Source organism: Dama dama, chromosome 9 (assembly GCF_033118175.1).
Source record: "Dama dama isolate Ldn47 chromosome 9, ASM3311817v1, whole genome shotgun sequence".
Lineage (NCBI taxonomy): Eukaryota > Metazoa > Chordata > Mammalia > Artiodactyla > Cervidae > Dama > Dama dama.
Window position 1 is genome coordinate 10546552 of NC_083689.1, and position 288358 is coordinate 10834909.

At 49.2% G+C, this 288358-nt stretch overlaps 4 protein-coding genes across 4 annotated transcripts; 1 reads left to right on the plus strand and 3 right to left on the minus strand.

The window, feature by feature from the left end:
* The first annotated feature begins 39504 nt into the window (after nt 1-39504).
* On the plus strand, nt 39505-138277 carry CPAMD8 (C3 and PZP like alpha-2-macroglobulin domain containing 8). The gene is made up of 42 exons (XM_061149939.1): nt 39505-39596; nt 43864-44015; nt 45924-45946; nt 51486-51651; nt 51730-51782; nt 53662-53679; nt 54102-54156; nt 55323-55436; nt 57011-57095; nt 58246-58354; nt 60829-61056; nt 63359-63529; nt 66445-66573; nt 73890-74073; nt 75617-75789; nt 76376-76525; nt 76900-77061; nt 78977-79119; nt 82718-82780; nt 85852-86083; nt 93900-94053; nt 94469-94599; nt 100052-100103; nt 106320-106618; nt 107226-107451; nt 109068-109244; nt 113324-113405; nt 120612-120768; nt 120898-120972; nt 124525-124690; nt 126396-126482; nt 126557-126693; nt 127105-127260; nt 127383-127445; nt 128293-128477; nt 130652-130739; nt 131496-131570; nt 132623-132728; nt 132817-132927; nt 133663-133872; nt 134366-134483; nt 137237-138277. Exons 1-42 carry the CDS (start codon nt 39505-39507, stop codon nt 137256-137258), a joined length of 5379 nt encoding a protein of 1792 aa, XP_061005922.1. The 3' UTR covers nt 137259-138277.
* Nucleotides 138278-138409: 132 nt separating this feature from the next.
* F2RL3 (F2R like thrombin or trypsin receptor 3) lies at nt 138410-141744 on the minus strand. Its single transcript, XM_061149940.1, has 2 exons — nt 141335-141744; nt 138410-141038 (listed from the first exon to the last, which is right to left on the minus strand). The coding sequence occupies exons 1-2, from the start codon at nt 141438-141440 to the stop codon at nt 140005-140007; spliced, it is 1140 nt and encodes a 379-aa protein (XP_061005923.1). The 5' UTR covers nt 141441-141744; the 3' UTR covers nt 138410-140004.
* Nucleotides 141745-143815: 2071 nt separating this feature from the next.
* SIN3B (SIN3 transcription regulator family member B) lies at nt 143816-192063 on the minus strand. Its single transcript, XM_061149941.1, has 19 exons — nt 191956-192063; nt 191607-191713; nt 190143-190296; nt 182746-182946; nt 176350-176493; nt 168828-168950; nt 167460-167549; nt 166912-167030; nt 158174-158381; nt 155841-155957; nt 154504-154742; nt 153687-153870; nt 150745-151351; nt 150454-150623; nt 148319-148492; nt 148039-148131; nt 146833-146927; nt 146422-146626; nt 143816-145704 (listed from the first exon to the last, which is right to left on the minus strand). The coding sequence occupies exons 1-19, from the start codon at nt 192061-192063 to the stop codon at nt 145474-145476; spliced, it is 3369 nt and encodes a 1122-aa protein (XP_061005924.1). The 3' UTR covers nt 143816-145473.
* Nucleotides 192064-205229: 13166 nt separating this feature from the next.
* NWD1 (NACHT and WD repeat domain containing 1) lies at nt 205230-258195 on the minus strand. Its single transcript, XM_061149179.1, has 15 exons — nt 257030-258195; nt 253469-253672; nt 251625-251784; nt 247781-247898; nt 246470-246628; nt 239679-239876; nt 236614-236736; nt 228808-229016; nt 222042-222314; nt 216128-216218; nt 212812-212966; nt 210642-210918; nt 208459-209009; nt 207114-207219; nt 205230-205531 (listed from the first exon to the last, which is right to left on the minus strand). The coding sequence occupies exons 1-15, from the start codon at nt 258178-258180 to the stop codon at nt 205230-205232; spliced, it is 4077 nt and encodes a 1358-aa protein (XP_061005162.1). The 5' UTR covers nt 258181-258195.
* Nucleotides 258196-288358: the final 30163 nt, after the last annotated feature.

Sequence of the window (288358 nt, forward strand, 5' to 3'; positions counted from 1 at the left end):
GTTCATACGTGGGAAGGATTCATTTTCCTCTCCTTTTGTGGGGGGAGGGGGTGCCCTCCCTTGTTGAAAAAGGCTTGCGGGATCTTAGTTCCCCAATCAGGGTTTGAACCCAGGCCCTGGCAGTGAAAGTGCCAAGTTCTAACCACTGGACCCCCCAGGGAATTCCCTTCTCTCACTTTTAACATATTAGCAAAATAAGACTCTTGGAGACTGCTGTTTTCTCCCTCCAGTAATCACCCTAGAGCCATCACAGGCGCCCTTCTGATAAGCATGATATTACGCAAATGTGACGGGCATGATACTTTCGCAAACAATTTATTAACAGTGGAAGCCTGTTCTGTCTCCTGACTGCAGTGGGTTAGTTCACATGATCAGAGGCTACTAGGAGGTAGAGAAGAGGTTAGTGTAGCTCCAGCATCTGAGACTACAGGAAGAGATTCCATGTGGCAGGCCCGGCACACACAGCCCTCAGCCTTCCCCAAGAGACGGACAGACACATGTTATCTCTTGCTGCCTTGTGAGAAAGACACGGCCTCTGTTCCCAGTTGAATTGTGTCCCCTAAAAAAAGATATGTTGGGGGCTTCCCTGGTGGTCCAGTGGTTAAGAATCCACCTGTCAATGCTGGAGACACTTGTTCGATCCCTGGTCCAGGAAGATTCCCACATGCCACAGAGCAATTAAGCCCATGCACCACAGCTACTGGGGCCCGCGCTCTCGAGTCCAAGAGCCATAGCTACCGAGCCCGAGGGCTGCAACTACTGCAGCCTGCTTACCCTATAGCCCGTGCTCTGCAACAAGAGAAGCCACTGCATGAGAAACCACACACCACAACTAGAGAGTAGCCCCTGCTCACTGCAGCAGCTGCCTGCGTGCCGCGACAAAGACTCAGCACAGCCATGAAAAAGAAAAAAAAAAAAAGTTGGAATCCTAACTCCCACCACGTCACCACATGGCCTTATGTGGAAACAGAGTCTTTGCAGATTTAAGTGGGTTAAGATGAGATCCTTAGGGAAGGTCTGGGTCTAAAATGACTGATGTCCATATAAGAAGGGGGAGTTGGGACACAAGAGACAAGCAGAGAGGGAAGCCAGCATGAAGATGAAGAAGGAGGAAGGTGTGTGAAGATAGAGGCAGAGACGGGGGTGATGCAGTCATGAGCCAAGGACACCCGGAGCTCCCAGAAGCTAGACACTGCCCTAGCACCTTCAGAGGGAGCATGGCCTTGCCTGCACCTTTATTTCAGACTTCCGGCCTCCAGAACTGTCAGAGAAGAGATTCCTGTTGTTTAACGCTACTTTGCTACACAGCCCCAGAATACTGACCTAGCAGGTAAAAGCTGAGTGCTCCTGAAGCAGTGGATCTGTTAGGTGCCCCTGCGCACTCCTCTCCGGCTGGGAGGGTCAACCCCTGCTCTGGAGCGCACACCCCTGCCACAGACAAAGAAGTGGATTCCAGAGATGCCCTTTCCTCCCACCTGCCGTGCTGAAATCTGCCTGTGTGATTCATCAGGGCATTTTTTAATGCAAGGCTTCATCGCCACGTGAACTCTAACACCAAAAACAGATCACCAAGACAGCACAGGGAACTCTGCTCAGCGCTATGTGACAGACTGGACCGGGTGGAGTTTGGGGGAGAATGGATACACGTGTATGTATGGCTGAGTCCCTTTGCTATTCACCTGAAAATATCAGAAAACATCACAACATTGTTAAACAGCTGTACCCCCAATACAAAGTAAAATGTTCAAAAGGAAAAAAAAAAAGCTAAAAAAAAAAAAAAGGATTACAAAGAGACCCTGGTTATTTTTTCCATTTTCACCTCAGAAATCCTGTTTTTATCCTCCCTAAAAGGTACACCCAAATCCAGTGCTTTGCCGTTGTACATCTTCTATTGGTTCCAAGCTCTTATAAAAAAATGCTATGCCTTTGGGAAACATTCCTGCCTTTTCTCGTGTTTTAAAACAGAAAATATGCTTGTTGCAAAAACTATGTGAGATGAGAAATGAGAATCTCTCCCTAGATTCTCTCCAACAGTTTGGTGTGGCTCTTTCCTGATATGTGTTTATATCTCTATGCACACTCGTACACATGTGCATTCACACACACACACACACAGAACTATCATTCATTCAATCAAGTGTGTAGAGAGTTGATCCGAAGATTCCTGCTCTAGTGGGGTTTATCCTCTAGTGAGGGGACATCACCAAGACATGATAAACACAATAAGTTATATAGGACATCAGAGGGGCAATAAGCGCAGGCATACCTTGGAGAAACTGTGAGTTTGGTTGCCGACCACTGCAATAAAGCAAATATCACAATAAAGCAAGTCACATGAAACTTTTTGGTTTCCCAGTACCCATGAAAGTCATGTAGACACTGCACAGTAGCCTGTTCATATCTTGGGCTTTGTGGTCACATGGTGTCTGTCATCGTTACTCAATTCTGCTGTTGTAGCTCAGGCACTATGGAAACCAAGCTATTTACAAAAACAAGCGGCGGATCAGATTTGGCCTATAGGAGATAGACCCCTGGTTTAAATAATAGCCTGGACATGATTATAGTGTATTTTGAAACAGCAAAGCAATTTTTTTAAGCCCAAGTTTTCTGCATGTTGCCAGCGTTTAGTTAACTGAATATAAGAAGACATCAAAATAATTACCCTGGGGAAGAGAATGGCCGCCCACTCCAGTATCCTTGCCTGGGAAATCCCATGGACAGAGGAGCCTAGCAGACTCCAGTCCATGGGGTTGCAAAGAGTCAGACATGACTTACAGACTGAACAACTATATATATGTTAACTGAGTCACTTTACTGTACAGCAGAAATTAAAACAACATTGTAAATCAACTATTATTTCAATTAAAATAAACACTTGTTCCTCCTCTTCTCAAAAAAAAAAAAAAATTACTCTTTTGGTCTAAAAAGAGGCTTTGTCAAAGTACCCATAGTATCTGGTCTGATAGTGAAAGTGAAAAGTGCAAGTGTTAGTTGCTCAGTCGTGTCTGACTCTTTGCAGCCTCATGGACTGTAGCCCACCAGGCTCCTCTGTCCATGGAATTCTTCAGGCAGGAATACTGGAGTAGGTAGCCATTACTTCTCCAGGAGATCTTCCTGACTCAGGGATCGAACCCAGTCTCCTGAGTTGCAGGCAGATTCTTTATCATCTGAGTCACCAGGGAAACCCTAATAGTAATTTGTAGCAATATTTGAAAATCTGCCAGTTTCCTTAATTAACAGAAGTAGATTTATATGTCTTGTCTACATTTAAGTTGTTAAAATAGAAAACAAAATACTTGTTGTGTGCCTTCCATAAATGCATCCAGTAAACGGAAAAATAAACTGGGATAAAAGCTGTTTTGAGCTATATTTGGAAAGGAAAAAAGTTCTACTCATACACTTGTTGCTCAACCTTGATTGTGTAAGTTTCAAAAATAAACCTTACATCACCTTCAAGTTATAAATTTCAGACAAACTTCAAAAATATGAATAAAAGCACTGAATGCCATTTACTTTAAAAATAAAGAGTACAGTGGCATGATGTCTAAAAAAACAATGTATGTACCTTAACTTAAAAATACCTGATTGTTAAAAAAAGCTCACCATCATCTGAGCCTCCAGTGAGCTGTGGTGGTAACATCAAAGATCATTGATCACAGATCCCCATAAGCAAATATAACCATGATGAAAAAGTGTGAAATATTGCAAGAATTACCAAAATATAACATGAAGTGGTTATATCTCGGTGGGACTTCCAGGGCTTCTCTCATGACTCAACCAGTAAAGAATCCTCTTGCAATGTGGGAAACCTAGGTTCGATCCCTGGGTTGGGAAGATCCCTGGAGGAGAGCGTGGCAGCCCACTCCAGTACTTTTGCCTGGAGAATCCCATGGACAGAGGATCCTGGTGGGCTACAGTCCATGGGGTCACAAAGAGTTGGACGTGACTGAGTGACTCAGCACAGAGCATGAGGTGAGCAAATGCTGTTGGAAAAATGGCTTCAGTAGACTTGCTCGATGCGAAGTGGCCACAGACCTCCAATCTGTGAAAAATCTTGTGCAATATCTTCAAAGTACAATAAAATGAAGTATTCCTGCACAGTTGTCCCTCAGTATCCAAGAGGGATTGGTTTTAGGACCACCACGAGTACCAAAATCTACAGATGCTCAAGTCCCTTATATAAAATGGTGTAGTACAGTAAGCCCTCTTTATTGGTGGGTCCCACATCCTCAGATATGCAGAGCTGATCATATTGGGAAAAGGTAAAAACAACAATAACAACAACAAGGGTGAGGAGATCAAGGAATCAGAACAGCAATTGTATCTGTTACTGAGTAGGTGATGAGTTTTGTCATGGGAGTATCCAGGTGAAGTATGTTCCAGGTAGAGGGAACAGCCAGTGCAAAGACCCTGGGCAAGAGTGCTATGGCCAGACCAGGAGCCTTCAGGGGGTTTGGAGCAGAGGAGTGAGGACTATGCCATTTGCGTGCGCCGTCTGCTGTGATATCACCCAGAGATGGCAGACTAAAGCCCCCAGGGCCAAATCTAGCCTGCAGCCTGTTTTTATAAATAAAGTTTTATTGGCACACAACCACTCTCTTTCATTTATAGATTGTGGCCGCTTTCATGCTCCAATTGCAGAGTCAAGCCGTTGTGAATTTCCTGTATTAAAGCCCTTTCTGTTAAAAGACCTCAAGTGACTACTGTTTCCCGCCTCGATCCCTGAGTGATACCTTATGTTATGACGCATAATAAACTATGATACATCCATAGAACCAGAACACAATTTCCGCCACCCTCAAGGCTGAATAACATTTTCCCTCATTGCAGAGATGTTCATGCCCTAATCCTCAGAACCTGTAAATATCAGGTTTATGATGAAATGGACTTTCCAGTGTGATTATGTTAAAGATTTTGAGATGATGGTGAGATAATTCTAGATTTGCAGGTATGTCCTAAAGGTAATCACAGGCAAGTATCCTTATCAGAGGGAAGCAGAGGGTAGTCTCCCACAGAAATAGAAGATGTGAGAAGCAAGAGTTGGAAGCGATCCGGGAAGGGTTCAAATGGCCAGAAACACAGGCAGCCTAAGAGGCTCAGAAAGTCAAGGACAAAGATTCTCCCCTTGAGTCTTTCTAAGGACTCAGCCCCTGCTCATACCTTGACTTAGCCTGAAGACACTGTTTTCAGATTTCCAGTCTCCAAGACTGTAAGAGAATAACTGTGTGTGGTTTTAGGCTGCCAGACTGGTGGATATTTGTTACAGCAGGCATAGGAAACAGATACAGACTGTTTCGCAGGTTTTTCTTGCATTGAACCCTATGTCACGTATCTTTCCATGTCAGCATACGTAGCTTTCCTTTGCTGTTTTTTATCAACTTGCTGATATCGCATTGTGTGGTGGGGACCTTAATTACTTAACCATCCTCCCTCCTGATGGCCCTTTAAGCTGTCTCCAAGGTTTCACTGTTGCCTGTCCAACTCCTGGAAGTTCTTCACAGCGTGGTACTTGAGCCTTCATTAACTGCATTTGGTCTCGTTTCCTCTTTTTGATTGATTAAAAATGACTCATGTGTGTTCCTGATGAAAAGGGCCCTGGAGATTATCTGCCCCCCCCCCACCCACCACCCCCGCCCCACACTCTGCTCCCTCCATGACATTGGCCTGGGACCAGTTCCCAAACAGCTCACTCAGCAGATGTCTGATGATTTCAGAAAGGGAAAGGGTCGCAGGTCACGTCCGTCAACTCTCTGCTGAGCCCCCTTAGGATCACGCCTGTGGCGTTGCCCATCAAAGCCAAGTTCAGAGCCTTGACCACATCATGACCACATGGGTTTCCATCTTTATCATCCCTTCCACAGTGGGCCAGCTCAACTTACAAACCAAACAAACATTTTCCTGTCAGCACCACATTTGCCCCCGAAGAGCTAGAAGCTTCTGGCCTTTGGGTCCAGAGCTGACTTGGCCACGCGCCAGCAATTTGTGCAGTCACACGGCCGCCTCTGCATCTGCCTCCCAGAGCTGCCTTGAGAGGCCCGGGAACACGAGGCCGTGGGGATCAACATGCGCAGATTTGGCGTTAGGGATGAACAGGGTGGGGGCGCAGATCTGTGGAGGTGCAAGGGGGGCCCCAGCAGTGCCTGAGCCAAAGCAATTTGCAATGATTATGCAATTCCAAAGCAGAGCAGGACATGTCTTCAAGAATTCTGAAGATATTTTATGCAAAATGACTTGTCAAATTACATGATGACCTTTGAATTTGTTGTTGTTCAGTTGCTAAGTCGTGTCTGACTCTTTTCGACCCCGTGAACTGTAGCACACCAGGCTTCCCTGTGCTTCATTATCTCCCTGAGTCTGCTCAAACTCATGTCCATCGAGTCAGTGATGCCATCCAACCAGCTCATCCTCTGTCGCCCTCTTGTCCTTCTGCCCTCAATCTTTCCCAGCATCAGGGTCGTTTATGTGCTGTCCTTTTTAACTGCCAGTGATCGAATCACCAGAGGGAAGTCACACAGGGGAAAAGTGATTTGGGTCACATCCTGATCTTTGTTCGTGAGCACTTTCCTATGACGCTTTTCCACCTCCTGCCCCACGGCCCCGAGCAATGTCTCTGCTTCTCCTGTCTTCCTGCATCTCCTTTGACAGGGAGGCGTCTAGGTGACACCTGAGACCAAAGACCCTATTTCCAAAGAAGACCATGTTCACGGGTTCCAGGACAAGAATTAGGACTAGGATATAATTTTTGGCCGGGGGACACACTTCAACTCACTCACAGTGGCCAAGCTCTTTTTCCCTCTGATTTTCACGGCACTGACTATTTATTTATTTGACTGCATCAGGTCTTAGTTTAGGCATGCAGGGTCTTTGCTGTGTCACATGGGGGTTAAGTGCAGCATGTGGGCATGTGGGATCTTAGTTCCCCCACCAGCGGCTGAACCCCCGTCCCCTGCATTGCAAGGCAGATTCTTAATCACTAGGCCACCAGAGAAGTCCCAGCACTTACTTTTTTTTTAACTGATGAAATTTTCATAACAGTAAATTAATCTCAATATTATAAAACAGATCCTTTATGGTTTCATGGTGAAAAAGAGATTTTTCTCTTAGAGATTTGTGTCTTAATGGAAGCAGTATAGATTTAAGTTAGGAACTGACCTATGCTATTATGGTATAGTGAATGATCAGCAGCTGACTTAAGCTACGACATGAGATGCAGAGTTTAGTCCACGCACTAACACCAGTTGAGGATTATAAAAGAAATTAAGAGGCTCACGGATTGGTACATCCCACTGAAAAATACCTCCTTCTTTATCTTTTTTTTCTGATAAGAACAAAAGAGTCAAATTCTTTGCCTTGTGCCCAGACTCAAGGTTGCCACCCCGGGGAATCCTTGCAAGTATGTGCCTAGTCGCTCAGTCTTTGCAACCCCATGGACTGTAGCTCTCGAGGCTCCTCTGTCCATGGGAGCTCCCAGGCAAGAATACTGGAGTGGGCTGCCATTTCCTTCTCCCTTTTGAGTACAGAGGGTTGCATGCCTCCACACTCCCAGGAAGAGATTGGCCATGAAAGGCTGCTGCGAACAGCCTTCCAAGCTGAGCGTGTGAGCAGGCAGCTGAAGAGAGACATGTTGCTGAGGGGTGTGGGGGAAGGAGGGAGGCGGGTGGTGGGATCCTGGTTCTGACACTGGGCTGCCAGGGTCTCCCGGATATGGCCTCCTCATCTGAGGACTGGGGATAACTTGTCCTCACTCAAAGCGGTTATGAGAAGAAAGAAAAAGGACGTGATTCATAACCGGTATGTGAGGTTCAACCACAATCACAAAGGCCTCCCATTGTTATTATTATTTAGGAAGGTTTTAGTATTTATTGATTGGCTGCAGCATACAGCAAACGGGATCTTAGTTCCCTGAACAGGGATTGAACCCTGTGTGCCCTGCAGAGGAAGGGTGGTAGCTTAACCACTGGACTGCAAGGGAAGCTCCAACCATTATTATTATTAATGCTCTTATTGATGGTGATAGTCTTTTTTTTTATGTCAGAGACTGTGGGGCCCCTTGGGGTCCTCAGCAGAACCACGGTTGGCTTACTCCACCAACTCAGATAAGCTGTGAAGGGTACCTCAGAAAGGAACCTTGATAATGTGATGCTGAGTGAGAGAAGCCAGACCCCAGAGCCCACGAGTTGCGTGATTCCATTTACAGGAAATACTCAGAGCAGGCAACTCTATAGAGACAGCAGATTAGTGGTTGCCAGGGGCTGTAGTGGAATTGGAGAATGAATGACAGGGACAGAGGTCTCCTTTTGAGATGATGGAGATGTCCTGAAAGTAGGTTAAGGCGATGACTGCATAACTCTGTAAAATACAAAAAAACCATTGAGTTGTACATTTGGAATGAGTGAGCTTCCTCTTTAAAAAAATTTTATTACAAGGACCTCCTCTATAGCACATGGAACTCTGCTCAATGTCATGTGGCAACCTGGATGGGAGGGGAGTTTGGGGGAGGATGGATGCATGTATATGTGTGGCTGGGTCCCTTTGCCATCCGCCTGAAACTATCACATTGTTAATCAGCTGTACCCCAATACAAAATAAAAAGATTAAAAAATAAAGTGGATAACCAACAAGGACCTACTGGATAGCACAAGGACTCTGCTCAGTGTTATGTGGCAGCCTGGATGGCAGGAGATTTGGGGGAGAGTGGATAAATGCGTAGGGATGGATGAGTCCCTTGGCTGCCCACCTGAAACTATTGCAACGTTGTTACTCGGCTATATGTGTGTGCTCAGTCATGTCCCACTCTTTGCGACCCCATGGACTATACAGTCCGTGGAATTCCCCAGGCCAGAATACTGGAATGGGTAGCCGTTCCCTTTTCCAGGGGATCTTCCCAACCCAGGGATCGAATCCAGGTCTCCCGCGTTGCAGGCATATTCTTTACCAGTTAAACCACAGGGGAAGCCCATTAATCAGATATACTCCAATACAAAATAAAATGTTTAATTAAAAATGTTTATTTTTGTTGAAGTGCAGTAGATTCACAATGTTGTGTTAGGTGTATAGCAGAGTGATTCAGTTTTACATACACACATGCATCTTTTTCTTTTTTTTTTCAGGTTCTTTCCCTTTATAGATTATTACAAAATATTGAGTATACTTCCCTGTACCACACAGTATGTACTTGTTGGTTATCTATTTTATATACAGCAGTGTGTATATGTTAATCCCAGGCTCCCTCTTCCCTTTCCCTTTAAGTAACTATAGGTTTGCTTCTATGTCTATGAATCTACTGTATTTCTGTTTTGTACGTCAGTTTATTTGTACCATTTTTAAAATTTTTGTTTATTGGTTTTTGGGTCTTCCTTGCTGCTGGCAGTCTTTCACTAGCTGTGACGAGAGTGGGCTGCTCTTCACTGTGGTGCCCAGGCTCCTCACTGCGGGGCCTTCTCTGGCGTGGGACACGGGCTCTAGGCACTCGGCCTTCAGTTGTTCTTGCTTTCGGGCTCTGGAGCACAGGCTCAGAAGTTTGTGGTGCGAGGGCTTAGTTGCCCTGTGGCGTGTGAAATCTTTCTGGACTGGGGATCAAATCCATGTCCCCTGCACTGGCAGGTGGGTTCTGCATCAATAGACCACCAGGGAAGTCCTGTATCATTTTTAAAAGATTCCACATGTAAGCAGTATGCTATGATACTTGTCTTTGCCTGACATCATTTAGTATGATAATCTCTAGATCCATCCATATTGTGGCAAATGACATTATTTCACTCTTTTCTATGGCTGAGCAATACTCCGTTGCGTAACTATACCATATCTTCTTTATCCATTCATCAGTTGATGGACATTTTGGTTGCTTCCATGTCTTGGCTATTGGAAATACTGCTGATGTGAACATTGGAGTGCATGTATCTTTTGAAATTGTGGTTTTCTACAGACATGTGCCAAGGAATGGGATTGCTAGATCGTACGTAGCTCTATCTTTAGTTTTTTAAGGAGCCTCATACTGTTCTTTTACATTCCTACCAATAGAGTGGGGTGTTCCTTTTCTTCTACAGCATCTCCAGCATTTATTATTGGTAGATTTTGTGAAGATGTCCTTTTTGATCAGTGTGAGGTGATAACTCACTGTGATTTTGATTTGTATTTCTATAATAAGTAGCCATGTCAAGCATCTTTTCATGTGCCTTTTGGCCATCTGTATGTCTTTTTTGGAGAAATGTCTATTTAGATCTTCTGCCCATTTTTTTTTTTTTGCCCAATTTTTTGATTGGTTTGTATGAAAAGGGAAAAAGATATGACACTGAAAGATAAACTCCCCAGGTCAGTAGATACCCAATATGCTACTAGAGAAGAGCAGAGAAATAGTTCCAGAAAGAATGAAGAGGCTGAGTCAGAGTGAAAACAATACCCAGTTGTGGAAGTGATGGGTGATGGAAGTAAAGTCCAATGTTGTAAAGAACAATATTTTGTAGGACCCTGGAATATTAGGTCCATGAATCAAGGTAAATTGGAAGTGGTCACACAGGAGATGGCAAGAATGAACATCGGCATTTTAGGAATCAGTGAACTAAAATGGACCAGAATGGGCAAATTTAATTCAGATAACCATTATACCTACTACTGTGGGCAAGAATCCCTTAGAAGAAATGGTGTAGCCCTTATAGTCAACAAAGGAGTCTGAAATGCAGTACTTGGGTGCAATCTCAAAAACGAGAGAATGATCTCTGTTCATTTCCAAGGCAAACTATTCAATATCATAGTAATCTAAGTCTATGCCCCAACCATTAATGTTGAAGAAGCTGAAGTTGAACGGTTCTATGAAGACCTACAAGACCTAGAACTAACATCAAAAAAGATGTCCTTTTCATCATAGGGGACTGGAATGCAAAAGTAGTAAGTCAAAGATCCCTGGATTAACAGGAAGTTTGGCCTTGGAGTGCAAAATGAAGGAAGGCAAAGGCTAATAGAGCTTTGCCAAGAGAATGCACTGCTCATAGCAAACACCCTCTTCCAACAACACAAGACATGACTGTACACATGGAAATCACCAAATGGTCAATACCAAAATCAGAATGATTATATTCTTTGCAGCCGAAGATGGAGAAGCTCTATATGTCAGCAAAAAAAAAAAAAAAAAAAAGACCAGGAGCTGAGTGTGGCTCAGATCATGAACTCCTTATTGCCAAATTCAGACTTAAATTGAAGAAAGTAGGGAAAGCCACTAGACCATTCAGGTATGACCTAAATCAAATCCCTTACGAATATACAGTGGAAGTGACAAATAAATTCAAAGGATTAGATCTGATAGACAGAGTGCCTGAAGAAAAATGGATGGATGTTCATGACATTGTACAGCAGGCGGTGATCAAAATCATCCCCAAGAAAAAGAAATGCAAAAAGGCAAAATAGTTGTCTGAGGAGGCCTTACAAATAGCTGAGAAAAGAAGAGAAGTGAAAGGCAAAGGAAAAAAGGAAAGGTGTATCCATGTGGATGCAGAGTTTCAAAAAAGAGCAAGGATAGAAAAGAAAGCCTTCCTAAGTGGTCAGTGCAAAGAAATAAGGGAAAAAAGTAGAATGGGAAAGACTAGAGATCTCTTCAAGAAAGTTAAGAGTTAAGAAGGGAACATTTCATGCAAAGATGGGCACAATAAAAGACAGAAACGGTATGGACCTAACAAAAGTGGAAGATATTAAGAAGAGGTGACAAGAATACACAGAAGAACTATACAAAAAAGATCTTCATGACCCAGATAATCATGGTGGTGTGATCATTCAACTAGAGCCAGACATCCTAGAGTGTGAAGTCAAGTGGGCCTTAGAAAGCATCACTATGAACAAAGCTAGTGGATGTGACGGAATTCCAGCTGAGCTATTTCAAATCCTAAAAGATGATGCTGTGAAAGTGCTGCACTCAATATGTCATCAAATTTGGAGAACTCAGCAGGGGCCACAGGACTGGAAAAGGTCAGTTTTCATTCCAATCCCAAAGAAAGGCAATGCCAAAGAACACTCAAACTACCGCACAATTGCACTCATCTCACACTCTAGCAAAGTAATGCTCAAAATTCTTCAAGCTAGGCTTCAGCAGTATATGAACTGAGCACTTCCAGATGTTCAAGCTGGATTTAGAAAAGGCAGATAAGCCAGAGATCAAATTGCCAACATCCATTGGATCACTGATAAAGCAAGAGAGTTCCAGAAAAACATCTACTTCTGCTTCACCGACTACGCTAAAGCCTTTGATGGACAGGGAAACCTGGCAAGCTGCAGTCCACGGGATCACAAAGAGTCAGAGATGACTGAGCGAATGAACTGAACTGATGAACTGTTTGTGTGTTTTGAAGATTAATCCCTTGTTGGTCACATCATTTGCAAACATTTTCTCTCATTCTGTTGGTTGTCTTTTCATTTTGTTTATGGTTTCCTTTGCTGTGCAAAAGCTTTTACGTTTAATTTGGTCCCCTTTGTTTATGTTTGTTTTCATTTCCATTACTCTGGGAGACGGGCCCCAAAAGATCTTGCTGCAGTTGTGTGGATTTGACTGTGTGGATTACAACAAACTGTGGAAAATTCTTCAAGAGATGGGAATACAAGACCACCTTACCTGCCTCCTGAGAAATCTGTATGCAGGTCAAGAAGCAACTGTTAGAACCCAATGTGAAACAACAGACTGGTTCCAAATTGGGGAAGGAGTACGTCGAGGCTGTATATTGTCACCCTGCTTATTTAACTTATGTGCAGAGTACATCATGCAAAATGCCAGGCTGGATGAAGCACAAGCTGGAATCAAGACTGCTGGGAGAAATATCAATAACCTCAGATATGCAGATGACACCACCCTTATGGAAGAAAGTAAAAAGGGACTAAAGAGCCTCTTGATGAAGGTGAAAGAAGAGAGTGAAAAAGCTGGCTTAAAACTCAACATTCAAAAAACGAAGATCATGGCATCTGGTCCCTTCACTTCATGGCAAATAGATGGGGATACAATGGAAACAGTGACAGACTTTATTTCTTGGGTTCCAAAATCACTGCAGATGGTGACTAAAGCCATGAAATTAAAAGATGCTTGCTCCTTGGAAGTAAAGCTATGAGAAACCTAGACAGTGTGTTAAAAAGCAGAAACATTGCTTTGCCAACAAAGGGCCCTATATATAGTCAAAGCAATGGTTTTAGTCATGTATGGATGTGAGAGTTGGACCATAAAGAAAGCTGAGTGATGAAGAATTGATGCTTTTTACCTGTGGTTTTGGAGAAGACTCTTGAGAGTCGCTTGGACTGCAAGGAGACCAAACCAGTCAATTAAAGGAAATCAGTCCTGAATATTCACTGGAAGGAATGATGCTGAAGCTGAAGCCACAATACTTTGGCCACCTGATGCAAAGAGCTGACTCATTATAAAAGACCCTGATGCAAAAAAAAAAGTAAATAAAAAATAAAAGACCCTGATGCTGGGAAAAACTGAAGGCAAGAGGAAAAAGGGATGACAGAGGATGAGATGGTGGGATGGCATCACCAACTCGATGGACATGAGTTTGAGCAAGCTCTGGGAGTTGGTGATGGACAGGGAGGCCTGGTGTGCTGCAGTCCATGAGGTTGCAAAGAGTCAGAGATGACTGAGCGACTGAACTGAACTGATGAGCTGTTTGTGTATTTTGAAGATCAGTCCTTTGTTGGTCGCATCATTTGCAAATATTTTCTCTCATTCTGTCAGTTGTCTTTTCATTTTGTTTATGGATTCCTTTGTTGTGCAAAAGCTTTCAAGTTTAATTAGGTCCCCTTTGTTTATGTTCGTTTTCATTCCCATTACTCTAGGAGCCGGGCCCCAAAAGATCTTGCTGCAATCTATGTCAAACACTGTTGTGCCTATATTTTCCTCTAGGAGTTTTGTAGTATCTGGTCTTACATTTAGGTCTTTAATCCATTTTTGAGTTTGTTTTTATGTTAGAGAATGTTCTAATTTCATTCTTTTAATGTAGCTCTCCTGTTGGGTGAACTTTCTAGGATGTGAATTATATTTCTATATAGAGGTAGCAGGGCCTTCCCGGGGGCGCTAGTGGTAAAGAAGCCGCCTGCCAATGCAGGAGAAGTGAGTTTGACCCCCAGATTGGGACGATCCCCTGGTGGAGGGCATGGTAACCCATTCAAGTTTTCTTGCCTGGAGACTTTTGTGGACAGAGAAGCCTGGCAGGCTACAGTCCTTGGGGTCGCAAAGAGTCAGACACAACTGAAGCAACTTAGGAGGCAAGCAGACAGAGGCAGCCTCAGGGCAAGGCCTAACCCTGTAGCTGAAACCCCCTGGAGAGGAGGCGGGTGCGGCGGGACCGGCTGCGGGAGGCGAGCATGAGCCGTCTGGCTCTCCGGGCAGTGGGAGGCTGAGTGTTCAGGGTCGGGTGGGCCACAGGCTTCGGGAGCCAGGATGCTGAGGGAGCCTCAGAAGGTTTCCACGAAAGAGCAATGAACTGTTTCCTGAAAAGCGGCCCACTGGGGAGCTGGTCCGTCCTGCTCCCAGGCGGCCTGTGTCAAACCTGGGAAGCCACCACCGCACCACAGGAAACGGGTGTCCTCTTCAGACCACGGACTCCATGCTGGGCTTGGGCTGGCTTTACATCTGGGTTTGGCCCCCACTGGTGCCCTGGGATGTGAGCTCCGCTCTCGAGGTTCTGGAACTCACCTGTCAAGACAGATCTTCCTAAATATTGTGAGCTGCTGAAAGCTGGATTAACCTGGTGCATCTTTGAACACTTGGCTCTCTGGCCTGGTAAGTGGGGTCCACAGTACTTGATGAGAGAAGGGAAGAATGGGAAGGATCAGTTACCTTACCTAGGGACTATCTGCACATATTCACCTCATCTGGGACGGTCTAACCTCACTTAGGGACTGTCTACCTCTGTCCACCTCACCTGGGGGCTGTCTTCCCCTGTCCACCTCACTTGGGGACTGTCTACCCCGTCTACCTCATCTGGAAGCTGTCTGCACCTGCCCACTTCACCCAAATGGCCGTGTCTCTGTCCCCACAACTGGCGATTGCATCAGAGGTGCTGTTGGCCCAGGGGCTATCTCAGGCTCTGCCCGCTACAGACTCAGTCTCCGGCACAGTGAGGTGAGTTCACCCACCGAGGAGTGGGTACTTGGAACTGCTGGTGGCCTGGTGACTCTTTAGTTCCTTCCTGGCCCAGGGTGTGTCCAGAACATTCCTGGCACTGAGCTGGCATCTTCCCCGGGACAGAAACAGCCTGACTGGCAGGGCCAGGGCATTCACAGTGGCACTTTTATTTCCAGCCTGTTTGCCCAGAAGGGAGAACCAGCCAGGATGCCCAGGTGGGGCTGGCCCTCAGTTTTCGCCTCCATCAAACTTCAGAGCAGGGATGCCATCTGAGGCGGGTTCCTGCTCTCACTTCTCAGGAGCTTCCAAGAATGAATGTCTAAGCCCAGGTCGAAGTCCAGGGGACAGACAAAGGTGCCGACCACCTAGATGCCGGTGCCTAGAGAAGTCTGACCTTGGGCCATGCCGAGGGCTCTGGTGCTGGTAAGAAGGGCTGCAGGTGGTACCCTCAGCTCCTCGCAGGACAGATGCAGTGCCCCTGCATGGCAGTCTTCCTAAAGATGTATAGCCCTGGGTGATGTAAATGGGTGTAGACAGCCCCCAGGTCAGGTGGGCGGGTGAACACAGCCCATGTTACAGGGACTCATGTGGAGGCACAGTCACCCGGTTGGGGGTGTCCCCCAGGAGGGCCTTAGCAACTGTATTGCTGATCCTGTTCATGATGCCCATTGTCTTGATGGTCACACTATTCGCTGAAGCCAGGGTAGGCAAGGCACAAACTAAGAGACTGGAAGGGGACTTGAGGATCGTAGGAACTGCAGATACGGCACGGCAGCCATAACACAGCCTCTCTCCTGGCTGACGCAGCAGCCGTAACATAACCATGGTTGTGCTGGCTTAGTCACTAAGTTGTGTCCAACTCTTGCAACCCCGTGGACTGTAGCCCGCCAGGCTCCTCTGTCCACGGGATTCTCCAGGCAAGAATACTGGAGTGGGTTGCCATTTCCTTCTCCAGGGAATCTTCCCAACCTAGGAATCGAACCCGGGTCTCCTGCATTGCAGGCAGATTCTTTACCAACTGAGCTACAAGGGAAGCCCTAACATAACCATAATGTAGCTGTCACGTAGCCATAACATAACCTCATATAACACAACCATGATGTTGCAAGCCCAGTGCAGCAGCAGCCAGCGCTTTCATGGTGAAGTGCATACAGGCATACCACACACAGTAGCTCATGACCAGGCGAGTACCCTGTGCCACGCGTGTGCCGTGCTATAAGTGATCGCAGCCACGGCATTATCGTGCAAAGTCATTGTTTACAAAACAGGGGGCGAGAGTGTGTGAGAGTGTGGGGCGAGCGAGCCTGACTGGTGCCATCTTGTTAATGAATCCACAACAAAGCTAAAGCTCCTGGACAGTACGTGAAAGGTGAGAAGGAGCCGCAGAGGTATAGACATTGCATCAGTATGGGCCCCCCCCCCCCGACACAGGTGGCCTGCAGGGGGATGCCAGGGGTCTACCCCAGTGACAATGCGGCTGTGTTCAGGCCCCAGGGGAGATAGTCTAGCATCTGATGATGATGAAGGGTGTGTCTTTTGCTCTGAAGATGAAAACCCGGCAAACTGGGGTTTCCAGGAAGTGATTCTGGGGCCATCCAACCAGATGTTCCTGCTGTCAAGTCTGGAGCAGTGAGGCTGCAATGGGTGCTCCGAAGTGCAGGTGACATCCATGCAGGCCCTCAAGGCCACATGGATTCTGCCACAGCTGACCTGAGAACTGATGGGCCAGATGTGGCCTGCCTGGGGACTGCCTGCCCGCCACCGCCCTCCCAGCTCTGGGAAGATGGGATGGACCCTGTTGGGCCAGGAGAGGAGCCTAGCTTTATCTCTGGGTCCCTCCACCCCAAGATGGCAACTGGACACGTCCCCTCACCATTTCCTCATGCTACTTGGAGTGGGCAGGAGCTCCTTCCTGTCGACAGGACCGTGTGTGATATTTCTGTGCTTAGAGGAGCATCTGGGACAGCTGGATTCTCCCAAACCCAAAGTGGAGGGAGTACAAATGTACACTGCAGACCCCTTTGTCCTGCTAGCTCTGAGATGCTTCTGCTTCCTTGCAAAGTCTTGGCCCTGCATCCCATTCTCCTGCATCTCCGTTTTTAATGTATTTTTAATTTTTATTTTTGACTGTGGCTGTGCAGCATGTGGGATCTTAGTTCCCTGACCAGGAATCAAACCCACGCCACCTGTAGTAGAAGTGTGGTAGAAGTGTAGAGTCTTAACTACCGGCCTACCAGGGAAGTGTTCCCTGTTTTAAAAATGTAACGGAATATAGCTAACATTTTCTAATCACTAAACAGAGTATGACCTTTAAAAATTGTGTGAGAATAATTTTAAAAACTTAAGCAGAAAATGAAACAGTAACAAATAAAATTATGTGCGTTCTAAACATCCGAAAAAGTATGTTTCTATTTTTATAAGCAGATTGTTTGAGGTATACCTGACATATGGCACGTATGTGAGGTATTTAGCTGTTGTTGTTTTTTTAATTAGCCATTTAAAATTTTAATTATTTTTTTTTTTTGCTGCACTGGATCTTTGTTGCTTCGAGGACTTTTCTCTAGCTGCCATGAGTGGGGGCTACTCTCTGGCTGTGGTGCACGGGCTTCTCACTGCAGTGGCTTCTCTAGGGCATGCGGGCTCACTGGCTGCGGCTCCCAGGCTCAAGAGCACAGGCTCAGTAGTTGAGGTGCATGGGCTCAGTGGCCCCAGAGCGAGTGAGATCTTCCTGGACCAAGTCATGATCAAATCGTGTCTCCTGCATTGGCAGGTGGATTCTTTACTGCTGGACAACCAGAGAAGCCCTTAACTAGCCAAGTGTTGATACATACACCGGCGCATGGAACTATAACCACAGTCAAGATAGTGAACACAACCATCACCCCTCAAAGTCCCTGAGGACCTAAAAGAAAACTCCCGTTTTCTGTCCTCTATTCACACAGCACTTCTGACACCAAACATACGGGTTTTCCACACTAACAATTCTTTTGCTATTATTTTTTAAGAAGTAAGCTGTGTTTTTATTTATTGTATCTTTATTAAGGTATAGTTGATTTACAATGTTGTGTTAACTACTACTGTACAGCTAAGTTATTCAGTTAAACATATGTGTGTGCTCACTCAGTTGTGTCTGACTCTCTGCGACCCTCTGGGCTGTAGCCCACCAGGATCCTCTGTCCATGGGATTTTTCAGGCAAGAATACTGGAATGGATTGCCATTTCCTTCTCCAGGGGTTCTTCCTAACAAACGGATCAAACCTGTGTTTCTGCAGGCAGATTCTTTACTGCTGAGCCCGCAGGGAACATACGCACATTTTAAAACATTCTTTTCCATTATGGTTTATCATAGGATATTGAACATAGTTCCCTGTGCTGTAGATAGGACTTTATTGTTTATCCATCTTATAAATGCAAGTTTACATCCAGGACCTCCCTGGTGGTCCAGTGGCTAAGATATCATGCTTCCAATTCAGGGGGCCCAGATTCGATCTCTGATCAGGGAACTAGATCCCACATTGAGGCAACTGAAAAAAAAAAAGACCCTACATGCCACAGCTGAGATCTGGTGCAGTGAAATAAATACATATTTTTTTAAAAAGCTTACATCTGCTAACTTCAACCTCCTGTTCCACACCACCCCCCACCCCCTTCCCCTTGGCCACCACCAGCCTGTCCTCAGTATGATTCAACACTAATGCCCTGGAGTTAGTGTAAACCCCACAGAAGAGTAGTCAGTCCCACAAGACTGTCCCCATTTTCCATGCCAGGGCCAAGGCCGGGCCTCCAGGACTTCTGAAAGACCAGTTATACATCATGGATTTCAAAGATCCCTTTCTTGGCTTCAAGTTTGCTAGAATGGCTCATAGAACTCAGGAAATAACATTCCTTGTTGTTACTGTTTTTTCATTTGTTTGTTTGTTTCTAATAAAGTACAGGACTCAGGGACAGCCAGACAGAGGAGACGCACAGGGCCAGGTTTGCGGGAAGATGCGTGGCGCTTCCATGCTCTCTCCAGACACGTCACCCTTCCAGCACCTCCACCTGTTCACCAGCCCAGGAGCTCTCTGAGCCCTGCCCTTCTGGGTTTCTATGCAGGCTCCATGACATAGGCACGATTGACTAATCGTTGGATTTTAGTGATTCAGTGTCAATCTCCAGTCCTTCTGCTCTCCCTGGAGGTCAAAGCGGGTGGAACTGAAAGATCCAACTCTCTAATCACGTGGTTCATTTTCCAGGCAACCAGCCCTCATCCTCACGTGCTTTCCAGAGGGCATCTCAGTACCTGAAATTTAGGTGTGATTGAAAAAGGATTATTTTAGGATTTCCCTAGTGGTCCAGTGGATAAGGATCCACCTGCCAATGCAGGGGACATGGGTTCAATTCCTGGTCTGGGGAGATTCCACATGCCACAGAGCAATAAGCCCATCCGCCACAACTACTGCACACAGAACAACCAAGCCCGAGCACTACACTACTGAGCCTGTGCTCTAGAGCCGAGAGCCGTAACTACTGAAGCCTAGAGCCTGTGCTCCGCACCTAGAGAAGCCATCGCAACGAGAAGCAAAGCTCCCGACCCCACAACTAGAGAAAGCCTGGCGCACAGCAACGAAGACTCAGCACAGCCAGAAACATACAAACAGAATTTTAAAAATCTGACATTATTCTCTTTTAAAGAAAACGGTATAAACAATAAAAGACACTTCTCTATTTAAAAAATGGGACTGAAACCAAATATTTTAACAAAACATGCTCCTGTCACTTAGGAAGTAACAGGGGTTTTAGGAGCTGTGTTCCTGAAACTGGGGGTGAAGAACAGGTATATATTTCTTGTTACATTATAATAACTAGAAAATAACAGAAGACTTCCAAATCCCTCCTGCCTGTCCCTCCCCTTCTTTCTCAAGCAGCCACTTTGGTCACTGTAGTTTGCATTTTCTACAATTTTCTATAAGCAGAACTTTATAATATGTACTCTTTATCTTCTTTCAATCAGCATTGTTATCCTGAGATTTGTCCATGTCATTGCATGTGTCAGTATATCTTTCCTTTTCATTGCCTCAGGGATTGTGTTCCACCGGGTGAACATGATTCCTTTCTATCAAGTGCTTTCTGCATGCCAGACAAGGTCCCAGTGAGTTGAATCTGCAAATTGAGTTTTAATCCCCAAATTGGTCTGAAAGGAAGTGTTGTGATCTCCACTTGACAGCCGAGGTAATTAAAAGACTCAGCTTCTCCCAGGTTACACAGCTGGTAAATGCAAGAGTCAGAATTTGAACTTAACGTCTGGCTCCAAAATTCACTTGTTCCACTGGACGTCTGCTCTGTGCATAATAAGAACAGGAAAGAGTTTTATTTGAGCCAGACTAAGGACTAGCCCAGAAGTCATCTTTCCAGATTACTCTGAGAAGCTGCTCGGGAGAAGCAGGGTTTTCAGCACAGTTTTCTTTCTTTTTTTTTCCAGCACAGTTTTTGTATCTTGAGAGAACAAAAAACATTAAACAAGTCAGGGTTACATTTCTTTAGTGGCTCAAAATAAAGAACAGACTAGCTCGTACACAGCAAGTCAGCATGGCCTGGCACCCGGGAAAGGAGTCTTATCATCAAAGGAGGACTAGCATTGTCATTCCAGGAGAAGGGGCATTCAATGTTTATTTTCTATTGTGGCCATTCTTTACTTCTGGTCAACGTGGCCTTTCCTTAAATAAATAAAGCAGATGTACAATGTATTTGAGCTTCCCAGGAGACACTAGTGGTAAAGACTCTGCCTGCCAATGCGGGAGACGAAGGAGATGAGGGTTCAGTCCCTGGGTGGGGAAGGTCCCCTGGAGGAGGTAATGGCACTCCACTCCAGTGTTCTTGACCTGGAGAATTGCACGGACAGAGGAGCCTGGCGGGCTACAGTCCACGGGGTCGCAAAGAGTCGGACGTGACTGAGCGACTGAGCACACACATGATATATCTATGATAGGCCACGAACAGTCTAGTTTAGTTAGCATAAAATTCAAGTTAACTTATGCATAAGGCAGAATGACTTCACTGTATCTCAAAATGTAAATTTTTTATTTTTTAAAATCAAGACCCTCTAAAATCCTGGCCACGCTGAGTGTTCTGGGTTCCTCAGCAGCAAGATGCATTTTTTTTTTCTTTTTCTTTCTCTTCTTTTCTCTTTTTCTTTCTCTCTTCTCTTTCTTTCTCTTCTCTGCTTTTAAGAAAACATTGATTTGGCTGCATCGGGTCCTGTTCACAGCATGCGACATCTGCCTTGCGTCACACGGGATTTTTCATTGTGGTACAGAGACCAGAGTGCATGGGCTGTCGTCGTGTGGAGTGGGCTTAGCTGCTGCAAAGAACGTGAGCTCTTAGTTCCCCGACCAAGGTTTGAACCCGCATCCCCTGCATTGCAGGCCAGATTTTTTTTTTTTCTTTGATAGCTCGGTTGGTAAAGAATCTGCCTGCAATGCAGGAGACCCTGGTTCGATTCCTTGGGTCAGGAAGATCCGCTGGAGAAGGGAAAGGCTACCCACTCCAGTATTCTGGCCTGGAGAATTCCATGGACTAGTCCGTGGGGCTGTGAAGAGTCGGATACGACTGAGCGACTTTCACTTTTTTTTTTTCAAAATAATTTCTAATCAGATACTTCTGTTCTGCATGTACTCTAAAGATATACTTTTCCTGCTTTTCCTTCTTTATTAAAGGATACCCACAGGAAATAAAATCTCTGAACTGGCCTTCTCTGAATACTGTGTGGTGGATTCTTAACCACTGGACCACCAGGGAAGTCCCTTCTCTTTTCTTTTATGGAGATGAGATTCACACACACCATAAAGGTAACTGTTTTAAAGGGAACAATTCAGTTTCATTTAGTATATTCAAGATGTTGTACAACTCTCACCTCTGTCTGGTTCTAGAACATTTTTTCACTACCCCGCCCCTGTATCCACTAGCAGTAACTTCCCTTGAATCCTGAAAGCAGCCAGCAATCAAATTTCCAGCATGACCCCCTCCCCAGGGCATCTGTCCCTGTTGCCAAGGTCAAGGTTTGCTTGCCTACCTCATTCCCCCTCACCCCCGCCCTGGCAGGGTGCCCAGCGGTGTGGGTGGGAAAAGGTGCCCAGGCTCTGTGAGTGGAGGTCTCCCACCCCCTGCCCAACGCATGACCGGAAAGCTAGAGAGGAAATCCCTTCTCCTGCCCTGGGGTTTCCACTTCCTAAGGGTCTCCTGGGTCTGCGGAGCCCTGCTGGCCCAGAGCCAGCTCTCCTGCTCAGCACAGACCATCTCCTGTGGCCTGTCCAGGTTCCAGTGATGCTGAAATCTCAGCCTATTTCCCCGCCGAAGCAAGCACAGCCTGTCACTCTTGGAACAGCACGATGGAGAAAAACTGCAGTCTCCCGTGGCGGGGGCCGGGGGTGGGGGTGGTAGGGGTGGTGGACGGAAGCCATTCCCAGCACAGGGACGCAGAGCCAGGATAGACTTTTAGATCCAAATTTTCAAAGCAAATTCAGCAGCGCTGTCTGGGGCTTCAGGTTGCTGCCCAAGAGGCACGTAGGGCCAGAGGGTGGCCACCAGCGCCAGACCCTGCCTGCCAGCCACACTCCGGCAGAAAAGATCATGTCTGGGGCTTATTTTTGTTTTTTTAAATTATGAAAGCATGATGACACATTTCCAGGAGACTTGGAAGTACAGAACTAGGTTTCATATGGTGTAATTATTTTTTTAAGTAGATAACTGATGATTTTTAGTGGGAATTTCAATATCAAACTCTCAAACATTAATAGAATGAATATACAGAGAATTAGAAGGATATACGGAGCTTCATTTTCTTGAGTAACTGCTTTAGTGAGAGATTTCATACATTTCACCCATTTTTTAAAAAATGGAATTTTTAAAAATATTTATTTATTTATTTATTTTGGCTGTGCCGGGTCTTAGCTGTGGCATGGGGGATCTTTGATCTTTGTTGTGGCATGTTGGTTTTTTTTTTTTTTTTTTTAATTGTGTCAGGCAGATCTTTAGTTGTGGCTTGTGGGATCTAGTTCTCTGACCAGGGATAGAACTCCAGGTCCCTGCCTTGGGGGTGCAGAGTCTTAGGCACTGGGCCACCAAGAAAGTCCACAATTCACCCATTTTAAAGGGTCCAGTTTAATGGTTTATAGTATATCCCCAGAGCTAGGCAATCCCCACCAGAGCCCATGTTAGAACATTTCTATCACCCCATAAAGGGCTTCCCTAGCGGCTCAGATGGTAAACTGCCTGCAATGCCGGAGACCCGGGTTCAATCCCTTGGTCGGGAAGATCCCCTGGAGGAGGACTTGGCAACCCACTCCAGTATTCTTGCCTGGAGAGTCCCCAAGGACAGAGGAGCCTGGCGGGCTACAGTCCCTGGGGTTGCCAAGGGTCGGACACGACTGAGCGACTAACACACACTTCACTCCAAAAAAAGACCCCTGCCCACGAGCAGTTACTTCTTGTCCTCTCCCACAGCGGCCTCACCTCCACCCCCACTCCAAGCCACTAATCTGCTTTCTGTCGTCTCTGTGGAATTTTTTTTTAATAAAATGTTTTCATTTTAATGTGACAGCAAAGAGAACAAAACTTTCCATAGTTCTCTTTTAACATCCAACAAATAGCTATCAAAAGTCATGAAAATATTAGATTTTATTGGTCATGCCAATAAAGCACCCACAAAATGTGCTATAGAAGTTTGTTCATAAAATACATCTTTCCCCTCAACAAGCTAAGACTGTTTAGTTAAAGGGTGGCAGCAGATATGAGGACCCTAGTATAATGTATACTAGGACCCTAGTATCATGAAGTTGCTCAGTCGTGTCCGACTCTTTGCGACCCCATAGACTGTAGCCCATCAGGCTCCACGGTCCATGGAATTTTCCAGGCAAGAATACAGGAGTGGGCTGCCATTTCCTTCTCCAAATATAGGACCTAGGACCCTATATTATGATTAATTATCCATAACTAATAATATAAACAGTGTCTCTGTGGATTTGTCTGTTCTGGATATTTCACATAAATAGAATATACTGTCTGTCTGTTTGTGTCTGACTTCCTCCTCTCAGCATGATGTTTTTCAAGTTCATCCAGGGAGTAGCATGTGTCAGGGCATCATTCCTTTTTTATGGCTGAGTAATATTCCATTGTATGAATGGACCACATTTTGTTTATTCATTCATCATTTCATTATTCATTGATGGACATTTGGGCTGTTTCCACCTTTTGGCAATTGTGACTGGTGCTGTTGTGGTTGTGTTTGTACAATTATCTGAGTCCATATTATCAAATCTCTCAGGTATATATTTATATACATACATATATATATAGACACATACATATATATATACATATATGTATGCATGCTAAATCTCTTCAGTCTTTGAGACCCTATGAACTATAGCCCCCCAGGCTCCTCTGTCCATGGGGATTCTCCAGGCAAGAATAGTGGAGTGGGTTTCCATGCCCTCCTCCAAGGGAACTTCCCAATCCAGAGATCAAACCCTCGTCTCTTGTCTCCTGCATTGGCAGGCGGGTTCTTTACCACTAGTGCTATGTGGGAAGCCCATATATATGTATATACAAGTAGAATTGCTGAATCATATGCTAATCCTGTATTTATTTTATTGAGGAATTGCCAGACTATTTTCCACAGCTACCACAAGATTTTAAATTCCCACCAGCAGTGCACAGGTATTCCAGTTTCCCTATGTCCTCCTCGACACTTGTTAGTTTCTGCTGCTTTGATAGTAGCCATCCTGACAGGTTGGAGAAGGTATCTTGTTGTGGTTCTGATTTTCATTTATTTGATGACTAGAGATTTAGGGCAACTTGTCATGTGCTAATTGGTCATTTGTGTATCATCTTTGAAGAAATGTCTATTCAAGCCCTTTGCCTATTTTTCAGTTAGGTTGTTTGTCCTTTTAAGGCTGAGTTATAAGAGGTTTTTTTTAAATATATATATTCTGGTATCGATCCCTCATCAGCTATACTGCTGCAACTATTTCATTCCGTTTTGTGTTGTCTTTTTACTTTCTTGATAGCTCACTCCCCACGCTGCACTACATGGCATGTGGGATCTTAGTTCCCTGACTAGGCATCAAACATGTGCCCCCTGCATTGCAAGTGGAGTCTTAACCACTGGACTGCCAGGGAAGTCCTTCTTGATAGTCTTTGATGCACGAAAGTTTTAACCTGTTTTCTTTTGTTGCTTGTGATTTTAGCATCATATCTAAAATAAAATGGATAGTGAGTCTGCCAAGCGGGGTCCTAGGCTGAGGGACCTCTGGGGACTGACGACTCAGGAAGGGGTGGGGCAGGGTCGTCTGTCCCAGATCGTATTCTGGAATGCAACACGACTGATGGGCAGTGTGACCAAGTCACACCACCTCCCTCTCCCCTCTGTTGTGGAGCTCGCCTTTTGACAGCGGGCAGGAGAGGATGATGGCTGGGGCGAAGGCAAGAAGGGGAAAGACCAGGAGACTGACCTAGATTTTCTTCCTTCCCCTTTTTCTTCCCTCTTTCCCTCTCTTTCTCTTTCTTTTTATGATTGAAAAAGAATAAACTAATTTTAGGATCATGCAATTGTGGCTATATGACATCATACATTTGTTAAAGCACATAGAATGGATTTCCCAGGTGGTGAAGTGGTAAAGAATCCACCTGCCAATGCAAGAGATGTAAGAAACTTGGGTTTGATCCCTGGGTTGGGAAGATTCTCTAGAGGAAGGGATGGCAACCTATTCCAGTAATCTTGCTTAGAAAATTCTATGGAAAGAGGAGCCTGGTAGGCTACAGTCCATGGGATGGCAAAGAGTAGGACATGACTGAGCGACTCAGCACACATTTTCTGAAAATAGAATGTACACCACCCTACTATAAACTGCAGACTTAAGTAATAATATATCAATATTCATATTCATCAGTTGTTAACAAATGTACCACCCCAGTGCAAGATGTTAATAATAGGGGAAATTGTTACAAGCGGAACTGTGAACTTTCTAGTCTACTTTTCTGGAAACTTAAAGCTGATCCAAAAAAAAAAAAAAAATCTATAAATTAAAAAAAAAATGTAAACAAGAAATACTATATGGTAGTAATACAACTTGCAATGATTGCAAATGTATGTGAAAAATGAAAGAGAGAAAAAGTAATATTAATATATTTGGTAAATATGTGGTCAAATTTTTTAAAAATATTTTTAATAATTAAATAAAAGTAAAAATTTTAATGATTTTTAAATTTTTCAATAACATAAAGTAATTAAATAAAATTTAAATCTTTTTCATAATTTCTTTTGAAATAATTTCAGAATTACAGAAAAATGGCAAAGAACCAAAGAACCTTCTTTCAGATGGATTCCCTGAAGGTGGACATTTGATCATGTTTGCCCTCGGTCCCTTGCTTTCTAGATCTCCACTCATCATAGTGATTTATTTTCTGAATCATCCCTGAGCAGTTGACAAATATGCTACCCACTCACCTGACACTATCCCACACACAAGGACACCCTCCTACAAAACCCACTTGCCACTGCATGAACCCACCATTACCCTAGGGAGGTGCCACTCGGCACTCTCCAGGGGCCATTTGGACTCCAGCTGACCCTTTAGTTAGAACACTGAACACTTCTCAGTCTTTTTTCCTTCATGGTCCTGACGGTTTAAAAGAATAGAGTTAAAAAAAAATTTTTTAAGTTTATTTTTTTGGTGCGCTGCGTCTTGGTTGCTGCATGTGGGCTCTCTCCAGTTACGGCAAGGGTGGGCTACTCTCTAATTGTGGTGTGTGGGCTTCTCATTGTGGTGGCTTCTCTCGTGAAGCATCAGCTCCAGGCTTGCAGGCTTCCCTAATCACAGCTTTCAGGCTCAGTAGCTGCATCTCAAGGCTTTAGTTGCTTTGCAGCATGTGGGATCTTCCCCCACCAGGGATCAAACTCATGTCCTCTGCATTGGCAGATGGATTCTTAACCACTAGACCTCCAAGGAAGTCCTAAAGAATAGAGTTTTAATAGAGACGGAAGATAGATGAGTGGTTGCTTAGGGTGGGAAGAGGATGGAGGGGTGGTATGATAGCTAGAGGGTATGGGATTTCTTTTTGAGCTCATGAAAATGTTCCGTAAATGCCTATCATGACACTTACACAAACACGTGTGCCTGCATGCTCAGTCACTTGTTGTGTCCAACTCTTCGCAACCCACTGGACTGTAGCCAACAGGCTCCCCTGTCCATGGAATCCTCCAGGCAAGAATACTTGAGTGGGTTGCCATGTCCTCCTCCAGGGGATCTCCCCAACCCAGGGACTGAACCCACATCTGCATCTCCTGCATTGCAGGCATTTTTACTTCCGAGCCACTGGGGGAGTACATATATATATGTGTATATACTATAGTATATATGTGTATATACTAAAAACACCACTGAATTGGACACTTTAAATGGTCAAATTGTATGGTGTGTGAATTATATCTCAATAAATTTGTTGGGAAAAAAAGAACACACACCTTTCGGTCTGTAGATGACTCTCAACCTGGAGCTATTAGTAGACCCTAGGTCCAGGGTCAGGCCCCCATATTCTTGGCAGAACCACAGAATCAATGACGTATTCTTCCTAGGATACCACATCAGGAGGCTCCCCTGTCATCTGGTCCCTTCACTGGGTGTTATCTTGTGTGTAGTAAAGAATTGAACCGGATTCAAAGAGAGTCTGGACTTTGCTATTGGCTCTTGGGACATGCCCTCTAAACCTCTGGGATATCCTGCCTGAGAAGAGTGTGTTTGTTTACCTGGAAACTTGGGCCATACCAAATAATCTAATTTACGATGGGGATCTCAGGCTGTGTGATCTCAGGGTGACCCCCAGATGGCCTGGAGACTAAAGGTCAGGCACATTGGCAGTTGACCTTGGACCTCCAATGAAAACTCCGGTCATTGAGTTTTGAGCGAGCATCTCTGGTTGGCAGAACACCATGTGTGTTGTCGTACATTGCCAGGAACATAACTCTGCTGATTGCACTGGGTGGGGGAACTTCTGGAAGCCCGTGCCTGGATTTCTTCTAGACTCTTCTCTGCTCTTGGCTGATTTTAACCTATATCTTTTCACTGTCATATATAACAACTTTCAGTGAGTTCTGTGAATCCTTCTAGAAAATGATTGAACCTGAGGGAGGTCTTCGTTCAGTACAGTTGCTCAGTTGTATCCAACTCTTTGTGACCCCATGAACTGCAACACACCAGGCTTCCCTGTCCATCACCAACCCCTGTAACCTGCTCAGACTCACATCCGTCGAGTCAGTGATGACATTTGCGCTTGGTGTCAGAAGTGAGGGTGGTCTTATGCCTCCTAATTTCACACTTTGACACCAAGGGTCTCCACCACAGGCCCTGTGTTCCTTTTTGTCACTGGCAGGTATTCTGTGGGCAAATCTTTTGTATCTACACCAATCACCTGTTCCTACCACCCTCCTATCATCATCGTTAGCATCTATTATGATCCTGCCTGAACTAGTTATCTCCATGGTGGGTGACAAAGGGCAATTCTCTGTTCCCATTACTTGTCTCAGTTTATTAGTAGATAGTCTATACCACTGATTCTCTTGGTCAGTGACAGCTGATAAAAATGGGCTATGAATCATTACTTGAATCATTACTAGAACTCATAGTATGATGACATCTTTCCAAACATGGTTTTCTTGGGAAATGGGTATTTTATGCATATACCAAGAATTTGGTTTGCAAAGTGAAAAACTTGGGATCTTCTAAACCAGTGATTCTCAGCTGGGGATGGTTTTATTGGCATCTGCTGGGTTTGCTTGTGCTTGGTCACTCAATTGTGTCCAAATCTTTGTCACCCTATGGACTGTAGCCCGCCAGGCTCCTCTGTCCATGGGGATTCTCCAGGAGAGAATATTGGAGTGGGTTGCCATGCCCTCCTCCAGGGGATCTTCTCAACCCAGAGATCAAACCCAGGTTTCCTGCATTACAGGTGGATTCTTCACCGTCTGAGCTACCACGGAAGCCCAAGAATAGCACAGACAGCTCCCCCACATGGCAAAGAATAATCTGGCCCCAAATGTCAGCAGTGCTGCGGCAGAGAAATCCTGGAATAAAGCCTTAGAGTTGCCCTCACTGGCTTTCTACAGTTAGACCTTCTCTTTCGTGAGTCTAAGTGGGAGCTCTGAAAGGTTTGTTGCCCAGCACTGAGATGCTGCACCTGGACCACTGTTCTTCTCAGGAACCAGCTCCCGATCTTTCACCGGCTTTGGAAAAGCAGGTGGCTTGCAACTGAAGCCATTTTTTGACAATGGGATGCCTGTCCTATTCTGGGCTGAGGGGCTACAGGAGATGTGAGCAGGCACAGAGGGGATGCACATGAGTGTACAACCAACTGTGGGCTGGACACGGTCACACTGTGTTGTCTGGTCAATCTCTTCAACAAACCGTGTAGGGTCAGAATCTGTCCTCCAGGATGGTCCATGAAATTACCCGGCTGGTGAGTGGCAGAAGTTCAGACTAGGCAGGCTTGTCCTTCTCTCTGCCTCCTGCATGTCCCACCAAATCCTGGCGAGAACTTGGGTACATTTGGTGAGATGCAAAATGTTGCAAAGCCCTATGTCGGTCTCTCTGCTCTCTCTCTTGAATCTCAAAAGTCCTTCCTCTTATCAGAGGCACCTCTCTCTCTCTCTCTTTTTCTGGTCACACCACACAGCACACAGGATCTCAGTTCCCTGACCAGGGTTTGAAATCGTGTCCCCTACAGTGAAAGCACAGAGTCTTAATCACTGGACCATTGGGGAAGTCCCCATTGGATTCTCTTAAAAACTACAGCTAGATGTTCACATTCATGCTTGGCACTCTCCCTTTGCCTCCCCACTCTTTAGACAAAATCTGAGTTATCAGGGAAATGCAAATCAAAACCACAATGATATACCTCCTCACACCTACCAGGATGACCAGAATCAAAAAGTTTGACATTAATAAGTGTTGTCAGGGATGTGGAGAAATTGCAATCCTTGTGCACTGTTGGTGGGACTGCAAATTGGTGTGGCTGCTGTAGAAAACAGTTTGGTGGTCTCAGAAAGTGAAAAAGAATTATCCCACGATCCAGCTATTCCACTACTAGGTACAGGCTCAAAGGATTGAAAACAGGTGTAAAAAAAAAAAACCTTGCACATGAATGTTCATAGCCAAACTATGAACATTCACCGTTGTCAAGAGGTGTAAACAACCCAAATGTTCACTAACATGTGGATGAATAAACAAATTGTGGCATATCCATATAGTGGAGTATTACTCAGCCATAAAACAGAACGAAGACTTGATTCATGCTACAGCATGGATGAATCTTAAAGACATTATTCTAAGTGAAAGAAGCAACACGTCAAAGGTCACATAGTCTGTGATTCCATTTATATGATATATCCAGAACAGGCAAATCTATTATAGGGAAGAACAAAACCTGACTTCAGGTTGGATCTGTTACTTTAACCTTTGCTTCCCATTCCTTTTGTTCACTGAAAGGATACTGTCTACATATAATGTCTTGCCTGGAGAAACCTTCCTCTCTGTCTGAATGTTAAACTAAAGTGTCTTTGCTCAGGGAAACATTCTGATTCTGTTCACCTGTGAATGGCTGGAAGAAAGAAATGAACACATCCCCTCCCCAAGCCTGGCCAGTCCAGGAGATATTTGCAAGATTAATGCCTTTTTTTACTTTACTTCCTCACTGCTTCCCCCTCTGTATTCTGTGAAAGAAACTGGCATCCAGACCTCAGTAAGATGGTTATTTTGAGACATTAGTCTGCCATCTTCTCTGTCTGCTGGTTTTCTGAATAAAGTTGCTATTACTTGCCTCAACACCTTGTCTCCCGACTTACTGGCTTATGTGGCAAGCAGAGTGAGCTTGGACTAAGTAACAAATCTACAGAAATAGAAAAGCAGATTAGTGGTTGCCAAGGGCTGGGGGCTGGGGTGGGGCGGGGATGGGGTATGACTGCTTAATGCACACAGGGTCTCTTTTCAGAGTGACAAGATGTTCTGGAACTAGATAGAGGTGATGCTTATGCAGTGTTGTGAATGTTCTAAATGGCACTTTAAGAATGGTTAAAATAGTGATTTTTATGTCTCTGGATATTGCAGATATCCACCTGGTAACAAAGCCTTAGGATAGAACAAGACTAGAGGGTCCTTTCAGGTTGGGCGGTCCCCTTGGAAGAGATGATGTTTAAGCTGAGACTTAGAGACTAGCCAGGAGGAGATGGCCACGCAGAGAGCTGGAGGAAGGGCCTGCAGTCTGTGGACATGGCCTGAGCAAAGGTTGGGTGGTGGGACCTGGCCTGGTGGAGGCTGGAGCAGCAGGAGATGACCTTGGTCTTGACCTTAGTCCTGAGGGTGAGGGAATCCTTGGTTTGTTAATGTGTGTGGGCAGAAAGAGGACAGAGAAGAGCCTAGCTAGACTTGCCATGGTGCCACAGGCATTCACAGTGCAGACAAAACCTACTCCCAATTTGGATGGACTCTAGAACCTTCTAGGGGAGCCCAGGGTGGCACAGGGAACTGGGAGAGGGTGAGCGGGAAGCCTTCTCAGGCCACAAGGTTCAGTGGAACCCTCTTCTCTGCAGGAGTGCTCACTGAACCCCAGCACCCCTCTTGGGCTGCAGCTCATGACTGACCCACAATTCATGGCTGACCCAATATTTCAGCCGTCATCATTAGCCAGGATGAGATACTGCTGCTGGCATGAGGCCCACATTCTCTGGATTCCAGGTTTTGGAGGGAGACCTAGGAAGTGGGTGCGCAGGGGAGAGGAGCCCAGAAACAGCTCTGGTTTCCTGGGTGCGGTCCCTGAACAAGGCCCAGAGCTGAGCTTTCTGCACACACCATCGTCTTGCTGAGTCCTAGCAGCATGTAGGAGGGTGGGGTTACGACTATCCCTGTGTGACAGACAAGGAAAACCAAGTCCAGATTGATCAGCACTGCCCCAGATGTGGAGCTGGGTTGGGACCCCTAGATCTGAGTCCAAGTTCCCACCCAGACCCAGCCCTTCACTTGCTGTGATCTGGACTCTGAGGCTATCAGAATGACCCAGTGGGGCCAAACCTATCTTAGGCCAAGGAAGTGACGAACTGGACTTAGGCACAGATTTCAACTTATATAGCTATTATTCCCTTCCTAGGCAGTGCCTAAGAAATCACTTTAGATTATTTGCTGACAGGTCCCTGTATTAGGATGAATAGGATCCGCCTGTAATTCATGTCCACCCATAATCTCAGAATACGATCTTATTTGAGTCATAAATCCAAATGCATCTGGGTCTTTGCAAATATGATTAATTACGATGAGGTCATACTGGATTAGCATGGGCCCTCGATCCAATAAGACCGGTGCTCTTATAAAAAGAGGGAAATCTGGAGACTTCCTATTGGCTTCCCAGGTGGTGCAGTGGTAAAGAATCCGCCTACCAGTGCAAGAGACTCAGGTTCAGTCCTTGGGTTAGGAAGATCCCCTGGAGGAGGAAATAGCAATCCACTCTCATATTCTTACCTGGAAAATTCCATGGCCCAGAGTCCGGCAGGCTACACAGTCCGTGGGGTCGCAAAGAGTCGGACATGACTAAAGCAAATTAGCACAGCCCAGCACATGCACAATAAGATAAAAAAAGGCTACAAATCAATTGCTTCTTCTGAGGTGCTGGGGCAAAAGCAGAGTACTGCACATAAGCCCTGCGCCTAGCACCAAGAAGGGGGTGGGCATCCACCTGAGCTACACCTCCTGCCCAACCTACTGATCTGCCCCCACCCTCACCCCATTTAAGGAACTATCTCAACTCCCATCTCAGAGAGTGAGCAAAAGCATCAGTTTCTTTCTTCTAAAAATTAAAAAAATACATATTTATTTATTTGTCTTCATCGGGTCTTAGTTGCTACACTCAGGATCTTTCTTTGCAGTACATGAACTCTCTAGCGGAGGCACATGGGGAGGCATGTGGGAGCCTAGCTCCCCAACCAGGTATTGAACCTGCATTTCCTGCATAGCAAGGTGATCCTTAACCATTGGACAACCAAGGAAATTTCAGCACCTGTTTCCTGTTCTCACTTCCTTGTACTGCAGTCTTGCCTGAATTTCTGGCCTCTTAATTTCTATTGATCCAAGAATCCAAAGGGATTCCCAGATGGCACTGGGAAAGAACCCATCTGCCAATGCAGAAGACGTGAGAGATGCGGGTTTGGTCCCTAGGATGGAAGGTCCCCTGGAGGAGGGTATGGCAACCCATTCTAGTATTCTTGCCTGGAGAATCCCATTGACAAAGGAGCCTGGTGGGCTCTCTCACGACTGAAGTGGCTGAGCACACACACCAAACAGTCCAAGGACCCTAGGATGGAACAACTGGAGCAATATATCAACAAGCCCAGGTACTCCAAAGATTGCCAACAGCCACTAAAATTTGGGAGAGAGGCAAGGAATATATTCTCCCTCACAGTCTCCAGAAGGAACCAACTGTGCCAACACTTTTATTTTCAGATTTCAGGCTGCCTGAACTGTGAGGGAATAAGTGCTTGTTGTTTAAGCCACCTGGTCTGTGGCCTTATATTACAGCAGCTCCAGGACACTGATTAAGACCCCAGAAGTGGTTGTTGCATCTGCAAACAGAATTCACTTCTGCCGTGGACTGGAACTGCAAATAACAACTGGAAAGCCCTCTGCTGACGTGCATCTGCCCTCTCCACTGCTGTGAAATTGCTTGGACACTTTCACGATGCAAAAGAGCAGGACATGGCATGCACATAAGCAGCATCATGTGCAGCTGGCTTTGGGGAACCTGCATGGCAGAGATCTCATCCTTAGCGTTTGCCTTGACCTCTACTGAGCTCTGGACTGAGCAACTTAAGGTCAGATGCGTGAAATCCACCTTCTCGTTACTGATCTTTATTAATTCAACTGCAAAGTGGAATTGACCTGTTTTGGGCTCCTGTGAGATGCTGAAAATACAGAGTCAGAGAGAGAGAGAGAGAGAGAGAAAGAAAGCCAAGAGCTGCCATTGTGGGCATCCCCAAAGCACATTGTTTGCTTTTCGGAAATATATACGCAAGCAAGTATATTTGCATATATTTCCATATGCCATCATTGCTCTATTGAGATATCATTGACACGCCATCAAATTTACCTGTTTTCAGCATACAGATCAATGATTCTTCATAAATTTACAGCTTTTACATCATGACAACCCAGTTTTAAAATATCTTTTCATGCACTTGTCTGCCATTTGTATATCTTTTTTGGGATCCTTCCTCAAAGTCCGCCCTAGGAGAGGGCTCACACTAACCAGATGGAGAGGCCTCTGCTTCTCTGTTGAGCCAGCACCCCTAGTCCTCACACGCTGGGGGCATAGAAGACACAGGGTGAATGACATCACACAGGTGCGGGAAGATCCCCACAGTTACCTTTCCCTTTCCTTCAGGCTCCTGCTCCCCAGGCAGCGGGAGGTGAAAGTGCTTGGGTCTTGCTGAAATCGCCTTCCTGCATCCCTCTCCCCGGTTACCATTCTCCCCTGACCCCATACCGGATCTTCCCTGATATGTGGGAATCACCCATGACCCCTCCTTCCTTCATCGGTTTGTCCTTCATCCCCTGGATGGGCACACAGGCTGCTTCTCATTATCCACCGCCCCTGAATAATACAACTGTGAAAGCTCCTGGCCGGCTGACCTTGAAGCATCCATGTCCTTCCAGCAGGGTCAAGGGTCACATGCAGTTTCAGCTTCATTAACATCACTGGCCACACCACAGGTGATGACCTGGCTGTGTCCTCCTGGACAGCCAATGTCACTCACCACAGCCACTCCTGCCCTGTTCCCCCTCTGGCTTGGAGGGACTGGCCATTTGGTGCTGAGCTCCTATCTTCTGCCAGCGGTGAGCTCATCAGATGCCATCTCCTGACTGCTGGGTGTTCGGTGGGCCCAGGACCTGCTGGCTCTCTGGAAGAACAAAACATGTCTTACAATTGGACTGTCTACCTTGTCCTCCCACCCACACCCAGACCCAGACCGCCACACCACTCATCACTGGTGCACTGGGACCTATTTAACGATCTCTTCCAGTGGGGTAAACGCAGCCAGTTCTGCCCTGCCTGACACATGCTTGAAAATGACCACGTTCGTCACACCGACCACAGGGCTCATGGGAAAAAGGAGGCAGGACGCCACCCTCAAAAACTGTATCAGTGACACATTGAAAAAAGACAGGCAGTTACTGATAGCCCCATTGTACACACATTACATGGCTGGGAAATGATGTGGATTAACTAACAGTGCATGTGGCACTTGACCTTGGAAAAGATCTGAGGTGTGTGTGTGGATGTGATGTGGGAAGGCTGCAGACTGTGGGTCACTGTGCAGTCCTAGGAGGAGGTAGTTTCTGAGATGAAATGGGACGTTGTCATTCCAGACAGGGGTGGGCAGGCTGGCTCCTAACAGCTCAGGCAGTGTAGATGTTGAGGGTTTGTGTGTGCGTGTGTGTGTGTGTGTGTGTGTGTGTGTGTGTGTGTGTGTGTGTGTGGTTTGTATATTCCCATGTGGCTATGGTCTCGCAGACCAAATCCTGCATTAGCAATACCGCATTCCATCAAATTATGTTCAAATCTTTCCCTTATGTATCCACTGTGTTGGAACAAATTTTTGTTTTCAAAACAAGCTTTAGGGCAGAAGTGACTGTACTCCCCCCAAGGCCAGCTTCAAGCTGCCAGCAGGAAGTCACTACGTGGGAAGAGACAAGTCATCACTAGAGAGTCTTTTCACCAACAGATTCTAAGGTCAGGGATACTCCCAAGAGCACAGAGAATAGTATGATGTAGTGAAATAATGAAGAACTGATAACTTTTGCACACTTGTCACTTTTATTTTTAATATGGATTTTTAATAGAAAGTTGGTATAACTTAATTTTTAGTAGCTGTTGTTCAGTCGCTCTGTTGTGTCCAACTCTTTGCAAACCATGGACTGCAGCATGCGTGGGTCTGTTACCCAGTGGCTCACACAAGTGCTGGAAATGTATCAGTGTGGGACTCTTCTCAGCGCCCCACTGCAGCTCACAGGGGCAGGGAGGCTGTCACATGTGTGTACTGATGCCCATTCTGAACCAGGGGCCCAGCATCCCGCAGCGAATGGTGCTCAGGCCCTAGAGGAGACAGACAGGAAAGCAGGTTCACTGGGATAATCAGATCATGACTTCTGTACTGGGCACCACAGAGCGATGTTGAAGGCACGGTGGTCTGCTGTTCCCTTCCTGTTCACCCCATTAGTGATGGAAGGATTGATGTTGTTGTTCAGTCGCCAAGTCGTGTCCAACTCTTTGTGACCCCACGGACTGCAGCACGCCAGGCTTCGCTGTCCTTCACCATCTCCCAGAGTTTGCTCAGACTCACGTCCATTGAGTCAGTGATGCCATCCAACCCTTTCATCCTCTGCTGCCCTCTTCTTCTTTGGCCTTCAATCTTTCCCAGCATCAGGGTCTTTTCCAATAAGTTGGTTCTTCTCACCAGGTGGCCAAAGTAGTGGAGCTTCAGCTTTGGCATCAGTCCTTCCAATGACTATTCAGGGTTGATCTCCTTTAGGATTGACTGGTTTGATGTCCCTGCTGTCCAAGGGGCTCTCTAGAGTCTTCTCCAGCACCACAATTTGAAAGCATCAATTTGGTGCTCAGCCTTCTCTATGGTCCAACTCTCACAACTGTACATGACTACTGGAAAAACCACAGCTTTGACTATATGGACCTTTGTCGGCAAAGTGATGTCTCTGCCGACAGAGGATGCCTCACGCTAAATGGTACAGACAGCTAAACACGAAACACCCAACTCTGAACACGTGAGATGGAGAGCAGTCTGTTAGTTACGTATATTCACAACTCTGGGCAGGGTGGGGAAGGCACAGCTGGTTATGTAGGACCACAGCGGGGTTACACTTGGAGCTGAGTGGACCGCCAGAGGCTGTGGGAGGCAGGCTTTGTAGTAACAAGAGGGCGGGGTGCCCCTGCTTCCCTCAGGAGGGCATGATCAGCTTATCTGAATAATAAGAAAGTGAGGGGATTCCCTGGCTTTCCAGTGGTTAGGACTCTGCACTTTCACTGCTGTGGGCATATTCCCTGATCGGGAAACTAAGATCCTAAAAGTCAGGTGGTGTGGCCCAAAAAAGAGAGAAAAAACCAAGAAAGAGAAATCTGTTAGCTAAGATTGGGTGGCGGTGGAAGAGGGGGAGCTGGTTTGGCTGCCAGGGAAAGTAGCCAGGTGGGGTATAGCATCTCTTGCCAAGTGGGGGGCAGATGCGGTGAGATCAGTGAACTCAACTAGGCTTTGGGGGACCTGTATAGGCAGTACCTGAAATCTGAGGCCTTATGAGACAGGCAGTCTGGGAACAGGGGCAGGTAGAGGTATCCCTGAAGGTAGAAGGAGGACAGGCAGCTATGGGATGCCAGGAGGAAGAACATCCCAGGAAGAAGGGACAGCTGGCACCCAGGCTGGGTGTGGGATGGTGTTGGTAGTGAGTTTGGGGTCCATGGAACCATGGAGGCATGTGTGACCAGAGCCCAATGGAGGAGGGGGCAAACAGAGGGCAGGAGGCTGGCCTCGAGACTGGGGAGTGGAGCCTGGTTTATGGAGGAGAAAGGGAAGGTGCGGGCTTCCCTGGATGGCTCAGTGCTAAAGAATCCACCTGCAATGCAGGAGTCGCAGGAGACTCTGGTTCAATCTCTGGGTCAGCAAGATCCCCCGGAGGAGGGCATGACTACCCTGGTCCAGTATTCTTGCCTGGGAAATCCCAGGGGCAGAAGAGCCTTGCAGGCTACAGTCCATAGGGTGGCAAAGAGTCGGACACGACTGAAGTGACTTAGCACGCACGCAAGGGGAGGTGTGGAGGGGTGGGCAGACGTGAGTTAAAAGGATTCCACTAGATGGCCCTGCTTGGTGCCAGCGTGGCTGGGTCAGGAGGTGGGCAACTCCTCCTGGTCTCTCAGCATTGCTGCGGCCCTTGTTGCCCTCCAGTCCATCCTGGCCCCTGCACAGCCCCTTCCACCGTCTGCGGCAGCAGGTCCTATCTCTCCTGAAGCCCCCACTGCCTGCCCACCTTGGTGCTCACTGGGTGACCAGGGCTTGTGGAATGGATTGGTGGGAGAGACTGCCTGGAGGACCCACTATGCCTGGGGGACAGGGAGGGTGCAAGGGAAGTTTCTGGAAGCAGCGGGAGTCAGGCAGGCAAAGGAGGAGACAGAGGGAAAGAGTTTAATAAAGGCAAGCAGCAGGGGTCAGCACAGCTGGCACGGGGCATCCAGGAACTAGGGTGAGCTGGGAGCCACCAGGGCAACCCCCAGTTTGGACTTCCAGAGAGCCTAGAGGATTTGGGACAGGAGGGTCACGTGGTCAGTTCTAGAGTGCTAGAAGTAAGGTCGATAGCTGCAGGAGTCGCCCTTAGAGAGACCACCCGAAAAGTTTGCCGGGTGAAGCGAGACAGGGGTACCGATCTTGGGTATGGTATAAAAGGGAAGTGCCCCCAGGCAGAGGGAACTGCAACAGTGAGGGCACCCTGCTCTCAGAGAGGGAGGGGGTCCCCGCTCACCCCTGCTGTTTGCCAGAGGGGAAGGTGAGGTTCAGAGAGGGAGAGGCCTGGCCTAGGAGATGTGTGGATGGAGGGAGGAGGTGGGAAGAGGACAGAAGTGAGGACCAACAGTCTGATGTCTGGAGGCAGCTGCGGGTCTGGAAGTTTCGTCCCTTGGCCCGCCTCAGTTTCCCCAAAGAGCTCAGCCCCTCCTGTGTGCGCACTGCACAGGTTGCCCGGTCAAGGCTGGGGCAGGTGGGGGGCCCTGCAGGGTGTGGGGTGTAAGCGGCGCGGAGACACGGCGGCCCCCGGGTGGGGCGGGGCGGGGCTGGTCCCTGGGGTGGGGGGATGCGGGGAGGCAGGAGAAACGGAGAGATCCAGGGAGTGGGCGCATCCGGAGAGAGTACGGGGCTGAGTTGGGGGGTGCGAAGAGCAGGACAGGTCAGGTCCGATGAGGGGGACGGATTGGGCCAGGTCTTGGGGTGCATCCGGGCAGAGGGCGGGGCGGGTCCCAGGAGAGATTGGGGGAGAGTCAGTGGGTGGGCGGATGGGTCCGGAGAGGGGGCGGGGCCGGAGCCCGGGAGGGGGTGAGCGGGGCGGGTCCGGGCAGGGGCGGGCCTGGGGACGAGGCGGGTCCGGGGAGGGGGCTGGTCGCCGGCTGCCCCAGCCTGGCCGGGCGCTGAGTGGGGGCGCATGGCGCCAGGCGCACGGCGCGGGGGCTGCGAACAAAGGGCCCCCGGCGGCGAAGCGGGGACGGCGGCACTCGGACCCCGGCCCTGGCCTGGCCCCGGCCAGGCCCCCTCCCTCGGCGCGGCGCCCCCGCGGAGCCGGAAAATGTGGGGCGCCCAGCTCGGGCCGCTGCTCCGGCTCTTGCTGCTGCTGCTGTCGCCGCGGGACGGCGTGCGCGCTGAGCAGCCCCAGACCTCGTGAGTAGTCCCGGGGCGACAGAAAGCTGGCTGCCTTCTCGGGGTGGGGGACACGGGGTCTGGCTCAGAGAGGTTCAGCGACCTGTCCAAGGCCACACAGCTTCCGAACTGGGCGGGACCTGAGTCTTGACCCCCCTAGCCCCACGAGTAGGACTGGAAAAGGGGCAGCCTGAGACTTCAGAAGCGGCCCCCGGGAAGGTCCTGGGACTCCCCAGAGCTAAGGCAGAGAGGCCACCCCTGTCTCACCTCGCCCCCTTGGTGTGACTAGGGCTGGCTTCTTGGATGGCGATTTCAAGTTATCCGTGGCTTGAAGGTAAGAGGTGCGTGTCTTGGCTGAGAAATGGAAGGAGAGACCTACCGTTCGTTTTCCTTGGGAGGGCGTGGCGCTGGGGGAGGAAGTGTTTGTTTTGCTTCCACATTTTTCTTGAAGTTTGCTTACAGAGCTTCTGGTGAGCTGACACAGTGAGGAGGGGAATTCACTAGCTGCTCAGGAGAATTTCCCATGAGTTGGCTTCACAGGGAATAGTCCCAGACCTGCCAAGTTTGGGTGAGCCCTGCGGGGGTTGTGGGCTCAGGGGGCCTGCCTCCAGCTGCCCAGGCTCAGCCTTTAGTCCAGCCCTGCCTTTATGAGCCTTGTTCAAACAGTCCTTGTATAGGAGTTCCCAGAAAACAGGTCAACAGTGAGCCGAGGTGGGCGGGGGCACCTCCAGTGCTCCTCCTCTGATTCAAGGCTTTGAAAAGTAAGACACTGAACTGCAATTCGAGCCTTGGGATTACCTCCCCTTGGCCCCGTGAAATTGGAACCCAGCAAACTTTTGACCTGATGCTTTCAAAGCTTGCTCCCTTAGGATAGCCGTTTCCAGCTGAGGGGCGATTTTTGTCTCCCTGGGGTCATTCAGCAATGTCCAGGGGGTATTTTGGGTTGTCATATCAAGAGGGAGGGCTTCGTTAGTACCTGCCTGAGTCAGTAAAGAATCAGCCTGAAACGCAAGAGTGTTCGTGTGTGCTAAGTCGCTTCAGTCCTATTCGACTCTTGGCAGCCCCATGAACTGCTGCCCACCAGCCTCCTCTGTCCAGGGGGATTCTCCAGACGAGAATACTGGAGTGGGTTGCCATGCCCTCCTCCAGGGAATCTTCCCAGCCCAGACATGGAACCCGCATCTCTTACGTCTCCTGCATTAGGCAAGCAGGTTCTTTACCACTAGCGCCACCTGGGAGACCCAGGTTCAATCCCTGGGTGAGGAAGATCCCCTGGAGAAGGAAATGGCTATCCACTCCAGTATTCTTGCCTGGGAAATCGCATGGACAGGGGAGCCTGGCGGGCCACAGTCCATGGGGTTGCAAGAGTCGGATGCGACTTACAGACCAAACCACCACCACCACCATTTAGAGGGAGGGATGCTGTTGGGATCTACTGGGTTGAAGGCCGGGATGTTACCACGCACAGGACAGCCCTCCACCCCAAAGCATGACCCTGCCCTCCACGAGAGGCTCCGCCTTCTAAGGACCAAGTTCAGAGTCCCCGAGATGCAGCGCTTTAAACCATTCTCAGGAATGTTCGCCTCCGACTAAAGTTTCCCTGGGTGGGGGGCGGGGTGCGGGTCTTACCTACTGTGAGAGGAATGGAACCCTGTGGGAGACATGCAATGACCAACCTGGGGTTCCAGATTAATTCTGGCTATAAGCCAGAGATGTGACCCACCAGCCAGAAGGATCCCATTTTAGGAATAGCCCCAGGTATCTGCTTCTCTGATCCATGTGATTTTTGTGTCAGGAATGCCTGGTGCCAGAAAGCTCTGTGGGTTTGCATACTGTTGTAAGACCCGTACTGTCTACACTTTGCCAAATACCAGCTTTCTCAGGATGGGAGCTTCCTGAGCAATGGATGAGAAGTCAGGATCAGCCCAGCTGTCAGAGCATATCAGGGAGATAGGGATCGACTGGCAAACACTTCATCAGTTGCAACTCCTGAGGTGCAGGGAAAGTTAATCTAGTTCCATCAGGTTCTCTGCACCTTTGGGTGAAGATGCTAACTCAGATCTGGATAAGGGCTTTAGAAGTGTGCAAGGAAGGACTTCCCTGGTGGTCCAGTGGCTAAGAGTCCATGCTCCCAATGCAAGGGGGCCTGGGTTTGATCCCTGGTCATGGAACTAGATCCTGAGTGCCATAATTAAGACCCAACCCAAATAAATAGATAATAACTCAGGACCATCGTGTGCTCTTGTGCACTGCTGAGGCCAGACCCTGCACAAGGGGCTCCAGGGTCATTGCACCCACTGGTCAATGCTGGAACCAGACGCTGCACATCACATATGAAGCCAGGGTCTTCCCAGGCTCGCTCGAGACAGTCCCTGTCCGTCCCAGTATCACCGCATGCTCTGTGCGGTGCTGGAGTCAGATAGGACATATGGGATGTGGGGTCAGTAGACATGACTGTCAGTGCTGGATCTGGACAAAACATGCATGAAACCCAGGGGCATTGCATGCTCCAGTTGGTGCAGTTCCATCCACAGGAGCAGGGCATGCTCTGTGCATGGCTGAGGCCAAACATTGCACACAAGAACCCAGTCATTGCAGGTACTTCTTGGTGCTGAGGTCAAACAGATCATGGGACCCCAGGGTCATTACTAGGTCCATCCACTGCTGAGGCAGTGCACCCATGAAACTAGGGTCTTTGCACACACGTATCAGGGCTGGAGTCCTATAGTACATGGTGTGTCTCCACGGACCTCTTAGCGTGTGGTATGTGAAAGAGTTTGCCCAGTCGTGTCCAGCTCTTTGCAACCCTATGGCCTGTAGCCTGCCAGGCTCCTCTGTTCATGGAATTCTTCAGACAAGAATACTGGAGCGGGTTTCCATGCCCTCCTCCAGGGGATCTTCCCCACCCAGGGATCGAACCCAGGTCTCTTGCATTGCAGGCAGATTCCATACTGTCTGAGCTACCAGGGAAGCCCATGTGGTGTGTGGTTAAGAATCTAAATGCCTTTTTCTGTGTGTGGACCTGAGGTTTGCTTTCCCGAAAAGGATTTTGAGAAATAAAAAATCTCTCCTGGTCTCAATGTTTGGCCCACTGTTTTTCCCTTTTTTCCTGTTTCTTTCTGGTACCTGTAGGGTTTTTTATTTTTGTTTTTTAATTTATATTGGCGTATAGCTGCTTAGCAGCAGGCAGGAGCTTCATGGCAACACGCAGGTTTTTCTAGATGTGGCAAATGGCAGGTTTCTCTAATTAGTTGCCCCAGGACATGTGGGATCTTAGTTCCCCAGCCAGGGATCGAATCCACGTTCCCTGCATTGGACGGCAGATGGTTAATCACTGGATCACCAGGTGAGTTCCTGCTGTCTATAGTTCTGCACCATTGGAATTGTGCTGCCAGGCTCTCAACATTTGCCATTGCATCATGAGCAGGTCATGTGGTTTTGGATGAGTCTTTGTAATTTTCCAGCAAATGCTGCAAAATAACAAGGAGGTGGGGAGGACCTAGGCCTCCAGGTCAGGTGCTCTAAGAGAGCCCGCCTGGCTGTGCGATCTGGTGGGTGTTCCTTCTCCTTCTGCAATGTTAGCTTTCCCATCTGGAAAACAGGATAAGGACGCCTTTCTTCCAGAAAAGTCCTCAGTCAAATTTGAGGAGTTTTCAGAAAGAGAGAACTGTTTTGATTTCACTGTTCACAGTGCTTTTCCTGTTTTAGGCCATTTAGTTTGTGTTTAGGGTCTTATTCTTAAAATTAGTGTTGCAAGTGGCTCCTCGCTTCCTTCCACTACGTTCTAGAGCTGCCTGGTTTTGTATCCTAATCTCTCACTGACTCAGGCACGTGATTTGGCTTCTCTGGTGCTTAATTTCTGACTCTATGTGGGAGATGTTACCACTTCTCATGGGGTGGTTTTGACCCTGTGGGATCCTGCCAGTTACTGAGCCTCCGGCAGAGAGTATTTTAGTTTGTGGGTGCGGCATGCACAAAGGTCCTGTGGCAGAAGAAGCTGAGAAAAAAAGTCCAGAGGCTAAAATGTCGAGATCAAAGAGGGAGTATGGGGCTAGGTAGATCCAGAGAAACTGGATTCTTACCTACTGGGGGAGACTTCAGAGGTGAATAAGCCTTCAGGGGTTCACAGGTTGGTAGGGGACACAGTCATAAAGTGACTGTGCCATCAGGGTGTGGTCAGGCTTAGGCGGGAGTCCACCCAGGTTGCACCCTGATTCAGCCAGGTGACCCTGAGGCTAGGAATGGGTCAGAAGCCCTTGGCCTTCACTGATATTCTCCTCTTCTGCAGGGGCTATTTGATCGCCGCACCCTCCGTCTTCCGTTCCGGAGTGGAGGAAGCCATCAGTGTGACCATCTTTAACTCCCCCAGGGAAGTCATGGTCCAGGCTCAGCTGGTGGCCCTGGGCAAGGCGGTGGCGCAGAGCCAGGGAGCCATCCAGGGTAGGTCCCTGGGATGCCTGACCGGGCCTTCTCCCTCTGCAGAGTGGTCTTAATAAGGGATCGGGCAGTGTCGGCTTCTTCCAACTCCGCACCTGGAACGCCGTCGGGGGAGGAGGGCAGGTTGTCTTCTCCCCACTTTACAAGTGGAGAGAGTAAGGCCCAGGAGGGGCAGTCCCCTGTTCAGTCTGGAAAATCAGGATGCTTGTTCCTCAGTAGCTGTTTCAGTGGGTGCCCATCTGGGTAGAGTTGGGCACCTTTTCAAGTCAGTTTTGGCTGGAGGTGGAGAGGGGGCCCAGAGGGAACCTTGTGACCTTTTCAGACCTTTTGTTGAGCTTCTAGCACTCCTGAGGTGTTAGATTCAGATCTGGGCTCACAGCCAGCCTGCCACTGAGTTGAGTTTAGGCCCCTCAGTCAGTTGCTCCTCCACTTTCCTCCATAAACTGCAGATAACAGTGGTGCTGGCCTCCTGGACAGAGGTGTGGAGAGCAGGTCCCAGCCTCAGGACCTAAATTCTAGCTGAGCAGGTAACTCATTCATCGCACAGAATGAGGTGCAGCCACAGGAGATACCGAGAGAGGATGTCAGGTCTCCAAGGCCAAAAGGCAGCCCCTGTCCCTCAGGGGAGGGGGGAAGGAGTGCAGGCCATCCTGACTCCATGGGCCAGTCCTGAAACCCAAATCAGGTTGGCTTCAGCAACAGAGTGTCTGACTCTTTGCAACCCCATGGACTGTAGCCCAGCAGGCTCTTCTGTCCATGGAAGTCTCCAGGCAAGAATACTGGAGTGGGTTGCCATTCCCTTTTCCAGGGGATCTTCCTGACCCAGGGATCCAACCTGGGTCTCCTGCATTGCAGGCAGATTCTTTACTGTGGTAGCAACCAGAGGAGCCTGGTGGGCTACAGTCTATGGGATTGCAAAGAGTCAGACACAACTGAGTGACTAATACTTTTTCAGCAACAGAGAGTTTATGGGCTCTTCACTGGAAAAGTCCTGTGGCATCAGAGGTCCAGCCTCCCAGCTCCATCTCTGGATGTACCTGTGTCTCCCCAAAGCTCCCGGGGACTAGCAGTTCCAGAATCTTGGGGGAAAGTCCCAGGATTCCCTCTAATTGGCCCATGTTGGGTCATGTGCTCAATCCTGAACCAATCCCTGTGACCAGAGGGAAGGTCTATGCTGATTGGCCCATGTTGGGTCATGTGCTCAACTCAGACGCAATCCCTGTGACCAGGTGGACCATGCCGATCAGCCCACTTTAGGCCATATGCTCAACCCTAAACAAATCACTATGACTAAGAGGAAATCTTGTGTAGATTTGCACAGAGCCTCAGGAGAGATGAGCAGAGCCCCACTAGGAGCTGGACAGTTGGCTCCTCCAAGAAAGCAGAGAATGGACACTGGAAGGCAAAACCAGTAGATTCCTGCTAGTCCTAGAGGCCAAAGAGCCCAGGCAAGTGTCAGACAACAAATGAATCATTTGGGTAGAAGAGAGAGGTTGATGGGAGACTAGTTAGATGCATTGGAGTAAGGTCCACTGGGGACCTCAGACTCCTCTCTCTCCACCCTTCTCCTTGGTCCTCTCCCATGGAGTTTTCTCTTTGCTCACTTCACAGCTTACCTTGGGCAAGGGCCAGGGGTGAAATGGATTAAGTATGCAGGCTGGCCAACCTTCCCCTGAATAGCTCGGCTTTGTCCATCTCCCCTGGTCTTCAGTACTCGCCAGCTTGGAGGAAACCTCTCATTTCTGCCAATCCCAACCCAGCCCAGGCCAGACCAGCATGACCCAGGGTGTGTGTTTGTCCACAGAAAATCCCTCTGGGTTGAGAAAACCCTTGTTTGTAAGGCTGCATCTCAAGGAGGCAGAAAAACACAGCTCCTGATGTAACTGTTTTCATTTTATTTTCATATTTTAGATAAAGGAACCATCAAACTCAAGGTAAGCCTGTGAAATTTTAAAATCGGAAGCCCTACCTCGGGAATAAAGAATTGAGTTGGAATGGAACAAGAGAAGTTGCATGTGTTGTGAGAAAAATCATTAATGGTGATGTTAAAAATAAATAACAAAGGGAAAGAAAGATTAGAAAAAGAGAAAACTCACCCATAATCTCATGCCTCCTACTTTTCACTTTTTAATGTTTCCCATAAATCTTTGTCCACATAAAGACATTTTCTTTCATAGTTGCAATTAAAGGGTCTCTTGTGGTCTTTCCTGCTATTTTCTCTCAACACGTTGCATAAACATACTTCCATGTTTCCACATCTCTATAATTATAATTTGCCTCCTATTGTAAACAGCATCCCACTGCATCTCTTTTATATACTAATTTACTAACACCCCCCACCCTCACACACACAGTTGTACATGGTTAGATTTTTTCTTGTTTTCAGGATTTTGATAATGTAATCCAAAAGTTGAGAGCATATTTGTGCATGAAGCTATATTAACCTTCTGGATGCCTGCCTTAGGCTGAACACCCTGAAAGAAGAACTATCAGATCAGGATCCAAGACTCTTGCTGGGTCCTGTTTTGTCTTAGAAGACTCATCAGTGCCCGGGCGTGGCATCACCGGCTATACAATAGAGATCAGGTTTCCTGCAGCCTTGTTGACACGGAATATTATTATTTTAAAATTACTTGACATATCAAACTGCATGTAGGTCATTCTCTGACATGGACTTTTTAACTCGAGTCCTTGGATTTCAAGGCGATCGTAAGCCTTGAAATTGTCGGCATTTTCTGGGTTAGCTCATCCTTAACGCTTACCAGATGCTGCAAGGAGTCCCTGAAAGGATGGGCTAAATAGAGACTTGTTCTAAATTATAATGTCCCCTCCCCTGTGCCCTTCCCCAGTTGTTATAACGAAGTCCTGGGCGATTCCTCTTCCGAGGTATGGGATGCATCGTTAGTGTCTCATTGCCATGGAGCAGTGGTCTTCCTGCCCTATTGTCAGTGTTAGAATAGAATTCTTTCTCTCAGAGTTCCCTCCAGGTGGCAGGGGTGATGCTTGCAATGTCGTAAGACAATTTTGGTTTTCACAACTTGGGGAGCAGGAATGGGGGTTGCTACTGGCTTCTAATGGGTAGAAACCAGGGATGCTGCTCAACATTCTAAAATGCACAGGACGGCTCCTCCACTGAGAATGAACCAGCCAGATGTCAGCATTTGGAAAACTCAGGATAAATAGGCTAGAGCCACCCTTGCTGGCTTCCTGTGAGCAGATCTGCTTCTTTTGAATCAGCAAGTGGGGCTGTCATATCCACTGAGACAGACTACTTAGGAAAAAAAGAAAGGCTTGTATATTTTATTTAGAGGAGTACTTTTAATAAAGCATGTGTGCATGCTAAGTTGATTCAGTCGTGTCCAACTCTTTGTGACGCTATGGACCATATCCCACCAGGCTCCTCCGTCCATGAGAGTCTCCAGGCAAGAATACTGGAGTGGGTTGCCATACCCTCCTCCAGGGAATCTTCCCAACCCAGGGACTGAACCCGAGTCTGTCACAACTGCTGCATTGGCAGGCGGGTTCTTTACCGCTAGTGCCACCTGGGAAGCCCCTTAGTAAAGCATATTACTCATCAGAAAAAAAGAAAGCAAGCAAGGCTGTCCCGACAGGGTTAAGATTACATGCTGTCCCTGACTGCCCAACAAATGGCACATAAGAAGGCACTCTTCACAGGCTAGATCCTGGGTGGAGGCCAGAGGTGCTGCTCAGCACCTTAGAGAGACAGGACGCTCCCATCCCCACCCCTGCAGAGGATGACTCAGTCCTAAACATCAGTAGTCCTGAGGTTGAGAAAGTCTGCTCTGTGGAAACACTGTGTGGGCATCAGACATGAGAGAAGCTGCTCTTGTGGGTGTTGGACCCGCCCGCTCCACCCACTGCCCCACCCACTCCCCAGCCCTGCCTGCCTTGGGGACCTGAGTGCTTCCAGGTACAGGTTTTAGAACCCAGTGCTGTGGGACCCAGTGTCACCGCTGGCTGCCAAGGGCAGGCCCTGCCCAGTCTGTGCCTCATCTTCTCACCTGTGCAGTGAGGATGGCGATAAGAGCTCTTTAATGGGACTTTCCGGCAAACATGCCTAAAACCTCATGATGTTTTATTCCGGTTTTTCAGACTTACCCATGCATCTATGTAACCAAGACCCATTAAATCCCAAGCACGAAGTTGGACACATTCCTTGCTCTCAGCCTCTGGCCTCACTGGTGGTGGGTGAAGGGGTGGGTCAGACAGTAAGCCCCCAATTACATAAATGTGATCACTTCAGAGACTAGCAAGTGTCCTGTTTTATTTTAAAATATGTCAGGGAAAGAGGATGCTGAGGAGTCAGGGTAGAATCTAGAATCACATTTTGTATGGCGGGAGGGCCCCTATGAGCTGAAACTGGCAGGAAGTAACATGCAGGGAATGGCATTCTAGGTGGAGGGAACAGCCAGTGCAAAGGTCCTGGGACAGGAAGGAGGCAAAGTAAGGCAGCCAGTGGCCTGGAGTGGAGCCAGCTAGGAGCCCCAATCAATAGTGGGAGTCGGATCTCCAGTCTGTGGAATCGGCCACGACCAGGATTCCTCTGCATTGGGAGGTTTCCATCTCAGAGAGGAACCCTGTCACATGTCACCACCGTCCATGAGTGTCGTGTGTCATGTCCTTATAGTTGTGATCACCTATCTGCACTGTGATGTGTCGGAAACTCAGAGGGTCCAGAGAGTCTGGTGGCTTCTCTCCCAGGATGATTTTTGGATGCCCATGGAATCCAGGAGTCTGGAATCCACACCCAGAGCCCCAGTGGCCTCCCTGGCTTGGAGTGGCGGGGTGCTGGGTGTTAATCTGGGTGCTGGACAGGCCTGCGGTAGAACTGGCTCCTCCACACAGCCCTCCTCAGGCTGTGGGTAGCCAGTCTCAGGGAGTCTCTTGCTTTAGCCAGACCCCAGGTCCCCCCACCTTCACCCTCAGCTGGAGGCACAGCACCACCTTTGCCTGGCCGTCTCCCCACTTGGATCTCAGCCCCAAGTCCTTGGCTGTCACTGATGCTGAAGGAGTGAATGTGAATGATGGAGGTCAGGGGTGGGGAAGGGGATCAACTCAGTTTAGAACATTCTAGAAAGACCTCTGGTGGTTGGCAGGTGAAGGACCCGGTAGCGAAAGTGTTAGTCGCTCAGTCGTGTCCGACTCTCTGTGACCCCATAAACTGGCTCCTCTGTCCATGGAATTCTCCAGGCAAGTAGAGTGGGTTGCCATTCCCTTCTCCAAGGGATCTTCCCGACCCGGAGATTGAACCTGGGTCTCCTGCATTGCAGGCAGATTCTTTATTGTCTGAGCCACCAGGGACGCCTGCCACTTAAAGCTGAGATTTTAATTGGAAATGGCTTCTCTGTGGCTTTCGAGACCTGGGGCAGATTCACTGCATGTCCCCAAGGGTCACATTTGATCCTTTCTGTTCTCAGGGGCAGCTTCTTTGTCCCTGGACCCCCAAACCACCTGTTGGCACACAGCCCCCCGACCACCCCCACCAGCTCCCTCCTACCTGTCCATGCCCATTCCCCTGGGTGGCCTGAGAATTTTCCCTCGTTGCATGAGGGTCTTTGGCCGATGCTGAGGTTTCCAGAAACAGAAGCAGGTAAGGATTTGGGGGTGAGAGCAAGACGATTATTCTCAGGTTGGTCCTGAAGATCCACTGCAGTTAGGAGGGACCCCACAGTCCTGAGGTGCGCCCTCCTGAGGGTGGCAGGTGGATGGGCCGGGAGGGTCTCTCAGATGATGTTCGCAGCAGAGAAGAGGAGCAGCCTGAGAAAGGCTCTGGAGGAACGCAGAAGGCCCTGCCACACCCCACCCGCATCCACCAGATGGGCACACTGGCCTGAGGATGGTCCGATAATTCAGCAGTACCCAGGGGGGTTCCCAGCGATGGTGACAAGGGCCTTTTCACCCTTTGAAGGACCACACGGGGGGCTGCTGACAACCGCAAGAGGAACACCCCACATTTGGATGGTCTTAGGAACTGGTGGTTCATGTGGCTCACAGTGTGGACTGCTGACCGCTGACTGTCTACCCAGCGGGCGCCCAGGGATGGTCATAGCATCACAGACAAGATGCTTGGTCATACCCGGGGAGCTGTGACTTTTGTTTGCTTTAATCACAAAAGGAGCTTCTATAGGTTACATGCATGGATGTTCTGCTCATCACTTAAAAAAAAAAAAGGCATTATATAGGGCGGCTTCCATCCCTAGAACGTTGGAAATTTTGCCCAAGAAAAGTGTGAACTCCTGGGCAAATCCTTAAGACTGCAGTGGGGCTTTGTTATTATTGTTGTTTTATCTGTCTGGGTGGCAAAAAAATAATTTTTTAAACAACTTTAACTAGTTATTATTTTTAAAAGTTTATTTTTGGGCATGCTGTGAGACTTGCGGGATCTTAGTTTCTGGACCAGATATTGAACCCGGGCCCTTGGCAGTGCTAGCACCAAGTTCTAACCCCCGGACCATCCAGGAATCCCACCCCCCACTTTAACCATCTTAACATGGACAGTTCAGTGGCATTTAGCACAGCACAGTGTTCTGCGAGCCCCACCCCTATCTAGTTCCAGAGTAGGGAACTATTTTGTCACCCTAAAAGGAAACCCCATCCCCATTAGCTGTCACCACTTACCAGCTCCCTCCAGCCCCTGGTACCCACTGATCTGCTTTCTGTCTCTATGGATTGGCCTGTCCTGGACATTTCATATACATGGGATTGGATAATGTGTGTGCAGTGCTTACAGTGAGACAAAGCAGAAGCCATACATCATATATATTTTTATATATGACATATAAAAATATATGTGCATGTACCACGTATTTATACACATGAAGCTTCCCAGGTGGCTCAGTGGTAAAGAATCTGCCTGCCAATGCAGGTGACATGGGTTTGATCCCTAGGTTGGGAAGATCCCCTGGAGAAGGAAATGGCAACCTATTTCCAGGAGCCTGGCAGGTTACAGTCCATGGGGTCGCAAAGAGTCAGTATACATGTATATGAAGGGGCTGGGGTCTCCATCGCCACCTCTTCCCAACTCACCAGCAAGGGCCGTATTTGGGTAAGATGTTCTACATTAGCCCTTGGAGTTCTACAGGGCTGAGAATATTTTTGCAAGCTTGCAGTGCCAGGAGAGAAGGTCTGCCATGTCAGGGTAGACCAGTATTTCTCACTCTTGGCACTGCTGACATTTGGGGCCTGATCATTCCTTGCTGTGGGGCCGTCTTCTGCATCTCAGGGTCTTGAACAGCATCCCTGACCTTCACCTACCAGACTCCAGTAGCACCTGCTCCCTGCAACTATGACACCCAAAACTGTCTCCAGAAACTGCTACGTGTTCCCTGGGGGGAACAGTCACCCCGGGTGACTTAGAGTCACCCCTGACTTAGACTTCCACGCTGCTTTCTCAATACCTGGATCCTTTCCAGGGCGACACTCCCTGCCCAAAGCTCCATGCTCTGCCTGCAGGTGCCCACGGGCCTCCGGGGCCAGGCCCTCCTGAAGGTGTGGGGCCGTGACTGGCGGGTGGAGGAGGGCCCCCTCTTCCACAACCAAACTTCAGTGACCGTGGACAGCCGGGGAGCCTCCGTATTCATTCAGACCGACAAGCCGGTGTACAGACCCAAGCACCGAGGTGGGCGGCCAGCGCCGGCCGGGGTGGGAGGGCTGGCCGTGGATGGGAGCTGTCACACACCTCTCTTCTTTCTTTCAGTGCTCATCAGTATCTTCACTGTCACCCCAGACCTGAGGCCCACCAGCGAAAAGGTGAGGTCGGCTTCTAAAACTATGTGCCTGGAACTCACCCATGAGGGTCCAGCCTGGCCAGGGCCATCATCCAAAATTTGCCTTTCCTCCTGCCTCTCCAATTTCTACCTGCATTCTTGGTTTCTTCCCAGGGCTCCACATCTGCTGGGGGAGCCAGGAGGGAGGTCTGTGTGACAGGGAGAGGCAAGGGCATTAGTGGAAGTGCTTCCTCCAGAGGTCCCCGCGGAGGCCAGTGGTCCTCCATACGGGCAGCTGCCTGTGTTCCGCTGGAGGCTAGTTGAGGGCCTGAAATGGATGAAGTCCAAGAAGGATAAATCACAGGACATTGAATTCAAACTGCAAAGTTTCCCGGTGCCTCTGGATTCAGTATGGACACCCCTGAACTGACGGGGCTGTATCCACATGCACAGGGTCAGCCACGCGTGGAACCCGGCAGAACATGTCATCGCGTTCAGGAGGCACAGGTGTGCAAGCAGTTGTCCTTCGCTGGAGTCAGTGTGCACTGTTCAGTTTGGCGCTGATGGGCACCAGCTGGAAGCCAGGCTCCAGGCTGGTGCTGGAGGGTCAGAGATAAAACGCGTGGATCCCAGGCCTTCAAGGAACCTGGCATGAGTCACTAGAAACAAGCCAGTTGCCACCTGCGAGGGCTGCTTGGAGGAGTCCTCCTTGGGGTGTGGAGGAGGAGTCTGTGAGGGAGGGCAGGGCTGTGATCGGAAGCAAGGAACACAGAGACCACGAAATGGGGCTCAGCCACCCTCATTGCCATTAGCAACTGCGTGAGCTTGCTGGATGACTTAAAGGGCGGAAATGCATTCTTTCCCAGTTCTGGAGGCTAGAAGTCTAAGATCAGGGTGTGAGTAGAATTGATTCCTTCCAAGAACCATGTGATGGGAGAACTGGACGTAAAGAAGGCTGAGCGCAGAACTGACGCTTTCGAATTGTGCTGGAGAAGACTCTGGAGAGGCTCTTGGACTGCAAGATCAAACCAGTCCATCCTAAAGGAAATCAACCCTGAATACTCATTGGAAGGACTGATGCTGCAGCTAAAACTCTGATACTTTGGTCTCCTGATACAAAGAGCCAGCTCATTGGAAAAGACCCTGATGCTGGGAAAGATTGAAGGCAGGAGAAGAGGGCAGCAGAGGATGAGATGGTTGGATGGCATCACTGACCCAACGGACATGAATTGGAGCAAACTCTGGGAGATGGTGAAGGACAGGGAAGCCTGGTTGCTGCCGTCCAGGGGGCCGCAGAGAGTGAGACATGACTCTCTGAGTGGCGGAGCAACAAGAACAAGGACCATGAGGGAAGAACCTGTTGCAGGCCTCCCTCCTAGGCTTGTCACTGGACGTCTTCTCTCTTCCTCTTTATTTTGTCTTCCCTTCATTCCCATCTGTTTCCAGATTCTCCTTTCTTATGACACAGGTCCTATCAGATTGGGACCTATGCTTTGTTGTTTAGTCACTCAGTTGTGTCCTTTCCTTTGTGACCCCATGGACTGTAGCCCGACAGGCTCCTCTGTCCATGGGATTTTCCAGGCAAGAATCCTGGAGTGGGTTGCTATTTCCTTCCCCATCCAGGGATTGAACCTACGTCTCTTGCATTGGCATGCGGATTCTTTACCACTGAGCCACCAGGAGAGCCCAGGACCTATGCTAGGGACCTTGAAATCATCACCATAAAGACCCATCTCCAAATATAGACACATTCTGAGAATTGAGGCTGAGGACATCACATATGAATCTGGGGAGGAGTGGGGGGTACCATTCAAGCCATTACAGCACCTGAGCCTGTCCCAAGGGATGAACATTCAGCATGCACAGAGAGCTGAGGTCTTTCAGGAGGGTTTGCTTACAGCCTCTGTCTGTCTCATTTGCAGCTGGAAGCTTACGTCCTGGTGAGTGTCCTGCCCCTCTGCAGCTCTGGCTTGGGGACAGTCTGCTGTCTGCAAGACCTGGTCTGTCTGTGTGTACTACCCCGCCTCTGGGTTGATCCCTGCCTGCCCCGGTGCCCCACAGGCTGAAACCGGGTCCAGCCCTGTCCCTGACTCACCCCTGGGGTAAACTGAGTGTGTGTCTGCCCATGTCTTTGTTGATTTTCAAGCACCTCCCTAAATGGGGAGTCAGGATGACTTCTTCTGCCCTCTTGTCTTCAGACATGTCCCTTCTATGCCCCAAGCTTCCGTTTGCTCATCATAAATAGCTAATCTTGAGGCCTGCCTTGATGCCTGTCCTGTCCTAGAGAGGGGGCTTAGAAGGTCCTCGTGCATGCTGGGCACAAGTGGACTGTCCTGAGCTTATTGTGTGTGTTATCTTGCAGGACCCCCGAGGGTCGCGGATGATGGAATGGAGACACTTGGAGCCCTTGTGTTGTGGTAAGTCTCTCTTCTCATTCCTTCCGTGGTTTGGGGGCTGCACCTTTGGGTGGCAGATGTGATAAAGCTTCCAGGAAAATAGGATGTGCTCTGCCTCGACACCTGCTACTCCTTTCCTGGAGCATGGGACCCTTTGCCCACCTTTCTGTCTCTGGAATCCCAAATGAGGCTCCTCCCATAAATTGAGACCTTTCTGGAATATCAGGGCCTTGTTTGTTGGCACCCCACCTTCTTCCCACTACAGAGCTCTCGTCTTCACTCTCCACCCAACACAAGACATTGCTTTTCCAGCTAGGAGTCAGAAGGCTTTGCTTTGGCTGAGGAACTGGCATTTTTCTTCCTTCTCTATGACAGTGATCCCCTGGAGAAGGAAATGGCAACCCACCCCAGTATTCTTGCCGGGGAAATTCTATGGTCAGAGGAGCCTGGTGGGCTTCAGTCCACGGGGTCGCAAAAGAGTCAGACACGATTGAGTGCCAAGCAGGCACCCACGCATGGGACCATGAGGGCCATGTAACTGACATCTCCTTTTGTGCTTTGGCCCTAACGAAAGTGGAGTCCCATGACAGGAGAGCTGTAGCAGGGATCTGGGGAGACTGTGGACAGTTGTGCACCTCGACCTGGGAGATGCATAAACATGGCAGACCCCCGAGTCCTCTGAGCCAAACGCAGAGTATGGGCCTTCAGCCGACATGGTGGGTCCTGGTGGTTGGTGCAGCATCACGCATGCCTCCAGGTCCCCTGGCCTGGCCTTGACCCCTCTCCATGTCCCTCTTCTTGATTCTGAGATGCCTGGGGAAGGCTGCCGAGTAGGGACAGGGCTTGTGTGATTCTCTGTCCCGGAGGGAATGACTCGGGTGGGGAGCAGAGTGGAGGAACTGGGAGACCTGTTTCCTGGCTCACTTGGCTCACGGCCTGCACTTGGCTTTGGCCTCAGGGCTCCCCCAGGAACCCTAAGTGTGGCCTCTCCCTGTTTCCCCAACTTAGTCTATGGAGGAGGTGCTGGCTCTGCCAAACCCTTGCCAGCCTCAGGGTGGCCTTGAGCTTCCCTGAGGGGCCGTGTGGGGAGGGGGAGAGGCCAGGTCCCCAGGGCACCTCACCACCGGATGCTGGGCTCTCTGCCCACACAATTGCCCCAGGATGAGGGGGAGTCTCTCTTCACACAGGCATCACCAACATGACGTTCCCCTTGTCTGACCAGCCGGTACTCGGAGAATGGTTCGTTTTTGTCGAAATGCAAGGCCACGTGTACAACAGGTCCTTTGAAGTTCAGAAGTATGGTAAGTTGGAGAATCTTAGGCTCTTAAGATTTCAGACCTGGGGGAACCACAGTCCCAGTGGCGACACAGATAATAAGGAAGAAGGTGGCAGGAGCCTCATTTACTGGGGGCTCAGGAGGGCCAGGCATGAAGTGGAAGCCTGGGTCTTTGTCGTGTCTTTTTTATCTATTATTTATTTGTGGCTGTTCCGGGTCTTCGTTGCTGCATGCCGGCTTTTCTCTGGTTGAGATGAGCGGGGACTACTCTCTAGCTGCAATGCGTGGGCTTCTCGTTGTGGTGGCTTTGCTTGCTGCCAAACATGGGCTCTAGGGCACATGGGCTTCAGAGTTGCAGGACGTGAGCTCAGTAGTTGTGGCTCCCAGACTCTAGAGCACAGGCTCAGTAGTTGTAGCACGTGAGCTTAGCTGCTCCACGGCATGTGGGATCTTCGCGGATCAGAGATCGAACCCGTGTCCCCTGCACTGGCAGGCGGATTCTTTACCACTGAGCCACCAGGGAACCCCTCTCATGTCCTCCTTATAACTTTTTTTGGCCACGCCACATGGCATGTGGGATCTTTGTTCACCAACCAGGGATTGAACCCTCACCTCCAGCCTTTGAAGCACAGTCTTAACCACTGGACCCCCAGAGAAGTCCCTGTCATGTCCTTTCAAAATAAATCATGGTAAAATATATGACCTCATATAAATAGAATGATAATATTTGTCCTTTTGTGAGTGATTTATTTCATGGAGCATAATGCCGCAAGGTCCATCCATGTTGCAGCATGTGTCAGAATGGCCTTCCTTTTTAAGCCTGTCATTTCCTTTTCTTTTTTCATCCTCATCCTGAACCTATGAGGTATCTCCATTTTACAGATGGAGTGACTGAGGCTGAGAGAGTCATTAAGGAAGATGCTCAAGGAACAAGAACTGGGGAGTGGACCTGGATCAGAGTCACATACTCTGCTTCTGTGCTAAAATTCTCCCTTATGGGGTCAGGGGTTTCTCTTCCTTTTGTGAAGAAGGTCTTGAAAGGAAAAGCCATAGGGGAGAGGGTTATAAGTTGCAAGCAACAGAAGCCTGGTACAGACTCAGTGAGCAAAAGAAAAGGGATTTACAGGCTCGTGTAACAAGCTCTAAGGACCAGAGTCCTCATGTTTCCTCTGTTCTGCTCCCTGGTGTCCGTGTCTCTGTGGGCTGTGCAAGGTGATGGGATGGGTGGGTGTGCCCAGGGCAGCAAAGAGGGACTGTCTCCAGCCACAGCACCCCTAGGATGCCCATAACTGGTCCAGAAGCCTGGCTACTTCTGCAGCCCTGGGATGGGCTGGAATTGGCTACACTCAATGCAGATAGCCTGAAATTGATGAGATATGGTCCCCTGAGAAAAACAGCCTGTTAGTCCCTCAAAGGTGGAAAATAGATGTGGCCCACAGAATCCTCAGAGAGCTGCGGTGCTCAACAAGGCGTAGTATGGATGCCCTTGGTGTCAGCAGTGAGGCCCTGGGGTTCCCTCCCACACCTCCAGCACCCTTCTGGAGCCACCCGGCTGGTGGAAGCCACCCTGCCTCCTTCCTCTCTGCTCTCTCCCTTCAGTGCTGCCGAAGTTTGAGCTCCTTATTGACCCACCCGCTTATATCCGGGACCTGGACACGTGTGAAACCGGCACGGTACAAGCCAGGTGAGCAAGAGGCGGCCACGGTCTGCGAGGCCTTCCTACCGTGGGCCCGCCCCTCCCGAGGGCCCGCCCCACCCCAGGGCACGCCCCGCCCCTCCCAGGGCCCGCCCCACCCCAGGGCACGCCCCGCCCCTCCCAGGGCCCGCCCCTCCCCCAGGGCCCGCCCCGCCCAGGACACCCCGGCCCCGCCTCCCGGGCACGCTGGCCCCGCCTCCCGGGCACGCTTCCCCCGGTACTTGCCCCTCCCCTAAAAGAGTCCCCTCCGTAGGGCAGCCCCGCCCCCAGGACGCGCCCCCCCTAGGACACGCCCCTCTCCAGGGCACACCCCTTCAGCAACGCCGCTTTGCTCCGCAGACAGTATCCATGGCGAGTGCGCTGACCCCAGAGGGATATTTTTTGAGCGCTTGTTCAGTCGCTCAGTCGTGTCCGACTCTTTGAGACCCGAATGACCAGGCTGTTGACAGAGCTCGACGTGAGGGTCAACCAGAGGGTGTCAAGAGGCGCTATTCCTTTCTGTCCCCTGGGAGGGCTCTACGAGGCCCGTGTTCCCGCCCCAGCTCTGCCACCTGCCGGAGGTTCTGGCTGAAACGTCTCCCTTGCGCTTCTTCCCCGAAAAAATCCAAGGGCGCGCTGGATACACTCCCATTTTATAGTCCGGAAAATGCCATAAAAATTCTGGGCGGTTTTTTTTTTTTTTTTTTTTTCAGTTTTGCTCCCATCTTTCTCCTGTGTCCCAGTAAGCAATTGTCTCCACTGCATCAGGCATGACATACATACATTTAAGTCTTCCACCTACATTCCTGAGAAGATGGTTTATTCTCATTCTCCTAGTGAGGAAACCGAAGCTCAAAGAAATCAGACCCCTGGCTCAAAGTTGAACTCCTTGGGCACTTAAGCCTAGCCAGGCCTTCCTGTTGCCCACGGTTGCTCAATCCTCTGTTTTGCCTTACTCCAACGTGTGCCCCACCTCAACAGTTGTCTCACATACCCTGCTTCTTTGGGTCCAGAGTTCCTCTCTGACCCTCGGTCTCTTTTTCTGTCCAACATGAGGCTTGGTGTAGAGGATCTCAGGGCCTTTTTGAGACTGACCCCTCCCCACTCTCCTCTGGGCACCTGCTTGTGAAACTTACTACTCTTTGTCCTTCTGTTCCAGGTATACCTTTGGGAAACCTGTCTCGGGGACTTTAACCGTCAACATGACTGTGAATGGTGTGGGGTACTACAGCCAGGAGGTGGGACGCCCCATCCTCAGGACCACCAAGGTGAGGAGCAGGAACCTCGAGCTGTCACCAAGTGGGTCCCTTCCCACAGCGTCTGCTCTTGGCTTCGGCTCTGTGATCACCCATTTTATTTTACTTTCCAGAACAGTTTGTATGGTGGGAATTTTCCTGACGATAAAATTCTTACAGGCTGAACATAGAGGCTAGAACATATAAAAAAGAATAAAGTTGACTTGTCCTCTGATAGGCAGACATAGCCACTATTGCTATTTTGATGTCTTTCTTCTTAGGATGTTCTTGGAGGTAAAGGTAGAGGAAAAGTTTTATTTAGACATAATTCACATACCATGCAATTCAGATATCCATATAGGAGGCACTATTCACACCCCTGGAGTGGACACACAGAGTCTTAACCACTGGACCACCAGGGAAGTCCCACGAGTTATTGCTGCTTCTTGACTTTTAATGGATAATGCTGGGAACATTCATGTATATTTTTGTGTGATATATCTCTTGGATGTGGAATTCCTGAGTTCTATGGTTTGAATTAAATATGATCACCTGAATAAGAACAAACAAAGGCTATTTATTCATAGCTTGCAGCAAGGGAGTCAGCCACCATCACTTGTGTTTGGCAGAGACTCAAAAGGCAGGTGGAGAAGTGGGAAAGCTTTATAGTGAAAAAGGGAAAAGGCTTCTGGTGTGCCATGATGGGAGGCTATTGGCATGTGGAAGTCATGGGTGGGTAACTAGAAGCAGGCATCCAATATAATTGGTGAGGGGTGCATTTTTGACTTTTTCCAATTGTTGCTTGGACTGCAGGGAGATCAAACCAGTCAATCTTAAAGGAAATCAACCCTGAATATTCATTGGAAAGGCTGATGCTGAAGCTGAAGCTCCAATACTTTGGCCGCTTGATGTGAAGAGCCGACTCATTAGAAAAGACCCTGATGCTGGGAAAGACTGAAGGCAGGAGGAGAAGGAGATGACAGAAGGCGAGATGGTTGGATGGCTCACCGACTCAATGGACATGAGTTTGAGCAAACTCTGGGAGATGGTGAAGGACAGGGAAGCCTGGTGTGCTGCAGCCCATGGGGTCGCGAAGAGTCAGACACAACTTAGTGACTGAACAACAACAATTGTTTCTAAGGTGGAAGTGGGGGCAAAAATCAGGGAAATATTCAGTTATTAGGTCCTGGCCATTTGGGGCTGATCGTCATAGGGGTTATTGTTGGGTTGCTATAGAGATAGATGTCTGACTTCTTACAAGTCTGACTTATAGGTAGAGCTGGCTCTCCTGTGTCTGTGGATTCTGCATCCCAGGATTCAACCAACCTCAGACAGAAACTCTTCGAAGCTGGTTGAATCCGTGGGTGTGGAACTTGTGGGTATGGAGAGCCGACTGTAATGGGTTGGCTTCCTACACTGGTGCCTGCAGACCTTGAGTCAGAGGTCTTTTTTTCTATACTTGTTCAGTCGCTAAGTCATGTCCAACTCTTTGCAACCCTGTAGACTGTAGCACTCCAGGTTTTCTCTGTCCTTTACTGTCTCCCAGAGTTTGCTCAAACTCATGTCCATTGAGTTGGTAATGCTCTTCAACCATCTCATCCTCTGTTGCTCCCTTCTCCTCCTGCCCTCAATCTTTCGTAGGATCAGGGTCTTTTCCAATTAGTCTCCATCTGTATGTTCAGTCTCTGAGTGGTGACTACGTTTAGTTGTTTGGGGAACTCCCAGATTTTTTTTTTCCAAAGTGGCTACATGATTTCACATCCCCTTGCATGTAAAATTTCATAATCTGGTTTTTATTTTTCTTCTTCAACTTAAAATTCCACTGTGTGCATGCCACTACGCAACATATACAAGCAGTCCTGGAGACTGTGGGGCTCTGAGTCATGTCATCCCCACCTCCTCTCTACCTCCACCCAAACCAGCTTCCTCGTCTCTTTGCCCCCGGGATGTGTCCTCTCTCTCTGTCCCAGTGGTTCCTCTTCTGTGGAGTGGACACTCTGGCCTCTCACCTCCTCTGTGCCTGGTCCTCATGCCCTTGTTATCCTAGTCATTCTCCCTAGAAGCTGCCCCAGTAGCTCTTGTCTTAACGTTCTCTTTACTGAGTAATTTGCTCCACAGCTCTTTATGGACGTGGATTATTTGCCCCGGGAGCAGTCCTGAGAGAGGAGTTGATTGAGGGGGTTCTGTACCCTGGCACGAGAGGGGAGCCAGTCCTCCAGTGTGTGGCTGACCAGGTTCAAGTCCCCACCTTGCAGTCTGACCCGAGGGGTTGTTTTAGCTTCTGCCTGAAGAGCTGACCTCTGTCCTCCTAAAAAACAATGCATATCCAGCCGGAGATTCACCCTCCATGCAGTGATGCACAGCATAGAATGGATGGATCATCGAGTGTCCCCCTGGTCCTCAAGCGGCCAGAGCTTGGAGGACCTACTTGAGCTGTGTGTTTGTGAGTCATCTCTCAAAGCAACTCAGCTCTGGCTGAGCACGACCTGTGTGTCTCCTACCTCCAGATCCATGGCTCCCAGGACTTCAACATCTGCGTGAAGGACATGATTCCGGCCGACGTCCCTGAGCACTTCCGGGGCACCATCAGCATCTGGGCCATGGTGACCGCTGCGGATGGGAGCCATCAGGTGGCCTTTGATGACTCCACTCCGGTCCAGAGGCAGCTGGTGGACATCCGGTACTCCAAGGACACAAGGAAACAGTTTAAGCCAGGGCTGTCCTACGTGGGGAAGGTGAGCCCCAGGCATGGTGCCCAGCAGGGCCTGTCAGGGTCACAGGCTCTGTGCTGCCTCCCACCCCAACTCCTGCCTGAGGACCACTGTGTAACCCCTGCAGTGCATTCCATGGGCCCTGCAGCCGTGATGTGGTTGAAAACCAACAACTTTTGCCCTCTTGGGATTAAGGGGCTGCTTTGCTGAGCATAGTTAGACAATTCGGAACCTTGAGTGCTAAACCAGATGCTATGCATCCACTTATTAAATCAGTTCCACGATGGTATTGCCTTCCTTAACTGGGTTGACTTTATGTTTGGATGACTTAACTACTAGGTCCATAAAAGGCAGATCCCTATCTCTGAGACAGTCTGATTCAGCTCCCTTGTGGGGAGTGGCATTTAGAACAAGCCCCTGCCTCCTTCCCACCCACTACACCATTTTTCTACATAGCAAAATTTGAGATGACTAGAGATTCGAGATGCTTATCCTAATTGCTGAACTGGGGCGTCTGGTTTCAGTTGGAATTTGGGGGGGGAAGGGAGGGCAAGACCAGTGGAGCCTTGTGTCACCCCAGGGTGACCCTTGCCTCTGCCCAGCCCCCACACCCCTCTTCCATTTTCCATCCTGTGGGTCACCCACGGGATCCTAGAGGTCTGCCTTCATGCTGTTCCTGCTCCTCCTGCTCAGCTCTGGGGCCTCCCTTCTCTCCTCCATGATGAGATCTCAGCCCGCACCCCCAGATCTCTGTCCCACATACAGAGACATGGCTTGTGTGCCCCTGGATTTGAGGGTCCCAGCTAAGGCACCATACAGAATATGTATGAATGGACTTGGGGCTGTCCCTTCAGTGAAAGGGGAGCATTTCCCCTACACCCAAGAAATTATCCACTCTCTGCATTAGGGGCTTCCCAGGTGGCAGAGTGGTAAAGAACCCACCTGCCAATGCAGGAGACCTAAGACACATGGATTCTATCCATGGGTCGGGAAGATACCCTGGAGGAGGGCATGGCAACCCACTCCAGTATTCTCACCTGGAGAATCCCCATGGACAGAGGAGCCTGGCGGGCTACAGTCCATAGGGTCACAAAGAGTCAGACACAACTGAAGTGACTTAGCACTCATTTCATATCTACATTAAAGAATGGAGCTGGGAATACCCTGGCAGTCCAGTGGTTAAAACTTCGCCTTCAAATGCAGGGGGTGAGGATTCAATCCCTGGTTGGGGAGCTAAGATTTCACGTGCCTTGTGGCCAAAACCAAAACAGGAAACAGAAACAATACTGTAACAAATTCCGTAAAGACTAAAAATGGTCCACATTAAAAAAGAAGAAAAACAAGATTAGAACTGGTCACCCCATCACCAGATACCTAAACAGTTGAGAGGTGCTCCAGAATCTTTCAGGAACCACTGATCATATTTCTTCACAACATCCATGTCTTTTGAACCTCTCACTCTGACTGCCTTTTCTACCTGCCTGAATGAGTGAGGTCTAAGAGTTACATGGAACTGTTTCCACTGCATTGCTTGCCCTATTCCTTCCTGGCTGTGGCACCAGGTAAGTGGCTGGTGATTTGTGCCTTGTGACTTCTTTGCCAAGTCCAAGGTCATAAAAGCTTCCCCCTGTGTCATCTTCTAAGTATTTTGTAGGTCTAACCATTACATTTAGGTCTCTGATTCATTTTGAGTTAATTTAGGCATATGGTGTGAGGTAGGGGTTCAGCTTCATTCTTTTGCATCTGGAGACCCAGTTGTCCCAAAACCATTTGTTGAAGGAATTGTTTTCCCATTGAATGGTCTTGGCACCCTTGTCAAAAATCAATTGACTGTAATCCTTTTCTTTTGCAATGCCATGTGCCATGTGGAATTTTAGTTCCCTGACCAGGAATCGAACACGTGCCCCCTGCAGTGATAGGGAGGAGTCCTAACCACTGAACATGCCAGGGAATTCCCCTTCACCATATTTTGATCTTTTTTTTAATCTTTAATCACTTGACTATAGATGGGTGGGCTTATTTCTGGGCTGTCAGTTCTAATTCATTAGTTTTCATACCTGTCCTCATACGAGTTCCAAGTGCAGTGTCTTCACTATTGCACCTTTGTAGTAAGTTTTGAAATTGGATGTACGAGTTCTTGATTCGTTAACAGGATTGCTTTGGCTATTTGGGGCCCCTTACAATTTCCTGTGAATTTTAGCATCAAATTGTCGATTGCCGCAAGGGAGCTGGCCAGGATTCTGCCGGGGAATTGGGTCGAGTCTGTAGATCAGTTTGGGGAGTGTCACAAGCCTAACCATATTGACCCCTTGGTGACCCATTCCAGGTGGAGCTGTCCTACCCAGATGGTAGCCCGGCGGAGGGAGTGACCGTCCAGATCAGGGCAGAACTGACGCCGAAGGACAACATCTACACCATGGAGTCTGTGTCACAGGGTGGGCTGGTGGAGTTTGAAATCCCCTCCATCCCTATGTCAGCCCAGCATGTGTGGCTGGAGGTGGGTGAGTCACCTAGACCCTTGTCGTTCAGCCAGCAGACATGGTTTTGGTCCCTCCTCCAGGCCATGCTCAGGCACTGGGTCAGTGGTCCTAGGTCCTGCCCCTGTCCTGAGTGAGTTCACAGTCTGATGGGAAAGCCGGCCAGGGGGTCAGATTAAACCAAACACCCCAGAGTGAGGCAGGATGCTGAGAAGGGGTCAGGGTGTCTGGCTGCCCCCAAAGGATCTTCCCAGGTGGACTCCTGACCAGGGGCAGGTTCAGCCAGGCTGCTTCCCAGAAGGGGGAACAACATATGCAGAGGCCCAGAGAACTGCAATCATAGTATAATTGGGTTCTGCAATGCCCAGCTGGCCAAGCCATTGCAGGAAGATACGGAGGAGGGAGCTGGTGGGGCTTCCCCTTTCCTCAAGGGATATTGCTTAGGGTTCACCCAGAAGGCAGTTCAGTGTCAGGTGGAGTGAATGGTCTGATTTTTATAACCTCTCGCGACTCCAGAGGTCTTCCCAAATTGCACAGTGGTAAAGAATCTGCCTGCCTATGCAGGAGACACAAGGGTTCAGTCCCTGGGTCAGGAAGATCCCCTGGAGGAGGGAATGGCAACTCACTCCAGTATGCTTGCCTGGGAAATCCTATGGACAGAGGAGTGTGGCTGGCTACAGTCCTTGGGGCTGCAAAGAGTTGGACATGACTGAACACACACACACACACACACACACACACTACTCCAGTTTCCATAGTAGGGGGAGCGAGTCTGGGTGAGGTCACAGGTGGACAGGTGGGAGGCAGTGATGGAGCTGTGGAGGTAGAATTGGCAGGACCTGATGTCCCCTTGTCAGGGGCGGGAGGAGCAGGAGTAACAGAGAGGATGCCCCAGCCCTCGTCTCTAAGGCTGATGGTGGGCATGGTGGCCTCACGGACACTGGGGTGGTGGAGACAGGGGCAGCTGAGAAGAAATGTGTAGGTGGGAGCCGAGAACACTTGTGATCACTGTGTCCCCTGTGGGCAACATGTCCTTAAAGATTTTTTAACAGCCAGAGGTCTCCAGGCCACCAACAGTTTTAACCAACTGGCTACAAATTTGGGGGTTCCAGCTACCCCAGGACCTAACAAATACAGATTTTTTAGTGACTGAAAGACACCCCTTAATTTCTGTTAGTATTTTAAGAATTAGGTAGCAGCAAAGCCCCCAAATGACTCCAAATACTACAGTTAGCTGAATAATTTCGTCTCTCATAGATACATAACCAAAAATCAGCATTTCCCCAAAATGTCACTTTTATGGAAAGACAGCCTATTTCTGTGACCAAATACTGCCTAAGAAAAGGTCTTTAATTATTTTCTTAGAAAGAATGATGAATTTTAAACTTTACTTTTAGTTGACATATATATGTCTCTTTCTCTATATATATATGATTGACATATAGTCATTGCAGGCATTCAATGTAATGATTTGATGTATGTATGTACTATGAAATGACGCCACAGTGTGTCCAATTGCCATACATAGTTACACTTTTTTTTTTTCACTTGTGATGAGAACCTATAAGATCTGTGATAGTGCTAGTGGTAAAGAACCTGGCTGCCAATGCAGGAGACACAAGAGATGCAGGTTCAATCCCTGGGTGGGGAAGGTCCCCCGGAGGAGGAAATGGCAACCCACTCCAGTATTCTTGCCTGGAGAATCCCATGGACAGAGGAATCTGGTGGGCTACAGTCCATGGGGCCACAGAGAGTCAGACACAACTGTGGGGCTGGGCACACAAGATCTGTTTTCTTAGCAACTTTCTCTATGTGCAGATATATTTTTTAGATAGCAAAATGATACAAATTAGGACCAACCAAAGAGAGATACAGACATGTATAGGACGAGAGCTGGAGGGTCCCAAATTTATAGCTTTTTGTGCTGTCCCTGTGAAGCTGGGACACCTCACCCTCCTGACAACACACAGAGAAAGTGTCAGTGTGGATGCTCACTCACCTTCAGGGTCCACAGCTTTTATTGGGATCTCATTACATAGTCTTGATTGATTTATCATTGGCCCTGTGACTGAACTCAGTCTCTAGCCACCTCTCCTCTCTTGAGGCCAACTTGATACCACACCACGTGGTTCAAAGCCCCTACCCTCTAATCCCATGATCGGTCTTTCTGGTTTGGCTGTCCCCGCCCTGAATCGCTCCTTAGCACACTTTATCAGGACCCGGCCTGAATAACAAAGACACTCCCATCTCTTGGGGAACCCCAGGGGTTTAGAGGCTATCTCCCACTGATTGGGATGAAGTCAGGCCAGCTTCTTTATTCTGTATCACACAGAGGTCTTAGACCCCTCCTGCCCCATACCCTGCTTCTGGCATCTTCTTGTGTTAACCGCATTCTTCCAGCAGCAAGTGAAGGCAGCAGGTTTAAATTCCCAAAGGAGCAAAAGAAGTACAACTGCCAGTCCCTGGGGTGTTCAGAGAGGGGTCTGAGAGCTCCAGGTGGAGCTGCATCCAGAGCGCCAGGGATGCAGTCCAGCTGGCTGCCCCCTCTCCTGACTGCCATCTCCTCTATGCTCACTTCCGAAGCAGGCTATACCCTCCGAGAAGCCCCTGGGGCTGCCGGCAAGCCCAGGACATGGGGGTCCTTAATATGCCCGTGATGGAGCTGCCTCTCAGTGGCCATGTGGGCCACCCACCCCTGACTGAGCCAGCCCCCAACACCCTGTGACCAGTCTTTGACACTTGCTTCCTATGGAGATGGGAAAGAACACGCTCGCCACACAGGACCCCATTCTCTGAGAATTGGGGAGGGGGTTCTCCAGAAGGAAACGGGAACGTGAGAGGGTCTTGCTGCAGAGCAGGGCAGGTCGAAGCATCCCCAGGACCCCCTTCCTACACCAAGCCTCCAAGCCTTGACTGAGTACCCTGTCTTCTTCAGACCAAGGTGACAGCCCTCAGTGGGAAGCCCGTGGGGGCCCAGTACCTGCCCAGCTACCTCTCGCTCAGCAGCTGGTACTCCCCCAGCCAGTGCTACCTGCAGCTGCAGCCGCCCTCCCATCCCCTGCAGGTAAGGCTTTCAGGTGCGCCCTTCCCCAGGCAGGAGGGGGCCCAGGAAGCAAGCAGCACGCATGTGCCTCCAGGGGACCTGCGCGCACTTCTCCTCCCTTCTCTCTCCGCACTGGTAACCACTAAATTTATACAAGTGTGTTTCTGTTTTCTCATGTTCATTCATTTGTTTCAGCTTTTAGAGTCCATGTATAATAGAAGTGATAGGATTTCCCTGGTGGCTCAGACTGTAGAGAATCTGCCTGCAGTGCAGGAGACCTGGCTTAGATCTCTGGGTCGGGACAATCTCCCAGAGAAGAAAATGGCAACCCACTCCAGTATTCTTGCCTGGAGAATCCCATGGACCGAGGAGCCTGGTGGGCTACAGTCCATGGGGTCACAAAGAGTTGGACACGACTTAAATGACTTAGCATGCACACACGGCTGCACGCATGTTTTATAAAGCACACTGTTAACGCTCCTAATTGAGAGCACCAAGGGCTGAGCCCGGCTGCCGTGGGTGGTGACAGGCTCGCCAGTACTGTCTCTTGTGGAAGCCACTTGGGGCTCCCAGACCCTACCAGCCCCATAAACCTCTGACACCCCCACCCTAGGGGTGCTGCCGAGACCTAAGTTTTCAAGGGGTCCCTGGGATGCAGCTCTGAGGAACTGAGGAGTTGGGGCTGCCTGTGCGTCAGGGCTGGGTGGTCCTCTGTGGGGGTTATGAGAATAAGAAACTCGACTGAGATCGTGCCCAACTTGGCTGAACACGCTGTTCCGGTTTTAATGCCGTTCAACCAGCGGTGCAGCGTGGGGAGGTTGGCGTTGGCTGCCTTCCCGTGTGGGCGGGAAGGAGTCCTGTGTCCCAGCTGCCGGGACCCATGTTCCCAGTAGGCAAGGACTTGGCGGGGCTGCTCAGATTGCCCCCTGGGAGGGACACCTCTGTCTTGCCTGAGTCGGATCAGCAGGCGCCCACTCCCCCTGTCCCAGACGGTCACAGAGGGGCCCTGAGTGTGAACTTGAGGCGTGAGTGGCTGCGCTTGGTCCAATCCAGGCTGTGTCGGGTCCTCTTCCTTTCCTCCAGCCCCTAGGGGTGTGCAGCGAGGAGCGGCTCTGCAAACGGGGGCTGTCACCCCAGTTTTTCAGGGCGACTCTGACGCCGTAGGGTTAGTTCATGAGAAGAAAAAAGTTTGTGCTCTTTCCTTGTTTTTTTCCTAACGTCTCAAACTGGAGCGAACTTTTGTTTGGGTGTCATTATAAGGAAGATATTTACAAATTTAGAGAGAAATAGAAAAAATAGTGTAATAACCATGTGCCCTCCACCTAGATTTATGAATTGATATTTTGCTCCATCCATCTACCTACCCATCCACTCACCCACCTATCCATCCATCCATCTGCTCACCCATCTATCCATCTGTCCACCCATCCACCCATCCTCTCATCTTCTCACCCACCCATCCATCCTCCCCTTCTCACCCACCCATCCACCCATCCTTTCATGTTCCCACCCACCCATCCATCCATCCACCCATCTTCTACTTACCCATCCATCTACCCATCCATTCACTCACCCATTCATCCATTTCTCTCCACTTTTTTTGGCTGCAGCATTTGAAAGTAAGTTACAGGTATCTTGATACTTCCCTCTTAAATTCTTGAGTCTTAAAAGTAAAGACATCCTTTTTCAGTCATTCTATCTAAGAAAATTGTATTAACTCAATCATGTTATTTAATTCACCGGCCACCGTCAGATTTTCAAAGGTGTCCTCAAGATATAGTTTGTCTATAGTGTGGATTCACACGCATGCTTGTCTGCATAGTCCTGTGCATCCGTGTGTGAGTGTGCATGTGTATACATGCTTGTGTGTATTCACCTGTGTGTGTGTGCACGTATTTTATTCAGGATCAATTTATATGTTGCATTTGCTTTTCTGTGTCTGTAATCACTCCTGAGCTGGAACCTTTTCATCACTGTGACTTTTGTAAAGAATCCAAGCCTGTGGTCTTGTAGATTATCCCACACTCTGAATGAGATTCAGGTTGAAGCATTGTTTTGGTAATATTACTATGTACATGCTACTTTTGTCATGTTGTATCGGAAGGCAGAGTTTTGGGCAGCCCCACCCTTGCTGAAGCTGATCTTATCCTTGGTTCCAGTCTAGTTCCTACCAGCTCTTTCCTTCTGCAGAAGAGACTAATAAATAATCTGCGTGACACTCTGAGGCCCCTGCCACAGTGTTCTGACCCTCAGCAACATTTTGCCCAATGCTTTTTTCATCTTTTTTTGGAGTGGGGTGTGTCTTATGGCATGCAGGATCTTAGTTCCCCTTCCAGGGATCAAATCCATGCCTCCTGCAGTGGAAGCACACAGTCTTAACTATTGGACTGCCAAGGAAGTCCCACCTTTAGCATCTTTGATGATTCTTGCTGTAATCAGTTATCACTTTGGGGCTTCATATAAAGATTCTGATTTATGCATTTATTATGATTCTTGCATCCTTTTTGCACTTACTAGGTGGCATTCCTCTGTAAAAAACTTTCTCCACCAGTATTTTAGTTGTGTGATTGTTTTTAGAGTGCCTGTCGTCTTCAGTTCAGTTGCTCAGTTGTGTCCGACTATTTGTTACCCCATGAACTGTAGCACGCCAGGCCTCCCTGTCCATCACCAACTCCCGGAGTTTACCCAAACCATGTCCATTGAGTCAGTGATGCCATCCAACCCTCTAATCCTCTGTCGTCCCCTTCTCCTGCCCTCAGTCTTTCCCAGCATCAGGGTCTTTTCCAATGAGTCAGCTCTTCGCATCAGGTGGCTGAAGTATTGGAATTTCAGCTTCCACATCAGTCCTTCCAATGAACACCCAGGACTTCCAGTGAACACCTTCAGAATGGACTGATTGGATCTTCTTGCAGGCCATGGGACTCTCAAGAGTCTTCTCCAACACCACAGTTCAAAAGCATCAATTCTGCGCTCAGCTTTCTTATAGTCCAACTCTCACATCCATACATGACCACTGGAAAAACCATAGCCTTGACTAGATGGACCTTTGTTGACAAAGTAATGTCTCTGCTTTTTAATATGCTGTCTAGATAGGTCATAACTTTTCTTCCAAGGAGCAAGCGTCTTTTAATTTCATGGCTGCAATCACCATCTGCAGTGACTTTGGAGCCCCCCAAAATAAAGGCTGTCACTATTTTCATTGTTTCCCCATCTATTTGCCATGAAGTGATGGGACCGGATGCCATGATCTTAGTTTTCTGAATGTTGAACTTTAAGCCAACTTTTTCACTCTCCTCTTTTACTTTCATCAAGAGGCTCTTTAGTTCTTCTTCACTTTCTGCCATAAGGGTGCTGTCATCTGCATATCTGAGCTTATTGATATTTCTCCCGGCAATCTTGATTCTAGCTTGTAGTTCTTCCAGCCCAGTGTTTCTCATGATGTACTCTGCATATAAGTTAAATAAGCAGGGTGACAATATACAGCCTTGACGTACTCCTTTTCCTATTTGGAACCAGTCTGTTGTTCTAATGTCCAGTTCTAACTGTTGTTTCCTGACCTGCATGCAGGTTTCTCAAGAGGCAGATCAGTTGGTCTGGTATGCCCATCTCTCTCAGAATTTTCCACAGTTTAGTGTGATCCACACAGTCAAAAGCTTTGGAGCAATCAATAAAGCAGAAATAGATGTTTTTCTGGAACTCTCTTGCTTTTTCAATGATCCAGCGGATGTTGGCAGTTTGATCTCTGGTTCCTCTGCCTTTTCTAAAACCAGCTTGAACACCTGGAAGTTCATGGTTCACTTATTGCTGAAGCCTGGCTTGGAGAATTTTGAGCATTACTTTGCTAGCATGTGAGATGAATGCAATTGTGCAGTAGTTTGAGCATTCTTTGGCATTGCCTTTCTTTGGGATTGGAATGAAAACTGACCTTTTCCAGTCCTGTGGCCCTTGCTGAGTTCTCCAAATTTGATGACATATTGAGTGCAGCACTTTCACAGCATCATCTTTTAGGATTTGAAATAGCTCAACTAGAATTCCATCGCCTCCACTAGCTTTGTTCATAGTGATGCTTCCTAAGGCCCACTTGACTTCACATTCCAGGATATCTGGCTCTAGGTGAGTGATCACACCATCGTGAATATCTGGGTTGTGAAGATCTTTTTTTGTACAGTTCTTCTGTGTATTCTTGCCACCTCTTCTTAATATCTTCTGCTTCTGTCAGGTCCATACCATTTTTGTCCTTTATTGAGCCTATCTTTTGCATGAAAAGTTTCCTTGGTATCTCTCATTTTCTTGAAGAGATCTCTAGTCTTTCCCATTCTATTGTTTTCCTCTATTTCTTTGCATTGATCACTGAGGAAGGCTTTCTTATCTCTCCTTGCTATTCTTTGTAACTCTGCATTCAAATGGGTATATCTTTCCTTTTCTCCTTTGCTTTTCACTTCTCTTCTCACAGCTATTTGTAAGGCCTCCTCAGACAGCCATTTTGCTTTTTTGCATTTCTTTTTCGTGGGGATGGTCTTGCTCCCTGTCTCCTGTACAATGTCATGAACTTCCGTCCATGGTTCATCAGGCTTTCTGTCTATCAGATCTAGTCCCTTAAATCTATTTCTCACTTCCACTGTCTTATATACTTCTTATATACTTCTGAAAAAGTATCCACTATGTTATAATCAGTTACCATCATACTTCCTTTTTTTCTTTTTAAATTTTGAAATAATTTTAGACTTACAGAAGAGTTGCTCACAGAGTGCAGAGAGTCCCTCTATATCCTCCCTCTAGCTTCCCCTAGTGTTTTAAATTTTTTAAGTGTTGTTTGCTTTTTGTTTTTGTGAGAGTAATTTATATATTTTGGATATCCACCCTTATCAGATATATGACATGAAAGTATTTTCTCCCATTCCGTGTGTTGTCTTTTCACTTTCCTGATAGTGTCCTTTGATGCAACAAAGATTTTTAACTTTTGGTGAAATCCAACTTATTTGTTATTTTTCTTTTGTTGCTTTGCCTATCTCAAAGACACCATTACCAAATCCAAGGTCATGAAAGTTTACGTCTATGCTTTCTTCTAAGAGTTTTATAGTTTTAGCTCTTACATTTAAGTCTTTGAACCATTTGAGTTAATTTTTTTATATGGTGTGAGGGTAAGGTTCAACTTCATTCTTTTGCATTTGGAGATCTAGTTGTTCCAGAATCATCTGTGGGAAAGACTATTCTTTCCTCATCAAGTGACCTTGGCACCCTTGTTGAGAATCAGTTTGCCGTAGATGATTATTTCTGGACTCTCAGTTCTATCCTATTGATCTGTATGTCTGTCATTATGCCAGGACCACAGTGTCTTGAAGATGATTTTTGAAATTGGCAAGTGTGAGTTTTACAACTTTGTTCTTTTTTCAAGATTGTTTTGGTTAATGCTGGATCCTTTGCGTTTCCATATGAATTTTAGAATCAGCCTTTGCATTTTGGCACAAAAGGCCACTCACACTTCCTTCTAATGTTATCATCTCATGTACAAACCATGGTACAATTGTTGAAACTAAGAAATGAGCACTGGAGTTGGCTATTAGCTAAACTCTGGACTTTACTTTGATTTCCCTAGTTTTTCCAGGGATTCCTTTTTTTTTTTTTTTTTTTGGTTCAGGATCCCATGCAGGATCTTGCATTGCACTTCCTCTCCTCCAGTCTGATGGTTTCTCAATCTTTCCTTGTCTTTCATGACCCTGACATTCTTGAAAGGTTCACTTTTCTTTCTGCTGTTCCAATTCCCCAAATTTGGCTGTGGGAGCACCTCTGGGCCAGCTCCTTAAACAGGTAAGTTCTTTTCTCCAGTGGGAGGTAGAATGACATTTATTAACCACTCACAGTGAACAGGTTCTGTTGAGAATAATATATTCATTAATGCATTTATCATCTCATTGGATCCTCAGGACCTTCTCTCCAGGAGATATAACCTTATGTTACAGATGGGGAAACTGAGGATCAATCAGAGAAGTGAAATGACTTACTCAAGGACCCACAGCAAGAATGATACTCACCACTCACCACCCCTCCTCTGAGCATTCAGGGTGGCCCAGATGTTTGGGGAAAGTCATGAATTGTAAATCATAGAGCATATGAGGGAACCTCTGGGGCAAAGACCCAGAGGAAGACTTCTCATGCAGCTTGTTGCCTCAGTGTTGGATATGGTCATACTCTAAGCCCTTGGGGAGGTCACAGGACTTGGGAGACTTTGGCTGTAACACAAAGAATGAGGGCAGCTTGGAGGTTAAGCTTGGGGCTCTGGCTTCTGCCCTTTGGGGTTTGAATCCTCTTCCTACAACTCACTAATGTTGAGAATGGACCAAGCTTCAGTTTCCCCCCTCTGGAAACTTGGGGATTATGATAGAACCTGGCTCATCAGTGTATAGTTTCAGTGAGAGGTATTCAGTATCAGTGAGAAGTTTCAGCCCACTGCCAGCACTTGCACCTGTGAAGTTAGGGAATAGTCCCCAAGACCATCCCCCTACCTGACACCAGTTGCTGAATTTGAGGGTCCTCAAATCACCTTCAGTTTCTTTAGTCTCTAGAGGGATTCACAGAATCTCTGAAAGCTGTCATACTCACAGTTACAGTTTAATACAGTGAATGATACAGATTAAAATCAGGCAAGGCAAGAGGATCCTAAGGCAGGGGCCAGATGAGTTCTGGATGTGAACTTCCAGGTGTCCTCTTCCCCACAGAGTCGAGGACAGTGTTAGTTTGCCAGTAATTATGTGTGCCTACGTGCATGGTGTACTGCCCACCAAGGGTGCTCACCTGAGCCTCAGTGTCCAGGGTTTTTGTTGGGGGTCAGTCATATAGACATGGCTGACTACCTGCCTGGCTGGCCCCAGTCTTAATCCTTCCATAGGTCAAACTTATATAGTGTGCCCCAAGGTCCCCACCATAAATTATATTGTTAGTATCTGGTGTGGTTCCAGACCATAGATAAACAAAGACTCATCAGGCAGAACATTGCAAGGCCTTCGAGATCAGCCCCAGGAGCAGTGGCCAAAGGCCAGACCTCTTTGGAGGCTAGGTTCAGCTACTTACTACACTGCCCTCCCTGAGAGCTTCCATGCCCTTATGACATTTCACCCACACCACAGTTCCATTTTCAGAGCGTCAGCTGGGGTGGCTGTGATGATGTAGTCACAGCCAGGGACAGATACTGAGCATTCTGCTCTGAGGCCAGTGCTCCTCTGCAGCTCTCCTGGCCTCCTTGTGGCCCCAGAGTGGCCTTCTCCCTTGGGTGAGCTGTGACGTTGGTGCTGTTCTGTGGGTGCCAGGCAGGGACCCCCATGCTTGCATGTCTCCCACAGGTTGGGGAGGATGCCTATTTCCCTGTGAAGTCCACGTGTCCCTGCAATTTCACCCTGTACTACGAGGTGGCTGCGAGGGGCAACATTGTGCTCTCAGGCCAGCAGCCTGCCCACATCACCCAGCAGAGAAGCAAGCGGGCAGCCCTGGAGAAACCCATTCGCCTAATGCACCTTTCTGAGACAGGTGAGCTCATCCCCAGGCTGGAGGTTCCTGTTCTTCCTTCTGAACCATTGAGACTGGGATGGGCATCCCAGCAAGGCATGGTAAGCAGAATGCATCCAGGAGGGGAGCCTGCTTCAGGGCGAAGGGCACACACCCCAGGCAAGGCTGGACTGGGACCAGGAGGGTGGGCAGTGACCAGCTGCTGGAGGCAACTTCTCTTGAGGCCGCCATGGGCTGGGCCCCTGAGCAGGTCCACACTGTGCCATGCTGCCTTCTGTCAACCCCCTTCTGCTTTTGCCCAGACTGATTCCCCATTAAGGAGTCCTTCTCCCTGCTTTCCTTGATGCCACATGCTCCTCACAAGACCCATCTTCTCCCCTGGGTCTTCCCATCCCTCTCCTCTTTACAGCCTCTCTGCCCAAAGCAGGATCCCCAAACTAAGGACCATGGACACTTGCAGGGTATTCTTTGTGGTGGGGGCCGTGCTGTGCACTCTAGGGTGCAAAGCAACATCCCTGATCTCCACCCTTTAGATGCCAGTGGCAATCCACCTACACTCAGTATGACAACCTGAAATGTCTCCTGATATTGCCAGTGTTTCTGGGGGGAAAGTGACTCCTGGGTAAGAATCACTGAGATAGATGATGATAGATTCATAGATAGAACCATCAATAGATCAATTGATAGATGAATGATAGTGTCATGGATGGATGAAAAAGTGAAAGTAAAAGTGAAAGTTGCTCTTTCTGACCTCGTGGATGGATAAGTAGGTAAGTAGATAAATAGGTTCATGTATAGAATCATCAATAGATAAATTGATAGGTGAATGGATAGTCATGGATGGGTGAGTAGTTTCATGGATAGATAAATAGAATCATCAATAGGTAAATTGATAGGTGAATGGATAGTCATGGATGGGTGAGTAGTTTCATGGATAGATAAATAGAATCATCAATAGATAAATTTATGGAAGGATAGTCATGGATGAATAGTTTCATGGATAGATAAATAGAAGCATCAATAAATAAATGGATAGATGGATGGATAGATAAAGTCACGGATGGGTGAATGGACGGTTGGGTGGATAGACAGATGATCGATAGGGAGACAGGCAAACAGAGTCTCTCTGATTCTAAGCCACTTTCTTACCCTCAGACCTACTATGTTTGGGGCCAGGTTATTCTCTGTGGAGCTGTTCTATGCATTTTAGGGTGTTGAATAGCATCCCTGGCTCCTGCCCACTAGATGCCAGTAAAATCCCCAAGCTCTGACAACAAAAATGACCAAATGTCCTCTGGCAATCAGCATTGCCCTGGCTGAGAACCACTGGCCTGATCAGGGCATTTGACATTGTGCACCCACATCCTCCTGGGTTTATCATCCTTTCTGGGTGAAATAACAGGGAACGTGAGTTTCCATGGAGTACTTGCCCTGGGCCTGGCCTGGGCTGGCACCTCCCCGTGCTACACCCCATGGTAACCCCCGTGGTAAAGCCTGGCAACTGGGATATTGCTGATCCTACTGTGAGATGCTGCATTTTCATGTCTCTCCTCGCTTATCTTAGAGCCTCCTCCAGCCCCAGCAACAGAGGTCAGCGTGTGCATGACCTCTCTCCAGCTGGCCGTGACCCCCAGCATGGTCCCCCTTGGCCGCCTGCTGGTCTTCTACGTCAGAGAGAATGGAGAAGGGGTGGCCGACAGCCTCCAGTTTACTGTGGAGACCTTCTTTGAAAACCAGGTAGGGTACTGGAAACCAAACTGGGGGAGGGAGAGGAGGACAGGTAAGTGTCATCGGGGGTGGAGGCTCCAGGGTGTCGAGGCTGGGGCGGACTGTGGACAGTCACCAGTCAGACTCCAGGTGATGTGACAGGCAGGACTTGTAAGGACTGTCCTACCTTCAGGAATAAAGGAAATCTAAGTTGCATCTTGACTGGGAGATCCTCCAGAAGTCACCCAGATGGGATTGCATTCATACACACAGGACAAGTGGGCAGCTGTTCTCTGTCCCTGCTGGGCTCCAGACCTAAGGGACACCACTTAGGTCCCCCAAACCTGGTTCAGCCTCCCGTGCCCTGACCATGTACCTTCCAAAACTGGCTGCAACATGTCCTCTGCCGCCACCCATCTCCCCACCCCTCCCCACTCCCATCTTCTGCACAGAATGTGCCAGTTGTACCAGCCTAGTTCTTGTCATCCAACCCTCCGCCCTTGTCCTCACCGGGGTGGCAAAGCCAGGGTCCTGACTCTCCTCGGAGGATGGAAAGGGTGGGTGGGTCTGGAGAGTTTGGCCAAGTTCCTGATTCTTCTGCTGTGTTTGGGTCCAGGTTTCACTGACATATTCAGCAAATGAGACCCAACCCGGGGAAGTCGTCGACCTGCGGCTCAAGGCTGCAAGGGGCAGCTGTGTGTGTGTTGCTGCAGTTGACAAGAGCGTTTACCTGCTCAGGTCTGGGTTTCGGCTGACTCCCGCCCAGGTGAACTGGGGCCCTCAGATGATACATTCTGGCACCTGCATGGAGGTCTCTTCCTTTTCATTAACTGAACACAATCCCTATAAACCCAAATACTCTCTCTCCGCTGGGTTCATTCTCAGCAAACCCCACCCCTGTTGTTGCTTGGGTATAGTTGAAAGATCTTGGAGTCAAATCCAATGGGACATTGTCCGGGTCCCACCTCTTCAGCCCCAGTTTGCCCATCTTTAAAATGGGTTAATGCCCCAACTCCTATCTCCTCTAAGATTGACTCCCAGTGATCCATGTGAGGGGAGATTGAGATGGGAGTGTGCCAGAACAGTTGGGGTTGAAAAGAAACCCTCATTTGACCAGTCCCTGTCGCCCTTTGCCTGTAGGTTTTCCGGGAATTGGAAGATTATGATGTTTCCGATATCTTTGGAGTGTCCAGGGAGGATGGACCCTTCTGGTGGACTGGGCTCATGGCCCGACGACGCCGTCGCTCCTCTATCTTCCTGTGGCCCTGGGGCATCACCAAGGATTCCGGGTTTGCCTTCGCTGTAAGGAGAGGTGGTCTTGAACCCCATCGTCCCCTTCTGAGCTCTTCTTCCTCTGAAACAAAGAGTCTCGGGGTACAGAGCTGGGTCAGGGTGGAAGTTTCCAAACTCTGAGTGCTGCAGAATCTTTTTGATTCTCCCCAGTGGAAGCTTGGAGGCAGACCTTCCCAATTTGCAAAACAGATGAGAGCAGAATGAGTGTTCATTGATAACTTCAACTTTGTTCTGGAGCAAACTAGAACATCGTTCTGGAGCCATGATCTTGAAAGTGCTTTGGTGGAAGGAAAACCTTCACAAGGGCTTCCCAGGTGGCGCGAGTGGTAAAGAACCCGCCTGCCAGTGCAGGACACATGGAGATGTGGGTTTGATCCCTGGATCGGGAAGATCTCCAGGAGGAGGATATGGCAACCAACTCCAGTTTTCTTCCCTGGGAAATCCATGGACAGAGGAGCCTAGCAGGCCACAGTCCACAGGGTTGCAGAGTCGGACACGACAGAAGCAGACTTAGCATGCATGCAAAACTTCACGATGTGTGTGGGTGCTGGGTTGTCAGGTGGCAGCCTTACCCTTGCTGACATTTATAGCTCACATCCATCCCCTTCCTTCCTGGCTCCAGGGACCGGGGAGCTGCTGGGGGTGCAGTATACCCAAGCATCATTTCAGCCCACATGAGCATTCTGGTGGTCTCCACTTGAATGCATGAGGGCACTTTTCATCCCCATTTTTAAATCATTTAAAAGGCATCTTTGAGAATTCCTTGGTGGTCCAGTGGTTAGGACTCCAAACTTTCACTGCTGAGGGCCCAGGTTTAATTCCTGGTTGGGGAACTAAGATCCTGCAAACTGCATGGCACAGCCAAAACAGAAAAAAAAGGCATCCTTTTCCTCCCATTTTTATTATGGAAATTTTTCAAAAATATAAAAAGTTAAGTAAGTTAGTAAACACCTGTAGATCCACCACCTTGGTGCCACAGTAAACATTTTGCTATGTCAAATGTGTGCATGCATGTTTGCTCAGTTGTTCCAGTCGTGTCTGACTCTTTGCAACCCTATAGACTGTAGGTCACCGGGCTCCTCTGTCCATGGAATTCTCCAGGAAAGAACACTGGGTTGGGTTGCCATGCCCTCCTCCAGGGGATCTTCCCAACCCAGAGATCAAATGGCATCTCCTGCATTGCTGGTGGATTCTTTACTGCTGAGCTACCTGGGAAGCCCATTAAATACATATGTATATTACAACAGTAATAACTGAAACTCACAGTCATTGGTTCTGGGTCTGGTTAGGCACTGTACCAATTGATTTGTTATAAATTGAGGTGAAATTTACATAGCAGACATTTAACCCATTTAAAAAAATTTATTCTTTCTTTATTTTTTGGCTGTGCTGGACATCACATAGGATCTTAGTTCCCTGACCAGGGTTCAGACCTGTGCCACACTGCATTGGAAGCACAGAGTCTTACCCACTGGACTGCCAGGGAAGCCACAATTAACCCATCTTAAAGTGAACAATTCAGCGGCATTTAGTACACTCACAGTGTTGTGAAAGCCAGCACCTCTATCTAGCTCCAGAACATCTTCATCACCCCGAAAGAAGATCCCGTCCCCATCAACAGTCACACCCTATCCACCCTCCCCCAGCCCTTGGCAACCACTGATCTGCCCATGGTTTTAGACAGTTCATATAAATAGAATCCTAAGAGATGTGGCCTTCTGAGCCTAGACCACAGACATTCTGACCCCAACTCTGGTGTGCCCCGGATGGTCACCTGGTCTCAGGTCCCTCTTAGTCCGTGTCACCAAGCCTAGAGAGAGGACTGACTCCCCCAGGGCCACGCAGCAGCGGTGTTGGGCCAGTGACTTCTGGAGCCACCATATCCTCTTCCCCACTGTGGGTCTGGGCGTTGTCTGTTGCCTAGGAAACAGGACTGGTGGTGATGACAGATCTTGTGAGCCTAAACCACCGGCAGGATGGCGGCTTGTACACTGATGAGGCTGTCCCCGCCTTCCAGCCCCACACAGGGAGCCTGATGGCAGCAGTGTCCTCCAGACAGCCCCCCAGGTAATTGCCATCACCTTGAGCAGGGTTGTCTAAACTCATGTTGACATTTGAGGCTGGGTCATTTTCTGTGGTGGGACCATCCTGTGTACCATAGAGTACGGAGCAGCATCCTTGATCTCCACCAACCAGATGCCAATAACAGCCCCCTTCTTCTGGGTGTGACAACCCAAACCATCTTCAGACATTGTCCAGTGTCCCCAGGGAGCCAGAATCTCTACTGGCCCAGCAGGTTGGAGCAGTAAGCACTTTGACTCTTCTCCCGCCCAGTTCTCGCCCCCAGCCACGTGCTTGAGGTTGGGGGTGTGGGGGTGCAGAAGAGAGAAGAAGGTGTAACAGTGGAGTAGCTCTGCCTGGGGACAGAAGAATTGGGGCAGGGTGGGTAGTTGGAGTTTGGTCCTCTCATTCCAAGACTCTGCTTAGAAACTTCTTTCTACTCCCCTTTCTCCCTCCCACCATTCCCTCCTTCCTTTGCTTCCTCTCTCTTTCCCTTTCCCTTCTGACTCTTTATCTTTTGAAGTTAGACTCCAAAGTAATTAGTTTTTCAGCCTTTTTTATTTTAACTCAAGCATTTAAGCCTTTTGGAGGTTATGAATTTTCCTCAGAGTATTGCTTTGGCTGCATCTAAATTGTGCTAGGAATTGTTTCTATTATTGCTGGGTTCCAAATAGGTTGTAACTTGTGGAATAGTTACCTTTTTGAGTTGTGACTTGCCCAGGTATGTTTTCAATTTTCAAGTAATTTAAAAAATTACTACCTTTATGTGTTTCATAAATGTGGGTCAGATGGGCAGTGTGGCCAATGAACATTGTCTGTATGATATCCCTTGTGGCCCACAAACATGGTCTGTATGATATCCATTGCCTGGTTTTTGTTTTAGAGACTGGCTATATGGTCAGTTTTTGTAAATGCTCACATCTACTTGAAAAGAATATCCAAACCCCTGTCATTGGGTATAGGAGTCTCTATGTGCACTTTTGACAGTGGTACCCAAATCCTCCATATCCTTGCTCATGTTTGTTTCCTTGTCTGTTTGCTAACTTATCAATTACTGAGAGAAAAGAGTTCCCATCTGCCTCTGGGACTTGTGGCTTTGTGTGTTGTCTCGTGGAAAGCTTTGTTTCTTGGGAGGTGATGTTTCCTCTTCTCTCACGTCTCTCCCTTTGTACCCCTCTTTTGTTCCTCCATCACTCACTGTCTTCTTTCCCACCTTCTTTGTTCTCTCTGCCTCTCCCACTAGCTCCTCAGCTCCAGGTCGCAGCCAGCCAACTAGGGAAGGGAGAGGGTGTTTTGCAGACCTTGCCCCCTCTCTCCCCCTCCGGATGTAAGGGTGCAGAAGCTGGGAAAGGCAAGGCAGGCCTTGAATGCACCCTCTCTTGCCAGCTTATCCAATGAGAGGCCCAGAACCAAGTGGGCCAGGGATGGGGTCTGGTGGTCATCAGTGCCTCAGTAACTGGGTCTCTTTGGAGACCTTGAGGGTGGCCCACAGACTCCTCAGTCCTTGCTCTGAGCCAGAAGTGACCGAGAGGATCTGCCCTGGGGAGGGCGGTTGGCTATCCATGATAGTCTTTTTCCTTCAAACCCTTTCTGCCGCAATCCCAAATCCTTGGGAAGGATTGAGCCTTCCCAATCCCCTAGCCTCCTCTGCAGTTCCTGGGTACCTGCACCCTCCAGCTTCTTCCTGCCCGAGTCACACAGTTAGCAGGAGTGTGATAACCCCACGAGGGTCCTAGTTTTCAAACTCCACATCATGGCATGGACAGATCAGGCTCCCCCTACGGTATGCTGGAGCCACGCAAAGGCATTTCCAAGATGTGGTTGAGTGAAGGAGGTGGAATATTGGCTCCTGGGCATCCCTCAGCCAGACACTTCTCTGGCAACTAGAGCCTCCCATGTGCATGCCTCCTGAGAACTTGGCCTGGAGTGGGTCTGCCAGCAGCCTCTAAACCCCAAACCACAGAGGCAATTGTAAATTCCAGTGCAGAAAGGCGTAATAAAGGCCTTAAAAAGCAAGTGTCTATGCCTTTTTGTAAGGATAATGCATCCTTCCTGGAAAAGGGAATGGCAGCCCGCTCTAGTATTCTTGCCTGGAGAATCCTATGGACAGAGGAGCCTGGCCGGGCATAGTTCATGGGGTCGCTAAGAGTCAGACATGACTGAGTGACTAACACACACAATGCATCCTTATTCTGAAGACAAGGTATTTTTCTGATGCATGTGGTTAAACTTTTTTCAAAGAGCATGAAAGGGTGTATCCTTTCATATATACAAAGGGTGTATTCCTTTTTCAAAGAGTATGAAAGGGTATATCCTCCTTTCCCTTCTAAGAGGCAAAAATGGTTACTAATTCCTTAACTATCCTTCTAGAAATTTTCTGTGTAAATTTGTTGTTCAGTCACTAAATCGTGTCTGACTCTCTGCAACCCCACGGACTGCAGCACACCAGGCTTCCCTGTCCTCCACTATCTCCTGGAGTTTGCTCAAGTTCCTGTCCATTGAGTCAGTGATGCTATCGAACCGTCTTATGCTCTGCTGCCCTCTTCTCCTTTTCCTTTCAGTCTTTCTCAGCATCAGGGTCTTTTCCAAAGTGTATACACAGGACTTTAAAAAAAAAAAAACCACACACACTGGGAGGATACTATAATACTGTTCTCTACCTTCCTTTTTTAGGTCAATAATAAACCTTAGAGACCGTTCCATATCGGTACATATGTGCCTACCTCACCCCTTTTCACTGACATGTAATATTCTGTTGTGTAAATGTACTATCATTTGGTTAACCAAATGCCCTATTGATGAAGATTCTGGCTGTTAGTTAATTCTCACAGTGCTGCAGTTAACCACACTGTCTTTGCACATGTGTCTGTGGTTAATTTCAGTGTTCATCTCTCAGAGAGGCAAGTTGAAAGGGATCATGAGCATTTTTAATCTCGAGAAGATTTGCCAAATGTCAAGTAGGGCTTATTAATATTATTTTTTAAAGAATAGAACAGTCCCTGAGGAATATGGGCTTGAGGCTTCTGAGGATAAACCAAGAATGAAAGCATGTGAAAAAGAATACACACACACACATATATAATTGAATCACTTGATGTACACCAGAATCTAAATGTACACAGCATCAAGTATCCTTTAATTAAAAAAAAGAAACTGAAAAATGAAAGCACAGAGGAGGTGGGGGAGAGGGAAGAGTTCCATGTAGTGATGCAGAAAAATGTGGCAAACCCAGGGAGGGATATTAACAAAGGAGAGGACACCGGGTGGTCCCTGTGGCCCTTCTTACCTTCCAAGTTCAGTGTGTGAGGCGCCACTGTCATTTTAGCAAGACTCTGCCAAGCCTTCGATGCCTCACTTTTCTAACTGTAATCAAGTAGAATGTTGACTAAAATTCTGCAAGGTGAAAGAATTAACACGTCATGTCCTTGTAAAGTAGAATGCTAACCTTTCCAGGTAAGAGAATTAAATAAACCGGGTAGCATATTGACGTGTTGGGTGAGAGAATGAACATATTATAGCCTAATCAAGTAGAATGTTAACTTACCAAGTAACAGAATTAAAGTTATGGAACTTTAATCATTTCTTTTTAAAAAAATTTTCGTAGAGCAGAGAAGAGGAAAAGAACCTTCTTCCCTGAAACATGGGTTTGGCACTGTCTCAACATCAGGTACAGTAAGATTTCTTTCCTTCACTGCCTTTGTGGGCTGACTCAAGGCACTCATGAAAGATTGTTCCCAGTGGGTTTGCCTGGAGATTGGACACCAACATCTGAGTAAGCCATTGGGCATCCTTTTCTAACACATAAAACGCAAAGCTATGAAGTCAGCCCCAAATCCCAGTGCAGCCTCGGACATCTGCCCATGAAATATGAAATGCGAGGGCTTCATGCCTCTTACAACTCCCTCTTGGGGTAACTCTATCCACTGTGTTTATATAACGAGCTCATTAAAATGATTACAGTTCCCTGAAACATGAACTCAGTTCCACCCACCTACCCCCCCAACCCCCACTCACTCCTCAGGGGACTTGGGCTCCTGCCCGCCAAACAGGCTGCTTTTCTCAGCACATTTCCTTTCTACATTGTTTTCTCTTTCCACTTGCCTTGAAGCAGCAGCGCTCTGCCAAATTCTTGCCAGTTGCAATTGGTTTTTTTCTTTCAGTGCTTAGTGTCAGAACACCAGTGACTCTAAGCATTTTCTTTCGATGCTTAGAGTCAGAAGGTAGTGGTGACCTGCTCTGGGAAACCAGTTAGGCATGAAAGTTCAGACCTCAGGGGCCAGTGGGTAGACCTACTGCTGAGCTGGGGTCCCCTTCTCAGCATGAGATGCCAAGGCACATGCTTAGCACAGGACCAAGCGCACATCGGGGGTTTCTCAGGCAGCCCTCACTGATGTGTGTGTCCCCATTATGGGCAGTCTTCCCTGCTGGTCAGAACAGATGCTGATTTTTAAAAAAAATTTTATTATTATTATTTATTTTTGGCTGGGTCTCTGTTGCTGCAAGAGGGTTACTCTCTAGTTGCAGTGCAGGCTTCTCGTTGTGACCGCTTCTCTTGTTGCACAATGCAGGGTCTAGGTGCTTGGGCTCAGTAGTTGTGATACACGAGCTTAGTTGCCCCATGGCCTGTGGGATCTTCCCGAACTAGGGATCTTCCCGACGTAGGGCTCGAACCTATGTTCCCTGAAATTGGCAGGCAGATTCTTACCCATTGGACCACCAGGGAAGCCCAGGTTGCTGATTATTGCATTTTGTAATGGAAGTCCATATTGAAGATGTGCTGTCTGTCCATCATCAGAGATGTACACAAAGTAGAAATGTATCTACTTTCTGTGTTTAGGGTACTGTGTTAGGCAGTGAGTAGTGTTTTGGTACCAAGAATGGCACCTGAACAAGGCAGAGAGAGTCCCCTCACTCACAGAATTTATGTTTTATGCCCTTAAAGCCTTCATGCTTCAGGAGGGCCAGTGTTCTCATGGAGAGCTGGGACCGGGGCTTGGGAGGAAGTGCAGGGACCCTTCAGGGAAGCTGGAGAGACTCCCAGGGCAGGTGGAGCCCAAGCTGAATCCCACAGGATAAACAAGAAAGGGGTAAAGGAGTCCAGGAGGTGGGCCCCAAGGGGGCAAGAGTCGGGGCTTCGGAGAGGCAGAAGGGGCTAAGAGGAGGAGGCAGGGAGTGTGAAGGCCGAGTGGGCTGTGATGGTAGGTGTGGAGAGCCCCAGAGCGTTGCTGGGAGGCATTTGGCATTGGAGGGGCTCTCTCTCCCTTTGTTGGCTTGAGCAAGGGTGAGTCGGAGAGTGTGGATCTGAGACTAAGGAGGAGGTTCTTGCTGGGCCCAGGCAAGGATTAGTTAGCTCTTTTTTTCCTAATTTTTAAAATTTGTAAAATAACATTAACATAAAGTTTACCATCTTAGTTGTTTTTAGGTGTGCAGCCCAGTGGCGTTAAGAGCATTTATATCATTGTGCTACCATTACCACCACCCATCCCCAAAACGCTTCTCATCGTGCAAAGCTGAAACGATGCGCCCATTAAATACTAATTCCCACCCCTCCCTCCTTCCAGGCCCTGGCATCCACTCTTCTTTTTGTCCCTGTGAATCTTACTGCTCTAGGGGCCTCATATACTTGGAATCATACAACTGTTGTTTTGTGTCTGGCTCATTTCACTTAGCATGATGTTCTCAAAGTGCATCCACACTGTGGCATGTATCAGAATTTCCTTTCTTCTTAAGGCTGAATAACATTCCACTGTATGGATGGACCCCTTTAAAAAAAAATTTTTTTTTATGGTCTCACTGTGCACCTTGTGGGATCTTAGTTCTCCAACTGGGTATGGAACCCAGGCTCCCCACAGTGGAAGCTCAGAATCTTGACCACTGGACCATCAAGGAAGTCGCTGGACGGACCACATTTTGTGTATCCATTCAGCCTTTGGTTGACACATAGGTTGCTTCCACCTTTTGGTTATTATGAATAATCCTTCTTTGAATATTGGTGTGCAAATATTTCTTTGAGACCCTGTTTTCAATTCTTTGGGGTATACACCCGGAAGTGGAGTTGCTGGATCTTATGGTAATTCTGTATTTAATATTTTGAGAAATCACCATATGGTTTTCCACTGTGGTTGCACCATTTGACATTCCCACCAGCAGTGCACAAGAGTTCTTTAAATGTTGAATAGAATTTACCAGTGAAGCCATCACATCCAGTGCTTCCCTTTTTGGGGAGACTTTGATTACTGATTTGCTCTCCTTAAGCCCAGGTGAAGCTTTTATAATGGCCTCAGCAGGCTTGAAAAGTCACACAGACCGGGAGCAGGGCTCCACAGGAGTGGATGGGACAGGGAGGCCAGGCCAGGGAGCGTGGATGTTCCCTGGGGTGGGTGGCTGGTTGGCTGGCTGGCATTCGGCTTACACAGAACAGTTAGCTAAGACCATCCGGAGCTGATGAAAATTTTTCCAGATGGAAGACGCTGAGCTTGAATTGGTGCCATGGTGACAACCTGTGACCCTCACAGAGGCAAGGATGGATGCCCAGATGCTGCAGGGCAGTGTCCCATCACCCAGTGAGGCCACCTGGGTCCAGCTTCTGGGAAGGGGATGGAGAGTTCAGGTAGAGGAGAGAGGAACAGCCAGGCATCTCCCTGAAACCCAAGGCCATGTTGCTGGATTCCTCAGATCCTGCTGGGCTGCTGCCTCACAGCCCCGGATAACAGCTCATGGTTGCCCTTCTTTCCACAGTGATCCGTCTGGCGAGGAGACACTCAGCGTGCAGGTCCCAGACTCCATCACCAGCTGGGTGGGCGAGGCGGTGGGTCTGTCCCCCGGGAGGGGCCTGGGCATTGCTGAGCCCACTCTGCTGAAGACCTTCAAGCCTTTCTTCGTAGACTTCACGCTGCCCCCCTATGTGGTCCGTGGGGAACAGGCCAAGATCCCACTCAGCATCTACAACTACATGGATACCTGTGCTGAGGTACCAGACCCGTCCTCTGTAAACAGCCTTTCCCATTACCAGCTGGCGGGGGAGGCGGGAAGGGGGCGGCATCCTTGATGTCAGGAGGCAGAGAGAGTCATGGAGGGGGATGGGTTTGAGGGGCACAGTACCTGTGATGTTGGGTAGGCAGGGGGAGGTGCAGTCATCTAGGGGGGCTGTGGGGTTAGCATCTGTAACATTAGTGAAACCAGGGCTGGATGGATCAAGTACTGCTTCACCCACCGTCTAAACCTGGGCAGGTTGTGGGTGGGAGTGCATGGCGGGGCTGGAGGTTGACAGATGAGATGGAGCCACTGTCCTTGACTCCAGGCCCCTCGGGGCTTTGGGTGGATGAGTGTCATATGTAATGACATGGAGTCAGGGGTCAGCAAACCTTCTCTGTAAAGGGCTAGATAGTAAATATTTCAATCTTTGCCAGCCAGAGGGTCCGTGTTGCAGTTACTACACTTGGCCGTTGTGCGGGAAGGCAGTCACAGATAACACGCCCATGAATGGGCCTGGCCGTGTTCCCAAAGATCTTTATTTCTGGATACTTGAAATTTGAGTTTCCTTTAACTTTCATATATCACAGAATGTAATTCTTTTTAATTTATTTATTTGGCTATGTTGGGTCTTAGTTGCCATATGCAGGGTCTTCATTGCATTATGTGGGATCTTTCACTGCAGTGGATGGACTCTATAGTTGTGGGCTTAGCTACTCCTCAGCATATGGGATCTTAGGTCCCTGACCGGGGGTAGAACCCGTGTCCCCTGCATTGCAACATGCATGTATGTATGTGTGCTCACTTATGGCTGACTCTGTGGCCCCATGGACTGTAGCTCGCCAGGCTTCTCTGTCCATGGAATTTTCCAGGCAAGAACGCTGGAATGGGTTGCCATTTCCTACTCCAGGGGATCTTCCCCACCCAGGGACTGAACCTATGTCTCTGGCATCTCCTGCATTGGCAGGAGGATTCTTTCCCACCAGTGCCACCTGGACATCTGGTGGATTCTTAACCACTGGACCACGAGGGAGGTCCCAATATCATTATTATTATTTTTTTTAAAGCTTCCCTTCTTCATCCTAATCATTAAAAAAAAAAAAAAACAACGTAAAAACCATTCTTAGCTCCCTGGCCTCACAGAAACAGGTGATGGATTGGATTTAGGTCAGGTTGTGGGCCTCCCAGGTGGGGCCAGTGGTAACGAACCCATCTGCCAGTGCAGGAGATATAACAGACATGGGATCAATCCCTGGGTTGGGAAGATCCCTGGAGGAGGGCATGGCAACCCGCTCCAGTTTTCTTGCCTGGAGAATCCGCACGGACAGAGGAGCCTGTAGGGGGCAGTATATAGGGTCACAAAGAGTTGGACTTGACTGAAGTGACTTAGCATGCACACATGTGCTGACCCCAGCACAGAAGTGAGGAATCCTGGTGGGCCCAGAGCAGGCACTCTGAATCTCAATTTCTACTGAAAAAAACTGATTGACCTTGTCCACGTTATTCCACCTGCTGGTATGTCAGTTTCTACAAATGTCAAGCAGATAGGAGTCTTAACAGTGGTTAAAGGGGTAAGTGGGTTGGTCCACATAGCTGCTAAGAATGGTGATTGTGGATGTCCCATGGACCTTGTTGGTGCTATTCCAACTCTCCCAGTCCTAGGGCCTGCAGGGTGCCCACAGTGGGAGGGGAGGTGACTCCTTCTCAGAGGAGGTGGAAAGGCTACTATATCAGTTTCTTGTGGCCACTGTAACAAAGTAGCAGAAACGGGGCGCTTAAAACAAGGGAAATGTATTCTTTCACAGTTCTGGAGGCTGGAGTCCAAGGTCAAAGTATGAACAGGGTTGGCTTCCTCCAGAAGGAGGCTCTGAGGGATGGTCAGTCCCCGACCTCTCTCCTGGCTTCTGGGAGCTGCCCACAATCCATGGCGTTCTCTTAGCTTGTGGCGGCCTTGTTCCAGTCTCTGCCTCAGTCTTCCCATGGGCTTCTTCTTGCTGTGTGTCTTTACATCATCCTCCTTCTCTGCACAGACTCTGTGTCCAGATTTCCTCTTAGAAGAGCCCCTGTCTTGTTGGATTAGAAAAAGTGAAAGTGTTAGTCACCCAGTTGTATCCAACTCTCTTCAACCCTGTGGCCTGTAGCCTGCCAAGCTCCTCTGTCCATGGAATTCTTCAGGCAACAATACTGGAGTGGGTTGCCATTCCCTTCTCCAGGGGATCGTCCAAATCCAGGGATCGAACCTTGGTCTCCCACATTGCAGGCTTGATGCAGTGACCTCCTTGGAACTTGATGACATCTGCTGAGACCATAGTTCCTAATGAGGTCACATTTACAGGTACCAAGGTTAGTACTTCAACATACTTTAAAAAAAAATTATTTATTTGGCTGTGCCAGGCCTTAGTTGCAACATGAGGGATCTTTCTGTTGTGGCGTTTGGGTTCTTTGGGCTTCCCTGGTGGCTCAGTGATAAAGAATCTGCCTGCCAATGCAGGAGACATCAGAGACTCGGGTTCTATCCCTGGGTTGGGAAGATCCCCTGGAGGAGGAAATGTCAACCCACTCCAGAATTCTTGCCTGAAGAATCCCACGGACAGGGGAGCCTGGAGGGCTACAGTCTGTGGGGTTGCAAAGAATCAGATGTGACTGAGCGCACACACATGTGGATTCTTTAGTTTTGGCATGCAGGATCTCTTAGTGCAGCATGTGGAAATCTAATTCCCTGACCAGGGATCGAACCCAGGCCCCCTGCATTGGGAGCAGAGTCTTAGCCACTTGACCACCAGGGAAGTGCCTGGACTTCAACATATCTTACTGGAGGGATACAATTCAACCCATAAGCACTACCCCAAGGAGGTGGGCTTGGTGGTTTCAGACCCTGATGATGAGGAGAGATGGCAGACAGTGTGGAGGGAGTCTTGAGGACCAGGATCAGGTGGAGGCGGGATAGGGAAGGAGCGTTTGGGGGCTGAGCCTCAGTGTGGCTACAAGAGGGCAGGGGCATCCTCCTCCACCTCTGTAATCCTTCGTTTACCATCTCAGCCTGGACATCGGCTGGTGAGTGGGAGGAAGAGAGGGGAGGGGGGCTCCCAGGGTTAGGGGCAACCCGCAGGGATGGGGATTGGGAGCTGAAACTACAGTTGGATGGACGAGTGAGTTGGGGGCAAGGCCCGGGGTCCAGCTGGGGAGCAAGCCTGCTCTCTGCAGGTCAGCATGGAGGTGGGGCTGTAGGTCTCAGCCTCACCCTAGCCAGCCCAGGGAGGCAGCTGACCTCATGCTGGCCCTACCCATGTGAATGGGGCCTCCCAAGGCTGCTGACACATTCCCCACCAAGGGCAGAGATGTGAGTTGCAGCCCCAGGCCAAGGTCACCAGAAACCAAGAGATTTTATCCAACCACTACCCACTTTTCCTGAAAAACAAGGCTTTCTGGAGTGATTGGAATTTGCCACCTGAAAGGTGTCAAGACTGCTGGGGATGGAAGTCCTGAGTGGGAGGCTGGCAGAACTCCCATACCTCAGCTACGGTTTCAGCACATCCTTGCCTCACTGTCTCCAGAAGACCCTCTGGACTTCAGCTTGGTTCAGCTTGTCTCTGTTTCCTTATCTGGCTGTGAGAGATCTACTTGCCTGCTCCTCACCCCCACTGCCCACACAGGCTGCTCTGGGGCGGGGGGAGGGAGCAGGTTTCAGGCTCCTTCGTGAGTCTGATCATAGATGCTGTATCAGAGCCATTTCTGAGCCTGGTCCAGAGTGGGGACAACATTGTTCTGAGTCTCTGAGTCTTGGCTCAAAGGGTGACCTTGAACTTAACATGAAATCCTTTATTCCTTTTTTCCTTTGTAAATGCTATACCTCCACTGAATAGTTAAATCAACCCAAGAACTTACTGCATGGAATGCCTTATAATAGCCTCGAGGCCAGTTAAGGACCCCTCCCATGCCCTCTGCCTGGCGTGGCCCAGTTTTGAGCCTGGTATTTGCATTTGGCTTTCTGATGCTTATTTGACTCTATGGAACAACCGCACATCATGTACTGTCACATAGAAATGTCTCCTCTCTTGGGTCTTTAATGGAAAGAAAATTCCAAGTAGGAAAAAAATGGTCAGCACAGGTCTAGAATAGAAATGGAACACCCAGAGGCTACCAGAAAGGAATTCCCAGGTGTAAAATGTTAGTGATTCTAATTCATTCACTCAAAAGCAATCACCCAGGTCTCCGAGGTTTGTCAGGCTTTGTGCAGGAATCTGAAGACCTGAATGCCAGGACATGAGGTCTGCCTGAGCTCAACCTGGACTTCTGACACTGCTGACTCGGTTTTCTTGGGCACACATCTCTGTGTCCGGCGCTGGGTGGATGGTTTTACCTGTACTGTTATCCAGTGCACAAATGGGCTGAGAAAGGAGGAACCGTGATGGAACTGAAATGGTTTGATGTCATTGTGGGGACTCTGAGGAGCTCCGGTAGCATGGCCCTTTATGTCTCAGTGCAGAAAGAATTCAGTGAGAGGTGAAGTGATAGATAAGAAGTGACTTATTAGAATAGGATGCTTTTGAGGCTTACAAGCAGGCAGAGAAGAGAGTGCCATGCCTCAAGGACTTACTGGGCTCCAGTTTTATAATCAAAGGAAAGTGGGGAGGGGGCAAAGAAGTCTTTGTCGTCTTTAAGTAAACGTCATGCTTCCATCATCAGCTCCTCCTTCAGGCTGGGCAGGGGAGTTTTCTTGTCCCTACATGGTCGAGCTGGGTCCACAAATTGTTGTTTTTTCATGTGTGCGGAGAGCATGTCCTGACTTAGTGAGCTCGCTGGGCAGGATGTGGGTTTCACGCCACATGTTTTATTGTTTGGGGGCGTGTCTTGTGCTTCTGTTGCCTGCTTTTGCGGCTAAGCAAGTCTGCTTGGTTTTGTGGTTAAGCAACCCTACTTTCTTGAGTAATTGTTAACTTACGGGGTCTCCTGTATTTTTTCTGCTTACAGTCCCCTAGTGGGATTAACTATTTAATCACTTACTTTGTCCCTACTGGTATCATTCCCGTCTGGGAAGCTCAGAGAAGCATTATGTTCAAGGTCCCCCAGGGACTGAGGGGCAGATCTGTGTTAGCATTAGGTGTCGGGAATTGCCCAGTGGTCCAGTGGTTAGGACTATATGCTTCCACTGCAGGGGGCACAGGTTTGATCCCTGGTCCAGGAACTAAGATCTCTCAAGCCTATTCTGTGTGGTATAGCCAAAAAAAAAAAAAAAAAAAATTATATGCCTACAGGGAATCAAGAAAACCCTGGGAAGGGTTGGCTTCTCTGAATGCAGAGAAGTCTTCGGGCGATGTTTAAGCTGGGCACTGGGCCTGGAAGGGCATCCCTGCAGAGGGAACAGTGTACGCAAGTGACAGGGGCAGAAGGCAGGTTGGTCTGTCCCAAGAGCTGCCTGTGACACAGTCCGGCTGGATTTTAGGCTCTGGTTGGGAAAGCAGGAAAGAGGGAGGAGGCTTGTGTGTTAGTCTGAGTGAGAACCGCTGCAGCAGCAACCACGGCAGTGGCTGTGGGTGGCCCGGAGGGGGCCAAGGAAGACAGGTGAAGGGCTCAGGGCAATAAGCTGGGAGCAGGGCCCCCAGACCCAGACCTTTGTCATTCATCTATTTTTTTTTTTTGGCTGTGCTGAATCTTCATTGTTGTGTGCAGGCTTTTTCTCGTCATGGCCAGTGGGAACTACTCTCTAGATGCCATGTGAAGGCTTCTCCCTGTGGTGGCCACTCCTGTTGCAAAGCATAGGGTCTAGGTGAGTGGGTTCAGTAGTTGTGGTACAGAGGCTAAATGCCCAGCAGCATGTAGGATCTTCCTGGACCAGGGATGGACCTAGTGTCCTTTGCGTTGCAAGGTAGATTCTTAACCACTGGACCACCAGGGAAGCCTTCATTCATCCTTTTTATGTAGTTTATCATTGGGAGGGAACTTCGCACTGCTCAACGGTAAAGAATCTGCCTGCTAAGGCAGGAGATGAGATGCAGGAGACGCAGTTCAACCCCTGTGTTGGGAAGAAGGACATGGCAACCCACTTCAGTGTTCTTGCCTGGAGACTCCCATGGACAGAGGAGCCTGGCGGGCTACAGTCCATGGGGTCCCAAAGATAGAGAGCTGGACATGACTGGATGGCTGAGCACATGTGGTTGGGAGGAGCAGGATTCCAGTTTCAAAAAGCTGGAGTAAGTGTAGGCTGGTTCCTAATCACAGAATGGCCCCTGATGGAAGCTCTCTCCTGGACTGCAGGCAGGCCCCCAGGTACCCATTTCAGCTCTGATCATGCCCTGGTGGCTGGCTTGTTGGCTGGAAGAAGGCATCCTTGCTGGGCAACAGGTGTGTCCACGTGTTCAATTTTAGGAACAGGAGAGCCCCATGGACAGAGGACCCTGGTGGGTTACAGTCCATGGGGTCACAAAGAGTCGGACACGCCTGAGCAACTAACACACACACTTCCCATGTGCTGGTCTGGAGGTTCCAGGAAAACAGGCCGATCCCACCCCTCAGCCTGGACCGTTGGTTCCTCCCAGGACCCGGAAAATGGATCACATCAATACTTGATGCTTGAATTTCTTCTTTCCTCCCTGGAAGAACTTTCTGGAGAATGATGTCTTGAGGGGGATGGGAGAGCCCCCGAATGGACCAACCGTTCTCACTCAGGTCCGGCTGGGCCTGCCCGTAGGCAGTGTTCAAACACTCTCACACTTGCTGCTGTAAAGCTTCCTTGTACACATTTGACTGTGTATGTGACTTAGGTGCAGTGAGCCTCTAAGGCTCAGGCCTCACTCATGTGTCTTGCTCAGATCTGTCTCTTGAGTTCCTAGGAGGGCACCTGAACCCACTGTTGGACAATTAGATGGGCAGCAAAGAGCATGTTGTAGATCGAGGGGTATGAACACATGTACACACAACATGCACATAGATACGTGGTGTGCACACATGCGTGTAGATAGTTATGCGTGCACACATATGCAGAGACACGCGCCTTCACACAAATGCACTCGTGTCTCGCAGTGCCATGCCTACTCCACAGGTAGATGTGCACACAGAGATGCGTGCATGCACGGCACACACATATACACACGCATGTGTGTACACATGTACACCAAGCTCTGTTATAATGCAGTGGACCTCCATGGTTGGAGAGAGGGTCAGAGGAAGTGCTTTGAGAGGCCTGCATGTGGAGTGGCTTCTCTTATCCTTTGGCTGGGGAGGATTTGAGGTAGATAAGCAGCCCTTGAATCGACCTTGGTCTCCAAGGGGAGCTGGACCAGGGAGGGTGTGGGGGATTGAGGGAAGCAGGGGGCTCCCAGCAGGACAATGTTGAGGAGTTGGTTCTTCTTTTTTTTAACATTTGTTTATTTTTGGTTGTGCTGGGTCTTCATTGCTGCATGTGAGCTTTCTCTAGTTGGGAAGAGCAGGGGCTACTCTCTAGTTGCAGGATGCGGGCTTCTCATGGCGGTGGCCTCTCATTGCAGAGTATAGGCTCTAGAGCATGAAGGCATCAGTAGTTGCTGGAGGTGGGCCCAGTAACTGCAGCACACAGGCTTAATTGCTCCGTGTCATGTGGAATCTTCCCAGACCAGTAATCCAACTGGTGTCCCTTGCATTGTAAGGCAGATTCTTAACCACTGGACCACCACGGAAGCCCGAGTAGTTGGTTCTGATGAGAAATGCAAAGGGGGTTTCTCATGGGGAGCGTGGTTTGGGGAGAAGGCTTCCAGGGTGGATGGAATGCAGTGGGCAGTGAGGTGTGCTGGGAGGGTGTGCAGATTCTGGGTACCATGGATGCTTGCCACCCTCCCCAGGTCTACATGAAGATATCAGTTCCCAAGGGCATCCAGTTTGTCGGACATCCTGGCAAACGCCAACTGACCAAGAAGACGTGTGTGGCCTCCGGGGAGACGGAGCCCACCTGGGTGGTTCTGTCCTTTGGCGACCTGGGTCTCAGCAACATCACAGGTGAGGTTCATGTGCTTATTGGGACATCTCCCCTCTCCAGGACACCAAGGGGTCCAGGTGCTGAATCCAGGCATGGGGAAAAGGTCAGTAGGGCAGAACATGAGGTCAAGGGACAAGAGATCTACCGGGGGAGCTGCTGGGATCAGTCCAGAGGGAGTGATCAAAAGGTAGGGGGCCACATCTGGGGGAAGCCAGGCTCTTAGAATGCCCCACCAATGTAGCATACACATGCACTTAACAGTTGCACACATGTGCACTCATGCATATATATTCACTCACATATATGCAACATGCATCACGCGCACTCATATGCATGCATGCATACCTGGGTAGCCTGGGACAAGAATGGGGGACAGAAGAACATCGGATGGGGTCCTGTTTTGAGAACCAGCACCAAGTACTCAAATCTCCACAGCCAAAGCTCTGGCTTACAGAGAAACGAGCTGCTGCCGGGATGGGAAGTCGGTCAGACCCCCAGAGGAGAATTACGCTGACAGAAGGGTCCCCATCGGAAGGGACCATGTCCGGCGTAGTGTGATGGTCGAGGTAAGCCTATGTCCTTGCTCGAAGCACTTGGCCAGGGCCTGATTCGCTCCCCAGTGAGGTGGGGGCTGGGCTGTGTGGGCCTTCCCCGAGCCAGGGCCAGGGCAGCGCCCACCAGTCCTGCTCTGGGGCCTGGGGCTGAAGGACCATGTCAGCCATCCCCTCTTCAAGTGGCAGAAGAGGCTTTGGTGCAGGGATGTGGGGCTCGCAAAGGCTGCAGGGAAGTGTCCTGATCCCCGGGGTCGATCGCCGTGGAGGGTGGCATGCCTCTGTCTCCTGGCTGCCCGTTCATCATAAACAATTGTAGAGACTGCGACCCGGCATTTGGACGGCTGTCCTTGGAATGCCCGTGTGGGAAGGGCACAGCCTCCAGCCGAGGTGCCCAGACCGCCACAACCCCCCCGCCTCGCCTCCCCTCTCAGCTGTGCATCTGGGATCTGCCACTTGTGCTTGGGGCTCATTGAATGCCTTCTGATTCCCAGTCTGCTCTGTAGGATTGGGTGCTCACACTCACCCCACAGCATAGGGGAGGTTGGAGAATGCACACAGCATCTCACAATGCTGGGCTTGTGGGAACAACGATGCCCCATCTTTTCTGGGGCTGCTCGGATGCTTTAGAGCCCAGAGCTCTGGTCAGACTCCTGTTTACTGCTGCTTGGAGAGCACGCGGTGGCCCCGCTGAAGGGCTGAAGCCCCGAGTGTTTGCCCCTCCCCAGCGGCCCAGCTGCAAACAGCTGCCCTCCCTCCCAGCTGCAGTCCTGGTGGAGCTGAGCACGAATGGTTTCCATCAGCACCAGGAGTCACACGCGAGCTGGGCGGAACTCCCGGAGGCGGACGGGTCATTGCTCCAGCTTTGTTGACATGACGTGATGGAGTCCTCAGGGACCAGTGTGTCATCGGATGAGGCATACAGTCTCCACGAGCCAGCAGGAGTGGGATGGCCTCGACAGGAAATGCAGAAATCCTTGGTGACCCGCTGCAAAGCCCTGTGCACACTCCTGAGCCACAGCCTGCCCTCCCTCCATCCGAGGAGGTAGCGAGCCGCCCCCAGAGCAGCCAGCCCGACCTGGAGGCCTGGAGCTCTTGTCTCTTTCCTCTGCAAGAGGAATTTCTAAGATGCACAGAGAAGGATTCTCCTGTTCCTCCCACTCGCACTGCTCAGCTGTTTCCAGTGTCTGCAGCATCCACTGGTCCAGCTATGTACACTCAGCTCTAGGAGACGGGAGGTATGATGTAGGCATCAGAAGACCTGAAATGTCAGTGCAAAGACTGAAGCATGAGCTAGAGAAATAGACTGATGAAGCAGGAAGTGCTGGGTGCGCGGCTTCTCCCATCTTGTCCTACCGTGGAACTCCGGGTGCATGGTTCACTCGCTCTGTTACGCGATGGACCCTGACCAGACGTCACGTGCCACCGACCCGGCTGGAGGCCGAATACAACAGAAAGGCCATTCCCGAGAGGCACGTGGTGGGGAGGAAGTGATGGCTGCTCCATCACGAGCGCTGTGTCGAGTGGAAGAGGGGCCACTGCCATCCCGCCCGGCTCCCCAGTGGCTCAGGGGATTATGACCTTTCGAACTTTTGCTGGAGAGCCTTCGATCACCCCACCATGTCTCAGTGGAGTTCACAGAATCGAAAAGAAGGCCGACGTAGTTCAGAGCCATGAGGAGAGCCTCGCGGGCGTCACAGGAGTGAAAGGGGGTCTACCCTTTTGGCCAGAGTTGGGCTCTGGAGAGACAGCCTTGAGTTCAAATGGGAACTGCTGGGCAGTTAAATGAGAGTGTGTGTGGAAGGCATCTCTTGGGTTCCTGGCCTGAGTGCTACAGAAATGGGAGCCGCTGTCATCCAGGCATTTATAACGGTCAACTGGGGGATCCTGGACACAAGCCGGGGATGCCTTTTCCATTTTAGGAAATGTCCGTCAGCTGATGAATGAATAAACATGGTGCAAGGGGATACAGGTTCCCAATATCATGGAATATTACTCAGTCGTGAAAAGGAATGAAGCACTGATTTGTGCTCCAGTGTAGATGAACCTTGAAAACATTATGCTGACTGAAAGAAGCCAGACACAAAAGATTGCGTAGTGTATGATCCCATACATATGAAATGTCCAGAATAGATAAATCCCTAGAACAGATAAGAATGAAGCACTGTTATGTGCTATAAGGTTGCAGAAAAGTCCTGCCAGAGATAATAATAGTGACATTTCTCAGGGACCTTGTTTTGGAACCTGACTGGGAGCTGGCTCAAGCACAGAGGCAGCGGAGATTGGAACCCAGGATCAACTAAAAGCCAGGGCAGCGTGAAGGCAAGAGGCTGGCACCAGAGTCCCCTCTGAGTTGAGCTGGAAGAGGACATAGGGCTGAGTGGCCAGGAGCAGCCCCCCTGGCTATTTCAAAGGCTATGCTGGGGTGGGGGTGTGTCCAGGAGACCCTGGATGGTCAGAGGCCATGCTCAGCACCAGAGGAAGGGCTGTCTCGGGATCTGCGTGTTCTGAACATTGAGTGTAAATGGAATCATACACTCTGAGGGCTTTCCTCTCTGGCTTCTTTCACTTAGCGTGATGTTTTTGAGGTCTGCTTACATTGCAGTGGTAGTTTAGTCGCTCAGTCATGTCTGACTCTTGCAACCCCACAGACTGTAGCCCGCCAGGCTCCTCTGTCCCATGGGATTTCCCAGGCGAGCACCCTGGAGTGGGTTGCCACTTCCTCCTCTGGGGGATCTTCCCACGTCTCCTGTGTTGCAGGTGGATACTGCTCAGCCACCAGGGAAGCCCCATCTATAGTCTGCTGTTTTTCATATTCGTATTAGCCCTACTAACTACACTCTTTCCCCACATATAAGTCCTATATTGTAGCGTGTATCAGTGCCTCGTCCTTTTTCATGGTTGTGTAATGTTCCACTGTATCTGTTCACAACATCGATAGACATCTGAGTTATGAATCATTTTTATGACTGTATAGCCATCATGGGTTTACAATGGCCAGGCCCTGTCCAGTGACAGCCTCTTTTCCAGCAAGAGACTGAGCTGATAGACTGGTAAGGGGGTTGCTGAGGCCCAAGCAGACCCTTGGGGGCTCCCCTTGGAGCCTTGGCTGAGCAGGTAGCCTGCAGACTCCATGTCAGGTGTGCCGGGCGTGAGATGACAGTCCGGCTGGTGACGGCTCAGTGTCATCCACAAGGGTGTGCTTGGCCTCTTGGTGCCAACCATGGGCCGTTTCGCTAAAGATTTGTCAACTAGTTGCTCAGCGGGGACCTCTGGTTGTGGCTTGTGTGGGTGAGGCGGGTTGATAGCGGGAAGTGGACGTGATCCAGACAGGTGCCTCCTGGACTCATGAGTACAGACCCTGGATGGATGATGGCCGTCTCTGCAGCATCTGCAGAGGCCTGGGGGCAGGGGGTGGAGGGAGGGCAATGAGAAGATCTAACAAGAACCGACTGTTCAGTAGCACCGAGAAGACGCCAGCCCTGTCTGAAGTACACCTAACCCTCACATCAGGGTCAATGCCGTCATCCCCTCCATCTTCAGTTCAGCTCAGTTCAGTCGCTCAGTCATGTCCGACTCTTTGCGATGCCATGGACTGCAGCACGCCAGGCCTCCCTGTCCATCACCAACTCCCAGAGTTTACTCAAACTCATGTCCATCGAGTCGGTGATGCCATCCAACCATCTCATCCTCTGTCGTCCCCTTCTCCTCCCGACCTCAATTTTTCCTAGCATCAGGGTCTTTTCCAATGAGTCAGTTCTTCACATCTGGTGGCCAAAAGTATTGGAGTTTCAGCTTCAGCATCAATCCTTCCAATGCTGGCAAGTAGAGGCCCAGAGAGGTTAAGTGAGTGGCCCTGGGTCACCCAGCAAGCAGTGGGTGTATTAGGGCTCTCTGGAGAAACAGAGCCAATCGGACATAAATCTCTCTCTAGAAAGAGATTTATTATAAGCAACGGGCTTACACGGTCATGTGTGCTAAGTTGCTTCAGTTGTGTCCTACTCTTTGCGACCCCATGGACTGCAGCCCACCAGACTTCTCTGTCCATGGGATTCTCCAGGCAAGAATACTGGAGTGGGTTGCCATGTCCTCCTCCAGGGGATCTTCCCGAGCCAGGGATCGAACCCGTGTCTCTTATATCCTGTGCATTGGCAGGCGGGTTCTTTACCACTAGCACCACCTGCGAAGCTTACACGGTCATGGAGGCTGAGAAATCAATCATGGAGGCTGAGAAATCCACAGTCTGCAATTTTGAAGGCCTGCAAAACAGGAGCGTCAAGGGCAGAGAAGGTCGATGCCCCAACTCAAAAACTGTCTGGCAGAGAGAGAATTCATCCCTCTTCTGCCTTTTGTTGTATTTGGGCCCTCAGTGGAGTGTTTGGGGGTTACCCACACTGGGGAGGGCCATTTGCATCACAGTCCATCCATTCAAATGCTGGCTCCTTCAAGAGATGCCCTCACAGGCACGCCCAGAAGTAATGTTTGATCAGATGTCTGGAGTTGACCCATCACAGAGAAATCGGGACCCCAGGAGGCTGTCTGGCGGCAGTGGTCAAAGTTTAACACTTTAAGATCTGACCTCAAGTGGCTCCAGGTCACCAATTTGCTGACACTGCTAAAGGAGACCTGGAAAAGTTAGAATCCCACGGGTCAGGTGAAACCCCACAAGGTGTATCCCATTAAACTTCGAGTGCTCCCCTTTTTTAAAAAAAATTATTTATTTTTGGCTGGGCTGGGTCTTTGTTGCTGCGCGAGGGCTTTCTCTAGTTGCAGTGGTCAGGCTTCTCATTCGGTAGCTTCTCTTGTCGCCATGTATGGGCTCCAGAGTGCTGGCTCAGGAGTTATGTTGCATGGCTTAGCCTGTGTAATCTTCCCAGATCAGAGATCGAACCTGTGTCTCCTGCATTGGCAGGCGGATTCTCAACCACTGGACCATGAGGAAGGTTCTCGAGTGCTCCCTGTGAAGAGAACAAGCAACTGCCTACTGGGTGGCATTGTGGAGGGGGTGGGAGCAGGACCGTGAGGGACGGGAGGCAGAGGAGGCACTGGATGGTGGGACAGAGACCCCCACCCTTGGCAGACCTGGGTGCCCCGTTCTCAATGCTCTTGGAGGTCAGATGGGGCCGTGGATCCTGGCAGCCTTTGAGTCATTGTGTTCTTGACCCAGAGGGAGAAGCCGGGCTGGGATCTGGGTGGAAGGAGTGGTCAGGAGGGTGGGGTAGGGGTATGAGAAGCCTGCTAACTCTAGGCGTGGTTGGTGAGTTTGACTAGAACCCAGGGAAAGGGAAGTGAGCCTCAGTTTCCCCATCTGGACACGGGAGGTAGAAGGCCAGGTCCATCTCCGTGCACTTGTGGCATCGTCCTGCGGGGTCCAGACTCAGCATCTCCGAGTCTGCAGCCGTGGGACAGCGGCCCGTGCAGCGACTGCCTCCACTGGTGTTCAGTTCTCCACGTTTCTCTGTTTCAGCCTGAAGGAGCCCCCCGATCGTACACCTACAGCGCTTTCTTCTGTCCCAATGGTGAGTCCCCCATGCCCACCCTGCCGAAGACTTACACCTACACTGTTGCAACTTCGTTGCTGCCGAGTGGACACCTGTCCTGCCTCGGGGCTGGGGACACCACAGCAAAGCCACTGAAATGTCCCAGCTAGGGACAGATGTAAGCCAGGGTGAGGACTGGGCTTCTGCCAGGCAGGAAGTAAGCACGTCATGATGGTTGACTCCAGGTGCCAACAAGAAAAGAGATTGCCTTCAGGGGATGGGGCTGTGGAACTTGGAGTCCCGAGTGAGGAACTGACGGTCTGGGGAAGGGAGGTCTAGAGTCACATCATGGGAAAGCTGGGAGGGTGACCCAGAACCCAGGGGTAGCAGAGGAGGGTGGGGGAAATTAAGATAGGTTCCAGGAAGTGTGAGATCTGGGGTCCACCCTGATCCCCTGAAATTGACATTAAGCCTGCCCATGATCTGGAAGTGGGTATGGAATGCCCAGGGAGTGGAGTGGCCAGAGAAAGACACTTCCACACCTCTGCCTTGGTGGGGTCATGTCAGTGCTGGGAGGAACGTGAGCCTGAGCTGCCTATGGGAGGGTCTGACCCCACCCCATCCAACCCCTCCTCAGAGAGCCCTCCAGTTTGGAGCTTGGGCTGGGCCTGGCACTGGATGCTCATCTGGCAGGTTTTGCCGAGAGGCAGGGCAGAGGATCTGAGATGGAATCCCCAGGTGACGCCAACCCCTAGGCGAACCACCTCCCTGCTGCCACACTCTGGACCCGGGCTTCCTTCTGACATCCCCCCTCCCCTTTTTGCAGCAAATAACAAGACATCACATGCATACTCAAATGATTTTGTAAATAATTGTATGTCTTTATTTTGGGGGACGTCCTTGTGGCTCAGCTGGTAAAGAATCCACCTGCAATGTGGGAGACCTGGGTTCAATCCCTGGGTTGGGAAGATCCCCCGGAGAAGGGAAAGGCTACCCACTCCAGTATTCTGGCCTGGAGAATTCCACAGACTCTACAGTCCATGGGGTTGCAAAGAGTTGGACACGACTGAGTGACTTTCAGTTTATTTTTAGTTGTGCTGAGTCTCCATTGCTGAGTGGGCTTTTCTCTGGTTCTGGCGAGCAGGGGCTACTCTCTAGATGTGATGTGCGGGCTTTTCATGGTGGGGCCCCTCCTGTTGCGGAACACAGGCTCTAGAGTATGGGAGCTTTAGTAGCTGCGGCTCACGGGCTCTAGAGCAGGGCTCAGTAGCTGTGGTGAAAGGTTGCTGCTATGAGCCGTGAGCGACGCCGGGATCCTTGGCCTTCCGAGGGAGAGGAATTTGATCCAGGGCCAGTGTCGAGGGTTGACTGCTCACAGCTTTTGTGTAATAAAGTTTTATTAAAGTGTAAAAGAGATAGAGAAAGCTCCTGACACAGACATCAGAAGGGGGCAGAAAGAGTGCCCCCTTGCTAGCTTATAGCAAGAAGTTATATACCTATTCGAAAGCTGCTAATTAAAGAAAGGAAATGTCTCAAAACTCAGTTGCACTAGACCCCTCACCCACAACATGAATTTTGAGATAAGATTGGCACCAGGTGAATCATCCCGGGCCATAAGACAGTTGACATGAATCTTGAAGAAAGGCAGGTTTCCAAGCACATACATAGTTCCATTAACATAGCTTAAGAGAACATTTCCATGAGTAAAACATACTGGTTTGTTGAGCTGTTATCAGTTCTGAGTCTTAGGCAGAACCAACTTGAAGAAAGGCAGAGTCTAAGGTAAGTACATAGTTCATTAACGCAACTTGAGAAAAACATTTCCATAAGAAAAACGCATTGGTTAGCTCAAGGTTTGAGAAAAGTTAAGTTCAGGTGGATCCAAGTGTCATCCTGGCAACACAGACTTTTAAAAGAAACCTCCTTTTAATTTTGTATAGAGAAGGAAAAAAAGTCTGACACTTGTAGTTTGTTTCTTCCTGCCACTTAAGAGAGAGAGAAAAAAAAACGTCTGACACTTGCAACTTATTTCCTCCTCTTGGGTACCCCAGCCTTCCTGCCTGTTACCCTCTCAGTGACGCACAGGCTTAGTTGCTCCACGGCATGTGGGATCTCCCTGGATCAGGGATCGAACCCATGTCTCCTGCATTGGCAGGTGACCCACTCATTACCACTGAGCCACCAGGGAAGCCCTTAGCACATTGAAAGGCAATAAGTTATCAGGGCACACCTATCAGAATGAGTAAAATTAAAAAGTAGTGACAACATGAGAAGGTGGCCAGGATGTGGACAAGTTGGATCTTTCATACACTGCTGGTGGGAATGTAAAGTGGTACAGCCACTGTGGTTTCTTAGGACAGTTTGATGACTTAAAAAAACAACATGCTGTCAGCATACCCACTAGCAATTATACTCTTAGGCATTTCTTCAGAGAAACGAAGACTTACATTCATACAAAAATCTGTATACAAATGTTTGTATCAGTTGGTAGCTCAGACGGTGAAGATTCCACCTGCAGTGCAGCAGACCTGGCTTTGATCCCTGGGTTGGGAAGAACCCCTGGAGGAGGGTATGGCAACCCACTCCAGTATTCTTACCTGGAGAATCCCGTGGGCAGAGGAGCCTGGTGGGCTACAGCCCGTGGGGTCACACAGTCTGATATGCCTGAGCGACTAAACACAAACACAGCACAAACTGAAGACAGCCTAGATGTCCTTCCGTGGGTGAACGGTTAAGCAAATTGTGGTCTGTCCGTATGTCAGAATATGAACCAGAGATAAAAAGGAAAAAACTATTGATAATATGCAGCAACTAAAATGAAGGTGATTGAGTTAAAAAAAAAAAAAAAAGAATCAATCCTAAAAGAATACATAAAAGATTCTTTCTATAACATTTTCCAAATGACAAAATTTTAGAGATGGTGGTCATATTAGTCATTGTTGGGGTGGGGAGAAAGGGTGTGAGTATGGTGATAAAAGCGCAACAAGAGGGATCCCACACAAATAGAATTGGAGAAATCTGAATGAGATCACGGGATTCTAAGAGTACCAGTATCCTGGTAATGGTAGTATACTAGAATTTTGCGAGATGTTACCTTTGGGGAAACTGGGTCAAAGGTTTCTCTTTGTTATTTCTTAGAGCCACATATAGGCTTTCAAGGTGGTGCTAGGGGTAAAGAACCTACCTGCCAATGCAGAAGTCATGAGGTTTGATCCCTGGGTCTGGAAGATCCTCTGGAGGAGGGCATGGCAACCCACTCCAGTATTCTTGCCTGGAGAATCCCATGAACAGAGGAACCTGGAGGGCTACAGTCCATAGGTTGCAAAGAGTTGGACACGACTGAAGCAGCTTAGCAGGCAGACACGCAGAGTCATGTATGAATCTGTAATTATCTCAGTAAATTTTAAATTAAAAGCATTTTTAAACGCCAGTGCATGAGGACTTCCCTGGCAGTCCAGTGATTAGGACAGACCTCGCCTTCCAATGCAGGCGGTGAAGGTTCAATCCCTGGTCAGAGAGCTAAGGTCCCACATGCCTTGCAGACAAGAAACCAGAACTTATAATGGTAGCAATACTGTAACAAATTCAATAAAGACTTTTAAAAATGGTCCCATAGTAAATCTTAAAAAATGCATGTGCACAAATACTGTATGATTCCACTTATATGATCCCCCTAGAGTAGTCAAGATCCTAGAGACAGAAAGTAGGGTAGTAGTTTTCAGGAGCTGGGGGAGAGGAAAATGGAGATTTATTGTTTTTTTGTTGGTGGTGGTTTTTTAAAATTTATTGTTTAATGGATACACAGCTTTAGTTTTACAAGATGAAAAGAGTTCTTGGGGTGGATGCTGGTGATGTTTAAACAATGTGAATGCATTTAATGCCACTGACCTGTACACTTAAAAATGGTTTAAGATGGCAAATTTTGCATTATGTGTGTTTTATCACAATTTTTTAAATTGGGAAAGGAAAAAGCAATACCTATGTACTAGAGAAAATTTATAAAAATAGAAATACAAAAACTGTCTCCTCTAGTTCACATACAAAGACATTTTGTTGTATTCACTTTCCTAGGATTGATTATTGTTTGTTTTAGCATAGTTGTGACTCATGAGGCATATAGTTTTATGTCTTGCCTTTTTCACTTAATATATCCTCAGCACTTTTCCTTGTTATTGTATTGTTTATAAACTCTTTATAAACAGCATTTCAAAACAGCTTTATTATGGTCCATTAAATGACTGCCCCATAATTTGATCATTATGGAACATTTTGAAACATTACTGGAAATTTGCATATTGTTTGTATTTTTTATATTATAATCCACACTAAGCTGAATATATTTGTATTCAAAGTAAGATCAGTAACATTTTTAACATGTTTATTGAGGTATAACGGACATACAATAAATTAGACATATTTTAAGTGTAGTTTGACCAATGTTGAGAAACATCTGTGAAGCCATCACCACAATTAAGATAATGAAGATTTTTATTAACCCTAAAGTCATGCCTCTTTGAAATTCCTCATTCCTCTCCACTCTTGTCTCTAGAGAACCACTGGTCTGCTTTCTGTCTCTATAGATTACTTTGTACTTTTTAGAATTTTATGTAAGTGGAATCATACAGAATGTTCTCCTTTTTGTCTGGCTTCTTTTACTCAACAAAAGAATTTTGAGATTTGACCATGTTGTGTGTATCGGTAATTCAGTCATTTTAAGTCTCAGTAGGATTCCATTGGATGTATGTATAACACTTTGTTTATCTACTCACCTGTTGAAGGATATTTGAGTTATTTCCAGTTTGGGACTATTTCACATGAGCTACTATGAAAATTTGTGCCCAAGTCTTTGTATGGGTAATGTATTTTCCTTTCTCTTGAGTCGATACCTAGGAGTGGAATAGCTAATGCATATAGTAGGTATGTTTTTAACTTTTTAAGAAGCTGTCAAACTATTTCCCAAAATGATAGTACTATTTTGCATTCCCACAGGCACTGGATAAGCCAGTTCTGCCCCATTCTAACTGACATTTAGTATGGTCTGTTTAATTTTAGTCATTCTAATAGGTGTCTAGTGGTATCTCACTATGGTTTTAATTTGCATTTCCATCATAACTCATGGTATTAAGCACCTTTTCACATGCTTATTTGCTATCAGTATTTTTTGCGAGGGTGAAGTGTCTGATCAGATCTTTTAGCTTTTTAAAAGTTGAATTGTTTATTTGTATTTGGTTTTTGAGAGTATTTAAAAATGTATTCTGGGTCCAAGTCCTTTATCAGATGAATGCTTTGCAAAAATATTTCTCCCAGTCTATACCTTGTCTTTTCATTATCTTAATAGTGTCTTTTAAAGAGCAGAAGTTTTTCATTTTAATGATGCTTATCACTATTTACTTTTATGGATTATTTTTGCTTGTTGTATCTAAGAAATCTTTGCTCAATCCTACATTTTCTTCCCAAAGTTTTATAGTTTTAGGCTTTACATTTGTAAAATAATCCATTTCAAGTTAACTCTTAGAGCCCATGCAAGGTATGGATCAGAGTTCCTTTTTCTTCATCTGGAGACTTCATTGTTCTAACATCATTTGTTGAAGACTTTTGCTGTTGAATTGCTTTTGCACCTTTGTTGAAAATCAGTTGTGTATACACGTATGGGTCCATTTCTGGACTCCCTCTTCTGTTCCACTGAGCATTTGTCAGTATTGACACCGATGCTGCACTCTTGTGATTGTCATAGCTTTAGAGTAAGTCTCAGTGTCAGATGGTGTGAGTCCTTCTTGTTTATCAAAGTTGTTTTGACTTTTCTGGATCCTTTGAGTTTCCACATAAATTCTGAAATCAGCTTTGCAATGTCTTCAAAAGACCCTGCTGGGATTTTGATTGGGATTGCATCGAATCTATAGATCAGTTTGGGGGGTTAATTAGCATCTTCACAATGTTATCTTCTGACCCACGAACACAGTCTAGCTCTCCATTGATTTGCATCTTTAGTTTCAGCAGCATTTTGCAGTTCCCAGCGTACGGGTCTTGCCCACCTTTTGTAGGATTTATCTCTGTGAGTGTTTCATCTTTTGTGTTCTATTGACAAAGAGGTCATCAAACCAGCTCCATCCCACCTTGCTTCCTGCAGCTTCGTGGGGAGCCACGCTGAGACCGGTCCCCTGAGGTCCAGATGCTCAGCTCTGGGCATGGGCAGGGGGAGGACGGAAGGATGCTTCTGGTGCCCCCTGAACACCTCATCTCCTTCCCTCTATCCAGAGAGAGTCCACATCTCCACGCCCAACAAATACGAGTTCCAGTATGTGCAGCGGCCGCTGCGCCTCACCCGTTTCGACGTGGCTGTGCGAGCCCACAACGATGCCCGCGTGGCCTTGTCCCCAGGGCCCCAGGACACAGCGGGCATGATCGAGATTGTTCTGGGAGGGCACCAGAACACCAAGTCCTGGATCTCCACCAGCAAGATGGGTGAGCCGGTGGCCAGCACACCCACGGCCAAGATCCTCTCCTGGGATGAATTCAGAACATTCTGGATCAGCTGGCACAGCGGGCTCATCCAGGCATGACTGGGTTTGCCTGGGGCGGGCATGGGAACCATCTGGTCCTCTGACACTTGTTGCTTCCTGATCTGTGGGATGTGATGGGAGGAGGAAACACAAGGCAGCCCTCAAGTTGCTTACAGTCTGCCTGGCATTGCTTCCCCAAAACTAGTGAGCGCTGTGGCCGAGGAGGTACCCAGGAATCTGGGAGGCCAGGGAGAAAGGATGTGGGTATGAGCAGGTAAGATGAGGACTGTGGACACTTTCTGGGCCAAGCAAAGGAGAGAAAAGAAGTATGTGTTAACAGCTTCCTGGAGGAGGGGTATAGCCAGGTGGTGTTTTGAAGTATGCATAGGAGTTCGCCAGGCAAACTGAAGCAGAGGATGTTTCAAGCAGAGGGAACTATATATGCAAAGGTTCCAGGGAGCCCAATGACTTTGGAACCTGCAGATGCCCCACTTGTGTCTCTCTTGGGTGTTTAATGAACAGTGTGGTTTCTAGTTTCTCTCACTGCTGATGCCGTGAGAATCCCACCCCACCCCGTGAATGTGGCCAAGGCCTCTGACCATGCCTGAACCCAGCTTCATGCTTCCTGCCAGCACCCAGCGGCCTTGGCCTCTTTTTCCAGGTTGGCCATGGTCCAGAGCCATCCAATGAATCTGTCATCATGGCCTGGACCCTCCCCAAACCGCCAGAGGTCCAGTTCATCGGTTTCTCCACTGGCTGGGGTTCTGTGGGCGAGTTCCGCATCTGGAGGAAGGTGGAAGCAGATGAGAGCTACAGCGAAGCCTTCACCCTGGGGGTCCCGCACAGCGCCATCCCCGGGTCTGAGCGCGCAGCCGCCTCCATCATAGGTGTGTCTGCCCTGCAGCCTGGCTTGGGGAGGATGGGGGCAAGTGTCACTTCAGGTTCATTCTCATTCTGGGTTTGGCTGGGGGCATGCACCTTTGGGGCCTTTAGCCACACACCCACTCACCTGACCGGCAAGCAACTTCCAGTGCCTTCTCTGTGCTGGGTGCTGGGGCCAGACTCAGAGAGGCCCCCAAGCCTGCCCTCTGGGGGCTCAAGGCTGACTGAGAAGGCAGGTCCTAGCCCTCATGGGGTGACCCCGAGGGGTGGGTAGTGAACTTCATGAGGGCAGTGTGTCTGGGGTGATATACAAGCAGGCTGAAAGGCCAGGTGAAGTTAGCCAGGTATGGGGTGGAGGGTAGGGGCTCTGGGGGTCCAGGTGAGAGGGGCAGGACCATTTCAAATGCTTAGAGAACTTACTGAGCTGGGGTAAGAGGCTGTGGCCAGGGACTTCTTGAGCACTGGATTGTCTCCTGTAGCCCAGGCATAGGAGTGGAAAGTGGGGACTATGTGATCCATCTAGTGCTGGAAATTGGAAGGGCGGGGAGGGCATGAAAGGCCAGGAAGAGGCAGACAGACATGAAGGAGGGGGCTTGGGTCTCTCTGACATCAGAGGATGGAAGCCCTGGGGCCTGGGGCAGGTTGCTGGTTGTCACCAGATCAGAGGATGCTGGAGTTTCTGATTTCTGAAGCATGAAATCAGTTCGGATGTGGCCTTGGGGATGAGTGGCCCAGCTTGAGGTGGTGGGTGTAGGGGAGAAGACAGATGGGCAGGGATGGAGAGGAGATGAAGGCAGGTAACTCTATGTCAGTCAGTGCCTTCAGCACAGCGGGATGGAAGTGTAGAGAAGAAGCTGGAAAACCCAGAGAAAGGTGATGAGAAAGTAGCCAGGTAGGCCCCGCCATAGGAGGAGGCTGCAGGAGCAGTGGCAGCCTCAGTGGGGCAGAAGGAAAGGTCAAGGAAGGGAGGTGCAATCAGCGGGGAATCCAGAAAGTATATCAGCAATATTTGGGGGCATCAAGGCCAGAGAGAGGAAGACAGAGTACTGAAGAGATGAGAGTACAGGAAGTCAGAAATAACAGGAAAAAGAACCTTTGAAAACACACCAACAATACTGCACATGTAAGAAAACTTTATTAAAAACCCAAATATTCATGGTTAAAGAGAAAACCACATTTCATATTGGAAGTTAGAAACAATATGTAGAATGGAGTCAAATGACTGGATTGACATCTTAACATTTGTGGGATGCAGCCAAAGTTGTACTAAGAGGAAAATGTATAGTCTTAATTGCACCTATTTAAAAATCTAGAAAGGAAAAAGCATTTACTAATAATAACATGATGAAAAGGTAGAAAGAACACCTGAGTTACAACTAAAGAACATGGAGGGAAGCATGTAAGATAAGGGCCAGCAAGTGTCCACCAAGGCCAAGAGATCAAGCAGGCTGAATGGACAAGGATGCGTCCCAGTCCCAAAGGGCAGTATTGGCAATCAGATAATGGGAGGCTAGTGTTAGGCCATGGGTGGGCTCCCTCGGAGGAAAGTTGTCCCTAGGACAATGCCAGGGCGTTGAATGAGGCCAGTCCTCAGCCCATTCTTCCTCTTCCTTCTCACCAGGAGACGTCATGGGGCCAACTCTGAACCATCTCAGCAACCTCCTCCGGCTTCCCTTTGGCTGCGGAGAGCAGAATATGATTCATTTTGCACCTAATGTCTTTGTCTTGAAGTACCTCCAGAAAACCCGACAGCTCAGCCCTGAGGTGGAGAGGGAGACCACTGACTACCTGGTACAAGGTACTGGGGGCGGCTGCCTGGGTGGAGAGTACTGGGATGCAGGGAGCCTCGGCCGTACCGGGCGCAGCCCACACGCCATGTGCAGAGGATCGGGAAGAAGGGAAAGAGGTTGAAAGAGGCCAGTCTGGGTGGCCTGATCTGGCCCCTGTCAGTAGGAGCCTGGCATCTGCACCTGTTAGGAAAGTGATCTGATTGCTGGCAGTCAGCCATGGGGAGAGGAACAGCATCTTCTAAAAATGTAAATTTTTCTGAACAACCAGAGCAATATAATAGCATTAGGAAAACATTTGGGAAAAAAGTAAATCCCTATAAGCTTCCCTTCATGCTGGCTCTGTGTTGACTCCTCTGCCCTCCAGGAGCACAGGTTAGCTTTGCCATTCTTGGTGTCTCATAACGCAGCATCCTATGGCATGCCTCCCCTCAACCCTGTCCTGTGTGCATAAAATTCATCCACTGGGCTTTGGGGAGCTGTCGTCCATTCACCTCCATTGCTATGTGGAGACAGCAGTCAGCATGTCTGCTGATGGGCTTTGGAGCAATTTGCAATTCAGGGCTTTTAGAATGGTGCTGTCATTAACTGTCCTCTTTGCCTACTTGGTGAAAACTCATCCGAATTTCTGTGGGGTGAAACCGTTGAGTCTTAGGATAGATTCAGTTTGTAATCACTTTGGAGGCTACATTGTTTTTTTGTCACATGCATTAATGGAACACAACATACTGAACTCTCCTCTTGGGCATACTGAGTTTATTTCCAGTTTTTTTCTCCGTAAATAATGCAGCACTGAACATCTTCAGAAGTAAACCACCAGTACTAAACTTCAGAAATAAACAAAGCACCATTGTACTTCTTTAGAAATAAATAACACAGCACTGATCATCTTCACAGATAAATAACACTGAACATCTTCATAAATAAACACAACACTGGACATCTTCCATTGCCATGAATCAAGTCCTTAGGGCAAGGAACAGTCCTATTTGGGGGTGGGGTACAGGGCTTCTGAGAGCCCTGATTTACTCTCTTTGCACATCTAGACCCCACCGGGAGGGGGAAGAGGGAAGGCTGGAGATGGGATCTCAGCTCTGTCAGAGATTCCCATTCTGTGTCCCTGGGTAGGACCTGCTTTTCTCCGTGCCTTTGTTTCCTTCCCATGTAACAAGGGAGTTAAGTCAGTAGATATCAAAATTGCGAGGCCTCCTGGGCTCGCTTCTAGCCTCACACTGGAGCCAAAGTGAAAGGAGAGCATGGAGGAGGCTGAACCCAGCTCTGAAGCTGGCATCTGCCTCGTGCCAGGCGTGTGCAGCTCCATCCTTGCTGCCCTGAGGTTCCCTCTTTGCAGCTGGTCCCCGCATGCTAATGGTCCTCATTTCCCAGAAGAGCCAAGTGAGCCTCCTGGGAATGAAGAGGCGCCCAAGACCTCACAGGGGCAAGTTGTGGGGGCTTCTCAGACCCCAGGCTCCTCTGGACTGGGGCACAAGGGGCAGGCAGGGCACTAGACCAAGCCAGGGAGAGAGGAGGAACCACCGTCACAATCACGGAAATTTACCGAAGAGGATTCGAGAATGCCTGGCTCAGACGATGCTGGCCCCTGTGAGATGGGGAAACAGAGGCATGTGAAAAATCTCAATTCCTAAGACAAATCTGGAGTCCCTGTCTCCTGGCCTGTTGTGGTTCCCAGTTATTATGTTCCAAAAGAAGTCCTGATGATCTAAACCATCTGTCCTCATGGATGAGAAAGGAAAAACTTATGATGAAGAATGTATAGCTCTCTGAGGGACGCCCCTGGTGGTCCAGTAGTTAAGACTGGACATGGGGCATGTCCATTCTGCTGCAGGGGCATGGGTTCAATCCCTGGTTGGGGAACTAAAATCCCACATGCTGCATGGGGCACAGCCAAAAAAATAAAATAAACGTGCAACTCTCAGATGGAAAGAGAAGTCAGAGGTTGCCATGGGCTGAAGGTCTGGCTTTGTGAAGGCTGACCACAGACTACCCGGATCTTAATTCTGCTTGGTCCATGGTGGAGGGAGAGGGGCAGGGCTCAAATTGGCGGGCTGTGAAAGTCTAGGATGTGGGTGACCCCTGGCCTCCCCGAGGCCAGGCGCACCTCAGTGAACCCATCCGGACTCAGGTCCTTGACTGCCATCCAGAGTGTGATGACCTATAGGGGCGAGTGGCAGCCTGGACCTCCCCTCTACCCAGACAGCCAGATCTGGTGCCCAGCAGCCCAGTTGCCTTTTCAGACTCAACAAGCCCCAAATCAATCCCCACCCCCTGATTTTCCACCAAATCTCTGGTGTTAGTTTCCTGGGGCTGCCATAACAAAGTACCGCAAACAGTGGGGTAGATCCATAGGACTTTATTCTGTCCACTTGAAAAATATTCACAACTTTTAAGTTGAGAGTTACGTTTTACTTGGTGGGAATTTTTAGGACTTCAGGCCCGGGAGACAGCATCTCAAGTAATCCTGAGAGAACTGCTCCGAGGAGGCGAAGGGAGGCGCCAGGTTATATAGAAGTTTTACAACAAAGGGCGGGTAGTCTGAACATCAAAAGATTATTGTTAAAGTAAACCAGATATTCCAAGTTAAGGAATTCAGCGCTTTTCTCTGTATGGGAAAATGCAAGTGTTTGGACTGCTGAAATCATCCCTTTGATGTGCACCTCAACTCTTTGGGGCCAATATCCAGTTTTTCACATCCTGAGCTCCCTTGGGGCTCACTGCAGGGAGCGGTGGCAGGCTGGTGGTAGACTCGATCTAGATGGCAGGCATTCTTCTTCCTGAGTGCTCCTAGGGCTCACCAGCTCACACTGGAGGTCTGCAGCGGCTGATGACTGTAGCATCGTCCTTACTGATATGGCAGGAAATATCCCACTTCTCAGCTCCTTCATGATTCAGGAGGCTGGAGGACTGAAATCAAGGTGTCAGCAATGCTGACTCTGTCAGGAGGCCCTGAGGGAGCAGCTATCCCAGGACTCTATCCTGGCGGGATTCTCTTTGTCTGCTCGCACATCGCCACACCTCCGCCTCCATCTTCACAAGCCTTTCCGAGTCTGTATCATTCCCCTCTCTTTTCTCTGAGGACACCTGTCATTGGGTTTAGGGCCCAGCCTGATTCAGAAGTGTAATTCCACCTGTAAAGAACCTCATTCCTCATAAGGTCACATTTTGAGGTTCCAGGTGGATGTGAATTGGTGGTGGTGGTGGGGATTACTGTCCACCCAGGTCTGAACTCCTGCTCCCCCTTCCCCTGGCTCCATGGACATGGATCAGTGCATCCTCTGGTCAGGCCACTGCATTTAGTGCCCTCTGCATCTTTCTTTCTTTTCTTCACATCTTGTTCAGTTAAGGTCGCTCTGGCTCTACTGCAGAACCCCTCCCTGCCTGTCACCACCACCCGGTCCAAGCCCACGATCATGGTCGCCTCGACTGTCCCCACCTTCCCAGTGTCTGCTTCCTCTCCAGACCCGACCATCCACCCACTACATCTGCCCCCTCACTCCCCTCCCCTCCTCCCCTCACCCCCTCCTCTCATGCCCCCTGCTGCCCTCACAGTAAGACCAACTGCCTGGCCCTGTTCTGGAGGCCCCAGCACCCCCTGACTTCCCTCCTTCTTGTCCTCCTCAAACCCCTGCTGATCTGAGCGAACCAAGGTCTGGCTCCAGTGGATAGAGCAACAACCTCTTCAGGCCCTGGGGCGGGTGAGGGTGTGTGGCAAAGGGCCCTGCCTGGAGATAATGCATGTCACTGTCCCACCCTACCAGGCATGACTGAAGGCTAGTGTGTGACCAGGAGTCATAAAGGGGTGATATCAAGAAACAAAAGAGAAATAAAGTGGAGGTTTCAATCCCCCTCCCGCTGTGAATGTGGGATAGTTTCAACGACCCCAGCTGTAGGTGTGGGGCAGTTTCAAGAACCCCAGTTGTGTGGTGAAACAATTTCAAGGACCTCAGATGTGGGCATGGGGCAGTTTCAGGGACCCCCCCCCAATGTGGGTGTGGTATTGTTTTTGGGGTCCCGGGGTAAAAGGTTGGCCAGCCAGCCATTCACCAGAGTGCTGTCCCCTCTTGCCCCACAGGCTACCAGAGACAGTTGACCTACAAGCACCAGGACGGCTCCTATAGTGCTTTTGGAGAGCGGGATGAGTCGGGGAGTATGTGGTGAGTCCTCATCCCCCAGGCACGGCTACTGAGGTTCCCCCACGTGAAGCCACAGCCTCACGTCCAGCACAGCATAGCCAGGACCCCTGGGGCTTGATCCTGTCGACTGACAAAGTACATGCAACCTAAAGGTTGAGAGTCATGTTTTACTTGGCAGCAACTTTTAGGACTTCAGGCCCGGGAGACGCCTCAAGTAACCCTGAGAGAACTGCTCCATGGAGGTGAGGGGAGGAGCCAGGTTAAATAGAAGTTTTGTAACAAAGGGCAGGTGTCTGAACATCAAAAGATTATTATTAATGAAAGAGAACCAAATAACCCAAGTTAAGGAGTTTAGTGCTTTCCTGTAACAAAGGGCAGGTGTCTGAACATCAAAAGATTATTATTAATGAAAGAGAACCAAATAACCCAAGTTAAGGAGTTTAGTGCTTTCCTGTGGGTGGGAAGATACAAGAATCTGGGCTCACCGAAACAGTTTCTTTCATATGCGCCTCAGTGCCAGTATCCTGTTCCTACATCCTGAGCTTTCTTTCCTCGGGGCTCACCATTGGGAGTGGCTACAGTCTGATGGCTGCTTGGTGGCCGGTATTCTTCTCCTTCCTGACTTCCCTTAGGGTTCACCAGCTCACGTTGGGAGGGCTGCAGACGCTGATGACTGTGACATCCTTGTTTACCGATATGGCAGGAAATATTCGATTTCTCAGTCCTTAGGGTGATGGGCTTCCCTTGTGGCTCAGCTGGTAAAGAATCTGCCTGTGTTTGATCCCTGGGTTGGGAAGATCCCTTGCAGAAGGGAAAGGCTACCTACTCCAAGTAGTCTGGCCTGGAGAATTCCATGGACTGTATAGTCCATGGGGTCGTAAAGAGTCGGACACGGCTAAGCGACTTTCACTTCACTTTCACTTCAGGGTGATGAGGAGCCTATGTGTAAAATGGAGACAGCCATGGTCCTAGCCCCTGGGGGTTAGAGGTTTGGTTTGGATGGTGGGGGATTCTGCCTGGCCTGCATGTGGTGAGCTGGAAACAGTGGCTGTTACCGTTACTCCTTCTGCTCTTGTTGCCACAGTGCCCAGGAACCGAACCCCTGCTCTCTGGCCCCTTGTGGATGAGTCCTGGGTTCTCTGAGCCTCCTCAGAGGCCACTGGACTCAGGAATGGGGTGACCCTGAGCAGGAGAGGTCAGACCACTGCCTTGAGGGTGGGTTGGAGTGTTCAAGAGGAGCATTTGGGGTCTGATTGCCCTTGTGAGTGGCTTCCTTGGGCTTTCAGGGTCAGCCAGGGCAGGGAGGACTTGCGTCCGCCTATGTCTTATTCCCTAGGAGTGCTTGGCATCATCAGGGTCTTGCCTCCTCCACTTTGGGGCTTGCTGAAGAAGTAGGGTACCCCCAACTTTCTGTTTCTAGTGGGGCCTCCTTCTCAGTGCCAAGCCTGGATGGCACCTGCAGCACCTGTGGGCATGGAAAGCGTCTGGTCCTTAAATCGACAGCATCTACCTCATGGCAGCGGTGCCCAGGGCCAGCGCCACAGGGACACAGCTGGCTGAGCCCACATGCAGTGCAGAGTCACTCCCTCGGCTCCAGAGGGGCCCAGCCTTGGTGACCTGCTCAGCCCCCCAGTCCCCAGAAGTCTGTCCCATTTCTGTCCCAGGGCCCTGCCTTGCTGACAGGCCTTGAGGCACGGCCACAGTCATGCCCTAGCAAGCAGAGGCCCCCACCCACTCTCGGGGACGGCTAAAGTCATTGAGTCACTCTCTGAAAGTTGGCCAAGTCCTGACAGTTCCAAGAGGCCTCCACCGGTCAGAAATAGTGAGCTGTGATCTGTGTATGCCTTCCCACAGCTCTCACACACACTGAACAAGAGAAGATGAATTCCGCTGTGGTCATGGAAACGTGATACCCAGCAGTTTGCCTCTCCTCCTTGGCCTTGTGAAACCTCCTCATAGATCAAAGTTGCAGGATGCACAGGACATTGGCAACAGTGATACGTGGGTCACCCACCCTGGAGCCGAGCAAACCCAGTCTCAGTCTTGTGTGAACTGTGTGACCTTAGACCAGATGCTCAGCTTTTCTGAACCACAAGACCGGATCTAGGAGGCAATGGGATAAGGGTGTAGGCATGCTCATTATGGTGCAGGTACCCATTGGGTTGGATGCCTTGTTAACGCCACTGCCTAAATACTTAGGGCTTCCCTCATAGCTCAGTCAGTAAAGCATCTGCCTGCAATTCAGGAGACCTGGGTTTGATTCCCGGGTTGGGAAGATCCTCTGGAGAAGGAAATGGCAATGCACTCCAGTATTCTTGCCTGGAGAATCTCATGGATAGAGGATCCTGGCAGGCTACAGTCCATGGGGTCGCAAGACTTGGACATGACTTAGCAACTAAACCACCACCACCTAAATACTTGAGTGGGAAGTCCAGGATCCAGTCCAACTTCCTTTAAACTCACAATCTGTTACAGATAGGTTCCTGTGCATCCAATGTACATTCATTCATTTATTCGTTTGTTCATTCAAGTGTTTAATATTTGTCAGGCTATTGTTCTAGTTCCAAGGGAAAAAGAAAGGTACGGTCCCTGCCTCTAAGAAAGAGAGACCCTTCATGAGATGTATTAGTTAGCTACTGCTGTGTAACAAGTTACCTCCAAAACATAGCCATTTAAAACAACAAATATTTATTGTCTCAGTTTTGTGGGTCAGGAATTCAGGAATTAGCTGGCATTGCTGGCTCATGATCTGTCCCATGGTTGCAGTCATGGTATTGGCTGGGGCTGTTGTCATCGAAAGGCTTGACTAGGGCTGGAGCATTTGTTTCCAAATTGGTTCTCTCCCATGGCTGTTGACAGGGGGCCTGAGTGTTCCATAGGGCTGCTTGCATGTCCTTATAACATGGCAGCTGACTTCCCCTGGAATAAAAATCACAGAGAGAAAGTAAGGAGGGTGCCACATGCCTTTTATCATCTGGTTCCCCGAGTCATCCTGTCACCCCCACCACATTCTATTCTTTAGAATCCAGTCACTAGGTGCAGCCTATACCATCCCACTGCTTGAAAGGAGAAGAAGCAAGGCATCTGTGGATATATTTTAAAGCTACTACGTCAGGTATATAATTTCTCATATCTATAAAGCAAATAAAACTTGTTGAGGGGATAGGGTATGATAAGGCACACAATTGTATGGGGTGGTCAGGAAAGGTTTTTCCGAAGGAGATGAGGGACAGCTATATGAAAATCCAAGGGGAGAGGATTCCAGGCAGTGTGAACAGCCTGTGCAAAGGCCCTGAGGCAGCCCTGACAAGTTTGAGCCAGTGAAGGAGACCAGTGTGGCTGGCAGCACAGGCAAGGAGGAAAGCGGCCTGCCACAAGGGAGGGAGAGGGTGGCAGGGCCAGGCTAGGCAAGAGAGGAGTTTGGGTTTTCTTCCAGAGGGAGCAAGAGGCCTTGGTGCAAAGCGTGGCTGTAACCTGAGTCGTGCTGGGCTATGTGCGTATTGAATGAATAAACTTAATTTGTTAGAATAGTTCTAGACTCAGAGAAAAATTTTAGTAGGTAGAATGAGTTCCCATACTTTCCATCTTCCCTAGATGCAGTTTCCCCCAGTATTAACACCTTGCATTAATGACGGTACATTTGTTATAATTGATGGACCAGTATTGCTACATTATTGTTAACTGAGGTCTATTGTTTACATTAGGGTTCAGCCTTTGTGTCGCATAGCTTATGGCTTTGGACAAATGTACACTGTTACCTACCCACCATTAAGGTGTCATACAGAATAATTTTCTGCCCTGAAAATCCCATGGGCTCTGCATAGTCATCCCTTCCTACTCCCAGCCCCTGGCCACTACTGATCTTTTTACTAGTTCTGTAGTTTTGCCTTTTCCAGAATGTCACAGAGTTGGAATGCAGCCTTTTTCAGATTGCTTCTTTCCCTTAGGAATATGCACTTACATTTTCTCTATTTCTTATCCTGGCTTGATAGCTCCTTTCTTTTTATTACTGAATAATATTCAATTGTCTGCGTGTACCACAGTTTTTTTTTTTTTAATCCCTGTTTGTGATTTAAGATGGAAAAGTAAAGAGAACAGTGTAGCAGAATGTGGGAATTTCACAATTTCCAGCGCAGGGGCAACTAAGTTCCATCTGGATCCTGCAGTGTTTGAAATTTCCCTCTGGCTGCTCTGTACAGAGCATGTGATGGGACAAGATCTGGCCGGTGGGGGCGGTGGGAGCCATGAGGTGCCAGGCTGACACAGGGGCCGTGGGAGTATAAGGAAGAGGATGAATTTGGGGTATCTGGGAAAAGAGAGTGACCAAGACAAGTTGATTCGTAGGTCTGGAGTACATTTTTTGGTTAATATTTCAGATTTTGACAATTTGCAGAGGCAGAGCCTAGAGTCACTTGATTTTCCTTCTTTTTTTTTTTTATTGTGTTAAAATATACATAACATAAAATTTACCATTTTAACCATTTTAAGTGTGCAGTTCAGTGGTATTAAATACATTCATATTGTTGTGCAGCCATCACCACCGTCCATCCTCATAACTCATTTCATCTTGTAAATCTGAAACTCTGTACCTGTTAAAACTCAGCATTCAAAAAACTAAGATCATGGCTTCAGTCCCATCACTTCATGACAAATAGATGGGGATACAATGGAAACAGTGACAGACTTTATTTTCTTGGGCTCCAAAATCATTGCAGATGGTGACTGCATCCATGAAATTAAGACACTTGCTCCTTGAAAGAAAAGCTGTGACCAACCTAGACAGCATATTAAAAAACAGAGACATTACTTTGCCGACAAAGGTCTGTCTAGTCAAAGCTATGGTTTTCCAGTAGTCATGTATGGATGTGAGGGTTGGACCATAAAGAAAGCTGAGCACCAAAGAACTGATGCTTTTGAACTGTGATATTGGAGAAGACTCTTGAGAGTCCCTTGGACTGCAAGGAGATCCAACCAGTCAATCCTAAAGGAGATCAGTCCTGAATATTCATTGGAATGACTGATCCTGAAGCTGACGCTCCAATACTTTGGCCACCTGATGCGAAGAACTGACTCACTGGAAAAGACCCTGATGCTGGGAAAGATTGAAGGCAGGAGGAGAAGGGGATAACAGAGGATGAGATGGTTGGATGGCATCACCGACTTGATGGACATGAGTTTTAAGCAAGCTCCGGGAGTTGATGTTGGACAGGGAGGCCTGGCATGCTGTAGTCCATGGGGTCGCAAAGAGTCAGACACAACTGAGTAACTGACTGATACCTGTTAAATGCTAACCCCCCGTTCTCCCCTCCCCCTGGACCCTGGAAGCCACCATCCTACTTTCTGTCTCTGTGATCTGGCTACTCTAAGTGCCTCATAATAAGTGAAATCGTACAGTACCTGCCTTTTTGTGACTGGCTTATCCCACTCAGCATAATGTCCTCAATGTTCATCCATATTTTAGCATTTTTCAGAATTTCTTTCCTTTTCAAGGCTGAATAATGTTCTATTGTATGGATATACTGATGCTGGCAGGTGAGAGGACCTCAGTCCTCATCTTCTTTGGAGAAAGAATTCCACAAAGAGAGTTTGTAAAGTAGGCATAGTTTATTGGAACCACAGTATGTGCAAATAGAACAAAGAAGCAGTTTATTTAGAGCAGAACCAAAGTAGAAATACACACCCAGCGAAGGATGTGGGCATCCTCCTTGATGGGAAGTGTGCCAGAGAAGTGATTTAAGTCACTCACATGGGAGTCGTTTTTCCAGGTGTTTGTTTTCCTCTGGCTGGTCTTGCTTCGTTTCCCACATCTGTCCTGACCCAGGGCCCTTCCCAATACGCACATTAATCTTTTAACCAAAATGGATTCCAGTGACTTGACAACAACATGATAATTCTATGTTCAATTTTATTTTAGGAATCACCATATTATTTTCCACACTGGCTGTACTATTTTCCATTCCCACCAGCAGTGCACAAGGGTTCCAATTTCCCTGCATCTTCACCAATACTTGCTGTTTTCCGTTGTTTTGTTTTTGTTTTATAGTAGCCATCCTGATGAGTGTGAAGTAGGGGAACCACTTGATTTTGAAGAGGATGGATTACTCTTTCATCTTGAGTTGGGGCATTTCCCTTGCTGACAGTTCTGCTGTTTGTCCCTCTTGGCTCCCTGGTTTCCATCTGGTGGTTCTTCTGAGTTCATTTTTTCATTCATTCATCCCCCAGCCCCATCATCTCCCATTCAGGGTGCACTAGCAACAGTTGGGCTGGGGGATGGGGCGAACAAGCGACAGGCTGCAGAGATATGGGTAGACAGAGGGAGGGCCTGGGAGTCTAGAAGTAGCCAGCTCACCCAAGAGTGGAGGGGCTAAGTGCTAGTGGAAGTGCTGGGAGAAGACACCCCTGAGTTGCACATTGAGAAGACTTCTCAGTGAACACTGAGAAGACAACAAGTAAGACTTCATCCTGTAAAGAAAGGAAGTAGGAGCACTCTGCATTCAGGACCTGGGTAACTAAGTGACTGAATGGATTTGTGGGATGTTTTCAGCTGCAAACAACGTAAAAATAGCTGAAAAAGGAGTTCTGAACATCAGTTCACACCGCAGAGCTGAGGAGTCTCCAGGACTGGCCAGTCTGGCAGCCTGACAATGCACTTGGGCCCCTGGTTCTTTCCCTTGGTCCCTGTGGACCTCCTCAGCCCAGTGGCTGCTCTCCTTGTGGTAGCAAAATGGCTGCAGCTGCTCCGGGCATCGCCTCATGTGCCCATTCCAAAGCCATTTGCAGACCTGTGGACTGGAATACTCATGGCTGTGGCTGACTAGGGCTACAGAGGAGCCCAAGTGTCCAGGGTACCTGGTTGCTGGTTTTCCCTAGGATCTCTCAGCAAAACTGGGGCTCTCTTGGGGAATGGTTATGGAGGAGCAATAAGGAAGGTCTTTCACACACGGTGGTGATGGGGGACTTGACCGGCTCAGAAAAAGGTGCTTCCCAGGTGGGAGGGAGTTAACAGGGAAGATAGGCTGGATCATCAGGCCCTACTGGGTGCCCACACACTTCCATCAAGTGCTCACAACAGTGCAGACTGGGCCTTCGTGTCTTACAGAGGAGGAAGCAGAGTCTTGGGTGATGTGGGGAGTGTACCACAGTCCCTCAAGGGGCACATGGGAGGTGACTTTGTTTTGGGACAGCCCAGCCTGTGGCTCTCTCAGCCTGTACCCCATCCTGTTTCAGGCTCACGGCCTTTGTCCTGAAGTCCTTCGCCCAGGCTCGCAGCTTCATCTTCATCGACCCTCTGGAGCTGGAAGCCGCCAAGGACTGGATTGTCCAGCAGCAGCAGGCAGACGGCTCCTTCCCGGCAGTGGGCAGGATTCTGAACAAGGACATTCAGGTCAGCAGCCTCTCAGCCTCCTCCGGGAGCCCTGGCCTTGTGCTGCTTGATCCCCGGGTTTGTCTGCGGCCAGTGGGGTTGGGAGGCTGTCCCCTCTGGTTGAGGTGAGACCCACAAATCCTCTTACAGGGTGGGATCCACGGCACAGTCCCACTGACGGCCTACGTGGTGGCCGCGCTCTTGGAAGTGGACCCGGCCTCGGAGGTAAGTGCAGGGGGCCCGGGAGATGCTGGGCTGCAGGAGCGAGCGAGCAGTTTCCCCTTGCCAGGCAGGCTGGCCATCTTCAGCTTCTATTTCTTCCTTGCTGTCCTCCTTCTGTTCATTAATGGGACATTTTCATGCTTTCCAATGGTCACAGTTCTTGTGACCTGAGCACTTATTGTGACCTAAGCAGATGAATGAGAGATTCTGGCGGTAGTCATGAGGGACACGTGTGTGTCCCTGAGTTTGAGCCTTCCCAGGGCTGTCCATAGCCCCCAGCCCCCATTTGGAGGATCATTTGAGTCTCAATCATTATCCTGGACCTGTGGGCAGGCTTTAGGAAGCCCGGTACAAAATGTTGGATGGGACTTCCCTGGCGGTCCTGTAGTTAAAGACTCCGTGCTCCCAATGCAGGGTCTTGGGTATGATCTTTGGTTGGGAACTAAGATCCCACATGTCGTTCAGTGCAGCCAAAAAATTAAAAAAAAAATTTTTTTAACTTATGAATGCTTCGGGGGGGAAAAGGTCTAGAACCTTTGGGGACAGTTAGTACTGGACCCAGCAGGGCTTAGATGTCCCAAGGAACTCAAGGGTTGTTGTCACTTCTGTGAGGCTGTCCCAAGTGGGAGTGGCATGTCCCCTGCAGAGGGAGCTCCCAGGATAGACAGATCTCAGCCGCCAGGCTGGGGATTCCACCATCCCTCACATCTGTGCCAATTCTAAAACCTCTGATGATGAATTGTCCTTTGTGGCGCTTCTCAGATTTTTCCGCCTCACAATGCAGATCTGTAACTGCTGTGTCTAGAGTTTGCTGGGACCTAAGACCCTCCGTGTCCCACATGCTTTGCCCAGAGGGCCCCTCACTTGCCTTGTGTTAAGCGGTTGGATTGGGTTGCCCAAAACCCCAACCCCCTAAGTCGGCTCAGGCTGCTGTCACAAAATACCACAGACCAGGGGCTTAAACAACAGACCTTTATTTCTTGTTTAAAAAATTGTTATTGGAGTGTAGTTGCTTCACAGTGCTACGCTAGTTTCCACTGAACCGCAAAGCAAATCAGCTGTACACATACATACGCATGTGTGCTAAGTCGCTTCCGCTGTGTCTGATTCTTTGCAACCCCATGGACTGTAGGCCGCCAGGCTCCTCTGTCCATGGGATTCTCCAGGCAAGAACACTGGAGTGGGTTGCCATGCCCTCCTCTAGGGGATCTTCCTGACCCAGGGACTGAACCCATGTCTCCTGCATTGGCAGGTCGGTTCTTTACCACTAGCGCCAACTGGGAAACCCACATGTACACATATCCCCTCTTTTTTGAATTTCCTTCCCATTTAGGTCTTCCCTGGTGGCGCAGATGGTAAAACGTCTGCCTACAATGCAGGAGACCCGGGTTCGATCCCTGGGTCGGGAAGATCTCCTGGAGAAGGAAATGGCAACCCACTCCAGTACTCTTGCCTGGAAAATCCCATGGACAGAGGAGCATGGTAGGCTACAGTCCATGGGGTCACAAACAGTCGGACATGACTGAGCAACTTCACTTTCTAGGTCACCAGAGCATTGACTGAAGTTCCCTGTGCTATACAGTAGGTTCTCGTTAGTTACCTATTTTATACATAATAGTGTATATATGTCAATCCCAACCTCCCAATTCATCCCCCCTTTTCCCCCCTTGGTGTCCATTCATTTGTTCTCTACACTGTGTCTGTTTCTGCTTTGCAAATAGGTTCATCTGCACCATTTTTCTAGATTCCACATATATGTGTTAACGTACAGTATTTGCTTTTGTCTTTCTGACTTACCCCACTTTGTGTGACAGTCTCTAGGTAAATCCACATGTCTGCAAACGGCACACTTTTGTTCCTTTTTAAGGCTGAGTGATATTCCATTGTATATATGTACCACATCTCCTTTATCCATTCCTCTCTAAGTGGACATTTAGATTGCTTCTATGTCCTAGGAGACATTTATTTCTGATGGTTCTAGAGACTGGAAAGTCCAAGGTCAGAGTTCTGGTTAATTCAGTTCTTTTTTTTTTTTCAGTTCAGTTCTTAATGAGGGGTCTCTTCCTGACTTGTAGTCAGTCATCTTCTCTCTGTGTCTTCATGTGGCCTTTTCTCGGTGTATGACCATGAAGAGAGGTGGGATGGGGAGAGAAGGAGAGAGAGACCACTGTGGTCTCTCTTTAAGCAGTCTAATTGATTATCGGGGCTCCACCCTCTCGTGTGTGTGTGTTAGTCCATGGGAATCTCCAGGCAAGAATACTGGAGTGGGTATTCTTCCTGACCCAGGAATTGAACCGGGGTGGCCTGCATTGCAGGCGGACTCTTTACCGGCTGAGCCACCAGGGAAGCTCCACTCTCTTGATCTCATCTAAACCTAATAATCTCCCAAAGCACCGGCCCGCCCCCTCCACCCCTGCTGCAACCACTGGGGGTTAGGCTTCAAGATACAAAGCTGTGAAGGGGAGATACAGATCTAGCCCCAAGACTCCAGAATGTGATTGTATTTGCAGACAAGGTCTTTATGGAGGTAGTCATGTTAAAACGCGGACTTTAGGGTGGGTACTGATCCAGTGTGACTGGCAGCCTGGGAAAAGGAGGACATCAGGATGCAGAGACCCTCACAGAAGGAAGATGCTGTGAAGATACAGGGAGAAGACGGCCAGCTCCAAGCCAGAAGAGAGGCCTGGAGCAGATCCTCTCCTTGTGGCCCTCAGAAGGAACCGACCTTGCCAACACATTGACCTCAGACTTCTGGCCTCCAGAGCCACAAGACAAGAAATGTCTACTTTAAAAAACAAACAAACAAACAGTATTTACTTATTTATTTGGCTGCACTGGGTCTTAGTTTGTGGCACACAGGATCTTCAATCCTCTTTGCAACATTTGGGATCTTTAATTGCTGCATGGAGACTCTTAGTTGCAGCATGTGGGACCTAGTTCCCTGACCAGGGATCAAACCCAGGCCCCCTGCATTGGGAATGTGGAGTCTTAGCCACTGGACCACCAGGGAAGTCCTTAAATTCATGAATGTTTTGAGTCACTCAGTTTTCCATTTAACCTATACTACTGGGCAGCTTCTCTGAACTAAGGCCATACTGGACAATGGACTTGGTTTCTGTCCTCCAGCCGCTCACACTGTGGGTAGGAGCATGATCAGGGTTGGTGGGCTTCCCGGAGGAGGTGACAATTGAGGTGAGGCTTGGAGGATGAGGAGGGCCTGAGCTGGGAGGTCTTAGAAGCCAGCCTGATGATCGAGTGGTACGGGGCAGGGCAGCCAGGGCTCTCCCTGCTTCCTCCTGAGTGTCTCTGAGTTGAACGATGGCGCTCAAGCCTTCATTTGGAAAAAGCTGGCACCAACATATTAATGAAAGAAAGGGAATGGGGTTTTGAAAGCTGGGGCTGTAGGCAATCATGTATACAAAGTGAGGGGCTGCAAGCCATCCAGTGGTTTCCTCGGGTATGCCCCTGGGACTTTCGGGAGGGTGGTCTGCACAGTGAAGGCTGAGCAACCTCCCACGGCTCCGCTTCCCACCCCACCCCCACCCCACCCTGCAGGAGGAGAGGGGTGCCATTGCCAAAGCCAGACACTTCCTGGAGTCCAGCGCATCCCTGGTTACGGACCCCTACAGCAGCGCCCTGACTGCCTACGCGCTGACCCTGCTCCGCAGCCCTGCAGCCCCCGCCGCCCTGCGAAAACTCCGCAGCCTGGCCATCACCCAGGGTAGGTGCCCTTGCCCACCAACCCAGCAGACAGCGTGGCGCCAGCCCAGCAGGCCCCAGGAAACAGCTCATGGACACGTGCTTGAAACTAAGGAGGCGTCCTTGGCTCATTCTGTTTTGTTTACTCATTTATTTGTTGTTGTTTAGTTGCTAAGTTTCATGTCCAACTCTTTTGCTAACGCATGGGCTGTAGCCCACCAGGCTCCTCTGTCCAGGGGAGTTCCCAGGCAAGACTACTGGAGTGGCTTACCATTTCCTTCTCCGGGGGTCTTCCCCACACAGAGATAGAACCCGCGTCTCTGGCATTGGGAGGCAGATTCTTTACCACTGAGCCACCAGGGAAGTCCTTGGGTGTGTGTGAGTCGCTCAGTCTTGTCTGACTCTTTGCTACCGCATGGACTGTATCCCACCAGGCTCCTCTGTCCATGGGATTCTTCAGGCAAAAATGCTGGAGTGGGTTGCCTTTCTCTTCTCCAGGGGAGCTTCTTGACCCAGGGATCGAACCTGGGTCTCCTGCATTGCAGACTGATTCTTTACCGTCTGAACCACCAGGGAAGCCTTTACTCATTCATTACTCATTCATTATCGCCTCTACTAGTGACTTCATTTGATAAGTTGGCTTGAGCCTGAGCATCATTTTCTTCCCTAATGAAACAGAGGATGCTACCCCAGCCCCCACTGGGGAGAAGAGTGCTCAGGAATCCCTGGTAGAAGATCTCCCAGGCCTCCTAGAAACCACCCCCAGGCAGAGTGCTGGAGGCAAGGGAGGGCTGCAGCCGGACCCCACCCTGCCCCCCATTGCTGGGTGAGCCTCAGAAAACCTTTTCCATCTGGTGGTGTCCATCTCCTCAACTACAAATGACTCCCCATTGTGTTTGGGGAGCCCCAGTCACCAAGCTGTGACTTCTTGGAATGTCTCCAAACTAGTCCCCTCCCACTGCCCCATGGCCTTCCCCAGCAGCTGCACTGGGCTCAAGCCTCCATTCACCTTCTCTGCTTAAGAAGAAGAAAAAAAAAAGAAAAATTACTTAAAAAGCAAAATTCTAAAACCACCCAATTGAATGATGGTGTCAATTTAGGACTAAATGCTCAAGATCTGAGGCCGGGAGGGCTGATTTCTCTGTGGTTTGAGGGCTTTTTATACCTCACATGAGCTTAGAATCCTTGGTGTCTTTGGAAATAGGGAGTGACTCCCTGGGCCCCAAGGGAGGATAACCCGGGCCTGCATCGGGGCCCCAGCCAGAAGGGAGACTATTGATTAAGGATGTCTGCCAGGGATGCAGAAGAGTAGCCATTCATTAATGATGTCTGTTGGGAGTTCATAAAAGCAGCCACGGATTGGTAATGTCTGCCAGGGCTTCCCCGGTGGGCTCAGTGGTAAAGTATCTGCCTGCAGTGCCAGAGACGCAGATGTGGGTTCAATCCCTGGGTCAGGAAGATCCCCTGGAGGAGAGCATGGCAACCCACTCCAGTGTTCTAGCCTGGAGAATCCCATAGACAGAGGAGGCTGGCGGGCCGCAGTCCATGGGGTCGCAAAGAGTCAGATGCAACTGCGGTGATTGAGCAACCAGGGGTGCAGGAGGGGCTGGATTTGACCCTGTAGTTGCAGATCTGAGATGTAGCCCCAAGGCCCTTACTGTCTCCGCCATCTTTCCCTGGTACCCTCTCCCACTGGGGTCCAGCCTCGATCTGTTCTGGCCTTGCAGATGGGGTGACCCACTGGAGCTTGACAGGTTCCCGGGATGTGGACAAGGATGCGTTCCTAAGCTTCAGTGACGGGGTCTATCAGACAGGTACTGGCCACCCCACCCCCAGTGCCTGCTTTGGGCACTGGGTCCTGGGTCCCAGCTGGCCTCTTCCGTTGCAGTGGTCTCGGCCGAGGTGGAAATGACAGCTTATGCCCTGCTGACCTACACCCTCCTGGGAGACGTGGCCACCGCCCTGCCTGTGGTGAAGTGGCTGTCCCAGCAGCGGAATGCCCTCGGGGGCTTCTCTTCTACTCAGGTGCGCCAGGCAGAGCCAGAGGGAGGGGCTGAGGTCTGGGTGGCCTAGGCTCGGGACTCAGAGCCCTCTAGGAAGTTACCCGGTGCATCTAGTCTTAGGACGGCTCCTTACCTGCATCTCTGCGAGCATGAAGTCCAAGAGAGGATGGGAGGATGGGGCTGAGGGATGGATGCACCAGGCTCTGGGATAGGGACCAGCCCCTCCTTCAGTGGAGATGCCCCCCAGCTGCCTGGGGTCCCCAGCTCTGTGGCTGTCTACACCGGATCTGCTCTCCATTCCAGTCACAGGAGTCCCTGGCCTTAGTGAGGGTTCATGGAACCCCCAGTTTGGGTCAGACTTCCGGCACAGGGTGGAGGCACTGTGGCTGACCCCCTTCTGGGGCTGACTTTGGTCTCTGGCTCTGTCCCCCAGGACACCTGCGTGGCTCTGCAGGCCCTGGCAGAGTACGCCATCTTGTCCTACGCGGGCGGCGTCAACCTCACCGTCTCCCTGGCCTCCACCAACTTGGACTACCAGGAGACCTTCGAGCTGCACAGGGGCAACCAGAAGCTTCTGCAGATGGCTGCGGTGCGTGTTCCCAGGACCGGGGTTGGCGAGCAGGGCAGCAAGAGTGGCCCCTCCTCGCTGCCTGTCTGTCCGGGTGTGTCTGCAGGTGGACGGAGGGGAATCGTAGCATCTTCTCTCCCCAGATCCCCAGCCTCCCCACGGGGCTGTTTGTGAGTGCCAAGGGTGAAGGCTGCTGTCTGATGCAGGTGAGGCTTCGGGGAATGGGGAGTGCTCCCAGGGGACCCTGGAGGGCTCAGTATCCGGCCAGGCTGAGTGGGGTGGCTGTGTGTGTAAGAACCACCTTGAGACAGCCTGTCAGCCCCCTGAAATGTCACCACTATGGAGAAGGAAATGACAGCCCACTCCAGTATTCTTGTCTGGAGAATCCCATGGACAGCAGAGCCTGGTGGGCTACAGTCCATGGGCGAGCAAAAGAGTCGGACATGACTTAGCGACTAAACCACACCACCACTGCCCCAGGCAGAACCCAAGGTAGATGGCAGTGTGTCCCCTTGGGTGAAACTGCATCTGGTTCTCCATTTGGTGGTCTCTGACCCTGAGCAGAGCCCCCTGCTTCACCCTCCACTGTGGGACTTGCCTGGTGGCTCAAGGTTACTCTCCCAGCCAAGGTCTGAATGCAGATGCCCGGCCCGGACTCAGCCTGGCCGTCCCTGAGGCCCCTTAGTCAGCAGGCTCAGGATTTTGTTGTGGGACAGACTGGCTTCCTGAGCTTTGGCCAGTGGTCAGAGGGCAAGTCAGCCAGGAGACCCTTGTAGCCTCACCTTCTCCATCTGAAAAATGGAGCCCAGACAACACAGTGGATAATAGGAGATCGGGAGCCCAGTATGTAGACAGACCTGGGCTTGAGACATGGAAGAATGGGATGATGGTTGTACCTATACCCTCAGGACTAAAGGGAATGATGACCACGCCCAGAACTGTCACCAGTATCACCGACCTCATCGTTCTAGCTGTCCCCCACCTTCTCCTGCCCCTGTCTTTCCCCTCTCCACCCCCACGGTCCCTAAGCTTCTGCCCTCCCCCACCCCCCAGATTGATGTCACCTACAATGTGCCCGACCCGGTGGCCAAGCCATCCTTCCAGCTGCTTGTGAACCTCCAGGAGCCTGAGGCTGAGCAGCAGCGGCCCCCCTCCCCTGCCTCCTCAGCTGATGATGATGACCCAGCAGCAGACCAGCATCACCAGGAGTACCAGGTGACCCTGGAGGTCTGCATCAGGTGAGGCTCCTGCCCCGCCGGCTGGCACCCCCACCTGGGTGATGTTTTGTAGAGTGATGCTCTCAGCTAGGAACCTCTGGGGGACTTACCTGACCCCATAGATATTTCCCCGACTAGAGCCAAAGTTGTGGCTGACCAGCCCCCGTGGTCCTTATTCTGATTACAAGACACACCTCAGCAATACCCATTAGGAAACTAAGAAGGACGAGATTTCTTACCCACAGGTCCTGGACAGTACTCGACCCTCCTAGGGGTCACACGGTGAGGTCACCGGCAGAGAAAGAGAGAGAAGTCATGGACTTGTGGTTCTGCCTTTATTGAAATCTGAGGGGAGGGGTGTGCCTAGGGTTTTGTGGATTCACTCTTTATTGGTGAGTTCAAAATATAAGAACGCTAATTGAGGTGCAGGAAGGGGAAGGCAGGGTGACCCAAGTAGTCAGTTATTTAAATACCCAGGGCTATTTTATTTTGGCTGTCCCACATACTGACCAGGGATTGAACCTGTGCCCCCTGCAGTGGAAGCGCAGAGTGTTAACCATTGGACCATCAGGGAAGTCTTTCATGGGTGGGGGCAGCCTGTTTCCTTACCGTTGCCGGTTGTTTTGTTAGTAGCTGTCAGTATCTTTATTCAAGATGAATGTCTTTGAAATGGATCCCTTTGCAATCAAAAGCTTACATTACAGATGATTTCTGAAATGAGTGCTTCTGAATGGGTGCAGCAGACTGCAGTGGCAGATGGGCCTGGGAGGGACGGCTGTTTGTGGCCCTTACATGACCCACCCACCCCAGGTGTGACCCTAGAACCAGTTCGCAGAGGGTCCTCCAGAGGAGGGGGTGCATGTAGCTGCCACAAAGGATGCTCATTGCCATGGCAATGCTGGGGGTACCCAAAGGTGTTTGGTAGGTGGTTGGTAGGTGGTTGGCAGCCATGGAGCTGACTCCCGTCAGAGCTGCCCAAGCGCCTTCCTTAACCTTGACCCTTAACCCTCACGTGTCCAAGGCCGCCCCCAACTTGGGAGGTTCTGAAGAACAAGCCCAACTGGGCCCAAGCCCCAGAGCAGCGGGTCCCCCAACCATTTCTGGTTGGCAGTGAGACTTGGGGTGGTACCACTCAGCAGGGCTGTGACCACCATCTAATTGGGTGGAGGAACACGAAGCAGCTGGGCTGGGCCTGGCACGTCCGCTGGGGACACCTCTGCTCCTTCTCAGACGGGAAGAAAGTAACCGTGTGCCGGTCGGGCCGGCATCTCTTAGGCCCCGCCTCCACAGACGTCTCCTCTGCCCATCCCGGGGGCTCTGGGCACCCCGCTCCCTTGTGCCCGTGGTCTGCAGGCCCCTCACTGAGTATCAGCCTCCCTGTCACCAGTGCCCGGCACAGGGAGGGTCTGGCACGTAGCAGTCCCTAGAGGCAGTATTCACCCACTGCCTCCCCCATGTCACAGAAGGGGAAACAGTGCTGGCCCTGGGGAGCAGCTGGGCTCCCTCAGCCCCACAGAGCTGTTTCCCACACCAGAGGTGGTTGTTGCTCAGTCGCTCAGTTGTGTCTGACTCTTTGTGACCCTGTGGTTTGTAGCCCACCAGGCTCCTCAGTCCATGGGATTCTCCAGGCAAGAATATTGGAGTGGGTTGACATTCCCTTCTCCAGGGGATTTTCTTGACCCAGGGATCAAACCCGTACTTCCTGCGTCTCCTGCATGGGCAGGCAGAATATTTATCACTGCGCCACCCAGTCGATACCCTTCAGACTTTGCTCAAACTCATGTCCATTGAGTCGTGATGCCATCCAACCATCTCAACCTCTGTCACCCCCTTCTCCTCTTGCCCTCAATCTTTCCCAGCATCAGGGTCTTTTCCAATGAGTTGGCTCTTTGCATCAGGTGGCCAAAGTATTGGAGCTTCAGCTTCAGCATCAGTCCTTCCAATGAATATTCAGAGTTGATTTCCTTTAGGGTGGACCTGGGTCAGGCCAAGAACATTTGGCAAGGCCTTTCCCTTATGGTTTCAGTGTTTCAACTGTGAAATGGAATGACCAATGACCCTGCCAAGGGTGTCTGTGCAGATGGGCTGCCAGCCAGACCCAGGGCAGGCTGGAGAGCTGTGGGGACAGAGCGGACCATGAATTCCACTGAGGGGCTTGAGTTCAAGGGCCCCTCTTTCTCCCCTTTCATTGACAGGTGGCTGCATGCAGGGTCCTCCAACATGGCGGTCCTGGAGGTGCCCCTACTCTCAGGGTTCCGGGCGGACGTCGAGAGCCTGGAGCAGGTGAGGGGGCGCTGGTGGGCAGGGGCTGGGCAGCGTCTGTGGACCTGCCCTGGTTGCAGATTCCTAGCCCTTCATAAAGTGGGGTTGTGCTTTTGTTTTTGCCTTACTTTCTCCCGGCAAAGTTGGTGCTCTGAGACTGGCCATCTGCAGAGGGGCAGGTGGGGAGGGGTTGGGTCTCTCCCGGAAGGTGTCACTCACTGGGCCATCTGTGCTGTTACCCATGAGACCGAGGATGCTTGCACTTTGGGGATGACGTGGGGTGCCAGAGAGTGCTTCCAGAGACTTGCCAGCACCCTTTGCTTAAAGAGAGACTAGCCCCATTTTGCATGTGGGGGAGATGGTCACCAAGAAGGGGAGCAGCCTTGCCGAGGAGGTCAGCAGTGTGGGGAGGGTGGAGCACCCTGCATGGGGGTGGGGCTGAATGGTGCAGGCGAAGCAGGAGCAGGAGGCAGGGCTCAGTAGGTGCCTCAGGGACTTGGCCTGGGACTGAGACTTGATCGGGGGAGACTGTGGCAGGGAACTGGAGGCGGGCACTCAGGACAGTGACACCCAGCCTTGAATGCCCTCTCAGGGGTGCTGGCTGCCACCCCCTGGCCCAGTTCATGGGGACTTGCTGGATGCCTGTGAGCCAACTCCTCAGCCTCTAGGGCCTCAGCTCCGCATGGGTCCAGCCCACCTTGGGCCCTTGGAGATTGGAGGACGAGAGTATTGGGGGCAGAGGGGCTGGGCAGATCCTGACTCTGGCTTCCTTGCCAGCTGCTCCTTGACAAGCACGTGGCACTGAAGAGGTACGAGCTGGCTGGCCGCAGAGTGCTCTTCTACTTTGATGAGGTACTGTGGGCTGGGGCAGCGGTGGGCGGAGGCCTCCACAGCAGTCGCATTGGCGAGGGCGTAGCCGCCGTGGCCTGTTAATGGTTCTGGCAGTGCTCTCATGCCGAGAAAAAGAAACCGGAAGAGTCAATTCATGCGGAGTTGGCACAGCCGCCTGCTCTGTGCCCCAGCCAGCTCGCTTTGGTGGAAAAAGTTAGGAGGGGTGTGGAATAGTATTCAGGCATCAAAATGAAGCACTGACTTTCTGAATCTCAAAAACACGTGGAGTTGAACAGACAGAAAGCAGATTGGTGGTTTCCAGGGTTGGGGGGATAAGCAGTGGGTTCAAGTGCGGATGCCGTTTTTTTATTCTTCTTTTATTCTTCTTTTCTGGAGGATAAATGTTGTGTTGGTTTCTGCTGTACAAGGAAGTAAACCAGCTGTATGTATACATATATCCCCTCCCTCATGGACCTCCCTCCCACCTTGCCCCCATCCCACCCCTCTAGGTCACTCCAGAGCACTGAGCTGAGCTTCCTGTGCTATATTATACATCAGCTTCCCACTAGTATCTGCTATACACGTGTATTTATGTAGTGTATTTATGTCGATCCTGATCTCCCAATTCATCCAACCCTCCTCTTCCCCCCCTGTGTCCACATGTCCATTCTCTACTTCTGCATCTCTATTCCTGCCCTGCAAACAGGTTCATCTGTACCATTTTTCTAGATGGAAAAGTTCTACAGACAGTGGTTGCACAAGATTGTGAATGTACACACACACACACACACACACACACACACACACACACACACACACACACACACACACAGGACACGCACCTGCCATGGTGAGTGTGGGAGATGAAAGACCAGCTGAGACACTCCCCACGTGGGTGGAAGGACCCACAAAATCGAAATAAGATCGCGTTTCTGTTTCACGCCTCCGGGGCACCCCGCAATCAACCAGTTCTGGGTTCACACTTTGGGGCATCATAGAGCACAGAGGCCAAAGCTCAAGTCTCCAGCCCTAGTGGGCCCAGCCAAGCCTGAGCCTGCTCGCTGCCCCCGCAGATCCCCAGCCGGTGTTTGACGTGCGTGCAGTTCCGGGCGCTCCGGGAGCACGTCGTGGGCAGGACGTCGGCGCTGCCCATCTTGGTGTACGACTATTATGAGCCTGGTAGGCCCACGTCCGCCACCCGCAACCCCAGCTCGGTCCCTCACCCTGTCACCCGTCACCTGGTCACCCTTCTCCCTTGGTCCCGCAGCCTTCGAGGCCACGCGCTTCTACAATGTCAGCGCTCGCAGCCCGCTTGCCCGGGAGCTGTGCGCGGGGCCTGCGTGCAACGAAGTGGAGCGCGCTCTGGCCCAGGGCCCCGGTGAGTGCGCGAGGCCACTGCTCCTTCCGAGCACCCGCCACCCCAACACGACCCGTGGGCCTGGGGGAGGGCTGCCCATTTGGAGGGAGTCGTCAGGCAGAGGAGCGTACAGCGTGGTAAAAGGAGCAAGGCCCGGCTCGGTCGAGGGCGCGCGTCCTGAGCCGACAGGGTTAGAGTGCGCAGGCAGGGTGGAGGAAGCAAGAATTAGAGGGGTCGGAGTGAGCAGCGGAAGGTGGCGGGTTCCTAGCTGGATGGGGGCGGGGCCCATCGTGGGAGGGGCGGAGTCTAGCGGGGTGGGAGGGGCGGGGTCTAGCGGGGTGGGAGGGGCGGGCGTAGAAGCCGGAGGCTCGGAGGGGCGCCCTTGCCTCCCCTCCCCTACAAGCCAGAGGGTGTCCGGATCCAGGGACCCAAGCTGTGAGCGCAGACTGGCGGCGGCGAAGGGCGGAGTGGAGTTCCTCGGAACCCTTTTCTTTATTTTCCAAACTTCTTGAAATGAATTTAGGTTGCATTTAGTTCAAAAGTTTTACTTTTAAATTTTGTTTTCGTAAATACTAGGCAAATACTCGCGTGAAATTCCACCAGGTCAGGGCTCAGGGCTTCCCGGGCACTGTCTCCACTCTGTGGAGCGTGGTTCTGGCCCCTAGGGACTTCTCCATCCCAGGCCCAGGGAGAGGCGAGGGCCAAGTGGGGAGCTTGGAGTTCCCAGGGCCCTGACAACTTCGTCTCGCCCGCCAGGCTGGTCCCCGGAAGAGCGCGGTCCTGTGGCCGTTCCGGAGGAGGGGGTGACAGTCACCCGCTGTGGCTGCGCCCGCGCCTGCAGCATCAGCGGGGACCCGGTGTGCGGCTCCGACGGCGTAGTCTACGCCAGCGCCTGCCACCTGCAGGAGGCCGCCTGCCGCCGCCGCGTGAGATTGGAGCCCGCGCCCCCTGGCCGCTGCGCGCTTGGTGAGGACCCACCCCACGGCCGACCTCGGGGGCTCCATCTTCTCCATCATGCCACCTCCTCTCATCACCTCTTTGCGTCTGGGTCAGTTTGCACTGGGCTTCCTTGGTGGCTCAGCGGCAGAGTTTGCCTGCAATGCAGGAGACTCGTTTTTGATCCCTGGGTGGGGAAGATCCCCTGGAGGAGGAAATGGTAACCCACTCCAGTATTCTTGCCTGGAAAATCTCATGGCGGGCTACAGCCCATGGGGTTGCAAAAGAGTCCTAGCAACAAGAACCCTCTGCATCTCCTCCATCTTGGTCAGGCTCTCTCCAGCCCCATCCCGACCTGGTGCTTTTCTGAATCTCCCCATCTCTGATTTCTGTGTCCCCTTCCCCACCTTGAGAACTCACCTCCTGTCTGTTGCTCTGGGCCACACATCTTTCCTCGAGCCCTCTGGCCATTCAGATCCTCTCCCTCCAGTGCCTTCCCTACTGACTCAGTCCTTCCTTCCAGAGCAGCCGACACCAGCCTTGGCCTTGTACAGCTACGAGTATGACTTGGGTCCCCTGGACACCGGGCACCTGGCCGCTGGCCATGAGTTGGTGGACTTGGATAAGGAAGCAGAGGACAGGTGAGAGCTGGATCTGCCCCCAGTCTCCCTCCACCGTGGAACCCGGCAGGAAGTGGGAGCTACTGATGGAGGTTTTGGGGGATGAGGTGGATAACCTGTCCTCCCTTGCCCTGCATCCACTCAACGCACATCAGAGAGCAGCCTGTATGTGTAGGGTGAGCTTAAGATGCCCTCCCAAGGACTGGACTTCAGACCTGTCCCTGAGACCCACTCTTCCTTTTGAATAAGTTATTCATGACGCAAGGAATGTTTTTTTCAAGAGGGGGCGCTATGAAATCTTGCTGTGGGGTTGAAACTGTACAGTGCAGGAGACCTGGGTTCAATCCTTGAGTTGGGAAAACCCCCTGGAGAAGGGAATGGCAGCCCACTCCAGTATTCTTGCCTGGAGAATCCCATGGACAGAGGAGCCTGGCGGGCTACAGTCCATGGGGTCAAGAAGAATTGGACTCGACTAAGCAAAGCAACTAAGCACACACACCTAAAAAAAAAAAAAAAAATGGTGGGGGTGGAATTTATAGCCAAGGAGCCCTTCCCTGGTAGCCCAGCAGGTAAAGAATCTGCCTGCAATGCAGGAGACTCTGGTTCGATTCCTGGGTCGAGAAGATCCCCTGGAGAAGGGATAGGCTATGCACTCCAGTATTCTTGGGCTTCCTTGGTGGCTCCGCTGATGAAGAATCCGCCTGCAATGTGGGAGACCTAGGTTTGATCCCCGTGTTGGGAAGATCCCCTGAAGGAGGGCATGGCAACCCACTGTAGTATTCTTGCCAGGAAAATCCCAGAGCAGTCTGGTAGGCTACAGTCCATGGGGTCGCAAAGAGTCCGACACTACTGAGCAACTAAGCATAGTAGCATAGCCAAGGAGTGGGGAAGGGAGTCAGTGGATGGAAAATTACTGAGAGGAAACAATAGGGAGTGGAGGGGGGATATTCTAGCTAAAGTGACTGAACCTTATTCTTGCTGATGACAGGCCAGGTAGATTGAGAGATCATGAGAGATGGGGAGGGGCGGGGGAGGATGAAGAACCCAATCAGATATCAAGAGGGATCAATATGGAGGATATGGGGTTCTGGCTAAATTGACGTATTAGCCAGATTCTTGCTCCAGCTGGACGGTGTCAAGATGAACACGGAAGCCTGCAATTTGAGACCAAGGTGAAAAAGAGCTCAGAGGAGCCCAACTGGGGTTTGGTCAGGGAGAGAATCTTGTCCCCCTGAGGGAAGGATGGAGGAAAGTTCAGGAGACCAGAGAGCTCTGTGCAGGGAGGCTGGGAAGGGGCTTCCTGGAGGAGGCAAATCTTTTGGTTTGAGCCAGCTCAACTCAAGTGGTTTAAACAGTAGGTTGATCTATCAGCTTTAGGTAAGTGCCAGGTCCTGGAGGCTGGCTGCACTGGCAAGCCTCAGAGCCCTGCCTTCCTGGGTGGTAAGGGTCTCTCCACCCCATGCTGGTGGCAAAGGCTGGTTTATATGCCCACTCAGCAAACCAGTAGGAAAACTTTTCTACCAGCCCTCACCAAAGTCCTGGAGACTTAAGGGGGTACCATCTTGCACTAGGCACCGGGTTTAGTTCACATGCATGTAATTACTGGTAGAGCTGGGTTTAGGGTTACTGCTGCATTATTTTTGTTTCATTTTCCCTTCCGTGCCCTCTTTTCTTCCCCCCTCCTCTTCACACACCCTCTCTCTCTTTTCTCCTTTCTAATCAAATTTCTTAAAAAAAATTTTTTTTTATTCATTTATTTGGATAATTGGGTTTTAGTTACAGCATAGGGGCTATAAAGGAAACTGACATCAGTACAGCCTACCCTTCTCGCTCATATTTCACCACATTTACATGTATTCAGTGGCCGTTGAGTCTGCAGTTCCCGCACATGTGAAAGTGAAAGTTGCTCAGTCACGTCCGACTCTTTGCCACCCCATGGACTATACAGTCCATGGAATTCTCCAGGCCATAATACTGGAGTGGGTAGCCTTTCCCTTCTCCAGGGGATCTTCCCAACCCAGGGATCAAACCCAGGTCTCCTGCATTACAGACAGATTCTTTACCAGCTGAGCCACAAGGGAAGCCCAAGAACACTGGAGTGGGTAGCCTACTCCTTCTCTGGAGGATTTTCCCGACCCAGGAATCAAACCAGGGTCTCCTGCATTGCAGGCAGATTCTTTACCAACTGAGCTATGAGGGAAACCCCTTTCAGCACTTGTAGCTTTTTGTAATCATGACTGCAGTCAAGCTACTGGACAGCCCATCACCTCAAGGATCCCCCTAGCTGTTGTTTTATAGCCACACCCACCTTGCTTTCCCCCGAGCTATTCATCTGTCCTCCCACCTTATAATTTTGTCACTTCAGGGCTGCTTTGTAAACAGAATCATGGGGTACGTAACCTTTCGAGATTGGCTTTTTCTCACCCGATAGAGTGAGTGAGAAAAGTGAGCTACTGACACAACCCTATCTGTGGTTGGTGTCGGATCAGTAGTTCCTTCCTTTTCATAGCTGAGTTCCACAAATACGTTCTCGATTTGAACGGTGGTCCCATGCAAGCTACGCTCATTCTTAGCAAAAGTGAGCACCCCGTCCCGCCACTGTGCGGGGCCTGGCTGGACCATGTACCCCCACTTGTATTTCCGGGGGGTGCTCCTGTCTCAGTGGCTGGAAGCAGCCGTGCTGAGTGCACTTGGAGGCCAATGCACAGGAACGGTCCGCAGCCCCGCCCCCAAGGCCTGGCCGCCCACCGGCGTCTTTCCTTCTCTCCTATCAGCCAGAGTGGCTTCTCCTCCTAAAACTCCAAGCTGGAAGACGTGATCAGGCTGTGATTTCTACCTGCCGGAAGAGGGCCGGGAGACTCGACCGTCTAGGGGTTGGTAGACCCCACCCTAGGTGACCCCTGCTTCCAATTGAACCCGATAAGTGGACTGGCAGAGACCTGCCCTGATGGATGGTGGACCTCCCGAGGGCCCAGCCCCCACCTCAACAGGGAGGATGGTCAGTGGGGTGGCTGGAGGCCCCTTCCCCCTCCTCCCCAGCTGCAGCTGGAACCCCAGGCGCCCCGCTCGGTGGCCCACAGGCTGGGTAGCTGGAGGAGCTCCCACAGCCTGACGCGCTGCTCCCCAGAGAGGGGATGTCTCTGGGAAGGACTCATGGCCAAAGGCCTGTTTCTGAGGGGACACGACTCTGGCCAAGTCTCGGACACAACGTCGGCAACTTGGAAACAAAACAGGCCCCTCTTCTCCAAAATGCAGAAGTCCCAGCCTCCCTTTTGGCCACCCAAGCTGCTGAGCCCCAGGATCCGAACCCCAAATTGCCCCAGATCTGTCATAGTCCCTGCAGCCCCATCTAGCCTCAGGGGCCCCCTGAATGTTTGGTCTGGTGGCACCAGGCTCTGTGGGGAAGTTCTGGGCTCTAAGAAGATGCACTTTCATCTTCCTGCTTCTGGACCTCACCGCCCCTTGAACCCCTGCTCTCCCGGGGCCCGACCTGGAGGATTGTCACCCCCACTAGCAACCTGGGAGGGTGTCCCAGCTCCGGATCAACCGAAGCTGTGTGCGCAGACCCGCCTCCGAGCTGCTCCTCCCCTGTGTTGGCCTGTCTTCTCCCTCCACGGTGGTATTTATTTCAGCCCACACAGCTCATCTCGGGACAGCACAGAGACCCTGAGGGGGCAGCTCAGCCTGTGGGGCCCCGTCATGCAGCGCTGATCCCTGACCCCCACCAGCCTACAAGGTTACAGTTCCCTTGGCCAAGGCCCTGTGGCCCACTTGCCATGGAGGCCACTGGTGTAATAAAAGCTCGTTTCCTTCAAGTCCCTGGCAGGCTTGACCCTCCTGTGGGCTGGGGAGGCTGAGGGGCAGCTCCAAGGGCTGAAGCCGGCTCTCATCTGGCCCTTTGCTTCCATTCCTTCATCCACAGCCCAGCCTTTCCAAGGACGATGGGGACAAGGCTTTGGAACACCTGAACCCCAAGATAATCATAAATTCAGTGCATTTGTACAGAATCATTCCAATATGGGGGCTTAGAACCTGCCTGTCAATACAGGAGATGTGGGTTCTATCCTTGGGTCAGGAAGATCCCCTGGAGAAGGAAATGGCAACCCACTCCAGTGTTCTTGCCTGGGAAATCCCATGAACAGAGAATCCTGGCGGGCTACAGTCCACGGGGTGGCAAAGAGTGACACATGACTGGGCGACTAAACAACAACAACATAGCAACAGAGAGAGGTCTCAGGTACCCAACTTCCCCCAATGGTAGCATCTTGGGATACTCCAGTACGTCATCACACCAGGTTAGTGACATTGGCCTTACTCACACGGCCCCAGGCTCCCTCTTATGTGGGTGAGCACGTGTGTGTGTGTCCTGGGGCTGGGCAGTCTTCTCCAGACCCCACATGAGCTCAGTGGGGAGCCCAGAAGTGGTGCCCATGCCCCCTGCCTCTGGGCATGGCTTACTTACCCCACAGCTGATGCCTCAGGGGCTCCCGACACCGTGCTCCGTGCTGCCCGTCCGGGTGGGGAGCAGCAGGGTGTGTGTGTGTGTGTGTGTGTGTGTCTGGGGCTACAGTCACCCCTCTGCACGTGGTGTCCCCCAACTCGATTCAAACCAGCCTTCGAGTGGTTGGGGGTGGGGTTTGCAAAGCTGCAGCCCCCTGAACCTGGGTGCACACCCTAAATCCCCCTGTTGCCCCATCCACCCGCTCCACAGGGGAGCTGACGGAAGAGGGGTCAGACCACAGGTGAGGAGCAGGAGGTGGTGTCTGGTAACCAGGATCACGGAGGCTGAGCCCCGTGGCTCCCAAAGATGGGTTGCACCAGGCTTTGGGGGGCTGAGGGGGGAGGCTCAGAGCCATAAAGCCCATCCCCAAGCCAGGGCCTGGCTTCTGGGAATGAGAAGGACAGCCAACAGGGCTCCCAGCTGCCTTGGCCCCCGGGGGTGTCGGGGGCCCAAGCCTCCTCCTGGGTGGGGTCCTACAGCAGGCCTTGAGGCATCATCAGCCTCACCTCATCCCTACCTTGGACTCGGTCACAGGGGAACTGGTCAGACCCAGGAACCTACATTGAATCCCCATCTTTTCCTGGGCCTTCCATAACTCAGTACCACAAACCAGGTGACTTCAAACTTCAGTTTATTCTCTGGCAGTTCGGGAGGCTAGAAGCCCGAGATTAAGGTGTAGGCAGCACTGGCTCCCTCCAGGGGCTCCGAGGGAGACTATCCCAGGCTGCTCCCCTGGCTGCTTGTAGTCGCTGCCAGCAGTCTGTGGCTTGTGGCCACATCACCCCACCTCTGCCTCCACTGTCAAGTGGCCTTCTTCTTCCCGTGTGTCTCTGCATCCTCCTCTTGTAAGGACACCAGTCACATCAGATTTAGGGCCCACCCTGTACTCCAGTGTGACCTCATTCTAGCTAATCACACCTGCCAAGACCCTGTTTCCGAATAAGCTCACCTTGGGAGGTTCCCAATGGATGTGAATCTGGAGGGGACCCTATTCAACCCAGAACGACTCCCTTCCTGTTCATCCAGCCTGTGACGGGCCTGTCACACGAGCGAGGAGGACCGGGTCCCCGTCGCCCGGCTGCCCCGCTCCCTGGAGGCCGTGGTGGTGCCAGGTGCCCGGCGGAGCAAGCCCTCCTGCACCTTGCTCCTGAACTCGGCAGACACGAAATAATAGATGAAGGGGTCCACACAGCTGTTGAGGGTGCTGAGTGCCAGGCTGGGCACGTAGGCGGCGTACAGGTCCCCCCAGGCGTCAGGGCCGGGGTTTGAGAAGTGCAGCAGCAGCAGCACGTTGCTGGGCGCGAAGAGGGCCACGGCGGAGGCCAGCACCAGCGCGGTCAGCCGCAGCGCGTGGCCGTAGCGCCGGCCCCCAGCCGCCAGCGTGCGTAGAGTGGCCCCGTAGCTCAGCACCATGGCCAGCAGCGGCAGGAAGCAGCCAAACCCCGCCAGGCAGATGAAGGCGGGCCGCCAGTAGGAGGCCTGGGCGCCTGTGGGCAGCACGTCGTGGCACAGCACGTGGTCGGAGCGTGCCAGCCGGAAGGTCTGCTGCTGCAGCGCCAGGGGCATCGCCAGGGCAGCTGCCGCCAGCCAGGCCGTGATGCAGAGCCCGCCGGCCAGGCGCTGGCCTCGCAGGGTGCGGGCCCGCAGCGGGTGCACTACGGCCAGGTAGCGGTCCAGGCTGACCGCGGCCAGCAGCAACAGGGAGCCGTACAGGTGGCCGTAGAGCGCGGCTGTGTCCAGGCGGCAGGCGGCCTCGCCGAAGGGCCAGCGCTGGCCCCGCAGGTGGTAGGCGATCCGTGGCGGCAGCGCCAGCGCCAGCAGCAGGTCAGCGGCCGCCAGGTTCATCAGCATCACGGTGGAGGGCAGTCGGGGCACCTGCGTGGCCAGCACCCACAGCGCCAGGCTGTTGGCGGGCAGCCCCACTGCCAGGGCCAGCCCGTAGAGTGCAGGCACCAGCCTCGTGGGCACCCAGCCCAGAAGCAGGGCCCGAGAGTTGGCAGGGAGCTCCAGAGTGTTGCTGTCGTTGGTACAGGGCTGGCCGGGGAAGCCGCGGGGGTGGGGCCTCGGTGTGCTGTCTGAGGGGAGAGAGATCCAGAGGGAAGGGGATAGAAGCATCACCACCCCCACACTCCACCCACCGACCCCTCATCTGGTTCCCCGACTGGATGGTGCTACCTCCTGAGAAACTAGAGGGGCCCCAGTTCTCAGGAGTCCTCAGGACAGAGCTGGACACGGACACCCCCAGACCCTGTGGACTCCAGGCTGGGCTGGAAGACCGCCCCCCCCCCCCCAACCCCAGTTCGCTGTCTTTCATTTGCTGGCTCTGGGCGACCTCCCTCTCAGCCCCAAGGCAGGGCCCAAGGTCACTCACCATCGCCTTCTGCCGCGCTCCCCACCTCCTCATAGCCGATGGGGGTCTGGGTGTCACCCAGGCTGAACCCCAGGGCCAGAGGCCACAGCAGCAAGAATACCCACATGTTGGTGAGGCTGGGTGCTCGCTTCTCTGGGTTGTGGCCGGCTGACCTCGGGCTTCCTGCCTGGCTGGACCCCCACCCCCAACTTCCTGCGTGCCCGCGGAGGAGTTAACAGGGCCGTGTGAGATAAGCCAGCCCCTGTCCTCACGAGTGGGTGGGTGGCCCCAGGCCTGGCCTAAGGAGATCAGGCAGCTGGGGTCACTCGGCTGTAGGGGAGGAGGAGGGGGTGTCAGGCGGCAGCCGCCACCTCCAGCCCCGGCCCAGCCTAGGAAGCCCCCGGGGGCCAAGTGGCCACTTCTTGCTGGCCGGTCACATTTTGGTCCAGCCCTCTGGAACCACGTCCCGCCCCGCTCTTGGAACCAGCCCTCTGCATCACATCCCCCCCCCACCCCAATCTTGGCCCCTCCTGAAGCCCTCTCCTCCCAAATCCCCACCCCCAGCTCTGGCAGGCAGGACACCAGGTCAGAGGTCAGAAGAGGGGAGTGAACCCCCCATAAATGCCCCTGGCCCTCACGCTGCTTAACCCAGCACAGGCCCCCAGGCAGATGCAGAGGAAGATGCAGAGAGCAGAAGGCATGGTGAGCCTGGGGTCTGTTGAGGGTAACTATGGAGGAGGTTTTGGTCCTTCCTCTTCTCAAAGCCCCTTCTTCTCCTGTCCTGGGCCCACCCTCCACCTGGGGCTACAGCCGGGCCTGAGCGGGAGGAGGGGGCCAGCTAGCCCAGACAGCACCCCGAGTCCCCTTCCCTTCGGGCCTTCACCCCAGACACCTCTCCATGTCCCACCCAGAGGGCAGGGTACTCCTCTCTACTGAATAAGATCCCCCCTCCAGACCTCAGAAGGGGCTATGCCATCCTACCCTGGGGCCGACCCGCCCTTGGGGTTCTTGGTCTCCGTGTGGTCAGGGCTGGGCCACAGTGGTGGGGGCAAGGTCGGGGAGCAGGGGGATCCTGAGGGAACCGGGGGCTGAGGGAAGAAGAAATGAACTCGGGGTTGGAGCGGGGATTGGATGAGACGGTGTCCTGGGATGGCGAGCCCTAATCTAGCCACACAGTTGGGGACATGGGGACCAGCCAGGAAATGACCAAGCAGCCCATGATAGTCAGTGCAGCTGGAGGCTGAGATGCTGAGGTCCTTGCCCCCAGCCCCAGGGTTGAGGGGGTGGACACTGAGGCCTGGGGAGCTTCAGCAGGAGCAGGGGTCACAGCCAGGAGCCTCGCCCTCATTTCTGAGCAGTTTCCTCCAACGCCAGTGACACATTCAGCCCCATGCCTGCGTCTCACAGCACACGTGATGGGGATACTCTCACGGCACAGGAAAATGGGGGCGGGGACCCCCTGCCGCCCCTCCAGGAGACAGCAGGAAGCCTGCTCAGGGGAAGCTGGGGGAAGCCAGGGCGGCTCTTCCCCGCCCTGAGGAGGGTGGTTTGACTCAGGAGTTCCGTGTCTAGAAATTTATGGCAGATACACACGCTCAGGAAGACGTTTGTACCGGGAAATTTCCGGCAGCGGGGGCGAGTGTAGGAGGTGCCCCTAAATAACTTCCCCTCCACTCACTAGTCACTATGGAAACGGCCCTGGACCACAGGAGAGGGCCTCCAGACACAGCACTTGATGGTTCAGGGCGGCTGTCCCAGGGAGACAAGCCACATGGAGGCACCTCCTGGGGGGTGCTGGGGGGCAGCTGCCTTCAGAGAGAGAGACTTGGGTGCCTACTTTTCTCCGTGTGCTTTTTCGTGCTGCTGGAACTTTCTGCACTGTGCATCACTTTCCATAAAAACTTAAATTTTTATGCTTAAAAATAGGCATAATAGTAGCTGTAAAAGGAAGGAAATTCTGACACAGGCTACAACATGGATGGACTTCAGAGACACTGTGCTGAGTGAAGTAAGCCAGTCACGAAAGGACAAATACTGTATGTTGTTCAGTCACTCAGTCATGTTTGACTCTCTATGATCCCATGGACTGCAGGTCGCCAGGCTTCCCTGTCCTTCATTATCTCCCGGAGTTTGCTCAAACTCATGTTGAGTTGATGTCATCCAACCATCTCATCCTCTGTGGACCCCTTCTCCTGCCCTCAATCTTTCCCAGCATCAGGGTCTATTCCAATGAGTCGGCTCTTCACATCAGGCGGCCAAAGTATGTGTGCAAGTGCACCAAGTCACTTCAATCGTGTCTGATTCTTTGTGACCCCATGGACTGTAGCCCACCAGGCTCCCCTCCGTCCATGGGATTTCCCAGGCAAGAATACTAGAGTGGGTTACCAAGCCCTTCAGGGTGTGAGGATTCCCAGGTGCACGCCCTGTGGTCAGGTCAGCTCCCCTGGCACCAAGAGGTCACCCCAAGATTTGCTCACAGGAAATGAGACTGAACCTCACAGCTTTAGGTCAGTATTTAACTTTAATGTGCAAATAAATAGAAAAGGAAAACTACATTCAAAACAGCTGCAAAGGAAGTACAAGCCCCAGAACAGAAATTTCTTCAGAAACGGAAGAGATGCTCCCTAGAAGCATGCAGGGTGGGGGCTCGGTGGGGTCTGGCCTGCACCCCAGGCCTGGGCGCAGCCACAGGTGGGGGGCTGCGGGCTCCTGAGGAGGACGGCTGCTGGGAGGGTCTGGGTCAGGAATTCTGGTGGGTGTCCTTCTTATAAAACAAGGATGCGTACAAAGTGCGTGAATTACACTTGAGAAAACATGGGCGAGGAGACACCCGGGCGGGGCGGGTTGGCCTGGAAATTGCCCAGGCCTGGAGTCTAAGGCTTCGCAAACCTAGAGTCCCCAGGTAACTCCTAGAATTTCCGGAACCTTGGGTCTGGCACAGCTCAGCTGCAGGAAGGCGAGCGCTGCGGCTGGAGGCGGCGGCTGCTCGGCGGTGCCACCGGGCTCGCGTGTCAGGGGAGCCCGCCTGTGTCTGATGGGGCCAGGGGCCTGGCCAGAGTGTCTCATGGTTCAAAGGCCTGCTCCCTGGCCCCAACTACTTTGCATTCTTGGCACAGAAAGCCCTCCGCCCCTCACACCTGTGCCCACTCCGGGGTGGTGGCTGCAGGAATGGAGGCGCTGGGGTGGGTATGCGGAATTCCACAAGGAGGGCAGTCACCCCCAGAGAAGCTGTGGCACTTGGCCGTTGTAGAAGTTACAACACTATGAGCATAGAGGAATAAATAGGTGTGTGCATATATATACTTCTAGAATGTCCATCTTAGGTACACAACTGCACCCCGGGGCCCTCCCAGGGAGGGGGCACTCGAGCTCAGCGGATGTGTCAAGAGGGGCCCCCTCCCTTAGGGCACAGAGTCCAGCTGTTGGATCAACGCAGGGTTTGAGCCTCTTTTTCCCACAGCAGGGTCTTCTGGGCAGTCCTGGTGCCGCCCACCCAGCTCCACATCTGGACATCCAAGTGGGACCCCAAGAGTTGGGCTGAGAGGGCTTGTCTCATTTTCAAAGTGGTGGAGGACCCCCAGTGCCGGCTGGGCCAAGCCAATGCCCAAACCGTCAGATGCAGGTGTCCAGCTTGGGGAATGTTTCTAGCAGCTCTCAGAGGCCCTCGGGAAGGACATGCTTTTCACGCAAGTCCACCGAGGCCCGACTCCTCAGGAGCCCAGGGGTTCTCAAAGGCTGCTCCCTCCCAACGTGAGGCCTGGCGCGGCTCTTCGCCGACTCTCACCACGTGCAGGAGAGGCCTGCGGCCCCAGGCCTGGGGGTTTGGCACGCGTGGCAGCAGCGGCCCCGCAGACGTGTGAGCGTGCTCACTTGTGCCTGGGCCAGTGCACTCATCCTCCCCGCGCCTGCCCGCGGGGACCAAACCCCCAGAGTTTAAGTGCGAGGGGTGTCAGGTTTGGCACAGGACAGGCCCAAAGGGGAGTGGGGAAGCCAAGAGGGATGAAGCGTGGGGCTGAGAGCCGCCGCCGCCCGCCCTCCTCCGGAGCTCAGCCCGTAGCAGCAAGGCCGGGGGACGCTCTGCGCCCCTCACGTTGTTGATGAAGACGCCCGAGGGACGCGCAGGCCATGCCGTGCGCCGTGGAGGTGCCCGCGCGGGGGCGTCAGGGGGAGGCGGGGCGGCGGCTGTACTGCACGCGGTAGCGGTTCACGGGCAGGCCGTGCACGTGCACCGTCTCACAGAGCGTCTTGCAGGGCACCATGTCCTCGTCCTCCTCACCCATCAGCCAGTCCTGCACCAGGCTGGCCGCCTCCACCGTCACGTTGTCCTCCAGCCAGCGGCTGTGCCACTCCTCAAAGTGCTGATGGTGGCGCAGAAGGACCAGGGGCTGCACCTGCCGGTGGGGGGGAGCGGTGAGCATGGCCTGGCGCCCCAGAGCCGCGGCTGGACCCCAGGGCCCACACCCCGCAGAGCCGCGGCTGGACCCCAGGGCCCACACCCCGCAGAGCCGCGGCTGGACCCCAGGGCCCACACGCCCCAGAGCCGCGGCTGGACCCCAGGGCCCACACGCCCCAGAGCCGCGGCTGGACCCCAGGGCCCACAGGCCTCAGAGCCGCGGCTGGACCCCAGGGCCCACACGCCCCAGAGCCGCGGCTGGACCCCAGGGCCCACATGCCCCAGAAGGCCGCGGATCAGATCTCAGGGGCCACACACCCCAGAAGGCCGCGGATCAGATCTCAGGGCCCACATGCCCCAGAAGGCCTTGGATCAGATCTCAGGGGCCCACATACACCAGAAGGCCGTGGATCAGATCTCAGGGCCCACACGCCCCAGAACCGCGGCTGGGTCCCAGGGCCCACACTCCCAGAGCCGCGGCTGGGTCCCAGGGCCCACACACCCCAGAAGGCCTTGGATCAGATCTCAGGGGCCCACATACACCAGAAGGCCGTGGATCAGATCTCAGGGGCCCACATACCCCAGAATGCCATGGAGTGCATCTTGGGGGCCCAGGCACCCCAAAAGGCCATAGGCTGGACCTCAGGGGCCCAGACACCCCCAAACAGCTGTGGGCTGGACCCCAGGCTCCCAAGGCTCAGGCAGGGAAGGGCACCTGCTTGGCCCGGCACAGTGTCCCTCGGCGGTACATGTAGTCCTCGGAGTTCACGATGAACAGCATCTTGTGGGTGCTGAGCTTGAAGCGGCAGTCCACATTGCAGGCGCTCTCCACCCCAACCAGCCGCCTCCAGGAACTCTTGGCCTCGCCGCGGAGCGCGCGCACCTGCTCACACTGCCACCGGCGGAACTTCTTGAGGTTCCTGGGGGCAAGAGGCGGATCCGCAGGCTAGGAGGTCCCCACAGCCCAGACACTGGGAGGACGCCTGACCTCCCAGGGTTGGAGAAATGCAAACCGAGGCAACGGCAACCACCGCCCGACCCCTTGGATCCCGTGTGAACTCACACCCAGGCCCGCCGGGCGCGCGTGACAATGGGAGAGGCTCCCCGGGGCCCCGGGCCCTCTCACCTCTGCAGGAACACGGGCTTCAGGAGGAAGCCCTCGGTGGGTGAGCTGGAGGCGCCCTCCGCTCCCACATATTGCTCCACGTACCGAGCCAGGTGCTGGGGGGACAGAGGGAAAGACGGCCCATGGCATCAGCGGCTCCCGGGGCCTTCATCTGCATCCCTCCCAAAGCTCCAGGTGGACCCAGATGCGCGCTTGAGACCAGCAGATGGCAGCGCCCAGGGCTCAGCTGGGGTGGGACATGTACACCCAGGCCGCAATTCAGATGGCTTATGGAGCCTCACGCTTAAAAGTAGATAAGTCCCTGCTGTGTTATGCTTCACTGTATCCGCCATGTGGTAAGTTCACATGGGGAATGGGAGGCCCCTGACAGAGAGAGAGCGGGGTCCGGGGGATGGGTGGATGGGAAGGGACACTGGGACACCAGCAGCAGGAAGGAAGCGGGAGAGACAGGGAGGAGTAGGGGGTGAGTAGGTGGCAGGGCTCACAGGGGCCACCAGGTCCAGGATGGGCACGGCCTGCAGCGTCCAAGGGACCCCTCATCTGCTCACCACCCTGTTAAAGCAGGAGGCTCTTCCAGACTCAAGCTTAACGCACGCATATTTGTTGGAAACTTCTGGTAGAGACAGAGTGTGCAGACCCCCACCCTCACGTGTTATGGAAAGTGTGTCCTGTGAAGGACGCTGTGAGGGCCGCCCTGGTGGCTGTGGTGGGCGGCGTCCCCAGCTCTGTGAAGGCAGCTGGAGGCTTCCAGGCCGTTTCCTGGCTCAAGGGCACCAAGGGGAAGGTGCAGTCATTGTGGGCCAGGAGAGTTTTCTCCTGTGATGTGGGACACCCAGAGCTCTGAACGTCAGGCACCAGGCGCGCAGCAGTCACATACCACGGGGCCTGAGTGACTGGGCTGGCCACGGTACCACGGAGATGGGCTGGCACCAGCAGGAGGTGGGAGGAGCCAGGGTTTTGGTAGAGGCCAGACTGGCTCCCACGTGGCTGCCTGCCCTGGGACATAGCCCTGGTCTCTGAGGGAACACCCAGAGAGCCCACCTCCTCTTGGGGCTCCACAGCCAGTGTTCAGCCAGCACAGAAGCACCCTGGTGGATGTTCTGTGGCCTGTGTGTGGCCGGTGGGAGCCACACGGCGGATGCTGCCCGTGGCTGCCCCTGGTCCCCGAGGCGCGTGCGGCTCGGAGTGCAGGGCTGCGGTCCCCACCTGGACCTCCACGGGGTCCTCCGTCTGGGCTTCCTCGGTGTCCAGGAGCTCGATGGTCATGATCACTTGCCCTTTGCGCTGGAGGAACATCACCTGGGGGAGGGCAGGGGCCAAACAGCCTGAAGCTGGAGAACAGCCCAGGCTGGCACAGGATGAGGGCGCAAGGTCATCAATGCCCCCCGCTCCCCAGCCTCCAAGCCTCATCCTTTCTTGAGGGACCACTGCTGGGTGCCCACCTCACCTGGGGTGGGCGCCCCCCCTCCCCTGGCCGGCTGCTCACCTTGAAGCAATTCTCGTCGGCCATGCACCGCTCGGCCTTCCACTGGTAGCTGGTCTCCCGGGCGGCACGGACGCAGCGGGAGGACAGGTTCCCGCCAGCGGCGCCCCGCTTCTTCTCGTTCAGGTAGAGCTCCACCACTTTCAGACAGACGTCATCGCTCACGAGGTGGTGCAGCTGCGGGCACAAGGGCTGGTTGGTGCCGGGCGCGAGCCCCCCAGGAGCGGGGAGCCACAGCCCCTGCGCCTCACTCAGAGGGGTCGTGGCCAAGTCCACGTGGGAGGGGGGCGAAGGTCAGCATCCAACAGGCTGTGCAGGGTGGCCTCCACGCCGGGTGCGCACCAGACCAAACCAGCCCAGACCACACAAACCAACCCAGACTGGATGCAAACTAAGTCAAAGCAGACCAGACCCCAGCGGACCAGCAAACTCTGCCCGGGTATGAGAAATGTACAGAAAAAAACATGCCCAAAGGGGCGTGGCAATCACTGCAAATCACTGTGATGGCAAAAGATTATCCTTCCCCAACATTCAGTTACAGGGCTTCCCTGGTGGCTCAGTGCTAAAGAAGCCACCTGCCAATGCAGGAGACGCAGGTTTGATCCCTGGGTTGGCAAGATCCCCTGGAGAAGGAAATGGCAACCCACTCCAGTATTCTTGTCTGGGAAATCCCATGGACAGAGGAGCCTGGTGGGCTACAGTCCACGGGGTCGCAAAGAGTCGGACATGACTTCGCGACTAAACAGCAACAATGTTCAGTTACAAGCATAATTAATTCCTTTAACACCTATAAACATACTTAAAACCCTGAGTTTATGATGAGACAAGTACTGGAAACAGCTGAGGATGCAGGGTCAGACGCAGCAGAGTCGTCTCTGTGCAGTGAGTTGCAGCCCACACAGGCCGGAGACGTATTAATACATCTTTTGCTGCTCAAATGCTACTGACTGGAAAAGTTTCAGTATCGCTTACATAGCAAATTGCCAGCCACAGGTGTTAGTTTCTGCAAAAATCCCCCCGTTAATAACGAGTTAAAAATGTTTCTACTGACTGCATCTGAGTGGCAGAGGAATGACATGATTCTTTCCTCACTTCTTTCCCACTTTACAATGAACAGCCTCACTTGACAACCAGGAAACCAAAGTCAAGTTAAACCGCCTGAGTGTTTACCAAGCAGGACCCACGGTCCAGGACCACACTGGACTTGCCTGGGGCTCTGCTGTTTACTATGTGACCAATCTCCTCTTGCTGACGTTCAGCTGTGGGCGATGCTGAGGCACATCATGGCCAGTCCCCTCAGACGTGAGCTAAGGCTCTTTACAAGTTGCTAAACTCCCCTCACGAAAGGTTTGTCAACAGGAGCGCTGACATCTCCTCGCGCATACACGTGTCCACAGCAGCACTGGTCATCACTGCCAAGAGGCAGATGCAACCCAAGCGTCCATCAATGGATGAGTGGAAGCATCCAACAGAATGTAGTCCATCCACACAATGTAATGCCATTTGGGCATAAAAAAGAATAACGTTTTGGGACTTCCCTTGTGGTCCAGTGGTTAACAATCTGCCTTGCAATGCAGGGGACGTGGGTTTGATCCCTTGCCGGGAAACTAAGATCACACATGCCTCAGAGCAGCTCAGCCCAGGCTCCACAACTAGAGAGTCCAGGAGACTCAGTGAAGAGCCTGTGTACCACAACTAAGACCCGATGCTGCCAAATTAATAAATATGCAAAAAAAAGTACTGCCACATGCTGCAATGTGGATGAACCTTGAAAACACAATGCTGAGTGAAAGAAGCTAGACGCCAAAGGCCACGATGTTGCACGAGTCCGTGTATACAAAATGTGCAAAGAGGCATGTGCAGAGAGACAGAAAAAGGCTTGGAGAGGAAGGATGGGGAGTGACTGCCGGTGGTGACGGGGTTTCCTCGGGGGATGACGGGAATGTTCTAGAGCTAGGCAGATAACAACTGCACATTATAAATGTACTAAGTTCCATTGAAAGATTCAGTTAAGAATGGTGGATTCTACATTACACAAATTCCACCTTAACTGAGAATGAAGAAAAGTTGCCAACCACGGGGCCAACCGCAGCACAGGAGTGAAGGAAAGGGCCCAGCGGGGCGGCCCGCCCGCTCACCTGCCGGGCGATGCTCTGCACCAGCTTGTCCATGGTGAAGCCCACGTAGGCGTGGATGGTGAACATCTCGCGCAGCGTGTCCTCGTACTGCGTGGGGTCGATGCTGCCCTCCAGCAGGCTCCGCACCATGTCCAGGAAGGCCGGGTAGTACTCCTCCAGCTCCACTTCACCTGCGGGCGGCACCCGGTCACTGCGGGTCTGGCTCACACACGCTGCCCACCTCCCGGCCCAGGCTTCCTCAGGGCAGCTGTCTCCCCTCCCGGCGCCCAGCGGGCGGGCCCTGGGGCTCACTCGGCTGCTTCAGCCGCAGCTCCATGGCGGGGTCGTTGCCCTTCTCACGGCGGCCCTCGCACAGCAGCTTCTCCCGCTCCTTCTCCGTGCGATACTCCAGAAGCTGCTTCTGCGCCTGGCGGTAGATTTTCAACAGCCTGGAGCACAGCGTCTGATGGAGGCGCAGGAAGAAGTACCAGTTGTTGTTGGCAAAGAAGAGGCTGTAGACGTCGTCCAGGGGCTTGTGCTGCGGCGGCTGCGGCTCCGGGGCTGGCGCCTCGCCTGCGGCCCCCTTCTCCTCTGGGGGGCTGCTCTGCGGCCCGGGCGCCGGCTTCTTCCGGTCGCCGCCAGGGTCTGCAGCCTGCCCCGGGGGGCTGGCCCGGCCCTCGTCGGCGGAGTCCTCGGATGCGCCCAGGTCCAGCTGCTGGGAGAAGAAGAGGCTGGGCACGAACTGGTGCACCAGCTGGTGGATGGTGCCCTGGTCCTCCTTCTGGATGGCTGGCTGCCGCTTCACGTAGTAGCTGATGAGGGCGGCCGCGTCCTCCAGGATCTGCCTGTCCTCGTACACGAAGATGAGGTGCGGCTCGCTGGAGGGGGCGCTGCGGCCCTCCGAGTGCTGCTCCTGGTGCTGGGGAGACAGAGCGGCCATTGGACAGGAGACCTGCGTGGAGACCCCCCAGTTGGGGGCCAAACGGAGGCCACACTCCCACCACATAGGCCTCCAACTGTGCTGAGACAGGGAGGATGAGGGCAGCACCATCTGATCATTCAGTTCCAGCTGCCCCAGGCTGCCCGGGGGATGAGGAAGCCTCAGCGCAGCACAGGCCTCTGCCGCCATCATTCACTCACACTCAGCCAGGCCCTGGAAGACCTGCGACTGCTCCCACTCCAGTTCCTGCCCCTCCAGCCTTGCCCGCCTGGCTGACACCACCCTCACGTCTCCCGCCGCTGTCCACTCCCCACCTGCCACGAGCCCTCCACGGGACTCCCATTACCAGGCGCCAGCACAGGCCACCCACCTGCTCGTTCCCGTCTACCAGCCCACTCTACAACCCCCACACCGAGTCTAGAGCCACACAGGAGTGCCATCAGCCCGAGCTGCCCCACTTCCTCTGCCCCAGGCCTTCGCACACGAAGGGTCCTCAGGAGAGGACCCTGGCCCTGGCACACCACCCCACACTCCTCTGATGCTGTGGGGGTGCTCAGCTTGTCCTGCTGTGCACGAGACCTTCACACGCGCCTTGGCTCTTTCTCCCGGGAAAACCTCATCCTTGGGCTCATCCTTCCCTGCTACCTTTATCCAGTCAACAACTCTCCTTCCAGCAAACCCGAACACAATCTCAGTACTACACAGCGGTGCATAAGCTGCCCCACATCGTACCCTCTCCTGGTGACGCTGGTCCCCTGCATGAGACAACAGGAGCAGGCACACCAGGTTCCGGGAAGAAGCGAGCATGGACGCTGTCCCTGTGAGCGGGGTGCCAAGGGCAGGCCTGGCCCTCCGTGGTGCTCTCAACAGTGGCCCTGAGGGGTTACCCAGATGCCCTTGGAACGAGGGCCCGAAGGGAAATAGGGGCAGGGCCTCTTAGGCTGCCCCCTGGCCAGGGACTTCACTTTCTGGGACGGGCAACTCATGTGCTCCCATATCAACTGTGAAATCTGCAGCACCCAGAGACCTCCCGCCCTCCTCACTGGCGGGAAGGGTGGAGTCTGAGTTAGTCCCGGCAGGCAGAGGTGGGTACGGGCGCTGTAGCTCAGCCCTGCTCCCAGCTCTTCAGTGTGACCTTCATCCTGCTGCTTCCGAGGCCCCACCCTGATATGTCATAAATGCCCTTCAAAATCTTCTGGCCAAGTTCTGGAGCTCGTAACACAGACTGGCCTCTGCGAGCCACGTGACAGGAGAAGGGTCTTACTGCCTCAAGCACGAAGGAACCGCACACGTGCTCACCAGGCCCGGCCCTCCTCCCTCAGACCCCAGGGGAGGCCCTGCGGGACTCTGCTGATGGCAGCGGGGCGGGAGGGGCTGCGCCACCCGTTCTGGGGGGGGAGGGTGGAGTCTCAGGCCTCAAGGATCTGCAGCCTGAGGTGCAGAGGCCAGGTCACAGGGTGGACCCTGAGGCTGGGCGGTGGGCGCCGAGTGCGGCAGGGAGGCAGGAGGGAAGGTGGTCTGGGGCCAGCACCCTCGGTGGTCTCCACGGCCATGTGGAGGAACACGAGCTCTGGGCAGGATGAGACTCCCAGCGGGGCCTCGAGAGCCTGCAGGTGAGACCCCCGCCGCTCGCTGCTCCGGACCATGTGCAGGAGAGAGGGGAGGAAGTGGCCTGGCTGGGGGCACTCGGTCAGGGACTCTGCTCCCTGACCTGGGCTCCGGCACCGAGCAGCGGCCCCTCCTTTCCCGACAACCAATGCCCAGCGGGCCGCCCCCCGCCAGGATTCCTGCCTCGGGCTCCCGCTAGGAACTCTCCCCACAGGCCCTGTTCAAAGCCCAGCTCCTCGAGCCCAGGGCCTGGCCAGCCTCACTCGGGCCCCATGAGCTGAAACACACCAAAGCCGGGCAGGGCACTAGGAGGGCGGTGCACTGGTGGCACGTGGCGCCCTCGTCTGCTGCGGCCGGGCCGGGCCAGGGGCCAGCTCCTGCGCCTCAGTTTCCCCACTGCTAAAACTGAGACAGTAACAGTACTATACAGTAAGGCCTGCAAGTAAGGGTTAGATGGGACGCTCCTCCCGAAGGCTGTAACAGTCCGTGGCCCACAGCGAGCAGCAGCAAAGGAAAGCTGCCGGCCCCAGTCACCTGAAGGAAGGTCCAGCGAGGGGGTGGGGAGCTGAGGAGCCTGCCCTCTGCTGACGGCAGGGTGCCTTCCTGGGTCAGCCCGAGGCGGGCAGGAAGAGCCCTCCTATCCCCCCCACAGCCCTGAGAGGGCTATGGAGGCCGGGAGAGCCAGGCCCCGGTTGAGGGGCCTCACCTCGTCATAGACGCTCTCGATCTCGTTGAGCAGGCTCTTGGAGCGAAGGGCCTTGGTGTCGTTCTGCTTGAAGTTCACGGCCTGGTGGTCCAGGGACTTGAGGTATGCCTTCTCATACTGCTCCCGCCAGATCTTGTTGAAGCCCTGCTGGGCCTCCCGCCACTCCTCCTCCTTGGCCTTCAGCCTGTGGGGCGAGCAGGCTCAGCACGGGGACGGCCCAGCACACCTGTCTTCCACCGCAGACCCACCGACCCGTTTCACGCCCAGGACAGCCCGCTCCAGGCACGGGGCTGGGCTCTGTGCTGGATGAAGGAGGCGGTGGGAACGGCTGCGGGGACCTCACTACGGCCGTTCTTACGGTTACTCAAACATCACTGTCCTGAAGCTCCTCACTGTCCTGGCCCGCACTCTCTGCAGCTGCGGGCTCAGCCGCGGGGCTCCCTGCTAGACAGGACTGTGTCGGGCTCACTCACATCTGCGCCCCAGCACCCAGGGCAGCCACTTAACCAGTAACTGTTCACAGCACAGGGAGGGTCCCAAAATGCATGATTAAATAAAGGGCAAGCCATGACATAGAACGGTCCTGTTTTTGCTTTAAGATAATGACTGGATATGATCATGTGCAAAGTGGAATGTTTGAGACAGACACGAATAATCACTAATAGCTGTACTTGCCTCTTGGGGATGTAACAGGGAGAGAAAGGAAGACCAAAACACAATCAACCAGCCTGAGTCCCCAAGGCCCCCCTCACGATTACACCTGTGACAAATAGCAGTAATGAGCCCCTGGGCAGTGTGGTGAGAAGCGTGAGGGCACCTTTTTAGGACAACAGGGACGGCAGTGACAGGGTTCTTCTTGAGGCTCTCGATGATCTCTGGGGCCTTGTCGCCGTAAATGCGGTGGATGGCGCGGCGCTGGATCACTTCTGACGTGCCCCCCAGACAGTCGTCCAGCCGGAACTTCTCCTGGTCTTCTGGCGCCATGCGGGACAGCTTCTTCTGGACGCTCTCCAACACCCGGATCGTGGCCAGGTTGGTCTCCAGGACAACGTCTAACTATGGACAGGAAGGCAGAAAGAGGTCAGCGGGTCAGCTCATCCCCCAGGGATGAGCCCGGGCCAGTAGAAGGGATACTGGGACAGGGCTGGGGAGGGGTGATGGATGCAGGCCCAGGGACTGGAGCGAGCATGGCTGGTTACAGATCTGGGCCTCTGTGCTACCTGGACCTCCCCGCCGCTGGACCCCTCTGAGGAGGGGGACGGGTCCTGGCCTGGCCCTCTTCACAGGCATTGAATGCACGTTACCCTCATCAGCGAGGAAGGGATGCATAGTATACACAGCCTGCAGGTGACTCCCCAAAATACGTGCTGGGGGAGGGGGAGTCAATCCCCAAAGTCACAGGCCACGTGAGTGCTTCCATTTGGGACAAAGTGAACAGGCAGAGGACTGGCTGGTGGCTGCTGAGACCTGGGAGGGGCTCTACACGAACATGTGACAGATGCTACTGGTGGGGGAATGGTTTGGTGTCTTGGCTGGTGCTGGGGACATGGACCTCCACAGGGGAGAGAATCCAGAGCTAGACACACACACACAAGACAAACACTTATGCACAAGATCCTCCCCGCTCCCCCCGACCCCACACACACATGGATACAAGTGCACCTAGGGAGACGTGAATAAGATCATGGGCTGGGTCAAGGTCCATAGCCCAGCTGTGACACTGCCTCAGAGATTTACAAGCCACTCCCACCAGGGCAAAGGTACCCAGAGCACTCTGTTATTTTTTAAGCTGCATGTGAATCGACAATGCTCTCAGTAAAAAATTTTTGTTACAAAAATTAACTTAAGTGACCCTAACTGTAGCAAAGAGTTGGACACGACTGAGCGACTGAACTGAACTGTAGTTAATGAAATACACGCACACTTTAAAAAAAAAAGGCACCATCGCGGAGCCAGCCTGGAGGCCAGCAAGGCAGAGAAGGGAGGCTTTCGGGAGGCTTCCAGCCCACTGCTGGAAGGCACTGGGATCGCCGACACCCTAGAGGAGACTGGCCGACCTCAGGGGCATCAGGGTGCGTCCCGTGGGGTGGGGGACACACAGAGGGGGCCGGAGGGAAGGCAGGGACGAGGAGGGGCCCGCAGTGCCGCACGCACCTCGAAGCGCTCATCCTCACAGCGGTGCAGCTGCTCCTCGTAGGGCGTCTTCTTGGAGCTGACGAAGGTGGAGTCCTCAGACCAGGAGGGGAAGGACACCCAGGTGTCGTTCAGCACCTGCGCCAAGAGGAGACGCCGTGACTGGAGAGGCAGGGGCCCTGTGGCCAGAGGGCTCCACTGTGTGGTCCAGTGCAGAAGTGCCAAGGGTAAGGAACAATCCTGATTCTGCAGGAAATACGTTCGATCCCTGGGTTGGGAAGACCCCCTGGAGAAGGGAAAGGCTGCCCACTCTAGTATCCTGGCCTGGAGAACATAGTCCATGGGGTCAAACAGAGCGTGACGCTACTGAGCGACCTTCACTTCACTTTGGTTCACTGATTTTGTTGCTGTTTTAGTTGCTAAGCCACGTCTGACTCTTCTGTGACCTCATGGACTGTAGCCCACCAGGACCCTCTCTGTCCATGGGATTTGCCAGGCAAGAATACTGGAGTGGATTTCCGTTTCCTCCTCCAGGGGATCTTTCTGGCCCAGGGATCGAACCCGCGTCTCCTGCATTGGCAGGCGGATTCTTTACCACTGAGCCACCAGGGAAGAGCAAGTCATACTAACGGTAACATTCATTTAAAAGTGGTTTTAAGAGAAAATGTGACTTTGATCAAATGAACAAATCTACTACTTCGGGGCTGGGAAACTTTCTCTATAAAGGGCTAGGTAGTAAATATTTTAGGTTGTGCAGGTCACTGTTGGGTCTACACAGAAATAGCCTTTTATTGTGATTCACAAATGTTACTTTAAAAAAAAAAAAAAAAGTGAAGATTTGCAGCAATCCTGCATCGAGTGAATCCATCAGGGCCATTTTTCCAAAAGTATTTGCTCACTTTGGGTCTCTATGTCACATTCTGGTGATTCCCACGGTATTTCAAACTTATTTCACTGTTACTGTATGTGTTATCAGGACCAGTGATCAGCAACTCACTGAAGGCTCGGATGGTTAGCGTGCTTTAGCGACATAAGTATTTTAAATTAAGGTGTACACTGTTGCTGTTGTTTTCAATATAACACCAGGCTTCTGAACTGTGGTGTTGGAGAAGACTCCTGAGAGTCCCTCGGACTGCGAGGAGATCCAACCAGTCCATCCTAAAGGAGATCGGTCCTGGGAGTTCATTGGAAGGACTGATGCTGAAGCTGAAACTCCAATACTCTGGCCACCTGATGCGAAGAGCTGACTCATTTGAAAAGACCCTGATGCTGGGAGGGATTGGGGGCAGGAGGAGAAGGGGACGACAGAGAATGAGATGGTTGGATGGCAGCGTCACCAACTCAATGGACACGAGTTTGGGCAAACTCCGGGAGTTGGTGATGGACAAGGAGGCCTGGCATGCTGAGGTTCAAAGAGTCTGAACTGAACTGATAGCACACTTAATGTTATAGACCACAGTAGAGCATAAACATAACTTCCATAAGCACTGGGAAACCAAAAATTTATGTGACTGTCTTTACTGTGGTATTTGCTTTATTGCAGTGGTCTGGAACCAAACCCACAGTATCTGCAAGGTAATGGGACTTCCCCAATGGCTCGGTGAAGCCGCCTGCAATGCAGGAGATGTGCATTCATTCCTCGGGTCAGGAAGCTCCCTTGGAAAAGGAAATAGCAACCCACTGCAGTATTCTTGCCTGGAAAATCCCATGGATAGAGGAGCCTGGCAGGCTAGAGTCCATAGGGTCGCAGTCGGGTACGACTGAGGGTCTGAGCATACGTGCCCACACCCACACAAGCCTGGACTCAACTCTGCCTTTGTTCCAGTAAAGCAGCTGCAGATAGTATGGAAACAAACGGGCCCATCTGTGTGCCAATAAAGCTTTACTTACAAACACAGGCTGTGAACCAGATTTGGTTCACGGGCCATGCTCTGCTGACTCTCAGACTACATATCCTGGAATCGAGCACGCACTCTTGAATTCTGGAAATGCAGTAAGACTGTCTACTAACTTCAAAAAGCGTCCAGTGGTCAAGCTAAAGAGAAACTCGCTGAGGGCAGTGAACCTGGAACGGAGCGGGCTCACGGCAGGTAAATCTCAGTCTGAATGATGGTGGATAAGCCAAAACCTGTGTGCTGGCAGCGTGTGCTCTGCGGCTTGCAGAGCCACCTGCAGGGTGAGAAACCATCATCTCTGCCTGGGCACTTTGTTTTGCTACATCCCAGGACCATCTACCACTCAACACCCAAGGGGATCAACACCCTTCCATCCATCCAGAACAGGTGACGGGGGTTTTGTGGAGGGGCAGGACACAGGCACCACGCAAGCTGATGGAGCCCCCCCGGGGACGCTACCTCTTTGCAGATGGCTGTCCTCCCGCTGCACTTGGGCTGCTGGTAGGTTTTGGGGAGCGCCCGGTAGCTGGATCCGATGCGTTTGCATGAGGCATAGTCGATCTCCCGGCTTATTCCGTCCCCGGATCTGTCATTCATGGGTGGGGCGAAGGACAGCTCTTTCACCCCCAGGAAGGACTTGAACTGTGCAAAGAGTTCTGGAAATTTCCTTCAGAAATAAAGACAAATGGGATGGGGGGAGGGAGGGATGAATCAGGATCTTGGGATTAGCAGATACACACTACTATATATAAAATGGATGAACGACAAGGTACTACTGTACAGCACAGGGAACCACATTCAGTAAACTGTAATAACCTGTAATAGAAAAGAATCTGAGAAAAAAATACATATGGATAACTGAATCACCTTGCTATACACCAGAAACTAACACAAGATTGTAAATCAACTACACTTCAATTGAGAAAGAAGTCTTAAGGACTCTCCTGGTGGTCCAGCGGTTGGTAGCCCACCTGCCAAAGCAGGGCATGTGGTTTGATCCTTGCTCTGGGAAGATCCCACGCACTGCAGAGCAACCACTGAGCTCTTGAGCCCTAGATCCCATGCTCCGCAACAAGAGAAACCACTGCAGTGAGAATCCCAAGCACCACAACTAGGGAGGAGCCCCCACCTGCTGCAACTAGAGAAAGCCTGTGCTCAGCAGTGAAGATCCAGCACAGTCCCTAAAAAATTAATTTAAGAAAAAAAGACAAATGGTAAGTCAGCCTCCTGAGGGCCTTCTGAGGATGATCCAGAGATATCAGAATGGCTTCATGCTGATGCAGGTAGTTAACAACGGTCAGAATCAACTTCAGAAAGGAGGGGTGAGAGGTGGAACTAGCATCCAAGATGGTAAAGTCATCTTGTGTGTGTGTGACTGCCACCCCCCACCATCCCTCTATCACCAACCAGGCTCCACCACTCGTGGCAGGTCCTTGAGACACCCAAGATAAGACTGACCCAGGCTGGCAGAAGCTGGAGTCAGCGATGTTCCTTGACTGGAAGGGGCTGAGCACCAGGCCACAGGCTGGGAAACTAGTCAACCTGCCCAGGCCTATCTGCAGACAGTTTCACCGGTGGACGGTCACATCCATTTGCTTAGTATTTCCTTGTGCATATTTGCTTGTGGATGATAATGTCAGAAGCTGGGTCCTTGGTCCTTGACAGAAAAAGTCTGCTTCCCTGCCCCAGAGCCCTCCTCCCTCATGAGAGAGACCCTCTCCCTGGACAAATTCTCAGGAATCATAACAGAATGGTCGTGCATGTCGACGGGAAGATTTTAAGGCAACTGACCCCCAGTGTCATCTGGATTGTTTAAATGAAAATCAAATTCTACAGAAAGGGTGCGGATATGTTGACAGCCGGTGTGGTGATTCTGCCTGTTGACTAAGTCAAGCAGTCTCCACTCCTTAACTGTGTGCTCCGAGACGGCCGTCTGCTGTAGCCCACCTTTAAGGACCGCCTCCCCCACCCCCAGCTTGGCTCACAAGAAAAGCCCATAGGCCAATGGAAATGCAGGCAAGGAAGAGGACAACATCAGAGCAAAGAGTGTCCAACGTTACGGCGGGATAAACCACTCTGAAGGGGGGCGACCCCGCCCCTAACTCCAGCCACACTGTCACTAGGGAGCAGCTCTCTGGACCACTGCACTCGGCCGCCCACGATGTGCAAACCCAGAAAGCAGGTCACACATGCAGAGAGGCCTCCTGGGACAGGGATGCCACACGAACAGTAACTCAGCTGGGCATCAGAGCAAGATGGGCGAGCAGGGGGCTTCCTTGGTGGCTCAGTGTGTAAAGAACCTGCCTGTCAATGCAGGAGACGTGGCTGCAGTCCCCGAATCTAGGATGATCCCACATGCTGCTGAGCAACAAAGCCCACACGCCGCAACTACTGCACCCACACACTACTGCGCCCGCACGCTGCGACTACTGCACTCATACACAACTACTGTGCCCACACACTGCAACTACTGCGCCCACACGCCACGACTACTGCGCCCGCATACTGCAACTACTGCGCCCACACGCCACGACTACTGCGCCCACACGCCACGACTACTGCGCCCGCATACTGCGCCCGCACGCTGCGACTACTGCGCTCATACACAACTACTGTGCCCACACACCGCAACTACTGTGCCCACACGCCACGACTACTGTGCCCACACGCCACGACTACTGCGCCCGCACACTACTGCGCCCGCACGCTGCGACTACTGCGCTCATACACAACTACTGCGCCCACACACCGCAACTACTGCGCCCACACACCGCAACTACTGCACCCACACACTACTGCGCCCGCACGCTGCGACTACTGCACTCATACACAACTACTGTGCCCACACACTGCAACTACTGCGCCCACACGCCACGACTACTGCGCCCGCATACTGCGACCACACGCTGCGACTACTGCGCTCATACACAACTACTGCACCCACACACCGCAACTACTGCGCCCACACACCGCAACTACTGCGCCCACACACCGCAACTACTGCGCCCACACGCCACGACTACTGCACCCGCACACAACTACTGCGCCCGCACGCTGCGACTACTGCGCTCATACACAACTACTGCGCCCACACACCGCAACTACTGCGCACACACACCGCAACTACTGCGCCCACACACTACTGTGCCCACACACTGCAACTACTGCACCCACACGCCACGACTACTGCGCCCGCATACTGCGCCCGCACGCTGCGACTACTGCGCTCATACACAACTACTGCGCCCACACACCGCAACTACTGCACCCACACGCCACGACTACTGCGCCCGTACACGACTACTGCGCCCACACGCCACGACTACTGCGCCCGCACGCCACGACTACTGCGCCCGCACACTACTGCGCCCGCACGCCGCGACTACTGCGCTCATACACAACTACTGCGCCCGCACACTGCAACTACTGCGCCCACACGCCACGACTACTGCGCCCGTACACGACTACTGCGCCCGCACGCCGCGACTACTGCGCTCATACACAACTACTGCGCCCGCACACCACGACTACTGCGCCCGCACACAACTACTGCGCCCGCACGCCACGACTACTGCGCTCATACACAACTACTGCGCCCGCACGCCACGACTACTGCACTCATACACAACTACTGCGCCCACACACTGCAACTACTGCGCCCGCACGCCACTACTGCGCCCGTACACGACTACTGCGCCCACACGCCACGACTACTGCGCCCGCACACAACTACTGCGCCCGCACGCCGCGACTACTGCGCTCACACACAACTACTGTGCCCACACACTGCAACTACTGTGCCCACACGCCACGACTACTGCGCTCATACACAACTACTGCGCCCACACACTGCAACTACTGTGCCCACACGCCGCGACTACTGCGCTCACACACAACTACTGCGCCCACACACTGCAACTACTGCGCCCGCATGCCACGACTACTGCGCCCGTACACGACTACTGCGCCCACACGCCACGACTACTGCGCCCGCACACAACTACTGCGCCCGCACGCCGCGACTACTGCGCTCACACACAACTACTGTGCCCACACACTGCTACTGTGCCCACACGCCACGACTACTGCGCCCGCATACTGCGCCCGCACGCTGCGACTACTGCGGTCATACACAGCTACTGTGCCCACACACCGCAACTACTGCGCCCACACGCCACGACTACTGCGCCCACACGCCACGACTACTGCGCCCGCACGCCGTGACTACTGCGCTCATACACAACTACTGTGCCCACACACCGCAACTACTGCGCCCACACGCCACGACTACTGCGCCCGTACACAACTACTGCGCCCGCACGCCGCGACTACTGCGCTCATACACAACTACTGCGCCCACACACTGCAACTACTGCGCCCGCACGCCACTACTGCGCCCGTACACGACTACTGCGCCCACACGCCATGACTACTGCGCCCGCACGCCACGACTACTGCGCCCGCACACAACTACTGCGCCCGCACGCCGCGACTACTGCGCTCACACACAACTACTGCGCCCACACGCCGCAACTACTGCGCCCACACGCCACGACTACTGCGCCCACACGCCACGACTACTGCGCCCATACACTACTGCACTCACACACGACTACTGTGCCCACACACGACTACTGCACTCACACACGACTACTGTGCCCACACACTGCAACTACTGCGCCCGCACACGACTACTGCGCTCATACACGACTACTGCGCCCACACACGACTACTGCGCCCGCACACTACTGCGCCCGCACACGACTACTGCGCTCATACACGACTACTGCGCCCACACACTACTGCGCTCACACACGACTACTGCGCCCGCACACGACTACTGCGCCCATACACGACTACTGAGCCCGCACACGACTACTGTGCCCACACACTACTGCGCCCGCACACGACTACTGCGCCCGCACACGACTACTGTGCCCACACTGCAACTACTGCGCCCGCACACGACTACTGCGCCCACACACGACTACTGTGCTCACACACGACTACTGCACCCGCACACGACTACTGCGCCCGCACACTACTGCGCCCACACACGACTACTGCGCTCATACACGACTACTGCGCCCACACACGACTACTGCACTCACACACGACTACTGTGCCCACACACTGCAACTACTGCGCCCGCACACGACTACTGTGCCCACACACGACTACTGCGCTCATACACGACTACTGCGCCCACACACACGACTACTGCGCCCACACACGACTACTGCACTCACACACGACTACTGTGCCCACACACTGCTACTGCACCCGCACACGACTACTGCGCCCACACACGACTACTGCGCTCATACACGACTACTGCGCCCACACACACGACTACTGCGCCCACACACGACTACTGCACTCACACACTACTGTGCCCACACACTGCTACTGCACCCGCACACGACTACTGCGCCCACACACGACTACTGCGCTCACACACTACTGCGCCCACACACTACTGCGTTCACACACGACTACTGCACTCACACACGACTACTGCGCCCACACACTACTGCGCTCACACACGACTACTGCACTCACACACGACTACTGTGCCCACACACTGCTACTGCGCCCGCACACGACTACTGCGCCCGCACACGACTACTGCGCCCGCACGCCATGACCACTGCGCCCACACACAACTACTGCGCCCACACGCTGTGACTACTGCACCCGCACGCTGTGACTACTGCGCCCGCACACAACTACTGCGCCCGCACACGACTACTGCGCTCATACACGACTACTGTGCCCACACATGACTACTGCGCTCATACGACTACTGCGCCCACACACTACTGCGCCCGCACGCCGCAACCTCTGCGCCCGCACGCCGCAACTACACCCGCACGCCGCAACTACGCCCGCACGCCGCAACTACTGCGCCCGCACACAACTACTGCGCCCGCACGCTGACTGCGCCCGCACATAACTACTGCGCCCACACACTACTGCGCCCGCATGCTGCAACTACTGCGCCCACACACTACTGCGCCCACACACGACTACTGTGCCCGCATGCCGCAACTACTGCGCCCACACATGACTACTGTGCCTGCACGCTGCGACTACTGCGCCCACACACTACTGCACCCGCACGGCGCGACTGTGCCCACACACTACTGCGCCCACACACAACTACTGCGCCCACACGCTGCGACTAGTGTGCCCACACACTACTGCGGCCGCACGCCGTGACTACTGTGCCCACACACAACTACTGCGCCCGCACGCCGCAACCACTGCACCCGCACGCCGCGACTACTGCGCCCACACGCTGCGACCACTGAAGCCTGACCGCCCTAGAGCCTGTGCTCTGCAGGAAGAGGAGGCCCTGAAATGGAAAGCTTGCATACCACAGCTAGAGTGGTCCCTGCGCACTGTAACTGGAGAAAAGCCTGCCCAGCTACAAAGACCCGGCACAGCCAAAGATAAACAAAACTGAAAAAAGAAAAGAAAAAAAGAACCAGCCACATTTTAGCTGAGCCTTGTGTGATGCTGCCATCCTGTTCTGGGCGGCTTTCCAGAGTGTTAACAGATCTTCAGCAGGCCCAGAAAGTTAACCCAATGGAAAGGACCAGCCTGATGTGTGCGCACTCTCAGAACCACCAGAGAAGCACCTCCTGATGACTCTAACTAGACCTCTGAGTATCCCAGTCCAAGCGCGTGACCTCAGCACCGACCACAGGTAGAAACCGAGGCAAATGTCCATCAAAACAGACCCTGCTGAGAAACTCACAATACATACAAGTAAGGGAACACTATGCAGTCACTAAAAATGATCGTGTGGCTCTAAGAATTGCTGAGTTTATAAAAGGAGAGAGAAGGCTGTAGCTCAGCCTGACAGTGTGGTGCCACTGATGTGAAACTCAGCAGCCACACTCAGGTCTAGAGAAGAGAGGGTGAGTGAAGGGCCGGCTTCCAGGTCTAAAGAAGACAGGGTGAGTGAAGGGCCGGCTTCCAGGTCTAAAGAGAGGGTGAGTGAAGGGCCGGCTTCCACGTCTAGAGGGGGTGAATGAAGGGCCGGCTTCCAGGTCTAGAGAACAGAGGGTGATGAGTGAAGGGCCAGTCTATCGCCATACCACCCTGAACGTGCCCAATGTCGCCTGATCTCGGAAGCTAAGCAAGGTCAGGCCTGGTTAGTACTTGAATGGGAGTGAAGGGCCAGCTTCCAGGTCTGATCCCCCTGAGCTTGCCCACCACAACACAATGCCTCTTTCATGAAAGCTTGCCCTGGGGAAAGAGAGAGATATCCACTCAGGCCTCAGTTTCCTCAGCTGTAAAATGTATTGAGATATAGCGAATGCATTTACATTATTGAGTTCATAGAAGGCTAAAAAAAACTGGTCCCCTTTTCAGTTTCTAATTGGTCCTGATGAGAAAGGAAAGCAGACCCTGACACTGTAATAAATGCTGTTGAGATGCTCTCTTCTGCAACTTGCAGTGAGTGAATAAACAGAAGAATAAACCACAGAAAGAGGGAAGACCTTTGCCTCCTGACGGACAGAGGGATGTGGGGGCACCATGAAGATGCATTTGGCAAAGTGCACCCATGCCACGGGGACGCCAATGCAGACATGGGAAAGAATAAACCTGGAGGGAGAACCTAGACGTGAAGAGAGACCTACAGACATACTAGAAAACAAAGCCCAGACCAGTTTTGTGCTCGGAGCCTGAGCTGTGCGCCTGGTGGTGTCGGCCCGGGTTGGCTGCATCGTGATCAGTGCAGAGAGGTGGTCACTCTTAAGCCGAGGGAGGGAGCATGAGTGACATGGCACATGGATGGCTCCTGGAGGTTGGCGAAGGTCTATTTGTGACAAGGGTTATGGGTACAAGGGAATTTGCCTAAAAATGATTTTACCAAGTCATTCTTCAGTTACGCGGTTTCCTGGACCCGGGTTCTATTTTACGTGAAAAAGAAAAAGTTTAAATACCTTTTTAATTATTAGGAAGGCCCAGGTAGCTGCCCCCAGAGCCCGGCTGCCCCTGCAGCTGTCTTGGGGCCTAAACAGGCAGGCTTCCCTGGTGACTCAGATGGTAAAGAATCCGCCTGCAATGCAGGAGGTGACCTGGGTTTGATTCCTGGGTCGGGAAGATTCCCCTGGAGAAGGGAATGGCTACCTACTCCAGTATGCTTGCCTGGAGCATTCCATGGAGGGAGGAACCTGGTGGCTACAGTCCATGGGGTCACAGAGAGTCGGACACGACTTAGTGACTAAAGCATGTCATGTGTAGGGAGAACTCACCATGTGTGAGAAGCTAGCAGTCTTCAGGCAAAGCTCACTTGGAGCTTTTTGAAACACTGTGTAGGTATACTTATAATCCCCTTTTGACAGCATGGAAACTGAGGCTCAGATGGGGCTCAGACCCAGGCTGGACGTGACCAAGATGGTGAGCAGGAAGCACACTGGCAGCCAGCACACGCCCCTTCCCACACACAGCACCTCCAGACCAGCTCCATCCCCTCGGAAGCTGCCGGCCGGGGGTGGCTCACACAGGGCAGCAGCATGTGATGGAAGTGGGTCACTGATCTGCTAACAGCACTTCTCTTGGGGCACCAGGGATGCTGACCAGTCATTTCATTCTTCCTGGTAATTTCTGATAGAATTTTAAAAAGCATAATGAATCTCCAGGGAATTATGCCAAGTGAAAAAAGCTGATCCTGAAAGGTTACACAACACACAATGTATGACTCTACCTAATTCTCTTGCCATGTAAGCTTTAGAGAAGAAGCACAGGTTTGAGGGGTTGCCAGGGGCCTGGGGATAGAAGGGATGTGGATCTGAGTATCAAACGCCAACACCAGGATTCCTGTGGTTCCGAGGCTGCTCCGTACCTGCACAGTGGCAGGGGACACACCAGCCTTCACAGGTGATACAATTGTACATATACACACACATAAAATGGGAACATGAAAAGACGGGTGGGTCGTCTGAAAGTCAACATCCTGCTTATGCCACTGACTACAGATGTTACCATGGGGGAATGCTCCCCAGAAGTTCTGTGTTCTTTCTCACAACTGCTGGTGAATCTATTGTGATATCTGTAACAATTCCAACTTAAAAGAAAAAAATCGGAAAAAAACGGATATACTGTTTTCCAAATACAACAGCCAAAAGATGGGTGAAAGGCATTTGCGGAACAAAATGCAAGACGGGAGAAGTACCACTCACCCTAGGAACGGGCCAACCAGCTGGAGGAGCTCAGAGCCGGACACCAGCTCCTGGTTGAAGAGGGCGATGCAGCGGAGGAAGTTCTCATAGACCTCCTGGCTCTTCAGCACCCGTCGCACCTGCAGGGGGAGGCAGTCAGGGGCCTGAGGGCCACGCCCCGCCCGAGCCCACCTGGTCTACCTCGCCAGGTGCACACGGAGCCACGAACACAGGCTCTAGACGGTGGCTGTGGTCTGCAGGGGACTGCTCTCCACTCAGACAGCACACGCCCAGAGCCATCTCACTGGCTCTGCCCACTGACTCTGGGCAGGAAGCCCCTGGACCACCCCTGCTTCAGAGAAGCCATACAGCTTCTGAGCGGCAGACGTGTGTCCCCAGATGTGGCACGGGCTCTGAGCTCAGCCTTTCCCACGTGTTTCGCCACCTCCTGCCCACTGTCCGCCACCGGCCACCTGCCGCCGCCTCCTCACTTGGACTGCTCAGATCTGAGCTGGGAGAGGCCAGCCTGGACCAGGCAAGGCCCAGAGGTCACTGGTCTCGCCGCTCACCTTGTCGAAGAAAGAGAACTCCTGTAGAGTGCCGTACTTGCCCACGGTGGCGATGGACAGGTCTTTGGTGCCACGGAGTTTCATCTTCTTCTGCGGAGAGAGAGCCCACGCCATGGATGCTCTGTGCATCCCACAGGTGGCCTGTGTTCATCATTGTGAGTCACAACATCGCCAACACGGAGCGCTCCTGACAGGAACTGTCATCAGGACCCCCATGGATGGACTTCTCAGGACTAGCCACCTCAGCCTCCAGGACCGAGTGCAGAGTGGAAGTCACACAGCCACCCTGCCCACAATCTGGGATCTAAATCTCAGCAATTTAGTGCTTTTGCTATCAGGCAGGGGCATCACAGAGTAAGAATAGCAAGGGAGTCATGCCCTTAGATATAGTATCAGAGACCTCTTCTCCTGCCTGCTCCTCCCATGAGCTGTGACTGTGATTGGGGGGTATGGGGAGGGGGGGTGGCAATGAGAAGATCCTGGGGAAATTTGGGTTTTAAGTTGCTGTGAAGATTGTTCTCTCTAGGCTGGACTTGGACCTGAACTTGATCACACTCCTGAGACATCGAGGATACTACCAAACCATCTCCCAAATGCCTGAAGAATGATGGGCATGTGTCAAAAGGACACAAGAGCCAGCCTAAAGGGGCCCCACTGGCTAGATCTGAGGCAGTTTAGAGTCAAGACAGACAATGATAGTCACAGATTATACTGTGCTTCCACTTTAAGGGGCATGGGTTCGATGCCTGGCCTGGCAACTAAGATTCTGCAGGCTGCAAGGTGCAGCCCAGAAAAACAAAGCAAAACAAGACAAAAAACACAAAAGAACACGATAGTCACAGATTATAACCCAAGTCTGTAAAGACACACATTAAACAGACAGAGATGGAGAAAAAGCTCTCCCTTCCCGTAGAAAGCCAACTAGCAAATACACAAGGGATGATGGAATAAGAAAATCACCATCACAGGTGAGGAGCATAACAGGAGAGGAACCTCAGAGCCTCTCACCCCTTAGCAGGGCACCTTGTGCAGTGACCAACCTGCACAACTGTATATGGGTGTCCTGCCCATGAGAGAGTTGTGAAGGTGAAAAGCAGCAGGCTGAGCATCCAGTTTACGCAGGAGGAGATGACATCACATCTCACACTCTTGTAAGCCAAGGGAAACAGGTGAACAGCCACCTTAGAGGTGAGCTGTCTTCCCAAGCTCCCACAGACAGTGAATTTCAAGCTGGACTAGGGCCTGGACTCAGCCTCCTGCCCCAGCCTGTTGCTCAGGACCTCCGCACGTTGCTCCCCAGGTCATCTATAGAGAAGGCCAGGCTGCTGAGTGTCGACACACACGTCTATGTGCACAGCTGATGGTTACCTTTGCTGGTGCAGACACGGGACGGAGGAGGGAGGGCCGGGAGCGCTTTTTGCTGTGCTCCAGATTCTTCTCATGCTCGCTCTTTTGAACACTGTTCATTTCGCATGGCCCATTTCCTGTGAACTAAGGACACAAACACAGGAGGTGGTCAGCGCTGGTGAGACACAGCCGGACCCACCAGGGCTGGTTCTCACTGTATCTGAGCACGCGGAACCAGCTGAGACTCAGCTCACGACCCCAAAGAGCACTGTCTGCCCCGGGCCAGGGGCCTGGTCCTAGTGTGAGCTGAGCCTGGCTCTCAAGATGCTCACGTTTACTGCAGGAAAGACCTGTGTACCCAGCTCACCACAGCTGCACTCCGTGAGGCCGGGAGAAGGCTCAAGGAAGGCCTCGATGGATGAGGGTCCTGACAAGTGAGGGAGGACTCAGCGGGGAGACACTGAAGTTGGGCCTTGGTGCGGGACTCACCCAGCAGACCACTGACAGGGTGTCTGCCTGTGTCTGGGTGCACCGCAAGAAGGAAAGCATTTCAGGTGAGACGACCAGTATATGCAAAGCCCTGGCAGCAAGAGGATGCGGCTGATGGCTGCCAGGTCACTTGGGGGCCTTCCAGCCAATTCTGTGTTCTTTCCTATGAATGAAAAATGCATCCTGGAGGCAAAGTCATCATGGGCGGGGGCGGGGGGGGGCGGCTCTCACTGCTGGTTCTCTGCACCAAGCACTTATTAGCAGGTCAGGGTGCTGGCAATATTTATGAAGAATGGTTCTGGAGGAATCTAGCAGCATTTGTTATCATATGGAAGTCCAAGCAGGCAAGGGAGAAGGTGGACAGCTCGCAGCTCTTCTGGGGGGCTGGGCTGCAGAGGCACAGCGCCATCACCCCCACCGACCATGGGGCCTTTATGCAGAGACACCACATGAAGGGTGGGCTGGGAGGATAAATCGTGGTGCCTCCAAACAAAACAGAGGCAAACGTCAGCTATGAATCAGCTCTGTGTTGCTGCTAGGGACAGGCATATCTGATACACCGTTATTCCAAACAGAAAAAACCCCTAGGGGCATGCCCGAACAAACAGCATGCCCTTTTTTTTTTTTAAAGGATAAACATTTGTTTGCACTCGGAGGTTTCTCGAAAGATATGTAAGACATTTCTAAGTTTAATTCTGAGGAGAATGACTGGGAAACTGAGGCAAGGAGGGAAATTTACTTTTCATACTTGATGCTCTCATTAATGCTTTTTTTCTATGAGCATGCACTATTTTTATATAAATAATTACAATGATAAAGATCTATTACTTAACTACAAATATAGTCAAAGCTATGGTTTTTCCAGTAGTCATGTACAGATATGAGTTAGACCATTAAGAAGGCTGAGTGCTGAAGAATTGAGTGCTCTCGAACTGTGGTGCTGGAGAAGACTCTTAGAGTCCCTTGGACAGCAAGGCTATCAAACCAGTCAATCCTAAAGGAAACCAACTCTGAATACTCACTGGAAGGACTAATGCTAAAGCTGAATCTCCAGTACTCTGGCGACTTGATGCAAAGAGCTGACTCATTGGAAAAGTCCCTGATGCTGGGAAAGACTGAAGGCAAAAGTAGAAGGGGGCAACAGAGGATGAGATGGTTGGAAGCATCACCGACTCAATGGACATGAATTTGAGCAAACTCTGGGATACAGCGGAGGACAGAGGAGCCTGGCGTGCTATATAGTCCATGGGGTCGCAAAGAATCAAACACAACTTACCGACTGGACAACAACAACAAAGTCTGTCCCTGTCCCTTAGGGGATTAATTCTTTGGAGGAGTAGTTATCCAAAGATTCAAGACTACTCCAAGAATCTAAAGTAAAAAAATTCTCAACTGGTATCTGCTGTAGATCCCAGAACTGGTGCAAACATCGCTTCTTAGAGGGGGATGGGTAATAATAGGACTTGGTGGCGGGGGCGGGCAGAATGGGGGGTGAGGGGGACACCCACTGCACGCCCAGTCAAGATCACCCAGCTGGAAAGCAAGCTCAGTTATCACCAACCTTCACCTAACAGTTCAGACAGTTCTTATGCTTCAGTTAAATGCCCCAATGTGCAAATGTCTGAGGCAGAAGGCCCCCAGAAACCATTTAGGTAGGGGCTGGCTCAGTTTGTGCTTGTCAATGAAGTTTCACTGGCACACAGCCACGCCCACTAACCGATGTAAGGCCTGGGGTTGCTTTCCCGCCTCCACCGCAGGGCTGCGCCTTTGCCACACAGACTGTGTGGTCTGCAAAGCCTAAGATACTGTTTGTCCCTTAACAGAAAAACTGCTGAGCCCTGATCTAGGCCAGATAGTCGAGTTTAATTAGGACAATATCCAATTTTACCTTTGGTTTCTTTCTCCTGCCATTTTAGTAGAAACGTAATTGCAAGATCATCTTATAAGATGAATGATATATACATACGAGCATTTTAATAATTTTTAAAAGTTGATGAAATCTTTTAAAAAGCACAAACAGCTCTAATCACCCAATGTACACTTAAAAAAACACTGCTGGACTGATAACAAATACCATCTAGAGAAACTGAGTAGGTGCTTTTCTGAGGGAGATGCTTTTCTTTCCAGGGTGGGCTTTGTCAGAGTCCAGCTTGGTAGATGCCACGCTGTGTCCGCCAGGGGGTGCTGCGACCACAGCCCTCAGAGAACGAGGCTCCACTCACCCCTCACAGAGAGGCAACAAGGGAACTCAGGAACCAGGGCCTGCAGAGTTCACGTGAGCTGCGTAGACGGCCAGTGTGACCAGTTACCAAGCGTCCTCTGTGCACTGTCCCCACAACTCCAACAGACGGGGCCCCCCACCCACCCCTGAGGCAGGTCTGATGGCTGCTCCGCCAAGGCAGGACCCTGCTTTGCAACCCTGGCCTCACCAGGGCCAGACACTTTGCTTAAAAGCTTCCAACTGGTCTAGGGACAGACATTCTCATCACATTTCTTAGATGAGGGAGCTGAGGGACGAGGAGGTGACCTGCCAGGCTCCTGCAGAGAGGAGGGGACAAAGCGGACATGGACCAGGTGTGTCATTCAGAGCCCCTATTCTGGTGCTGCACCCACCACCTCCTGTCTAAGTGGGGGCTACGCTCTTGAGCCTCCCTGAGCAGGGCATGTCCTCCAGAGCGGTGAAAGATGGCCAGGGACTCAGGAAGGCCTTTCCTTCCTGAAGCCACAAGGGTGGGCCGCACCTGGACCACATGGCGCTGACAGCGATGGCTCTGGGAAGGCCACTGGAGGATGCCGCTGGACACACATCCCTGCAGGAATGGTTCAGGAAGAGCACTGCCAACACCAAGGTCAGAGCTGAGATTCCAGACCCAGATCCAAGAGGATGACACCCAAAGACTATCCACCAAGTGTACGAGGGAGCAACAAAGGCTTCAAAGCAGGGGACACGACGCAGCTCGAGTTCCCTGGACACAGAGGCCCACGTGCCCACAACCTTGGGCTGAGCCAACAGAAGGGCATGCAGTGGGAAGGAGGTGCTGAGATCCCTCTGCTCCTCGGCCACGTGGCCCTGGGAGCCAGTGGGGAGGGTCGGTCATGAGCCAGTTAGGGAGGTCTCTGATGAACAGGAACACGCACAGAGAAGGAAGATGGCAATGAAGCTGAGGCTGCAAAGGGCATTATTTGGAAACACGGAGAGAAAAACAAGTCGGGATTCTGAAGTTCGAGAGATACACGGGGCAGACAGTGGACTTAAAGAAGCAAGTCAGACTCGAGGGTAGGGCCATGAGGAGGCAGCCGAGCTGAGAGGCCCAGTGCAGATGTGAGTTATCTGTCCCTGGGGGGTCCAGACAGGGGTTTTGTTTCCCCCACCTGCCCAGGCATTTCTCAAGAGCTTCCAGCAGGCCAGGCAGCAGACTGGTGCTGGAGATGGGACGACCAGCCTGGATTCTAGGCTGGATTTTCCAGCACAACCATAGCGGCTCGTTCCAAAGCATTGAGTATAAGCTGGGCCCTGTGAAAAGCACTTGAAGGACAATACCTCAGTCCCAGCCTAAGCAGGAGCGGTGATCAGTTCCACATAAGCGAGAAGGCAATGAAGCCTGGGAGGTGACATGGCCAGCTCAAGGCCCCCTGCCGCACCCAGAGCACAAGGAGGCCCGGGCTGTGTGCTCACTGGGCTCAATCCAGCCCCCCAGGACACCTGAGACTCCAAGAGGGTGGGCAGGACTGGTCACAGCTCCTGGACTTGACATCAGCCCCACAGACGGGCTGTGGCACATAGCCAGCCTCTCTGGCTCAGTCAGGAAGTGTTTCTGTGTGGAAACTCTACTCAGGGATGGTGCTCTGTGTCCTGGAGACAGTAACATGGGGATGAGCCCCAGATCGCACACCGGGAAGTCCACTTGCTCAACCAAGAGTCTTGAATGGCATCCAGACTCAGACTGCTGTTGCCCTGTGAGCCCCTTCCTTCGAGACCTGCTGTCCTGCAGCCCCGTGCCCCCACTGCACCCTCACTCAAGAAGCAGACCCGGGAGAGGCGGTGGTGACGCAGGAGGCTGGGAGGGGGACTCTGGTGCGCTCACCACCCAAGCTGTCCTCAAGGGCAAAGAGAAAGAGTGAAGAGAGGAAATGGAACGCTCATCAACCTTCGAATAGAGGGGGCTTCCTCAGCCTGAGGCTGCTTACGAAAAGCCCCCAGCTCACATCACACTCGTGGTGAAAGACGGACGCTTTTCCTCTAAGATCAGGAGCGAGACATGGACACCTGCTCTCACCACTTCTAGTACACACAATACTGGAAGTTCTATTAGCGCAACTGGGCCAAAGAAGGAAACAAAAGCACACAAACTGGAAAAACTATATAATCAGCAAATCCTAGGGAATCCACAAAAACCATCAAAGCAAATAAACGGGTTTAGCAAAGTTGCAGGATACAAAATCAACACAAAAAAGCACTGCTGTTTCTGTATATGAACAATGACTAATCCAGAAGTGAAATTAAGAGAACAACTGCAGGACTTCCCTGGTGGCTCAGTGGTAAAGAATTGTTTCCTGATGCGGGAAGATCCCACAGGCCTCAGAGCAACTATGCCCATCCACCACAACTATCAAGCCTGTGCTCGAGAGCCAGGGAATCTAAACTACTGAGCCCACATGCCGTAACCACTGAAGCCGGTGTGCCTAGAGCCTGTGCTCCGAAGGAGAAGCCTCCACAAGGAGAAGCCCGCGCACAACTCAAGTGGCCCCCGCTCTCCACACCTGGGGAAAAGCCCGAGCAGCAAGAAGACCCAGCCGGACAAAAACAATCAATCAATCAAGTTATATGCAAAAAAATTCCATGATAACAAAAAGGATAAAGTATTTGGAAATAAATTTAATCAAAGGGGTCAAGACTTATACAGTGGGAAAAAAACACTATGAAACACTGCTGAGAGAAATTAAACATTTAAATAAAGGGAGAAATGCTGTGTATTTGTTGGGTAGAGGACTTAATCTTGTTAGGAAGGCAATACTCCCCCTAACAGTTGGAAGATTCAATGGAATCACTTTCAAACTCCCAATAGCCTTTTTTTGCTAGAATGGAAAGGCCAATTTTTAAATTCATATAGAACTGCAAGGGGCCCGACTAGCCAGAACAATCCTGAAAAAGAACCAAATCAGGGGACTCATGTGTCTTGATTTGAAACTTACTACAAAGCAACACTAATCAAGATGATGTGGTGCTGGCCAAAGGCAGACATGGAGATCAACGGATTAGAAGTGAGAGTCCAGACATAAACCCATAATATTGGTCATCTGATTTCTGATAAGCGTGCCAAGACTATACAATGGGAAGAGAACAATTCCCTCAACAAACCAGACTGGACCCCTACCTCACACCATATACAAACATTAAGTCAAACTGGATCACTGCCCCAAACACTAGAGCTAAAACTAAACAAGTATTAGAAAAAAACTTAGAGGCAAACCTTCATGACCTCAGAATTAGCAACAGATTCTTAGATTTGACAGTGAAAGCATGGGCGATGAAAGAAAAAAAAATAGGTAACTGGACTTGACCAAAGGACACTAACAAGAAAGTGCAGACAACCTACAGAGTAGAGGAAAATATCTGATAAGGGACTAATGACAAGAGTATATAAAGAACTCTTAAAACCCAAGAACCAGGAGACAAATGGAAGACTGTGCAAAGTACTTGAATAGACAGTTCTCCAAAGGTAAACAGATGGCCAGTAAGCACATGAAATGCTCAGTATCATGAGTCAGCAGGGAAATGCAAATCACAATCATAACGAGATACCATTTCACGCCAACTCAAAGACTATCTTTTTAAAAAAATAAAGGAAATCTTGAGCATTGGTGATGATGTGGAAAACTGAAACCCAAGTATACTGCTAGTGAGAACGGCAAATGGTCCAGCCACTGTGGGAAACAGTCTGGCAGTTTCTCAAAAGTTAAACACACAGTTACCATAAGACTCAGCAATTTCACTCCTAGGTACAAAGAACCAAAAACATGTGTTCAAGCAAAACCTTGTACATGTGTGTTCACAGCAGCACTAGCCAGTGACCAAAGGACAACAACCCAAGTGTCCATCAATGGATGAACAGATGAACAGACTGTGATCCATCCACACAATGGAATTACTATTCGGCCATACAAGTGATGAAGTTCTGACACATCACGGATGAAGCTTAAAAACATGAGGCTGAGTGAAAGAAGCCACGTGCCAATCAAAGGCCACATGTCATTATGATTCCGTCTATCAACACACGAAATGTCCAGGAACAGGCTAATCCACAAAGACAGAAAGCAGACTGGAGGCTGCCAGGTCTCAGGAGGAGAGGATGGGGAGTGACTGCTAACGGGATGTTTCCTTTTGGGGTGCTGGGGATGTTCTGCAACTAGACAAGAGGTGATGGTTGCACAACACTATGAATACCCTAAACACCACTGAACTGTACATTTTAAAATGGTGAATGTTATGTTACGTGAGTTTTCCTTCAATTTTTTTCTGAAAGCTGTTAAGTTCGCAAGAAAAGAAAAAGAAGAGGAGGAAATGGAAAAGGCAGCTTGGCAGGCCTCAGGCCACAGCAGAGAGAGAAAGGCTGACAGTGCAGTCTGCGCTCCCAAACCCCCCATCCCAGGCCCCTCTGCGGCTCCCAGTTCTGTGCCCCCGCCCCAGTCACGGCTGAGCCTCAGCCCACGTCCACTCGGTCCCTCCACACAGGCAGGCGGTGAGCCTGAGCCCTCCTGCACCACAGGCCCCGGTTACGGGCAGGTCTCCATTGGAAGACGCTCTGCCCCCCAAACCGGCCCTCAGCACCCGCCGCTCTCGATCCAGAGAAGCCCTGTGGAGGACCTGCTCCAGGTCAGTGAGGGCGTGGAGCCTGCACGCGGGGCCCATGGGTGGCTGCACTGGGTGTGGCTTCGGGGGAAAGCCAGTGTCTCTGGGGAGTGGATAAACCCGGCCTGGCCTGAAGGCTGCACTGAGGCGTGGGGCTCTGGCCGAGAACGTGGCCCCAGACAGGGGTGGGTGCTCCGTACTCACCAGGGAGCGCTTGGCTTCAGGCAGGAACTGTCCAAACTCGGAGAGCAGGTCCTCCTGGCCGCGAAAGAGGTTGGCCACCTCGGTGAACACCTCCTCTTCAGACATGCCTCGGAAGGGACGGCCCTTCGTGCTCAGCTGCTCCTTCTGTGGATTTTCAGGAAAGAGAAAAGGAGTCGTTAGCCAAGGAACCAGGAGACACCCTAGGCCGGGACATTCCAGCATCCCACTGTGGAAGAGAGAGGGACGATTCACGAAAGACAGGCTCGGCGGGCAGAGCCCCTGACTGCTGCCACCAGGGGAGAGGGCCCAGCCTGCTGCCTAGCTGACACCTGGGTTACCCCCCAACCACTTCCCTTCCACCGGCTCTGGAGAACGGCCCTATGTGCTTGCATCTTGACCCTGCTGCGCAACTTGGCCTGGGCCCCAGACATGGATGCGGTCAGAGCTGGGAGCGTGGAGGCAATCCGGGAGAGGCACGGTCACGGAAGGACCTTGCCCCAGCCCTTGAGCAGCACTGCTGCGCAGAGGCTGTGGAAGGGCAAGGTCAATGGCGAATCCATGCGGCTCCCAAGAGCAGGGAGCCGTCCTGCGGGGCAGGGGAAATGAGGAGCTAGCGCTGGGTCTGGAAAGGGCAGAGGGTGAAGAAGGACAGGAAGGAACCTGCAGGTTATGGGACTTGCTCTCCCAGGGTCACCAAGACCCCAGAAGGGAGATGGCTTGACCTGGAGCTTAAGACAACAAGATGAAGACCAGAAGGGTCACAGGTTGGGAGGGCAGGAAGAGGTGAGGAGAACGCAAGTCGGCCGTCAGAAGTCAGTCCTTGGACTCCCCTGTTGGCACTGTGGTTAAGAATCCGCCTGCCAATGCAGGAGACTGGTCTGACCCCTGACTGGGCAAGATCCTACATGAGGTCTGTGCACCACAACCGCTGAAGCTCGCGCGCCTGGAGACTGCTCCGCGACAAGAGGAGCCACCACGATGAGAAGCCAGCGCACCGCTTTTAGAGAGTAGCCTCACTTGACACAACTTCGACACAACTAGAGAAAGCCTGTGCACAGCGTCGGGAGGTTCAAGAGGGAGGGGACATATATATACCCATGGCTGATTCGTGTTGATATTCGGCAGAAAACAACAAAATTCTGTAAAGCAATTATCCTTCAATTAAAATAAAAACTAAAAAAAAAAAAAAAACCCAGTAGCCAAAAAAAAAGAAGAGTGAATTAAAAAAAAAGTTAGTCCCTATCAACTTTACACACCGAATATGAGTGAGCAAGCAGCACGACAAGGCTTCAACATCCTCCCCCCAGGGCTGCAGAGGGGAGAGACAAGGAATGCGAGCCCTCGGCTCACCTCCCCTCCAGGCCCGCTTCACCCCGCGAGGAAAGGTACTTTCCCAATCCTGGCACACAGAGCACCTCGTTAGGAGGGAGAAAAAACTGCCTCCACCCTACCCTGCCCCAAGTTACCGGGACACTTGAAGGCCAAAGGAAAAAACAGGCAAAGATCACTCAGCTCAGAGAACAAATACAAATCATTCCTATGCAGATAAAACAGTGATCAGACTAAGTGATGTTTGAATAAATACAATTTAAAACAGCATCACAAAAAAATAAATAAATAAATAAACAGCATCGCAGCAGGTGGCTCCATGATAAAGAACCCGCCTGCCAATGCAGGAGACTCAAGGGGCTAGGGTTCAATACCTGGGTCAGGAAGATTCCCTGGAGGAGGAAATGGCAACCCAACTTCAGTATTCTTGCCTGGAGAATTCTATGGACAGAGGAGCCTGGTGGGCTACAGTCCATGGGATCACCAAGAGTCAGACATGACTGAGCACCCACAACACAGTCACAGCAGTTTTGCTCATCAGACTGGATAAGTGACTAGTGATGTCTGTGCAGGGTGTGGGGAACTGGGTGCTCTCATTACAAGGTGGAAAGAAAGCCTGGTGCCCCTGGCAGAGGGAAGCCTGGCACCATCTATGATCATGTGGCAGGTGCACACTCTCTAACGGAGGGATGCACCTCCTGCAAATTTTCCCACAGAAAGAGTCAGCTATGCTCTAAGGCCTGTTGTAAACAGACATCTATCTGTTTGGGACAAATACTAAAGAGTCATTTGAGCGTGGTATGGATTCTTCATTTGCTACCAAGACAGAATTTTGTCCAGGAGTAACAAGGGGTGGATGTGGAGAAGCATACCTGGCTGAGCCAAGCCATGTGGGAAACCCATGACACCCAACACGCACACACCCTCCCTCGGCTGTTAGGAGCCACCCTTCCAATCTGGGGCGACATCATCCCATCGCATTTTAGGAAACTTCCTCCTGGTACCTCACAGTGATCTGCAGGCTGCAACCTTTCCACACCCACGTCCACAGGTGAGCCTCAGGCCTTCTCCAAGGTCGAGTGTTGCAATATTCACATCACGCTTAGCCATCTAACTAGTGTACAACGGTGCTACCGGTTTTTGTAGGTGCCTATATATATATATTTTTTGTTTTTGTTGTTGTTGTTGCGCTGGGTCTTCGTTGCTGTGCATGGGCTTCCTCTAGCTTGTGCGAGCAGGGGCTCCTCTCTAGTTGCAGCACTCGGGCTTTTCATGGCAGTGGCTTCTCTTGTGGACCATGCAGGTTTCTAAGGCATGTGGGCTCGGTAGGTGTGGCACCCAGGCTTAGGCCCTGAGGCATATGAGATCTTCCGGGACCAGGGGTCGAACCTGTGTCCCCTGCACTGGCAGGCAGACTCTCAACCCCTGGACCACCAGGAAAGGCCCAGTACCTTTTTTTGTTAGTGTGTGGCTGACACAGTTCTGGAGGGTCGTGCCCTGACCCGGTTTCCCATAAGCCCTGTGGCTGGGGCGTATGCACAGACTGTGGTCCCTCTGGGGACGTCAGGGCAGAGCTGGCTGTGCCTGTCCAGGCACACGACACACGTATGAAGCTGTGTAAGGGAACCTACTCCCCTCCACTGACCTGAAGCGAGCACTGTGACCTCAGCGAGCCACGTTTACCTGGGTCAGCACCACCACTTTATAGCTAGTTTACGGATTAGAGCCCCAAGGTTCAGGGTGGTGAGCAAAAGGACTCTGAAGGGCAGGGGTCACAGCTAAGGTCTGAATCAAGGCTCGACAGATTAAAAAAACAAGTAACGTGGCTAAATTTACTCTAGAGCCACTCTGGCCTCACAATGTCTTAAAAATATTCAAATCCAGACTTCCCTAGTGGTCCAGTGGTTAAGAATCTGCATGCCAATGCAGGGAACACAGGTTCGATCCCTGGTCCAGGAAGATCCCACATGCCATGGGGCAACTATGCCCGCAGCCCGCAGCTACTGAAGCCCAGGCACCCTAAAGCCCGTGCTCCGCAACAAGAGAAGCCACTGCAAGCCGAAGCCCGTGCACCACAACGAAGAGCAGCCCCCGCTCACCGCAACTCAAGAAAGTCTGAAGAGCAACGAAGAACCAGGGCGGGCAAAATTAAATAAATTAAAAAAAAAAATCTGAGCTAATGTTCTAAAATCAGGATAACTCACATAGAAATTCACGCTGCCAGCTCCTCTTGAAGCAATGGATGGCCCCTGCTGCCAGGGTGCCTGCTGGAAAAGCAGGTGCCTGGCAGAACCAGGAGTGGAGGCCCGGGCGGCTGCATCTCCAACCGACTCCTGTGGCTGCGGCTGGAGAAGGCTGAGCTGTACCTTTCCCCTCACGCTTTCTCCAGATCAACCTGCAGCCCTTCGCTATGGCCTTGGTTAAGTCAGACTAACTTCTCTGCTCAATTCCCATCAACAGAACAGATACCTCCTGGCCTTCCCTCTAATGATCCTTCTTGTCCCTGAGATGTTCGGACCCCGCAGAATCTGTGAAGGACCCATAAACCCCCATGGTTACAAACAGACTGGTGTTCAGAGCTGCCACATGCAACCACTTCTCTGTGAGAAGCAGGAAGTTCTTAATGCTGTGCAAGGCACAGCAGCCGCTGGACGTGAGGCTGACAGGGCCACACGTCACCAGCACCAGTGCCCGCACGTGCTCAGGCCATCGAAATAGCGCCACTGGGCTTACAGGAAGCAAATGCTGTCAATCTCATCACCAACATTCACGCTAAAAGCAATCTCACTTCTTCATTTCTCTTATTAAGGTTGTGCACAAGATTTCACTTTTAAAAGTGGGTCCTCGGGACTTCCCTGGTGGTCCAGTTGCTAAGACTCCGTGCTCCCAAGGCAGGGGCCCAGGGTTCAATCCCTGGTCAGGGAACTAGATCCCATAAACCGCAACTAAAAAGTCTATATCACAACTACATGCTACAACAAAGATCTAAGACAGGGTGTGGCCAAATAAATAAATGAAAATAAATATTTTTTTTTAAAAATGGGCTCTGTTGCTTAGAAAAACAAAAAGCAGCAGAGAGTACACGTCTGGGCAAAGATGATGTCTGAACTCCTTGCATGACACTGATGCCCCTTGCCACTGGCCTGCCTGTCAGTCAGTTCAGTTCAGTCGCTCAGTCACGTCCGACTCTGCGACCCCATGAATCACAACACGCCAGGCCTTCCTGCCCATCACCAACTCTCGGAGTTTACTCAAACTCATGTCCATCAAGTCGGTGATGCCATCCAGCCATCTAATCCTCTGTCGTCCCCTTCTCCTCCTGCCCCCAATCCCTCCCAGCATCAGGGTCTTTTCCAATAAATCAACTCTTCCCGTGAGGTGGCCAAAGTATTGGAGTTTCAGCTTCACCATCAGTCCTTCCAATGAACACCCAGGACTGATCTCCTTTAGGATGGACTGGTTGGATCTCCTTGCAGTCCAAGGGACTCTCAAGAGTCTTTTCCAACACCACAGTTCAAAAGCATCAATACTTCGGTGCTCAGCTTTCTTCACTGTCCAACTCTCACATCCATACATGACCACTGGAAAAACCATGGCCTTGACCAGACGGACTTTTGTTGCCAAAGTAATGTTTCTGCTTTTTAATATGCTATCTGGTTGGTCATAACTTTCCTTCCAAGGAGCAAGCGTCTTTTAATTTCATGGCTGCCATCACCATCTGCAGTGATTTTGGAGCCCCAAAAACTAAAGTCTGACACTGTTTCCACGGTCTCCCTGTCTATCTCCCACGGCCTGCCTGTACTCCCTGCTAATTTCCCTGAAGCCAGCTGCCTGCTCTGCCCTGGGCCTTTGCACAGTCTGCCCGGCTCCGAGAGACTCCGTCTTTCACCTGATGGTTCTGACTGATTTGTTAAGATTCAACCTGAGGGACTTCCCTGGTGGTCCAGTGGTTAAGAATCACCTTTGTGATGCAGGGGACGCAGGTCTGATCCCTCGTCTGGGAACTAAGATCCCACCTGCCGCAGAGTTAACCAAGCCTGCATGCCACAACTGGAGTCTGTGTGCCGCAGTGATAGATCTACATGGTGCCGTGAAGACCGAGTACCACGACTAAGTCCCAATGCAGCCAAAGTAAGTAACTAAATATTAGAAGAAATTCAGCCTGACCTCTCATCAGCAACCTTCAACACTGACACACCTGTCCTTCGCACAGCCCTAAACTGAACTCCTAGGCAACAGCGACCATTCATCTCTGTTGATCCAGTACCTGGCGCAAGGCCCAGTTGTAATCAGCATAAATGAAGGGTAGTTCTATTGTCTAAATGATAACTAAGCCATTCTATAAAAAGAAAACTGTCTTCTTGGGGGGTTCTTTAATCCTCTAATGTGTGTTTCCCAAAGAGGGTGCAGAGGTGCCTCAGGGAGCAAACTGAAAGCAAACCCACACAGAACACCCACAGGCACACTCCTGATCACAGCAGCTGTCCGGCGGAAGCAACCAAGTGTCTGCTGATGGACGAAGGGAGAGAGAAAATGAGGCCAAGCCATACAATGCAATAATATTCCACCTCAAAAAGAAGCCCATTCTGAAACACGGTACAATGCGGACGGACCTTAAGAGCATCACGCTAAATGAAACAAGCCAGTCAAAAGCACAAATATGATGCCACTTGCAGGAGGCCCCCAGCAGAGCCAGATCCAGGGACAGAAAGTAGAAGGGCGGGTGCCAGGGGCTGGGGGAGGGAGGAAGAGGGAGTCACAAGAGTTTAGTGGGGACACAATTTCAATTCAGGAAGATGAAAAAGTTCTGGAAATGCATGATGGTGATGGTTGCACAAAAGTGTGACTGTACAGTACTTAATACCACTGAAGTGTACACTTAAAAATGGTTACGTTTTACATATATATTCTACGATAGTAGAAAATAAAATTAACACAGGAAAAAAAAAAAAAAGAGAGCGGATCAGAATTTTACAGGAATTCACAAAGAGAACCGGAATGCTCTTGCTGCACCGGACACTGGGCAGCGCCACCCACACCCACAGCAAAGCGCGACTGAAGTCTTACCTGGTAGGTGTGCAATATCTCCAGGAAGGACCTGTAGATTTCCGGGTGGTCCAGAAAGCGGGTCTTAATTTTGTTCACATAGCTGATGGCGTTGTTGAACTCCACGGAATCGGACTCCAAGGGCACCTGGGGTTTGTCCTCCTTGTACAGCACCTGTTGCTTCACGTTCTCTGCGCAGTCGCTGTGGTTGTGCGAATTCTCCTGACAACAGTATGACAGTGAGTTACTGTCCGGCCCGACACGCGCAGCAGACTGTGAGAAACACCAGACTGAGCCACCGTCTGCAAGAGCAGGCAAAACTCAGCACAGGGCTGAGTTTTTTCCTTCGATACAGAAAGTTTACTTCTGGGGGCCTGGAGAGAGGGAAGCGGAGACGGGGCACGCAGACACGGAGACGCTGAGTCCCCCTCAGCCTTCGGAGCGCCCGTGCATTCCTGGGTCTCACCAACTCACCTCTGCCCGATCCTTCTAACAGACTCAGGGACCATGAAACCAGGATGCACACTCCACACTTTGAAAAAAAATAGCATTCTCCAGAAAACTACAAAGAGTGGATTGTTCAATCCTTTTCGGAGCAGAATTCGGGGCCGTTTATAACAAAGTCTTCACCCTCTGGCCAGTCCATTTCAGCAAGACTGTTTTCAGCTGTGAAAGCTACCTGCTATCAGCAGGCAGGAGACTGGGACCCTGCAGGTGAGGGAGGCCCACTATCCAGGTTGCCCAGGGCCGTGGGGCTTCCGGTGCTAAGCCCGGGGCAAGTTACATGAGAGAAGAGTGATGGGCCCTGAGCAGGCATCAAGTATGCTCTCCATTTACATGCTTTTCTGTCAACATAAATACAAATAAAAGACAGACACACGTCTCTCTTTCCCAGAAGCTGGAATCCTAATTCACAGCGGGACAGGACCACCCCACAAAGGAGGTGATGTTTCTGTTCTTAGACTGGAATTTCATGTGTGGTCCTGAGGATGGCAACACTGAAGGCAAAAGGAGAAGAGGGTGGCACAGGATGAGATGGTTGGATGGCATCACCAACTCAATGGACAGGAACCTGAGCAAACTCCAGGAGATAGGGGAGGATACAAAAGTCTGGCGTGCTGCAGTCCATGGGGTTGAAAAGAGTCGTACACGACTTAGCGACTGAATAACCACCTGAGAATGGCCTCGCTCTGCCACTGACCACAGCTGGGCTGTCAGGACTGACCCTCGGCTTCCTGCGGGTCCCTGCCTGGGTCTCAGGCAGGTCAGGATCCCTCTGGTTTGGCTTGAGGTCTTTGCGTACACAACCCCTTTCAGGGAATCTTCTAGACCTCATCTCCTAGCACTTTGAGCCCCTTTCTCGCTTGCTTTTTCTCCACGGCACATACCACTTTCCTACAGGTGACACATTTTACTTATTTTACTGTCTGTCCAGCCCTGAGCTGCAGGGAGACTCCAGGGGAGCAGGGATTCTATTTTGGACATGGCTTTATCTCCAGTGCCTGGAGCAGTGCTTAGAAGAGAGTGGGCTTCATCCACGGCTGGGGATGATCGGGTGAACTTCCCTGGCACCTGCAGCTGACCCTGGACCCCAGGGGCCTCTAGGCACACTGTGCCGCCTCCACCAGGCACCCCCACCAGCACCTAAGTGGGTCTACCGGTGCACCAGGGTTGCCACGACAAACACCAGAGGCTGGGCAGCTCCAGCAACAGGCACTTATTCCCCACAGTTCTGGAGGCTGGAGGGCCAAACTCAAGGGGGCAGCAGGGTTGGAATCTCCCAAGGCCTCTTGCCTGGACACCTGCCCCTCCTTCCTACTGCGTCCTCACAGGGCTGTCCCTCTGTGCGCACATATCCCTGAGGTCACTCCAAAGGCCCACATTTCTTCCTTATAAGGAGAGCAGTCAGCCTGCATCAAGGCTCATCCTAATGGCCCCATTTTACCTAAATCATCTCTGTAAAGATCCTATCTCCAGATACAGTCATATTCTGAGATACAGAGGGTCAGAACTTTGAGATACGAATCTGGGGTTTGAGTGCGGGTGAATTTGGGGTTCGGGTGGGTGCAGAGGCAACTCCAGGAAGTCTGAGCCAAGGAAAACAGAGACACAGGAGACCGAGCAGTCACTGTTTCTCCCGGCGCTGGAACTGGTTCTCAATCACTTTGGGGTGCTCCTCCTGATCACCTCTCACTTAAACTCACAGAGATCTGATCCTGTGTTCCTCTGTGGCGTACAGGCTTGTCAGGGGCGGAGGGAGGGAGCAGCTTTGAAGCCCAGGATGGTTTCAGAGGAGGCTGTGTGTTCACTGAGGGCTCCTTTCCCACTAGTATAAGGGGGCATTTTTAAGCACCATGTGCCTCCTCCACTTCTATGAAGTGAGTTACTATGACAAGATGGAGAACCACCCCCTGCAGACCAGATGGGCTCCACAAAAAAGGTCAGGTGGTAATGGTCCAACCACTGTGGCAAACAGCCCAGTGATTCTTCAGTAAGTTAAACATGGTCACCAGGTGACTGAGCAATTCCACTCCTAGGTATCTATCCAAAGAACCAAAAACAAGTGTTCAAACAAATCCTTATTAAGTGTTTGTTCACAGCAGCGCTGTTCACAACTGCCAAAAGGTGGAAACAACCCTGGTGTCCATCAAGTGAAGAATGAATGAACAAAACGTGCTCCATTTATGCAGTGGAATATCATTCAGCCTTAAAAAGGAAGGAAGTGCCGGTACATGTTGCTGTTGTTGTGAGTTGCTAAAGCTGTGTCCAAGTCTCTATGACCCCATGGACTGTAGCCCGCCAGGCTCCTCTGTCCACGGAATTCTCCGGGCAAGAGTACTGGAGTGGGTTGCCATGCCCTTCGCCAGGGAATCTTCCCGACTCAGGGAGCAAACCCGGGTCTCCTGCATTTCCGGCGACTTCTTTACCGCTGAGCCACCAGGGAAGCCCCAATACAACATGGATGACCTTCAAAAACACAATGCTGAGAGAAGGAAGCCCAGGCATAAAAAGACATACAGTGCATGATTGCATTTATATGAAGTATTCAGAAGAGGAAAACCTATAGAGACAGAAAGCAGATCAGTGGCTGCCAGGGGCTGGGTGGGGTGGCGGATGGGGCTGAGGAGGTACACGTTTCTTTCTGGGGTAATAAAAATGTTCTGGAATTAGTGGTTGCTGCACAGTATTGTAAATACACTGAAAAGCCACTACACTGGACACACTGAAATGGTTATAATGATGAACTTTATGTTATGTAAACATTACCACAATTTAAAAACATTTTTTTACTGTAATCTGAAAAAGGTAGAAGCTATCAGCCATACAAACATAAGCTGGCTCTTTCCGTGGGCCACAGTTTGCCAACCCCTGGTCTAAACTTTCTGGAACAATCCAGGCTTTTGTGTTCTCTGCCTGCGGTGGGTGGCCTTGACCAGGCACAGCAGAAATGCCTGCCGGACACTAAGGAGCCGCCGTACACGGCCGACTAGCCTATCTGAGTGTGCACACACAGCCCCACCTGGCACTGCAGAGACTCCTCAAGGGGACACCCCAGCAGGGGACAGTGGCCCCCTCCGCCCCGCCCCACTGCTCATCTCAGCAGGTGCTGCATCCTGCCATCACCCGGATCGCTCACTTTCACTGACACCTCGCCCCTGGTCCACAATACCCTCCCCTCCATCTGGCTCACACAGGGCCCCCTCTAGCCTCCCAGATCTTCTCTTGCCCCCCCTAGTCCACGTCTGGCATGGCAGTTGGAGGGGCCTTTCCAGAACTCTCCCCTGGCTTCTCACGCTCCTGGCTCTCTCCCCTACAGCCTCTGCTTCAGGTCCCGACCCCACTGGCTTCCTGCTTTCTCAGCACACCCACTCGTTCCCACCTCAGGCCTTCACGCCCCGACCACAGAGCCGCCCCCAGAAGACACAGGCGTGGCCCCTGCTCCCCCACCTCTGCCCACGGCACCTCCCCAGGCCTGGCTTCTGCTGTCTTTCACTCGTGGCACTGAACTCCCTCCCACATCTCACATCCATCCACACGTGTCTCGCGTGAGTCCCCACCTTAACCAGGCAAGGGCCGGAGAGCCAGGAATCTGAACAAACCCCAGTGCCTGGCACAGAGGAGGTGGCCTCCCAGGGACAGAATGAACTTTGAAAGACCCTTCACAGAGGGAAGGCAGCTGGCGTCCCTTTGAATGTAAAGGGGACACTAAACTACAAACTGCACCTCAAGGTTTATCTCTAAGTTCATCTAAGCAGACGTGATCTTGGACAAGTACAAAGGAGCTGCCCCCGAGAGGCAGGGTCTATCCTGAACAGAACTGGCAGCCAAGATTTACCACTCTTCTAACGCCTGGGGTCTCGCCCCTCAGGTGTCCCAGAACGGGGACAGTCGTGAACAAGACAGGCCTGATCTGGAGGACCCCATCTGCCAGGGAAGGCAAACCAACAGGAAATACTGCATTTTTTTATTTCTTAGCTTTGCTATGCTATTTTGAAATATGTAGAACGGGATGCTGTGAAAATGACTTGGGGATGGGAATTGGGGGCGGGGGGGGGGGGGGTGCTCTCTGACAAGGTGACGTTAAAACTAAAGTCAACCAGAACCAAAAAGGTGTGGATTCCAAAGGCCACAGCCAGGGAATGGTCTTCTTGCTGTGGTCCCTGGCCCCTGGGCATGCTGCCCACATCATGGCACATGTCTGTTTATCTTTCCCTTAGGCCAGTGTCTCAACCGGGGAGATTCTGTTCCCAACCCAGGGGACACCTGGCAATGTCAAGAGACCTTTAAGGTTGTCCTACTTGGCTGGCGGTGGCAGGGGGCTACCGGCATCAGGTGGGTGGAGTCCAGTGATTCACCACCCAATGGCCCCACCGAGAACAATCTGGCCCCAGGGGCAAGGCTGAGAAACCTTGACAAAAGGCTCCCCACAGGCTAACACTTAGTTCTCTTCCTCAGCACTTAAGAACTATTCTCTCCTTGCCTATAGTCTACAGGATTCATGATGGGATGAAGAATGGAAAATATTCACATACGCACATGCACACGCACACACATACACACACACACAGAAGGTACTTCAAAACAGTGAAGCCAGAAAAACCAGTTAAAAAAAAAATCACCAGGGCACTAGTGAGCCGGGAGCCCTGGAAAGTTCTCAGGCTACCAATGACTTGAAAAGGACTCTAGAAAGCTCAGAAGACATCTGGTTTGGGCCTGGCGGGAAGCAGGGCTGGAAACACAACACGTCCACAAACGTGATGTGAAACCAAGACGGCAGTGGGCGACCGGAGGGAATGAAGGGCATGGACCTCTCGGGCTGAGGGAGCAGCCCCACACATGGGGGCTCCTAGGCTGCAGCAAGACCGAAAAGCCCTGGTAGGCAGCTAATAAGGGAACGTTCTCATCAAACTCCTCCTCAGAATTAATAGACCTGCAGTCACGAAATCTACCCCGGGGGCAGACAAGACCGGTCTGTTCTCCTTATCTCTCCAACAGGTCTCGAAGTTACTTGGGGAGCAGCAGGAGCCCTGCAGCTATTTAAGAGAAGGAGAGGCTCGCGTGAAGATCCGGCCTTGGGAGCAGTTACTCCCACAAGGCTAGAGAAAGGCAAATTCTGCATGTCACCGGTTCTTTCCTCAACACCCAGTGTTGACACAGTGCCTCGGATTCAGCAAAGTGCCCCTGCACACAGAGCTGCAAAGAGCTCGCTTTTCTCCCCTAGCCGGGACTGTTCTGAAGGTTAATCCCCGCTAAAGCTTTTATCATCTGGAGGCACAAGCGCTACCTCTGGATCCTGGGGCTTCATTTGCAAACATGAAATGGAAGCTTTTTTGGCCCCAGGCTTCCAAGTACCTTTTTAAAAGTGAGGCGCACTCCTCAGCTTTAATGAGATGACTTGCTGATGGTGCTGACGTGCTGACAAGCCTGCCTTGCATAGAGAAAAGGCAGAATGTGTGCGCTAGCCCCCCTCAGAGAGGGACCTGCCACTGCCAAGTCGCCTCGCACTGCTCTCTTTTCAAATCCTGACTCCCTAATTGATAGGAAACTGCAATCTCCTTCAACAGAGGAGAAACCTACAAAATGCTTCAGAGTAGATTTTTAGCTTCCCTGCAAAAACCCCTGGGGCAGAGATGGAGGAGGAGGTGGTTGAAAGAGCTGGTTCAGTCACACCAGGGCTTCTCAATGCTGTGATTCTGCGCCCAGGAGACATGTGGCTCTGTCTGGAGATCTGTTTTTGGCTGCCTCGACTGGGTGAGGGCCTACGGGTGGAGGCCAGGGATGCCGCTGAACACCCACAATGCCCTGGCCAGCAACGCCACCAGCAAAGCGTTATGCCCTAAATGGCAACAGGACCGAGGAGAGAAAAAAGACAGTGGCTACCTTATAAAAGTAAAGCTCAAACAGTCTTTTTCTCAGGGGGTCTAGTGAGCTCAAACAAGAAGGGACTGCAGAGACAGAAGAGGCTGACACTTGTCACTTAAGAAAGAAGGGACCACAAGCCTGAGCTGAGTCCATGGTCCTGCCCGCAGGGGAGGGAGGCACACCAATAATAAAGATGGCTGGTCACACATGCATCTCCACTGCTTTACTTTGTGTGGTGCCAGGGGTGATCAGACTTGTACAGCCTGCCTAGCGCTCTGAGGAGGAGCCTCAAACCCAGACCTTGGCGGCTGCGACTGCCACTATCTTTTTTAATCAGAGTACAGTTGCTTTACAATGTTAAGTTTCTGCTGTACAACCAAGCAAATCAGATATATACACACACACACACCCACATATATCCCCTCCCTCTTAGACCTCCCTCCTACCCCCACCCCATCCCATCCCTCTCGGTCATCACAGAGCACTCAGCTGAGCTCCCCGTGCCATATACCATAGTTCCCAGTAGCTATCTATTTTACACATGGCAGTGTATTTATGCCAAACAAAATCTCCCAAGTCACCCCACCTTCCCTCCCCCACTGTGTCCACATGTCCGTTTTCTATGTCTGCGTCTCTACTGCTGCCCTGGAACTAGGTTCGTCTGTCCTATTTTTCTAGATCCCACATGTTAATACATGCGCTAATATACGATTCTGGTTTTTCTTTCTGACTTCCTTCACTTTGCATGACAGACTCTAGGTCCATCCGTGTCTCTGACTGTGACCGGACATAAAACTGTGTTTGGAGAATGCCTCCCTGACACATACAGACACACCCATTCTTGATTTAAATCTGCTGAACGGATCAATTTGGGATGCAGAGGCTGCTGGGGAAGGTGCTTCCATTTATTTTGACTTGTGCTAGAAGCATTTCAAGAAGATCGGCCCTTCACCTGCTTCCCTGCCAATGAAACACATGAGACACACTGCCTGGCCTGAGTACCCCAGTGCCAGGGTGGGCGGTGCTAAGGCCCGATCACTCACACCACTGCATACCTGGTTCGACAGAGGCGACTGTATGTTTAACTTGCCATTCTTGGGAATGTCTATTCTGTAGCCGAGAGGAAGGAAAGCATTGAATCCAACAATGAGGTCAGGGTGTTCATGGAAGAGCTGCGACACTCGTCGGATGACGCCAGGAGTATCAATGCTGGAACAGAGAAGACCAGGACTGGGCAGGAGCGTCTTAGGGGGCAAACTGGGAACCGAGCTAACTTCTGACTCTCTTAACCGTCCCAGGACACAGGCTGCTCAACAGACAACGAAGCACCCTAAAATGTGTTCCGTGTGACTGCAGACGGTGGTCCACCACCAAGGCAGCCAGGCCTGGGCTCCCTGTATCTTCCCAGCAAAAAACCCACAACAGGGACACAGCACAGCTCCCAAAAAACTGCAAGCATGTGAGCTAGGTTCTGAAAATGTCAGGAGAGCCAGCCGCACACCCTGAGCTCCAAGAAGTGACAGGAGGCCAAGTCCTCTAAACGGGGAGATAAATTCACTTCATACGAATTAGCGATCTGCTGTGACACAGGAGTTGTTCCCAGTAACTGACGGTAATGCACAAATGTCAAAGGCCCTGCAAGTATGGAAACTGCATAAGAGATCAAGGAGAGAAGAGATAGGGCTCTCCCTCAGGGCTGCAGTCAGGGCCAAGGTCTTAGCATCGGGCTTGTGGAAGGAAACCAGGTGAGTCCTGTCATTATTATTTCCTCAGTGGGGGAAGCAGGACAGTGTGGACGTGATACTCATGAATCTAAGTCAGAAGGGATGGAGTCCTGGTCCCATCTCTGCTCCTAACATGAATCTGGGTGAACCCCTGGCCCACTCTAAGTCTCAGCAAGCCCCCTGTCAAACAAAATAGGAGATCGGGAGATCCCCGATACATCTCTAACCCCCCTGATTCTGTGCCTGTGAAAACAGCTAATGTGTTTTAAATGCCTTCTAAGTGCCAGGTTCCTTACTAAGCATTTTATGTGCGTTATTTCTCAAGTAGGCTTGGGATGAGGGCGAGGCAAGTAAGGCACTCACCTTGGGGATTAAGCTTCGAGGGGGAGAGAGTGCCAAAACATTCCTTAACCAGGATAAGTAACATTTTCATGCAGTGCTTGGGGGGAAAAAAAAATCTAAATTTTAAAAAACTCCCGACGAACAAAATTTATTTTAAAAAAAACCCAACATCCTGAGTAAAGACAGGATCCCACCCTGTGCTTGCTTGACAGCCTCACTCGCCTCACCCCATCCCTGCCCTCCTTCCAGGAATCCCCCACAATAGCTTCACAAGGAAGGTACCCTTCCGTCCCGTTTTTTGGAAGAAGGAACTGGGGCTCCGAAAAGTCACAACCTGCGCAAGGTCACCCTGTTGAGGGGCAGCGGGGGTTAGTGGCTCCCACATCGCTCAGGCCCACTGCGGCCCAGGGCGTCCACCTGGGACGTCCCCCTGGGCAGGGGCCCCGCAGGTACCTCTGGCTCTTGAACTCCTTCATGATTTCCAGGAAGCCATTGTAAGTGGCAGGATCACTGCCGAAGCGGATCTTCACCTGGTCCAGGTAGGTGAGGGCGTCTTCCACCTGCGGGGAGGGGGAGGGTCCTGGTGGGCCGCGGTCGGCGCAGAAGGGGAAGGGGCCGGGGGTCCCTGGCAGGAGCGGGGACAGGCCGGGCTCCGAGGGGCGGAGGCAGGGAGTCGCGGGTCCAGGGCCCAGCGGAGCGGAGGCCGAGGCAGGACCAGGGTCGGGCGGGGCCCTGGTAGGGGGCGCCAACCTCCGGGGACTGGAAGACGGGGTTCCCCAGGGAGGGCTGGGGCACCACTCACGTGCACCGGCAGTTTCTCGTGGCCCCCGGAGCCCGAGCGACCCCAGCGGGCACCGCTCAGCCCCCGGCCCGCAGGGCCGACGCCGCCGCCGCCGCCAGCGTGCGCCATGTTGGAAGTCGGAGCCGCGGCCCGCCCCGCCCCCCGCCCGAGGTCGGCCGCGCATGCGCTGGCTCCGCCCTGGGGGGCGTGGCCTGGCGGCGGCTGGGACTGCAAAGTTCCTTGAGGGACTGGCTGAAAACTGAAATGCTAACGCTTAAAATACCACCGGCGGGCAAACCAAGGCCTGCCCTCTGCTTTTGTCCGGCCCCACAAGTAAACTGAGAATGCTTTTTACAATTTTAAAAGTTGGGAAAACTCCGATAGTGAAGATTATTCCGTGCCACGTGAAAATTCTATGAAATTCAGGTTTCGGTGTCTGTAAAATTAAGGTTTACTGGAACACTGGAATGCCCACTCGTTTACTGGGCATCTCTGACTATTTTTGCGCTTCGACGGCGGGGTGAATAGCTTCTACAGATGCTAAGATCTACACAGCCTGATATATTTACTGAAATAGTGTTCTGGACCCCTGCTTTCTAGGGTTGATGTAACAACTGAGGTATGGACACACCGCACCCGAATACATGGCCCTGCAGTGAAGTTTTGCCAAAATGCTTTTAAAAAAAAATTTTATTAATTTATTTTGCTGTGCTCAGTTTTAATTGCAGCATGTGGGATCTTAATTGTGGCAGCAAACTCTTAGCTGTGGCATGTGGGATCTAACTCCCTGACCAGGGATTGAACCCATGGCCACTGTGTTGCGAGTGCAGTGTTAGCCTTTGAAACACCAGGGAAGTCCCTGCTAAATTGCTCTTGACTTAGTCCTGATCCTCCTCTCCTCACTTCTCTAGTCCTGTTCCCATCACTTCCCCACTGGACCAGTTTCGGAACCTCTTAACCAGTTTTTCCAGTCCCAGTGCCGTCAAGAACTGAGATCATTCCACAACTGCTTCCAAATCTCCAAGGTCTTCCTATTTCTTACGAGTTAAATCTGAGCACCTACGTGCAGCATTGAAGGCAATAAAAACCTACTCCTTATGAAACTTTTCTTACAGAGTTTTCCACCCAAGTAAGCTGCCTTCTATCTGTGCAGAAATTCCCGTCAATGCCTGCTTAGCCTGGCTGCTCCCTGACCCCATGCATCAGCCAGAAGCCCTATTCTATCTCTTCATTACACAAAAGCATCCTATGTAGCCTGCAAAATACAACCCAAATATCCTCTCTCTCAAGAAACTACCCGACTTCTCCTCTGCCATCCCACAGTCTCTTGTACATTATCTTCATTTGGTATCTCTATTTGTGAAGAGGTGCAGGAAAGCTAAGAATATATTGGCAACAAGTGCATCATTTGTCAGGGTCAGGAGTAAAATTGGGATTTCCCTGGTGGCTCAGACGGTAAAGCGTCTGCCTACAAAGAAGGAGACCCGGGTTCGATCCCTGGGTGGGGAAGATCCCCTGGAGAAAGAAATGGCAACCCACTCCAGTACTCTTGCCTGGAAAATCCAGTGGATGGAGGAGCCTGGTAGGCTACAGTCCATGGGGTCGCAAAAAGTTGGACACGACTGAGCAAATTCACTTTCTAGAAGTAGAATTGGACTTCCCAGGTAGCGCTAGTGGTAAAGAACCCGGCTGCCAATGCAGGAGACGTAAGAGATGCCGAGTCGATCCCTGGGTAGGGAAGATCCCCTGGAGGAGGGCATGGCCACCCACTCCAGTATTCTTGCCTGGAGAATCCCATGGACAGAGCAGACTGGCAGGCTACAGTCCATGGGGTCACAAAGAGTCAGACACGACTGTAGGGACTTCCAGCAGCAGGAGTAGAATGGTGAACAAAACCAACAAGGCTTTTACCCCACAGTGTCATCAGTCTTTCAGGAAGGATAAAAATCAATCACATACACAAATGTAAAGTTTCAGCTGTGACAGATACTTCAAAGGGAAGTTACAAGTATAATAGTCACTCTGTTCCAGTTACTCTGGCTGTGTTATAAACCATCTCCAGATTTAGAGGTTTACAATGATAAGAACATTTATTTTGTTCTCCAACCTGCAATTTGGGCAGGCTTGGAAGGGACAGCTCATCCCTGGCCCCTCTGTGTCAGCTGGGTGGTTGGAAGGCTGAGGCTAGAATCCTCTGAAGGTTTACTCACTCACATGTCTCTCAGTTGCTTCTGGCTGTAGGTTGAGGCCAGTGGCTGTTGCCAGAATGACCCACATGTGGCCTCCTCATGTAGCCTGAGCTTCCTCACAGTATGGCAGCTAGGTTCCAAGCCCAATCACACAGAGAGGAACAACTGAGCCAGGTGGAAGCCTTATACCCTTTTCTGATCTACCATTGCAAGTTACAGAGAATCAAAAGTCCCTCCCAAATTCAAGTGGAGAGCCAGCAGACTCCAGAACCTGGGGAGTGACCAGGTTCTGAAGTAGCATGCATGCATGCCTATGTGCTCAGTCTTTGCAACCCCATGGACTGTAGCCCACCAGGCTCCTCTGTCCGTGGAATTCTCCAGGCAAGAATCCTGGAGTGAATTGTCATTTCCTTCTCCAAGGGATCTTCCCAACTCAGGAATAGAACCTGGATCTCCTGCATTGGCAGGAAGATTCTTTACCACTGAGCCACCTGGGAAGCTCCAGGAATAGAATGGGGAGATAGGAAATATTGCCATGACCATTTTTGGAAAATACCTTCTGACACCAGATAGACTTAACCCAGTCAGGGGGTGAGAAAGGCCTCCCAGAGGTAGTGATATTCTAGTTGTGTTCTGAATGCTATGTAGGTGTCCACTGTGAAAATCAGTCCTGAGTGTTCATTGGAAGAACTGATGTTGAAGCTGAAACTCCAATATTTTGGTCACCTGATGCGAAGAGCTGACTCATTTGAAAAGACCCTGATGTTGGGAAAGATTGAAGGCAGGAGGAGAAGGGGACGACAGAGGACAAGATGGTTAGATGGCATCACCGACTCATTGGAGATGAGTTTGAGTAAACTCCAGGAGTTGGTGATGGACAGAGGGGCCTGGCATGCTGCGGTTCATGGGGTCACAAAGAGTTGGACACAACTGAGTGACTGAACTGAACTGAACTGTGAAAATCAGAAGGAATGACTTTGCAAAGGCCCTGTGGTGGGAACAAGTGTGGCATATTTAAAGAACTTAAAAAAAAGCAACCAGTGTTCTTGGATTTCAGAGGAATGGAAGGGAGAGACAGAGAGAGAGAGCAGGATAAGAGGAGACGGAACAGAGAAGGCCACTCTTTCTTATGAGATGAATTAAGGCTTTTGGACTTGGCATTTAGCGCTGGTAGAAACTGTGTATGGGTTCTACACAAGGAACTGTTTCAGCAGCTTGGAAGTTGGAAGCAAATGCTCTGACTATGCTGCAGGGAAGTGATTGGAGGGGAGCCAGGGAGGGTGCAGGGAGGCTGTTTCATCGTTTAGACAGGCAAAGGATGATGGTGGTTGAGACCAGAGTAGGAGAAATGTAGAGGTGGAGAGAAGGTGGTGAGAGGGAGTGATATTTAGAAGGTAAAGCAAAGGGGACGTGGCACAGGGTGGATGTGGGGGTGAGGAGAAAGGAAGTTTGAGGGTTCATAACTCCTAGCCCACAAAGGTATTCTGCTCAGTTTCATTGCATTTCTGTCTGAACAGAAGCTGAGGCCGACTGAACCGCATTCTGAGGCTACCAGTCCTATCCACAACAGCACCTCCTGGGGGCAGTCCTTCCCCTGAGAATCAATGGCACACGTTGGCTTCTGATAAGCCCCAGAGACCTTGTACATTGCTCCCCCTCCCACAAGGATCACCTTAAGTTTTCTATTCTTTTAGTAGGTCTCTTAGAGTCAGAGGAAGCCCTCACTCAACTGGAGAACAGGCAACCACAACTCAATGCCACCTTGGCATGTGTGTGAGTTCTGAAGGATGCATGAATATATGCATGTGTGTGTGTGTCTGTGTGTCTGTGTGTGTATTCAATATGTAGGCAGCAGTACATGTACATCTTTTCATTCTTATTTTTATAAAGCATACAAAGTTGCTAAGCTAATTTTTTTCTTTACTATTCTCATCTACACAGATTAAATTGAAAACCTTATAGATAAACAACAAGGACCTACTGTATAGCACTTACTGTATTTCCCTACAGGGAAATATATTCAATATATTATACGAACCTATAATGGAAAAGAATCTAAAAAAGAATATATATATGTATATATACACATATATGTGTGAATCAATTTGCTGTATACTCCTGAAACTAGCGCAACATTTTAAATTGACTGTACATCAATATAAAAACTTAAAATGGTTTTATATGAAAATAAAAAGTTTTTTAAAAATTAGAAAAAATGGAAAACCTTAGAGGTGACAGTTTGGGTAGCCAGCTTAAATAAATTTGGAACACAAATTTCCTTATCATTTGTCTAATTTAATGACATTAAAGTAAGGTTCTTAGGTAGATCTTCTGTTGGACAGTATCTTGGCAAAATTAAGATAAAAAATCCTGTATATTCTGAACTAGCTAAGTCTTCCCAAGTGGCAAACTCGCTAAAGCTGGGAATCGCAGTCTGCAGCAGAACTTTACAAGGCGGCCAGAGATTCCCATGCCCTGGTGTACGCACCCTGCCTTGTCTTCCTTCCTGGAGTATAGGTGGTCCTGGGAACATCATGGATGTCACACCTACAGTATGTCTATGTCTACACAGCGAAGGTGAAGGGAATTCTCAGAGTGCTTAAGATTCCAAATGAAGTTGATTTTGAATTCATCAGAAAGCAGATTATGTAGTAGACCTGACCTAATCAAGGGTACCCTTTATTTTTTAATTTAAAAAAAATTTAAAAGATTTTTAAAAAAATCTTAGAAGAGCATCTCTTTACCAGAAATTTTGACTGTTCTTCATTCAGTGGATGCTTGGGCTCATGTTTCCTGTTTATAACTGTATCACTGAAGGGAAAGCTCCTGGAAATAAGACCTGGTTTATCTGTTTGCTATAATATGAAAGACAGAATAGTATTTATTTTCTTGTTTTACTGAAATATACTTGATTTACAATGGCATGTTGGTTCCAAGTGTACAGCACAGTGTTTCAGATATATATATTTGTGTACGTGTGTATAATTGCACACACACACATATATAATTTTCAGATTCTTTTCCCTTATAGGTTATTACAAAATAATGAGCATAGTTCCTTTTTCTGTACAGTGAGTCCTTGGTAATCTATTTTATATGTAGTGGTGTGTATATATTAATCCCATTGTCTTCATTTATCCCTCTCCTCCTTCCCCTTTGGTAACCATAAATTTGTTTTCTATGAAAATAAAAAAAAAAAAGCTATGACCGACCTAGACAACATATTAAAAAGCAGAGACATTACTTTGCTGACCAAGATCCATTTAGTCAAAGCTATGATTTCTCCATTAGCCATGTATGGATGTGAGAGTTGGACCATAAACAAAGCTGAGCACCGAAGAATTGATGCTTTTGAACTGTGGTGCTGAAGAAGACTCTTGAGAGTCCCCTGGACTGCAAGGAGAACAAACCAGTCCATCCTAAAAGAAATCAGTCCTGAATATTCATTGGAAGGACTGATGCTGAAGCTGAAGTTCCAATACTTTGGCCACCTGATGCAAAGAACTGACTCATTTGAAAAGACCCTGATGCTGGGAAAGATTGAAAGCAGGAGGCAAAGAGGATACAGAGGTTGAGATGGTAGAATGGCATCACCAACTCAATGGACATGAGTTTGAACAAGCTCCAGGACTTGGTGATGAACAGGGAAGCTTGGCGTGCTGCAGTCCATGGGGTTGCAAATAGTGGGACACAACTAAGAGACTGATCTGTGCTAAACTGTCCTGTGAACAATAAAGGTTTGAACTCCAAGGGTCTAATTATACATGATTTTTTTTCAATAAATTCATATTACTTAACCAAAACCAAAAAATTTTAAGGATTTTTTAAATCTTAGTTTTTAAAATTATTTGGAAAAAAAATTATTTGGGCCATTTTTAAAGTCTTGATTGAATGTTTTACAATATTGCTTCTATTGTTTTATGATGTGATTTTTTTGGCCACAAGGCACGTAGGATCTTAGTTTCCTGAATCCAGGGATCACCTCCCTGCAACGGAAAGAGAAGTCTTTTTTGTTGTTGTTTTTTTAATTAATTTATTTATTTTAATTGGAGGATAATTACTTTACAATATTGTGATGGCTTTTGCCATACATCAGTATCAATCAGCCATAGGCACACATGTGTCCCCTCCACCTTGAACCTCCTCCCACCTCCCTCCCCACCCTATCTCTGCAGGTTATCACAGAGCCCGCCTTTGGGTGCCCTGTGTGACACATGAAACCCGCACTGGTTATCTGTTTTACATGTGGTAATGTATATGTTTCAGTGCTATCCTCTCAAATCATCTCACCCTCTTCTCCCACTGAGTCCAAAAGTCTGTTCTTTACATCTGTGTCTTGGAAGGAGAAGTCTTAACCGCTGAACCACCAGGGAAGTCCCAGGGGCACTCTTTAAGAGTCTGGAAGTCAGTCTTGAAGCAGCAGAGATGTGTGATTCTGTTGGTCTTGAAGGAGGAACCAGTCCACGTCATGATCTGCTTATGGAAAGAGGCGGCCTCTGGGAGCCAAGAGCCACAGGCCTACAGCTAGCTGCAAGGAGCTCAGCTCAAAAGGAGCATGGATCAGGGCTCTGAGCCTGTCCATGAGATCCCAGCCCCAGCGGCAACTTGTAGGGCCCTGAACAGAGAACCCAGCCACATTATGCCTAGATTCCTGATCCACAGATGCTGTGAGAGAATAAAAGTCTGTTCTTTTCAGCAGCGAAGTTTGTGGTGATTTGTTACTCAGTGATAGCTCACTAATATCACTAATTAGTGATAGCTCACTAATCCCTATGAAGTAGTCTTGTCAAAACCGTTTACCGTGTGATGATGAGGTGTCAATGTAGGTTCTTCAAGTGTGACAAATAGACTGCTTTGGTGGGGGATGTCGATAATGGAGGAAATGCCACATGTGTGGGTGGAAGGGGTATGTGAGAAATCTCTGTGCCTCCCACTCAATTTTGCTGTGAACCTAAACTGCTCTAAAAATAGTCTGTTTAAGAAAATGTTTGCTCTAAATCTAATCGTTTAAGACCAGGGTTGCAGATTGTAAATATTTTATATATATATATACATTTAAAAGTTATTTGTTTGGCTGTGCCAGGTCTTAGTTGTGGCGTGTGGGATCTTTGACCTTTGTTGCAGCATGCAAACTGTTTATTTACTGCATGTGGGCTCTAGTTCCTTGACCAGAGATCAAACCCAGACCTTCTGCATTGGGAACATGGAGCCTTAGCCACTGGATCACCATGGAAGTCTCAATATTTTATATTTTAAACAAATAAAATAACTATATAATAAAAGTATTATAAATGTTATATACAATATAAATATATATGTTTATTGTATGCCCGTATAATACACACAGTATTAAAGTATACAGTATAAATAAGCACAAAGAGCCAGATTGTAAGTATTTTTCACTCTGGGTTCATACATTCTCTGTCGCTATAGCATGAAAACAGCCATAGGTAATATGCGAATGAACAGGCATGGCTGTATTTCAATAAAACTTTATTTACAAAAACAAACATGCAGACTGTGGCTTGCTAAGTCCTGCTCTACAATATCTATGAGACTAGAGACAAAGCAAACGAACGCAGTGCAGTGGGTGAACAAATCTTGATTGCATCCTAGTTTGAAGAAACAGCTAATTAGGAATGTTTTAGGACTAATTAGAAAAATTAGGAATGCCTATTGTTAGTTTTGGCAGGTGTGTGCAGTTATGTAGAAGAATGACCTTATTCCTTAAAGGTGCCTCCTTACATAAGCACTGAAGTGTCTTGATATCACCAGGGCCAGAATTAGGGTGAGGAGCCTGTGCAAGTACAGGATCAGAATCCAGTTTTTTTTAAAATGTTGGTATTTTGTTCAACATGCATTTTTATTCATTTTGATTTAAAAGTTATGGTGACCCAATGTCTGTTTTGATGGTTGACTATTTTTGGTGCCCTTTAACTTCGTGTCTGAGTGCTCCCTCCACTCTTCTCACCCTAGTCCCAGCATCACTTTGAATTGGTTTAGCAGGAGATTGGCAGCAATAGGGCAATTGGGGAATCTCAATAAATACATGTTCATTGTCTTCAGTATTGCAACTTTGCTGTGGGTTTGAATGTTTTCACACAGAGTTAAGCAAATTTAAAAAAAATCTCTAGACTTCTAAAGTTAAAAACTTTAAATTAACTAAACCCCACCCAGGGACTTCCCTGGAAGTCCAGTGGCTAAGATTTGGCACTCCTAATGAAGGGGACCCAGGTTCAATCCATGGTCAGGAAATTAGATCCCACATGCCACAACTAAGAGTTCTCATGCCATAACTAAAGATCCTGCATGTCACAAGTAAGACCTGACACAACCCAATAAATAAATATTTTAAAAATAAATTTAAAAAATAACCCCCCCTCAAACTCATAGATACAGAAAGCAGATTGGTGGCTGCCGGAGACAGGGGGTAGGGTTGGGTGAAATGGGTGAAGTTGGTCAAAAGGTACAACTCTAGGGGGCAGGAAATGGGGAATTAAGAGCTGTTTATGTGACCAGATGTCCTGATTTGCCAGTGACTGAAGAGTCATCATAACATGGGGCCTTGCTTGTAAATGGCATCAGTTCAGTTCAGTCACTCAGTCATGTCCGACTCTCCAACCCCATGGACTGCAGCACGCCCAGCCTTCCTGTCCATTGCCAACTCCTGGAGTTTACTCAAACTCATGTCCATTGAGGCGGTGATGCCATCCAGCCACCTCATCCTCTGTCATCCGCTTCTCCTCCTGCCTTCAATCTTTCCCAGCATCAGGGTCTTTTCCAAGGAGTCAGTTCTTTGCATCAGGTGGCCAAAGTATTGGAGTTTCAGCTTCAGCATCAGTCCTTCCAATGAATATTCAAGACTGATTTCCTTTAGGATGGACTGGTTGGATTTCCTTGCAGTCCAAGGGACCCTCAAGAGTGTTCTCCATCACCACAGTTCAAAAGCATAAATTCTTTGGCACTCAGCTTTCTTTGTAGCTCAACTCTCACATCCAAACATGACTACTGGAAAGTCTTGTATACAGAGTCACCATGATCACCCTACTTTCTGATTTTTACCTTATAGCCTCTGTTCTATTTGATTTCCTTGCGATGATAATGTATTATTATTTGTGTAACCATGTAATAAGGAAGCTGACTTCTCACCAAAAATAACTTATGATAAATAAGTCCTGAAGGTGTCATGTACAATCTGGTGACTATAGTTAATAATACAGTGTTGTATATTTGCTGGATTCAGAATTGCCAGGAGGAATATCAATAACCTCAGATATGCAGATGATACCACACTTATAGCAGAAAGCGAAGAAGAACTAAAGAGCCTCTTGATGAAAGTGAAAGAGGAGAGTGAAAAAGTTGGCTTAAAGCTCAACATTCAGAAAACTAAGATCATGGCATCTGGTTCCATCACTTCATGGCAAATAGATGGGGAAACAGTGGAAACAGTGAGAGACTTTATTTTTTTGGGCTCCAAAATCACTGCAGATGGTGACTGCAGCCATGAAATTAAAAGACACTTGCTCCTTGGAAAAAAAGTTATGAGCAACCTAGACAGCATAGTAAAAAGCAGAGACATTACTTTGCCAATAAAGGTCTGTCTAGTCAAAGCTATGGTTTTTCCAGTAGTCATGTATGGAAGTGAGAGTTGGACTGTAAAGAAAGCTAAGTGCCGAAGAATTGATGCTTTTGAACTGTAGTGTTGGAGAAGACTCTTGAGAGTCCCTTGGACTGCAAGGAGATCCAACCAGTCCATCCTCAAGGAAATCAGTCCTGAATATTCATTGGAAGGACTGATGCTGAAACTGAAACTCCAGTACTTTGGTCATCTGATGTGAAGAACTGACTCATTTGAAAAGACCCTGATGCTGGGAAAGACTGAAGGCAGGAGGAGAAGGGGGTGACAGAGGATGAGATGGTTGGATGGCATCACTGACTCAATGGACATGAGTAAACTCTGGGAGTTGTTGATGGACAGGGAATCCTGGCATGCTGCAGTCCATGGGGTTGCAGAGAATCAGACACAACTGAGTGACTGAACTGAACTGAACTGAGTTGTATATTTGAAAGTTGCTAGGACAATAGGTCTTAAAAGTTCTTACCAAGAAAAGAATGAAAAAATGTCATTTGCAGCAACATAGATGGACCTAGAGATTATCTTACTAAGTGAAGTAAGCCAGACAGAATAAAAAGACAAATATATGATATTGCTTATATGGGAAACCTAAAAAAAAAATACCAATGAACTTATATACAAAACAGAAATTCGCCCACAGTTTGCGATTAACATATACGTACTACTATTAATATATACAAAATAGGTAACCAACAAGGACCTACTGTATAGCACAGGGAACTAAACTCATTATTTCATAATATTCTATGAGGGAAAAAAATCTGAAAAAGAATACACACACACATATATATAATGGGTTGGCCAAAAGGTTCATTCAGATTTTCCCATAACATCCCAAACAAACCTTTTGGCCACCCCACTATATATAACTGAATCACTTTGCTGTACGCCTGAAATAAAAACACAATTGTAAGTCAACTATGTGTGTGTCTAGGTAGTCACTCAGTCGTGTCTGACTCTCTGCAATTCCATGGACTGTAGCCCACAAGGTTCCTCTGTCCTTGGCATTTTCCCAGGCGAGAATACTGGAATGGGTTGCCATTTCCTCCTCCGGGGATCTTCCCGACCCAGAGATCACACCTCCTGCATCTCCTGCATTGACGGGTGGATTCTTTACTACTGATCCACCTGGGAAGCCCAGTGTTGCCTATTAACTACACTTCTTGTGATCATTTCATAATATATACACATATCGAATCATTATGTTGTACACCTGAAACTAATACAATGTTATATGTCACGTTTCATTTGTAAAAGGACTCTCTGGAATTTAGTATAAATTAATCCCTGCTGTAACTAGAGGAGCTATATATTCCAATTGTCCTGGGACAGCCAGCTTATTGTAGTTGTCCTGGAGTAATTGTTTGGATCACTCCCTTTCACTCTCAAAAAGTGTCTCGGTTTGGATAGTATGTTAATACAGTCCTGTTGGCACAATAACCATGCTATCACCCCGGCTCCACCATAGCTGGGGAACCTCAAGCAAGTCACTCCGCTACAAAGCACTGTACTTGTCAAACATTCATAGCAACCGAACACTTTCATAACTGAAAACTCTCTACAGAAATACCACGGTAAGCAACAATTCAAAGTAGCATTTTATTAGTTAAAAAAATTCTTTCCTATGGTCAAAGTAGTGTTTACATATGAAGCAATTGATTCTCACTGAGGCTGTTGAGATGGACACTCATATTTTAAACCAGAAGTTGTAGCTAAATCTTATTTATGCATTGGATAAACCCCTGATTCACAGAGACATGGTGCAAAGGGTAGCTTTTTTTTTTTTCAAGGGCTCCCCTCCCCTCTAAATTAAATGGAGATGGCAGGAAAATCCTATGTTAGTTATTTCCAACACCTTAAAAACTGCTACCCAATGTGTATTTTTAAATTGCAGTTATTAAACACTTTTAAATGGAATTTGATGCTAAGTAACATTTGCAGAACTGTCAAAGCCCTCCTTGGAGCACTAGTTTTAAAAATGGCTGAATGAGACCATTGGTCAGGTCACATCCAGCTCAAAAGTCTCTATTTCTAAGGCTTTTTTTTTTTCTGTCTGGAATTCAACTGGAGGTGGGGGAGGAGGAGAGGATGGAATAGCACCTTGAAGGTTTGGACTCTGCTATCCTTACAGCAAAAGCCCCAGAAGCAAGTAGGGGCTTTTAGAAGGCTTCAGGCAAAAAAAGAAAAAGCCATTTAAGTGGAGTAGAAACAGTCAGACTTTTGAACTTGAACAAGGCAGAGATCATCCAAAAGCATGGTAGGAAGATGTTGGCAGCTTTATCCATTTGCTTCCAAGAGCCTCCAGTTTTTAAGATAAAAAGCATCTCTAGCCTCAGAGTTTGAGAGTCAAGGAGTATAGATGGAAGATTGATAACAAGTTTACTGTTTTGACGCCAAGTTGGGTCACGATGAACTAGAGATCTAAGCCAGGTGTGCCTATAAGTGCAAATTTGAACCAACTGCCAACTTCGTTAAAATGAGCACATTTCTCATAAAAATCCAGGTTTCTGGCTTTACTTGTGACAACAGGAAGCTCTGGCACCAGTGGGCTGCTCTCCCCAGGGTCATTCTGGGGTAGACTCAAGGTTCCCGTGTCTCATGCCAAGACAGAGCAATGCCCTCCATGTTTGCATTGTCACCATCATAATCTGCTGGTCACCCAGCACACAGCAACCATCTTGATTACTTGTTGGTCCCTGTGGGCATTTGAATGTGCCACCCATGGAACTGATGGTTGTGCTTCTGGGTCTAAAATTAGAGTGAGGTGGTCCCAACAACAGTTGGGACAGGAAGGCTCTGGATTCTAATTTCTCAGAGTTCTCTCGCACCTCAGGCTCATGATCTTGAGCAAATCACAGCTAAATCTGCAAAGCTGTTTCCTTATCTGTAAAATGGAAGCAGAAACTCCTGCCCTCTCTGAAGTATGGGCTGTGATAAGGATTGGACCATAGCACCTGGTGCTTTATAAACTATAAGGCTCTATGGTCCACGTTTGTGGTTTGGTTGGTCTCATATCCATCCGTCCCCATCTTGACTAGCACCCCAGTTACCCTGGGGAGCAGCCTCTCCCCTTCTCAGTCTACAGAGTTGGGTGGTGTTGACTCCAACCTCAGTCTGGATGGACGTGGGGTCAGGACCGCTAAGCAGAGTACTGCATTTTCCTCAAAGATAGCTTTGTGTTCTGGGATGGGTGTATGAACTAATTGGGGCTAACAGATTTAGAACCAGGGCACTTTGGTTCAAACTGTTGGAAAGAGACCTACTTTTCTGCTGAACTTGGCTGTCATGATGCTAATCTGGGGGCGGACCTGAGAATAGAGCTGAGGAGAGAAAACAATGGAAAGATGGTAGGAAACAAGATCTGAGTCACGTAACTGGAGGCTTCGAGTCCAGATATATATCAACACATACTTTCTTTTTGCTTCAGTTAGACTGAATGGGACTAGCTAAGTTGGCGCCACAGGGGGGTTTTACACCAGCAGGCAGACTTGTGAGCGTTTGTTTGATTTAGATTCATTTCCCTGGGCACTCTCTGATCTCAAGTCCTGGAGGGCTCCCGCAGCAGCTGCCAGCTCTTCTCTCTGCCTGGATTTGACCATCCACACTGCTTTCTTGAAGTTCTTGAGAGGGTCCTGTTGTGAGCTTCTTGATGAAGGGCACTGGAAACGCTCGCGGATGAGATAGCCATGTCTGGAGGGGGCGATGAAGCCATTGGAGGTTGGGATGATCCTGTTCACCACGGCGTGGACAAACTGGACAGCCAACAGTGTGCCTGTAAGGGGAAGTGGAGAGATGGGTACACATGGTAAAAATGCAGCCACAGAGATCCAATCTCACACATTTGAGAGTTAGCTGCATGGGGTCAAATTTCTTCTATCCCCCTTACTGGCTTAGGCATGACAGCAAAATTCTCAGTCCTTCTTGCTTCATCCACAATATGGGAATGATAACTGAGCCTACCTGCTGAGGGGAATTCTGAAGATTTGAAGATGTTATGCATGTCAAGTGCTAAGTATCAGTTTCATCCCAGAGTGAATTCAGTCAATATTATTATTGGAGAAGAAGTGGGAAGAGAGGTTGTGAACGTGTGCAGGATGGGCTTTTAAGGCCACAGTCCACAGACCTTAACTTCTGAGCCATCTGTGACATTGTGCCAGGCATCTTTATTACACTGTATTAGAATTCAAGGTATTCAATTGCAATATATTAGAGTATAACTATTCAATTATACAGATTCAACCACAGTTTTCAATTATAATGTATTTGACTACAATATATTCAACTCTATCTGCTATTCATTCAGCCACTTACTTGCTTTATGACCTTGAGAAAATTCCTTAATCACTCTGAACTTAAGCTTCTTCATTTGTCAAATGGGGATAGCGATAAAACCCTGACAGTGTCATAAGGGTTCCTTTCTCCATGGGAGAATGTGACAAAGGTACCCATGGGGAGCAGGTAGACCAGCTTCAAACCACAGCCCACCCCATCTCTCAGAGCCTCAAATTTTATAAAAGGCAGGTGTGAACTGAGATAATGAAATGACTTGGTGACAGTATCCAGTACACAAGAAATGTTAACTTCTTTTAATATGTCCTTAGTGTGATGTTAAACAGAATGAGAAATGTGGAGTTTTCAAAGTGGTTGATCTTAAACAAGGTTCCCCAAACATTTACAGGGCCTGAGAAAAGAGAATGAATGAAGGTCAACATCCATAAGATACAATATGTAAACACTGTAAATCCAGCTAATAAAGTATTATATTAAATGAAATACATTCTATCCTTCTACATTGGTTGATATACCTTCAGAACACCTGGAAGGTCAGGTTTGGGTTGAGGACTCTCAGGCTCTTCAGTTCTATGTCCGAATATAACGGTGTGGGAGACCCCAGCTGTCTGTGACTTTCCCCTTCTCTTCCCACATCCAGCTCCATCCTCCATCCCTAGGGGGCCTCAGATACATACATGTGAATCCCCGCCCAGCTCACAAATCCAGACTCCATGCATACCATTCCACAATCACCCTCCCAGCCTGGGGGTGTGCACACTCAAGGCACAGCCCACTTTCAGAAGGATAGACCTGGGAAAGAGGCCCACAGAGGCCCTAAAGAGTGCTCCTGGGGCAGGTGGGGAGGCTGTTCTGGAGTTCCAGGTTCCCAGAGCATGGGTTCTAGAAGAAGAGGTATAGCTCCAGTTGGGCCTATTCCCTGAGGCTGCAGATACCTACCCCCCCAAGCAGATGGACCCAATGAGAGGAGGTCAGAGCAGAGCCCTCTAAAGGCAAGGATCCAGAAGAGGGTCTTTTGTCTCCAGATCTAAGCTCAGTCCTACCCTCAAAGCAAAATGACTCACCATCCAGCACACTCCAGACAATTATGGAGCGATCTTTCAAGCCTGCATAGACATACTTGTCATCCTTGGAGAAGCAAGCACATTGGACTCCTATACAGTAAGAATTCTGTAGAAAAAGACAATGTGATCTTGATTTCAGAACTGAAAGACACCTAGGAGTCCAGCCCCAAGGCACTTGTATAAGAAGCCAGACTTGTAAACACCTCTTGGGTGATGCATGTGTGCTAAGTCGCTTCAGTCATCTCTGACTCTTTGGGACCCTATGGACTGGAGCCCACCAGGCTCCTCTGTCCATGAGATTCTCTAGGCAAGAGTACCAGAGTGGGTTGCCATGCCCTCCTCCAGGGGATCTTCCTGAACCAGTGACTGAACCTGCATCTCTTATGTCTCCTGAATTGGCAGGCAGATACTTTAACACTAGCACCACCTGGGAAGCTCCTTCTTGGGAGACGGAACAAGTTGAAACCTGGAGAGATGCACAGCATCGATATTCCTTGGCCCAAAATACATCTTCAAAGAGATTGGTTTGAGGGGATTAGTGACATTTTGCATTGGAGAACAGGAATTATAGGATTTAATTTCTTAAATGATCTTGGTTATACAAGTGTTAGCTCCGATTGTATTTAATTAAAAGCTATATGCTAAATGAAATTAGGAATCCTAGAACAGAAGAAGGGAACTCACTGAAAAACACATGATCCTGGACTTCCTTGGTGACACAGTGGGTGGGAATCCACCTGCCAATGCAGAGGACCCAGGTTCAACCCCCGGTCTGGGAAGATTCCACATGCCATGGAGCCCCTAAACCTGAGCGCCACAACTACTGATCCTGCATGCTGCAACTGCTGAAGCCCGTGTGCTTAGAGCCTGTGCTCTGCAACAAGAGAAACCACAGAAATGAGAAGCCTGGGCGTCTAAAAGGAGAGTCGCGCCATTCATTGCAGCTAGAGAAGCCACCACAGTGAGAAGCCTGGGCACCTCAGCTAGAGAGTAGCCCATACTCGCTGCAACCAGAGAAAAGCCCGAGCAGCAGTGAAGACCCAGCACAGCCAAACATAAATACATACATAAAATATTTGAAAATAAGTAAATGTTGATATTTTATTTTGTGTGTATTTTTCGCATTTACTTTGATTTTTTTAAACATTGAACTAAACCATTATTTCTCTGGATGGCCAAGTTTTTTGGCATCCCCTAAGACTCTCCTCTGGAGGTGAGGACCTCTCTCACTTGACTCATACTAGTCACGACCCCCGTTGGCTGCATATGGTGTATCCTTAATACATGATGCCCAGCATCTGTTTTCTAATGCCAAGACGTGCACGTGCTGTGGCAGGCTACCCACCGTGTAGCTCATCTGGAATTTCCACTTGCACACCTGCAGGTCCCAAAGACACAACAGGGCCTCCTCGGACCCGCTGACTGCCAGCTGCTCTTTGTGGCTGACCTCCACACAGGTGACTCGGCTCCCATGGGCCTCCAGAGGGAACACCTTGGAACTCACACACTCATAAAGGAAGAGGTCGCCGTTGATCATGCCGTAGATGACGCGATAGTCAGCCAGAACGGCCACACTGGCTATGGTGGCAGGCAGTTGGGTATAGAAGGTGTATACTGGCCCATCGATGACTGGACAGGGGTCCCCCGGGCTGATGTCCAGCACCAGGACGGTGCTGTCATAGGCAATGGCCAGGTGGCCCTCGTCCTTACTAAGAGCCATGCAGTTGACGGCTTTCCGGGCTTCTGGAGGAGGGATACACATCACGTCTTGTCTGGAATTCAGGGGGAACACCAGGACAACCCCAGAAACAAGGCCAGTGAAAAGGAGATTGGCCTGCTCGGCGACCTCCAGACACCTGACCTCATTGGAGGTGTCCAGAGCATCTTGCTCCTCACCTGTTATAGAGAGAAGACCGCATCAAGAATGGATCACAGGGACACTGGTTCCCCTCTTTAAAGGATTTTAAAAAATGCTTTTGTTACCCTTCAACTTGGCTATTGCCAGTCTCCCTGCTTTCACTCCTGCTCACCAATCATCCAAGCTTTAAAATATGAAAATCACAACATCTCACTGCCCTGCCTCAGACCCTCTGAAGATTTCTCAGAACCAATATACATGCCTTTATCTGGTCTTTAGAACCTCTCATCCCAAATGTTTCCTTTGCCACCCTCTGTAAAAGGGTAGGAGAGTAAATATTTTTGCCCCATATGCTCTCTGCTGTCAACACTTAACTCTGCTGGCACAGCCCTGAGGCGGCCACAAATAATGCGGAAACAAATGTGTGTCTGGATTTGGCCCCTGGGCTGTGGTTTACTGACTCCTATCTCCTTGCCCACCACCTCACTCTGTTTCTTCACATCCTGCTCTCCCCCACGACGAGCAGGCAAGCACCTCAAAATCTGCAACTTCATCTGTCTTGCTCACTGTTAACTCCCAGAGTTTGGCCCCAAGACTAGTACTAAACCAATCCAGACACGAACTTGAGAGTGAATCTCTTTTCTCATTTTATGATTAGCCAGGCAGAAGATTGAAGGCAGGAGGAGAAAAGGACGACAGAGGGTGAGAAGGTTGGATGGCATCACCGATTCAGTGGACGTGACTTGGTGACTGAACAACAACAGGAATTTCTATGCCTCCATCCACCCAGTGGGGACTGAGCAGGCATTACTGCTGCCATGCCCAGATCCAAGACCTCTTGGCTGTTAAGTGAAGGAAGCACCTTGTTTAGAAATGCCTGGGGGCTGAGCCCACCACCTAGGATGGCCAGTGACTGCCTGCTACAGGAGTAAAAAGGCTGGTCCCTTTGCTTCAAGATGGGACAGCTGTGAAGTGCAATTCATGTCCCTGGGCTCCTTGTGGAGTCAGACTGAGACCAGCCCCATGTTCAGTGCTGCTCCACCCAGCCTGCTTCCTTACTCTCTCCTCCTGGGAGTTCTCCTCTATATGCCACTTGTGCAAATGTCCCCATCAGGAACCCTGCCTCCAGGGAAGCCTCAACTAAAACAGGAATTGACAATCAAATAATCAATGACCACAAGCTAGAAATTTATAAAATCAAGTCCTGTCTTCTATCAGCCACTTTTAACCCAACTGGAGTGGGGTGTCACACACTGAATGTTTGGGTCCTACCCCCAAATATGTGTTAAGTCCTAACCCCCTAATGTGATGGTGTTAGGAGGTGGGACCTTTGGAAGGTGATTAGATCAAGAGGGTGGGGTCCCCATTAATGGAATTAGTGCCCTTGTAAGAAGAGACTCTAGAGCTTGCTTCTTTCTCTGCTCTCTGCCATCGGAGGACACAGTGAGAAGGTGGCCATCTGCAAACCGATCAGTGGGCTCTCGACAGACATTGATCTGCCAGTGCCTTGATCTCAGGCTTTCTAGCCTCCAGATCCATGAGAAATGAGTGTCTGTTCTTTAAGCTTCTCCTTTTCCTGTCTATAGTGCTTTGTTATGACAACCCAAACAGACTAAGACAGGGGCTTCAGTTCTTACCCACACAAATGGCTGTGCTTAAATCTTACAAACCTTCTGCCAAGGCCCAAATGCTGACTTTGTTTTTGTCCCCAGTTTTAGGGAAGTACATGTAGCTGCCGTTGTGTGACACTGCCGTGAGGCCGGTGCGGTCCAGAAACGGGTTAGAGGCCCTCGGCTTCTGAGCGCAGGTGAGGTCCCAGACTTTAAAAGATGACGACTGACGGGAAGCAGACGCCACCAGGGCCCCAGCCCGGGCCAGCAGGCTCACGGGGGCCCCGACACCGTCCAAGATGTCCAGCAGAGTCCCCTGCGCTGACAGACTCCACACCTGTGGATGGAAGCGGAGGGGCAGGGCTGACTTCTTCCTTATGCTGCTGTAGTTCAGGAATATTCTGAAGCTCGCTTGTCTGCCTTAGATAAACTTTCAGGCTGGAGTTCAAGGGCCCTCACATTTCCTCACCCCCTCAAACTTCCCTCCCTCTCATCAATCAGCTACCACGGCAGTTCTTAAAGTGTGTTCCAGGCAACCCCTGGAAGTTGCCCTCCAGGTGGTTCTGCAAAAGGGGAGTTCGGGGAGTTCTACAGAAACACAATTATTTTTGCAGTAATTTAAGAGGTCATTTGTCTTTTTATACATTCTTCCTCTCATAAATGAGCAGTAGAGTCTTCGAGAGACTATGGAATATGTTATCACAACTGATGGGAGAATGCAGAATCAAATATGAGAATCTGATTGTCTTCTATGAAGCCAGACAAGAAAGAGATTTGCCAAAATATGAAATGATAACACTTTTCATGATTTTTTGGTGTGTGTTTCAGAAAATAACAACTGTTTTCACAAAAGCCTGTTATTATATTCATATGTCATGTTGAGGACTTAATGGAGAAGTATTTTTAGATTTTGGCGTTTAAAATTTTAACATGGCAAGTATCAATAGATACTAAATGCAATACAGGATCTGAAAAGTGACATTTGTGGAAAAACTGGTGAAATAGGATCAAGGTCTGTAGATGAGTTTTGTCCCAAATGATATTGTCCCAATGTTAATATCTTGGTTTTGATAATGAGATCAATGTGATATAAGATGTTAACCCTGAGGATAGCTGGATGAAGAGTTGATACGTATGGTTTTATGTTTTAAGGAAGAGTTGCAAAGAGACCCAGAGAGTACTCATATATATATATGTGTGTGTGTGTAATCATTTGTATATGTACATACATATACATATATGTACATATATATGTGCGTATATATAAATATGTCCAATCCTGCTCCTCTGAAAGTCATACATATATATATATGGGGCTTCCCTGGTGGCTCAGGTGGTAAAAAATCTGCCTGAAATGTGGGAGATCCGGGTTCAATCCTTGGGTCAGGAAGATCTCATGGAGAAGGGAATGGCAATCCACTGCAGTATTCTTGCCTGGAGAATCCCATGGACAGAGAAGCCTGGTGGGCCACAGTCCATGGGGTCACACAGAGTTGGATGACTGAGTTCCTAACACACACACACACATATATATGAGTACTATCTGGGCTTTCTTCACAACTCTTCTGTAAAACCTAAAACTATTTCAAAATAGATCATTTGTTAAAAATATATGAATCATGTTGATATAGTCCACATACATGAAAGCCCCTTGAAGGTTCTCAATAACTTTAAAAATCTAAAGAGGTCCTAAGATCAGAATGTTACTGTTACTGTATCACATGCTCCTCTCCCCAGCTTGGAGAACTTTGAGCTTAATAGGAATTTTTTACCCATCTCCCCAGCCCTGCTCCTCTGAAAGTCAAAACCTTCCCAGTATTTTAGGTTTAGCGGGAATGTTCTCTCTTTTGTTGAATGTTTTAATAATTCCCCCTAGGTCTGTCTCTGAGTCCCAGAAGACCACCTCCCCAAGTCTGTCCAATGACCTGCCCTGTTTTTCCTGCACTAGTTTTTGTGGGTTTCTGTATTTTGAAGCCAAATGATCCCTAAAGAACCATACTTTGGGACTTCCCTCGTAGTCTGGTGGCTAAGACTCCTTGCTCTCAGTTCAGGGACCTGGAGATCCCATGTGCCACAACTAAGAATTTGCATGTCAAAACTACAAGATTCCACATACTGCAACTAACTCCTGGAACAGCCAAATAAATAAATATTTTTGTTTAGAAAAAGAATCATACTTTTTCTTCCAGAGGTGAAGGTGAGGATGATGGGCCATGCATCTCCCCCTCACCTGAATGAGTGCATCCCAGGACCCGGTGACAATCAGATTGTTTCCAGGACCAAAAATGGCTGTCTCTACCACATCTTCATGTTCAAGATCAGTGGCCATGAATCGATGAAAGCCTTGTGCATCTTCCAAAAATATCCTCACGGACCTTCCAAAACCTAAAACAGCAGAGACCAAGATTATACCTTTCACTCCTTGAGGAGTTTGAGAGTAATTGAATTCAATCAATTAAGATTTTTTTTTAGCACCTACTATATGCAGGTGGAAAGAATACAGTAGTGAAAAAGATAGACTAGGCCTCATCCTCATAGAGCCTACAGTTGGGGAAGGGTGAGCACAACAGTGATCAATAACCTCATCGAAAACGGTGAAGTTATTTATTATCACAAGGCTATGAGTTTTCAGAGAGCTGGTTTTGCCTGTTTGGGTTGCTCGTGGTCTCCCAGAACAAAGCTGGGCACATGGTAAATATGTTTTGAAGGTGGAAGGAGGGGTGGAAGGGCAGGAGGAAGGAAGGAAAATAAAATGTGTTAAGGGCAATGAAGTCAGGGGCTGGATGCCATGAGAAAAACAGGACTCAGAGACACACATAGCACAGAAGGCAAAGTGAAGATGGAGGCAGAGACTGGAGAGATGTGGCCATAAGCCAAGGAATTCTGGCAGAAGCTGGAAGAGGCAAAAAACAAACAAGTGAAGAAAAAACAACAGCGTTAAAAAAAAGGATACTTCTCGGAAGACTTTGGAGGGTGCCAGTCCTACCAATGCCTTGATTTTGGACTTCCTGACACTAGAACCATGAATGAAGATATTCTGTTGTTTTAACCACCAATGCTTGTGCGGTAATTTGTTGTAGGACATTTGCATTGCTTTTAGAGAGATGAAGAGGTGGCGGGCACTGGAAGAGGGGGGAATAGTATGAGACATCCAGAAGGAAGGAGAGGCCTGCTGTGTTTGAGAGAAGCATGGAAGCCAGTGTGGCTGGAGCAGAAGGAAGAGGAGGCAAAGGAGAGGAAGGAGGGGGCAGGTTTGGCAAAACAGCAATAGGAACCTTCTTAGTGGTCCAGTGGTTGAGAATCTGCCTTTCAGTACTGATGAACCTATTTGCAGGGCAGCAATGGAGATGCAGACATAGAGAACAGATTTACAGACATGAGGTTGCGGGATGGGGGTGATGGGAGAGAGGAGAGGAGAGCAGGGACACATATACGCTACCGTATGTAAAATAAATAGCCAGTGGGATAGCTGGGTGACTTGGGAACTCAAACCGAGGCTCTGTGACAATCTGGAGGGGTAGACCCCCGTTAAAGTCATGCTGATTTCATGTTGGGTTTAGGGGTCTATTGCCTTAAATAAGACATATTAATAACAGAAATGCCACTATTTCTCTTTACCTTTTAAAATGGGGTCACAAGAACATTCACAATACAAATATGGTTCACATGTGTAGTTTTCATTACTGGACAGCGCTGGTCTAAAGGGTCTTGGCCCCTGGAAATGGCTTTGTAAAAATCAGACTGAAGGATTTCCCTGGTGGTCCAGAGGCTAAGACTCCATGCTCCCTAAGCAGGGGCCTGGGTTCTATCCCTGGTCAGGGGACTAGATCCCACACGATGCAACTAACAGTTCACAGGCTGCAACTAACGATCCCACATGCGACAATGATCAAAGGTGCCGCCTGTCACAACTAAGACCCAGTGCAGCCAAATAAATGAATCGATTAATCTTTAAAAATTGGACTGGGACTTCCCTGATTGTCCAGTGGTTGGGAATCCATGTTGCAATGCAGGGGACGAGGGTTCAATCCCTCGTCGGGAAACTAAGATCCCACATGACGCAGAGCAACTAAGCCTATGCGCCACAGCTAGAGAGTCCGTGACAGTAATAAAAGACCTCACATGATGGAAGGAAGATCCCACATGCCGCAACTAAGACCTGATACAGCCAAATGAAAAAATAGAAATGAACATTAAAAAAAATTAGACTGATCTAAGGTGGCTCAGACGGTAAAGAATCTGCCTGCAATGTGGGAGACCCGGGTTCGATCCGGGTTGGTAAGATGCCCTGGAGAAGGGAAGGGCTACCCACTCCAGTATTCGTGCTGGGGCATTCCATGGACAGAGGAGCCTGGCAGGCTACAGTTCCTGGGTTGCAAAGAGTCAGACAGACTGAGCGAATACACTTTCACTTTCAAGGACAGTGAAAGTGATCTGTATGATGCTACAATGATGGATATACATCATTACCCATTTGTCCAAACCCACAGAATATACAACACCAAGAGTGAAGCATAATGTGAGCCGTGGACTTTGAATGAAGATGTCAGTGTCGTTTCATCAGTTGCAACAAACGCGCCGCTCCGGTGGGTGATGTTGAAAATGGGGGAGGCTATGTGTGAGTGGGAGCAAGCAGGTACCTGGACCTCTCTGTGCCTTTTGCTCAGTTTGGCTGTGAACCTAAAACTACTCTAAAATTCTTTTCTTTAAAAATAAAATCAGGATATGGAGCACCTGTTTGTCACCTCTACCAGAAAGCCTTCCCTGATTGCTTCAGACTGTCATATGTTCCTATAACCCCTGATTCTTATCTGAACATGGCACCAACCAGTCTTTCTTGTGGCTACCTAATCACTTATATTTCCTGCTAGCCTGGAAGCTCCTAAAATCAGGGGTTGTGTGGGCTGAGTGTACTCTATCCTCTCACCCCATGCCTCTCTATCCCTGTAACTCTCAGGCAGGAATAATCACTCTCACTTCAGAGATAAAAGAACAGAATTCCAGAAAGTTTCAGAGATTTATCCAGAACAGGGGTTGACAAACTACAGTCCATGGGCAAAGATTAGCTGGTCATCTATTTTTATATGTGAGCTAGTAGTTTTTAAGTTTTTTCCATCCTTGAAAAAACTAAAATAAGATTACTATTTCATAGCACATGACAATGGTATAAAATTCAAATTCCAGCATTCGTGAAAGTATTTTTTCTAACTCTTTGGCCACACTGCATAGCATATGGGATCTTAATTCCCTGATGAGGGATTGAACCCCTGCCCTCTATATTAGAAGTGTGGAGTCTTAACCACTGGGCCTCCAGGGAAGTCTCTCAGCATCCATGCAAATTTTATTGGCACACAGCCATACTCACTTGAAACATCATCCATGGTGGCTTTTGCATTACCAGGACAGTGTTGGATAATTATGACAGCTATGAGGCCCTGTGCAGAAAGAATTTGCCAACCCGCTTCCCCGTTTCCCCAGTCCCCTCTCCACTTCCAACCAAATCTGGAGTTGCCGCCTCATGACTCCAAATGAGAGCTAGACGCTACCTGCAGCGAGAAGAGACTCATCTTCAGAGACCACCAAGAACCCCACAGCTTCCGGAAGCTTTTCCAGCAGGCTGTCTCCTTCGGAGGAAACCTGTGCAGAATCAAGGATGCCCATCAGGCATTTCCACCAGGTTAAGGGTTTAGGGTCAAAGGCTTGTGTGTGACGCAAGGCTCTGCCACTCACCAGCTCTGTGATCCTAAGGAAATTCCTTTGGCCCCAGGCTGCCTCAGTTTCCTCATCTGGTAAGTGGGCGATGACCCCAGGACTGCCTCACGGGGCTATCGTGGGGGTAAGACGTGCATGGGATGGAGCCTTCTGTCTCTATTCAACCCTCCCAAAGTGGGAGTGTTATTATTACTGTTGATGTTATTGTTGTAACCAACTCAGGGACCTGGCGACTATCACAGCACTCTAGTTTTCTGCCCCCAAAAGAGCTCAGAAATCATAAATAAGATCGAAAGATAGATTGTAGCTGAAAGAGGGCAGTACTGTGCTCCCCATTCCCGAGTTGCAGAGATGAAATTTTGTTCAACTCTTAAAGGAAGGTTTGGGTTTATTTTTGGTTGTTTTTGCCTGAAGCAGGGGCAGGAGGAAGTTAATTTCTGCAATGGTTGTTGATGAAATACAATTTTTATTTTAAGGCAGGACAAGAAAAAATTAAACATAAAATTCTCTCTGTGTGTGTTAGTTTGGGCCTTCTCCCTCCTTAAGGGGCAGTGTGTGTCTGCCTGACATAGTAGCCAGCTCTCCTCCAAGATGGGAGTGCCTACTCAGCCACAAAGATCCATTTTCCTTTCTTCTTCTTTTTCTTTTTACAATTTGTGCTTTAATTTTGAGGAAAATGGAGACAGTAGGATGAGTAATTCTTTTCCATAGATGTTTCACTGTGAAAGAGAGTCTTTTGAAGGTTCTCGTTGGTTATCTATCTTATATATAATAGTGTATATATGTCAATCCCAACCTCTCAATCAGCGTTATATTAGTTTCTATGAACACACAGTGCAGCAAAGTGAATCAGCCATACGTGTACATAGAGGGCTTCCCCGTGGCTCAGCGGTAAAGAATCTACCTGCAATGAAGGAGCCGCAGGAGACACAGGTTCGATCCCTGGGCTGGGAAGATCCCTTGCAGGAGGGCATGGCAACCCACTCCAGTACTCTTGAAAGGAGAATCCCATGGACAGAGGAGCCTGGAGGGCTACAGTCCAAAGAGTCGCACAGAGTCAGACATGACTAAAGCAACTTAGCACACACGCACACATGTATCCACTCTTTTTTAGATGTCCTTCCCATTTCGGTCACCACAGAACATTGAGCAGAGCTCCCTGTGTTATACAGTGGGCTCCTGCCAGTTGTTTATTTTATACATGTATGAGTGTTCAGTTGCTCAGTCATGTCCAACTTTTTGTAACCCTATGGACTGTGGCCCTCCAGGCTCCTCTGTCCGTGTAATTTCCCAGGCAAGAATACTGGAGTGGGGTGCCATTTCCTTCTCTAGGGGATCTTCCCAACCCAGGGATCAAACCCACATCTCCTGTGTCTCCTACATTGGCAGACAGGTTCTTTACTGCTAGCATCACCTGGGAAGCCCCTCTAAAAGGAGAGTAGAACCTAAATAATATTTAACCTTAGAAAGAAGATGCTTCCTTTGAGCCTCTAGTGCAGGGGTCTGGATCAATTTAATCTGTACTTCGAGTGGACTTGACTGCTTCTTTAGTTTAAGTTGATTTTACCACTGTCTTCAAATGTTTTGAAAGTAGGATCAAGACTCTCTCCCCAGCAGGGCTAGGATCTGAACATTAGTGAGATTCTAGAGACCCCTAGTTCTTACAACCCAGTCACCATCCTTCTAAAGAGCAGAATTGATCTCTCTTCAGCCTGATCACCAGCTTTTTGGGGGTGCTGGGGATTATCGTTCAGTCATGCCAACAGTTTTCTGCCCCGATATACATGTTTCTAGGGATCCAGTTTGAGTTCTGCCAGAAAAAGACACTGACAGTAGTATTGAGTGCGACTAGTTTATTTGGGGATTGATCCTAGCAAACACTGGTATAGCGTGGAGAATTGAGACAAGGAGTCACAGCCAATCAGTGTGGCTCAACAAGCAGGTACCAATGCGGGCAAATGTACGTGAGTCCAGCTGGGGATGCCCCAAGAGACAGAGCAGAGCTTGCATCAGAGTTGCCCCCATTGAGGGATCAAGAGCTGGGTGGGGTTCTACCCCCCACCTCTCTTTCAGATTGGGTAGAGGCTGCTCCCAGGAGTGTCAACGCAGAGACCAAGTGTGCGGGTATGGGGAGAGAGGGACAGGGGAAAAAAATAGACTCAACTAGCTGCAGGGTCACTGATGTGCAACTGTAATGTAAGTGCCTGACATCAAGCTTTTTGATTGCTGAGGCATCCATTTCCAAACACATCCATCTTCAATAAACAAGTTGGCAGCTGCTAGCAAAACCACTAGATAAGGAACCAGGCTGCCCACCCGTGAAGGCTCCTCTTTCAGAAAACTCTGGGAACCTAGATAAGTGACCACTTGGATGACACTGCCTTCCCCTTCCTACATCCTAACCCGTATGTTTTAAATTTTTCAACAAAGATTCGATCCGCAAAAGGCTTGGCACCCCACCCTCAAAATTGTGTGGCCCTCAGGCATGCTATCTACCTTCCTCGAAATTCTCTGATGGTTTTTAGCTGAAGTGCATCCCATGATCATTAAAAAAAAGAACCACAAGAGCCGACCCAGTCATAAATAGGGGCTCCGTGGGAGAAACGCATTAGAGCCCCCAGTGAGTGATGTGTGCCCAGGCGAGCACCACAGGCATTCCTAACCGAGGGCATTACCATCAGTAGCCTGGGGACTGACAGAATAGCCTTCTGAATTGAGAGGACTGGAATGGGGCATCACAGATGAGTTACACAGGGAAAAATCTGAACTTAACTAACACCGTATTTTCCGTTTACTCCAGTGTTATCCTACTGCCCCCACCCTACCCCGGCCAATTGGAAGCCTGAAGAGGTGCCATCTGTTCATCCCTTTTAGTGCCCTGGATGTAGTTTCCATGTTTGCCCCCATTTTACAGATGAGGAAACTGAAGCTCAAAGAAGGGCTGAGTAGCCCAAGCGTACAACTCGGTAAAGGTAGAATTGGGATTTTCCTTTTTTTTTCCGGTTTGTCTTTGTTTGTTTGCTTATTGAAGTATAGTGGATTTACAACATGTGTCAATTTCTGGTATATGACAAAGTGATTGAATATATATATATTCTTTTCCGTTATAGTTTATTACAGGTTATTGAATATAGTTCCCTATGCTATAGAGCAAGGCCTTGTTGTTTATCTATTTTATATATAGTAGCTTGTATCTGTTAATTTCAAACTCTTAATTTATCCCTACCCCCCATCCTCTTTCCCCTTTTGGTGACCAAAAGTTTTTTTATCTATCTGTGAGTTTGTTTCTGTTTTTTAAATAAATTCATTTGTATCATATTTTAGATTCCACATATAAGTGATATCATATGGTATTTGTCTTTCTCTTTTTGGCTTACTTCATTCAGTGAGATACTGTCTAGGTCCATCCATGTGGCTGCAAATGGCATTATTCCATTCTTTTTGTATGGCTGAATAGTATTTCATTGTGTATATGTACCACATCTTCTTTATCCATTCATCTGTCTGAAGGACATTTAGGTTGCTTCCATGTCTTGACTATTGTAAATAGTGCTGCAATGAATATTGGGGTTCATGTATCTTTTTGAATTGGAGTTTTCTCTGGATTTACGCCCAGGAATGGGATTGCTGGATCATATGGCAACTCTAGTTTTAGTTTTTTGAGGAACCTCCGTACTGTTTTCCATAGTGGCTGCACCAATTTACATTCAGGACTGGGATTTTCAAACCCAGTGGGTCTGACCCCAGAGTTCATGTTCCTTGCTAGGCTGCAAGATATTAATGAAAACAATCCGTGACGGAAGGAGTGATGGGAAGCAATCAAGAGACCTGATAAAAGGACTGAGATTATCTTCATGATCACGTTTGGTGCCTTGATTGCTCAGGGAGGCTATGAGGCTTGAGGTCCAGAAATCTGGAGTTTGGGGGTGATTATTTTTCTAAACCTTTTATTTTGCCTTGGAGTATATAGCTAATATACTAAACTGATGCTGAAGTTGAAGCTTCAGTATTTTGGTCACCTGATACGAACAGCTGACCCATTGGAAAAGTCCCTGGTGCTGGAAAACATTGAGCAGAGAAGGAGAAGGCGTCAGGGGATGAGATGGCAGCATGGCATCACCAATGCAATGGACATGAACTTGGCAAACTTCGGGAGATGGCAAGGCACAGGGAAGCCTGGTGTGCTGCAGTCAGTGGGGTAGCAAAGAGTCAGACACGACTGGTCGACTGAACAACAACAACACAGCCAATTAACAATGCTGTGATAGTTTCAGGCGGACAGCAAAGGGACTCAGCCATCCGTATACATGTACCCATTCTCCCCGAAGCTTCCCTCCCAACCAGCTGCTGTTCATTGAGCAGAGTTCCCCGTGCTGTAAAGTAGGTCCTTGTCGGTTACGGGATGATTCTTTAGTGGCCATATTTCTCCCTTCCTGAAACTCTCACCTCCTCAATAGGACACGCAAAACCCTCTGTGATCTATTTCCACTCCACTTCTCTTTTCTCTGTAACACCAAGCGTGTTCCTACCGCCTCACCACGCAACCCCCTATTCCCTCCATCTTTGCTTATTCATCTTAGTAATCCTTTCTTCTTCTGAGGCTGCCTCCCTGGAGAGGAACCTTCCAAGACTGCCTCTATCAGAAGCATTTGTCCCTTCACCCAAGCAAGAACATGCTATTTCTACCTCTAGTGAAAACAGATTCTGTTCCTCTTAGTATGACTGTAAGTCGTTGGAGAGCCTGGCTCCCTCCCTAGACTGAGTTCCTCCCCAGACTGACGGTGTGGTTAGACTCTTAGCTCTACGGCCCCCTAGTGCATGACATGGTGCCCTTGTCCCTCCAGCTGCAACTCTGATATAACTCAATCTTGGTGCCCCATCCATATCCCCTCAATGTACTCCTCTGTTCCTGAAGGGTGCTCACTGCATTCCTGAAACTCTGCGCTGGGAGGTTGTTCTTTCTGACCTCACTCCCTCATACACTTGGCCCCTGTGTTAATGCTCCTGGGAGCAGCCCTCACCTAATCATTGATGGAGCTGGTAGATAGAAACCCAAGTCCTATCCCCTCATCAGGGACACTTCTGATTAATGTTCTATATTTTCTCCCAGAGCATCTGCAGAAAGACTGAGCATCAACAGTTGCACATTGGCCATCCCCCAGGAGATACCAAGAGATGTTTCCTGGACTCTGCTGAATTGCAAACCCCTAGAATGAAGAAGCCAAGTGCCATTCATTAAAAGATCAAAGGTGATGAAATAATGCCATCTGCAGCACATGGATGGACCTATATGACATCCCTTATATGTGAAATCTAAAAAGAAATGATACAAATGAACTTATTTACAAAACAGAAATGGACTCACAGATTTAGAAAAGGAATTTATGATTGCGGAGACGATGTAGGGAAGTGATAGTTAGGGAATTTGAGACTGACATGTACCTACTGCTATGTTTAAATGGATAACCAACAAGGACCTACAGTATAGCCCAGGGAGCTCTGCTCAATGTTATGTGACAGCCTGGATGGGAGGGGATTTGGAGGAGAATGGATACACATATATGTATGACTGAATCCCTTTGCTGTCCGCCTGAAACTATCACAGAATTGTTAATCAGGTATACTCTTAATATGAAATAAAAGGTTAAAAAAAATAGATCAAAAGTGAGATGGTTTCTCCCAACTTCTAGGTCGTCTGAACACTTTGGAGCTGAATTAATGTTGACTCAGTCAACATTAGTTGCTTACCAAAGAGATGGAGCCTGTACTGGACCCGGTAACCATCCTTCCTTGTTTCTGGACTGAGACCCCACAGGCAAGTGTATCTTCTCTGACGCTGGACAAATGTTGCTTCCTGTGCAGCGTTCCCGTGGCTGAGCTCCACAGACCGATCATGCCACCCTGGGACACAGTCAGCAGTGTGGCCGGGGAAGCCAGCACTGCCATGCATACCCAGGGGTCAGAGGCATCCCCCAGGATACGAAAAATCAGCTCTGCACTTTCCAGGTTCCAAGCACTGATCTAACAGAATGATGAAAAGACAGAGCCATGTCAGAGGGGGACCTAGACTGCAAGTTTGCCAGAGTCAAACGCAAGACCTGTTCTTTTTTCTTTTTGGTCATTGTAATTAAAATCTTTTTACCTTTATACAAATTTTAACGGTTCCTTTCCGTTTATTTGTTTTTGTTCAGTCGCTCAGACGTGTCCGACTCTTTGCAACCCCATGGACTGCAGCACGCCAGGCTTCCCTGTCCTTCACAATCTCCCGGAGTTTGCTCAAACTCATGTCCATTGAATTGGTGATGCCATCCATTTATAGTTATTACAAAATATTGACTATATTAAAACCTGCTCTTTTTTAGAGTTTATACATTTTATTGTCGACACTCCCATCAGTTTAAAGAAAAAGGAGGGAAGGACTTCCCTGGAGGTACAGTGGATAAGAATCCACCTGCCAATGCAGGGAACATGGGTCCTATCCCACTAAGCCCGTGTACCACAACTACTGAGCCCATATGTTGAAATAACTAAAGCCCGTGTGCCTAGAGCCTGTGCTCTGCAAAAGAGAAGCCACTGAAATGAGAAGCCCATGTACCAGAACAAAGAGTAGGTTCTGCAAAGCCTGGGCACAGCAACGAAGACCTACTGTAACCAAAAATAAGTAAATAAATTTAAAAAGAAGTAACCGGCAAATTTTTTTTAATTTAATTGAAAAGAAAAAAGGAGTGGAGAAGTGGAAGGGATCCTGGAATGGATTCTGGAATGGCAAAAGAACATTTGTGGAAAAACTGATAAAATCCAAATGAAGTGCGGAGTTGAATTGATGGTAATTGTCCATATTAATGTTTAGCTTTGATAAATGTACACTTGTTATATAAGATGTTGGCATTAGAGAAAGCTGGAACAAGGCCATACAGGAACCCTCTCTACTATCTCTGTAGTTTTTCCACAAATCTAAAACTACTGGGAGTTCCCTGGTGGCCCAGCAGTTAAGAATCCACCTTTCAATGCAGGGGACACAGGTTTGCTCCCTGGTCAGGGAACTAAGATCTCACATGCCATGGGGCAACAAAGCCCATGTGTCTCAACTAGAGAGCCCACACACTCTGGAACCCGGGCACCACAGCTAAAGAGAGGCCCGCAAGCCACAACACAAGATCCTGCAAGCTGCAACTAAGACCCAACACAACCAAAAACAAATAACTATATATATTTTTAGGGGAAAAAAGGGTATTTTCTCAAATACATGTCTTTAAAAATAAACAAATAAAATTGCTCTAAAATACAGTTTTTAAAAAAATAGAAAAACAGCCATGCCACATGCATATATGTTCATTCCAAGTAATTACCGATGAATAATTAGAGAAGTTTCATCCTTAACCTTACCCCCTAAAGTACCTTTTCATCAAAAGTAATCATTTAAATAATTCTATTAATTCTACTTGTGGGATTTACACTAAAGGACTAGGAAAAGACACACAGAAAGATACTTACATATGTATATATGTATAAGGAAAGTTACCTCAGCTATTTGAACATGCAAAGAACTGGAAGCAACCTATATGTCCAGTATTAAGGGATTAGTTAAATAAACTACAGCAGAGCCATGCAATGGAATCTTATGAAATCACTAAACATGCTGATTTTGAAGAATTTTTAAGGTTGTGGGCAAAGATAATTTTATAAAGCTGTATATATGGTTTTATCCCCATTTTCTTTCATACATACATGCACGTATATACACACATGCACACCGCAAAAAGCAAAATTATGATAATGGTTAGGTTTGAAGTTATTTATTATATATTATTTCTTTGCTGTATTTTCCCAACTTTTGCTGATAACATAGCTGATTTCTATAATCAGTTTTGAAAACAACCCACACCTCTGTAATAGTTAAGCCTACACTGTCCAATAAAAATACAATGTAAGCCACACATGATTTTAAATTTTTTATAAGCCACATTTAAAAAGGTAAAAAAAAGAAACAAGATATCAATTTCAATGAAATACTTTTTTAACCCAATATATTCAAATGTTGTCATTTCAACATATAATCAATTCAAAATTATTATTGAAATATTTTACATTATATTTTATGATACTGAGTCTTTGAAATCCAATGTGTGTTTTATGCTTACTGTGCCTGTATGCTCAGATGCTCAGTCACGTTTGACTCTGCAACCCCATGGACTGTAGCCCTCCAGGCTTCTCTGTCCATGGGATTCTCTCAGCAGGAATACTGGAGTGGGTGTCATTTCCTCCTCCAGGCTATCTTCCTGATGTAGGGGTTAAACCTCCCACGTTGGCCAGGGATTCTTTACCACCAGCGCCACCTGGGGGGCCCTTTGTGTACAGTTCAGTTCAGTCGCTCAGTGGTGTCCGACTCTCTGCGACCCCATGGACTGCAGGATGCCAGGCCTCCCTGTCCATCGCCAACTCCCGGAGTTCACTCAAACTCATGTCCATTGAGTCGGTGATGCCGTCCAACCATCTCATCCTCTGTTGTCCCCTCTTCCTCCTGCCTTCAATTTTTCCCAGCATCAGGGTCTTTTCAAATGAGTCAGCTCTTCGTGTCAGGTGGCCAGATATTGGAGTTTCAGCTTCAACATTAGTCCTTCCAATGAATATTCAGGACTGATCTCCTTTAGGATGGACTGGTTGGATATCCTTGCAGTCCAAGGGATTCTAAGAGTCTTCTCCAACACCGCAGTTCAAAAGCATCAATTCTTCGGTGCTCAGCTTTCTTTATAGTTCAACTCTTACATCCATACATGACTACTGGAAAAACCATAGCCTTGACTAGATGGACTTGTGTTGACAAAGTAAGCTCTCTGCTTTTTAATATGCTGTCTAGGTTGGTCATAACTTTCCTTCCAAGGAGTAAGTGTCTTTTAATTTCATGGCTGCAATCACCATCTGCAGTGATTTTGGAGCCCAAAAAAATAAAGTCAGCTGCTGTTTCCACTGTCTCCCCATCTATTTGCCATGAAGTGATGGGACCAGATGCCATGATCTTAGTTTTCTGAATGTTGAATTTTAAGCCAACTTTTTCATTCTCCTCTTTCACTTTCATCAAGAGGCTCTTCAGTTCTTCTTAGTTTTCTGCCATAAGGGTGGCATCATCTGCATATCTGAGGTTATTGATATTTCTACCAGCAATCTTGATTCCAGCTTGTGCTTCTTCCAGCCCAGCGTTTCTCCTGATGTACTCTGCATATAAGTTAAATAAGCAGGGTGACAATATACAGCCTTGACGTACTCCTTTCCCAATTTGGAACCAGTCTGTTGTTTCATGTCCACTTATAACTGTTGCTTCCTGACCTGCATACAGATTTCTCAAGAGGCAGGTCATGTGGTCTGGTATTCCCATTTCTTTAAGAATTTTCCACTGTTTGTTGTGGTCCACATAGTCAAAGACTTTGGCATAGTCAATAAAGCAGAAATAGATGTTTTTCTGGAATTGTCTTGCTTTTTCGATGATCCAACAAATGTTGGCAATTTGATCTCTGATTCCTCTGCCTTTTCTAAATCCACCTTGAACATCTGGAAGTTCACGGTTCACGTACTGTTAAAGCCTGGCTTGGAGAATTTTGAGCATTATTTTACAAGCCTGTGAGATGAGTGCAATTGTGCAGTAGTTTGAGCATTCTTTGGCATTGCCTTTCTTTGGGATTGGAACGAAAATTGACCTTTTCCAGTCCTATGGCCACTGCTGATTTTCCAAATTTGCTGGCATATTGAGTGCAGCACTTTCACAGCATCATCTTTTAGGATTTGAAAGAGCTCAACGGGAATTCATCACCTCCACTAGCTTTGTTCGTAGTGATGCTTCCTAAGGGCCACTTGACTGCGCATTCCAGGATGTCCGGCTCGAGGTTGGTGATTACACCATCGTGATTATCTGGGTTGTGAAGATCTTTTTTGTATAGTTCTTCTGTGTATTTTTGCCACCTCTTCTTAATATCTTCTGCTTCTGTTAGGTCCATACCATTTCTGTCCTCTATTGTGCCCATCTCTGCATGAAATGTTCCCTTGGTATCTCTAATTTCGCATCTCTAATTTGGACTCTAAGTGGACTGCCGCAGGGGCAGAGGCTCTGGGTGCAGCAGACCTGGGTAAGGCATAAGCTCTCCTGGAGGAGGTTGCCGTTAACCCACCATAGAGCCTCCAGAACTCACACAGGACTGGGAAGGAACTCTTGGCGGTCACAAAGAGAGCCTTGTGCACCAGGACCAAGGAGAAAGGAGCAGGGACCCCACAAAAGACTGACCAAGACTTGGCTGTGGGTGTCCAGGAGTCTCCAGCAGAGGCGTGGGTCAGCATGGCCTGCTGCAGGGCTGGGGGCACTGAGTGTAGCAGTGTATACATGGGACCTTTTGAAGGAGGTCGCCATGATCTTCACTACCTCCACCATAGTTTGGCCCCAGGTAGATAACAGGGACGGAACACAGCCCCACCCATCAACAGAAAATGGGATTAAAGATTTGCTGAACATGGCCCTGCCCATCTGAACAAGACCCAATTTCCCCCTCAATCAGTCTCTCCCATCAAGAAGCTTCCATAAGCCTCTTGCCCTTCTCCATCAGAGGGCAGATAGACTGAAAACCACAATCACAGGAAACTAACCAATCTGATCACATAGACCACAGCCTTGTCTAACTCAATGAAACTATGAGCCATGCTGTGTAGGGCCACCCAAGACAGACGGGTCATGGTGGAGAGTTCTGACAAAATGTGGTCCACTGGAGTATTCTTGCCTTGAGAACCCCATGAACAGTATGAAAAGGCAAAAAGATAGGACACTGAAAGGTGAACCCCCCAGGTCGTTAGGTGCCCAATATACTACTGGAAATCAGTGGAGAAATAACTCTAGAAAGAATGCAAAGATGGAGCCAAAGCAAAAACAACACACCACTGTGGATGTGACTGGTGATGGAAGTAAAGTCCGATGCTGTAAAGAGCAATATTGCATAGGAACCTGGAATTTTAGGGCCATGAATCAAGGCAAATTGGAAGTGGTCAAACAGGAGATGGCAAGAGTGAACATCTACATTTTAGGAATCAGTGAACTAAAATGGACTGGAATGGGTGAATTTAACTCAGATGACCATTATATCTACTACTATGGGCAGGAATCCCTTAGAAGAAATGGAGTAGCCATCATAGTCAACAAAAGAGTCTGAAATGCAGCACTTGGATTCAATCTCAAAAACAACAGAATGATCTCTGTTCGTTTCCAAGGCAAACCATTCAACATCACAGTAATCCAAGTCTATGCCCCTACCAGTAATGATGAAGAAGCTGAAGTTGATTGGCTCTTTGAAGACCTATAAGACCTTCTAGAACTAACACCCAAAAAAGATGTACTTTTCTTTCAGGGGAACTGGGATGCAAAAGTGGGAAGTCAAGAAATAGCTGGAGTAACAGGCAAATTTGGCCTTGGAGTACAGAATGAAGCAGGGCAAAGGCTAATAGAGTTTTGCCAAGAGAACACACTGGTCATAGCAAACACCCTCTTTCAATAACACAAGAAAAGACTCTACATATGGACATCATCGGATGGTTAATACTGAAATCAGATTGATTATAGTCTTTGCAGCCAAAGATGGAGAAACACTATACAGTCATCAAAAACAAGACTGGGAGCTGACTGTGGCTCAGATCACAAACTCCTTGTTGCCAAATTCAAACCTAAATGGAAGAAAGTAGGGAAAACCACTAGACCATTCAGGTATAACCTAAATCAAATCCCTTATGATTATAAGTGGAAGTGACAAATAGATTCAAGGGATTAGATCTGATAGACAGAGTGCCTGAAGAACTATGGATGGAGTTTCATGACACTGTACAGGAGACAGGGATCAAGACCATCCCCAAGGAAAAGAAATTCAGAAAGGCAAAATGGTTGTCTGAGGAGGCCTTTGTGTACAGCACATCTCAATTTGGAATAGCCATATTTCAAGCATTCGATAGGAACATATAGCTGGTGGTCACCGTATTGGATAGCATAGCTTATAAGCTACCAATATTACTTAATGTTAACAAGTACCAATTAGTTTTATTACTTTATTGTAGAACAATTAATAGCTGTTAATTATTTGATGCTTAGTATGTACCAACAAACTGTGGAAAATTCTTAAAGAAATGGGAATACCAGATCACCTGACCTGCCTCCTGAGAAATCTGTATGCAGGTCAGGTTAGAACTGAACATAAATAACATAACATATCAAAGTTTGCAGGATGTAGGTAAAGCAGTACTCAGAGGGAAATTTATAGCACTAAAAATGACGGTATTAAATAGTATGAAAGGTCTCAAATCTTAAGGTCAGAAAGAACTATCAAGTTATCTAATCTTCAAAACTCTAAGTTTTGAAGTCCCTTATGGCACCGTCTCAAGTGGTTGTGTACTTCTGTCTCATTTTGGGGAACACCTCCTTATAAACACAATATGCTATCTTTGAATGCTCTGGTCTCAGCCTTCCTTTGCAAACAGGGCAGGTATTTGTTACCTTTGAGCCTGAAGCTGAATACACAACCTTCTTTGCTTCATCCACATGAAGGCTCCAGGTCTGAGATTCAGTGGGATCTTTTGAACCTCCATCCCAAATGGTGAATTTCTCCTGGCCAGAGAGTAAGTCCCACAAGCGCAAGGTGTGGTCTTTCGAGGAAGAGATAGCAAGTGTCCCTTGGGCAAACACTTCCACACACCTCACCTCTCCTGCAACAGACCAGGGTGGAGGAGAGTATATTAGCTGGGAACATTTCGACCTTCCAACTACCAAAACATCTACGAGCTTGGAAATCCCTGGTTTACCAAAGAAGGGATGTATAGATTAGAACACGTCTGAATCACAAATAATGGAATGTGGGGGCTTTTCTGGTGGTCCAGAGGTTAAGGGTCTGCCTGCCAATGCAGGGGACACAGGTTTGATCCCTGGTCCAGGAGGATTCCACATGTCACGGAGCAACTAAGCCTGTGAGTCACAACTACTGAGGCCTCACTCTAGAGCCCATGAGCTGCAACTACGGAGTCCTGGCACCACAACCACTGAAGCCTGTGGGCTTTCAGACCCGAGCTCTGCCGTAAGAGTAGCCCCCGCTCACCGCAATGAGAGAAAAAGCCCATGCAGTGATGAAGACCCAATACAGCCAAAAATAAATAAATACATAAATGAAAACATCAAAACCATAATGGAATGTGGCAAAGCTAAACTGAATGAAACAACTGGTTGGGATTAAATCATTTGCCCAAGTGTTGAATCTCTAATAAACAGATCATTGGAATGTATAAAAGTTCATCATCTAGGGAGTATTCAAAGTTAATGAACTAAAAAAAAAAAAACTAAAGTTAATAAACTAACAAAAAGACTAAAGTGAGATTATAGAAAATTTCATATTCGTGGAGAGATATTTTTCTAGGAAAAACATGAAATTTGGAAGACATAAAGGGGAAAAATTGACCGATTGGATTGCATAAAAGTGTAAAATTTCAGAAGGATAAACTTGAAAGATATCACACACGGGGAGAAAATATTTGCAGTCTATAACAGATAAGTGAAGACCCTCCCTGATAAACAGATAGTTCTTACAAATAAGCAAGAAAAATGCAAATAACTTACTCACAGACTGGACAAAGAATATAAACAAGAAATTTACAGAAACAGTACAAGTGGACAATAAGCATTTGAAAGTGATACTCAACCTTATTAGTAATCACAAAAATCCATCATGAAATACCAATACTATTATTATCCATTGTACTGGCAAAAATTTGATGGATTGCTTGCTGGAGTGCTGGCAGAGATACAAGAAATCTGTTATTCTTATACTCCACTAATGAGAGTATAAATTGATAAAAACTTGCAAAGATGTAACTTGGTGACATTTTTTTAAAGTTAAAATGTGCAACCTCTTGGTTTTGATAATATACTATAGTTGTATAAGGCATTGCTAGTCTGGGAGGGTATATAAAAGGTACATGGGAACTCTGTACTATTTCAACAACTTTTTCTGAGTCTATAGATTTTTTTAGTATAAGAAGCTAGGAGAAAACATGAAAAATGTGCATACGATTTGACTAAGAAATCCCACTTCTAGAAATGGTGTCTTACAGAAGTAATAGCATAAGTGTGTGAAGATGGATAAGGACTTTAATTGCAAGACTGTCCAAGTAAAACAAACAAACAAACCAAAAAACTGGGGAATTTCCTGGTGGCCCAGTGGCTAAGACTCCAATCTCCCAAAACTGCGGGCTCGGGTTCAATCAATCCCTGGTCAGAGAATTAGACCCCACATGCTAAAGATCCCACCCAGTGCAGTCAAATAAATAAATGTATATGTTTAATGTTCACAATGGATGGAGGGGGTACCCTGAGGGCACAGAAGCCATTCTAATCTTTATTAAAGAAAACACCCAAGGGGAGAAACATGTGCAGTCACACACACTGAAGTCGATCGGGTTCTGGGGTCTCTTTAAAGGGCTGATCCAGTCCCAAAACTTCAGGGTCTTGGTTAAACTGTCTCCAAAAGAGAACTTCGTTGTCAAGGTTTTTCTTGTTTAATCTTTCCTCTTTAACAGCAGCCTGAAAGAAGACAATTCTCTTTTTCCACTGGAAATATAAAACTGAAAAGCCCATTCTGGAACTCCCCTGGTGGTCCGTGGCTAAGACTCCATGCTCCCAGTGCAGGGGGCCAGGATTCGATCCCTTGTCCAGGAACCAGATCCCACATGCTGCAATGAAGATCAAAGATATTGTGTGCCACAACTGAGACCCGATGCAGCAAAAAAAAAAAAAAAAAAACAAACCTCAAAACTACCTATGAAAAGGGAGTTGGTTAAATAATATGGTATATGTTAATTGCTCAGTCACATCCAACTTTTTGGGACCCCATGGACTGTAGCCCACCAGGCTCCTCAGTCCATGGAATTCTCCAGGTAAGAGTACTGGAGTGGATAGTCATTCCCTTCTTCAGGAGATCTTCCCAACCCAGGGATCAAAGCCAGGTCTCCTGCATTGCAGGCAGATTCTTTGCCATCTGAGCCACCAGGGAAGCCCAAGTAATATGGTACATTCATGTAAAGAATATTATGCAGGAATTAAAAATAATAAGAAGGAAGGAGCTACATACATATGCCCTGGAGAAGGAAAAGGCAACCCACAACAGTATTCTTGCTGGGAAAATCCCACGGACAGAGGGGCCTGGAGGTCTACAGTCTATGGGGTTGCAAAGAGTTGGACATGACTGAAGCGACTGAGCGCGCACGCACACACACACACACACACATATATGCACTGACCTGACCATAATAGTCATTCTTACTACAATAGCCAATATTTACTGAGTACTTTGGAAGGACTGACGCTGAAGCTGAAACTCCAATATTTTGGCCACCTCATGTGAAGAGTTGACTCATTGGAAAAGACCCTGATGCTGGGAGGGATTGGGGGCAGGAGGAGAAGGGGATGACAGAGAACGAGATGGCTGCATGGCATCACCGACTCGATGGGCATGAGTTTGAGCAAACTTCGGGAGTTGGTGATGGACAGGGAGGCCTGGCTTGTTGCAATTCATGGGGTCACAAAGAGTCGGACACGACTGAACAACTGAACTGAACTGAACTGAGTACATGCATTAAATTCCTTTAATCTCATAACAACTCTTTGAGATATTATTATTATCCTATTGGGCTTCCCTTGTGACTCAGGTGGTAAAGAATCCACCTGCAATGCGAGAGACCCTGGTTTTATTCCTGGATCAGGAAGATCCACTGGAGAAGGGAATGGCTACCCACTCCAGTATTCTGGCCTGGAGAATTCCATGGACTGTATAGTCCATGGGGTCAAAAAGAGTCGGGCATGACTGAGTGACTTTCATTTTCACATTGTATAGATGGGGAAACTGAGTCATAGCCCAGGATGGTAACTTATGCAAAGCCACATGGCTGATAAGTAACTGAGCCAGGATCTCAGTCAGGAGCCCAGACTCTCAATCTCTACAAAACATTGATACAATCTATTGGGCTTCCTTGGTGGCTCAGATAGTAAAGAATCTGCCTGCAATGCAGGAGACCTGGGTTCAATCCCTGGGCCAGGAAGATTCCCCTGGAGAAGGGAATGGCAACCCACTCCAGTATTCTTGCCTGGAGAATTCCATGAACAGAGAAGCCTGGTGGGCTACAGTCCATGGGGTTGCAAAGAGTCAGACATGACTAAGTGACTAACACACATCAGTTCAGTCGCTCAGTCGTGTCTGACTCTTTGCGACCCCATGAATTGCAGCACGCCAGGCCTCCCTGTCCATCACCAACTCCCGAAGTTTACTCAAACTCATGCCCATCGAGTCGGTGATGCCATCCAGCCATCTCGTCCTCTGTCGTCCCCTTCTCCTCCTGCCCCCAATCCCTCCCAGCATCAGGGTCTTTTCCAATGAGTCAACTCTTCTCATGAGGTGGCCAAAGTATTGGAGTTTCAGCTTCAGCATCAGTCTTTCCAATGAACACCCAGGACTGATCTCCTTTAGGATGGACTGGTTGGATCTCCTTGCAGTCCAAGGGACTTTCAAGAGTCTTCTCCAACACCACAGTTCAAAAGCATCAATTTTTCAGCTCTCAGCTTTCTTCACAGTCGTACCCTCACATCCATACATGACCACTGGAAAAACCATAGCCTTGACTAGACAGACCTTTGTTGGCAAAGTAATGTCTCTGCTTTTTAATATGCTATCTAGGTTGGTCATAACTTTCCTTCCAAGGAGTAAGCGTCTTTTAATTTCATGGCTGCAGTCACCATCTGCAGTGATTTTAGAGCCCAAAAAATAAAGTCTGACACTGTTTCCACTGTCTCCCCATCTATTTCCCATGAGGTGATGGGACCAGATGCTATGATCTTAGTTTTCTGAACTAACACACATACATTGTGACAAAAGCCAGCTGCAGCCCAGTGTATAAAACAGCATGATGTGATTGTTGACAAGAGCTCAAAAGACAGAGCTATGTCTGCATAAGCCTAGAGAAAAAATTGCTAATGGCATATAACAGACTGTGTGCACTGGTGTCACTTCTGGGGGAACATTGAAATATCAAGGGAGAGTAAAGGAAGGAAATTTTGTTTTAGAATTCACATGTCACCAGTATTTGGAGTGATTTTAATTTCTTGAGATTGGGGTATTTTTGAACCAAAATTTTTATGAATGATAACATTTTATAATACTTCCCATACACAGGCCATTATATCGCTGTTAAAATGAATTAGAGGACCTCTTTGGTTGTCTAGTGGTTAAGAATCCACCTGTCAATGCAGAAAACATGAGTTCAGTCCCTGGGTCCAGGAAGATTCCACATGTCCCAGAGCAACTGAGCCCACACACCATAGCTATTAAAGCCCTCGCGTCCTAGAACCTGTGCTCTGCAACAAGAGATGCCACCGCGGTGAAGAGCCTGCATATCGCAATGCAGATTAGTCCCTGCTTGCCACACAGCTGGAGAAAGCCCACGAGCAGCAACAAAGACCCAGCACAGCCAAAAATAAAATAAATAAAAATGAACTAGAGATACATACATGATATGGAAAAAGGCAAAAAAAAAAAAAAAGCAGGTTGCACAAGTTTGTATGTCTATATATAACCATACATATCACACAGATACAAAAACCAAGAGAGATAAGAATAGAGTGTTGTGAAATATTTAGAAAATGATGAGTTTTGAGTATTTATTACCTTGTTTCAGTAGAATTGATTAATTATATGTTTCTATAATGTAATGTTTAAGAATGGCTGTTTGAACATAGAGAACAGACTGCCAAGAAAGAGAAGGAGTAGGGAAGGAATGGACTTGGAGTTTGGGATTAGTAGATGCAAACTATTACATTCAGAATGGATAAACAACAAGGTCCTACTGTAGAGCACATGAAATGATTTTCAACTTCCTGGGATAAACCATAATGGAAAAGAATATAAAAAAGAAGGCATATATGTGTATGACTGAGTCACTCTCCCATACAGCAGAAATTAACACGACTTTGTAAATCAACTAGACTTCAATAAAAATGTTTTTAAAGAAAAACAATGACTGTGTTTGACAACCACCTCACCAAATTCTTGAAAATTTCACAGTTGACTCTCAGAAGCCAGTACAAAAGACCTCTAGCACCCTACCATGTGATGGGAAACTTTTACTTTTCCTATTACATAGGTCTACAGTGTTTTCAGGGCTTTCCTGGTGGCTCAGACGGTAAAGAATCTGCCTGCAATGTGGGAGACACAGGTTCGATCGCTGGGTTGGGAAAATACCCTAGAAAACAGAATGGCAACCCACTCCAGTATTCTTGCCTGGAGAAATCCATGGACAGAAGAGCCTCATGGGGCTACAGTCCATGGGGTCGCAAAGAGTTGGACATGACTGAACAACTAACACACACACACACACAGTGTTTTCAGTTTTTTAAGTAAATTGATTACTGACTTTTTCTGATTACAGATAATAAGAGTTTGAAGACTTTAAAAAATGAATCAAGGTCACCATGAGTCAGATACTGTACAGAGATTGAATCACCCTCTGGGAAAATAGCCATCCTGATGAAAATAATAAAATAAAGAGACTCATTTGTCAATACTCTGTCAGTACCTACTCCACTGCAAACCCTTAGACAAAAAGAATAAAATTAAAGTATCTAATGCTGGGAACTTTGGGGTTAGGGAGTGTTTTAATCTATTGCAGCCTGTTTGGAAAGCAATATGATGGCACTTCTCAAAACCTATAGGAATGTTCATACCTTCCAAGTCAAGAGTGCCACTCACTGGAAATAAAACAGATTCATCCCAGTATTATCCAAATAGCAGATAACTAGAAATAGCCTAAATAACCACAAAATGTTTAAATAATTTTAAAAATTTAATAAATTCTGGAACATGATCTATTAAGACAAATGAAATATTTTTAGTGCATTTAAACATTATAAAGATGAAGATACAATGAATCAGAGTAGCATTATTCACAACAGCCCCAAATTGGGAACAATGCAGACGTCCTTCAAGTGATGAATGGTTGAAAACCTATTGCTTGCATACAAGGGAATACGATTCAGCAATGCAAATGATCCAACTATCTATACTTGTAACAATACAAATCAACTGCAAAGGTATTATGTGGAGTGAAAGAAAACTGATGCAAAAGATCACAGAGTATACAATTTCCTTTATATGAAATGTCCAAAAAGCACAAATCTATAGACTCAGAAAGCACATCAGTGTTTGCCATGGGGCTGGAGTGCCCACTCACACTGTATGTGTATGTCAGTTGATCAGTTGTGTCCGACTCTTTGCAACCCCGTGGACTGTAGCCCCACCAGGCCTCTCTGTCCATGGGATTCTACTGGAGTGGGGTGCCATTCCCTTTTCCAGGGGATCTTCCTGATCCAGGGATCAAGCCCAGGTCTCCTGCATTGCAGGCAGATTCTCTACCCTTTGAGCCACCAGGGAATTGCCCACTCACAGAGGTGAGCTAAATAAGCAGCTATTGTTTGAAGCTACTGTGTTTGGGGTGATTTTGACTTCACATTTTTCTTTTTCATACTCTTTCCCATTATGGTTTATCGTAGGACATTAAATATAGTTCCTATGCTATACAATAGAAGCTTGTTGTTTTTCTATACATACAAGTTTGCATCTCCTCACCCCAAACTCCCATCCATCCCTTTCCCAACCCCCCACCCTTGGCAATCACAAGTCTGTTCTCTTTGTCTGTGAGTCTGTTTCTGTTTTGTAGATAAGTTCATTTATATCATATTTTAGATTCTACACATGAGTGACAGCATATGGAATTTTTCTTTTTCTGACTTACTTAGTGTGATAATGTCTAGGTCCATCTGTGTAGCTGCAAATGACATTATTTCATTATTTTTATGGCTAATATTCATATATATTATATATATATATATATGTCACATCTTTATCTATTAATCCATTGATGGTTGCTTCCAAGTCTTGGCTATTTTAAATACTGCTGCTATGAACATAGGGAGGCAGGTACCTTTTCAAATTATAGTACAAATATATGCCCAGGTATAGGATTGCTGGATCATATGGCAACAATCTTCAGTTTTTTGAGGAACCTCCATACTATTCTCCATAGTGGCTGTTCTGACCTGCATTCTTGTTTGGGGTGTTTTGTTACACAGCTATAGCTTGCTGATGCAGGAACAAAGACCACAGTTTTGATACAGAGAAGTGAATTGGTGGTAAATGGACCCTGGCGACTGACTGATCACTGTAGGCCTTTTGGAGGAGCCTGATCATCAACCCCATTTTCCAAGCCTCACCTGTGTGTCCAGGTAGGATGTGTATCACCTGCTGTTCCTCCATGTCCCACACAGCCACCATGCCCTCCTGGGTGCCAACCAGAAGCAGCTTCTCTTCCAGGCTCCAGGCCATGGCAGTGATGCCTGCAGCCACACAGAAACGAGAGCTCATGGGTCTGAGAACTCAGCCACGAAATACTCCCCCACTTCGCAGATAAGGAAATTGAGGCACAGAGTCAGTTCCTTGTCCAGTCACATATCTAGAAGTGGCAGAGCTGGGATTCCAAAGCCAGCACTGTCAGATGCCAGATGCAGACTCTGAGCTGTGCTATTTATGCTGCTCTGAGGCAGGAAGATGGACTAAACTACTGTCCAGTCGTAAGTGTCTCTAGTTCAGTGATTCCTACCCAGGGGTGATTCTGCCCCACACGCCCAGGGCACACTGGGCTATGTCTAGAGACATTTCTGGTTGTTGCAACTGGGATGTTCATGTGCTCAGTCCCTCAGTTGTGTCCGACTCTGTCCCCATGGACTGTAGCCCACCAGGCTCCTCTGTCCATGGGATTTTCCAGGCAGGAATACTGGAGTGGGTTACCATTCCCTTTCCCAGGGGATCTTCCCAACCCAGGTGTCAAACCCACATCTCTTGTGTCTCCTATATTGGCAGGCGGGTTCTCTACTGCTGAGCCACCAGGAAAGCCAAGATGGTGGGAAGGTGTTAAAGTCAGAGCCAGTCCAGGTGTGAGAATCCAGGATTGTGTTTCCACTTCACTGGGACAGGATATGAGGAGGTGGGATTTTTCTTTTCTTTCCTTCCTTTTTTTTAAAAAAAATTGTGGTCACTCACTCACTGTGTGACCTTGGAAATGTGAACTCAAACTTTTCATCTTAAAAAAAGGAAGAAACTGGGAATTCCCTGGGGACCCAGTGGTTAGGACTCTACACTTTCACTGCCGAGGATGCAGGTTCGATCCCTGGTTAGGAAACTAAGATCCTGCAAGCCACATGGTACGTCCATAAATAAATTAAAATGAAGAAACTGAAGCCCAGAGTGGTTAGGAAGTTTCTCAACCTCAACATGTCGTGTGTGTTAAATTGCTTCAGTTGTGTCCGACTCTCTGTGACTCTGTGGGCTATAGCCCATCAGGCTTCTCTGTCCCTGGGATTCTTCAGGCAAGAACACTGGAGTGGATTGCCATGTTCTCCTCCAGGGGATCTTCCCGACCCAGGGATCAAACCCACGTTTCTTATGTCTCCTGCATTGGCAGGCAGATTCTTTACCACTAGCACCACCTGGCAACATGACTAGAGCTCATGCAACTGGCCCACAGGGTCTAAAACACAAAACATTTACTGAGATGAGAAAAACCAAAAAACTTCTGAGTTGTGACTGCCTTTCCCTATGCTTTGACAGACGTCACCAATCAATCACCACATTCTGTGATCTGCCCCACCCCCAACAGTAGCCCTTCTATTGATATCATGCTTCTTTTAGTAATAAAATCCACAGCCCACGCGTTTCGTTGAGTATGTAATTACCCAGACTAAGACCATATTTCCCAGGCTCCCTTATAGTCAAAGATGGCCATATTCTCACCAGTGAAACAGGAGCAAAAGTGGTAAGTTCTGCTTCAAGGCTGTGTCCTTGAAGGGAAGGGGATGGCCATCTACTTCTTCCCTCTTCCCCCTGGCTGGAATTCCACTGTGATGGGAAGGGCTGGAGCAGTCATTTTGGGCCATTAAATGGAAACCTCACATTGAAAATGGCAGAGCAAGAAGTTTGAAAATGCCTGGGTCCCTGACAACCTGGAGACACCATATTACCATTATTTATGCCTGGACCATTGTGTGTGAGAGAAAGGAAGTTCTTTTTTATTTCAGCCATTGCTATGTTGGCTTTTGTTACAGCATCAGAATCAGTATTATAATAAATGTACATTCTTTCCTGTTAAACTAGATTCAGTCTCAGAATCCTTCTCAACACAGTATTATAGCAGCTGTCCCTAATCAATTTTTCCCATGCATTGCATCAAGTGTCTCTTAGAATTTCTATTTTTGATGCTCTGTGCCTTGAAAGTGTAGCTTTCCCTACAAGACCCTGTGGCACAAGTTGTAATGGCTGGCATTTGAACAACAAGCTATTTGTATTAAGTAGCCTCATGATTAATGTGAGACTCTGGGTGGGCAGATAAAGGGATGGATGAGTGGTGGTGGACTGATGGGTAAGTGGACAGATAGATGACTGGCTGGATGAGTGGGTTAGTGAATGGATGGGTATTAGAAGGGTAGATGAATCTGATAGAGTTGGTAGGTGAGTTGATGAATGGCTGAGTGTCTGGATGGGAAGAGGGGTATCTGAGCAGATAGAAGGTGGCAATTTGGGGAAAATGGAAGGTAAGTGGTGTGGACAGAATGGTGAAAGGAAGGATGACCATTGGAAATATCGACAACTGATGGTGGATGGATAGGTGGATGGGTGGGAAGGAAAGAAGGAAGGAAGCAGGGAAGGAAGGATGGAAGGACATACAAAAGGAAGGAAGGGTGGATGGAGGGATGGATGGATGAATGGAAAGACAGATGGATAGCTGAGTGGTTAGAAGGAAGGAAGAGAGGGAGGGAGGGAGTTTGGATGGATGAAAAGGCAGACAGATGGAAAGAAGAGAAGGGATGAATGGAAAGATGGGTGACAAATGGATGGAGAGAACGAAATCCTCTCATCCTCTGACATTCTGGTGTCCCATGGAGAACCTATAAGTCCCACCAGCCTTTCAGGGGCCAGTCAGGAGCCAGCCTCTAGTTTCCAGATTTACTAGCATGAGGCTGTAAAATCACAGATGCTATGGTAAGATGGGCACCGAACTCTTAGTGATGAGACCCCAGAGGCAGTCAGCATCCGCTTGCTCTGGACTCATTAGCAGTATTTACAGTAGTCATCTACAGTCCCTGGGGGACAGATGGAGTCAAGTCAGCATGAGACAGCAGGGCCAGGCCCAGCTGGCACCCTTGGGGCTTCCCAACTGGCAGAGGGGAGCCTCAGAGAGCAGCCACTGCCCCAGGCAGACAAGGACTGTGCTGGGGAGACCCACCTTTGTGACAGCCGGTAAGGGTTGCCCGGAGGGGCCCCCCAGGGGGCTGGAGGAATCCTCCGAGGGGCACCAGCACAGCGTGAGGGCACATCCGGAACCAGCTCTGCGCCTGTTGGCACAACTGTCCCACCAGCCCGGGATGCGAAGCAGTGAAGAAGTGGAGTCTGGCCAGGAGTTCTGTGTACAGGACGCTTCTCTCTGCAACGGAGGGGGTGCTGGTTAAGGGGAGGGACACTGCTTCCCCAGGTGGAGCCCTCCCCGCTTCTGCCTCCTTTTCTGTTCTCTCCACCCACTCGTCCCTACTTCAAGTGCCCCAAGTGGATCCCCCACCTCCTGCGCTAGACCTTGGGTTTCCTGAAAACAAAGACAATGCCTGTCTTGTTCATGGCTGTGTTCTGAATGCCAAGTGTGTTAGTCACTCAGTCATGTCCTACTCTTTGTGACCCCATGGGCTGTAGCCCACCAGGCTCCTCTGTCCTTGGAATTCTCCAGGCAAAACATTGGAGTGGGTAGTCATTCCCTTCCCCAGGGGATCTTCCTGACCCAGGGATTGAACCCCGGTCTCCTACATTGCAGGCAGATTCTTTACCGTCTGAGCCAACAGGGAAACCCAGGCACCCAACCAATGCCTAGGATCATTTCACCAGCAGTTCATGGTTACTGAGTGGGTTATGTCCTGTGGCTGCTGTAAACAAGATGACCTGGGGGGCTTCAAGCAACAGAACCTTCTTCTCTCACAGTTCTTGGGGCCAGAAGTCTGAAATCAAGGTGTGGGCAAGGCTGTGCTCCCTCCAGAGGTTTTGGGGGAGCATCCTTCCCTGCCTCTTTCAGCTTCTGGGGGCTCCAGGTATCTTTGGCTTGTGGCCACATCACTTCAATTTCCTTTTTTAAAAATTATTATTTAACATATTTATTTCTTTACTTTGGCTGCATTGGGTCTTGGCTGCTGTGGGCGTTCTCTAGTTGCAGCAAACAGGGGCGACCCTTTGTTGCGGTGCACGGGCTTCTCCTGGGGGTGGTTCTCTTGCTGCAGAGCAGTCTCCAGGTGCCAGGGCTATGGAAGTTGTGGTTCGTGGGGTTAGTTGCTCTGTGGCATGTGGGATCTTCCCCAACCAAGGACTGAACCCATGTGCCCTGCATTGGAAGGAGGATTCTTATCCACTGTACTACCAGGGAAGTCCTCAATTTCTCTCTTTTTTTTTTTTTTTTAAATTTTTTATGCAATTTTAAAAGGTTACACTCTATCTACAGTGATTACAAGATATTGGCTACATTACCCATGTTGTACAATACATCCCTGTAGTCTATCTGTCTCCCCCACTCCTATTTTGCCCCCTCCATTCCCTCTAGGGCTTCCCTAGTGGCTCAGCTGGTAAAGAATCCGCATGCAGTGCAGGAGATCTGTGCTTGATCCCTGGGTTGGGAGGATCCCCTGGAGAAGGGAACGGCTACTGGAGATCACCACTCCAGTGTTCTGGCCTGGAGAATTCCACGGACTGTATGGTCCTTGGGGTCGCAAAGACTCGGACGTGGCTGAGTGACTTTCACTTCACCATTCCCTCGCCCACTGGTAACCACTAGCTTATTCTTGTGGGTATGCTCCTTTTTTATTATATTCACCAGTTTGTTTTATTTGTCAGATTCCACATATGTGATATCATACAGTATTTGTCTTTCTCTGTCTGGTTTATTTTGTTTAGCAGAATCCCCTATAAGTCCATTCATGTTGCTGCAAATGGCAATTTTTCATTCTTTCTTTATGACTGAATAGTAGTCCATTGAATATATGTACCAAATCTTCTTTATTCATTCATCTGTCCAGACATTTTAGGTTTCTTTCATATCTGGGCAATTGTAAATAATGCTGCTATGATCACTGGGGCTCGTGTATCTTTTAGTGTTTCTGTTTTGTTTTGTTTACCCTGGAATGGAATTACTGGGTCAGAAGGTAGTTCTGTTTTTTTAGTTTTCTTGAGAAACCTCCATACTGTTTTCCACAGTGGCTGCACCAATTAATATTCCCATCAACAGCGTGTATGTGCATCAACCCAATTTCTGCCTCTGTCTTGACATGGCCTTCTCATCATTGTGTGTCTGCATTTTCCTTTTTTTTTTTTTTGGTTTCAAATCTCATTCTGCCTTCTTATAAGGACATTTGTGATTGCATTTTGGGCCTGATTAGAGGATCCAAGATAAACTCTCCATCCTAAGAACCTTAATCACATTTTCTTTCGCCATATAAAGTAATAGTTATAGATTCTAGGGATTAGAGAAGGAAATGGCAGCCCGCTCCAGTACTCTTGCCTGGAGAATCTCATGGACAGAGGAGCCTGGCGGGCTATAGTCCCTGGGGTCGCCAAGAGTCAAATATGACTTAGCGACAACCACCAGGGATTAAGAAGTAACTATCTTGGGACGTCCCTAGTGGTCTAGTGGTTAAGAGTCTGCAATGAACAGGACAGAAGAGGGGTTCCATCTCTGGTTGGGGGACTCAGATCCCACATGCCTCAAAGCAACTAAGCCCGTATACCGCAACAACTGAGCTCTCCCGGCTAGAGCCCATACACCAGAACCAGAGAGCCTGTGTGTGGCAGCTCCTGACTGCACGCCAGTTAGAGAGCCCATGTACGGCGACGAGAAAAGCCCATGCGCAGCAACCAAGACCTGACGCAGCCAGATAAGTAAATATATTTTTTAAAGTAACTATATCTTGGGGAGGGGGCAGTTTAGATGGATCATCACTATCACCCCAAGTGTATGACGTGGAAAACTGAGACATGGTGAGGTTCAGAAGCAGCAACCCATTTCAGTATTCTTGCCTGGAGAATCCCCATTGCCAGAGGAGCCTGGCGGGCTACAGCCGATGGGGTTGCAAAAGAGCTGGGCTGAAGCAACTTAGCACACACGCAGCTTACACAAGGTCACACGAACTGTGGGGCCTGGGGCAAGCGTGGCCCTGCCCTGTGCCTGGGTGTGCTGGTGGGTGAAATCGGGTAAGGCCAGGGACAGGAGCAAGTGTCCCACTCACCTCGGGGTGTAGACGTTAAAGTGGTGCTAACAAACTTAACTGTCAAGATAAACACTATTTTAATGCAGTGTTTTTTTTTTTTAGGAAAATCAAAAGCATGCTCCCAGGTCCATTATGAACAAAATATCAGTCTTTTAAATAAAAACAAACATGAATAGCACCATGCCAAGTCATCCTGGAGCCTGAGGCAACGGGAGAAATCCATAATACGGACTGGTTTCTAGGAGCTTGCTGGAAAGGACTGGAATGTCGGGAGAGGGTCTGGTTGCTCAGCTGCACCATCTGGTGGCGACATTTCTCTCTGCACCTTCTCCTTGCGCTGGGCAGCCACAGGCTGTCAGTCAAGGAGCGCTGCAAAGAACATGCTGTGGTTTGGGCTTTGAAATCTTTTCTTAAACTGGCCCAAGGCTATGTTCCTGGGAAATCTCTCCCTTCGAGGTTTAAATCCACCGGTGAACATGAATGTAAGAGGAAGGCAAAAGCATCATCCACTTGGGTGGGACCCTAGACACCACTTTAGGCTATCCAATATTTTGCAGATGACGAAAGCAGAGGCTCGCGGCAGAAATGGCTCCTCCAAGGCCATTCAGGTCAACAATATGAGTGCTGTCACATGACTGTAAAAGGCTCCTCGGAAGGCACCATGGGGACAGGCTCTGCATGAATTGACTTGCAAACTTCTCCCAGCAGCCCTAGGTGGGAGGGTTCACCAACACCCCCATTTTGCAGATGGGAAAACTGAAGGCTGCAAGGCAGGGGGAGGGGTGAGAGTGAGGGAGGTGACGAGGCAGTAAGGGACTTGAAGGTCACATGGCCAGTAAACGCCAGAGCCCAGCTTTAAATCAGCGCGGTGGGACCAATATCCACGCACTTGGACTGATCTATGTGATAGGGGTGGGCATTTGGCAGGCAGCAGGGGCAGACAGACTCTTACCTGGAGAATCCCACGGACAGAGGAGCCTGGCAGGCTACAGCCCATAGGGGTGCAAAGAGTCAGACTTGACTGAGGCAAGTAGCACAGGATAGGGGCAGATAGATGATGCAAAAGAGAGTCAGAGAAAATAATAACTAAAGAGTTAAGATATGTGGAAGCAGCATGTAGCAATGGAATATGCAGGGGTGTGGGGGGCCAAGGGTGTCCAGCCTCAGTGGTAGCCAGGTAGCCTTCTCAGACAAGCAGTAGTTGTCAGGTATGAATGAACCGTGGAAGGAATATGGGAATTAAGCATCCTTATAAAATCACTTGTAAAAACCCTCAAATCAAAACCAGTTGGGGTGGGAATTCCCTGGTGGTCCAGTGGTTAGGACTTGGCACTTTCAGTGCCGGGGCCCAGGTATCCGTGGTTGGGGAACCAAGATCCCACAAACTATGCAGTGTGGCCAGACAAAAACAAACAAAAAATCCAGTTGGGAAATGTATGATAAAACCATCATGGGGGCTTCCCTGGTGGTCCGGGGGTTAAGAATCCTGCTTGCAGTGCACAGGACAGGACTCGGGTTTGATCCCTGGTTGGGGACATAAGATCCCACACATCGTCAGGCAGTTAAGCCCACGGGCCACAACTACTGAACCTCTGCAATGCAACTAGAGAGAAGCCCTCGAGCCTCAGCAAAGATCCTGAGTGCCACAAATAAGACCAAACGCAGCAGGGGAAAGAAAAAAAAAAAAAAAAAACCCTGGCCACTTCACACTCAACAGGGTGTCTATTTTTTTTTTTTTTATCAGAAAATAACAAGTGTTGTAGAGGATATAGAGAATCCAGCACCTTTATGTGCTGTTGGAAGGAATGTAAAATGGCACAGCCATTATGGGAAAAGATCTGGCAGTTCCTCAGAAATTAAACACAAAATTACCAAATGATTGAGCAATTCCACATCCAGGTATATATCCAAAAGAACTGAAAGCAGGGTTTCAAGGAGATATTTGTACCCCCATAGTCACAGCAATGACAGAGGATGAGATGGTTGGATGGTGTCACTGACTCGATGGACATGAGTTTGAGCAAACCCCCGGGAGATGGTGGTGGACAGGGGAGCCTGGCGTGCTGCAGTCCATGGGATCGCAAAGTCGGACAGGACTGAGTGACTGAACTGAACGGAACTGATATTCACAGCAGCATTACTTTCAATCGACAAAAGGTAGAAACAACTCGAGTTCATTGAAGAGTTAGTGGATGATCAAAGTACGATCCATCTACACAATGGAACACAAGAGACACAGGTTGGATCCCTGGGTCAGGAAGATCCCCCTGGAGGAGGGCATGGCAACCCACTTCAGCGTTCTTGCCTGGAGAATCCCATGGACAGAGGAGCCTGGCGGGCTACAGTCTATAGGGTCACAAAGAGTCAGACACAACTGAAGTGACTTAGCACACACACACACACAATGGAACACTATTCAGCCTTAAAAAGGAAGGATATTCTGACATGCATGAATTGAGGACTTTATGTTAAGTGACATAAGTCACAAAAAGGACAACTATTGCATGAGCCCACTTACATGGGGTCCCTAGAATGGTCAAATTCCTAGAGATAGAAAGTAAAGGGTGAGTGCCAGGGGCTTAGGGAGGGGGAAAAAGGAGTGAGTGTTTAATGAGGACGGAGGTTCAGTTTGAGAGGACGAACAAGTTACAGAGATGAATGGGGTTGATGGTTGTGCAACGGCGTGAATGGACTTAATGCTGCTGACCTAGACAATTAAAATGATTCATTTTATGTTACGGGCATTTTGCCACACTTTAAAAAAAGTACAAACAAACGAAATTCCATCCTGGACAGAGTATCACCTGAGGACACAAGAGATCCTTCAAACTCTAGGCCAGAGCGGGGGCCAAACGCTGCTCAATGACTTTCCCTGAGCGCTAAGAATGGTTTTTGTAAAACCATTGATGTTTTTAAATTGACATTTGTAATTAGTGGGATGACAGGAAATACCAACTTTGAACCCCAGCTGAGCCTTAAATGTTATCTGCCTGATCAAGAATTCCCCTTCTTTCTCATGAGTAGACCTAACTTACAGAAAGTTGTGCTCAGTTATTATCATTCTATGAGTTTCATCAATTAGAAAAAAAAATCTGTGGGAACATGTTTTCTCCCTTGTTATATTAAGTGTCATGGGCTTCCCAGGTGGCGCTAATGGTAAAGAACTGTCTGCCAATGTAGGAGATCGCATTTGATCCCTGGTTCGGGAAGATCCCCTGGAGTAGGAAATGGCAACCCACTCCAGTATTCTTGCCTGGGAAATCACATGGACAGAGGAGCCTGGTGGGTTATAGACCATGGGGTTGCAAAGAGTCAGACACGACTGAGCATGATCTATCTATACTAACAGTCAACATAATTTCCTCGATTTTGCCTAAAATATTTCCCATGTGGCCTTTTCTAGAATAAGATGCTGGAGGAATTCCCTGGCAGTCCAGTGGTTAGGACTCTGTGATCTCACTGCTGAGGGCCTGGGTTTGATCCCTGGTCTGGGAACTAAGATCCCACAGGCTGTGTGGCAAGGCCAACACAATAAAAATAAACTTTAAAAAATTTAAAAAATAGAATTAATTGCTGGACTGAGGTGAGAGGAAGGGCACTGCCTTGGTAGTTTTTACTCCTAAACTCTCCCAGATTCAATTCAAAGTTCTAGAAGCTGGAGTTAGAAGCTCCTCAGCCGTAACAGGAAAGGTGTGTGAGTGGCTGAGTGAGGAGACTGGGCTTCCAGAAGTCGATGCAGAGTGGACCACGCCTCCCCCATCCCCGTCTCAGCACCACTCACCCATGCCTCGGAGCTCCACAGCCGGGCGGCACAGCTGGAGAGCTTCCCGGAGCAGGCTGACCTCAGGACAGTCCACGTGTGGGGCGCACAGGGCGAAGTCCTCCAACAGACCCTCGATGCCCCCAGAGAGGCCCCGGCAGGAAATCCAGCTCATGCTGCCTGTGGGGAGAAGAGGGTGCTCTGAGGAGCCTGCAGCTTCTTTCAGCGCATCCTGGGAGGTGGGTGCTCACCTCCTCATTTCTCTGAGGTTCTCACTCTCAGCCTCACTGACATTTGGGGCTGGGTCGTATTCTGTGGTGGGGCCATCAGGTAGGGTGTGGAGAGCAGTGTCCCTGGTCTCCACCCACTAGAGGCCAGTGACGCCTCCCAAGTGATGACAGTTGGAAGCATGCACATTGTCAAGTATCCCATAGGAAGCAGAGTCATCCCTGGTTGAGAATGATAGGAATGAAGACATGGATGGATGGATGGGGAAAGAGAGAGATGGATAGATAAGTAGAAAGATGGATGGACAGATAGATGATGGACAGACAGATAGACAGACATAGATGGTAGATGGTCGGGTAGATCCCCTGGGGTAGGAAATGGCAACCTGCTCCAGTATTTCTGCCTGGAAAATTCCATGAACAGAGGAGCCCGTCGGGCTATAGTCCATGGGGCTGCAAAGAGTTGGACACAGCTGAGCAATGGAGCGCACACACACACACAAATAGAGATAATAGATTGATAGGCAAATAGATGGATGTATAGACAGATATAAAGATGCTAGATATAAATGGTAGAGAGATAGAAATATAGGTAGGTTGGTAGGTTGATAGTTATGATAGATATTGGTTAGATAAATAAAAAGATGATAGATACAGATGGTAGAGAGATATATATATGTTAGATGAGATTTTATATTTATATGTATATAGGGAGAAAGACATGATAGATATGGCAGATTACAGATAGATGCAGATAGATAGGTGATAGATAGATACTAGATACTAGATGGTAGATAAATAGAGATGGTAGATGATAGATTGACAGATAGGTAGACAGGGTCTCTCATTCTAAGATAGTTTCTCATCCTCTATACTATCAACTAGCCCTAGATGCCAGCTGCAACCAAAATATCTCCAGACATCACCTAGGGTCCCTTGGTGTGTGTGTAGGTGGGGGTGGTGATGGTGCAGAACTGCCCCTGGTGAGAACTATTGCCTTAAAAGGAGCCAGAGATTTTAACCTTCACCCTTCCACCTTATCAGGCTCCGGAAAGTGGGAGCACCAGAGGGTCGGGGACCCACGCAACCCCCTCCGAGACCTTACCCAGAACCTCATGCTTCAGCTCCTCGATACGGCCTGCATGGAGCAGGTGGTAGGGTAACTCCTTCAGCTTCCTCACGTTTGCAACCGTGTCTGAGAACCACAGGGGCTGAGGGGCCACCTGCAGAGGAGGAGAGAGCTGGCAGCCAGGCCACTAAGACACAATCTCATTCATTCACTCCACAAACACAGGCCAGGCCAGGTGCCAGGTGATGCTGGAGGGACAGTCACACGATTTCAGATGGAGACACCCTCACATACCCACACACGGGCTGGGCTGGGACAGGAGGGGTCTGGGGCTCCGGGAATCCAAGGGGCATCAAAACTGGGTCTCACAGGGTAAGTAGGAGCCTGTCTGGCAAAAAAAAAACATTGGAAATGATGGCATTTCAGAGCAAGGGAGCATCATGTGCAAAGGCCCAGTGGTGGGAGAGAGCAGGATCAGAGTTTGGGAAGGCTGAATGATAAGGCAGAGTGAATGATCGTGGTTGGGATGAGACTAGGGAGGTTGTCGATAATAGATCACAAAAGCACTGAACATCAGGCTGCGGAGATTGGACTGGAGACTGGGGAGCCATGGGAGGTGCTAGAGGAGAGACATGATCAGACTGGATGGTTAGAAGCGTTGCTGGGGAAGATGGACTGGAGCGGGAGGTCCTGAGGCTATGAGACCAGGAAGGGGGCAAACCGCATCCTAAAGAGACTGAGCCTGCAGGAGCTCTGGGCACACAGGAGGGGATCTATGAGAAACCAGAGGAGAAAGAATCAGGCCTGGCCCTGCCTCTGGCTGCTTCCCTGTCCAGGAGGGAAAATGAAAAAGAAAAATCGAACTATAATAAAAGACTTAAAAGTGTATTCCCTAGTTGTAGTCACTGTGTTATGTTTAGGGAAAATGTTAACAATAGGGGAATCTAAAAGAAATGTCCATGGGAACTCTTACACTCATGGCAACTAGTCTGTGACTCTAAAATGAATTTGAAACTAAAAGCGTCTTTTAAAAAGTCTGAGTTCTGGACTTCCCTGGTGATCCAGTGGTTAAGAATCTGCCTGCCCATTCAGGGAACACGGGTTCAATCCCTGGTCCGGGAAGATCCCACGTGCGGAGGAGCAACTAAGCTCGAGTGCTGCAACTGCTGAAGCCCATACGCCTAGAGCCCACGCTCCGCAACTAGAGAAAGACTGCTTGCAGCAACGAAGACTCAACACAGACAAAAATAAAGTAAATAAATAAACAGTCTGAGTTCTGCCTCGGAGTGAAGGGAGCGTGGAGTGAAGAGCAAGTAGTCAAGGGAATTCCCTGGCAGTCCAGTGGTGAGGACTCTGCGCGCCCACTGCAGGGGACACGGGTTTGATCGTTGCTTTGGGAACTAGATCCCATAAGCTGCGTGGCATGGCAAAAAAAAAAAAGAAGAAGAAAAAGAACAAGTAAGCAAAAGGAAGGAAATTATGGAAGACTTACTGAAGGAAGAGGCATTTGAGCTGGGTCTCGAGGTATTTGAAAGGCAAAAAAAAAAAAAAAGAGAGAGAGAGAGAGATGGCAACTTGTAAGCTAAGGACCCAAGTCTTACAGCTCCTGGGTACAAAAGAAAGACTGGAAGGAAATACGTGACTAGTGACTGGAAGTGTGGGAGCAGCTCTTCTCAGAGTGGGGACTTGTGGGTTTAGCTTTTATTTTACTGTTTGATCCTCTCTGTGATCTCCAACAATTACACACGAGTCTCCTAGGTGGGAAACGAAATAAGTGCTATTTTTAAAATGAGTAACACCTGTATGTCTTCTTTGGAGAAATGTCTGTTTAGTTCTTTGGCCCATTTTTTGATTGGGTTATTTATTTTTCTAGAATTGAGCTGCAGGAGTTGCTTGTATATTTTTGAGATTAATCCTTTGTCTGTTGCTTCATTTGCTATTATTTTCTCCCAATCTGAGGGCTGTCTTTTCACCTTACTTATAGTTTCCTTTGTAGTGCAAAAGCTTTTAAGTTTCATTAGGTCCCATTTGTTTAGTTTTGCTTTTATTTCCAGTATTCTGGGAGGTGGGTCATAGAGGATCTTGCTGTGATTTATGTCAGAGAGTGTTTTGCCTATGTTCTCCTCTAGGAGTTTTATAGTTTCTGGTCTTACATTTAGATCTTTAATCCATTTTGAGTTTATTTTTGTGTATGGTGTTAGAAAGTGTTCTAGTTTCATTCTTTTACAAGTGGTTGACCAGTTTTCCCAGCACCACTTGTTAAAGAGGTTGTCTTTTTTCCATTGTATATCCTTGCCTCCTTTGTCAAAGATAAGGTGTCCATAGGTTCGTGGATTTATCTCTGGGCTTTCTATTCTGTTCCATTGATCTATATTTCTGTCTTTGTGCCAGTACCATACTGTCTTGATGACTGTGGCTTTGTAGTAGAGTCTGAAGTCAGGCAGGTGGATTCCTCCAGTTCCATTCTTCTTTCTCAAGATTACTTTGGCTATTCGAGGTTTTTTGTATTTCCATACAAATTGTGAAATTCTTTGGTCTAGTTCTGGAGAAAAGGGAACCCTCTTAAACTGTTGGTGGGAATGCAAACTAGTACAGCCGCTATGGAGAACAGTGTGGAGATTTCTTAAAAAACTGGAAATAGAACTGCCATATGACCCAGCAATCCCACTTCTGGGCATACACACTGAGGAAACCAGATCTGAAAGAGACATGTGTACCCCAATGTTCATCGCAGCACTGTTTATAATAGCCAGGACATGGAAGCAACCTAGATGCCCATCAGCAGATGAATGGATAAGGAAGCTGTGGTACATATACACCATGGAATATTACTCAGCCGTTAAAAAGAATTCATTTGAACCACTCCTAATGAGATGGATGAAACTGGAGCCCCTTATACAGAGTGAAGTAAGCCAGAAAGATAAAGAACATTACAACATACTAACGCATATATATGGAATTTAGAAAGATGGTAATGATAACCCTATATGCAAAACAGAAAAAGAGACACAGAAATACAGAACAGACTTTTGAACTCTGTGGGAGAATGTGAGGGTGGGATATTTCAAAAGAACAGCATGTATACTATCTATGGTGAAACAGATCACCAGCCCAGGTGGGATGCATGAGACAAGTGCTCGGGCCTGGTGCACTGGGAAGACCCAGAGGAATCGGGTGGAGAGGGAGGTGGGAGCAGGGATCGGGATGGGGAATACGTGTAAATCTATGGCTGATTCTTATCAATGTATGACAAAACCCACTGAAATGTTGTGAAGTAATTAGCCTCCAACTAATAAAAAAAATAAAAAATAAAAAAAAAAGAAAGAAACATCAAAAAAAATAAAATAAAATAAAATGAGTAACACTTTGGGAGAACCAATGACAGAAAATTGAATTGTATCAGGAGATTCACAAGGAAAACATCAACCCGCCTCCCCCCTACTCCCTTACACACCCACACCCACACACCCACACACCCACACCCACACTCACACACACATCCACACACACACACACCCCCCACACACACACTCACACACACACACACACACACACACACACACAAGGAGGAAACTGCTGTGTTTCAGGATGAATCAGAGCACAAGGAATTAAAATTCTGGAATGCCACGACTTCGGAGATAAGCTTTTAAACGTTGTGATTTTGTTTTCTCGTCTGGAAAGTTAGTGGAGTGTAAATTCCTCCTCTGCTGCTCCCCATCCTTCAGACAATGTTTGGGGACTTTTCGTCCTTTGTGAGAAAAGAAGGAAAGAAGGCAGAGGGCGTCTGGGGTGGAGATAAGGAATGGAAGGAGGCACGTGCCTTGTGGGCACAGAAGTGTGGAGGCTGGGAGTGGGGAGCAGGGGTCCCCGGACACCTCACCTTGCGGTCCAGGTTCAGGGGTTTTCCCACAAGTGGCAGGGTGATGAGTTTCTTGATGCCCTGGCTCCAGGCCCCTGAGAAGAAGTCAGCCAAGACGCCGTGACTCTTGGCCTTCTCAGGCCCAGACAGGTAGCGCTCTCGGACCACCTCGGCCAGCTGTCTGCAGAGAGGAGACACGGGCTGATGGGCCTGGGGCGCAGGGTGAGCTCAGAGGTGGTGACTGGCCACCTCTCCCAGGAAGTGGCTCCCCAATGCCAGTCCATCCTAAATTCCTTCTAGATGCTTGCTGGCTCAGCTGACCGCCTGCACTATTTGTTACCTACCATTTGTCTCTAAATCAGCCCATCTTACCTTTTTCCTTAAATAATTTTACTTTAAAAAAGAAATATTTGGTAAACAACAAGACCTACTGTATAGCACTGGGAATTGTATTTTTTTTTTTTATTAGTTGGAGGCTAATTACTTCACAACATTTCAGTGGATTTTGTCATACATTGATATGAATCAGCCATAGAATTACACGTATTCCCCATCCTGATCCCCCCTCCCACCTCCCTCTCCACCCTGGGAATTGTATCTTATAATAATCTATAATGGAAAAGAATCTGAAAAAGAATGTATACAAGAATATACTAATATGTATAAAAATATATTAATATATAAGATAAAATATATAAATATAAATAATATATAATAATATATAAGATCATTTATATACAAATAACTTATATAATATAATAATATATAAGATAACTTAGATCTAAGTACTAATTTATATATATAACATATATAATATATGATAATAATATGTATATATTTGAATCACTTTGCTGTATTCTTGAAACTAACACAAAACTGTGAATTAACTATGGTGGTGGTTTAGTTGCTAAGTCGTGTCTGACTCTCAGGAACCCATGGACTATAACCCTCCAGACTCTATCCATGGGATTTCCAATTTAAAATTGGAAAATTTGGGTTCCTCAATAATTAAACATAAGACAAGTCACTATATGATCCAGAAATTTCACTCCAGAGTATATACCCCCCAAAGAATGGAAAAGCAGGTGCTCAAATAAAAACTTGTACATGCATATTCGCAGCAGCACCAGTCACAATCACCAAAAGGTAGAAACAACCACGTGTCCCTCAGCAAGTGAGGGAGTAAATGAAGTGTGATCCGTGCCTGCAAGGGAGTATTATTCAGCCATAACAAGGAATGAAGCACTAGCACATGCTGTAACATGGATAAACCACGGAAATACTACGCTGAGTGAGATAAGCCAGACACAATGGACCACACTATGTGTGATCACATCCACGTGAAAAGTCCAGAACAGGCAAATCCAGAGAGACAGAAAGCAGACTTGTGGTTGCCAGGGGCTGGGGGAGGAGGGGATGGGGTACCTTTTAGGGCCGTGGGGATGTTCTGGAAGTAGACCAGAGGTGAAAGTTGTACATGTGGATATGCTAAATGCCACTCAACTGTTCGCTTTCAAATGATGAATTTCGTGTGAATTTCTCCTCAATTTAAAGAAGTAGTTCATTGTGGGAGCTCCCTGGTAGTCCAGTGGTTAGGACTCTGCAATTTCACTGCTGAGGGGTCGAATTCTATTCCTGGCCAGGGAGCTAGGAGCCCACAAGACACGTGGGGTGACTAATCATGATAACAAACAAGTTAGCTGTGTTAGAGCTCATGGTGGGGAGACCCTTGAATGCTGTGCTAAGCGGACTTGATTCCCTGGGAATGGGGAATGAAGAAGGATCTGGAACAAAGAGGAACCCAATCAGTGAGTCCTTGCTCTTGGAGTCCCACCCAGACAGTGTCACCAACCCGCTCGACTCACCTGTGGGCAATGGCCAGAAGGGTGAAGCCATCCACAGGGCGCCTGGCCAAGCAGTTACCCAGATCTCGACGAAGCCTCACCCACAGCAGGGGCGGGAAACGCAGAAGCTCTTTGCTGGGTGGGGTCCAGTCTTGGTACACGCTCTGCAGGACCTCGTCATCCAAGGACAGGACATCCTTTAGCTCCGCCTCTGAGAGCCCATGCCTGTGGAAAGGAGGGACAGACATGGGAGCACGCCTGTGTCTCCTGCAGTTGGAGAATGCAGAAGCCAAGGGAGGGACAGATGTGACCAGCTGTATGGCATTCTGCCCATCACTGAAGGTTTGGACAGTGCCCACCACTAGCTGATACTCACACCTGGGTCCAGCTGTACCCATCAAGTAAGGCATTTCCTGGTCTTTCCTTCTTTCTCACACCTACAGAACCCTTAACCATCCCTCCGCCAACCTCAGATGAGTCCTGTAGCACAGGAAGAGAAGTAACTTAGGAAAATAATGCATAAACCACCTCCGTGTGTTCCTGCCTGAAAAAGGAAGTGGCTTTAAACACGATAAGCATCGGACTGGAGTGGCCTTCATAATAGCTGCAAGCATTTGCCTGGAAAAACTAAGAGACTTGCCACAAATTTCCTCTGGGTTGGAGAACAAGCAGAGTTCATTTCAAAGCAGATGAGAGAGGGAGGCTGGCTTCTACTTACAAGGAATACAAACACCTTGTGTGTGTGTGTGTTTTTAACTCCCTGATATCGATTAGTCTTCATTTTGCTGGAAACACTTCCCACATTCTTTACACATACAGAATACCTGCTCACTTGTAATTTTCTGTTTTCCATCGAGGTAGGTATTAACATCAGTGTTCTCTGAGATCTCTTCCACTGAGATCATCTCATCACAGCTATGTCACTGGCGGTGTTCTCCACAGTTTCCCCGTTGGGGTAGCCAGGCCGTCTCCCTAATCTGCTTTCCTCCTCTTGACAGGTCTTTCCAAACCAATATTCCTGGGAGCCACAACATGGGGGTTTACATGGGGTGGTCCAGTATTTCCTCAAACATTTCCTCTTTCAGAATAGAATCTTCTGGGATTTCCCTGGCAGTCCAGTGGTTAAGACTGTACTTCCAATGCAGGGGGCACAGCTCTGATCCCTGCTTTGGGAATTAAGATGCCACATACCTCGAAAGTGAAAGTGAGGGTTGCTCAGTCACGTCCAACTCTTTGCGACCTCATGGACTATACATACAGTCCATGGAATTCTCCAGGCCAGAATACTGGAGTGGGTAGCCTTTCCCTTCTCCAAGGGATCTTCCTGACCCAGGGATTGAACCCAGGTCTCCTGCATTGCAGGCGGATTCTTTACCAGCTGAGCCACAAGGGAAGCCCAAGAATACTGGAGTGAGTAGCCTATCCCTTCTCCAGCGGATCTCCCTGACCCAGGAATTGAACCTGGGGTGTCCTGTATTGCAGGCAGATTCTTTACCCACTGAGCTATGAGGGAAGCCATGTACCTCGAGGTGCAGCCATAAGGAAAAACAAACAAACAAACAATAAAATCTTCTTTCTCAGTCTTCAGGATACTCTTGATACAAATCAGGCTTGGATTCTCTCTTTGTGGTTTCCGGCACAATGAATGGCTTGTCCACCAAATCAAAAAAATGGGACATCCCAAGAGGCTTTCAACCTGGATATCCAAGGGAAGCACAGCCCCACACTTCTCTGGCATCACATTCCTCTGGGTAGGGACCTGGCCAGTCCATTCATTCTCAGAGAAGCAGAGGGCTACATCCTGGAAGGCCATGACATCAGTAAAGCATGGGCTGTAGCCCACCAGGTTCCTCTGTCCAGGGGATTCTCCAGCCAAGAATACTGGAGTGGGTTACCATTCCCTTCTCCAGGGGATCTTCCCAACCCAGGGATTGAACCCCCGCCTCTTACATCTGCTGCATCGCCAGGAGGGTTCTTTACCACTAGCGCCACCTGGGAAGCCCTGCCAGATGATAGATAGACATGTTTTGTTGCAGTTGTTCAGTCACTAAGTTGTCTAACACTTTGCAACTCTTTGCAGGCCTGTGGACTGCAGCATGCCAGGCCTCCCTGTCCCTAACCATCTCCCGAAGTTCACCCAAGTCCATGTCCATTGAACTGGTGATGCTACATAGATAGATACATAGACAGACAGAAGGAAAGAGAGATAACCTAGACCAATGCATGGAGACGGAAAGCAGATTAATGGCTGGCAGGGACTGGGAGAGGAGGATGAGGGGTGAATGCCGACGGGGACAGGGTCTCCCTAGTAGGGTGAGGAACCATTCCTCATGGTTAGTGGTAGCACAGCACTGTGAATGTACTCAATGCTGCCAAACTGTACACGTCAAAAGAGGGAACTTTATGATATGACTGATACTGGGCTGAAAAGCGTTCCTCAAAATTCATGCCCATGGGGACCTGTGAATAAGACCTTATTTGAAACCAGTCTTTGGGGAAGTGGTCAAGATGAGGTCCCACTGAGGCAGGCTGGGACCTGGGACCTGGGGCCCTTTGCTGCAGTGCTTGCGCCTGGACAAAGCTCTCCTCGAACAACAGAATACAAACAAACTGTAAAGAACTGAAAATAGCTTCACACGTGCACCATTGGGGAAATTATGGATAGGACAGAAAGAGACCGAAAACCCAACTGCCACTTCTGAAGAGCTGGGAGCAAAAGTAGGGTGTTTCACATGCCCCCTGCCTACCACCCCACCAAAGGGGTGGACAAACCACCTAAGCTACCCCTCCAGCTCGACCCCTACCTTCACCCAAATAAGGAACCAGCTCACTGGGAGCAAGCAAGCAAAGGAATTTGTCATTTGTTCTCCCTCCCCCTCTGCTGCAGCGATGCATGCATGCTAAATTGCTTCAGTCATGTCCGAATCTTTGCAACCCCATAGACTATAACCCACCAGGCTCCTCTGTCCAAGAATACTGGAGTGGATTGTCATGTCCTCCTCCAGGGGATCTTCCTGACCCAGGGATGGAACCCACGTCTCTTGCATCTTGCATTGGCAGGCAAGTTCTTTACCACAGATGCCATCTGGGAAGCCTGTGCTCACAGCAGAAGTACCAGTAAAGCCTTGCCTGAATTTCTTGTCTGGCCTCTGATCCATTTCTATGGATTGAGAAGGACAAGAACCCTGGTCAGTAACAATACTGGACAGAAATGGACCCTAATCCAATGAGTGATATCCTTCCAAGAAAAGAGGGAAATTCAGACAGAGAGACACACAGGGGTGGGACCACAAGATGACAGAAGTGGAGATTGGAGTGATGCTTCTACAAGCCAAAGAACATTGAGCATGGCCAGCAACACCAGAAACAAAGGAAAATGCCTAGAACAGATTCTCCTTCAGAGCCTCCAGAAGGAGTGTGGTTCTGCTAACACCTCTATTTCAGACTCTGGCCCTCAGAATCATGAGAGAATATACTTCCGTTGTTCTAAGACACCCAGGTTGTGATTTGTTATGGCAGCCCTTGGAGAAGAATGCATGCGTACTCTCTCACTTCAAAACAGTGAGCACAGCAGAGACTCACCGGGAAGACTCAATGTAGCCCAGCACGCGGGCCACCAGGAGCCGCCCGTGTGTCTGCTCCAGGCGGGCACACAGCTGTTGCATCGCCTCCTTAGCAGTGGAGGCCAGCGGGGCTGGCACAGTGAAGGAGGCCCACTTCCGGGCCTCCTCGAAAGCCAGCCTTAGCCGCCCTGGGTGTCCACACTCTGGGAGGCTGGCCCAGAGCATGTCCCTCTGCACCGGACTCAGTGTCCTCCTCGAGGCAGCCAGCAGGAGCTGGATCATCTCCTGCCCTTGGTTTCCGGAGAGGGGTTTCACCTCCCAGTAAGCCCCTCGGTCTGTGAGCACCTGCTGCATGGTGTCTAAAGCCCCCCGCTGTCCAGAGCAGGCCGAGATGATGAAGTGGACCCTCGGAGGACATTTGGGAGGCAGCCAGGGGATCCTCCTAGCACAGTGGACAGAGTCCACCTCATCCACCGAATCCAGCAGGATCACGAGGGACTCAAAGTTTCGGCAGGAGACGGTGTGGAGGAGGATGTGGAAAAACTGGACCACCCTGGTGTGGGCCTCTAGGACCTGGGCAGGGGGCAGGGGTAGCCCATAGGCCAGGCACACCTGGAAGCAGATGCTCTGGAGCAGGCCTCGGGCCTCAGAGCTCATCTGTGACGTCCCCAGAAGCCGCAGAATGGTCACTGTCTTGCGGCCGAGCAGCCCCGGCATTTGCTCAGCCAGCTTGCACATCAGAGCAGTTTTTCCGATGCCGGGGGGTCCAAAAAGCACCAGCGGTGGGTGGGGGTGGCCGTCACTCTGTCGCAGCCGCTGCCCCAGCTGGGTCAGGAGCTCCTGGCGCCCACAGAAGGTCCGGTTGACCTCGGCACTGAGTCCCAGGTGGTGGCGGATCTCCTGGTAGAGCCACGCCAACTCCTGCCTGCCCGCCTCCAGCTCCCGGAGGCGCTCAAGAACCTGATGGTTAGCCCTGGCCACAAACTGTTCCCCCAGCTCCTTCAGGTATCGGGCATGAGCCTTGTTTTTGGGGTTCACCAGGTCCCGGCTCCACGCTAGGTGGTGGGCCTTGAGAACTCCAGGCTGCCGGTCAGCAATGCGCTCCTTGAGGTTGCTGAGAAGGTTCTGGGCATCCGTGTCCAGGCAACCATCTGCAAGACGGTCCACCATTTTGAGGGTACAGTCTTCCAGGATGTGCTTATTGAGGTCTTGGATCTGTCTCAGGAAGACGGTTGCCCCGTGATCCCCAACTGTTGAGTTCAGCAAGGCCCGTTCTATTTCCCACTCAATGACTGCAAAAGTAGAAGAGAGTGTGGTCAGTGTTATGGCATCAGCTGGCTCAAATGGGGACAATTGGGAGACACAGTCCAGGAATGGGAACACTGGAATTCAGGCTTAATGTGGGCCAGAGTCACTTGGCATAACTATAGACAGCATGCAAAGAATGGGCTCCAGTGTGTTCCAACAAAACTTTATTCATAAAAACAAGCAGTGGGCCAGATTTGGCTTGAGGCCACAGTTTGCCAGAGTCACTTGGGGGCTCATAAAAACCAACATGGCTGGACCCTGCCTCCAGAAGTTCTGATTCTGCATGTCGGGGTAGGGCCCATGGTTTGAATTTCCAACAAGCTCCCAGGTGACGCTGAGACTGGGGTTCAGAGGCCACACCAAGAGTGGCATTGAATTAGCCACTATTCACAAAGAGCTGACTCGTTGGAAAAGACTCTGATGCTGGGAAAAACTGAAGGCAAAAATGGGGCAGCACAGGATGAGACGGTTAGATAGCATCACCAACTCAAGGGACATGAATCTGAGCAAACTCTGTGAGATAGTGAAGGACAGAGGAGCCTGACATGCTGCAGCCCATGGGACTGCAAATAGTCAGACATGACTTAGCAACTGAACAACAACAACAGAAAAATCAAAGATACCTTGGTGTAGGCAACACACAGATGGTTGTGAAGCAGTCTCATCATAAAACAATGCCATCAAACTTAAAATAGTTAAATATGGAGTTTATATAGCCCTTAAGTATGGCCCCAAAAGAACTGAGAACAAAAGCTCAAACACTGGTGTGCAGGAATTGTTCATTTCAAAAAGGTTAATTTCATGCTATGTGAAAGCTGCCGTAGATAACTTACAAACTTATGTGTTTGAGTGTGTTCCAATAAAACTTTATTTATAAAAACAAGCAGTAGGCTGGGTTTGGCCCTTGGGCCATGGTTTGCTGACCCCTGTCCCAGAGCATGCAGCAGCTGCCCTGAGGACCTGTATCTTCTAGAGCCAAGAGCCCACACTGACTTCTCCTTGGAGGCCTTTGTTTTGAAATAGCAATCAGGTTTGAGTTATTTTTGAAGCTGCCTTGGGCTCAACAGAGGCTCCCAGATCTCTGCAGCTGAGTGAGTCAGGCCCTTGGAGACAGGACTCAGTCTCAGAGCCAAAGACAAGAGCCACTCAAAAGTCTTCCTTGGTCTGACCCCACAACCCCCTTAGCCTCATGAATGGAGATCAGAGACGAAGGCAACTCACAGTCCTTAAATGGGATCCTTCTTGGACACATTTTGGCATGAAGCAATCCAAGACCATCTGTCTGCTAGCAACAGGCTGTGTGACCTTGGGAAAAATCACTGTACCTCTCTGAGTCTCTGTTTCCTCCCTTTAACATGAGTACTAATCCCAAAATTGAAAGGACTACTATGAGGATTTTCTATGAAATAATGCTTGTGAAAGCTGAGCATATTATGCTGAAGGAACAAAAGGTTACAGTCTGCAATTTTATCTTCTGTGACATGGTAGAAACAAAGTAAATGAGATGGAGTTGGGTTAGCGCCTGCCAAGGCTGGGGTTTGTGGGGAGGGGTGAGTGCAGCTCTATATGGCAGTGGGAGGGACCCTTGTGTATCAACCGTGGTGGGTACTTGAAGCTATACAGGTGATAAAATTGCAGAGAAAGAAAAGGCTCATACACACACATGCACAAACGGTTTCTGTTAGTCTCTCTGTATTCTAACAATGTCCACTTCCTGGTTATAATACTGTACCCTAGTTATGCAAGATGTTACTTTTGGGGAAATCTGGTAAAGGATACATGAAACCTCTTCCTCCTTTTTTTTTTTTTTTTTCAATTTCCTGTGAAACTCTATTTCAAGATAAAAAAAATTTTTTAAGAAAGTTTAGCATGGTGCTTGAAAAATAATATGGTCTAAAGGTACTGTCTATGATGTGCCCTGACCTCCACACCCATTCGTCTTTCTGCTGATGTCTAGGAATTTCTATTTGTTCTTTCAGATGGGACTTACTAATGGGTGAGGTTTGACATGATTGCTTAGTGATCTTATTGTTGAATCAGATCACGGCTGAGACAGGACATTTCAGATCTCCATAATGACTCCCCTAGGTACTACTTCTGACTAGTTCTATTTTACAGATGAAGAAACAGAGGCGCCAAGCCTCCCAGAAGTCAAAGCGGCTGGAAAAGGGCAGGGCTGAGATATTAATCTGGGCCCATCCCGAAGTACAGAGCCCAGATGCTGAGTATGACCTCAGTGTCAGATATCTCTCTGAGAACAACTGGTGCACTTGGCTTTGTGTCATAGAGCAAGCTATAGTGACATAGTAAGTGCTCAATAAACAGTGGACTTAACATTATTATACACACAAAAGGTGTATTCAAAATTGGTCTGTCATTACTAGTCTTAACCAAAGAGTCAAGGTTAGCATCGCCTATGATGTCAGGAGGGCCTCAGGGACTCCTGACATGATGGGATGGGGAGGGAATTTCAGCTCTGTGGTCTTCCTCCCCCACACCTATAATCCCAGTCAAATCATGAGAAAACACCAGCCAAGCCCAGACTGAGGGACATTCTATGAAAGGCCTGGCCAGTACGCCTCAAAACAGTCATGAAAAACTGTTGCAGCCCAGAGTAGCCTAAGGAGACAAAGGATGGAATGCAGTGTGGAATCCGGGGACAGAAAGACATTGATGGGAGAACTGTAGAAATCCAAATAAAGTCTGGAGTCTAGTTACTAGTCATGTACAGGTAGTAAATGTTGATGTTCATTTCTGAGTTCTGGTAAATGTACCTCGATCATATAAAATGTTACTCTTACATAAGTACGAGAAATCTACATGATCTTTGTAGCTTTATAACGTTGTAACTTTTTTGTTAATCTAAAATTATCCTCAAATAAAATTTTTAAAAATTGGATATGTCATTACTAGAATGACTATATATACGATAAATAGCAGTCAATATATTTTAATAAAATAGTATTAGTATAAATGACTACATTCAATACCTTTAAATAAATCAATATATTTAATATGTTGATCAAGTGAATTTATATATTTTATAGTGTGGTTAATATAAATCCACATATTTAATATTTTATAACATAAATTCATATATTTAGTAGCATGGATAACATGAATTCATATAGTTATTAGTTTGGATAATATAAATTCATATATTTAATAATGTGAGGGCTTCCCTGGTGACTTAGTGGTAGAGATCTGTCTGCCACTGTAGGCGACACGGGTTCCATCCCCGATCCGGGCAGATCCCAGATGCCACAGGGCAACTAAGCTGGTACACCACACCTATTGAATCTGTGCTCTAGAGCCCGGGAAACGCAACTACTGAGCCTGCACTGCAGTTACTGAAGCTATCACGCCCTAGAGCCTCTGCTTTGCAACAAGAGAAGCCACCGCAACAAGAAGCTGGTGCACTGCGACTGAAGAGTGACCCCCACTCTCTGCAACCAGAGAAAGCCTGTGCAGCAAGGAAGAAGACTCAGCACAACCAAAATAATAAATGAAATTATATAAAAATAATGTGGGTGATGTAAATTGTCATACTAATAAAGCGCAAACTGACATTACTAATCCGTAAATAATGAAAACCTGTTTCTTACTGAAAGAACCTATTTCTTTCCTGAATCAGCAAGCAATGGGGCAATGGCTTGATCTCATTGCCTTTTTAGAAACATCTTTCTGCTAGCCCGGTGTGGAGGATGGAAGGGGCAGAGGATGAGGTTCGAGGTGAGAGGTAAGGGACCAGCAGGGAGCTAGGTGATGGACTCAGCACAGTGGGGAAATTCTACTCCCCTCCTTGGGCAAAAGAGACTCCTTTTTCCTGTGCTTCAGTTTTCAGAGACAGGTACATTGATGAAGGACAGTTTCCTCAGTAGCAGCCGGCTCTCGGCTAGCCCAGGGTGACCCACTCTTCCAGTTTTCCCAGAACTGTCCTGGGTTTGGCCCTAAAAACCCTGAATCCTGGGAGGGTCTTGGTCCCAGGTTAATGGGGATGGTGGTCATCCTAGGACAAGTCCCCCAAAGCCAGGAGCCTGCCTGAAAGGAGGAAAGGAGCCAGGAGAGAAGAACCCTAAGAGGCTGAAATTAACCAGGAGGTGACTACACTCTCCTGGATCAGAAAAACAGTCTTTCTCAGAACTGGGCCTCTGGGAGCTAGGTTGGTTTGGCACTTATAGAATTGCAGGCAGTGGTGTCTGGCTCAAGCGTGATGTGTATTTTGAACACCTGGGCGTTTCCCGGGGACCCCGAGGAGAGTCTGGGCAGCCTCACCTGACCAGTAGTAGCAGTGCCACTGCTCCTCGCTGATGAGCCCCAGCCCGTGGGCCTCCTGGGCTCCGGAGCGCAGTGCAGAGATCAGGGCGGCCTCCTCGGGCCCAGAGGCCTCCCCAGGGCCCAGGGCCTGCAGCAGGTAGGCGGGGGGCACTGCGTTCTCGTCCCGCCAGAAGCGCTGTGCCACCAGCTCCAGGTCGCGGGGCCTGGCGGCCAGCTGAGCCTTCAGCGCCTCCCACTCCTTTTCCTCGATCCGCGTGGGGACGGGGCAGGGGCCGTACTGGTCACCCACGAGGGCCTAGAGGAGAGAGGGGTGGAGAGGGGTGGCACTGGGTTCAAGTCTTGGCTTAGGCATTTAGCTCAGTGACCCTGGGTGAGTCATGCCGAGCCCTTAAAATGAGCCTGGTGGTTGTTCCACACAGATAATTAGATTAATGTAAGCAGATCGATTAGGGGTCCCCAGTAATGGCTTTCTTGACATAAGAGAAACCATTTTGGCCTAAGCCATTTTGCGATTGAAGCCTGGCCTCAATGCTTGCCCTTGAACACATCTAAGTAATTCATTATCTTGAGGGAAGTGAGAGGATGCAGGAATAAAGGAAAAGCAGTCAAGAAACAGTCCAATAGTCCATATGTTAGGCGGAACCACTGACTAAAGCCACCCACCCTAGCCAGGCCCAATAGTGACCACCTGCATGAGTTAACAGGGGGTCCTGGTAAGGGATACAGAATCCCTTGAGACGGGAAATGTCAAAAGGTGGTTCAGCGGTAAAGAACCTGCCTGCAATACAAGAGATGCAGTTCCATCCCTGGTTGCAGAAGATCCCCTGGAGAAGGGAAAGGCTACCCACTCCAGTATTCTTGCCTGGAGAATCCCATGGACACAGGAGCCTGGAGGACTACAGTCCATGGGGTTGCAAAAACATCAGACATGTCTTAGCAACTAAACAACACAAAAGAGACTCCAGTTCATATATCCTACCAACCTCCCAGGATCCTTCTTACTGGGATCCACCTTGGCTGATGCGATGCGTGCACCATCAGGAACGACCCAGAGTCAGAGTACTTGGCCAGAGACAACCCAGCAACCAAGCCAATTGCTATAATACCAGGAACTGGGAGCCACGTGGCAGAGCAGTTCTCCTGGCTTCCCGTATTTTCTGTTCTCTGTCCGGGCATACTTTCCCAATAAAGTCTCTTGCTTTGTCAACATGTATGTCTCCTCGGACAATTCATTTCTGAGTATTGGACGGGAGCCTGCTCTTGGGCCCTGGAAAGTGTTCCCCTTCTTGCAACACAGTGATAAAACAGACCCCTAGTTCCTCTTCAAAGGATATACATATAAAATATCTTTGAGTTCTGCAGGAACTAAGACTCCTACCCAGGTGGAAAATAGGATGATGGTGTAGACCCTCCTGACTTCAATCGACCAAAGCTTGGACACTGTGGACCTTGGTCCCAATTCTAGGCTGAATTCACCTCTGCTCAAATCACTTCATGAATATGCATGCCCCCTTGGCTTAAAATTTTCTCAATTTTGCTGCTCAGGGAGACACTTCTTTGGAAAAAGTCTCTGGTGTTTTCCTGACCTGTTGCAAGTAACAAGCCCTTCCAGGCTTCCCTGGTGGCTCAGTGGTAAGGAATTCGCCTGGCAACGCAGGAGACATGGGTTTGATCCCTGGTTTGGGAAGATTCCACATGCCTCCGGGCAACTAAGACTGCGTACCACAACTACCGAGCCCACGGATCACAACTACTGAAACCCTCATGCCCTAGAGACCGTGCTCTGTGATAAGAGAAGCCACTGCGATGAGAAGCCAGTGCACTAGAATCAGAGAGTAGCCCCTGCTCGCTGCATCTAGAGAAAGCCCACGTGCAGCAACAAAGACCCAGAGCAGCCAAAACTAAACTAATTAACAATTTTTCAAAAAAGAGCCAATCTGGAAAGGGAGATGGTGAGATCCCAGTGCAGAATATCTTTCCTGCAGAATATCTTCCCCGAACATGTATATTGAGGCAAACTCATGACGGCTGCTAGCAGAAAGCAGTGACCAAACAGTGTTGGGCCCCTGCCTTCCTGGACCTCAGAGTCTTAACAGGAGAAACAGGCTTCAGGCTGAGAATTGCACCAGTGTCAGTATTTCAGCTGTCATCCTCCTAAGAGGAAAAGGCAAATTAGGTCACATGGGGGCCGTGGAGTCAGAGAAACTCCCCTGAGGGAGTGAGGATCAAGCTACAGAATAAGACACGGGAAGGAATGCCCCTGGCAGAGGGCCTGCAGGGGAACAGTACATCCAGAGGCCCTGGGATATACTGTGCGGGAAAGACAGGGTCTACAGGACCAACAAAGAAGGGGCAGTACAGGGAGATGAGACCATCCCCTGGGACGCTTTTGCAGGGCTTGCGGAGACCCTAAGGTTTTGATCTTACTGCAAGAATATAGGAGGCCTTCTTTCCACCCTAAGCATGCTTGAAGAAGGTGCAAACTGGAATTCAAGAGAACTGGGCTGGAGAAGGCCTAGGACAGTGGACCCAAAGTCTTGAGTTTCTTCATTATGTAAAATGGAAGCAGTCAACCCTCCCTTCTTCACTGGGACATACCAGAATATTCCAGGGGATGTGCACCTGGGAAACCTGGATCACTGGAATCTGTGATGATGGTGTAATGGAGCCGGACCCTAGGGGACAGACCCCGCCCCCATATCCTCACCTTTAGCTCCTCCCTGAAATACATAGAAAACACTATCTGATGCACATTTCCTGAGTCGTCTTGAAAAAAAAAAAAAAGAAAGTGTGAGTCGCTCACTTGTGTCCAACTCTTTGCAACCCTATGGACTGTAGCCCACCAGGCTCCTCTGTCCATGGGATTCTCCAGGCAAGAATACTGGAGTGGGTTGCCATTCCCTTTTCCAAGGGATCTTCCCAACTCAGGGACTAAACCCAAGTCTCCTGCACTGCAGGTGGATTCTTTACTGTCTAAGCCACCAGGGAAGCCCAGTGAGAAAACCCTCACCAAGTGGAAGAAATTCACTTCATGGTGATCATGAACACATAGCCCCCAGACCTATGGTACCTAAAGACTGGTAACGTTAACCCCTGTGATACCACCCTGTTACCTCACCATCAACCAATCAGAGGATCGTGTGAGTTGGTCCCATACCCCGCAACTCTACTCCCTCACCTGGCCTGTAAGAATGCTTTCCTGAAAGTCATCTGGGAGTTCAGGGGTTTGGAGCACCAGCTGCCCTGAACTCCTTGCTTGGCACCTGCAGTCGATGCTGTGCTTTCCTTCATGACAACTCGATGTTGGGAGATTGGTTTTACTCTGCGTGGGCATGTGGATCCAAGTTTGGTTTGGTAACAACAAGGTGTTGAAGAGGATTCCACTCTCCAACTGCCTTTCCTGAAGGAAGAGCCTTGGACAAGCAAGAGGAGTTGGAAAAGATGTAGCCAGCCAACCACGAGCTCTCCGGAAGGAGGCAGAAGATACAAGGCACTCTGTCTGTAAGACCAGAGCAACAGGAATGGCAGGAGCTTGAAAGAAGCTCAAGTTGCCACCACCAGGAGCAACTCTCTGGAGATGCTGGAGCTGCAGGTGGCCCGAGAGACCCAGAGCTTCTAGAAGGAAGTGCCATGGGGAGCACTGCCTAATGACTTATTTACCAGAGAGGTGCCTCTCCAAGGGCCTCCACTGCATCTCTGAGTTTTGTGGAAAGCCCCCTAAACCAGAGCCACTGAAGGAGAATGAAGCTGTGACTCTCAACAGTTAGAGGGGAGATACCTGTTTCAGGAGGAACACAGGAAGTAGCTAAAGGTCAGCTTGCGGCCCAAGGAACCCTCCTGAAAGGATCTGCAAAGTCCCTGGGCCTTTCAGGCCTGGGGAAAGCTCTGAAATCACCCTCCCTCCCATCCACCCTCCCCCATGCCACCTGGAAGCTGCGTTGCGCTTTTGGCTGCCTGCAATTTTGGTTGCAAAATGGAAGTCCTCCTGGAGTTCCTTTTCTCCCCATCTCCCTTTTTTCTTTACAAAACTTTTTTCTTTTCTTTTTTCCTTTGAAACTCAACAAAATGATCAATCATCAGTCTCAACCATCAGCAAAAGCAGAAGACTGGGGGGGAAATTCACAAAGGAGATACGTAAGTCAGAGGATTTGGTTGTTGCTTAATCACTCAGTTGTGTCCGGTTCTTTGCGACCCCTTGGACTGTAGCCCTCCAGGCTTCTCTGTCCATGGGATTTCCCAGGCAAGCATACTGGAGTAGGTTGCCGTTTCCTCCTCCAGGGGATCTTCCAAACTTATGGATCAAACCCACATCTCTTGCATTGGCAGGCAGATTCTTTACCACTGAGTCACCAGGGAAGCAACTCAGAGGGTAGAGCCTTTCAAATATTAGACTGTATTTTAAAGCAATAATCATTAAGATAGGGAGCTATAAACTCATTACTTTGCAACAACTTTTTAAGGGAAAAGAATCTGAAAAATTATACACATATCTATGCATTCATACTCAGTTGCTTCAGTTGTGTTGATGCCAAGCTCCTCTGTCCGTGGGATTTTTCAGGCAAGAATACTGGAATGAGTTGCCACTTCCTCGAGGCTCCAGGGAGTCTTCCCCACCCTGGGATCAAACCTGAGTCACCTGTGTCTCCTGCATTGCAGATGAATTCTTGACCTGCTGAGTCATTATGGATGTATGTAACTGAATCACTTAGCCATACACTTGAAACCAACACAACTTGTAAATCACCCATAAAGTAAAAATAATAAAGAATTCAATAAAATATAAAGAAATGAAATCAAGTGATTCAAACTTCCAGTTATAAGATAAGTAAGTCCTGGGGATGTTATGTACTACATGGCGACTGCAGTTAACAGTACTGTAGGGTATATTTGAAAGCTGCTAAGAAAGTAAACCCTAGACATTCTCATCACTAGGGAAACTATTTACCTTTTTCATATCTACATGAGCAGCTGGGTGTCAACTAATATTATTTAATAATCATTTCACAATATGTGTAAATCAAGTCATTATGCTATATACTTTAAACCCACACAGTGCTGGATGTCAGTTACAGCTCAACAAAATAGGAAAGAAAGAAAAATTGATGTCAACCTACAAAGAAAACTATACGAGGAAAGAATGAAAACAGAGTGGTTACTGTACAGATAACACTTAATACATAGTAAAGCTTTTCACATCTGCCACCCAGATCTTAGTTTTTCTTTAAGGAGATGTAATCTCTAAAGCAACACTAAAACTTTCAGCAACCCATGCTGTCCAACACGGTGACCACTTGAGACATGTGGCCACTGAGCCACTGGCATGCGGCTGGTGCAACCGAGGAACTGAAATTTTAATTCTGCCTGATTTTAATTCACTTGAATCACCACATGTGGTTTGTGGCTACTCCACTGGGCAGAGGGCTTCCCAGGTGGCATTAGTGGTAACGAATCCGCCTGCCGAGGCAGGAGACGTAAAAGACACGGGTTCGATCCCTAGGTCAGGAAGATCCCCTGGGGGGGGGGGGGTGGGCGGCACAGCAACCCACTCCAGTATTCTTACCCAGAGAATCCCATGGATGAGGAACCTGCTGGGCTACAATCCATAGGTTTGCAAAGAGTCGGACACAACTGAAGAGACTTCGCATGCATGCACGCCCACTGGGCAGGGCAATTTTAAGGCCAAATGGGCTTCGTGTATTTGTCTTTATTTCCCTAGAAAACAGCTTTTATAATGGGGACCACCTTCTTTTACTTGCTATATTCTTATCTCCAGGAGAAATTTTTTTGGGGAGCTGCTCAAAGCTTGTTTTTGATTGAGATGTATTGGGCAAAGATACTTTCTTGACTTTTTCTCTCTTTACTTTCCAGGACAGGTTTAGGCAAACTTTCCATCAAGGGCCTAATAACCAATATTTTCAGGGCTGATGGACAGATGGTCTCTGTGGCAACTACTCAGCTCTGCCATTGAAACTGGAAGCAGCCTAGGGTGGTATGTAAATGAATGAGTGTGGCTGTGTGCCAATAAAGGTTCGTCTACAAAAACAAGTAGAAGGCTGGATTTGCCCCATGGGCTGTGGTTTGCTGATCCCCTCTCTAGGATTTATGAGCCAAAATTCTCTAGTTCTTGGTATATTTGAAACTTGGTGATGTAATAAATCAAAATTTTGGAATATCATTTGGTGATTATAACTTAAACCATTAATTGTGAGCTGGAGATTGTTCTGGTATCAGAGAGAGTTTAGTTGGGGAGGAGAGAAGACCCTGATTGGTCTTGCCTAGGGTCAGAAGAAGCTACCTCCTGAGGCAGGCTCAAAAAAGGGCCAGGGAGATTGCTCCCAATAACACAGGGCACACGGGAGAAAAAAAATTTGCATACCCTGTAGATTTTCACGTTCTTTATGGTTTTCTAGGGTCTCAAAGTTCCCCAAACAGAGCTGATGATGTGGGAATGCTCAGAGCAAATTCTAAGATTCCTTTGGGCTTCAGCACTCTGCTCTCCCACTCACCTGCTGCTTCCACTTGACTGCTACTGTCTGGATTCCAGTTAGCTCTACAGAAAAATGAGTGCTGTGATCAATTAGCAATGTCTGCCATGGGCAGGCTATGAAGATTGAGGGTGATAGCAGAAATGCCACCCACTTCCCTCCACTGATGGGTTTGGTCTAGAAACGGAGCCATATCCTGGTGCTAGAATGAGGACTGAGTTAATCTGTCCTTCCCAAGAGACTCACAACAAAAGCTGGCCCTATGGATGTTTTCCGACACCGGTCGAGCTCCTCCAAGCACAGTTCCGTGGTCATGAGGTCAGTGGCCTCAGTGTCCCGAATACCCCACCGCAGGTCAACCACCTGGAAATTACAAGCAAGGGTTTGTCAGGAAGGTGGCAGTATGGGTGATGTTTTTCCATTCCTTTTGATAAAGGCATAAAGTTTCTTTCAGTCATTTTTTACTTTTGGCTGTGCTATGCAGCAAGCCAGATCTTAGTTCCTGGACCAGATATCCAACCCTGGCCCGCTGCCTTGGGAGCTTGGAGTCTTAGCCACTTTACCACCAGAGAAGGCCCTCTTTCAGTAATTTGACAACCTTTCCTCAAAGAGGGATGTCTGGATTAAAAGAGCTTGAATGACACCCGTAATCCCAGTGTAATCATGAGACAAATATCAGACAGACCCAACCTGGAAGTATGCCACAGGACTCCCAGGCAATTTTCCCCACACTGTGCTGCTCATGAGTACCAAGGAGAAGACCTTTGTACAGAAGGACAGAAGAAGCTGTCCCAGCCACAGGAGACTGGGGAGCTGGGACAACTGAATGTAACAGAGCCCCTTGGCCTTCTAAAAGTAACAGAGTTCTCCAGCCAGAAAAGAGACACAAACGGCGACAGTCAAAAAGTCTGGCGGTTGCTTAAAGGCAATGTACCAATGTCTATTTCTTAGTCATAACAAACATGCTCCGGTAATAGAAGATGGTCACAACAGGGGAAAAAGTGGGTGGGTGGGAGGCATATGGAGACTCTATCCTATAGGCAATTTTCCTGCAAATTTAAATTCCAGACTCAAACGTTTACTTAGAAATATTTTAAAACATTTTAAAAGAACTTGGGCATTTTCAAACTGTTCCTTTTTAAACGAGGACACGTCCACACTTGTTCACAGAGCTTTCTTTGCAAAGTAGGGTTTTCGCTTGGTCAGAATCAGACGTGGCAAAGTCTCCTGGGCAACTGCATGCTTGTGGTCCTTTTTGGCCTACTGGCCGGAGGTGGGGCAGAGTAGAATGGTTTAATTCAAGCAGTGAGGCTGACCGGGCAGAAAGCTGGGATGAGGAGAGAGTGGGTGGGACTCAGAACAGGCCATGTCTCCCTCAATTCTTTTGTCCAGAGAGAAGGACATAAAATTCCTAATAAACTACAGCATGGGGCAAAAGGACTACAGTACCGGATGTGGCTGGAGGAGGAAAGGGAAAAGGAAAAAAGATCAGCAACTGGGCCCGCACAAGAAACTTCATCTTTCCAGGCCACTGTCTCCCAGCCTGCATCTTGAGGGTGTTTATTGCCTTAGTCACACATTAAAGGGATACACACGGGGCGTTTCATCAGTGCTCAGCACCTATGTTTTCCTTTATAATGTCTCTGCCATTGAATCATGTCTCATGATCAGTGGAGGGCAGAGGCAAATTCCCACCACAGCGTTGCCTCTTTCTTTGTGATGTAGAGGGAATTTCCTGGTGGTCCAACTGGCTAGACTCCCCGGATGACTGTTATAAATGGCAAGGAGATAGCATCAACTAAGGCTGAGACTCCAAAGATGGTTTATCAGTTTCCGCTTAGGAACATGCCGGCATCTACAGCCCCACCCTGGGATAGGTGCACTCTATCTGGGGCCCATGGTGACTGCCCAGCCGGTGCACGTCTTACATGCATACCCACCCAACTAGCCCGCAGCCCTCTTAGACACCCCCTAAAGCTGTTCCGGTGTAGGGAGGGCTGGAGGACAGGACAAAACAACAATGAAAGGGACATGCAAGGCTTCCCTGGTGGCTCAGTGGTAAAGAATCAGCCTGCCAATGCAGGAGATACAAGTTTGACCCCTGATCCAGGAAGATCCCACATGCCACAGAGCAACTCATCCCTTGCTCCAGAACTACTGAGCCAGTGCTCTAGAGCCTGGGAACCACAACTACTGAGCCCACATGTCCTAGAGCTCATGCTCCACAGCAGGAGAAGCCACCGCAATGAGAAGCCTGCGTATCCATCACACCCACAGCCCCCACCATCACTTTTTTAAAGCATTTATTCTTATTTACTTATTTGGCTGTGCTAGGTCTAGGTGTGGCATGTGAGCTCTTAGTTGCGGCATGTGGGGTCTAATTCCCTGACCAGGGATCGAACCTGGGTCCCCTGCATTGGGAGCAACGAAGAGTAGCCCCTGCTCTCTGCAGCTAGAGAAAGCCCACAGACAGCAAATAAGACCCAGCACAGCCAAAAAGAAAAAGAAAGTAAATCTTATTAAAAAAAAAAAAAAGTGACACGCCCAAGGAGCAGAGTTGCAAGGCATCCACTCCTAATCCTTTGCCACACCACCTGGGTTGACTGCCATGCCCATGGCCACGACCTCTCCACCTGGCTTTTTCAGAGGACTTTCATCTGTCATTCAGGTGTGGAGCCCGTGTGACTGCCCAGGTTGCTGAGACAGTGAGGGGCAGGTGGGCAGTTACCTCGAACATCAGGCCATGCTTCTGGCAGAAGGTCTGCACTTCAGGGTAGGCGGTGCTCTGTAGGGCTTCCCTCTCTGCGTCCATATCTGCAAGGAACGGCACGGAGGCTAGGAACTGGAAAAACTCAGAACTCGTCCCTGCCTCACAGCTCTGCTTTTAACCTCATGTACTCTTCCAAAGGAAAGCTATGACAAACCTAGTGTGTGAGCTCAGTCACTTTAGTTGTGTCTGAGTCTGTGTGACCCTATAGACTGTATAGCCTAGCCTGCCAGGCTCCTCTGTCCATGGTGATTCTCCAAGCAAGAACACTGGAGTGGGTTGTCATTCCCTTCTTCAGGGGATCTTCCTGACCCAGGGATGAAACCTGTGTCTCTTACATATCCTGCATTGGCAGGTGGGTTCTTTACCACTTTGCCAACAAAGGTCCATATAGTCAAGGCTATGTTCGTTCCAGTAATCATGTACAGATGTGAGAGTTGGACCATAAAGAAGGCTGAGCACCGAAGAATTAATGCTTTTGAATTGTGCTGGAGAAGACTTTTGAGAGTCCCTTGGACTGCAAGGAAATCAAACCAGTCAATCCTAAAGGGAATCAACACTGAATACTCATTGGAAGGACTGATGCTGAAGCTGAAGCTCCAATACTTTGGCATCCTGAGGTGAAGAGCTGACTCACTGAAAAAGATCCTGATGCTAGGAAAGATCAAGAAGGACAAAAGGGCGACAGAGGATGAGATGGTTGGATGGATCCATCCCTGACTCAATAAACATGAACTTGGGCAAACTCCAGGAGATGGAGAGGGACAGGGATGCCTGGCATGCTGCAGCCCATGGGGTTGCAAAGAGTCGGACACGACTTGGTGACTGAACAACAACAACTCTTACAGAGGCTAGGACCCTTCATGATGAATCGAAAGCTACAAAAAATAGGAGGCATGCCAGAAAGACCAACTATGCCTGGGACTTTCCTAGTGTTAGTGCTAAAAATCCCACACCCCAGGAAACCCCTCAGACCCAGCTAACCAGTATGGTTGTTCACCTTTGGTTGGGGTTGCCAGATAAAATACAGGACACCCAATTGATTTGCATTTCAGATAAGCAATGAGAAACCTGATCGAATAAGTGCAGCCCACTCCCTGAACTCCAAAATTTGCATTTCTGATAAGCCCTGTTCAATTTGTAACACAAATCACTTGTTAGCATAAGTATGTCCCTCTCTGCACACTGGTGGTGGGGGTTTACTCACTCAGTCCTGTCTGACTCTTTGTGACCCCATAGACTGCCAGGCTCTTCTGCCCATGGGATTTCCCAGGCAAGAATACTGGAGTGGGTCACTATTTCCTTCTCCAAGGGATTTTCCTGACCCAAGGGATCGAATCCATGTCTCCTACGTCGCAGGCAGTCTTCATTGCATCCAGAGTCTTTACTGCTGAGCCATCAGAGAAGCCCGTCTGCACACTATCTTATACTAAATGATCACTGGTTATTTATTTCAAATGCAAATTGAGCTGGGTGTCCTGGTGTTGTTGGTTAAGGTAGTGGTTTGGTTTCTTATTTTTGATAAATCTGGCAGCCCTGCCTAGGGCAAATCTGGATTCTAAGATTATTTTCTACAACTTGCCTTCATTGTATGGCCTTGTGCCAAGCATCGTTGTTGTCCCGCTCCGTAAAAAGGGGGTGATGCCGTCTACTCTGCAGGGCTACGCTCCCCAAAGTCAAAAACCTCTGCGCTGTCTAGGTCATTGCTAATTTCTCAGCACTCAGCAAAGGTACTCAATAAATGTTCATGGAACCAATGAGGCTGCACCTTACTATAATGTAAGCATTCAAGAATTATTTGTTTTCTCCACGTAGCCAGGGGAAGGTCACTTTAGTGTCCATGAAAGGACTCCCAAAGCCACTAGTACAAAGAAGCTGCCTGGGTCCTAGCACAGGCACTGACCTGAATGCCAGTCTTGGATCTGTCTCCTACTCCCTTCCTGTACGTGTCCTATGAATTCCACAAGTTATTTATATTTGTCCATATAATATCCACTGTGAAGTTACTTTATGTCCAAACACTAAAAAGGATCCCCGGTGGTCCAGTGGTTAAGACTCCCAACTTCCACTGCAGGGGGTCACAGGTTCGATCCCTGGTCAGGGAACTAAGATGCAGTTTGCATGCATGCTAAGTTGCTTCGGTCAAGTCCGACTCTTTGTGACCCCATGGACTGTAGCTAGCCAGGCTCCTCTGTCTATGGGATTCTCCAGGCAAGAATACTGATGTGGGTTGTCATTTCCTCCTCCAAGGGATCTTCCCAACCCAGGGATCGAGTCTGAATCGCTTATGTCTCCTGCAGTGGCAGGCAGATTCTTTATCACCAGCACCGCCTGGGAAGTCCCAAGATTCCACAAGACAAAAATCACCAAAAAAAAAAAAGCATCAAGGATACAATGGCAAACAATACATATGTAGACAATGCAGTATGCTGAAGCCGGCCCCTGCTGTCCTGGGAGAGCTGATTGCTAAATCATCAGGAATTTTGTTAAAACAGCCACTGTGAAAAATTAGCTTCTCAGTTGGCTCAGTGGTAAAGAACCCATGTGCTAATGCAGGAGACTCGGGTTCAATCCCTGGGTCAGGAAAAAACCCTGGAGAAGGAAATGGCAACCCACTCCAGTATTCTTGCTTGGAAAACCCCATGGACGGAGGAGCCTGGCCCCCTACAGTCCATGGGATCATGAAAGAGTCAGACATGACTTAACTAAATAACAACAACGTAAAAAATTAAACTATCTGAACTTAGGATGAAACACATTATAGTAAAAGCGGAGATTGCAAATACTCAGACCTCATCACTTCTGAATTATTTTACTACCCTTGGCCATGGATTCTGCTCTTGAGTTTGCTTAAAGCTATTGATTTTGCATTAGGATGGTGAGCTACCCAACATATCTGACTCCGTGTTTATGAGGTCACCCAGGACAGCTTGAAATTGACCGTGGTGGGAGAATTTACACCACGGAAATTGGCAGACAGTATAAATCAGGGATTTTTATTTTAACTTTTGGAGAACAGGCTATTAAACACTTGCCAGCACACTGTGAACTCTCTGCCTTCATGGAGCTTATAGCCTGGTTGGAGGAGTCAGGCATTACATAAACAGATGGGTTGAATAACTGCAGCTTATGGGGCTTGGGGCTTCGTAGGTTCCTGGACCTATTGGAGCCCAGTGTGACTACACCATGTAGGTGAGGTGAGAGTTAAACCAGATAAAGTTGGGGAGTGAACCGGACCCTGTTATACAGAGCTTTGTAGCTATGGGAAGACTCGGGCACTTTTTAAGCCTAGCTTAGAACATTCATCTGGAGAAGGCAATGGCAACCCACTCCAGTACTCTTGCCTGGAAAATCCCATGGACGGAGGAGCCTGATGGGCTGCAGTCCATGGGGTTGAGAAGAGTCGGACACGACTGAGTGACTTCACTTTCACTTCTCACTTTCATGCATTGGAGAAGGAAATGGCAATCCACTCCAGTGTTCTTGCCTGGAGAATCCCAGGGATGGTGGAGCCTGCTGGGCTGTCGTCTATGGGGTTGCACAGAGTCGGACACGGCTGAGGCGACTTAGCAGCAGCAGCAGCAGGACATTCATCATTAATATTAGTTGCAATATCATTTGCCACTCACAACTCTCTCAAGTTAGGCCCTGAGGCTGGCACATGGAGGAGGAAGCAAAGGGTCAAGGAGGCTCTCCCTCACCAGTCCCTCTGTGTGTGGGTCACTGGCCAGGCTGTGTTCACGTCCAGGTCTCCTAGAGGACGCTGTGAGCCATGCCCACTGGCCCTGGCATCCCCCAAGCTCCCAGTCTGGCCCTGTCCCTTACCTGAGACCGTAGAGCTGATGAAGATGGCCACGCTTCTGGATGTAGGCGCTGGGAGGGGGCCTGCCTGACCCTGGAGAAGCCGCCGGCGGGTGCCTGGGCTGAGGGGGCTGTCGTTCATGCTGTCCACCCACCTGGACAATCTTTCCCCAGGAAAGGGCTGGGGCCTCAGATGCCTCACACCAGAGGCCAGATGGCCTTCCTGGAAGGCCAGCCGGGCAGGGCCATCTGCAGTGGGGTACCTGTCTCACCCTCTTAGGTTTCTTGACTACCTGCAGCCTCTGTCACCTCCAGGGCCCCTGGGGAGATGAACCAGTGGCTCTTCACTGCTTCACTTGGTCTGCGAAAGCTAATGGGGGGAGATGTTGGACAGTGGCCTCCCGGCCGACATCCCCTGGATGTTGACTCCGCCAGGAACCCGAGCCTTTTCCCCCTCAACTAATAGCTCCTCGCCCTGGGAGCTCACCGGTAGCCACAGTAACTGTGGTTTCCCGGCGCTCAGCTTTGGAGCCCAGGGACCAACCAGTCTCCCGAACACCTGGGTCCCTGGGGCTCCATGAAAATTGAGCCCTGGCCCAGGTGTGCAGTAGGAGGTTGTGAGATACTGGGAGCAGTGCCAAGCCCTGGCCGAGCAGGCAAGAAGGACAAAGTCAGGGGAACCCCCCATCCCATCCTGTGCTCACTGCACCCTCCAGTGTAGTAAGGGCACAAGGTGTAGTATTTAAGCCAGCAGTTCTCAACAGGGGGCCATTTGGTCCCCCCAGGGGACACTTGCAAAGTCTGGAGACATTTTTGGTTGTCACAACTGGGGGAGGAGAAGCTCTTGGCATCAAGAAGGTAGGGCCCAAGGATGCTGCCCATCACCCCACAAGGCACGGGACAGGGTCTCCACAGAGAACTATCTGTCCCCAAATGTCAGCAGTGCTGAGAAACTGGGACACCAACTTTAAATCAGCTCTGGCTGAATCTCCTTGCCTGCAGGAGGTGTGGAACCTGAGGCCTGCTCTCCCCGAGAAGAAGGGAGATTAGCAAGTCTCCGGAGGGGCAGTTAAGGACCTAACCACCTGAAACTGACAGAGATTTCGCTCATGGTCTGGTGGTTAAGACTCCATGCTTCCAATGCAATGGGTGAAAGTTCCATCCCTGATTGACATCCCATGTGCCAGTCAAGGTCAAAAAAAAAAAAAGAAGAAAGAAACTGAGATGTGCTGTTTGAAATAACCAAATACACCGTTTGAAACAGCATGGATGGAGCTTGAGGGCATTACAGTGAGTGAAACAAGTCAGAGGAAGATAACTGCTGCAAGACCTCACTTATATGTGAGACTAGAAAGGAGCCCAACTCAGGGACGTCCCTGGTGGTCCAGTGGTTGATAACCCAGGTTCGATCCCTGGTTAGGGAACTAAGACCCCACATGCTGCTGGGAAACTGAGCCCATGTGTCACAACTACTGAGCCTGCGTGCCCTGGAGCCTGTGCTGCAAAAAAGAGCCAGCGCAAACAACCAAACAAAAGAAGCCCAATTCAGAACAGAGAGTAGAATGGTGGTTGCCAGGGACTGTAAGGTGGGGAAATGGGGAGATGTTGGCCAAGGGGTATAAGTTTCCAGTTATGAGTCAGTCCAAGGATCTAATGTGTAGCATGACGATTACAGTTAACAATACTGTGCAATGTTGTGTTATACACCTGAAGGTTCCTAAGAGAGTTAAAAGTCCTCACCACAAAAATGAAATGCTTTTGTAACCCTTAAAAAAAAAAAAAAACTGAATATTTGTAACCCTTAAAAAAAAAACAACTGAATATTTGTAACCCTATAAAAAAAAAACTGAATATTTGTAACCCTTAAAAAAAAGACAACTGAATATTTGTAACCCTTAAAAAAAAAACTGAATATTTGTAACCCTTAAAAAAAAAAACTGAATGTTTGTAACCCTTAAAAAAAAAAAAAATGAAATGCTAGTTATGTGACACACGCTAGCTAATGCTACCGTGGGTAGCCATCCTGTAATGCATAAGTGCATCATATGGATGTGATACACCCTGAACTTATACAATGTTATATGTTGATTGTATTTCAATAAAGCCTGGGAAAAAATTTAAAAAAAAATAAAAAACATGATCAGGAAAAGACTTTCTCAGGATTTGACCTTACTGGAGATGCTTTGGTGACCTCAGTCCTGCCTCACCCACCTCTCAGGGTTGACGGACCACAGATTGGAGGAATGGATACCTTGGTGTCCATGGGTTTGCTTGGAATGCTGACTCCTCTACTGACTTCCTGAAGGACTTAAGCCAGCAGCAGCCTCTCTCCTGGGACATCAGCTGCCATCCTCTGTGAAATGGGAGTGAGAACCTCTCACGGGTGGGCTAGGGTGAGAAAAGGAAGCTCTCATCTCAAGAAGGAAGGAAGCAAGGAAGGAAGAACGCACAACGTGCCTGACAATCAAAATAAGTACCCAAAGTTCCATGAGGAACAAATTGTGAACAAGGCATTTGGGAGAGAGGGATGTAAGTACCCACCTCAGCTCAGCTCACTGCTCTGCGATGACCTGGAGGGGTGGAAAGGAGAAGCAGGAGGAAGACTCAGGAGGGAGGGTTTGTGGGCATACGTATGACTGATTCACTTCATCTACAGCAGAAACTAACACAGCATTGTAAAGCAATGATACTCCAATCAAAAAAATAAAGAAAAAGGGACTTCCTTGGTGGTCCAGTGGTTAAGGCTCCATGCTCCTAATGCAGGGGGCTTGGGGTCAATCCCTGGTTGGGGAACGAAGATCCCACAACCCACACGTGCAATCAAAAAAATAAAAGAAAAAATAAAAATATGATATGCTTTCCCACTTGTTCATATATGTATGTTTTAAAAGGCCCCACTTTACATACAGGCACTCAAGAAATAGTTTTACCTAACAGCCTGAACTTCTGCTTATCTTTTTCTTCTCTGCCCCAACTTCCCTTCCCTGCTTTGTCCATCTGGAAAGGCTTTGCTGTTCAGGGGTCCCCAGGACCACCCTAGGTTTGGAGGATTCCCTAGGAGGACTCACAGAATTCACAAGTGCTGTTTCACTTACTGTGACAGTTTATCACAGCAAAAAGTTACAGTGTTGGTCACTCAGTCATGTCCAACTTTTTGTGACCCCATGGACAGTAACCTTGCCAGGCTCCTCTGTCCATGGAATTCTCCAGGCAAGAATACTGGAATGGGTAGCCATTTCCTTCTCCAGGGCATCTTTCTGACCCAGGGATTGAACCCACGTCTACTGCATCTCCTGCATTGACAAGGAGATTCTTTACCACTGAGCCACCTGCGAAGCCAGTTTCAGTTCAGTTCAGTCACTCAGTCACGTCCAACTCTCTGCAACCCCATGGACTGCAGCACACTAGTCTTCCCTATCACCAACTCCCAGAGCTTGCTCAAACTTAAGTCCCTTGGTTCGGTGATGCCATCCAACCATCTCATCCTCTGTTGTTCCCTTCTTCTCCAGTCTAATGCTGGCCAATTTATCTCAGTCTTAGGGCCTTTGCATATGCCATTCTTGAACTCCCATGCTGCACCTTTTCAAGTTATTCACATTCCAGCTTAATGCCATTTCCTGAGAGGCTCTCTCTAACCATTCCATTACTCCTTGATCTCTCCAATTATTCCCCGCACCATCACCCTATTTTAATTCTCTGCACAGTACTCACCACCAGCTGATGTTTCTTCTTTGTTTATTGTATGTCCCTCTTGCAAGAACGTGACATCTGTGTCTTCCAAGGTCAGCGTGCCTGGCACATAGTAGGTGCTGTGTCCATAACTGTCCAGTCAGTCAGTTCATCCACAATTATCCATCTTTCTCAACTTCTGTTGTCACCTAAGGAGGCAACTAAGCAAGCCTGGATTCCCCAGGAAGGACGGAGGTTTTCCTTGGGGGCTCCAGCCTTCCTCCAGCTCCTACTGGAGGTGACAGGGCCAATTTAGAATCTTCTGGGGAAGTAAGAAAGTTTCCTGGGCTCAGCATTGCCTGAAAGTCATGCCCCAGCAATCCTAGTAACTTTTGTCTTAGGCATTTCACAGGTCTCTCTCTGCCACTTCTCCCAGCAACTGGGATAATGAAAGAAATTGTTTGGCTCTCCAGCCCTGGATAAGCTGGGCACTTAGCCAGACTTGGCGGTTAACTATTGTGTGCCGGCTAATGGGCTTATCCTAGCAGATGCGCTTTGAGTAGGGCAATCCTCCCAACAACCTCAGGAGGCACACATCATAATCCCATCCCACCGAAGAGGAGTGTGTGTATTCATTGCTCAGTCATGTCCAACTCTTTGTGACTCCATGGACTGTAGCCTGCCAGGCTCGTCTGTCCATGGGATTCTCCAGGCAAGAATACTGGAGTGGGTTGCCATGCCCTTTCTCCAGGTAACCTTCCCAACCCAGGAATTAAACCTGGATATCCTGCATTGCCAGCAGATTCTTTATTGTCTGAGCCACCAGGGAAGGCCGCCAATGAAGGAAATGAGGTCCAAAGAGATTTAGCCCCTTGTTCAGGCCAGTTGGCCTCCCTGGGCTTAAATTTTCTCAACCACCTTCCTGGTGGGTGAGAGAATGGAATGTACTTACCGAGACTGTGATGCTAACACTATGCCTGGTTTATACAAAGACCCCATGAAATGTTGGTTGTGATCAATTGCTATTTTTACTTATTTTTTATTTGGTTGTGGCACACGAACTCTTTGATCTTCATTGTGGCATGCAGGATTTTTAGTTGTAGCATCTGAATTCTTGGTTGCAGCCTGTGGGATCTAGTTCCCTGACCAGGGATCGAACTCCAGCGCCTCCCCTCCCCTCCTTTCCCCCATTAGGAGCAAGGAATCTTAGCCACTGGATCACCGGGGAAGTCCTGTTAATGACTGTTTTTGCTAGGGGAAACACTGACTGCAATCGCCCACCCTGGCCAGGCACTATAGTAACCATTTGTGTGAGTTATTTTGTGACAGGAGGTCCTGGTGAGGAACATGGAACTAACAAGCCACCACCAACTGGAAGAATTGGGAAAGGTCAAAAGGAGACACCACATGTCCTACCAACCTCCCAGAATCCACTTCACTGGAAGCCATCTTGGCTGAGTAATGCATGCACCACTAGGAAGGACATTGGGTCAGAATGTTGGCCAGAGACAACCGCAAAACTAACTCCATCACCATAAAACTTGCAAGTGGGAGCCACATGGCAGAGAAGTCCTTCAACTTTTCCTTACCCTCCTGCTCTCCTCCAGGGTGCCCCTTCCCAATAAATTCTCTTGCTTTGTCAGCATGTGTATCTCCTTGACAATTCATTCCCAAGTGTTAGACAAGAGCCCACTCTCAGGCCCTAGAAGGGGTTCCCCTTTCTGCAATATTTTTACTACTACCATGTCCACCCAACTAGTGGCAGAGTCAGGAATCAAAGGTTCTAATTGTCAATGTTTCAGCAAGAGTTAATGAACTCCAAGTCTCTAGAACACGGTTTCTCAGCCTTGGCTCTGCTGACTTTGGAGCCGGATCATTCTTCGGTGGGGAGCCATTCTGTGCACTGTGGTGTATTGAACAGCATCCCTGGCCTCCACATACTGGATGCCAGTATCACCACCCCTCTCAAAAATGTTTCTGACCTGGCCAAGTACACCCTGTGTGGTAGAGTCCTCACCTCCTGCTCCGGGTTGAGACCCAACCCTCCATTCTGTTCCTATACTCATGTTACAGGCATGCTTGCTCAATCACTATTGTGTCTGACCCTTGCGACCCCATGGACTGTAGCCCGCCAGGCTCCTCTGTCCATGGGATTCTCCAGGCAAGAATACTGGAATGGGTAGCCATTCTTTTCTCCAGGGGATCTTCCCAACCCAGGGATCAAACACACATCTCCTGCATCTTCTGCTCTGGCAGGCAGATTCTTTACCACTGTGCCACCTGGGAAGCTCACGTTACCATAGTTATATTATTTTTTTTTTAATTATTTTTTGTCTTTTATTTTTAAAATATTTTTTGGGGTATAGTTGATTTACAATGTTGTGTTAGTTACTTCTGTAGAGCAAAGTGAATCAGTTTTATATATACATATATACATAAAGCCACTCTTTTTAAGATTCTTTTTCCGTATAGGTCATTACAGAGCACAGGTAGAGTTCCTTGTGCTATACGGTAGATTCTTATTTAACTATCTATTTTATATACAGTAGTGTGTTGGGCTTCCCTAGTGGGTCAGTAGAAAAGAATCAGCCTACAATGCAGAAGACATGGGTTCGAGCCCTGGCTTAGGGAGACCCCCTGGAGGAGGAAATGGTAACCCACTCCAATATTCTTGCCTGGGAAATTCCACAAACAGAGGAGCCTAGTGGGCTCCAGCCCATGGGGTCACAAGAGTCAGACACAACTTAGCAACTAAACGCTATCACAGTGTGTATATATCAATCTCCCGTTTCACACACCCTCACCCCATTTTCTACTCTGGCAACCACAAGTTACCTGGTAACCCATGAACAGTATGAAAAGGCAAAAAGATAGGACACTGAAAGATGAACTTCCCAGGTCAGTAGGTGCCCAATATGCTACTGGAGATCAGTGGAGAAATAACTCCAGAAAGAATGAAGAGGCTGAGAAAAAGCAGAAACAATGCCCAGTTGTGGATATGACTGGTGATGGAAGTGAAGTCCAATGCTGTAAAGAGCAATATTGCATAGGAACCTGAAATGTTAGGGCCATGAATCAAGGCAAATTGGAAGTGGTCAAACAGGAGATAGCAAGAGTGAACATCAACATTTTAGGAATCAGCAGACTAAAATGGACTGGAATGGGTGAATTTAACTCAGATGATCATTATATCTACTACTGTGGGCAAGAATCCCTTAGAAGAAATGGAGTAGCCATCATAGTCAACTAAAGTGTCTGAAATGCAGTAGTTAGATGCAGTCTCAGAAAGGACAGAATGATCCTGTTTGTTTCCTAGGCAAACCATTTAATATCATGGTAATCCAATCCAATGCCCCAACCAGTAATGTTGAAGAGGTTGAAATTGAATGGTTCTATGAAGACCTACAAGACCTTCTAGAACTAACACCCAAGACAGATATCCTTTTCATTATAAGGGACAAGAATGCAAAAGGAGGAAGTCAAGAGATACCTGGAGTAACAGGAAAATTTGGCCTTGGAATACAAAACAAAGCAGGTCAAAGGCTAACAGTTCTGCCAAGAGAACGCACTGGTCACAGCAAACACCTTCCAAGAACACAAAGAAGACTCTACACATGAACATCACCAGATGGTCAATACCAATATCAGACTGATTATATTCTTTGCAGCCAAAGATGGAAAAGCTCTATACAGTCAGCAAAAACAAGACTGAGAGCTGACTGTGGCTCAGATCATGAACTCCTTATTGCCAAATTCAGACTTAAATTGAAGAAAGCAAGGAAAATCACTAGACCATTCAGGTATGACACAAATCAAATCCCTTATGATTATAAAGTGGAAGTGAGAAATACATTTAAGTGACTAGATCTGATAGAGTGCCTGATGAACTTTGGACGGAGGTTTGTAACATTGTACAGGAGACAGGGATCAAGACCATTCCCAAGAAAAAGAAATGCAAAAAAGCAAAATAGCTGTGAAAAGAAGAGAAGTGAAAGGCAAAGGAGAAAAAGAAAGATATACCCATTTGAATGCAGAGTTCCAAAGAATAACCAAGGAGAGATAAGAAAGTCTTCCTCAGTGATCAATGCAGAGAAATAGAGGAAAACAATAGAATGGGAAAGACTAGAGATACCTTCAAGAAAATTAGAGACACTGAGGGAACATTTCATGCAAAGATGGGCACAATAAAGGACAGAAATGGTATGGACCTAACAGAAGCAGAAGATATTAAGAAGAGGTGGCAAGAATACACAGAACTATACAAATAAGATATTCATGACCCAGATAATCACGATGGTGTGATCACTCTCCTAGAGCCTGACATCCTGGAATGCGAAGTCAAGTGAGCCTTAGGAAGCATCACTACGAACAAAACTAGTGGCAGCAATAGAATTCCAGTTGAGCTATTTCAAATCCTGAAAGATGATGCTGTTAAAGTGATGCACTCAGTAGCCAGCAAATTTGGAAAACTCAGCAGTGGCCACAGGACTGGAAAAGGTCTGTTTTCATCCCAATCCCAAAGAAAGGCAATTCCAAAGAATGCTCAAGCTACCACACAATTGCACTCCTCTCGCACGCTAGTAAAGTAATGTTCAAAATTCTCCAAGCCAGGCTTCAACAGTATGTGAACTGTGAACTTCCAGATGTTCAAGCTGGATTTAGAAAAGACAGAGGAACCAGAAATCAAATTGCCAACATCAGTTGGATCATCAAAAAAGCAAGAGAGTTCCAGAAAAACATCTACTTCTCCTTTATTGACTACACTAAAGCCTTTGACTGTGTGGATCACAACAAACTGGAAAATTCTTAAAAAGATGAGAATACCAGACCACCTGACCTGCCTCCTGAGAAATCTGTATGCAGGCCAGGAAGCAACATCTAGAACTGGACATGGAACAACAGACTGGTTCCAAATAGGGAAAGGAGTACGTCAAGGCTGTATATTGTCACCTTGCTTATTTAACTTATATGCAGAGTACATCATGAGAAACGCTGGGCTGGATGAAGCACAAGCTGGAATGAAGATTACCAGGAGAAATATCAATAACCTCAGATATGCAGATGACACTACCCTTATGGCAGAAAGTGAAGAACTAAAGAGCCTCTTGATGAAAGTGAAAGAGGAGAGTGAAAAGTTGGCTTAAAACTCAACATTCAGAAAACTAAGATCATGGCATCCAGTCCCATCACTTCATGGCAAATAGATGGGGAAACAATGGAAATAGTGAGAACCTTTATTTTGGGGGCTCCAAAATCACTGCAGATGGTGACTGCAGCCATGAAATTAAAAGACGCTTACTCCTTGGCAGGAAAGTTATGACCAACCTAGACAGCATATTAAAAAGCAGAGACATTACTTTGCCAACAAATGTCCATCTAGTCAAAGCTATGGTTTTTCCAGTGGTCATGTATGGATGTGAGAGTCGGCTATAGAGAAAGCTGAGTGTGGAAGAACTGATGCTTTTGAACTGTGGTGTTGGAGAAGACTCTTGAGAGTCCCTTGGACTGCAAGGAGATCCAACCAGTCCATCCTAAAGGAAATCAGCCCTGAATGTTCATTGGAAGGATGGATGCTGAAGTTGAAACTCCAATACTTTGGCCACCCCATGTGAAGAACTGACTCATTTGAAAAAACCCTGATGCTGGGAAAGATTGAAGGCAGGAGGAGAAGGGGACGACAGAGGATGAGATGGTTGGATGGCATCACTGACACTATGGACATGAGTTTGAGCCAGCATTGGGAGTTGGTGATGGATGGGGAACCCTAGCATGCTACAGTCCATGGGGTTGCAAAGAGTTGGACACGACTGAGCAACTGAACTTAACTGAACCACAAGTTTGTTTTCTACATATGTACATAGTCATATTAATGTATTTTGAGGGACTCCGAAGTTGCAGGTTTAATACACATACTGTCACCAATATTCCCAGTGACCTGAGGACTTCAGTTTGCTACCCTGCTTTCTTTTCTTAAAAAATTTACTTTTGGCTATGCTTGGTTTTCATTGTTTCATGAGGGCTTTCTCCAGTTTCAATAAGTGAGGGCCACTGTCTAGTTGTGGAGTGCGGGCTTCTCGTTGTTGTGACTTCTGTTATTGTGGAGCACAGGCTCTAAACTGTGGGCTTCAGTAGTTGTCGCACGTGGGCTCGGTAGCTGGGGCACACGCGCCCTAAGGCACATGCTACCCTGGTTGCCTGATGAGGAAAATAAGCCAGAGAAATTCAACAGTTTGCCCAAGTTCTCTTGACAAGAGACTGATGCAACTGAGAGGCACCCCCCTCCTTTTCCGGCTATATTGGAATCTGTATTAAAAAATTCTTGGCAAAGGTTTTAAAGCATGATAATAGTAATGTGGTTCATCCCCCCCACCCCTCTTCACCTCAAGTCTTTATCTTTTAGAGACTCAAAATAAAATATTTACAGAATGATAACCTTTACAGAAGGACTGGGATTTGCCTTGAAATAATAATCCTAGGTGAGGTGCATGGAGTAGAGTTGGCCAGGGGGTGATGGTGGTCAGGGCTGGGGCTGGGAACTCATTATACCACTCTGCCTACTTTTATGAAGTTTTCAAATTCTCTGTAGTAAAACTGTAAAATATGCTTCTATCTGCACTTTGAGGAAATAGTCATGATTATCACTGTGTACTGAGTAGGAACTGAGTCCTGGGCAGGGGATGCCCAAGGCTGCTCAGCCATCCCGCAAGCCTAACGTTATCACTTCCATCTTACAGAGGAGGAATCTGGTCTGGGAGATGTCAAAAAACTGAATCAAGCGTTTAGCTTAGAAGGTGCTGGGCTGAGCTTGAGCAGAGCAGCAGCTCTCCCTGGAGGTCACAGCTGGGCCTGCCTCGTGAACTTGAACTGGGTGCGGAGTGTGCTGGGAATGCATGAGATGCTGGCTGGCCCCTGGGGACAGGGACGTCAAAAGAACAAAGCGGTAGAGATAAATAATATTTTTAAAATAGTCGTAAAAGGATAAAAATATTTCAGTGCAATGTTTTTTTAGGAAAGCAAAATCAGTGCAGAAAAACTCACATAAATTAAATATCACAATTTAAAATACGGAGAGGTGGGAATTCCCCCATGGACCAGTGGTTAAGACTCTGCACTTTCACTGCTGTGAGCCCAGGTTAGATCCTGGTGGGGGAACCAAGATCCCACAAATGGGGCATTGTGACCCCCCTCTAAAGAAAAAGCCAAAACAAAACAAACCGACAAACAGAAAACAGTGAGGTGAGTGAAATGAGTGTACAAATGCAGAATCCTGTTTTCATTAAGAGTCTGATATTTTGTTCATCGTGGATTTTTGTTTGCATTGATTTTGATTGTTCTAATTACTTAAAAATAGCATTTATTTGCAAATCAAAATCACAGTGAGATACCACCTCCCAACCCCTGGGACAGTTGTAATCAAAAGAGTAGAAAAACACAAGTGTGGATGAACATATGGAAAACTTGGAGCTCTGCTAGATGGGAATGTAAAAGCTTTAGCTGCTGTGACGGTTCATTAAAGAGTTAAACACAGAATTGCCATGTTGGTGTTATTTAGTGCCTAAGTCCTGTCCAGCTCTTTTGTGACCCTATGGACTATAGCGGATTTCCCTTAGCAAGAATACTGGAGTGGGTTACCATCCCCTCCTATGAGGGGATCTTCCTGATGCAGGGACTGAACATTCGTCTCCAGAATTGCAGGTGGTCTCTTAAATTGTGATCTCTTGCATGGAGCCACCAAAGAAGTCCCAGAGAAATGTCTATTTAGATCGTCTGCCCATTTTTTTTTTTTTTGGGGGGGGAAGGGTTTGAATTGTTTGCTTTTTTTTTTTAGATTGAACTCTGTGAGCTAGTTGGCATTAATCTCTTGTCAGTCATTTCACCTGCAAATTTCTTCTCCCATTCCCTAGTGAGATTCAACCATTCTTAAACCAACAGCATAATTTGCTATGAACGTGACACTCACATGCAGAAGGGACATATCCCAGGCACGTAAAACAGTTGTCACTCCCTGAGTGTTTGCCTAGTGACAGATACTAACCTGTCACTCTTACTAGCCTATTCAACAATCAGGTGCTAGATTTTTATCTCCATTTTCAGCAGGAGAAGTAGAGAAAAGGAAGGCGAAAAAACTTGGCCAGATGCACAGTGCGGTGTTTTTTGGGTTTTTTTTTTTTAATCTCTTCTATTTATTTATTTATTTATTTATTTTTCATTTATTTTTATTAGTTGGAGGCTAATTACTTTACAATATTGTAGTGGTCTCCGTCATACATTGACATGAATCAGCCATGGAGTTACATGTATTCCCCATACCAATCCCCCCTCCCACCTCCCTCTCTACCCGCTCCCTCTGGGTCTTCCCAGTGCACCAGGCCTGAGCACTTGTCTCATGCATCCAACCAGGGCTGGTGATCTGTTTCACTATAGATAATATACATGTTTTGATGCTGTTCCCTCAAAACAGCCAACCCTCGCCTTCTCCCACAGAGTCCAAAAGTCTGTTCTGTACATCTGTGTCTCTTTTTCTGTTTTGCATATAAGGGTTATCATTACCATCTTTCTAAATTCCATATATATGTGTTAGTATGCTGTAATACTCTTTATCTTTCTGGCTTACTTCACTCTGTATAATGGGCTCCAATTTCATCCATCTCATTAGAACTAATTCAAATGAATTCTTTTTAACAGCTGAGTAATATTTCATGGTGTATATGTACCACAGCTTCCTTATCCATTTGTCTGCTGATGGGCATCTAGGTTGCTTCCATGCCCTGGCTATTATAAACAGTGCTGCGATGAACATTGGGGTGCACGTGTCTCTTTCAGGTCTGGTTTCCTCAGTGTGTATGCCCAGAAGTGGTATTGCTGGGTCATATGGCAGTTCTATTTCCAGTTTTTTAAGGAATCTCCACACAGTTCTCCATAGTGGCTGTACTAGTTTGCATTCCCACCAACAGTGTAAGAGGGTTCCCTTTTCTCCACACCCTCTCCAGCATTTATTGCTTGTAGACTTTTGGATAGCAGCCATCCTGACTGGTGTGTA

Excerpts from the sequence above, each read along its gene's own strand:
- CPAMD8 (XM_061149939.1), top strand. The coding sequence starts at position 39,505 with ATGTGGGGCGCCCAGCTCGGGCCGCTGCTCCGGCTCTTGCTGCTGCTG. Across the intron at positions 45,947-51,485 it reads AAGGAACCATCAAACTCAAG|GTGCCCACGGGCCTCCGGGG; the intron begins GTAAGCCTGTGA and ends CTCTGCCTGCAG. Across the intron at positions 132,729-132,816 it reads GTACGACTATTATGAGCCTG|CCTTCGAGGCCACGCGCTTC; the intron begins GTAGGCCCACGT and ends TTGGTCCCGCAG.
- F2RL3 (XM_061149940.1), bottom strand. The coding sequence starts at position 141,440 with ATGTGGGTATTCTTGCTGCTGTGGCCTCTGGCCCTGGGGTTCAGCCTG. Across the intron at positions 141,039-141,334 it reads GAGCGCGGCAGAAGGCGATG|ACAGCACACCGAGGCCCCAC; the intron begins GTGAGTGACCTT and ends CTCTCCCCTCAG.
- NWD1 (XM_061149179.1), bottom strand. The coding sequence starts at position 258,180 with ATGGTGGACCGTCTTGCAGATGGTTGCCTGGACACGGATGCCCAGAAC. Across the intron at positions 236,737-239,678 it reads CCTTACCGGCTGTCACAAAG|GCATCACTGCCATGGCCTGG; the intron begins GTGGGTCTCCCC and ends GTGTGGCTGCAG. Across the intron at positions 229,017-236,613 it reads CATCCTACCTGGACACACAG|GAGAGGTGAGGTGTGTGGAA; the intron begins GTGAGGCTTGGA and ends GGTCTGTTGCAG.
- SIN3B (XM_061149941.1), bottom strand. The coding sequence starts at position 192,063 with ATGGCGCACGCTGGCGGCGGCGGCGGCGTCGGCCCTGCGGGCCGGGGG. Across the intron at positions 168,951-176,349 it reads CTGAAGCCAAGCGCTCCCTG|TTCACAGGAAATGGGCCATG; the intron begins GTGAGTACGGAG and ends TTGTGTCCTTAG. Across the intron at positions 148,132-148,318 it reads CCGACGAGAATTGCTTCAAG|GTGATGTTCCTCCAGCGCAA; the intron begins GTGAGCAGCCGG and ends GCCCTCCCCCAG.